Source organism: Dryas octopetala, chromosome 7 (assembly GCF_963921425.1).
Source record: "Dryas octopetala chromosome 7, drDryOcto1.1, whole genome shotgun sequence".
Classification (NCBI taxonomy): Eukaryota; Viridiplantae; Streptophyta; class Magnoliopsida; order Rosales; family Rosaceae; genus Dryas; species Dryas octopetala.
The window spans coordinates 135,363-407,311 of record NC_141372.1 but is presented as its reverse complement, the minus strand read 5'-3'; the positions used below and the strand labels follow the sequence as shown (position 1 = coordinate 407,311).

The 271,949-nt window shown below is 38.2% G+C and overlaps 47 protein-coding genes across 62 annotated transcripts in view; 20 read left to right on the top strand and 27 right to left on the bottom strand.

Moving 5' to 3' along the window:
- Window positions 1–701, top strand: part of LOC147278029 (uncharacterized protein At1g76070) — a 1,176-nt gene extending 475 nt beyond the window's left edge. The window contains exon 1 of the mRNA XM_086251468.1: window positions 1–701. This exon is cut by the window's left edge and continues 475 nt beyond it. Coding sequence (XP_086107594.1) covers window positions 1–486 — 486 coding nt within the window. The 3' untranslated portion in view covers window positions 487–701.
- Window positions 702–2,584: 1,883 nt separating this feature from the next.
- Window positions 2,585–3,729, bottom strand: CDSP32 (chloroplastic drought-induced stress protein of 32 kD). The gene has a single exon (XM_086250123.1). The coding sequence runs from the start codon at window positions 3,593–3,595 to the stop codon at window positions 2,684–2,686; it is 912 nt and encodes a 303-aa protein (XP_086106249.1). The 5' UTR covers window positions 3,596–3,729; the 3' UTR covers window positions 2,585–2,683.
- A 2,617-nt stretch (window positions 3,730–6,346) lies between these two features.
- SMT3 (sterol methyltransferase 3) lies at window positions 6,347–7,788 on the bottom strand. Its single transcript, XM_086250122.1, has one exon. It carries the CDS (start codon window positions 7,665–7,667, stop codon window positions 6,585–6,587), a length of 1,083 nt encoding a protein of 360 aa, XP_086106248.1. The 5' UTR covers window positions 7,668–7,788; the 3' UTR covers window positions 6,347–6,584.
- A 5,466-nt stretch (window positions 7,789–13,254) lies between these two features.
- Window positions 13,255–20,321, top strand: LOC147278026 (Major facilitator superfamily protein). 2 transcript variants are annotated; one of them, XM_086250658.1, is made up of 14 exons: window positions 13,257–13,646; window positions 16,043–16,154; window positions 16,928–17,040; window positions 17,313–17,435; window positions 17,542–17,735; window positions 17,820–17,895; window positions 18,256–18,342; window positions 18,425–18,505; window positions 18,692–18,724; window positions 18,900–18,953; window positions 19,042–19,083; window positions 19,182–19,260; window positions 19,338–19,408; window positions 19,861–20,321. In XM_086250658.1, the coding sequence occupies exons 1-14, from the start codon at window positions 13,470–13,472 to the stop codon at window positions 19,951–19,953; spliced, it is 1,335 nt and encodes a 444-aa protein (XP_086106784.1). In that variant the 5' UTR covers window positions 13,257–13,469; the 3' UTR covers window positions 19,954–20,321. The 2 variants fall into 2 exon arrangements, with proteins under 2 accessions (XP_086106785.1, XP_086106784.1); XM_086250659.1 differs by lacking the exon at window positions 18,692–18,724 and having other exon boundaries at window positions 13,255–13,646.
- A 2,369-nt stretch (window positions 20,322–22,690) lies between these two features.
- LOC147278025 (phospholipase D delta-like) lies at window positions 22,691–27,009 on the top strand. The gene is made up of 10 exons (XM_086249652.1): window positions 22,691–23,605; window positions 23,707–23,823; window positions 24,013–24,207; window positions 24,294–24,575; window positions 24,664–24,732; window positions 24,863–25,010; window positions 25,306–25,454; window positions 25,543–25,719; window positions 25,859–26,059; window positions 26,148–27,009. The coding sequence occupies exons 1-10, from the start codon at window positions 22,691–22,693 to the stop codon at window positions 26,439–26,441; spliced, it is 2,547 nt and encodes an 848-aa protein (XP_086105778.1). The 3' UTR covers window positions 26,442–27,009.
- Window positions 26,874–27,696, bottom strand: PETE1 (plastocyanin 1). The gene has a single exon (XM_086249651.1). The coding sequence runs from the start codon at window positions 27,562–27,564 to the stop codon at window positions 27,061–27,063; it is 504 nt and encodes a 167-aa protein (XP_086105777.1). The 5' UTR covers window positions 27,565–27,696; the 3' UTR covers window positions 26,874–27,060.
- Window positions 27,697–37,246: 9,550 nt separating this feature from the next.
- On the top strand, window positions 37,247–43,212 carry LOC147278023 (serine/threonine-protein kinase STY46-like). Its single transcript, XM_086252698.1, has 16 exons — window positions 37,247–37,434; window positions 38,131–38,245; window positions 38,555–38,622; window positions 38,716–38,826; window positions 39,417–39,471; window positions 39,579–39,689; window positions 39,913–39,963; window positions 40,164–40,336; window positions 40,411–40,515; window positions 40,999–41,072; window positions 41,218–41,393; window positions 41,794–41,889; window positions 42,440–42,520; window positions 42,683–42,736; window positions 42,896–43,030; window positions 43,107–43,212. The coding sequence occupies exons 1-16, from the start codon at window positions 37,247–37,249 to the stop codon at window positions 43,194–43,196; spliced, it is 1,683 nt and encodes a 560-aa protein (XP_086108824.1). The 3' UTR covers window positions 43,197–43,212.
- Window positions 43,213–44,721: 1,509 nt separating this feature from the next.
- On the top strand, window positions 44,722–48,060 carry LOC147278022 (mechanosensitive ion channel protein 6-like). Its single transcript, XM_086252697.1, has 5 exons — window positions 44,722–46,212; window positions 46,438–46,561; window positions 46,719–47,012; window positions 47,114–47,316; window positions 47,447–48,060. Exons 1-5 carry the CDS (start codon window positions 44,828–44,830, stop codon window positions 47,742–47,744), a joined length of 2,304 nt encoding a protein of 767 aa, XP_086108823.1. The 5' UTR covers window positions 44,722–44,827; the 3' UTR covers window positions 47,745–48,060.
- A 589-nt stretch (window positions 48,061–48,649) lies between these two features.
- Window positions 48,650–53,086, top strand: LOC147278021 (mediator of RNA polymerase II transcription subunit). 4 transcript variants are annotated; one of them, XM_086251718.1, is made up of 5 exons: window positions 48,650–48,871; window positions 49,080–49,128; window positions 50,900–51,309; window positions 52,047–52,145; window positions 52,429–53,086. In XM_086251718.1, the coding sequence occupies exons 3-5, from the start codon at window positions 50,917–50,919 to the stop codon at window positions 52,525–52,527; spliced, it is 591 nt and encodes a 196-aa protein (XP_086107844.1). In that variant the 5' UTR covers window positions 48,650–48,871; window positions 49,080–49,128; window positions 50,900–50,916; the 3' UTR covers window positions 52,528–53,086. The 4 variants fall into 4 exon arrangements, with proteins under 4 accessions (XP_086107844.1, XP_086107845.1, XP_086107843.1 ...); XM_086251719.1 differs by lacking the exon at window positions 49,080–49,128; XM_086251717.1 differs by lacking the exon at window positions 48,650–48,871 and having other exon boundaries at window positions 49,068–49,128.
- Window positions 53,087–53,303: 217 nt separating this feature from the next.
- LOC147278020 (glutathione S-transferase F11-like) lies at window positions 53,304–54,479 on the top strand. Its single transcript, XM_086251715.1, has 3 exons — window positions 53,304–53,603; window positions 53,699–53,747; window positions 53,852–54,479. Exons 1-3 carry the CDS (start codon window positions 53,448–53,450, stop codon window positions 54,301–54,303), a joined length of 657 nt encoding a protein of 218 aa, XP_086107841.1. The 5' UTR covers window positions 53,304–53,447; the 3' UTR covers window positions 54,304–54,479.
- A 450-nt stretch (window positions 54,480–54,929) lies between these two features.
- On the top strand, window positions 54,930–56,348 carry LOC147278019 (U11/U12 small nuclear ribonucleoprotein 25 kDa protein-like). Its single transcript, XM_086250101.1, has 4 exons — window positions 54,930–55,188; window positions 55,315–55,420; window positions 55,521–55,620; window positions 55,820–56,348. Exons 1-4 carry the CDS (start codon window positions 54,930–54,932, stop codon window positions 55,913–55,915), a joined length of 561 nt encoding a protein of 186 aa, XP_086106227.1. The 3' UTR covers window positions 55,916–56,348.
- A 578-nt stretch (window positions 56,349–56,926) lies between these two features.
- On the bottom strand, window positions 56,927–60,313 carry LOC147278018 (HMG (high mobility group) box protein with ARID/BRIGHT DNA-binding domain-containing protein). Of its 5 annotated transcripts, none has more exons than XM_086250925.1 (7): window positions 59,916–60,313; window positions 59,367–59,543; window positions 59,001–59,079; window positions 58,695–58,857; window positions 58,443–58,550; window positions 57,506–57,852; window positions 56,927–57,385 (listed from the first exon to the last, which is right to left on the bottom strand). In XM_086250925.1, the coding sequence occupies exons 1-7, from the start codon at window positions 60,074–60,076 to the stop codon at window positions 57,287–57,289; spliced, it is 1,134 nt and encodes a 377-aa protein (XP_086107051.1). In that variant the 5' UTR covers window positions 60,077–60,313; the 3' UTR covers window positions 56,927–57,286. The 5 variants fall into 5 exon arrangements, with proteins under 5 accessions (XP_086107051.1, XP_086107052.1, XP_086107053.1 ...); XM_086250926.1 differs by having other exon boundaries at window positions 56,934–57,385; window positions 57,506–57,867; window positions 59,696–60,310; XM_086250927.1 differs by having other exon boundaries at window positions 56,934–57,385; window positions 57,506–57,867; window positions 59,912–60,310.
- A 4,870-nt stretch (window positions 60,314–65,183) lies between these two features.
- LOC147278017 (uncharacterized) lies at window positions 65,184–66,449 on the top strand. Its single transcript, XM_086251652.1, has 3 exons — window positions 65,184–65,686; window positions 65,783–66,047; window positions 66,137–66,449. Exons 1-3 carry the CDS (start codon window positions 65,551–65,553, stop codon window positions 66,366–66,368), a joined length of 633 nt encoding a protein of 210 aa, XP_086107778.1. The 5' UTR covers window positions 65,184–65,550; the 3' UTR covers window positions 66,369–66,449.
- Window positions 66,450–67,315: 866 nt separating this feature from the next.
- LOC147278016 (F-box protein SKIP23-like) lies at window positions 67,316–68,832 on the bottom strand. Its single transcript, XM_086251459.1, has one exon. It carries the CDS (start codon window positions 68,738–68,740, stop codon window positions 67,529–67,531), a length of 1,212 nt encoding a protein of 403 aa, XP_086107585.1. The 5' UTR covers window positions 68,741–68,832; the 3' UTR covers window positions 67,316–67,528.
- A 302-nt stretch (window positions 68,833–69,134) lies between these two features.
- On the bottom strand, window positions 69,135–71,185 carry LOC147278015 (Pseudouridine synthase family protein). The gene is made up of 2 exons (XM_086251249.1): window positions 69,819–71,185; window positions 69,135–69,717 (listed from the first exon to the last, which is right to left on the bottom strand). The coding sequence occupies exons 1-2, from the start codon at window positions 71,063–71,065 to the stop codon at window positions 69,405–69,407; spliced, it is 1,560 nt and encodes a 519-aa protein (XP_086107375.1). The 5' UTR covers window positions 71,066–71,185; the 3' UTR covers window positions 69,135–69,404.
- A 1,673-nt stretch (window positions 71,186–72,858) lies between these two features.
- On the top strand, window positions 72,859–77,793 carry AMY2 (alpha-amylase-like 2). 2 transcript variants are annotated; one of them, XM_086251679.1, is made up of 13 exons: window positions 72,859–73,271; window positions 73,459–73,559; window positions 73,657–73,681; window positions 74,109–74,146; window positions 74,437–74,563; window positions 74,649–74,875; window positions 74,975–75,120; window positions 75,253–75,365; window positions 76,070–76,158; window positions 76,330–76,452; window positions 76,792–76,827; window positions 77,078–77,176; window positions 77,262–77,793. In XM_086251679.1, exons 2-13 carry the CDS (start codon window positions 73,542–73,544, stop codon window positions 77,451–77,453), a joined length of 1,233 nt encoding a protein of 410 aa, XP_086107805.1. In that variant the 5' UTR covers window positions 72,859–73,271; window positions 73,459–73,541; the 3' UTR covers window positions 77,454–77,793. The 2 variants fall into 2 exon arrangements, with proteins under 2 accessions (XP_086107805.1, XP_086107803.1); XM_086251677.1 differs by having other exon boundaries at window positions 72,860–73,271; window positions 73,476–73,559.
- Window positions 77,794–87,138: 9,345 nt separating this feature from the next.
- Window positions 87,139–90,518, bottom strand: LOC147278013 (rop guanine nucleotide exchange factor 1-like). The gene is made up of 5 exons (XM_086249852.1): window positions 90,149–90,518; window positions 89,661–89,777; window positions 88,905–89,443; window positions 88,087–88,440; window positions 87,139–87,653 (listed from the first exon to the last, which is right to left on the bottom strand). The coding sequence occupies exons 1-5, from the start codon at window positions 90,444–90,446 to the stop codon at window positions 87,294–87,296; spliced, it is 1,668 nt and encodes a 555-aa protein (XP_086105978.1). The 5' UTR covers window positions 90,447–90,518; the 3' UTR covers window positions 87,139–87,293.
- A 1,475-nt stretch (window positions 90,519–91,993) lies between these two features.
- Window positions 91,994–97,295, top strand: LOC147278012 (uncharacterized). The gene is made up of 13 exons (XM_086251403.1): window positions 91,994–92,314; window positions 92,407–92,676; window positions 92,848–93,067; window positions 93,153–93,353; window positions 93,466–93,536; window positions 93,931–94,093; window positions 94,462–95,055; window positions 95,276–95,656; window positions 95,737–95,812; window positions 95,880–95,943; window positions 96,323–96,458; window positions 96,853–96,966; window positions 97,045–97,295. The coding sequence occupies exons 1-13, from the start codon at window positions 92,094–92,096 to the stop codon at window positions 97,108–97,110; spliced, it is 2,577 nt and encodes an 858-aa protein (XP_086107529.1). The 5' UTR covers window positions 91,994–92,093; the 3' UTR covers window positions 97,111–97,295.
- A 674-nt stretch (window positions 97,296–97,969) lies between these two features.
- Window positions 97,970–104,172, bottom strand: LOC147278011 (Pseudouridine synthase family protein). The gene is made up of 16 exons (XM_086250760.1): window positions 103,747–104,172; window positions 102,987–103,321; window positions 102,585–102,705; window positions 102,296–102,413; window positions 101,529–101,668; window positions 101,295–101,366; window positions 100,634–100,702; window positions 100,444–100,524; window positions 100,247–100,366; window positions 100,095–100,169; window positions 99,922–100,002; window positions 99,490–99,563; window positions 99,335–99,395; window positions 98,804–98,859; window positions 98,301–98,387; window positions 97,970–98,261 (listed from the first exon to the last, which is right to left on the bottom strand). The coding sequence occupies exons 1-15, from the start codon at window positions 103,864–103,866 to the stop codon at window positions 98,303–98,305; spliced, it is 1,608 nt and encodes a 535-aa protein (XP_086106886.1). The 5' UTR covers window positions 103,867–104,172; the 3' UTR covers window positions 97,970–98,261; window positions 98,301–98,302.
- A 727-nt stretch (window positions 104,173–104,899) lies between these two features.
- ECH2 (enoyl-CoA hydratase 2) lies at window positions 104,900–108,381 on the bottom strand. Its single transcript, XM_086250761.1, has 11 exons — window positions 108,226–108,381; window positions 108,009–108,031; window positions 107,817–107,922; window positions 107,585–107,667; window positions 107,303–107,375; window positions 106,874–106,913; window positions 106,488–106,560; window positions 106,267–106,417; window positions 105,998–106,068; window positions 105,308–105,481; window positions 104,900–105,218 (listed from the first exon to the last, which is right to left on the bottom strand). The coding sequence occupies exons 1-11, from the start codon at window positions 108,283–108,285 to the stop codon at window positions 105,131–105,133; spliced, it is 942 nt and encodes a 313-aa protein (XP_086106887.1). The 5' UTR covers window positions 108,286–108,381; the 3' UTR covers window positions 104,900–105,130.
- A 782-nt stretch (window positions 108,382–109,163) lies between these two features.
- On the bottom strand, window positions 109,164–114,058 carry LOC147278009 (TCP-1/cpn60 chaperonin family protein). Its single transcript, XM_086250418.1, has 12 exons — window positions 113,857–114,058; window positions 113,562–113,599; window positions 113,406–113,462; window positions 113,130–113,195; window positions 112,907–113,018; window positions 112,559–112,687; window positions 112,197–112,268; window positions 111,891–112,006; window positions 111,528–111,604; window positions 110,920–111,405; window positions 110,056–110,371; window positions 109,164–109,532 (listed from the first exon to the last, which is right to left on the bottom strand). The coding sequence occupies exons 2-12, from the start codon at window positions 113,565–113,567 to the stop codon at window positions 109,386–109,388; spliced, it is 1,584 nt and encodes a 527-aa protein (XP_086106544.1). The 5' UTR covers window positions 113,568–113,599; window positions 113,857–114,058; the 3' UTR covers window positions 109,164–109,385.
- A 2,646-nt stretch (window positions 114,059–116,704) lies between these two features.
- Window positions 116,705–121,694, bottom strand: SKS5 (SKU5 similar 5). Its single transcript, XM_086249672.1, has 7 exons — window positions 121,418–121,694; window positions 121,179–121,288; window positions 119,705–119,975; window positions 118,435–118,537; window positions 117,612–118,323; window positions 117,451–117,529; window positions 116,705–117,333 (listed from the first exon to the last, which is right to left on the bottom strand). Exons 1-7 carry the CDS (start codon window positions 121,574–121,576, stop codon window positions 117,121–117,123), a joined length of 1,647 nt encoding a protein of 548 aa, XP_086105798.1. The 5' UTR covers window positions 121,577–121,694; the 3' UTR covers window positions 116,705–117,120.
- A 3,275-nt stretch (window positions 121,695–124,969) lies between these two features.
- On the bottom strand, window positions 124,970–125,649 carry LOC147278007 (uncharacterized). Its single transcript, XM_086249673.1, has one exon. It carries the CDS (start codon window positions 125,581–125,583, stop codon window positions 125,272–125,274), a length of 312 nt encoding a protein of 103 aa, XP_086105799.1. The 5' UTR covers window positions 125,584–125,649; the 3' UTR covers window positions 124,970–125,271.
- Window positions 125,650–127,276: 1,627 nt separating this feature from the next.
- LOC147278006 (cytoplasmic tRNA 2-thiolation protein 1) lies at window positions 127,277–130,237 on the bottom strand. The gene is made up of 10 exons (XM_086251078.1): window positions 129,920–130,237; window positions 129,636–129,750; window positions 129,371–129,513; window positions 129,141–129,260; window positions 128,858–128,970; window positions 128,671–128,763; window positions 128,521–128,561; window positions 128,305–128,371; window positions 128,056–128,167; window positions 127,277–127,878 (listed from the first exon to the last, which is right to left on the bottom strand). Exons 1-10 carry the CDS (start codon window positions 130,022–130,024, stop codon window positions 127,714–127,716), a joined length of 1,074 nt encoding a protein of 357 aa, XP_086107204.1. The 5' UTR covers window positions 130,025–130,237; the 3' UTR covers window positions 127,277–127,713.
- A 435-nt stretch (window positions 130,238–130,672) lies between these two features.
- On the bottom strand, window positions 130,673–140,083 carry LOC147278005 (Ubiquitin-like superfamily protein). 6 transcript variants are annotated; one of them, XM_086249484.1, is made up of 19 exons: window positions 139,804–140,083; window positions 138,661–138,812; window positions 138,339–138,456; window positions 137,502–137,600; window positions 137,281–137,396; window positions 137,073–137,156; window positions 135,501–135,692; window positions 135,341–135,410; window positions 135,112–135,266; window positions 134,628–134,792; window positions 134,450–134,521; window positions 134,001–134,121; window positions 133,620–133,931; window positions 133,271–133,537; window positions 133,037–133,188; window positions 132,755–132,922; window positions 131,799–132,425; window positions 131,107–131,262; window positions 130,673–131,011 (listed from the first exon to the last, which is right to left on the bottom strand). In XM_086249484.1, exons 2-19 carry the CDS (start codon window positions 138,787–138,789, stop codon window positions 130,940–130,942), a joined length of 3,075 nt encoding a protein of 1,024 aa, XP_086105610.1. In that variant the 5' UTR covers window positions 138,790–138,812; window positions 139,804–140,083; the 3' UTR covers window positions 130,673–130,939. The 6 variants fall into 6 exon arrangements, with proteins under 6 accessions (XP_086105610.1, XP_086105611.1, XP_086105614.1 ...); XM_086249485.1 differs by having other exon boundaries at window positions 131,799–132,419; XM_086249488.1 differs by having other exon boundaries at window positions 133,737–133,931.
- A 1,267-nt stretch (window positions 140,084–141,350) lies between these two features.
- LOC147278004 (Zinc-binding alcohol dehydrogenase family protein) lies at window positions 141,351–144,340 on the top strand. The gene is made up of 10 exons (XM_086249492.1): window positions 141,351–141,490; window positions 141,633–141,769; window positions 141,873–141,919; window positions 142,271–142,596; window positions 142,749–142,831; window positions 142,936–143,011; window positions 143,195–143,259; window positions 143,454–143,549; window positions 143,780–143,944; window positions 144,036–144,340. Exons 1-10 carry the CDS (start codon window positions 141,433–141,435, stop codon window positions 144,153–144,155), a joined length of 1,173 nt encoding a protein of 390 aa, XP_086105618.1. The 5' UTR covers window positions 141,351–141,432; the 3' UTR covers window positions 144,156–144,340.
- A 141-nt stretch (window positions 144,341–144,481) lies between these two features.
- LOC147278003 (neutral ceramidase 2-like) lies at window positions 144,482–147,900 on the bottom strand. Its single transcript, XM_086249491.1, has 8 exons — window positions 147,528–147,900; window positions 146,911–147,442; window positions 146,517–146,793; window positions 146,182–146,440; window positions 145,902–146,027; window positions 145,600–145,663; window positions 145,219–145,388; window positions 144,482–145,088 (listed from the first exon to the last, which is right to left on the bottom strand). Exons 2-8 carry the CDS (start codon window positions 147,131–147,133, stop codon window positions 144,534–144,536), a joined length of 1,674 nt encoding a protein of 557 aa, XP_086105617.1. The 5' UTR covers window positions 147,134–147,442; window positions 147,528–147,900; the 3' UTR covers window positions 144,482–144,533.
- A 3,370-nt stretch (window positions 147,901–151,270) lies between these two features.
- On the bottom strand, window positions 151,271–153,071 carry ERD14 (Dehydrin family protein). Its single transcript, XM_086249923.1, has 2 exons — window positions 152,696–153,071; window positions 151,271–152,146 (listed from the first exon to the last, which is right to left on the bottom strand). Exons 1-2 carry the CDS (start codon window positions 152,954–152,956, stop codon window positions 151,586–151,588), a joined length of 822 nt encoding a protein of 273 aa, XP_086106049.1. The 5' UTR covers window positions 152,957–153,071; the 3' UTR covers window positions 151,271–151,585.
- Window positions 153,072–159,030: 5,959 nt separating this feature from the next.
- LDL1 (LSD1-like 1) lies at window positions 159,031–162,141 on the bottom strand. Its single transcript, XM_086249607.1, has 2 exons — window positions 159,420–162,141; window positions 159,031–159,300 (listed from the first exon to the last, which is right to left on the bottom strand). The coding sequence occupies exon 1, from the start codon at window positions 162,139–162,141 to the stop codon at window positions 159,682–159,684; it is 2,460 nt and encodes an 819-aa protein (XP_086105733.1). The 3' UTR covers window positions 159,031–159,300; window positions 159,420–159,681.
- A 335-nt stretch (window positions 162,142–162,476) lies between these two features.
- Window positions 162,477–164,532, top strand: LOC147278000 (uncharacterized). The gene is made up of 2 exons (XM_086249610.1): window positions 162,477–162,611; window positions 163,958–164,532. Exons 1-2 carry the CDS (start codon window positions 162,499–162,501, stop codon window positions 164,163–164,165), a joined length of 321 nt encoding a protein of 106 aa, XP_086105736.1. The 5' UTR covers window positions 162,477–162,498; the 3' UTR covers window positions 164,166–164,532.
- A 154-nt stretch (window positions 164,533–164,686) lies between these two features.
- Window positions 164,687–168,672, bottom strand: LOC147277999 (lysine histidine transporter-like 8). Its single transcript, XM_086249608.1, has 5 exons — window positions 168,105–168,672; window positions 167,845–167,978; window positions 165,762–166,192; window positions 165,473–165,604; window positions 164,687–165,321 (listed from the first exon to the last, which is right to left on the bottom strand). The coding sequence occupies exons 1-5, from the start codon at window positions 168,527–168,529 to the stop codon at window positions 164,839–164,841; spliced, it is 1,605 nt and encodes a 534-aa protein (XP_086105734.1). The 5' UTR covers window positions 168,530–168,672; the 3' UTR covers window positions 164,687–164,838.
- A 2,082-nt stretch (window positions 168,673–170,754) lies between these two features.
- Window positions 170,755–173,429, bottom strand: LOC147277998 (lysine histidine transporter-like 8). Its single transcript, XM_086250507.1, has 4 exons — window positions 172,896–173,429; window positions 172,245–172,809; window positions 171,523–171,654; window positions 170,755–171,415 (listed from the first exon to the last, which is right to left on the bottom strand). The coding sequence occupies exons 1-4, from the start codon at window positions 173,369–173,371 to the stop codon at window positions 170,927–170,929; spliced, it is 1,662 nt and encodes a 553-aa protein (XP_086106633.1). The 5' UTR covers window positions 173,372–173,429; the 3' UTR covers window positions 170,755–170,926.
- A 2,002-nt stretch (window positions 173,430–175,431) lies between these two features.
- LOC147277997 (peroxisomal OPC-8:0-CoA ligase 1-like) lies at window positions 175,432–179,732 on the bottom strand. Its single transcript, XM_086251668.1, has 5 exons — window positions 178,428–179,732; window positions 177,023–177,168; window positions 176,313–176,380; window positions 175,829–175,931; window positions 175,432–175,709 (listed from the first exon to the last, which is right to left on the bottom strand). The coding sequence occupies exons 1-5, from the start codon at window positions 179,653–179,655 to the stop codon at window positions 175,587–175,589; spliced, it is 1,668 nt and encodes a 555-aa protein (XP_086107794.1). The 5' UTR covers window positions 179,656–179,732; the 3' UTR covers window positions 175,432–175,586.
- Window positions 179,733–183,802: 4,070 nt separating this feature from the next.
- LOC147277996 (peroxisomal OPC-8:0-CoA ligase 1-like) lies at window positions 183,803–188,181 on the bottom strand. The gene is made up of 5 exons (XM_086250464.1): window positions 186,740–188,181; window positions 185,225–185,370; window positions 184,695–184,762; window positions 184,198–184,300; window positions 183,803–184,078 (listed from the first exon to the last, which is right to left on the bottom strand). Exons 1-5 carry the CDS (start codon window positions 188,058–188,060, stop codon window positions 183,956–183,958), a joined length of 1,761 nt encoding a protein of 586 aa, XP_086106590.1. The 5' UTR covers window positions 188,061–188,181; the 3' UTR covers window positions 183,803–183,955.
- A 3,764-nt stretch (window positions 188,182–191,945) lies between these two features.
- LOC147277995 (NADH dehydrogenase ubiquinone 1 beta subcomplex subunit) lies at window positions 191,946–193,947 on the top strand. Its single transcript, XM_086250465.1, has 4 exons — window positions 191,946–192,110; window positions 192,847–192,892; window positions 192,969–193,031; window positions 193,693–193,947. The coding sequence occupies exons 1-3, from the start codon at window positions 192,007–192,009 to the stop codon at window positions 193,029–193,031; spliced, it is 213 nt and encodes a 70-aa protein (XP_086106591.1). The 5' UTR covers window positions 191,946–192,006; the 3' UTR covers window positions 193,693–193,947.
- Window positions 193,948–194,629: 682 nt separating this feature from the next.
- LOC147277994 (DUF241 domain protein, putative (DUF241)) lies at window positions 194,630–195,424 on the bottom strand. The gene has a single exon (XM_086249456.1). It carries the CDS (start codon window positions 195,422–195,424, stop codon window positions 194,630–194,632), a length of 795 nt encoding a protein of 264 aa, XP_086105582.1.
- A 13,330-nt stretch (window positions 195,425–208,754) lies between these two features.
- Window positions 208,755–211,900, top strand: VAR1 (FtsH extracellular protease family). The gene is made up of 5 exons (XM_086250481.1): window positions 208,755–210,292; window positions 210,498–210,744; window positions 210,844–211,027; window positions 211,182–211,353; window positions 211,523–211,900. The coding sequence occupies exons 1-5, from the start codon at window positions 208,970–208,972 to the stop codon at window positions 211,742–211,744; spliced, it is 2,148 nt and encodes a 715-aa protein (XP_086106607.1). The 5' UTR covers window positions 208,755–208,969; the 3' UTR covers window positions 211,745–211,900.
- On the bottom strand, window positions 211,752–216,481 carry LOC147277992 (serine/threonine-protein kinase BSK1-like). The gene is made up of 9 exons (XM_086250482.1): window positions 215,999–216,481; window positions 215,774–215,909; window positions 215,265–215,398; window positions 214,982–215,087; window positions 214,068–214,153; window positions 213,400–213,588; window positions 212,578–212,742; window positions 212,394–212,507; window positions 211,752–212,310 (listed from the first exon to the last, which is right to left on the bottom strand). Exons 1-9 carry the CDS (start codon window positions 216,359–216,361, stop codon window positions 212,056–212,058), a joined length of 1,548 nt encoding a protein of 515 aa, XP_086106608.1. The 5' UTR covers window positions 216,362–216,481; the 3' UTR covers window positions 211,752–212,055.
- Window positions 216,482–217,614: 1,133 nt separating this feature from the next.
- LOC147277991 (uncharacterized) lies at window positions 217,615–220,335 on the bottom strand. The gene is made up of 4 exons (XM_086250100.1): window positions 219,699–220,335; window positions 219,466–219,575; window positions 219,141–219,379; window positions 217,615–218,491 (listed from the first exon to the last, which is right to left on the bottom strand). The coding sequence occupies exons 1-4, from the start codon at window positions 220,333–220,335 to the stop codon at window positions 217,771–217,773; spliced, it is 1,707 nt and encodes a 568-aa protein (XP_086106226.1). The 3' UTR covers window positions 217,615–217,770.
- Window positions 220,336–223,478: 3,143 nt separating this feature from the next.
- LOC147277990 (DUF241 domain protein (DUF241)) lies at window positions 223,479–224,480 on the bottom strand. Its single transcript, XM_086250099.1, has one exon. The coding sequence runs from the start codon at window positions 224,478–224,480 to the stop codon at window positions 223,479–223,481; it is 1,002 nt and encodes a 333-aa protein (XP_086106225.1).
- A 4,710-nt stretch (window positions 224,481–229,190) lies between these two features.
- LOC147277989 (transcription activator-like protein) lies at window positions 229,191–229,483 on the top strand. Its single transcript, XM_086250097.1, is given in 2 exon segments — window positions 229,191–229,421; window positions 229,424–229,483. Coding segments are annotated over 2 exon segments (291 nt in total).
- A 3,727-nt stretch (window positions 229,484–233,210) lies between these two features.
- On the bottom strand, window positions 233,211–235,829 carry LOC147277988 (uncharacterized). The gene is made up of 2 exons (XM_086250992.1): window positions 235,047–235,829; window positions 233,211–234,205 (listed from the first exon to the last, which is right to left on the bottom strand). The coding sequence occupies exons 1-2, from the start codon at window positions 235,563–235,565 to the stop codon at window positions 233,426–233,428; spliced, it is 1,299 nt and encodes a 432-aa protein (XP_086107118.1). The 5' UTR covers window positions 235,566–235,829; the 3' UTR covers window positions 233,211–233,425.
- A 1,420-nt stretch (window positions 235,830–237,249) lies between these two features.
- Window positions 237,250–242,093, top strand: DWA2 (DWD (DDB1-binding WD40 protein) hypersensitive to ABA 2). 2 transcript variants are annotated; one of them, XM_086250519.1, is made up of 14 exons: window positions 237,250–237,397; window positions 237,494–237,577; window positions 237,659–237,791; window positions 238,356–238,467; window positions 238,680–238,779; window positions 239,199–239,326; window positions 239,928–239,997; window positions 240,431–240,519; window positions 240,689–240,734; window positions 241,119–241,192; window positions 241,282–241,355; window positions 241,429–241,487; window positions 241,753–241,795; window positions 241,883–242,093. In XM_086250519.1, exons 1-13 carry the CDS (start codon window positions 237,353–237,355, stop codon window positions 241,792–241,794), a joined length of 1,056 nt encoding a protein of 351 aa, XP_086106645.1. In that variant the 5' UTR covers window positions 237,250–237,352; the 3' UTR covers window position 241,795; window positions 241,883–242,093. The 2 variants fall into 2 exon arrangements, with proteins under 2 accessions (XP_086106645.1, XP_086106644.1); XM_086250518.1 differs by having other exon boundaries at window positions 241,753–242,093.
- An 8,977-nt stretch (window positions 242,094–251,070) lies between these two features.
- On the top strand, window positions 251,071–256,170 carry LOC147277986 (inactive purple acid phosphatase-like protein). Its single transcript, XM_086250529.1, has 11 exons — window positions 251,071–252,057; window positions 252,186–252,277; window positions 252,454–252,647; window positions 253,023–253,062; window positions 253,429–253,510; window positions 253,673–253,750; window positions 253,853–253,978; window positions 254,464–254,585; window positions 255,450–255,489; window positions 255,602–255,676; window positions 255,763–256,170. Exons 1-11 carry the CDS (start codon window positions 251,741–251,743, stop codon window positions 255,932–255,934), a joined length of 1,338 nt encoding a protein of 445 aa, XP_086106655.1. The 5' UTR covers window positions 251,071–251,740; the 3' UTR covers window positions 255,935–256,170.
- A 464-nt stretch (window positions 256,171–256,634) lies between these two features.
- LOC147277985 (O-fucosyltransferase family protein) lies at window positions 256,635–262,631 on the bottom strand. Its single transcript, XM_086250036.1, has 10 exons — window positions 262,014–262,631; window positions 261,873–261,923; window positions 261,677–261,770; window positions 261,331–261,407; window positions 260,705–260,793; window positions 260,370–260,553; window positions 259,164–259,345; window positions 258,664–258,766; window positions 257,961–258,292; window positions 256,635–257,816 (listed from the first exon to the last, which is right to left on the bottom strand). The coding sequence occupies exons 1-10, from the start codon at window positions 262,173–262,175 to the stop codon at window positions 257,369–257,371; spliced, it is 1,722 nt and encodes a 573-aa protein (XP_086106162.1). The 5' UTR covers window positions 262,176–262,631; the 3' UTR covers window positions 256,635–257,368.
- Window positions 262,632–263,058: 427 nt separating this feature from the next.
- Window positions 263,059–266,701, top strand: LOC147277984 (uncharacterized). Its single transcript, XM_086250897.1, has 7 exons — window positions 263,059–263,446; window positions 263,901–263,990; window positions 264,117–264,197; window positions 264,369–264,500; window positions 265,076–265,294; window positions 265,677–265,769; window positions 266,182–266,701. Exons 1-7 carry the CDS (start codon window positions 263,210–263,212, stop codon window positions 266,341–266,343), a joined length of 1,014 nt encoding a protein of 337 aa, XP_086107023.1. The 5' UTR covers window positions 263,059–263,209; the 3' UTR covers window positions 266,344–266,701.
- Window positions 266,702–269,782: 3,081 nt separating this feature from the next.
- LOC147277983 (epi-neemfruitin B 7-O-acetyltransferse L7AT-like) lies at window positions 269,783–271,210 on the top strand. The gene has a single exon (XM_086250096.1). It carries the CDS (start codon window positions 269,783–269,785, stop codon window positions 271,208–271,210), a length of 1,428 nt encoding a protein of 475 aa, XP_086106222.1.
- Window positions 271,211–271,949: the final 739 nt, after the last annotated feature.

The window sequence follows — 271,949 nt, the reverse complement described above, 5'->3', positions numbered from 1 at the left end:
CATCATCATCAACCAAAGCCTTCAACATCGTCGGCATGGTCTCCCCGAGACATTAAAAAGCACGCGTTTGTGTTTCGGAGGATGTTTAGCAGCGTAAAGCCGGGAAGATCAAAATCTGATGGTAATGATGATGGTGATGATGATCATCCTAAGCGGCCTTCAGGGCTTCCAGACAGAGCGCCTTCTTTGAGTCAGATGAGGAGGTTTGCGAGTGGACGCGGTCATGCCTTTGCAAACTTTGATTGGGAAGCCTCCCATCAGATTGCACCGCTTCATCATCCTCACGACCACAATTGTTATTCAGATGAAGAGAGAGAAGGAGACAGTGATGAGCGAGAAGATCATCCTCATTCCAGAATTCATTTCTCAGCACCTTTATCGATCGGTGGAGGACTACCTTTGCAGCCAAGGAAAGAAATCAATCTATGGAAGAGAAGAACAATGGTCCCTCCTAGCCCTCTGGAATTGAAACCTATGGTCAGATAGCAACTTGATTCTCAATTTTTTAAATTCTGAGAGGGGTTTTGTTTTGTTTTTTTATCTTTCTTCATTTTGTTTTCTACTTCATTAGATCATCATGAATTCCATGGTGCAAATATGTGATGAAATTTGAAGCAAACTGTAATTGGCTTGATGGGTTATGTTCGTGATATATAATTTTGAGTTAGGTTCTTAATATTATTTGATCTTCACAGGATTCATCTACTTGTGCCATTATTTGATGAGGTTTTTTGACGGGTTATGTTCAATTCTATAACTTTCTTTGGAAGTAAGTGAATGCTGGGTCCAATTCTATAACTTTCTTTGGAAGTAAGTGAATGCTGGGTCCAATTCTAGCTGGTAGTACTTGCTAGCTAGAATATTATTTCAGCCTCTAGCTAGCTATATATTAATTAGAGGGAAATTAACCATTATAATTGGGGCAAATCCGTAAATGTAATTAACTTGTGCATATATGTTTGGGACAGATTTGCAGTCCCACCAGTCAGCCAGTTGTCAATATTGAAATAAATAGTTGTAAGGTTAATTAATTGGTGGTTTCCACGTCAATTCCAAAATACTGTAAGGTTAATTGGGATAGAATTAACGTATAGTCTGACTTCCACAGGACAGAGGACACTTAATTGTATTGAATGGTCCAAATTATCTCAACAAAGAAGAAAAAAACTTAATCAAAATGTAGTTCGAATGGGCAGTGCATGCAGTGAGGTCTAATACATTATTCCATGAATGAGTTTGCAGCATTTCAATGCCAGATCGCTTAGAGATAGGCAAAAGTTGTTGGACCGCGATATCGATCAGACTCTACTGATGGATCATGGATGACTGATGACTCCACCATCCCCTTGGTGAGGCTTCAAGTTCATCAATCATATTAATTATTCAACTTAATAATGCCATCGCACTATATGCCAACACCTAACAACTTTTGGTGCAAAAGATTATGCCTCTGATTTAGTGCAAAAGATTCACTCATTTATAAATGAAATGAAACCTGCTATTAACCCGGAACCGAGGACCACACAGAGTACAAAATATTTTAATTGGAGAAATTTTTCTTTTGGCCAAGTTGTTGGACCAATTTATTAATTGTTAGGAAATATGAATTATTGTCCTGAAAATCAAAATTATGATGGGTTGTGGGCTTAGACTGAAAATATTATTTTTGGTTTGTATAATTATAGTTGTGAGTGTATGGAATACATAAATGTTTAGTATTTTTAAAGATTTAAGGCTTAGACTTGAGTGATTAAACACTTACGTTTAAGCTTTTTTTTTTTTTTTTCCAGGACTTAAGTTTTAAGCTTTTTCTTATTCGCTGGGTTAACTTTTAAGCTTTTTTTTTTTTTTTGGCCAAGGTTAACTTTTAAGCTTAAGTGAAAAAACATTTAATAAAATAACTTATGATTGTTACAGTCATAATTGAGTTAGTAAGTAAAAAATAAAATTATTTGTTCGATCGATTGAAATTACCTATTAAGACATTTTTTTAAATTGGCACATAAAGTAAAATAAACTATAATTTTAGTACTTAAAAGTTAAAACCAGAAAACATGGAAATATGAAAAACTTAACATATAAATATAAGGCCACGAGTATATATACCCCACTAAAATAACTTATTGATTCAGTTGTCTCTTCAATCAATACTATATACTATACCGGTTGATCCATCTGTTCTCTCAATAATAATTTACAGCTGACGAAAGTTGACCGAGTCCAATTGTTAAAGAAAGGTATATTACCAACCTGTGACCAATCGGGTGGATCTTAGTGGGACGTTCTGGGCCTTTGGGCCATTGAACCAGCACCGGATATAGCCCATAAACTATAGTTGGCCTATATATCCATAGTCTCCTACTCCCCTAAGTCCTAAGTCCCAAGTATAATATGGCTCCACTGCTAAATTTGGTGTAGTTTTCTGTGTCGTGCGTCTTAAATCTTAATAGCAGAATTCTGTTCTGAATTTTTCACAATCTAAAGGGGTATTTAAATCAGACGCCATTAGATCTTATGCTCACTTACGCAATTATCTAAAAACCCTTTCACAGTTTCACTCACAAATGCCCACACACACAAAATATAAAAAGAAAAGTAATGTAAATTTGCTTAATTATTTTGTGTGTACGTAATTCATGAAGAAAGTTTGTAAAATAAATTTGAATTTGTTGGTAGTAATGAACTAGTAAGTTACACGAACTCCTTGGTATCTTAGAATCTCACCAATAAGCTCCCCTTTACCCGAACCCACATACCTTCCGCAAATCTCACCATCTCTAATGAACAAGAAAGTGGGTACCTCCACGACGTCCATGTCCTTGAGGAACTGCAGGCAGCTGTCATTCTCATCACCGTTCATTCTGGCGAACACCACCGTGTCAGCCATCCGCCTGGACAACTTGAGCACCGTCGGATACACCTTGACGCAGGGCCCACAGTGCTTCAACCCCACATCAAGCACAATCAGCTTGTGGTCCACCTTATGATCCTCAATCAACTTCTCCACGTCCTCCCCGTTATGCAGTTGAACCACACCTGAGTGGTTGTCCCCGTAATACAAGACATCCCCAACAAGCTGATCTCCGTCTATCCCCTCCTCTTCGTGAATCTTCTCCATGCTTTTGTAGAAGCTGAAGTGTGGAACTTTCTCGATCTTCTCTCTCCTGCAAAGCTCTCTCGTCTTGTCGGATTCGTCTCCCATAACTAACAGGAACTCCACGTCGCTGCATGTACGGCTCAGGTCCACCATAAAAGGGTACATTTTTTTGCTGTTGATGCTGTGACTGGCGGCGAATTCAACGACCACCAGCTTGTTTTTGGCCGTACCAAGGGCTTGATCGAAATCCTCGATGCTGTGGACTTGCTGTACTCTTTCATCGCTTTCCACTTTCTTAGTAGTGCCAGGGGCGGCTGTAGCCTTTGTAATAAACTGGCTTTTCTTTGCTTCAAGTGTTGTTGTTAGAGGTTTCAGCTTGGTGACCTGATGGGTTAAAAAGGAACAATGTTGGCGGTACACAGAACTCGTTTTTGGGATTGAACTTGAAGATAGAGATGAATTTGGTGGTTTGGCTAAGAAATTTGTGATTGTCGCCATTGAATAATAAAATTAAGAGAGAAATGAAAGGTAAGGAAGATATCAAATGAGCGTACAGAGAAGTACAGGGAGAGTGGTATGAGCAAGCCGGAGAATTATCAGGAAATCTCAGTGGCCAAACCTCACATCCACTCGTTTGCTTGTGGTTCATATATATTATCCACTGACAGAGTATATGCCCATATCGGTTTAGGAGGTATATCTTCTTAGCATATTCATCTTCATTCTCTATATGTTGCACTAAGCCCATGATATCAATCAAGATCTAGGTAAGGCCCAAATCAGTGTTGTTGATCCAAAAAAATTGGGCCTCTACTTGTACAAAGTAGTGGTCTTGATGCTTATCTGATGAACAAAGCGAGACATAAGATTATGAAGCGCTGTCTTTAAGTTCTCAACTTAAAAAAAAAAAAAAAAAAAAAAAAAAAAAAAATCAACTAACTTTTATATTTTCCCTCTTAAGTTCTTTCATATTAAAAATGGTCACTTCATATTTTATCGCTTCCAACAATTAAGTGGACTAGATTCATTCAGCTAGCTAGGACCAGATTTTTGACAAGAAACAATAAGACAAAAATCTTCAAATCGATAACAAAAAATCTTCTACTCAAACTCGATCAGTTATGAATGATGTAGGAGCTAGTTTGAAAAAACAACTCTACATGCATGTGGTGGCAAAATAAGTTGCGTGTGCACAATTGTATGTGATATTTGAAAGTACAAAAAAATCTTCAAATGATGGAATTGCTAAAGATGGTATATGAAGTCCAAGGATTTGTAGATATACTTGGTTGGTTTGGTTACTTATATAAAGTGACGATTAGATTTGATTAACAAAATTTTATGCCTTGATTAATCTAAGTCTTACATATGGGACCCTAGGCTTTGGTTTCAGGTTTCCGAGAGGGGTCTTGAGTTCGAATTCTCCAGCCTATTATTCAAGGTTGAGGTTTGGAACCATGAATCCTTTATATTAATTTCCAATTGGCAAATCCAACATAATCCTAAGTCTCACCTTCAAAGGCTTCAATTAATCCTTCAACCAAGCACAGCCTCAAGATATTGTAGCTTTTACTTTCGCCTTCTTGATTGGTGAAAACACTGATATTTTTTTGTTTTGTTTTGAGGGTTGGAGGATGATAAGTTAAAATTAGGAGAAATTATTATGTATAATCGATATATTGACACGTGGTATAATTAATATATGTGTTATAATATGAGTAGATGTTATTAATATTATACCCTATTACTATAAACACATCATATAATAATATCTTTACACGTTAAATTGATTATACCACGTTGCGATATATCGGTTATACTTTTTTAAAAGGAGACCAAATTTGCTTCAACAATGCATGATATTCCAAATTAGGAAGGGAATATATCAAGTGGATGTGGGTGGGATATTCAGTGACACTTAATTCATAAATATCTAAATATCTTCTTTACTCCTTAGCAAATAGAAAATAAAAATCTTCGTAGCATCTCATTTGCTCCTATAATCTAAATCTTCCATCCGTTTCATAATTGTAGATGATACCCATGACTATTCAGTCTTTCAAGTCATGAATACTCTTCAGTCTTCACAGTGTAAAAGAAAATTAGTTTCCACCTATCTGTCTATGACAACACCAATCAGATCCCTTGCTCTGATGCTCAACACCTGCCCAAAAAAGGCGTAGGACAATACAATGGGATTTTAATAAATGAGAACCTATGAAACTATTATTTGAATTTTTCATACTAGAATTGAATACAAGCCAAGAAGAAGGAGCCATTCAAAGAGTAGTAACATACAAATAGTCAAATACAATTAAGTAATTAATATGTGCCAATAAAATATAAATACAGGGTGGAGGAGATAAAAATATATATATTTATACAAAAAACAACAGGTGGCAGAGTATAGAACAATGTGTTTCGACAGAAGAAAAAAAAAAAAGTATAGAAGAAAGAAAGCAATGGGTGAGAGATCCAAACCCAAAGTGGGACCATATGTCGGCGTGTTCGTAGGCCAGCCCCGTAGCTAAAAACCACGCACAACATGACAGACAAAGAAACAAAAGCCAACACAGATCTGGCAGGATCCTGACTTGTGAAATCTGAACTCACTCACTCCACTCTAACCACAGGAGTCAAGACGCAGTGCTGTCCACCTAAGCATCCACCCAGCTTATGTTTCGTTCCATTGTCCACCCATGACCCATGTGCGCCTCGTGCTACCCCACACTGGGTCCCACCCACTTTTCCATACATTGTTTTGTTTCACATGTTCTCAGTTCCACTCATTCCTCCTCACTAGTCAGTAGTCACTACACCTTAATCTCTAAACCATTTAATTCATCATCACTGTTTGATGCATCTCTAGTTTCAATTTATTTATCACTGGTTATGCCAAGGAATCTGAAATTTAAATAATCGTGGACGAAAATTTGAGTATAGATTCTTCCTAATTAAAAACCAAACCGTAATAAGAAATTTTAATTTTCTTTTTAGAATTTCAATTCAATCATGTCCAGATTGGCTTCTTCATTGAAAGATTATTGTCCAAATTAGTGTTGGTCCTCGCACACATACTGAATCACTGATACATTGTACATATGATGCTCCCTATTACAGGCATAATACATAATTACCAAAAATGAAAAATCAAGACAGAAATGAAACCATACCAACACACTGCCAAGTGCCAACGCACTAAAAAAAATAAACCATACCAACACTCTACCAGTCTACCAACACACTAGAAAGTAGGAAAGCAAAGATCCAACCACGAAATTCAAATAATTCCAAATAAAAATACATGAACATAATAAATTAGAAGGTTAAGAAAAGAAAAAAAAAAAAAACAGGAGAACAGAGCCTAGAAATTAAGAGAATTAAACCCAAAAAGAAAAGGGAAAATTAACAAAAAAAAAAAAACCCAAAAAACAAAAGGGGGCTAAAGTAACATGGGGTGGACTGGTAATGATACCGGAGGAAATGACTAAGAAGAAGCGGGTGTTTCAGGCTTCCGGCAGAGGATCATGTGCATCGGAGTGAAGATTCCGGTCTCACCACCTCTGGTCAAATAGTCAGCGGTTACGAAGAGCATCTCGTGGACGTCGACGGTTCCTTTGGGTGCAATTCCCAAGGCGGAGAGCACAGTAACAACAATGTGGTTGCGCCAGTAGGCGATCCTGCCCATCTTCAACCGAGTCCACCAGGGCTCCGACGGCGGCAGAGCCAGATCTCGCTCCTTCACCACCTCAAACCCCACCTTCCTCGCCGCCTCCGCAATGTCAACGTAGGTCCTTAACCCAGGCAAGGCGTCCCCTCTCTCAATCCCCTGAATGACCTCCACGTGTTCCGCGTCTTCACCCTTGTACTTGTCCGTCGTCACCCACTCGTACGACACGTACAGAGATCCAGGCTTCAAAACCCTGAAGATCTCAGCGTACACCTCCTCCAGCTTCGGCGCGTGGCACGTCGCTTCGATCGAGTACGCGCCGTCGAAGCTGTTATCCGGGAACGGCATCTCCAGGAAATTCCCGCACACGACCTCGCACAGCGAGTCGAGCCCGGCCTTTTTGTTATGCAGACGCGCGCGTTTGACCTGGTACTCGTTGATTGTGATCCCGACGACATTGGCACGAGAGTGGGCGGCGATGGCACGCATGGGCCCACCGACGCCGCATCCGACGTCGAGAATTCGATCTCCCGGTTTGACGTCGATTAGATCGACGGCCATCTCCTCGTGGAGGCGCGTGGCGTCACGGTGGGACTTGCCGGGGACGGCAGGGGAGAAGTGGAAGGACTGGCCCCACCCCCACTCGTAGATATCGGTTACCAAATTATAAAAGGTGTCGACAAAGTCAGGGACTTTCTCGGCGGTTTCGATCTCTTTGGGGCGGCGAAAGAAGGACCAGTACTGATTGTAGTTGTCTTGGACATTCTCGGCGGAGATGGAGCCACCGGAGAGATCTACTGCGCGCTTGCCCTTTCGCTCGGCTGGGCCGAGAACGCAGACGAACCAGTAGAGGCCACCGGCGAGGAGAGCCCCGGTGCAGAAGAGAGTGAGAGAGTCCATTGGAGAGTTTGTTTAGATTCGGAAGACTGAGATGGAGGAGTAAATGTAGGGGAGAGACTTAAGACTGGTGGGAGACGGAGAAATTTGGTCTCCCCCTAAAATCGTCTTTGGCAAGGCTACTAATTTGCCTCTTTAACTTTTATTTATTACATTCAAAATTGCTAATTGCACGCGCGTAAGTCCGTGCGTGGATCGGGTAACTTTTATTTATTAAATTTTAATACGTGGATTTCGATCTGGACAAAATCACAAAAGTCGTTCGCTCCAAATAGAGGCTTCATTTTTTTTTTTCATCTACTAAAATAATTTTACAAAAATAAGAGCCGATTAATTTATAATTGTAAATTTAAATTTTGTTAAGAGAAATTTTTTTATATAACCGATACATCGTTACATATAGTGTAATAAATATGTGTTATAATATAGGTGAATGTTATTAATATTATACCCTATGAGAGATACACATGCTGTCTAACATTACTCTTACACGTTGGATCGGTTACATCACGTAACGGTGTATCGGTTACACAAACAAAATTTTATTTTTTGGAATTTATTTTTTTTGTTTATATTACTTTGCTTTTCTAATATTCATAATCTTTCCTTAATTTTAAGAATATATTTTCATTAGACCTTAAGTTAAATTTATTGAGGAGATAGGAGACTGACAGATTTGGCTTAGTGTACCCATATCCTAATCCAACTCTATTTTCATTTATTGTTTATAGAGTGTTTGAATTTTGCTTTAATGTCTGGTTCTTTGCTTTTGAGCTTCATACTTTAAAGATAAACTTAAACTTTAATGTGATTATATGAAAGGACACCATTGTGATTGTGGGGTGGGTAATCACCATTATATATCAAACAAAAAATATCACAAATTCATTAATGAATCGATAATTTGATTGATACTCATATTGATATTTTAACTAACGGATCGATTCGCTACAAAATAAAAACTAATAAAACTCGACTTCATACAAGATTTTGACCATAAATAAATTGTGCTTATTTACTTATATCTAAACTAAATATACACTATTTATTACTATTTTGAAGAAGAAACTGTTTCACTTAATATTAAATCCAAATTTTGTTGATAAGTCTTTCTCCCTTTAAGGAGAAAATTTCTATATATTGGTTAATGGTTATAAACTTATAGTGATGTGGCATCATATATGTTGGTGAAGATAATTCATTTCAAATTTAAATATCTTAAAACTCCCTTCTCATATACATCAGTTACTGTAACAGGAATATGTAAATTACAATAATATTAATTGTTTCACATTTTTTTTTTCCACATTTGTATTCTATTTGATGTGTCATTACTTTATTTGAAGAGTATTTTCTTTTTCGTTTTTAGGTTTTATTTTTTAATTTGTAGTGTCCAATAAATGAATGTCATGTAATATGGTATGAAATTGTGGTATAAAAATGTGGTAAGTTTAGCATTACTGTGTAAATTATTCTGCCCTTTACAAATCCCACTTTCAAATGATAGTATGGCCACTTTTTCTGCGGTATAGAAAAAATTGGATATATTTACAAGAAACACGTACAGTCTGCAACATTTATAGACCACCACACTGAGTTGCAAAAAGACAGATAATTGTGATCCAACACTGTAATATGTTTTATTTTTTTACAGGTTGTTTCTGCATGTGTAGGTAGTTATTTTTTTTTATTTGCTATCCGAATTCTGACACTGTGATGGAGGCTTGATTTTTTGAGTAACTGTGTGAATTGAAAATAAATAAATTGGCCACTGTGTCCCATAAACAACATAGATTTAATTGAAGGAGATTAATAAGAACTAAGAAGGGAAATCCAGAAAAAGGAATGTATTTAGAAGTAAATTATGAAAGATGGATTTGCACAAAATAGGTGTATCACCTAATTCAACGAGTAAGAAGCTTGTGCTTTCCCGTTGAAAAAATTTTGTGGCAGGTTTGAAAATTTTATGGTCATGCATTAGGCCTGTCACCTGTGTCTGTCGATCGAATCCCTAAATCATAATGATCATCTATGGCTCCTCATAAGTCATAAATCAGTATGCACAACACGTACAAGTACTTACTGGCCTACTGCTCTCTGCTAAGTCACAAATTGCCAACTCTGAGGATATGATGCTTATGAATTTCATTTCTGGACTCATATTTATAAACTTTGACAATGTCTTAATTAAATGATCGGATAATTAATTAATATATTAAGCATCATGTCCTCACTCATGAGTCATGACTCATGTGTGCAGATATATCTTCACTTATTGCACACAAGATTCTTTTGATTGAGTTTATATTTTATTAAGTAAGCGCTGTAGTGTAACATGTTCTGTTTTTCTTTTCTTTAATATATTTAGGTTTAATTTTTATTTCCAGACAGCATGATACTGTATTAAATTAATAACTGAAATTGGAAGTACAAACAGGAGTGTTTTTAGAGATGTGGCAGAGCCAAACTGGGTCCTCCTGGATCCAGACTTAGAGTTACCTAAATATGCTCTAAATAGAGTTGATTTGGGATCACCTGCCTTTCAAAAGAGATTAATCTAATTGATACTGATCAAGTGTTGTTCCCTTGATCTTAATACCGATCAAATTTGAGTAATATTCTTTTTCATGGATACAAATTGAATAGTATTTCATGTTAGTCAATACAAATGTAAAATAATATGAGTGACCAAAATAGAATATGATCTGATGATCTTGATAGAATTAGAGCATCCAACCCAAAACCAATTGGCAATGGGTGGAGAGACCCAAGACTTATAAGCACATATAGTAAGCCTTAGTTTTCCGATGTGGGACATTGCTCCACATTACTCTCAACACGCCCCCGCACATGTGGCGATATTTTGAGCCTTACACGTGAACAAATTATATTGGGTGACGTGGGAGCACGTGTGACCGTTGGGCCTTACACGCGGATAACCAAGCTCTGATACCATGATAAAATTAGAGCATCTAACCCAAAACCAATTGGCAATGGGTGGAGAGGCCCAAGACTTATAAGCACATATGCTAAGCCTTAGTTTTCCGATGTGGGACATTGCTCCACATTACTCTCAACAGATCTCCATCTCCTCGTGATCCCTTGTAAACTTTGGGGCAATCTATTGTTATCTGTTGGTGATGAGTCATGAGACTCATGACTCATGGGATAAAGAAATTAAGTAGAATATATTGAATAGATATTTTTAATAGTTTGTTGTTGTTTAGTGAAGTTGAGCGATGTTTATTATGTTTTGCCAGTATAGCTCCAGAATATCCAGATGGATGGATCTTTGGTTATAGTCTACAATCTATAATCTAATCTTTTAAGACTTTTATCATCTATCAAATATAGATGGTGGATTCTTGGCCAAAAAAAATATAGATGGTGGACCAGACGGTATCAAGGCAATCACGTGGAAGCTTCTTTATCAACAGTGCTTCCACCACGGACTTTGCAGATTTCCACTCCTTTTTTTTTTTAATTCAGAAAAAAAGCATTCCAAAAGTTGCTTTTGGATCTGTAAATATCTCTCCGTCTTTTTCTCCTTTCTTGTAGAGTAAATTACCTAACCGTGGTTGTATTTAATTTCCTCATTTTCATTGTCCAATAATTAACATGCGACTGGATGTGTGGATGAGGTATATGATTCATAGGTCCCATCATTTTGTATTGATTTTATTTTATTTTCGGGCTCGTACAAAGAAATATAGGCTTGATATGGATTGATGGGATGTATGATTTGCTTCAAATTCAATACATTTTGTACGCTTTCGGCAAATGTACAAGTTCTCATGAATTATGATCACATAGTTACACTGTGACCAAGTGTCAACAAGTGACCACACTGAATGATCATCTTACACTTCATCAAAAAAAAAAAAAATGATCATCTTACACTGCCACAGGCCCACAACCTTTCTTTCCACGGTTAAAGTTTTCTAATATTCATTGGCCAAAAAAAATAAGTTTTCTAATATTCAAGTATTCAACTTCAAAAGTGGCCAAAAAAAAAAAAAGTATTCAACTTCAAGTTTTTTTTTTTTTTGGGCAAAAAAGAAAGTATTCAACTTCAAGTTTTCAACCCAACTCCATGCTTCCTGAAAGGCCTACATTCATTTGGGCTCCAAGACTGTAAGTTGAATAAAATGAAGCCGATTAAGATGGTTTAATATCAATAAAATGAGGTGTTAGATTGGAGCTCAGCCAGTGGCCCAATACTATATAAGTGGGTGTCTTGAATTAGGTCTGTTGCGTCCAATTTTGTGCTAATACCACCAAATCAATAACTATGTACACAAAATCGATCTAACCTTCAACCCATAACTTCTACTAGCAAAACAACAAATAAAACCATTAAAGCCCTAACATTTTGGTAAGTAAAAACCAAATCTTCTATGTTTCTTTACTTATCAATAGCTCTTCAACACTATGCAATTTCTTCTTTTAGGGTAAAGTTTCCTCCACTTTGCAGATGTTCGTTCAGATTTTCAACCAAATCTTCACAATATTCGTCTTGCAAAAACCATAGTCCTTTTCTTTTTTCTTTTGTCACATATGTTTATTGTTGACAAACGGGAGATATGTAACCCATAATCAGCTAGATTATTGAAAGGTCAAAGATACCCCTACACGCAACAAGCATGTGACTGCCACGTCACTTCTCCATCTCGCATTAATTGATGGGGCTAGCTATTAGGACTCAATTGCAAGCGTAATTAAACCATGAGATTAAAATTGTCCAAATTAAGATCACAGGGCGAAAGTAAAAAAAAGATGCAAACCATATAGACCAAAAGTATAATTGATCAAAATAATATAGTTTCTTTATGAATTTATTTTTGCTCACCACCGTTAAAGGAAGTAAACCATTACCTTTTAATGAAAACTTGACAAGTAGTTTTTTTAAGAGTAAAAGTGAAACTTAATGACAAAGTTACTTTTTCTTTCTTTATTAAATTTTCAAAAAATATCACTTGTCAAATTTTTATTGGAGTGTAATGTTTCACTACCTTTAAGGGTAAGGGTGAGTGGTGAGCAAAAATGAACTCGTTTCTTTATTTAGGTGATAGGGATATCACATGATACAGCCCACAAAACACCTTGATGCTGAATGTGGCCTAATCGAGGTGTAATACATTAGAGCCCAATTCGATCTGTGCTTGCTCCCAATTGTCCGAAGATTTCAGCCCAACATGGATACAGCAGACAATACATGTAGGCCCAACTTGGAAAACTCATTTACTTAAAAAATGAAATGAAAGCAGAATAGGTAAGACTTGCACGCGTCAAAGCGTAATTACATACTAGACGCTTGGAATGGGTCCTACATGTAACACTTATATTTGGCTATTTGCATGAACCACAAGCTACGCATCCTTGCTTGGCCTTCGCACTTTCTTGCTTTTGGGCAATTAATTTTGTACATTATTTGGACAAGAATAAAGCCTAAGGTATGTATAGTAAATGCGACAACCTGCGCGCGCGCCCTATATAAATTTGAAGACAAAAGTGTACGAGTCACAGTACTGAGTACACGATTGTATTGTTTTAAATCCAGGTCTGAGCTTTCGAGACCAAAAAAACAAATCAAGGTCTGAGCTCCATCCCTTTGCTGTTTAAGCAGGTAGCTAGTGTTTCTTGTAGCCAAGTCACTGAAAGTGGGAGGTGGCATTTCCTTATTTTCTTGAGCTAGCTACTTTTCTCTCCTTACTTAGCTAGGAAGCAGTAGTACATACACTATAGTTGAGTTGAGTTGAGTTGAGTGAGTTGAGTTGAGTAGTGGTAATTAAGCTTTCAGACGAAATGGAAAAGCTTTCAGACGTTTCGGGGTTAAGCTGGCACCTCTTCATGACAATCTTTCTGCACAACTTCTCGACATTTATGGTGATTCCGGCCATCACTGATGTTACTATGTCCGCGCTTTGTCCCGGAAGAGACGAGTGCTCAATTGCTATTTACCTCACTGGATTTCAACAAGCGGTACGTTCCTATATATTCATCTTCTACTTCTACTTTATACCTGCCGGCATGTCATTCATATCCAAGTACATTAGCTACCATTAATTTCTCAAAAATATCTTAGTAAATTGATCATGATCGGCTTTACGAATTGCATGTTATCTTAATTTTGAAAATTATGTAAGTCTAGCTAATTAAGATCGAGGCCCCAGGCAGCTGAGCTGAGTTTAATTTTCTTTGACTTGTTATACAGTTCATTAATCAAACATGTTATCATGGAACAGATATACATATATATCACTTCAATTTTACTTTTCTGACGAATTAAGGGTACATTAATTCCGTAATCAATGGTTTTAGTTTAAATTATTTTACTTTACATCCTGCTGTCTCTGGAATCTGGATAATTTTCTTTCTACTTTACATCCTCTGTTGCTCTGTATCTTGTTGATATATCCCTCAATTTGCAAACCAAATGTTCAATCACGTAAGATAATTGTAAATCTATAATCCAGCGACAAAACTTTCCCCCTCTTCGAAGGAAACTTCCCTTTTCACGTACTATTACAGTTTAAGGAATGTGGACAAATTGTCAAAACTGAGGCCCATCCAGCACACTTTACTTTATTTCTTTTTTAACACTTAATTCAATTAATTAGCCAAGTACTTCGTGTTTTCTTTTTCATCATCTTGCAGCGACCCATACATCCAAATTTCTTTGATGTGCTTGCTATTTATGGCCTAATTAAAGCTACATAATTTAAGTATATACCCATGACCTACCTCAAGCTGAGTGAACCAAACCCAAAATAGAAAAAAATATTTGCATGTAACTAAGATATTAATTTAACATTTCATACATGAAATTGGAGGTACGAGGCCTAATTTTCAGCTTTCGTACCCACTACCCAATATTGCATCAAGGAATCGGACGGCCTGCTTTGAACTGAATTAAATAAGGACGCATTAATCAAATGTTTCATGCGTCACCTTGTAATGCATTTGTTAAAAATGGGTCTTATGACTCTTATTAATATATATATGACATTCCCAGAGGTATATACCACGCACTTCTAGTAATAGAGCTATATATACACTGCATGTCATGTGCGACCTCACGAACGACATGCATATGCATTATCATGTTGTCACCGTATTACAAGTTCATGCAATATTGTTAATGAAATTGACATGCACTAGCTAATTATATAAATTAAAGACTAGGTAGCTCCTATATATATATAGTATATAGTGGGTATATGGTAACTGCACAACCAAAATCAGATAACACGTATACATTCACATTAATTTAATTAATACACAAAATCCCCTTCTCGTTTTCTGCTTTAAAGTTAAGAGCTAGCGTTTCTCTAGGGGTGGCTTTTACCTTCAGCTAGCTGCAGCTGGCTAGCTTGCTTCTCTTGGTCTTAATAATTTCATGAAATTTGCTTGCTTGCCTTTATTTTTGTGGGCCGGGCCGGGGATCCGATCCAGAAATCATGGAAAAGGTGTCATCAGGTGGGGTGAGCCACCTATTGATGACAGTGTTCCTCTATAGTTTTTCTATGTTCATGGTGATTCCGGCAATCACCGATGTCACCATGTCTGCACTTTGTCCTGGCAAAAACGAGTGTTCGCTCGCTATTTACCTCTCTGGATTTCAACAAGGGGTACTAAATTTCTTTGTGGAGCTAGCTTCATCCACCGCTTAATTAATTAATAAATTTCTTGCAAGCATTCGTCTTTTAATTTATTTGTACTTTTTACATATTCTACAAGCTATAGCTTGATTTGCATGTACTTTCAAACAGAAATTCCAGGCTTTCAGCTCCACATGACAAAAAAAGTGTTTCTTTTTTTTGTCTATGTGTCTGTTTCTGCCCATGGGAAATTTCGCTTGGGTTTCTCGAGGAGTGCATGCATTTTGGCATTTTCAGTTATTGGCTTATGGACAAACTTGGGAATGAAAGACATCGACCAACGATCACATTTTAGTTGTCTTGCTCATGTCATCATCAAATGCGTGCTTTTATTTTATGCATTCTTACTCTATCATTTTATTCGAATTATCCTGATATAGTCCACTACAAAAAAATATGATCAAAGCCCACTAATGATTGGCGGCTACAAAAGGGGTGTCAATTTGGAACTTTAGTTTATATTGCCCAATTGCCATCCATTTTTGTTAAAATATAGACACTTTAGTCCCTATTGCTAATTGCCACTCCTTTTATAGCCGCCAATCATTAATAGGCTTTGCTCATATTTTTTGTAGTGTACGTCTCTTTTGTAATTTAATTTCTAGCTACATAGCCTTGTCCTACTCGATCAGTCTAATTCCAAATTAAATTTATTCAATGTATTCTTTAATTATTATTCATTAGAATTAGAATATGTGATTATGTGCATGCATGCAGATCATAGGGCTGGGAACATTGGTGATGATGCCTATGGTAGGAAATCTGTCAGACAAGTATGGGAGAAAAGCTTTGCTTACACTGCCAATGATTTTCACAATTATCCCCTTAGGTACGCATATACTCATTGATCTTTAATTTTTTTTCTGTTAAACTCGATCATTCTAAACTAAACTAAAATGGAAATGGATAATGAACCCATCTCAAGGATTGATCTCTTTACTTGTGGCCAAATTGTTCACTATAAGACTTGAATGGTTGGATGGAATACAATGGCCCTTGCTACTTTAATATTGCTCATAATTAATTAGTATTACTCATCTCATCTTAAGGATATACATAGCCAATTACTATGATTATGTCCTTAACTGCCTCTATTAAAGAAAACTCTAAATTGAAAAATTGATAATGCAGTGCCACTGACTGAATAAAGAAGCTTAATTGCATGTATGCACATGAGGATAAGAACCGTAAAAGAAAAAAATGTAGAATATCTAAAGTATCCAACCACGACGGCACGACCCTTACTTTTATTTGTTTCTTTTTCTTTTTCTTTTGGGTACGTTAGTATTCAAACTCTACCTTTATTAGATTCTTTTCCTTTGAACTAATTTTAGATTGGAATATCACTGTCTATATAGCGTGGATTTGATTGAATTTGTTGAATTTATGGGTTAGTGGATTTGACACCTTGATGTGGGCTACGCAAGAAGTGCCAAATGCTCACTACACTCTATTCCTAAACATATAAGTGGAGGGTTTCGAAAGGAAAAAATAGGGTTCTCTTAGAATGTCCCTTCTCGTTTAATGTAATTTATCCAAGATTCCACTTGCACACATATAATTAAGAATTTAAGAGTGAGTATAATTAAGAATTGGTTACAGGCATATTAGCTTACAGCAGGACAAGGAATTTCTTCTACGTGTACTTGGTGGCCAAGACCCTGACCGCCATGGTTTGTGAAGGCAGCGTTCACTGCCTCGCCCTTGCCTATGTGGTAATTATATATCTCTCTCATTCCTATTTGGGCTGAACAAAGATTGGGCTCAGATACAAGCTGAAAAGGAAATCAGGCCCATTGATTGCCTATTAATTGGGCTTATACTGGTCCTATTTCCATTGACTTAACCAAGCCCACTTTCTCTAATAAATAATAACGGTCTGTCTCTTTCCCTCCCGTATTTCTTTCGCTCTCTGCGTCTGCTCTAAAGAGTAAGCAGCTTTGTTGGATTGATTGATGTGTGAAATACTCGATTATGAATTTTTCAGGCAGATAATGTCCCGGAAAGCCAACGAGCCTCCACGTTCGGAGTGCTATCAGGGATTAGTTCTTCTGCATTCGTCTGTGGAACCCTATTTACTCGTTTCCTCTCCACTTCCTCCACTTTCCAGGTCCTCTCTCTCTCTCTCTCTCTCTCTCTCTCTCTCTCTACTGTATATATATATAATGTCATTATGTAGTATAGTTATGACATTGATTGCGTTGATTATGAATTAGGTTGCGACGTTGGTGGCGATGGTAGCAGCTGTGTACATGAGGATTTTCCTACCGGATTCCAACATAGACCAAAATCTTTGCGCTCCATTACTCTCTGATGAAAAGCTAAAGATTACAAATTCGGATGAAAATTCAATGCAGTTGACCAAAAAGTTGCCTTCATTGGATGATTTAATGGCCTTGTTGAAAACCAGGTCAGTCAATTTCCTGCCCTTATCACTAAGCATATTCCCTTCCTTCCCTGCAATCAAATTAATTGCTTAAATCTTAATTTGCAGTCCAACATTTTCGCAAGCTGCCATTGTTGCGTTTTTCAGCAATCTGGCAGATGTTGGCCTTCATGCTTCAATGATGGTACCTCCACGATCCTAATCCTATCAATTAGGGGCATCTTTATTTTTCTGCCGATATATCTTCAACAAAATTTTTGATTATGGTGTTCAAATTTAGATAACTGTAGATCAACTCAGGTTTGTTTGAAATATTCAAAGGTAAAGATTAATTCTTTATGGATTTAAACTGCGATGTATGCCTTTGATGCCAACCAATGAAACACACATACCTTCATGCTTGTCATTAGAATTGATTCATTTCCTTGCTGAAGAGCCCTTAAATTCTCTTATATTTGTGTTTGATTATATAGAATCATATACTGGTAAGCTGTGTTGCACGAAAGAAGATTGTAGTGGTTGAAATTCATTCTTTGTTGTGCAGTACTACTTAAAAGCTCGGTTTCACTTCAACAAAGATCAATTTGCTGACCTAATGGTGATTTCTGGGGTTGCAGGCACAATTTCACAGGTATTTCTCACTGCTGTGTTTTTTCTGCCTTTACAGTTTCCATTTTGATTTTCCATGTTACTAAAAATAGAACTTCATGCAGCTGCTTGTCATGCCCTTCTTGGCCCCTGTTTTAGGAGAGGAGAGGCTACTTTCGATAGGGCTCCTTTTTAGCTGTGCACATGTAAGCTTCTAGCTGTCTTTTTAATTAGTTCCCCACATGTTACAATAATTTTATCTTAATTGTAAGGTAACTGTGGATTTGTGAATGAATCTATTGCATCTACTCACCAAACACAAAACTAAATAAAACTAAGAATTTTGGCATGTATTTTAAGCTTTCATCTAATCATTTGCATATTGAATGCAGATGTTTCTTTATGGCATTGCGTGGTCCTTCTGGGTACTCCTTTGCAACTTTACTGGCAATTAAAAGTGTCCCCTTCCATTTTGGACAAATTAGTATAATGTGTTTTAGTATATAATAGGACTTTTTCAATTTCATTGATTGTTTCTGGTAAATGTTTTTGCTAACTTATGTTGTGTCTCAGTATGGCTAACATTTTGAAAGGTTATAGGTTCCATATGCTGCCGCCATGTTCTCCATCTTTTATGTGTTCGCCCAGCCATGTGTAAGTTTCATCATTTCTGCTTTCTAAGTTGAACATTTACCCAAAATCCAAATGTTGCCTTTAGAGTAATTCAGTTCAAACTTTACAGATGCGAAGCATTGTATCTAAACAAGTTGGGTCGTCTGAGCAGGTAGGACTGTCTCCAATTTGATTGATAGGCTTCATTTTGACATTCTTTTGGGTCCAATTCCTTTTGCTATGTCCAACTTTTTTATATGTTCCTTCCAGGGGAAGGCTCAAGGGTGCATTTCAGGCATATGTTCCTTTGCAAATGTTATATCCCCCATTGCTTTCTCTCCTTTAACAGGTGATTTGGAATTCAATTTGAAATTTTGTTCGGCCAAAAAGTCATTTTAAATTAATAAAGTCAAGTTGTTATTGCAGCTTTGTTCCTGTCCGAAAGGGCACCGTTTAATTTCCCTGGTTTTAGTATCATGTGCGTCGGATTGGCTGCGGTAAGACCTTATACCTTATATCCATTTTCAGTTGTTAGAGACAAGATACTGATCTGTGGAATGATTCTTAGGATAAGCCTTGCTGGGTCAAGCCTTTTAATCTGTCTTGTAAACTTGATAAAATAAGTGATATTGCATATAAAGGCATCGTGAGCACCTACTTGTCCTAAAAGATTAGAGTAAGTTAAAAATCAAGTTGCATCCAGGATAATGAACTAACAAATTCATTTCAACCTTATATTTGGCATTGATTAATGCTTTGAGATAACTGAAGGTCCGGGCTTTTTGAGAGACACTTATATGATTTCCTGTATAGATCCCCTTGGCTTGAATTGCATTTTGCATATGCAATTATGCGCATCTGCATAGTTGCGCATAATCACGTTGTGTTGTTTTAGCTTTGTACTTCTTTTTCTTGTTGATTTGATTCAAAAGGGATTTTTATTGTGTAGATGATAGCCTTTATTCAAAGTATGATTATAAGGGCTCCCCCTCCCAAATCAAATGATGGGGTCAGCAGCAATTGCAATCACATGGAGCCTTAGTTTAATAATGTCAAAGCTCGAACAGGAAATTGTTCCTTGTCTGGCCCCAGGCTGACCGGGGCACACCACCAACTGTGAAGTTGCGATGGTCATCTTGGCATGGCTTATTAAGTGCTTCCTGTAAATTATCGGCAATGTAATTTTGGTTCATGTTTGGAAGGTAACAATGTGGAGACTGGTTTTTTTTTTTTTCATGCAAAGTCGCCTTCAATAGTAAACAAAACATGATGTCGAAGTCCTGAAAGCCCAATCCTGGAAATCTCCTATCATAAGAGATTCAGAAATGTGTTTTCATTTTGTAACAGAAATTGGACATTATTAGTATGTTAGAACAGAATGAACAAAATGTACTAGTTTATTTTTCTGCTCTTTTGGTCTATATACATATGGTTGACTAGATGGAAGAAATCTAGATATAGCCAGTAAATATTTTTGAAAGTTGATTTTCAATTACATTAGAAATCTTATAACCGAATGTTGAGCATCTGTCTGAGTTATTTGTTTCGATTGACAGAGAGCTGGGCCTTGCCATTTTTCTAAATATTGATCGAGCCTGTTTTCCTCTACCTGTACAAGAGGTAGAGGAATTGGCCTTTTCTGACTTGGTTTTTTCAGCTTCTTTTGGTTGAATGCTTTTTGCTGACTAAAATTTCTGGGGACAAGGAACTCCCATCACATCTCTCATCTCAAGGTCAACCAAACTCTTTGACCAGAGAAAATCAACAAACCTACTCAAACAACGTATTAAATTGGGTTAGACAACCCATATTCCATGAACCGCTGGACAGCAAATCATACCTCAATATTGTAACTTTATGTCAGAACGTTACCATCACGTGGCGAACAACTGGTTATGTTAGAATTCATGCCATGTACTGATGCACCAAAGGCTGAGAGGAAATATATATAATACAACTGTCTCAATATCACTGTTCACCTTAATTTTAAATTAAAATTTATTATGCTTTATGTTGGAGGGTTATATTTATCTTTATGAAAATAACTTTCGTGTTCTCATGATAAGGTTTAAAGAAAAGGAGTGAAAAAATAAAGAGAGTTAATGAGAAGAAAATAGAGATGTTACATCTCCCTGTCCCAGTGATAAAGAAGTTTTCTCTATCTTTACACTTCCTCACAGTTGACAAAAAATGATAAATTGAATCATATACGGCTTGTGTATAAATGTAAACAATAATGTTTATGCATGAAGAGCTTTCCTCACTATATTAACGAATTAACAATATGGGTCTCCAGACCCAAAAAATGGAAAGAAAATTAAATAATATGGTGGACCTCCTTTTCCTTTTCATATCAAGATATGGTGGGACTCCTTGTTTATGCAAAACCTCAATTTTCTCATCTTATTGGTAATAAGTCGCTATTCAAAGTTGGTGGAACTGTGGAAGTAGTTGGTCTCATTTTCAATTTAGTTCAACTTAATGTGTACTTTTTTTAGTTTTGCATCGGCCTTCATTATGTGTATTAATATTCTATATGGAAAATGTTTATTTCTATAGTTATTTGTTTTTCAAATTACGTGTCATTTCTTGTATAAAATTATAATTTTTTTTATGAAATAAATTAAAACTGATTGACGTACTTAAGAGATATTGCTTTTGAAAAAATGTCAATAAAACTTCAAATGCAAGTTGAACTTCTGATCATATGAGCTAAGGGTCTGTTTGGCATTATTTTTAGAATTGTCAAAAACGCTTTTAAATTAGTATAAGCACTTTTGGTAGCTTTTGACAAAAAGAAATAAAAGTGTTTTTGAGATATAAAAGCATTTTTAAGAGATTTTTTGAGAAGTACATGTCATGTGCTTTTTTTAGGAAGCACTTCCAAGTATTTTTGCACAAATCACTTAAAATTTTTGTAAAAATGTATTTGTGCTTTTAGCAAAAACATTTCCAATAAAAACTCTACTAAATAAAAACGCTTCTAAAAATCAGTGTCAAACAGGTCCTAAGAATTGTAGCATGAAATCAAATTAGACCCCACTTACCACCAAGAGCAATCCACAAAATCCCCTTAAATAGAACTATAAGAGTAAGAACATTTCCAAGAGATTCTTCAAATTCCACTTTGTTGACCTATGTGATAATTTAAAAAGTAAAAGTTATTCCTTGGCCCAAAAAAAAAGGAGTAAAAGTTATTTACTTTAATAGATTCTTCAAATTAAACAAAATTTGATTTTTATCATGATTATATTATATTTTAATTATTAAATAACTTTTAAATTAATAATAATTTTGATTTGAAGAGCTTAATCCACTTTTTAAATTTGAGTAGTTGATTTTGGGTGTCTTTTTTGAAGAGTTTATTTAAAGAGTTTATTGGAGTAAATTTTTCTAAATAATACAGCAAATGTAGCCTTCAAAATCATTTAAAGAGTTTGTTAAAGATGAAAGCTTCCAAAAAATGGTTAAAATGGCAGGTTGCAGAACTTGCACTTGAGGAGACGACCCTCCACGTGTCCCATACATATTTAGTTGGGTTTTATAGAAAAAAGAGCGTGCTACACGCCTACACCACAACACACATTTCCACGCAGAGGCCTAATCTGAACGTCTCCCATATTTGCTGGCCTCACCGCCTTCGGTCACCGCCGTTGGCTTCGTCGGAGGACCCAAGCAAGGTCGGTCGGTCGTATATCTCCCCGCCCCGTTCCTCCGGCGACAGCTAACTACCCCTGCCTCTCCCATTTCTCACGTTCTGACTGAATATATTAACGGCAATGGCGGACGTCGTCAAATCACAGCAGCCAGCGGTGGTGTACCTCCACGGCGACCTCGATTTGAGGATTCTAGAGGCACGCTGTCTGCCTAACATGGACATGGTCTCGGAGCGTTTGCGCCGATTCTTCGCAGCTTTCGACTCCTGCCACAAGCCCTTTTCACAAGGCGCAAAGCACCACCGGAAAATCATCACCAGCGACCCTTACGTCACAGTGTGCCTTGCCGGAGCCACCGTGGCACGCACGCGCGTCATTGCCAACTCCCAGAACCCCGTCTGGAACGAGCACTTCAAGATCCCCCTGGCCCACCCGGCCTCCCAAGTGGAGTTCTACGTCAAAGACAACGACATGTTCGGCGCCGATATAATCGGCATAGCGTCGGTCCCGGCTCAGCAAATCCTCTCCGGCGAAACTATCAGCGATTGGTTCCCGATCATCGGGCCGTTGGGGAAGCCGCCGAAGCCGGACGCCGCGGTCAAACTTGAAATGCGGTTTACGAAATGCGAGGAGAATCCGTTGTACCAGCACGGGATATCGAACGACCCGGACCGTTTCGGGGTCCACAATTGTTATTTTCCGGTGCGGCATGGAGGGCACGTGACGCTGTACCAGGACGCGCACGTGCCGGAGTCGATGTTGGAGGAAATAGAATTGGACGATGGGGTGGTGTTCAAGCACGACAAGTGTTGGGAGGACATATGCCATGCAATATTGGAGGCGCACCATTTGGTGTATATTGTGGGTTGGTCCATTTATCATAAGGTGAAGCTGGTGAGAGAGCCCACCAAAACATTACCCAGTGGCGGCAATTTGAATTTGGGGGAATTGCTCAAGTATAAGTCCCAAGAAGGTCTGCGAGTCTTGTTGCTCGTCTGGGATGACAAGACTTCGCATAGCAAATTCTTCATCAATACGGTATTAATTCTCAATTTCTAACATTCAATATATTACTACTTTTTTGGGCATTTAGTACTGTTTAACTTCTGAATTCATTATGATTGTATATTTATGCGCAGAGTGGAGTGATGCAAACTCATGACGAAGAAACCCGGAAATTTTTTAAGCACTCTTCGGTTTCATGTGTGCTGGCACCTCGATACGCCAGCAGTAAGCTTAGCATTTTCAAGCAACAGGCATGCTTTATACCATGGTTCGCTAATTATTTATTTAAAATGATTGGATTGTTGGAACTGCTTACTTTTGAGTTTTGATTAAGAAAGAGTACGTCTAACTAATTAGCCTAGCCTGTTTACTTTTGAGTTTTAGCAAGAAAGAGTCTTATTGAAACATTAATTAATGATATGTATATTTAATGAATGTAGGTTGTTGGAACCCTGTTTACACATCATCAGAAATGTGTAATTGTGGACACACAAGCCTCTGGAAATAACCGAAAGATCACTGCATTTCTAGGAGGTCTAGACCTTTGTGATGGCCGCTATGATACGCCTGAGCATCGCCTTTTTCGCGATCTTGACACTGTTTTCCAGGATGATTTTCATAATCCCACATTTTCTGTGAGTAATTAATCCATATTTATCCTTTTAGTTATGCTGCGCATGATGATGATCGAATTGCCGGTTAAATATATGCATATGTATAGGGAGGAACCAAGTGTCCAAGGCAGCCCTGGCATGACTTGCATTGCAAAATTGAAGGGCCAGCTGCGTATGATGTGCTGACCAATTTTGAGCAGCGGTGGAGAAGAGCCACAAAATGGTCCGAGTTGGGGCAACGTTTCAAAAGAGTATCTCGTTGGCACGACGATGCTTTGATACAGTTGGACCGCATCTCATGGATACTTAGTCCCTCCTCATCAACTTCCTATGATGACCCTACATTATGGGTTTCTCATGAAGATGATCCTCAAAACTGGCATGTTCAGGTACTAATTAATTAATTCTCTTATATATATTCCATTAATTCATTTCCTGAGCAATATGTATGGCTTATTAATCTTAAATTTTTGACAGGTTTTTCGATCCATAGATTCTGGATCTCTGAAAGGATTTCCCAAAGATATTTATGAAGCAGAGTCTCAGGTCCACTATGTACTACAAATAATTAAATACACACTGCAAAAGTAGAATATATATATATATATATATGTATATAGTGGTAATCTAGTGAGTGTTTAGCTTTAACTAATTCTATATATATATTTTACTGCAGAATCTTGTTTGTGCCAAAAATTTGGTAATAGACAAGAGCATTCAAACAGCATACATCGAGGCAATCAGATCTGCCCAACACTTCATATATATTGAGAATCAGTACTTTCTCGGATCATCCTACGGATGGCCATCTTACAAAGAAGCAGGTCATTAGTTGTTATGCTTTTCTTTCTTAATTTGTTGGGTAATTTTATTGATTCTTATGCTATGCTTTTATTTAATAATAACAGGGCATGTTACAATTATTAATAAATTAAATGACTGCTTTTTCCAATCAGTGAAAACATATTAATTGATTCCTCCATTTTAATTTTCTTACCAAAATATATATAAGCCATCATGTATCTCGATTGTTTTAATTAGGTAATTATACTTCTTCTTCAAATCTCAATTAAATGAAGTGGATCATTTTCTAAATTTCTTTCTTTCTTTGTTTCTCAGGTGCTGACAATTTAATTCCTATGGAGTTGGCATTAAAGATTGCTAGTAAGATAAGAGCCAAAGAGAGATTTGCAGTTTATATCGTGATACCAATGTGGCCAGAGGGTGTGCCCTCTTCGGCTGCTGTGCAAGAAATTCTCTTTTGGCAGGTAATGAATTAATTAAGCTGAGCTAGCTTGTATACCAAGGAATAAAAATACCATTCATTTCGTTTGATTTTTCCTTTTCTTTTTTCAGGGACAGACAATGCAAATGATGTATGAAATCATAGCAAAAGAGCTGAAATCCATGAATGTTGAGAATGCTCATCCGCATGACTACCTCAATTTCTACTGTCTTGGCAATAGGGAAAAGCTGCCCAACCAAGTGTCCTATTCAGTGAACCCAACTTACAGAAATGGAGATCATCACACGGTATTCCTTAATTAAAATTAAGCAATACAAAGCTTCTTTTCTGTCACCCATGGCTGAAGCCATCAATCCATGTCTTAGTTCAAGTATAGCCTTTAAATTTCAAGCAATTAATCAATTAATATGTGTACGTTGTTTTCAGATATCAGCGTCCCAAAAGTTTCAACGGTTTATGATATATGTACATGCGAAGGGAATGGTTGTAGATGATGAGTACGTGATAATAGGTTCTGCCAATATAAACCAACGATCTATGGCCGGTTCTAGGGACACTGAGATAGCCATGGGTGCATATCAACCCCATCACACTTGGGGAAAGAAGAAGCGCCATCCTCGTGGCCAGGTATGTATTTTAATTGTGGAATGTTGTAAGACTAGGCCCAAGCCCAACTGAATAAATAAATGGGCTCTTGGGTTTTTATGATGTGCAGGTATATGGGTATAGAATGTCACTTTGGGCAGAACACTTGGGGATGGTTCATGAGATGTTCAAGGAGCCTGAAACTTTGGATTGTGTTAAGCGTGTGAATGGGAATGCTGAAGAGAATTGGGCCAGGTACGTGGCACACGATTTTGCACCATTACAGGGGCACCTGATTAAATACCCAGTTCAGGTTGATGTCAATGGGAAGGTAGGCCCAATTCCCGGACGAGAGAATTTCCCTGATGTTGGCGGTAAGATACTTGGAGCCCGAACCACCCTTCCTGATGCACTAACCACTTAAATTAATTCATCCCTTAATTCATTAATTGTACCTCTCCTCCATAACCTTCAGCTAGGCTACTCCAATTTTTTTGAATTATTTCTGTAATTCCATTCCATTCAATGAGCTAGAATTAACCCAAAAGAGGAAGAAGCGGGTCAAGTTCAACAAAAGGGTGGGTGGAGTAGTTCAACTGTAAGTAGCAACGGGTCACAAGCACCACCCTTCTTGGGATCAACTTAGGCTAGCATGTATTTTTTACCTCCTCAATATTCAATACTCAATAGTATACAGCTTGATGCCATCTGGTTCACTTTTTTCTTTTGCTTTTGGTTTATTGCAGATACCAAAAGGCAACATAAATACTTTTAATGTACCATCTACACTTTCAAACATGTTTTTTTAATTTAAATAACAAAATCAAACCCAAACGAACACTCAATCTAAGTGATATGGACCCGAAATCTACAACTTTAAATAAATAAAGAAGGTGAAAAACGTACAGAAATTAAGGCAATATAATGCATACATGGTTCACCTAGATCTCTGACATAACACATTCTCTCATGTCAACAAATATAGTACGTGATTGATTTATAAAGCTCTAGTGAGTACCTCCCAGAAAGCTGTAGTGATTCATTTAGTTAACGGTGACTTTGCCGACCATGCCAGCTCCCTGGTGAGGAGAACAGTAGAAAACGTAACTACCTTTTTCAGTCAAGGTGATAGCGTAAGTCTCCCCTGGGGCATTCAGAAGGTCCTCCTCGCTCATGGAGATTTTTCCAGCGTCCACTCCGCTTGGAACTTCGTCCTCGTCGAACACAATGTTGTGTGGGAACCCTGCATTGTTCTTGAACACGATCTTCTCCCCTGGGCTTATTGAGAAGCTGTTGGGGACGAAAGCCAACGAACCGTCATCACCTCCGAGCAACACCTCCATGGCCATGGCATTGCTGGCTACAATTGCACTCGCCGCAGTTGCTGCAATGGCAACCCCCACATCCTTGAGTGAGGCCTTCACACTCATCCTTGGGACTGCCGATGATGACACCTTAACGGTAGCACACACTTTGGGTGCACCCGAGGCCTTCAGTCCGGTGAATGATGGGATTGCAACGGCTGCAGGGGTCACAGTGGTGGCCATTGCTGAGAATTGTTTCTTGTGTTCTATCGAGGTCGATCGAGCTAACGTTGTTGAAGTGAATCGATCAAAAGGAGAAGAGAGGAAGGGTGTGTTTTAAAAGGGAAAGGTGTTTAAGAGATTGCTTATGTGTGGTTGGTGTTTGTGGAGGAATATGTGAATGAATCGATATATAGGGAATGGATTAGGGATGGATGGGGTAGAGTAGAGACAAGGGTTATCTGCTCAGGAATGCTCTTATTGGCTGCCTCAGATGCTATCCTGTGACGTGGCTTGGATTTAGTGATGTGAGGTGGAAGTCGAATGTGTTGTTGGATTCATGGGTATGTCAAATTAGTCGAAGAGGATAACTACTATTGGAGTAGCAGGAGGACCTCTCCATATTATACAATTTAAGGTCCATTGAATTTAGGTACCAAATTATAATGTTTTTTCATTTCAACTATTAAAATATTTATGTCATTTCAATTTAGGTACTAAATTTTAGTTTAGGTACCAACTTTAAAAAATATAGTTATATCAAACTGTGACTGTCTAACAGTCATAATTTTTTTATTGATTTATTATTTTTTCAATATTTACAAGGCTTAAACTTTAATATTTAGTCTCTGGGTTATAAGACTTCATCCCCCAAGCCTAAATCAAAAGTATTAAACTCTTAAAAATTTTGAATTTTTATAAATTTAAAACAGTCACAGTTCAATCACACGAACAGTCACAGTTCAATCACACAAACAGTCACAACTATATAACAAACTGATTTGTGACCTAATTCAAAATGTCTTACTCTAGGTTAGTACCTAAACTAAAAAAATTTAGTGTCTTGCTGTTTTACTGAAAAACTATTAATATTTGGTATTTAATCCTAATTTTCTATTTAATTTATATCTATCTAGCTATGAACCAATTTTACATTTATATTAATCTAGATATTTCGGACAACCTATTTCTATAATCCTATATTTTTTACTTTTTAAGAAAGATTACTATGCATTATTAGTATATTGCTCCAATGTAAACGAAATCAGATAGATATATCATAACCAGTTGCATTACTATTTTTGGTGGTGTTGAATGAAAAAATAATTTCATTTCAACTACAGGCAAACCATATTTGTGGCTCTAACCAAACATTTCTGCATTCCCTCCTTTCAACATGTAAAAAGAGACACTCTTTATTACAAGTGAATCACAATTTCATGTGTCTATTTCTTTCTCTTTCTTTGTTGTAATGAGCAAATTCTTCTTATAAAAAATAGACACAATTTCATGTGTCTATTTCTTTCTCTTTCTTTGTGAATGGATGATGATTCTCTCATTTCATATAAAAAATGCAAACTACCAGCCTATATATAATTCTGCACCCCAAGATTCAAAAGTCAAAACTATATGTTGAAATTATTTTGCAAGCCCTCTATGATGAATGTTGAATATAGGCCGAGGACAATCCTTTTAAAAGTGTAAAACTATTAATGAGCGCGCATACAGGTTCCTAATTCCTAACCCAGGGCCAGAGCTCCGACAGACTCTAACATAGGCCCATAGAGCCCATGAAACCCAAAAAGGGGCATCATCTTACATATTATTAAGTAACAGGAATACACATGTGACATTGTGACGGCTAATTAAATACTGTAAATTGAATATATAGATATTTATCATATAGGTTAAATACAAAAATGGTCTACAAATTTTACAATAAATCTCAATTTAGTCCACTAACTATAAAAAGTGTCAGTTTGGTCCACAAACTTTTCAAATTGTATCAAAGTAATACAAACGTTAACTTCTATAGAAAAATTTAACGAAAAGTGATCATGTGCACAACAAAGTGACCACATTTTCAGAGGTCTTTCAATCCGTTCATCACATTTTCATATGACCAATTCCGTTAATTTTTTTATAAAAGTTAGCGTTTGTACTATTTTGGTACAAATTGAAAAGTTTGTGGACCAAATTGACACTTTTTATAATTAGTGGACTACATTGAGATTCACTGTAAAGTTCGTGTACCATTTTTGTATTTAACCCTATCATATATATCCATTGCTTTTCCGATATTGACAAATATAACATTAGAGTTATTGAAGTTGCTCACAAAATAATGTGTCTTGTCCATATTTTACTCGTTAAAATGAAGCATTAAAAACCAGAGTTGATTCATTTTCAAGTGAAAAAAACAATATGACATTGAACAGAATTTGATGAGTATAGCACAATAGCAATATTGATATCTATCCATATTAATTTGTGTTGGTGGAGGGCGGGAATAAGGTTTGAGGAATCTGAAATGCAATTGAATGGGAGTGGACTGAACCTCAACTTGGTGAGAAGCTATAGCCTATAGCTCATTAGTCATCGATCAGCTCTAGCCACAGGACATTGCCTGCGACCTGCGAGAAATAAAGAGCAGAAAGAGCAGCCGACAGTACGTAGCAATAAATAAGTTGGAAGAAGATGCACATGCGACCACTTCTTTTTATTAAAGATTGCCCAACGCTCCCACCTCGCACATTTACTCTTCCATCTAACCAATTTCTGTAATCTTTTTTAATTGCTTCCCATGTATCCCAAAACTTTTCTTAATTTTCTTGAAATCAGATTCCACTTTCCACACCCCATAAATATATAGTATATAAAAACACCAAAGGGTTTTTAATTTTTATTACATCAGGTTTAAAACTTTATTAAGAAAAGAAAAGGGAATTTGTCCAAACTATTTTTTTTCGTCTCTTTAAAAGGAATTACACCTCTTATATATACACACATTAAATCTCTGTATTTTATGAGGATTTTTTTCCCTCTTAATATAAATATTTCAGAAGAACAAAAACTACCATATGCATTAATAGGTGTAATTGCAGATCGAGATTTCTTTGTTCACTACTAAACCTCACTTCTTTCTACAATTAATCTCTCCAATTTCCTTAAAGTTAGGTGTTTTAAGAGAAAGAACATTTACTAAGCTGCCCTATCGTCAGAATACATCGGTTTTTTTACAACCAAACAACCCGTCCTAACCAAATTTGTACTTTAAATTTATTGTGATGTGCTGAGGAGTCGGGGGCAAACGGGTGCAACGCACGCTTATAGCTAGGTACGTAGAGAGTAAAGACAAGACAATAACCTAGTTCAATAAAACAATTAATGCATATATTTATGGTTACTGGAAAGCATATTCCGTCTTCAAAATTATTAAAGTAGAACAAGCTTCCCTAGAATGACTGTTTTATGTAGTGTGGGAAGAGTGCAGATCCCCTACCAGTTTTTTGGTACCCGTTTGGTACCAGGCTAAAATCTTAGCCATTGAACTCAGAGTAGAGAGAGAAAAAATAAGGAGAGAAAATGAGTTCAATGGCTAAGATTTTAGCCTGGTACCAAACGGGTACCAAAAAACTGGTAGGAGATCCTTACTCGTGTGGGAAATATACTCAAAATAATTACTTTACCAACTATAGTAGTGCCTGTCCTGACCAACGGGACATTTTACAGCTATTTCACGTACTTAATTCGTTTCGGTAGGACGATACTACCCCGGCCTGTCGTTAATGTTTTCCAATTTTTATTTTTGGTGAAAAGACTTTCGGTTCTCTTTTTTTTTTTGGCCACTTAAAGACTTTCGGTTCTCAAACAAGAATATTTGCAGTTTTGCACAAAGGGATTGTGAAACCAACGTATGCAAGTATATTAATATGGAAACTAGACTGTATATAGTCATATTTTTTTTTGCAAGCAAATTTTTTTAAACCTGACATATGATTCACAATACTACGGATATCAAATTTGTTAGAAATAAGTGAGATCCTAGATAAAAATTTGAATCAATATATGATAAATAATTACATCATAAATTTGGGAAGTACGTACTATATAGCTAATACTTGTGGATTAATTGACTATGCATGATCATCCGTTGTGTACGAACCAATTAAATCTCATTTATTATAAGGATGGCCCAAATTTACTTGAGTACTATTCAAAGGAATCAAACGTAACATCCAATTTCCATAATTTTTGAAGGACAAAAGAAGAGAAAGGGGAAAAACTAAGAAGGAGATGAAATGGATGTGGAGAAGATCAAATACTAACCTCTGGTGATGATCGAGTAGGGGGAAGCGCTTGGTTCTAAATAGGGTGAAGGCGTGAGAGAGTGAAAGAGCACTGAGATATTGGCACGGCTCAATCAGAGGTCAATCTATATACCACAACACCCCATACATATAAGCCTTAATTTTGGGCTTAAAATGCATATATGTAAACGTATGTATATAAAATTCTTCTTAATTCGATCTCTGAGTGAACCGGGCCAACATCGCAGTAACTATTTCAAATGCAAATCACATTCTGATCATTGCTTCTTTCTTGTAGAACGTGGTAAATTCGATAGCTGTGTAACTGTAATTGGCATATCTATATATACTGGCTAGGCGCATGCATTCAAAAGAAGAAAAGGAAAGAAGGAGATAGAGGATGGTGATGAAGCTGGTAGAGGTGTGAAATTAAGCGGTGAGAAAAATTGGGAATGTCTTGGATCACTATTTAAGGATCAATGAAGGCAGATAGGGGTGAGAGAGAGAGAGAGAGAGAGAGAGAGAGAGAGAGAGAGAGAGAGAGAGAGAGAGAGAGAGAGAGAGAGAGAGAGGGAGGAGGGCATTGGAGCTGGGTGTGCATTCAAGGCCTTAGCTACCAAAACCCTAAAGCGAGGACCATGGCATTGAATAGGAACCCACGTCCCAGCCCCATAATATTCTCTTTTATGTCTACCTTCTCTCTCTTGTTTGTTTCTCTCTCTGGTAACGTACAGAAGCAGCAGAAGTACAGGACCCCTACATTAAATAAGGGAATCGCAATGCACTGGGTACGTGATTCTTTTTTTTTTTTGTGGAGAAAGGGTACGTACGTGATTCTTAATTAATAACATAGCAAAGCAAATTAAGCATAGTGTGGGAGGCACAGTCGCGATGATCTGCTAATTAATAAAAGGTAAAGGGAAGGGAATCGCCCCCGGCCCACAGCTAGCATCGAAATCATCGCTAGCTAGCTAGTCTTAGTGTCTTACTCATCGATCAGAGCCAACTGCATGCATCTTACAGTAATTACTATTTCTGGAACTCATCACATTAACCACATCATTTTTGTCTATTGGTTTCTAGCACTTCGCTTCATGTATCAGCTCAGCTAGCTACCCTAGCTTAATTCATTAGGCTTTTATTTATTTATGAATTATGAAATACAACTACAAGAGAGATCTCTCTGACTATCTTTGTGGGAGAGAGAGAGAGAGAGAGAGAGAGAGAGAGAGAGAGAGAGAGAGAGAGAGAGAGAGAGAGAAATGACATGTATATAATTTCCTCCGATCGATTGAGGACAATGGTGAACTAGCTAGCTAGTACGTCACTATAGGGAAGGTGCCCAACTGTCCTAGCATCATGTCAATTAATTGTAAGTTATAATTACGTACATTACGGTACTAGTTTAATGATAACTTTAACATCACGCTTAAAATTAAAAAGTGTTCCAACGAAAAAAAATCAAAAGAGTTCTCCATGGCTTAAACTTTTAAGCCTATTTAAGCTTGAATATAGTTTACTATTCCATTTTCTTCCTTTCTCTGTGTGTGTGGTGTATGTTTTTTGTGTTCCTGAATTTTATTGTCTTTTAATTAATTAGCTACCTATACAGTTCTTTAATTAATTTTTCTTTGATTTGTTTAATGTCTTTCTTAAATTATAGTTGTGTAATTGTTTGATAGGAACAAGGTGATTTATGCGTTAGATTTTCTCAAATTTGAGTGTATCAAAATAGATTAATTTCTTGCAAAATATCTATCTTTTCTCTTCTGGAGAAGAACAGAAATTTCGGACCCATAAATAAATAATTTCGGGGCTGGTGAGTTATCTCGGTCAACGACTCAATGTTGCTGAGTTGACTGGGTCAAATTTCTCCCTGGACCAAACATGTTTAAATTTGCTGGGCTAAATTCTTTTTATAAATAAACCCAACTTGTTCCAATATTCCAACTACAGCCCAAATTTTGAGAACAAAGCCCAGCCTTTCCTTGAAGGTAAAAGACCACCCAATCTCTTTTCTTTGGATAAGCCCAAGCTTTCGAAAGAATACTTCCCTAGCATTGTTTTTTACCCAAATTTAGGTCAGTTACTTTATTTCAGATCAAATCAATTACAACTTTAACCCAGTTGTTTATTTTTCTTATTTGCCTTCCTAACTCAAGGTCCCGAGACTAAAGAAATAAGAAAATGCTTGGTTTTAAGTTATTTTGATGTTCATCAAAATAAGAAAATGTTATTAACAATTTACTCGATCAGATATGAGAAAATGTTTTGACGTTCATAACATTTATGGTTGCCTTCGAATTATTTAGTAAGCAAATGCACACTGACGCAAGCATACTCCTTTGTTTAAGTCCACAGTAAACTGCATACATCACATGACACTTTATTAACTATCTGTCACCATGTGTTTGCTTGATTAGTCAGCAGACGTTGGTCCACCGATAACTATGGTAGCTTTTTAAGAGTGATTCTAGTACAATTTGGTATCTTATATAATCATTACTCTCTTTACACTTACGGTGAAATTGTCAACTCTACGCCTAAATTTAATTTTTTAATTTTTTTAAAAGTGTTAATGATGCAGCGTAACACGCAAATAAAGAAATTAAGAAAAATTAGTATTAACTCTAAGAAATAATCTGAAGTCCACCTGATAAATGAAAGAAATCTTAAAATTTTCTAATTGAAAAATGATAATAATAAATTATACAAACAACCAAAAATATTGTTTAAATACGTTCAGAACCATAAACGTTCGAAATTCAAAACGAAAATAAAAATGAAAATAAAGTGTAATTTAGAAAACTTATTCAAAAATACTAAATTACTTATTTGAAGCCCTAAACAAAAGAATTTGGCCAAAATAGATCCTCGGTCATCGCCTGTGGATTTGTCTCGTCGTTCTCTTCGAATCAGTATATCATGGGCCCATTTCTGATATTGGGCCGGGCTGAAGCTTGTTCCTTTTCTTGGCCTTCTGGCTGTCGAGTTGTTGTATGAACTGTTCTACCATTTGTTCTACATCAGTTAAACAAAAAAAAGACACGTCAAATTTAAATATAGACTAATTAAAAAGTGGTCGTATAGTATAATTTTTTTCATTTTTGGAGTGTCTTGTGTATATTGTAGAGGATAGTTGATGATATTTTTCTATTCAAATGTCATTGATGGGATGCCCACCAACCACAATAGAATAGAGGTTGGGTTTGTAAGGAATTCAAATGTATACTGGTTTACTATTCGATGTCAATCGTGTCTTGATCGAATACTAATCAATGACTAACTAATGACTAATGAGCCTAAGTGGCCAAAAAAAAAAAAAAAAAAAGACTAATGAGCCTAGCTTTTGTATTGGCATGTGAAGCATAGTAAGCATGTGTTTTATGTGCTGGAATTAAAGGATCATGTACGTAGGATTGTAGGTGATGAAAACTAAGCCTGATCGATGAATTAAGAGATTTCTATTAATTTCACCATATTCAGACCGCTCGTCCTGAGCGATCATGTGAAAGAAGGCCAACTAGCTAGGAATAAGAGCCACGTACTGTCGTCTCCCTAGCTAGCTGAGTACGTACATACAGAAAATGACAAGCAATTTAAGGATCATTATTACCCTAGCTATAAATTAAGTATATATATATAAATTATATGTGAATTTGAGAATATATTAAATGATAATGACATTGATATATACAATTACTACTACTAAGAAGTGGTCAAGCTCTTTTTCGACCTTGGGCCGGCAGGTTTGTTTTTTGTTAAAACTTTTTTTCTTGTTTTTTTGTTTTCTGTGTATATGTAATAATGTAATATATATGTATGTATGTTACGGTGTTCCCATATATATCTACACAATATATATGTATGTATGTATGTATGTTACGGTGTTCCCATATATATCTACACAATATATATGTATGTATGTACGTTACGGTGTTCACAAGTAGTGCGAGTGCATAGTGGAGTGGGGAAGGGGCTGGGTGTGAGCTGGTTGTGTTTTTGTTTTTGTCTTTTTTTTGAAATAAATAAAATAAAGATATTATGATAATTAAAAAGAGTATGTGAATGAAAAAATTTAATTGTGAAAAGAACGTAGTGAAATTAATAAAAAGTGAAAAAAAAGCGTGCAAACAAGAAAAAAGTGTGTGCAAATAGCAACACTCGTTCAAATATTGTGTAGTACGTGATAGTTGGGCAACTGACGAAGTTTAATTTCGGATCAGCTTCTTCTCTTGGCTTTTCGTTTTCGTTGATGGAGCTGCCGAGGCTCAGTGATCATCTTCTTGCGTTTTTGGCCTTCGACAATTGCAGACTGCGGCGAATGTCGTGGCCCCACCGGACGGGATCTTCGTCAAGCAAGCAAGCCCATTACAGCCGTCGATGTTCATCACGCACGACCCGCAGATGATCCCTTCTAGGCAAGACCCCCGGAACGTGAGGCTCGGGTCCATCTCGTTCTTGATCTTGATCAGATCGAGCGTCTAGAACCATCGGTCGCAGTCCTGGAGGTCGATCTCGTAATCCTGGAGCGCCGATGTTGATAAAATACCAGATATGGCCTTCTGCAATATTCACCAGACCTTTACCAAGGCATCAATCATTCTGAAGGACGAAAGAGCATGTCTAATCCATAGCTAATACATTTTCTTACTTCAAGTTAAAATATATTTTTTATTTTTTTCTTTAAATATATAAAATTTTATCATTTATCTTATCATATCAAATTCTATAACTTCTTCGCATCAAAGTAGTGATGACTCAAGATTTCACAAACCTAGGTGATAGATTAAAATAAGTTTTATGACTCAAATTTATAGCCAAAAAGTTAATAGGGAAATGTCTCCCCACCAGGATAAAAAGTATGTGTCTGGTATGATTAAGCTCCACATTTCAGACAAAAAAAAGATAAACTCCACAATTATGATATTAACTAATGGTGAAGACACACGTTATCCTTTACGCTGAATTGAAATTATTTTTACGTCTCGATGAATTAGAAAAAACAAAGCATTAAACAAGAAAAAGAAAATAAGGTTGACAGACCAAATAAAATAAAAAAGAGATATATTTAATTGCGAGTCATGTATGATTTGCGTTGGTTGGGTGGGAAATGAGATAATCAGATAGAGGTTATTGGGTAGGAGAGGAGGTGGGGCCCCCGGGGGTGATGGTATCAATAATCAAGGAATTAATAAGTTGGAGAATGAAGATATTTAAATTTGTATAGGAGCATATAATTAAATTTTTTAATGAATGAATCCAATAAGGATAACAGAAGGCGGGGAAGGGTGATATAAGCAAAGCTAGGAAAGTATTGTAAGAATCCACGTCAACGTCAACAGAATGGACTAGGAGGAGCTTGTGGGTTGCGCATTGCGCTCTTAATTAACGTTCTTCATGAAACTCCTTAATTAGTCAGTCACGGAGAGAGTGAAGAGACAAAGAGACGGCCATGGACTCAAAATCGGAAGCCACTCAATTATCTGCTGTCGTTTTGTTGGTGTATGCGTATTAACCGGTCAGGGGACCGGGGTTGGCTTAATCGGATTCGGAACGCAGCGTTTAGAGTTTGGTATTGTCGTACGAATATTGATGGTGATCGATCAAGAGTGATGGAAGACACAGAGAGTTGCTGTAGCAGACCCGTGGATTTGTCGCCGACTCTGAGCAGAAAGCAGAGACTCAAAGTTAGTATCTACAACGAATTTGTTCGTTGTCTCAAGGACTCAGATGTGGCAGAGGCCAAACTTGCTGGTTTCGAAGATGAACTCTGGGCTCATTTTAATCGCCTTCCCACTAGGTACCTCCAAATTAACCCTTGCGCTCTCTCGTCGTCTCTACGTATGTATGTATGTACGATTGTACGTACAAGTAAGTATATTTGTAAGCGGTGGACGTCCAAGCTCCTTGTTGACTCACTCTCCCATACCCTTTTCAATTGGTGAAGGAACGTGCGCTTTTCCTATTGTCTTTGTTTTTCTTGTATATTCCTTGTTGACTGGACTCTAATTCATCAGATTCATCAGAATCTTTTTTTTTTTTTTTTTTTTTAATTTCATAAATCGTTGGAGTTAGATTTCGCTCCGTCTATGTTCGTCTTCGTTTTCTGAGATTGTGTTCTTGAATGCTATATGCCTATATGGGGAAGGATTGGGGAACATTTAAGTTGGTGATATATTGAATTCTGATCAGAGAAAGCCAAAGGTTAAAAAGTTAATGAAAGATACGTTTAGATTGTTTAATATTAATTTTACTTATGGACTACACCTACCCGCCTGCCCACCCATAAGGTCCCACCAACTTAAATACATACGGACCTACATATACGTACAAATACATATTTTTTTGGTGTAAAGATTTTGGAAAATTCTGGAATATATATATATATATATATATTTTTTTTAAGACTGAGAAACTCGTGCAGTTGTTTCCTTTCGACGATCTTTGTTGTCTTAACCGAAGTCAGAGTACTGAGTGAATGTGAATGTGGTTGAAGGTATGCACTAGATGTGAATGTGGAGAGGGCACAAGATGTTCTCATGCATAAAAGATTGCTGCAAATGGCTCATGACCCTGCCACTAGACCTGCAGTTGAAGTCCGTCATGTGCAGGTATTTTATACAAAAAATTCATTGATTCAAATTCACTGCTTTTCCTACCTAGGAATAGGGATTTTTCTTTTTCAATTGATACATGTCTGTTTTGTGTGGTTTGATTTGTCTTTATTACTTGCTGGATTATCTGTCCTTTCCAGGAATTGCTTTCTTGTAGTGTCAATGTGTTTCCTGTTCTGTACAATTCTGGTTTCAGAAAAGAAAAAAGTTAGTGTTTTGTTGTTGCTCTTATCACATTCTGATTTGTCTAGTCTTGAAAGTTCTTTGCTCAGCCATTTGTATCTGCGCAATTTTTCTCTTACGTAGGTTCATTCTGCTTCTGGTTCAAACTTATCGAGAAAAGCGGATGCTCAATGTTATGCTAGCAAACAGAGGCATGGTTAAATGAATATCTACTGTACTTTAATTTATTGAAAACATTTGCTTTGTACAATTCTGATACGCCACCCTCTTTCCATTTCTCATAGGTTCAGTCATCCACCACCAGCTTTTGGTTTGTCACCAGACCTTGAACTTGCTCTTGAAGCCCAGCAATTACACGTTCAACATGGGAATAACACTGCAAAGGCCAGTCAAAGGTAAACAAGTTTGAAATGCTTCCTTAATGATTGAGAGCTTTTTCCTCTAATTCTTTCAAGTTTTTATTTTTATTTTACCACTTATTGAACCGTTCACAGTAGTAGGCTTGATATTTTGGATTCATATTTGCTAGTGGTATTGCCAAAACGAGGGTTTGATAATTTCAATCAGCTTTTGAATTTTTGAGGATCTTTTTCTACTGAAGGAAGAAAATTGATGTGGTTTTATTAAAAAAAATAATAAGCTAGTGCATTTTCACATGATGATGTACAAGAAAGAAAGTTAGATGTGTCTCCATGTTGCTGTTTAATGTCATCTGTTGCCATATATTTTACTTATGTAACTTATCTTCTCTGTACTGTAGATAGTGAAGAATAAGTCTGGCCAGCATTATATATACCTATCTGTTTCTATCTATTTATAGGAATGTCTCCTATGACTTTGCTGCTTTTTGTCTTTATTCTACTTTATGCTGCTTTACTTGTGGATGAGAAGACCTTTGACACAAAGGAATTAGAACAGACTATTGATTGCTATAAGTTTTCATTGTTCTTAGCTAATCAACTTTGCTATACTTCAACTTTTGTAGGCCGATGCATGAAATTACAATTTCAACTAATGACAAGCCCAAACTCCTCAGTGAGGTAGCCTTTTCTGGAGATGCTTTCTGTAATAATATTATGTGGATTTCTTATAAAAATATAATTCAACGTTTCTCATTTACTGTTCTAAATCTCATGTTTTGCATCAGTTGACATCCTTATTATCTGAGATTGGACTGAACATTCAAGAAGCTCACGCTTTTTCCACAACAGATGGCTACTCTTTGGATGTCTTTCTTGTTGATGGTTGGGCATGTGAGGTATTGTCTTGCCTTGCTTGTGTTCTGGTATAAAACCACGATGAGTCACTAACCCTTGAGGACAATACCCACGAGGTATTGTCTTTATATATGTGATCATTACTGAAATGTATCCAACAATTCCACAAAAGAAAAAAAAAAAAGCAGAACAAAAACATTTATTAGTTTCTCCCCTTCACTTTGTTATAAACTGTTTGACATACATGCTTATTCAAAATTGTAGGAAACCGAGCGGCTTAGACGTGCACTGGTAAAAGAAATACCAAGTAGTGAGGTAGGTCCCTTCAAATGCTTACTTATCTATTTTAATTTCTATTACTGATACAATTTTCAAATCTAAGTTTGCTTTTTCTAGGGATAAAATTTATCCTTCCTCATTTTTATCTATTGACTTCTTGTTGGACTCATCGTCAGGGAAGTAACATTTATTTCAGTTTTATGGTAATAAATAAATTGGTTGGTTTTGTGTTGCAGAAGAATCCTTGCTTGGATTATAATATCATTCCCCCTGTTCTGGAGCAAGAGACTGGAAAGAAGTTTATTAATGATCTTGTAAGCACACTCCATGAAGAAAAGGATATCTGGGAAATTGATGCAAGCCTGTTGAAATATGAAAAGAAAATTGCATCTGGAACTTATGGTGATTTGTAAGTTCTGTCGTCATTTAATGCCATGTTTAATTGCGTATGAGTTCTTGTTAGATAGCTAACTTGATACACAGGTATCAAGGTACTTTCTGTGGTCAAGATGTGGCTATTAAAGTTCTGAGCACTGAGCGCCTGAATGAAACTATGGGGGAGTTTACTCAAGAAGTCAATATCATGAGGTTGGGAATGTCACATCTTAGCTCCAGTTTTCTCTGTTCCTTTCTATTTTCTTTTGTAATTGTTTCTTATGCATCTGAGATGCATTATAATGCTTTCAATAATATGGTAGTTGTTCAAGAGAAAACATTTTCAGTTTTGGCCAGGAAATAGATATGTACTAATAGTGCAATTTGTACTAATATTTTGTGCAGCATATCTGTACTAACTTTTGTTCTAGTTTTTAGTCCTGTATATCTGTGCTGTGAGCCTGTGTCCTATCCATAACCTGTATTATGATTACTAGGACAAGATGTCTTTTAAATTATACATGAATTATATACATAGTGAGGCTACATATTGGCATTAAGTTCTCTGAATTACAGCATGCAGCCTGCAATTAAGTTTTAAAAAGAATTGTGTCTGAATTACAGAATTATGCAGCCATGTGCAGCCTGTTTTATGCATTTAATCTTGCATTTCTCAAACTAATTTTATCTGTGCAGAAAAGTTCAGCACAAGAATGTTGTTCAGTTTGTTGGGGTATGCACTAAGCCTCCTAACCTCTACATCGTTACAGGTAATTTGGAAAGACTTTTGGACACATTCACTGCCAGGCTTTGAATTTATGTGCATAATTCTGTATTTGTATTCTGTTATCACCAATAAATGGTTTTCAGTTCAATTCAAGTTCTGCTTTTTTACATTTATTTTTCCCTTCTCAGAGTTTCTGTCTGGGGGAAGCATGTATGACTTTCTGCATAAGCAAAGGGGTGTCTTTACACTTCAGACCTTGCTCAGAGTCGCAATTGATATTTCCAGGGGAATGAACTACTTGCACCAAAATAATATAATCCACAGGGACTTGAAAGCTGCTAATCTTTTGATGGATGGAAATGGAGTAAGAGAATCTTTATCTCTCTTAATTATGTAGCATTTTGTTGTTGTGTTTGTTTTAGTTCATTTAACTTTGTAATATAATTGGGTTTTCTTATCAATTGCTTGCCTTGTTCCAATTTGGTCAGAATTGATTAAGATAGCTTATGTTTTGCCTTTATATTCATTTTCATTTCTCTTTAAATAGCTTGTCTTTTTCCTTTAAATTTATATTTACTTTTCTTTATTATACTTTTCTCAAAACTAAAGGGAGGCATGGGCAGGCGTGTGCATTCTTGTCCTTGCTTCATGTTGCTCCTTGTTGATAGGAGCTTATCAGGTTCTTCCAAGGCTGTACACAGATTTAACAGAGCGATCTAAATTTCATTATTTTTTTTTTTAAGATCGAAATACTTGTTTGACAGGTTGTGAAAGTAGCTGATTTTGGCATTGCTAGAGTACAGGCACAAGATGGTGTTATGACTGCAGAAACCGGCACTTACCGTTGGATGGCTCCAGAGGTCTGTGTTCTGCAGATTTTTATTCATGGGTATTATAACCATTTCATTTGCTTCATTGAAAGTTAAGCGTCAAGACTTGTACCAAAAAAAAAAAAAAAGTTAAAACAACAGGACACAAATTCCTGGCCAGGCATATAATTCCTAATTCTTTAAAAAAATGGTTAAAGTTATTCATTAGAGAAATTATTGTACATAATTCCCTATTCCCTTGTTCAGTTTCTGCATGAAAATGTGGAAAATGTATGTTATACAATGTCATTTGTATGGTTCCAAAATAATTTGACATAAGTGGAGGATGCTTGTTCCTAATAGTTAGAAAAGGTTTTAAGTTCTCACTCACGAAGGTTTATAGATAAATATGATTTTAATGATTCCTCATATGCGAGGATGTCTTCAGGATGTATTGTTATGAACTATAAATTACCATATTGTGTTTATTATGGATGGTTTTATTGATGAATTCCTTTGCTTTTGGTGATGGTCCTTATGTGCTTATGGTTGTTCCTGTCTGGTTTCTGACACATGATTGCTTGTTGTTGATGAATGGAAGGTTATCGAACATAAACCATATGGTCACAAAGCTGATGTTTTTAGCTTTGGGGTTGTTCTTTGGGAGCTCCTTACAGGAAAGGTAATGTCTTTTCATACTATAAAAAAGACGGGTGGCTTTTTCTTCCCCTGAAGAAAAACGCTTCATTCAAATCGATGTTTTTGTTTATTTTCCTTTAAACTAGTTCATGGTTGCACAGACTTCACATCATCATATATCTATGTTTTGTGACTGAAATGTCAGCTTCCCTATGAGAACTTAACTCCGTTACAAGCAGCAGTTGGCGTAGTCCAGAAGGTATTTCTTTTACTGTTCCTGCAATATAATAAGCCTTTCTTTATCCTCTTCTCTCTCATTTTTCCTGATGGGAGCTCGTAGTGAGGAACCCAAGTCGTTTGAAAGTGGATAAAGAAATGAACTTGAGTAATTGAGTGCTCTTTGGGGCATGAATTTCAGGGTCTGAGGCCTACAATTCCGAGGCACACTAACCCAATGTTGGTGGAATTGCTGGGGAGATGCTGGCAGCAAGAGCCATCATTGAGACCTGAATTCTCAGAAATTGTAAATATATTGCAGCATATGGTGAAGACGGTAGGGAAAAAGAACACTTGTCTTATGCTTCCTTCCATCCAGTCTGCAATTCTGAAAGTTTATAATTTTGACACAGGTTGCAGATGAAAGCAAGGATCGACGAAAGGGAAAATCATCCAAAGTAGTACCCACTTTAAAGCAAGGCAGTGATGGTAGTGCCCAATGACTGAGGATTCTGTTTATAAATCGTTGTGTAATGATCTCATCTCTTCACAAGTCCTATCTTTCCCCCAACTTTATATGGGTCCGTATGGGCTTTGTTCTGTTAATCCAAGTAATGATCAGACTCTTCATTAGAGAAACTGTTGCGCTAATTGGAAAGCATATTTAGTGTGTAGCTGGTTATTAATGCTTACTATGCAACACTTGTGCTTTACACTCCAAATCCCTTTTCAAATCTGTCAAGAGCGCAATTTTGTTTAAGATGATTCATCTAACCCAAAAATTATCATGATTGGTGTGTAATGCATGACACGTTTTGGTTTTGAATTTAGTGATAATGTTTTATATACTACATGGTTGTGAGCAAAATTGGACCATGTTACAGGTGATGTTAAAATGTTTTCCCTGGTACCTAAATTTTAGAACTTTCTCGAGAAAAAAAAAAAAAAAAGGATAGGAAAAAAACAAAATAAGCATTCAACAACTTCAACAGATGGACAGATTCTACCCGACACATTTAAATGCAAGCTAAAAATATTTATTCTAAAAACTTGATGCCGCGAATCCAATGCATTGCTCCTCCTCCTGCTTCTCATCTTGTGTCCTTATCTTGTTTTTTTATTAAGATATGGACAATCAGGTTGGATAAATATAAAAAAGGAAAAGTATCCAGCCTCTCCTACATTCTATCAAAATTACAATCACGTCTTTTCTATTCCAAAAAACTTTAAACTTCTGTCTTAAATTAATTAATGTTGAAATCTGTGAAGATAGTTAAAGATCTGCCATACGGCCCATACCTATAAAAAAAATTATTAATAATGTTGGAGGTGGCATAATTATGCTTCATCACAAATTCACAATACATTTGTTAGAAGGGTAACATGGATGTATGACACGTATAAAAAGGATTACGGGTTAGGTGTTTTGATTTGCACTTTTCTGCTATGACACTGGCACACTGCTAAAATATTTCAAAATATTCTTATTTTGTCCTGTTTTATTTGAGTAGCGATTTTCAAACTTTTATTTTATACACTTACACAGTTACACTCCTCTTCTTTGTTTTGTTTTTTTTTCTTTTCCAATTATCAAGGCAGCAAGAAAAAAAGTGCAGTCTTACAATAATTGGAGCGTAAAAATCTTCACATTTTAATTTAATTTTCTGTTCTTCCGATTACTAATCTTTAACTTGGGTGCGTTTTTTTTTTTTTGCTTGTCAACTTCTTGGGTGCGTTATTTCTTCGATATAGAGCAGTACCCTGTTGCGAGTAGCCATGCGTCCATCTCCGAAGGTTTACAGTATGTAACCAGAACAGACTTTTTTCATAAAGAAAAAGGAAAAAAGTGCACCCTGTTGGACTTAATTGGCATTTTAGAAAACCCCCCCACATTCAAATTCGTGAATGGCGATCGTACATAGCCTGTCATTCACTTTTTCAAGAAAAAAGGAGGAGCAAAACAAAAAGATAAAGAATCAGGGCAATTATTTACTCCCCACATCTTGTTCTTGTTGCACTACAGCTTCCAGAAGTGCTCTCAACTTTATTCGACGAACTCTAACAACAGCAGCTTAAATCACCAAGAAGAAGAACTAAGACAGCAAGCTCTCTAGTATCATCAAAACGACTATCAATGGCTCAGAGAGAAGAAAAGGTGGTGGTCAAGATCGACGGTTGTGGTGGTTCCAGCAGCAAAGAAACAGAAACTTCATCACCATCTATCAATGGAGAAAAAAGTCCAAGAAAACTATTTGAGAGCTCACCAGCAAAACCCACCGAGTCTTTTCGAAGAAGAAGCAAAGAGTCACCAGAAGCTCCCTCGAACAACTCGGATGGAGCTGAGGTTCTGAGATGTAGTTCAAATTCAAACGCTTCCTTTTCGAGAAGCTCTTGGAAGCCACCTATGAGCAAGACTAGATCCAGGCTTTTGGACCCACCTGAGGAACCACCATCCTGCCCAAGATCAGATAGAGTGGCTCGCTCTGGACGGATGCTTGGGAAAGATGATGAGGATGATGAAGCTTTTGATTTGGATGACATTCCAGAAGAGTACAAGAGAATCAAGTTCAGCACGCTCACATTGCTTCAGTGGGTGAGTCTTGTTGTTGTTATAGCAGCTTTAATTTGTAACATTTGGATTCCCATTATAAAGAGGAAAACACTGTGGGATCTTCCACTATGGAAATGGGAGTTATTGGTTTTAGCTTTAATTTGTGGACGTTTGGTTTCGGGTTGGGGAATTCGGGTGGTTGTGTTCTTTGTGGAGCGCAATTTTCTTTTGCGGAAACGTGTTTTGTACTTTGTTTATGGGTTACGGAAGGCTGTTCAGAATAGTCTCTGGTTGGGTTTGGTTTTGCTTGTGTGGCATTTGATTTTTGATAAGAGGGTTGAGGAGAAGACCAATAGTAGGATCTTACCTTATGTAACCAAGATTTTGGTATGTTTTCTGGTTGGTACCTTGATATGGCTTCTGAAAACATTACTTGTCAAGGTCCTTGCTTTGTCTTTCCATGTGAAGGCCTTTTTCGACCGAATTCAGGAGGCTTTGTTCAATCAGTATGTGATTGAGACGCTTTCTGGTCCTCCACTGTTTGAGAGACATTACACACAAGAAGAGGAAAAGGCTGCCGCTGAGATTCGGGAATTTCAGAATGCTGGGGCTACTATGCCTTGTGAGCTCGGGGCAACTCTTCTTCAAAGGACTGGGAGAGTTATAGGGAGTGGACTGCAAAGTAGCCCCAAAGTCGGGAAGAGTCCTAGAGTTTCTAAGCCAATGTCTGAGAGGCAAGATCAGGAGATCCCAGTTGATCACTTGCATAAGCTCAATCAGAAGAATGTATCAGCTTGGAATATGCGGAGAATGATAAATATAATCCGCCACGGGTCCTTAACCACTCTAGATGAACAGATACTAGACGCTGATATGGGGGACGACTCTGCTTTGGAGATTAAAACTGAATGCCAGGCAAAAGAGGCAGCCAAGAAGATATTCCTCAAAGTAGCCAAGCCACGGTCCCAGTAAGTTCATACTTCTTGTACCATTTCATATTGGATTTGATTTGATCTTCATATGCGTGTATGCAAGGTACACTCTGTTTACATAATGGTTAATTGATGCACTACTTTATTCTGTATGTTAGTGTTATCTCTGTTCAAACATTGATTACCTGTTCAAATGGGAAGCTCAATGCATCTATAAATAACACAGCATTTCTATTGTGGTAATGTATTTTGTTGTGACAGACACATTTACCTCGAGGATGTGATGCGCTTTATGTATAAAGATGAAGCTTTGAAGACAATTCGTCTCTTTGGAGCAGCGACTGAACATGATGGAATCAGCAAGTCCTCTCTTAGAGATTGGGTGGTAATGATACCTTTTAACACTTTACCTCCCTTGGTTCTCATTAGTTCTCGCTATTAATCAGCAACAAAAATTTATGCCTGTCCAAACATTGGGGGCCCTTTCTGTAATCAATGAACCACTAATTGAAGAAGGAATGTGTTTTTCTCTTTTCTTTTAGGTCGGTGCATTTAGAGAGAGAAGAAAACTAGCATTGTCTCTCAACGATACAAAAACAGCTGTGGACGAACTCCACAATCTGCTAAATATTGTTGTAGCTGTCATCATTGTGGTAATCTGGCTTGTTATACTAGAGGTTCCAATCACCCACTTCCTGCTCTTCATAAGCTCCCAGCTTCTTTTGGTTGTATTTATCTTTGGGAACACGTGCAAGACAGTTTTTGAAGCAATCATCTTTCTATTTGTAATGCACCCATTTGATGTTGGTGATCGTTGTGAAGTGGATGGAGTCCAGGTGAAAATTTGAATCATCATACAGTGTGCAGTATCTTAAGCTTTAATTTATATCTTTTTACAGATATCCCTAATAAATTGATGTTCTTTGGGTCTGATCAGATGGTGGTTGAAGAGATGAATATATTAACTACAGTGTTTCTGAAGTTTGATAACCAAAAGATCATATATCCCAACAGTGTTCTCTCTACCAAGGCGATTGCTAATTATTATCGTAGTCCAGACATGGGAGATGCTGTTGATTTCTGCGTTCATATCTCAACTCCATTGGAAAAGGTGGCCATTGTGAAAGAAAGAATAAAAGGGTATGCAAGGGCGATCTATTTCTTATAGTTTTAGTTTTGGTTTCCTTTTACTTTTGTACGTTTGCTCTCCATGAGAATTGAGAATTGTACAATATTATCTATGGGTTTTAATATGTTATTATATATGCAGGTATATTGAAAGCACAAATGAGCACTGGCACCCAGCTCCAATGTTGGTCATGAGGGATGTGGAGGAATTGAACAAACTGAAGATATCAGTGTGGCTCACACACAAGATGAACCATCAGGACATGGTGGAGAGATGGAGAAGGAGAGGCCTTTTGATTGAAGAGATGATCAAAGTGTTCAAAGAGCTTGATATTCAGTATCGCCTACTGCCGCTTGATGTGAATGTCCGAAACATGCCGAGTTTAGCCTCCAACAAGCTTCCTTCAAATTGGACAACTTGTGCCCCAGAAAGTAAATGAAATAGTCTTCACTTCAAATCTGCTAATTGCTATGCTATTGAGTGGTGAGTAGTGGCAGTTTCACATTAAGATACCTGCAGGCTAGCTACAGCACTGGGATGACTAAAGGCTTCCCAGCCAAAAGACAGGTAGGTGGGAGTCAGTTTCCCAATATGACTGACAAAAACTGATTGATGACAGACACCAGCAAGAGGCTTGATGCTTGTAGTTTCAGCCTAACATATAGATATTATAGATGAAGTTTTAATCATGTATGGTAGTTCCCTAAGTCAGACCTTCCATTGTGTACCAAACTACAAATTCATAAAAAATATTCACTATTATTGAGTCATTGACTGCGTGCTTGTTTGTATTTGAACTTACAGTGAAACGAGTTAAATGCACAAATGTATCTTGTTGAATATTGTTGACAAGGCACAACTACAAGGATGAAGGATTTGATATATGATTAATCTAGCAGTTGAGTTATTAGCTAAAATTATGCAGACAAGACAAGGTCTTATTGATGAACCTCCTCACTCCCCTGTGTTCTCTTCCTTACTCATACTACGAACTAATTGGAAAGACTTTTTTCTTCTTAAAATATCAAAATCACTTACTAAAATTATATAACAATATCAAAATCACTTCTTAAAATCCCCTCTCCTCAAGTCCTCCATGTTTAAGTTGTTGACATCTGTCCCTCCACTTAATATAATTTTTTTTATCAGACTTTTAACACAAATTAAACATCGTTAACATTTTTTTTTCGAGAAAAAAAACCGTCAACTATCTGACAAAAAAACACCGTTAATTTATTAGAAAAATTTTTAAAAAAGGGTAAAAAGACCACTTCTACAGTTCTACTATCTTTTACACTTCGTCTTCTTCAGTCTATCAAACACGCTCTCTCTCTCTCTCTCTCTCTCTCTCTCTCTCAGTTTCTTTCTCCAACCTCACAGCAACAGAACAACAATCAACAACCACCCATAAAATTACTTTGCCATTTCTGATTTAATAAGCTTTACAAAGAAAAACGACAAAGAGAGTTTATTAGAGGAGTCTCTCGTACGGCTCGTGCCTTCACGAAGAGAGTACGGTCTAGGGATTTTGCCTTGACAGCCGATCTACCAAAACACTCTCTTTCGGTAATGGATCTCTCTATCCCTCTCTCTTTTCCAGCTGTCTGTTGCTGTTAGTTATTTTTTGGCTTTTTTTCTGAGCTTTAACGATTGAAAGTTAGTCAAATAGGTTTGGAATTTTTGAATGCAAACATGACGTTGAAGGTGTTGTGTTCTAAAGTATTTACTTTGTTTGGTTACTAATGCGAATGCGGAGTCCTCTCTGTGTCTCTAGGTTTGAGCAAGAGTTTAGAGACTACGAGGTGAATTGGTTCAAAATTAAGGTGGGTTTAGGTGTTTGGGCGAACTGCTATTGAATGTTCACTATGTTACTTCCTTTAAATTTCATTTTCCTACTAGATTATTATTAAATTTAGTGCAAAATCTAGAGTGTTTTTTTGTTGGACGGAAAATTCTATTGAGTTTATGTTAATATTTTGAGCATATTGAATTATGAAAAGCCTAGATCTTTTTGTTTGTTTTTTAGTTAAACTGTATGCAAGGATTAAAATTTTGAGTTTCGAGAAAATTTTGACGAAAATTTTAAAAATTTTTAAATTTTGACAAAAATTAGACGGAAATGATGAAAATTACTATCAAATACGAAAATTTTGAATGAAACTTTACTATATATTTATTTAACATATTATTTACTATATTGATAAAAAACATTGAAGAAACTAAATTATATAATAAGTTTCATGTGATATAAGATGAATATAATGCGCGCTGAAGGTAAATACTGTGAAATAAAATTAGTATAATGAATAAATAAAATTAATATATTTTTTATACTCTATAATATATACACTAAATCTTATATACTTTATAATCTATATTCTATATTATTTAAGACATCATATAGGATATTAGGGTTTAAGCATTTTAGGATATTTTTAATTATTTTTTATATAAAAATGTATTAGAGTTTATTGGTTTAGGGTTTAAAAACAATTAAATGAAATCCCAAAACGTCCAAACGAAACCCCAATTTTTTTTTTTTTTTTCAATTGCCCAAAAACCTCAAACTAAGATATGGTATATGATATTAGAGTTTAGCCCTTTAGAGTATTTTAAATTATTTTTTATATAGAAATATATTAAAGTTTACTAATTTAGAGTTTAAAAATAACTAAACAAAACTTCAAAACGGCCAAACAAAAACCCAAATCATTTTTTTTCTTTACAATTGCCCAAAGGCTCCAAACCTTAATCAACCCTAAACCTTTTAATTTTTTTCTCTTTTTTACTTTTTTTTTCTTTCCTTCTTTTTCTTTTTTTCTTCTTCTTTTTCTTTCCTTCTTTTTCTTTTTTTCCTTTCTTTTTTTTTTTTCTTCTTTTTCTTTCTTTCCTTCCCTTTCCTTTCTTTTCCCCCCAGTCTCCAGCTCCACTGTGTTTCTAACTTTCTTCTTCATCCTCTCTCTCTCTCTCTCTCTCTCTCTCTCTCTCTCTCTCTCTCTCTCTCTCTCTCTCTCCAATCCATCACCAACCCACCCTCACCACTTTCTCCCTCATCTCCCCCTGCCGTCGCCCCCCTGTCGCCCCCCCTGCCGGCATATAAAGGAGGGCTTTAAGGATTCACTGATTTAAGATGATAAACATCCATTTTGGGTCAATTGATAAGCCGATTAGGGGTGCTTAAAAGTTTTTGAAGTTCAAAACCCTTTAAATTCAGAGTACCCGAAAGGTAAATCCCCTAACTTTTTCTGGGTTTGGTTGCTACCCTTTTTTTTTTATAGATTTTGTTGCTGATTTCAGAGTAGCCAAAGTTGCTGATTTTGGGTATTCACTCTTTCACTGTTTTTCGTAGAAATGAGATGATCCTTTAGTGTATCTATGTGTGTTAATATTTATTAATATTTTTTGGTCATGAAGGTTAATTTGTTCATTCAGCAAGTTAATAGAGGCCACTCTCCTAAATCTCTGTTTGGGTACCAATATAACATTGAGAACTATACCTTCAACAAAAAAAAAAAAAAGTGAAATTTGGCCATCCTTCTTATTTCGTTGAAAAAAAACCAAAGATCCATCTTAAACTTTTCTTACCTTCCACAGAAAGAGAGTCTAAAAGAATGGAAGAGAAGGATGTGAATGCATTAACAGTAAGCCCTAAGACGATTCAGGAGCTAGCAATGGAGGGGCAGAAGCATCTAGAAGAAACCATAGAGTCAGCTTTCCAGATCCTCTCCTCCATGAATGACGAGCTTTGCAACCCTGCATTGTGGTCCACCACTCCCTCTTTTTCAGATGCTACTAACATTGCAAATGGTCCTTCTTCCTACTCTAACAGTGTTGCTAATGGCGATTCATCTTCTTCTGAAAACACTACTACCCACCATCACGGAGACTTTGGTGGTGCTGGTGGTTCTGGTACTGGAGGAGCTCTTGAAGAGGCTCGGTTTCAGTATAAGAACTCTGTGGCCTTGCTCCGTGGTGTTCTTGCTGCAATTCCCAACTCTCAGAAGGTGATTTCAGAAATCTCTTTTCCTTAATTTGGTCATTTTGCCAAATTTAGGTACTATGATGATAAACACAATGCATAGGCTTTGCAATTTGAAGTACAAATAGTCATTTCAGCTCTAGTTTTGTTTCTTGGTATAGTCATGCAATCAATGAATTGATCATGAAAAGATTACATACATGGACTCTTTATTGTGCAAATTGTATGTCCAAGACCCTTTATGCATAAACTTTCATCCAATGCCAGTGGTCCAGTACTGTGTGATTTCTTCCACTTATTTATTTGATGGAGGATCCAACATAGGAGAGACATATATGGTTTTGTGCTAGGATATACATAGAAAGCTAATTTGCTTCCCCATTACAATGATTAAAGAAAATATTTTGATTTAACCACTGTATTGAGAGAGAAAATTAAGGGTTTGTATAAATTTTGTGTTTGAAAGGATTGTTTGTTTAACAAATAGAGGAAGTGGAAGGGCTTTAACCTCTGACTTGAATGGAAATGTTTGCTCCATACAAATGTTTCAATACAATCATAACTTTGTGAAATGCCCAATACAAATGTTGGAACAGTCAATCACTTTGGTGTATTTAGACTATACTTCATTTTCTATGAATTTATTTATGTATCCATTTAATTGCACTGGTTGTATCTGGACCTTATCAGTTTTCATAGATTGACACGTCCCTTTTTGTAAACTATGTAGTATGCTAACATGTGCTGTTTATTTTAAAATAGGCAACATGTGAAACTAGTTCAACTGCCATCAGTTCAGAATCACCCGCCGATCAAGCTGAAATTGAGAAGTTAGATGAGCGAGCCTCCAATTTGAGAAAGGTAGTTTTAAGAACTTGTAAATTAATGTTTATGATGTTACATATTTCATGTCAAGAAATAAATTTTTGCTTCTAAAGGGGTTGGGTTTTATTTGAAGGCTATCAGATAGATCACCAAAAAGAACAAGTTCAATGATCTTGATGACAGCTTTCTCTGAAATTATTAGTCTTCGCATAGCTCATTTCTAAATTAAATTTGAAACCTTCTTAATCTTCGAATAGCTCTGTTTGTCTTGTACCAATATATCTGTAAAACAATATACTGACTCTGTTTTTAAATGCAGGAGCTTGCAAACAAGAATGCATATATCAAAGTTCTTATGGATCAGCTACGAGATCTAATTACTGACATATCAACATGGCAAAGTCCTTGTTCCATCTGATTTTGAAATGCATCTTAAAAATAGTGTCCTCAGATGGACACCAAAAAAATTTCTGCGGGAGGTGATGTTGCTTTTGTTTGTCTCGTGTGTCTCGGGTACTGTCTCCTGGACTCATTACTCTACCACATATTTGGACCCCGGATGCTGTAAGAACCTAGAGTTACGTTTTTTAAGCCCAAAGGAAAGTTGGGCCTGGGAATTGTTTCACGTTGTAAACTTTATATTGCTTTGCGTGGGTGTTTCACGTTGTAAACTTAGAAAGATTTTTTTTTTGGCCAAGTAAACTTAGAAAGATAAAAGTGAAAGATAAAGGGAAACTCGATACTTTGTCTTTGTGTTGGTTTTTAATTTGTGTCAGATGCATTTTTTTGTTGAGAAATTTGAAAAAACTAACCTAAATTGAAGTTAAATTCAATTTAAATAAAGTCCTTTAATTTTATTATTATTATTTTTTAATTTGACATTCGAATAGTATTTGAACTCCTTTCGAGAAGTGTTTGAACAATCCTTTCTTTTGGCTAAGGTGTTTGAATAATCCTTGAGTGCTACTCGATAGGGTTTGAGTACTATTCGAAGGGGATTCGAGCACTTATTGACAGGAACTCGAGCATTATTTAAGGGTTAGATTTTTAAAAATTAAAAAAATAAGTTAAAAGTCTTTAATGGTAATCAAAATACATTAAAAATGAGGGATTCTTGTTTGTTTGATCCTAAAACTATCTTTGTATTTAGTAAATTAGTAGTTTGTTACGTGGTGGACCCAATAAAACCAACCCTCTTTAAGCAAGGGATAAAGTGGCAGAGAAACTCGCCGTGCTTTTGTATGGTGCAAAACAATACAGGAAGACACTAAAAGCACCAGAATTTATAGAGGAAGGAAGAGAAAGAAGGGAGCATAACCCAGTTCATATCTAATACTAATGGCGGCGACTCCAGTGAAAGTGTACGGACCACCGTTATCCACAGCTGTGTCAAGAGTCTTGGCCTGTCTCCTTGAGAAAGAGGTGGATTTTCAGCTCATTTCTGTGAACATGTCCAAAAACGAGCACAAGAAGCCTGACTACCTCAAGATCCAGGTAGGTACCATCTCCTATTCTTTCGCATACAATGAGACTCTGATTCTCATTGACTCATTTCTCATCTGAAGTTTTTCTTTTGTTTACTGCAACAGCCCTTTGGACAAGTGCCAGCTTTTCAAGACGAGAGCATCTCCCTCTTCGGTATATATGCCTACCATTTTATTTTTCAGAGACAAATAGTATGAATTCTGTTATTTACTAATTCCATATTAATTTTGCATGTATGTTAATTAATTTGTATACAGAATCGAGATCCATATGCCGGTACATATGTGAGAAGTACGCAGATCAGGGAAACAGGGGATTGTACGGAACGAACCCATTGGAGAAGGCCTCCATAGATCAATGGCTAGAAGCTGAAGGGCAAAGCTTCAGCCCTCCAAGCTCAGTTCTGGTTTTTCAACTTGCATTTGCACCAAGAATGAAGCTGAAGCAAGACCAGGGAATGATCAGGCAGAATGAGGAAAAGCTGTCCAAGGTGCTGGACGTGTATGAAGAGAGACTGAGTGAGAGCCGCTTCCTGGCGGGTGATGAATTTTCGCTGGCTGATCTTTCCCACTTGCCCAACACTCAGTACCTGGTCAATAACACCAATAGGGGAGACCTGATTACTTCTAGAAACAATGTGGGCAGGTGGTGGACTGAGATATCCACCCGAGACTCCTGGGAGAAGGTGGTTCAGATGCAGAAACCTTGAGTTTTCTTTTGCTCTATTTTATCTTTCGGATGTCGGTGCTTTGCTCTTTAACTTTAACTTAAGGTTTGAATAATTGATGTACTTCAACCGGAAAGGAAAACCTTCTTCTTAGGTTTTCCTGAGGTTGGAGACCATTTTGCTTGTATAACATATTGTTGTCTGGTTTTTCTTGCTTACATATTGTTGTTTGGTTTGTGAAATTATGTTAAGCAGAATTCTTCTGCATCTCTTGATTATTTGAGTTTTTATTAAAACTTAAAAAGAAAAAGTTACCTTCTCTTTTTATAAATAACAGATGTTATAAATTAAAAAGGAGAAAAAACGAATTAAGGAATAACCAAAAGTTATTGAGCAAGGATACAAAGTTACAAACCCAAGAGTTATTGAGCAAGGAATAAAATAAAAAAGACACCCTCTTCCCCTGAATGGGTGGCAAGAATACAAACCCAAGAGATAGAAGCCCAATAGACACTGGAAGAGAAATGGGCCAAAGGATCACTACCATTGGGCCTAAAAGCAAAAAATCTCTGTTTCCGTGAAATCCAGTATTCAAGTGAGCAGAGCAGCAGAGGTTCGGTTAGTGTTAGAGGGTAATCTAAAGGTAAGAGTGTAAGAGCAAGATGAAGATGGAGTCTAATAGTAATACGAAGAAGGGAAAGGGGGATGGGGAAGTTAGCAGCAACGTGGAAGGAGGAGGATCCGTATATAAGGAAAACAATATAAAGAAAGCAAGGCTGCAGTCCACGCTGGCTGCTCTTGTGGACGATCCTATACTCGCCGATGTTCCCAAAAAACCAACCTTATCCGATGTCGACACTCTCATCAGCCTCGAATTGGGCAGTGCCATGCGCATCTCTGTCCTCAAGCTTGACGCCACCTCTTTTGGTACCTTCCTACTCAGCTTAGCAATCTAAAGTTTTTCAATTTCTGATTTTGCTCTCTTTCTAGTTTTTACTGAAAATGAACTGCTTCATTCATTTTGTTTGGAATTGAAATTGATGCTGATCGAAGATGTGGCACTCATGAATTCTGCTACGGTCAAGGATCTTAAGCTTGCAATTAAGAAGAAAATCAACCAGATGGAGCAATCCAAGATGGGTCACCGCCAAATTTCATGGTACCTTCTACTACTTACCACATAATAATCTGCATTGTGTGATAGGAAGAGAATAGAGATGGATCATGGATGGCTATTCATATTGATTTTGGTGTGATAGGAAGCACGTGTGGGGGAGTTTTTGCCTCTCATACCATAATGAGAAGCTACTTGATGACAATGTTGCACTTCAGGATTTTGGTATACGCAACAATTCTCAGGTTAATTTCCTCTACGGCCTTGTCAAGTTTTCATTTTTCAATTTTCAATTTTCTGGGATATCATATTACCATGTCTAGACTCTAGTATCTGCGATCAACTATTTAATTGGGACCTTAACGTTATCCATTCATATGTATTTGCAAGTCAGACTGTAATTTAATTACAAGGAAACATGTGTGCCCATGTATGTATGTCCAGGTGCATTTTGTTCCTTACGTAGTGTTGAAGGGTTCTCATAGGCATTCAAAGAGGAGGAGACACCGCTTCTTTCATGGCCTTGGCAACCGTACCTGACACTTGATTCATACTTTGGTATCTGTTTTTGCTTTCCTTAATCTTGCAGTACTACGCAGCTTATGGTTAGGGATCTTCACTGCTGAATAAATATTTGTAATATTCTTTTTCATGCGAACGCCAAATACACCTGTAGGCAGTAGGCTGTTGCTGTTAATATGACAAATCTTATCATATATTTTTCATCACTTTCATAGAATATAGATGATAGATGTATCATCAATCTATGATGTCCAATCATGAAGGATGAAATTTGAATGATTTATTTTGTAGTTTATGCAAAGAATGGAGTCATATAGATTGTTTATGTAAGGTCCTCTTACCAGAATTTTCATTGAAAGAAAAAGCAAACTAAATGCTATAGTCTGAATACAAGTGAAAGGAATTAGGACGAAGAGACACCAATTAATGAAGGAAAGTATTGTGATTTTGATTCATTTTGGTGCAATACCCTTACCCTTATATCTAATTTCTATCATTATTCTCTCCTTATAAAGAGGAAAGAAAGGGAAGGGGGATTTATCTGCAATCAACTATACGTTTCTCTTTTCGAGGTTATTATACACTATATATATGTCTAAAGTTGAGGCAGCAGATACATGTAGCATTCTTATTCTTTTACTTTAGTTGGAGGATGCTTTTCATCTTTCTAGTTTGTTTGCAGAATATCCAGGGGAGTATTCTACATGAACCCCCTTCTTTGAAAGATGTGGTAAGTTATATGAACAAGAAATGCAATAAAATAATTTCGATTAATAGCACTGCAATATTCATTCTCTTCTTCTGAAGATTTAATATGTTTGGGCTTACTGTGCCTCTTTTCTATTTCATTGTTGGATCAATAAACTGTTTTAAGTAAGAAATAAGAGTTATATTGGCAGGTACAGGAAAAAATCTATCTTTATTTGGAAATCGCCGGTTGGGCTGGTCCAACCAAGAAATGAGATATCCTTGTGTTTCGGGAGCAAAGTTGTGTGGCTGATGGACTGGTTATCTTGGGTCATGACTTGAGTCTTGCTTTCCATTTGTTTGAGCTCCCCCTCCCCCTTTTGTTATTAGTTCAGTGCAGGCTGATTGCATTGGCTTAATGAAGCCTCGAATAATTAGGGGTTAGTTTTGGGTGTGTTTGGGCTTCAGCCCGTCCTTATACCAAGAAAATAACAAGAAAAAACCTTAACATTCCCCATGAATTAAAAGCCATAGAAACCAGCAAGGAGTTGCCGAGTGCATTTTTGCATCAAAGCTCAAGTTCATCAAAGTAAAATGGTTGCAAGAACTTTTGTTTTGACAACCAGAGAATACATTCTAGCCCAAAGCTCACTCAAACTCTCCTCTCTCGACCCTCTTCTTAAGCTCCACTAATCAGCTCTATTAAACTTCCTTGGTCTGCCTGAGCTTCATTTGCTCCTTGTACTCTTTCAACTCTCTCTTGTACCTTTCTTTGTCTTTCAACCCAATATTCTGGTAAACCTATTTAAAAAATGACAAAAAATATGACGAATTATACTACTATTGATAAAGAACAAAGTAAGCAATTATATATATATATATATATATCTGTGCCTTTGTAATATATTAATTAATTATTACCATCCTCTCTTCTTGAGGGAGATTGGTCCAAGACTCGCCTATCATCTTGGTAAACTCCCTTTCTCTGTTTGGGTAGAGAGACTTGAGCTTGTTATGCTTTTCAGCAAAGAAGAAATTATAGCCACTCCTATTGGGTTTTGGATAGTTGGGATCTCCCCTTCTTCTTCTCCTCCTCCTCCTGGAACCTCGTCTTTTGGGGTTGTATGGTACAAGGGCACTCATTGGATTAGAATTGGAATTAGGACCCGACTGCTCAGGATGGTAGAGCACTCCACTCAGAATCTCCGAACCCAATTTCACAGTTACCAAATACCCACAATCAAATTTCCCATCAATTGTCCCCGTACCTGAAAAAACGTTACCTGCTAATTAAGAATGTTAGAAAGCTACAGAGTTATTAATATGCATGGTAACAACCTTAATTAGGGCATAGGCAAAACCACTCCAATCAAATCTAAAACACTTAAACATAGAAGCTCTCTCAAAATTAAGTTCAAGCTGAGGGATCGCTGATGTAGGTACGTGTTACATGCTCCCAAACAAAAAGCTCATTCATTGAAATGGACCCGTCAGTGCATGATGATACAATATCTGACAATTAAAACATGGAAGAAACATAGTATACATAGGATAGAAGCCGCATATTTGTAACATGAGATAGGAGTGGGGCCCTGGACAAGATAAACCGGACCGAGAATACACTATACTGACTACTGAGCTTTCCATTAAAATTGCAAATTTTATTAATAATTTCATAATTCATATCCAATAATCAGTCAGGATAGCATGAGCTCACAAAATATTCCTTATCAAAAAAAGAGGTACCACATCAAACATCTGTGGTGCGTGATTGAAACTCACCTTATCCTGTAGGATTTTTATATCAAGATTAATGCATAGAGAGGTTGGAGATGAACTGAAAAATGAATGAACCTACCTTCAATAACTGAATCCGGACAAACTTTTATGGCTTCGGGCCCTTTGGGGGAATATTCCACAAGAGCTGGTTCAGGTTTGTCTGAACGGCTACTGATGGAAAATGCAGCTGGAGAGAGAGAAAAAAAATTAAATTATTGTACAAAAAAAAAAAATTAGACCCACAAAACTCTAAATAAAATTACAAGGTCAAAAGATGCACTCAATAAATGAAGCTACACGAGAAGGGAAACAAGGAGAATATGTGTAATACCTGTAGGGGTACATAAAGGACCCTGTATCTTAAAGAAGTGAACCTGTTCATAATGGTAAAGAAGAGTTGAGTAGTGTTTCCTCAACACAAATGAAGCGCTTGTTGTTGTAGGGGAAAACATGAATATAGTACCCACTTCCCTCCATTTCTTCTCTGCAACAACCTGTTGCTTACACATGATTTTTAGAAAATAAATTAAAATATAATGTAATGTTAAAGTCTTAAAGATAACGGTACTTTTGAAGTGAGGAAATGAAGGAAAAGATTTGACCAAAAAAGGCTGATGGAAAAGATAAATAGCCAAACCTTCTCAAAACCACCCCTCTTTGTTACCTCCAAGTATAAAATGTGCAAATCTAGCTCCTTTCCTCCAATCACAGGAATCCTTGTTTTTTTTTAAAGGAAAGCACAAAAAATACAGATATCAGAGAAAGAGGAAAAATATAGACAGGAGTCAGGAACCAACCATGTTATAAACCGACCTTTTAAATACAAAATAAAAAATTGTTTTTTTTTTTTGTTAAACTTTGAAAGTTCCCATGAACAAACACATTCTAAGCTCTCTACTTTTCTGATCACGCTCAAAAGTCAAATCCCCAATAATAAATTTATTTTTGCAGTAAAGAAAAAAAAAAAAAAAGCAGAAGTAAAAGTACTAAAGTTTTGGCTTACATAAACTTGGTATTCATCAAGAAGTGGAAGCGCCTGAGAGTGTCCCAGAAAGCAATAGGATCTTTGACAACATTTTCATGAGCAGCAAGTGGTGCAGGATAATGCATAATACCCGGCAACCCATTTGAGCCCTTGGTTGTACCCACCGGCGACATATCTTCCCGCCGGCGACTTCCGCTGCACACCTCGCCGGAAAATCAATAACTGGGATGTGTGATGGGTAAAAGAGAGGCGACAATAATAATAATAATGATGATGAGATATAGTACGTAAAGAAAGATATGATTTCCAAGATAAGCTTGAAATTAAGCAACAGTAAATAGTCTGACCACAGCTGAGACGTAAAGAAGAGTGTAGTTGGACGCGTGGGATGTAACGGTTGTACAAAACTGGCTTTTTCTGTCATTTTGATATTTGAAAACAGTGGCCAATGTCCTAATAGTATTAATGCTTTGCTTAATTAATTGGTATTTATTTTTTCACAGGTTATATTCATAATTACACACTTCCTACTCGGCTACTCCTACTGTCTCGCTAGCTGGTACCTACTCTCTCTTGTATTTGTATTGGGTCGACGTTCGAAGTCTGACATCTCTGGAGCTTGCTGAGCTGTGTAAACTCTCTGAGCCTGAGCCACTTCTCCTGTCCAATGTCCAAGAGGTTGACATGCACTTAGGGCTTCTGCTTCTGAAACAAATCTTGGCGTACATCTGCTGCTAGATAATCTGAACGTCCTTTCTGGGCTGTTTTACTCTGCACTCCACTGCACTCAGCTAATCCATGGACGCTATTTGGACCGTCCATACAGACAAAAAATCCCCAGTGATTTTTACTCTGGTCAATGGGATTTTGTGGGCCACAGAATGACCCATTAAATATCTCGCGACTTCAGTCCTTCATCACCGGGCTATTATTTTAAGTCTCTTTATCTCTTGATTCTTTTATCGGAATTTGCATTTCTCATTAATAATTTGTGAGTTGGGTTCCTTACACCCAAAGAAAAGAGGGAGAGCGAGAAAGAGAGAGAAAACCACTCGTTGCATTTGTGGCAATGCAATCATGCGTAATCTCCTCCCACCTATCATGGGCTTAAAAACTGGGCTGAAGTACAATGGCCAAAAAAGAAAAACTGCCCTTAAGAAATATATTAGATGACAAATTGTCCGTAGGGATTTTTTTTTACTATACCACCCAAACTTTGGGGCTCATCTCATTGCCACTTGTGAAATTAAAAAAATTGTACCATATTGCTACTTAAATTTAAATTTTGTTGCGATATGGAACCCATGCCTCATTTTGTCAGCATTTTTGTTTAAAATATAGGCTTATTAGCATATTTGCCCTTTGACTTTTAGATTTTTTCTCACTTTGCCTCATATAATCCCCTGAACTTTTATGTCGTTTCTCATGTTGCCCGATTTCATCAACTCCGTGAACACCACCGTTAGAAATGCTGATGTTGCATTTACGTGGCTGGGTAATTTCGTCTTTTTAGCCACAAAGGATCAATTTGACATGTTTGTGTTATATAGTAATTTGTGGGACCCAATATGCCATGTTGGCAACCCTCTCACATTTTTCAATTTAAAATATAAAATTGAAATTTTAATTAAATCAAAAAATTTTTATTTTTTTTATTTTAAGTTTCTCTTGATTGTGCAATGGGGCTGGGGAGGGGGGAGGGGGGAGGCGGAGAAGGGGGTTGGGAGGGGCTGGGGCTAAGGGCGGGGGAAGAATTGGGTGGGGCTGGGCCGAGTTGGGGCTAGGCTGCGTAGGGCGGATCTGGGCATAGCGAGGGCGGGGCGAGGCAAGGCAAGGCTAGGCTGGGCAGGGCGAGGCTGAGACTAATACTGAGGCTAGGCGGGGTTGGACTGTGTGGGGCATATCGAGGCAGAGTGAGGGCAGGGTGCACAGATTGGGGGAGGGTGAGGCTGGACGGGGCGAGGTTGGGTGGGGCTGGGCGTGGAGGGGCTGGGCTGGGCTGGGCTGGGCTGCGTGGAGTTGGGGATGGGTGGGGGTGTAGCTGGCATGTGCAGGGAGAAAGAGAAAGAAGGGGAGAGTAAAGAGAGAGAGAGGAGAAGAAGAAGGAGAGAGAGAGAGAGAGGGAAAAATAGGGGAGGAGGGAAATGAGAGTTGTCGGCATGTGCAGTGGGTGGAGAGGGAGGGGTGGTCGAAATGTGCAGTGGGTGGGAAGAATGGGGTGGCTAGCCTACGCAGTGGGTGGAGAGGGAGGAGTTTGGTTTTGTTTTTAATTGAATTTTAAAGATTTTATTTTTAAAATATTATTTTAAATATATTTTACGGTTGAAATGACAAAATTACCCTTCCACGTCAGCATTTCTAACAGTGGTGTTGATGAAGTTGACAGTATCGGGCAACATGAGAAATGACATAAAAATTCAGAGAGTTATATAAGACAAATAAATATGAGGGGGCAAAATGAGAAAAAACCTAAAAGGTAGGAAGCAAATGTGCTAATAAGCCTAAAATATAATACGTGCTTCACACGTTATTCTTTTTCTAAGGGGTAATTTTATATTCTTAGACACTCTTTGTTGCTTGTTGCTTTATTTAGAAGTTATTTTGCTACTTTTTAGAAGAGTAAATTTTTGCAAAATAGGCATAGGTCCCAGATTAGTTTCAACAAAATTTTTGATTTAGGTAGCAATGTGGTTCAATTGTTTTCTACGAACAATCAGCAAAAAGCACGGTCCACAAGTCCTATGGGTCTCTCATTTGGTGGGTTTCGGCTCATCCCAATTTCTAGGTAAGTTTGTGGGCCCACTCAGTCTAGACGGTGTCTTGGTATAGGGTTGAGTCGGGTCAGACCATGTTTTTATTCGTAAATCATAATCATAGGTCAGGGGAAGTCTCACACCATGTTGCTATTATTAGCCAAGTGTTGAGAAATTGGGACTTTGGGCATGCGAATTTGTTGCAATTTTTCTATTTTTCTTTCTTTTTCTTTTTAAAACCAATTGCAACTAGGATTATGCATTGGGGTTGCTCTGCCTACGGCCTATATATATCCCCATCATATACTCTGCCGTGCCTGTTTGGAGTAAGAACCCCCCTAGCCCTACATATCAATATCAATATCTTGTGTCCAAGTTGTTTCTGCTACCATAAGTGATCATACTGCAACCAAACGAAAGAGTATATCCCAGTCGTCCCTTAAGCTTGGAGCACCCTCCTCTGATCATGTTCATCACTTAATAAAAATATCAAAAACATCATCATCATCAGCAAGAAGACGATCATCACAATTGAATATCAATATTGATGATCTCCCTGACTCTTTATTGGTCCAAGTCCTCTGTCGACTGCCTTGCAGTAAATTCCTTGTTCAATGTATGTGTGTGAGCAAGCGCTGGTGTACTCTCATCTCCAATCCTTACTTTACTGGCCGTTTTCTGCGTCTTCAAATCGACAAACCAAGGCCTATAAAACACACTGTGATAAATCCCAGGACTTGCAAAACCAAGAAAACATGACTCAAATCAGAAAATATCAATTTATCATAAGCCACTCTTCCCTAACAACAAAAACTTGATCAACATGACATTGAACATATGACCTCAACAAGTGATTTGCTAGTATATTAACACTGTCTAAACCAGTATATTGTGGGGGCATATATTGACATGAAGTACTCAAATTAGACTAATAAGTTAATAACTCTGTCTACCTTCAGCCATAGCTGGTCAATTATGGGAAGCAAACTTCAAAGCATTCACATAGGGGCAACTGGGTTCGAACAAAATCTTATTGAAATTGAAATATGTGGTGGTGATAAGTATTAGCTAATATGTTTAATGTTCAGCAATGAAGGAGAAGATCATGTCATTTTGGAGGCTCGAAACACAGAGCTTTCGAAGCAATCTGCTACTTCTTGCAATCAGCATTTGAAGCATGCGATCAAGGTGGTGAGGCTGGCATCTATCACTCCCATTGCTCATTGTTTATCTCTTGCCAGCAGTAAGGCCCCATCACTGCCTTGCTCCAGGATTTGCAAACCCTTGGGATCGCTGTCAGTCTCTCCTGGAGAGAAAGGTTGTTGAAGATCAGACCCAATGCATCTGGTATTAATTCGTCCCAACTTCAAAAATCGCTTCCCACTTCCATCTATTCTACCTTCAGAAAATGAGAAACCATTAAAATGGAAATCAAGAAAGGACATTTATATACAAATCTCATCTAGAAAGAAAGAATTTCTTGTAATCAGGAGAACCCATATAGCAGTTACCAAACGAAACTGCAGATGGTTGGGCTGCTGGTACAAAGTGAAGGCCTGAGAGAGGAGAATGATGCATTGAGAAATCAGATGGATGAGTTGAGAAATGAGTTGGAAGCATTGAGGCGTCAACAGGGTATAAGTGAAATTCGACTATTGTTTCTTCTAATTCTTTGTGTGATTGGTATATTGTATTAAGAGCAGTGGGGCATAAAATGTACAGAAAGAATAGGAGATATGTCATAAAGATTGAGTATCTTGTTGTGTTTCTATTAATTTTGATGCCTTAATATTTGATTTCTAGACAGGAAATTCTTGTAGTGGGGGAGACTTTGAACTAGCCTGTTTATTATGTCTTTTGAGAAGAATATGATAAATAGTTACTCTCCAAGACAACAAACAAGGTTACAAGGGCATTTGGGTGCGAGAGGTCCCGAGTTCAATTCTCGGAATGCCCCCAGACCTTTGTTTTTGTTCTTTTCCACTCAGACAGACCCAAACTTTGCCAAATATCAAAATGGCCTAATGTTACGATATAGAAAGACGAAATGACCAACCATCGCCTGTAACGTATTGTTTACCCGTCCACTTTCAATTATCAATTTTAAAGTCCTTTAATCTTTATATTATATTCATTTGATTGCGAACCATATTATCGTTTACTTCATTATAACTTGCTGCCTCCACAGCGACTTCCATAGGAGCATTCAATGCATTTGTTTTATATAAATTATATTAAACAGAGTGCGGGACTCTTAGGCTATCAAATGAGAAACATAATTAAATGGTATTGGTAGGTGGTACATAACAATCATCTTCTTGATTCCTCCCCAGTCTCTATTGAAAATTTCAAACGTACTCGATTTTTTTGGCCAAGAACAAACGTACTCGATAACATGATAAAAGATGCATAAATAATATATATATATATATATATATATCCTTTACATGCTAAGTTTCTTTTGTTTTTTACATTTTATTAAGATTCAAAAGCCTATTGGACCCCCAAAAAAAAAATATCAAAAGCCTATATTTGTTTATGTGTGATGGGGCTTTTCAAACTATGCCCCACCCCACTCGCTGCAACGATATTACTTTCCTCACGGGGCACCCTAACCTTGATTATTCCATGCAACATTTGACTAATCTATTTTATTTTATTTTATTTTGCTTGGTCTTTTTGTGAAAAGTATCCATCCAATCATCCATATTTGAGGGGTTGCGAGTCTCTTTCAATGCGAAAACATCGCTTGCCTAGTTGCCTTATCCGTTTCATTTCCTTTTCTTCTTTTTTTCCATTGATGGAATGAGAAAAAATATCATTCCACCATTACAGATTATAAAATTGCTTGGACATAAAAAGCAAAAGGATGGTTCTAATTTCTAGTTTAGAAAAGAAGATGCATAGTAGGACAATTGAATTGAATGTCAAATTGTAATTTCTAATTTCCAATTACAGATGCAGTGATTTAAACCCTTCCTAGTCCCAACAAGGCTACGAGAAAGTAGATGAAGATTGAAGAGGTTGCTTCTCCACTATCCATATAAGACCAAAGGGAGACACCCCATACGCGTGAGAGCACCCTGTTCCGTTCAGTCCCATGCATTCGATCATCAGAGTCTGAGTCAATCCATTTGGAAGATTCTTAAGAATATTCGACCCTCATGAGTCATGGTTACCTTCCCTCCCTCACGCAGTCACGCTATTGGCTATAGCATGGGGCCCATGGGGCCTCATACCTTGTCTGGGTTCTGGGCTCCCCCAGTCTCCCCCCACATTTCATTTTAAAAGCCTTTTTATGATGAGATAGATATTCCCCCTCAAAAGCAACACCGCACCACCGTTTACTTTACAGTTTACATTTACATTAGGAAGTAACATTACTACAACATAACCGCTACAAGTAGCCTACATTTGTATTACGAATCTATCAGCGCAGATCAACAAACATGAACAATCCTTCTTCTGCTACGCTCTCTCTATCAGATCAACAGCTTCTGATTGACAAACTTCAACTTTTTAAGATCCAAGGTCGAGACAAACATGGTCGAAACGTTGTTCGCATCATCGGAAAGTTTTTTCCAGGTAATTTACTCATTAATTAAATACGTACGCGGCTTTGTTTTCTTGTTGGCTGAATTAATAATTTCCATCTTGTTTGTTTGATGATCGATGGATCAGCTCGAACTGTGAGCAACGAGGCTCTGAAAAACTACTTGCAGGAGAAAATCTTACCAAATTTAGGGGAAAGGCCGTTCTCTGTGGTGTACGTGCACACAGATGTTCATCGCAGCGACAACTTCCCTGGGATTTCGACCCTACGATCCATCTACGAGGCGATTCCGATGAACGTCAAGGATCATCTCGAAGCCGTTTACTTTATCCACCCGGATTTACAGGCCAGACTCTTCCTGGCCACCTTTGGTCGTCTCCTTTTCAGCGGAGGGTACGTCGGATGTTTGGTGCTTATTGATTAATTAGTTTAGTGATGATCTGGTTAATTTGTTTGTCTTGCATGTACATACGTATGTACAGGTTGTACAGGAAGCTAAAGTATGTGAGCAGGGTGGAGTTTCTGTGGGAGCAGGTGCGGAGGAATCAGATGGAGTTGCCAGATTTCGTGTACGATCATGATGAGGAGCTGGAGTACCGTCCGATGATGCCGATGGACTATGGCTTAGAGAGTGATCACCCCACACCCTCTTCCTCTTACTCTATGTTCGACTCGTCTGCTGTCTCCATCTACTCCATGCGTTGTATCGCATAGTCCTCACTACTTTACTTCTAGTCCACTAGCTACTCTACACTCTCTAGTCTCTACTAGTCAAAATTTCACTTTTCATTCTCAGCTTCTCAGTTAGATGCTCAAGTACACTATGGTTTACTTAGACTTAAGCCTGCTCCATACTCCATAGTTGTATTTCTATAACTCACAGAAAAAAAAAAAAAAAAAAACCACATATGGACTGGGCCCTCCAATTTGGGGTTTTTTAGACAGCACCAAGAGGAAACAAAAATGATTCCCCACACACGCAAGGTTCGATGATCAAATAATTTCATATACTTTGCCTTTGATTAACTATGAGAATGCTTTTACCAATCCCAACCAAAATTTCGTCTGGAAATAGAAAACAGATGAAGAAAGAAACACCAGTGCAACCATTGGCTCTTCCATATCTGTAATATGTAACTAAACTGTACATCAAAGTCCTTCAAAATGCCAAGCAAGTGAACAACAAAAGAGTAATACAAACTCAGCTCAACGTTGTCCAACGTTCACCTACCTCCTAACCCCACTAGTTATTCTTTATTCTACTGGAGACGTATGTCCAAGTGTTCTAATAAAACCTTGATAAACTGAATCATGATATTCATTCCATACAATATAAATTAAGAATTTAGATATGAACAGAAACAACTCCAGCTTGACCCCAGAGCTAGCTATATAGCCTATATCCATGCAGTGTCAGATAGTTGAATAAGAAAACTCACTGCACAACTTTCTTAACCTGTATAAGCACTGGTACCCAATTGAAACTCTGCTTCTAACAAAACTTAACAAGATGCATAGTATGAGCTTCCATGAAAAATTCAAAACCATTTATCAAAAAAAATTATTGTAGAACAAATACATTGAATGCAATACCACAATCGAAAAGTCACTCTAGTTAAATGCGGTGTTATCTGCGTTATCGGACATCCATAATGGCTTACTACAGAGAATTACTTGATACATAGAATTTTAAATAACAGCGTATATTTACATAAATCATAATCAAATACATGAAACAAATAATATATATACAACTGTATCTCGTACACAAAACAATGTTTAACATTACAATACCAGACATTAAACTGAATTCAGTGTTCAGGATCCAACATGGACAATTGCAATTACTTACAGTGAAGATGATGTATAAGCATTTAGCACGGATTCGGAATAACCCAAAGAGGTAGAGAGCCGGGAGGCAAGTGTAGCTGATAACGCGAACTCCTTGGATAAGGAGGCAATTCTTGAATTGTTCCATCCCACAATTTGAAAATGCCGGAATCATATCCCCCAAGTCCACTATCATAGTTAGACAACTCAGACTCAGAGTAATCGTCTGTAAAATAAACACAATTTCCCACACATCCCGGAAAATCAGACGCAGACAAAGAAAAGGACGAGTTTTCCCCAATAAACACCATCCTATCACCCAAGTTCTCAAGCTTGTCCCACCTCTCCCCCTTCCAATTCATCCTAAAAACGTCAAATCCCACCGTTCTATAACTTACATGTGTATTATCATCCAAAAAATCATAATCAATGTCTAAATACCGACTCACCAATAACAAATCGGTCCCAGAGCTCACCAAATATCGCATGTCTGCATCGTCTAGTCTCGGCGTTTGGATGATCGAAACCGCAGGGGACGGACCACCGAGAACATCGCACACCGCAACGGTACCGTTATTATCCACGGCGTAAAACAAGCCGTTGAAAGATATGACATCCTCGGAATAACATCGCGCGTCGTCAATAAAAGTCCAAGACTGGTCTCCGTCCCTACAAAACGCCAAATCACCGGTTTGATTAACGATCGCTAGGGCGACAAAACCGTTGGCTTTCGCTTCCAAAGGACTCGAGGAGAGGACGACTTTTTTCAGAAATGAATCACGCATTTGCGTCAAATTCCGCGTGTAGATGTCACCGGACAAGGATCGGAGTGCGTATTCTCGGCCGATTTCAGAGTAATCGAATCGAACGACGTTAGGGAAGGTTGAGAGTGGGGGGAGGTGGCGCCTGGCACGTGTGAGAGGGTTTACGAGAAGGACGGAAGGGGTTTCGTCGAGGATTACAAGCCAGCCGTGTGAGGAGCCGCAGCGGCGCTTGCGATGAGAAGCTTCTGGAAGGTGAAGAAAGTGGACTCTGCTGTTGGAGAGGTTGAAGAAAGCGCGGTGGGATTGGTTGGGCTGGGATTGGGGGAGCATCAGCCATGGGAGCTGAGGAGGGAGGTGCAGCGGAGTTTTCGGGGCAGAGTCTCGCCAGCTGTGACAAACGCCCCGGAATCGGAGGTAGTCGGCGTAGATTGTCAGCTTCTTCGAGATTGATTCTACCAGTTCTGGCGGGAGTTGGGTCCAATCCACGCCCATTTTCGCGGGCGGGCGGGCTTGATCGGTCGGCTTCCCCCAGGCCCCAACTCCTATCTCCTTGGGTTTTCCCAACTTTACGAATTTTTTAAGTTAATTCAACTCACAAAAATGTATTTTACAAGATATTTAAGTTCACCATTGGTTTGGTAAGTTGACTTTTTTTTTTGGGCAAATTGTTTGGTAAGTTGACTTAGACTTTGAATTTGCAACTGGGTCGTGAACCCAAGGCCCGTTATGTTTTTAGAAAGTGGGCCTCCTATTTTTGGGCCATTAGAAAATTAATCGAGGTCCATCAAGTCTGGTCTTTCAGAGAGAGAAACTCACTTACTTGTCCTTTCCATACAAGATTGAACTGTTTAGGATTTAGGACTTGGATTCAAGGGGATAAAATTGATTTCAGTAATAAGCTATGAAGATCCTTCTGTAACCATAAATTTTGTCTGATACAAATTACATAGCAACTAACTGTAACTACAAATTTGTAATACTATGTAAATCACATCCTCAGTAGAATTTCATAAGCATGAACCCAAATGAAGAATGAAAATGAACTACATTTTCTTCCCCTAAAAGATGTCAAAGTTTCTATTGCCAATAATCAGTGGTAAATATTGAAGAAAGCAAAAGACGTACAATGAAGAAATCCAATTGCCTGGGAAACAATTTAGTCAGCCACATTCTCCATATCAGCAGTTTTTCCGTTGTTTGTGTCTCCTTTTTTGTCAGCAGCACATAAATCCGGATAATTACGGTGGTTGAGAGAGTGCAACCAGAGACCCACAATACCTTCTTTAAGCTCAGTGGATGCGATATGAGGGTAAATATGCTTCATTTTGAAATCTTGTGCCTCTTCTTCGTAGTCTTTCATGGACAGCTCTTCATGACTGTCTCCCCATTTCTGGTTATATGATGTAAAGAAGCACTCATCCAAGTACAAACCAGTCTCAGGAGCAGTAGGCACATTAACGTTAACATCCCTGAATTTTACATAAAATTCAGTTAAACTTGATATTATCCCAATTCTCAAAAAAAGCATATGCAAACATACTATGATAATGATAATAATCCAGGTACTTACTTTTGCAAAGCTCTTTCTAACAAAGACTCAGGAGCACAGTTCCTCATGATTGCCACCGCAAGCCCAATCATCTTCCTAATCTGATGAAGCATGAAGCTCTGCCCCACAACTTCACACTTGACAAATTCAATACCCTCAACTGTAACCGTGGTGTTTGCATTGAACGAAATAATGTAACGCCGAGCAGCAGGGTCTTCGGCCTTAGTTCTGGTAGTGAAGTTATGGAAGTTATGAGTCCCCTCATAACAATTCAAGATATTATTAAACCTTTCCCTCTCCTTTTCACCATAACGAAATCCACTTCCACTTTCCTCCACAGGCTTCTCTTCTCCATTAACGCTCTCTGCACCAATAAGGTTTGAATCATCCAGTGACCCAGAATTCAAATCAGGATCCTCATTTGGGACCATTCCATCATTGTCAACCTTAATTTCAGAAACCCCAGTGCTATTGTTAACGCTAATTTCATTTTTGGATTCAGAATTCAAATGATCACCACCTGCATTGTCCGAAGAGACATTAATTTGAGAGTTCACCACAGACTCATTAGTGTTGGACGACATGCCTAACTCTGCACTCGCACCACCTCTCAATTCATAATTGCGCTTACCCATCAAGCCCCCAACTTTACGCCCTCTCTCGGAGCACTCCAAGCACTTAACTAGTTCTTTCTCAGACCCTAAACTAGCCATCACGCTCTCTCTATCGCGATGCGCACTCGGATCAAGAGCAAACACGGGGATAAGATACACATACCTTCTCCGATCACAGAACTTCTTCGCATTAAACGACGCCGTGGCGCGCTTGTACCCGAAAATCCGAATCTGTGGGGAAAGGATCGAATTGAGGCGGTCGACGAAGCCCGGTGGGTCGACATAGAACCGGCCCGAGACTACTTGGCCCACGGCGCTGACGCCCTTATCGGTACGGGCTGAGCGGGCCCAATCATAGCGCTTAGGGTTGTTACGGTCCTGCTCGGGAACTGCGTTGGAGAGATAGAGGGCTTCTTCAAGGTCGCCCTCGATGGTTTTAGCGCCTGGGTTTTTTTGCATGCCTTGGTATCCCACACCGCAATAAGCGAAGAAAATTGCAACCTTTCGGCGCTTGTATCTTTCCTTTTTGATTGTGGAGGTGGTTTCTTCGTCGTCCGTGGTGGTAGTGGTGGACATTTTGAGCTTCTTGGGGTCTGGTTCTTGTGGCGGTGGTGGTGGTGGAGATCTTGTGATTTTTGTATCTGGGTTCTCCATTTTCAGTTGTGTGAGTTAGGTTTGTAGATGTTGCTCAAGGACTCCATTACACTTTCAGGCCATTGCAGTTGCCTCTGTACCCTGATAAAACCCTAAAACAAGAGACCATGTATAATTTAATTTATTTATTTTATGAGAAATTATTTCTTACTCTCTGCGTAAGCTAGAGAGCGTGATCCATTGTTGTAGAGGTGTCAAACGAGTTGGACCGTCTGGTCCGGCCCATTTAAGTTGAGTTTTTTATGTTTTTGTGTCATGTTCGGACCGATCTATATAGTTAAGATTTAACTATGATACAACTCACAGCCCGCAAGCCATTTGTGCTTTTGTCGTGCCTTAAATGAGCCGGCCCACGGATTTTTTTTTATTTTTATTTTTTAGGATAATAAAACTAATTTTATGATAATTTTTCTTATTTATAATTAAATATTAACATTATTTTTCATAAAAATTAAATATTTTTGTTGAAAAATTATTTAAAAAAGGAAAAAACAATGTTAAAATAGTTGTGCTTAATTCGGGCCCATTTCGTGCATGTGCTTGTGTCGTGCTCGTCTCGTGTCGTGTCCGATGAGCTAACAAATTCGGCCTGACCCGACCCATTTAATCGTGTTGTGTCATATCGTGCTCAGGCCAGTCCGACCCGGTTGACACCTCTACTTTGTTGTAATTCATTAAAACACACTCAAACACTTGTCCATCATTGGAAAAAGTTTTCCAATACTCATTATTCCCTTGGACTATAGACCATTTCCTACATTTCTCTATGAACAAATAATTTGGCTTTTAAATTGAACGAACAAAAATTAAGAGAAAAGCTTTGATCTTTGTTCATTCAATTAGAAAGACAAATTATATATGTTTATGGAGTAATGTAGAAAACATTTAGGGGTATGATGGTCAAAGACTCAAAGTGGTGAAAAACAATCTATAGTTCAAGAATATAAAACCAAACGATCTATAGGCCGATTGTTTCGTAAGCATTTTAGATGTAAACTTAATAGATGTGACAAAAATTTAACAAAGTAATGATACTTTTGAATAAAATTTTAAGATCCCAAAATTTGAAAAACAAATTATAAAACCAAACTAACAATCGAATACAAGTTTGAGGACATATCCGGTTCCATAAGCATTTTAGATGTGAAAAAATTATTAGAGTAATGAGACTCTTGAATAAAATTTTTAGATCCCAAAATTTGAAAAACAAATTAAGAAACCAAAGTGAGAATTGAATAAAAGTTTGAGGACATATGGCTTTAATCCAGCTACATTGGAGAGAGGTCTAATTTTTCTTTTTTTGTAATCGAGGATGTCATGGACCATTTTTTATGCAAATTAATTTCTTGGGCTGGTTAAAGACAAACAATTCATACAAGGCCTAAGGGTCAAACTGGAGACTCGAACTCGAGTGCCTGGATTTACAACTACACATCCGAACCAACTCCTTCAACATTTTTAAGTTAAAAAGAATTCCACTTTAGTAAAGCCAAAAACTGACTTTGGAACTTTAATTTTAGGATCATTAAAGATGCTTTTATATATTTATATTCAGTCTCATTTAGGTTTGAACGTTCACACTTAATGCCGAACGTTTGGTCGTGTAAAATTTTGCAAGTTTAGTAGTGCTAAACCCTAATATAACATTTCTATCAATCTCATTTTATAACCTAAAAGAAAATGTGATGAACCTATCGAAAAATATCCTCGGAGGGAGAAAGTAGCGGTTGCCTGTTTTAAAAAATTATTGCCGACTCTACCACGAATATGATGAAATCAGAATCCACGTTATCACCGTCGAAAACTCCACGTAGTATGTACACGTCATTTTCGGACCCGCGCAATTGGCAGTTGCTTAAGAAATACATACCGTTGAATATGAACATTCCCTCCACCGCCGCACCAGACCAAATGCAAAGCGCAACGCTCAGATCCCCAATCAGAAAGCAGTTTTTTTCGCTCTTCCTTGTCTTACACTAAATCTTTCGATATCGAATTTCGTTTTGGAATCTTGTTTCGTAATCGAATCGTCTTTCTTCTTATCATCGCACAATTTCAATATTCTCTGGTCACCGTATCAACTTATGGTTAATATGCGTGATTCCAATTTGGTGGACTCCCTCGAATTTTCAGCTTTTCCTTTTGCTATATCTATAGGCTAACGGAGCAAGCACAAACCAACGCCCCCATCGCACCCTTAACTTCGGTACTTTTCCACTGTCTTTTCATTCTTTGATTTATTAAATTTAACCTGTTTGACTTGGTTGTTGAAACCCATTATCAGCAAGACTTTAATGTCTTCTCCTTGGTTGTTTTTTTTTTTTTTTCTTTCTATTAACCAGTGCTTATTTTAGAGCTTTGTCTGTTGTTACTTATGTTTTGCTGAAACTCAGGTCGCTCATCCATGTAGGATAATTGTTGGTGCCCTATCGTCTGCAATCCGGTGCCAAGTCGAGAAACTACATCCTGAGTTGAAATGAGTTACCAAGGCAATGTATGCATCTCTCTCTCTCTCTGCTAGTAAGATTGTAGTGGGTCAAATTGCATGTTGCAGTTTTTTTTTCCTAATCTCTCATTTTGTTGAAATGCAGGATAATAATCAGCAGACTGATATTGGTATGCTTTTTCTTTTACTTGGTGATGCATTCCGTTAATTTTTTTAGTGACAAATTAAGGGCATTTAAATGATTCAAATGAGATGAATAAATCTTATATTCTGAGGTCATTGTTGTGAGTCGGTCTTGAGAAGTATATATATTGATAAACAAGACAAGCAATGGAAGCTAAATTATTATCCATGTCAAAGAAAAGAGATTCAATGTTCAGTTATTAAGGGGCTGGAGATAATGGAACAAGAAGCTTTTATGTTTCATATTTCCCAATTACAAGTTACAACTGACCAATGGCAGTGCAGCGAAACATATGTTCTAGAATCAAGGGCTGGATCATTGACTGTTATGTTTGAACAGTTTGGTTCATGAAGGATACTTTATGTATCTTCCTCTTTTTTGACACTACTGTATGCCTTCGGATTCAAATGCAGGTGCAGCAGTACGCAATGGAAGAGAAATCCTTTTTCAGGTAAATTTAAATCCACTAAATACATAAAATCTATGATCCGTATGAAATAGGGTAAGTGAATCAATTGCAGCTTTAAGCCTTTAACTACCCTGTGATGTGTTGAAGTGGTCGAAATCTTTTGAGTAAAATGGTTGCAGCTTCGTTTATTTTTCTTTAACTTATTTCAATTGGAAAGATGGGATTTTTAAGAGGTTTTTGATTGCATGCAACACTATCATATATTTCAGCTTTTGACTATATTAGCTAGTGAGAATCTTGAAGCATGTGGTTTGACAGACTTATATCTACAGGCCTTTAACTGGGAGTCTCATAAACATGATTGGTGGAGAAATTTAGAAAGCAAAGTTCCAGATATTGCAAGATCTGGAGTTACGTCAGCATGGTTGCCACCAGCAACTCATTCCTTTGCACCTGAAGGTTGGATGCAGGGTGGTTTCTTATTCTTTCTGCATATAGATGATGGCTGGATCCTCATATTCTTTGTCTTTTCCTCATATTGTAGGTTACCTCCCGCAGAACCTGTATTCCCTCGATTCTAAATATGGATCTGAGCACCTATTAAAAGCTTTACTTCAAAAAATGAAGCAACATAAAGTTAGACCAATGGCTGACATAGTTATCAATCATCGTGTGGGGACTACCCAAGGGCATGGTGGAATGTACAACCGTTATGATGGAATTCCATTGCCATGGGATGAACATGCTGTCACATCTTGTACCGGTGGACTGGTAATGAAATTGATTATAGTTTAATAACTTCAATGGCCCTGCATGATCAATGATGCAATGTCCACTAACCTCATTGAATGTCTATATTACATATACCAGGGTAATAGAAGCACTGGGGACAATTTCCATGGGGTTCCAAATATTGATCACAGCCAACTTTTTGTTCGAAAGGATATTACAGCATGGCTACAGTGGCTACGTAATAATGTTGGTTTTCAGGATTTTCGATTTGATTTTGCCAGGGGGTAAAGTTAATACTGACTTGAAATTCAGTTTTCTCCTTACTTGGGTTTATTCACTGCTTACTTTCTTCTTCCTTTTCTTTAATTGTGTTTATTCACTGCTTTCTTTGTTATGTCTTTTCAATGTTACAATAGTTATTCAGCAAAATATGTGAAAGAATACATTGAAGGAGCAAAACCAATTTTTTCCGTTGGGGAGTACTGGGATTCTTGCAACTACAATGGTCAGGTCTTGGACTACAATCAAGGTATGATACATTGATGTTTATCAACCATAAATTCATCAATTATTGTTGAACTAATCAGATTAATCAACCAATGTTTGCTCCAGTCATTCTATATTGAACAGAATCAAATAGTTATAAGCATGAAGTAAGCTTTACTCTCAGTCCCAAAAAAATAAAAGATAGAGAAGGAAGCTTTACTCTGAATTGATCAGTATTTTCCTCTTATTATGGTTGTTCAAGGCACTTCTGGCTTCTGTCAATTATTTTCTTTCCATGTTAAAAGAATATGCCTGACAGGCTAGGAAGTTTATCCCAGCTTTGCAACTTCCGTTTGTGGAGTTTGTCTCTTGGTGACAGAAGCTTTATATGCTGGATTTCAAAATCTGCGGTGCTTTGTAGATAAGTTTATTAACTGCTTTCAAAATATGCAGGCTTAATAAGTTTGACCCCTGTATACTAATTTATAAATGCTACTTTGGCTCTATTATAGTGTTCCTTTGGTTTGCTTTTTGCTAGCGGTTTGACTCAAATTGTAACATGATGGACATTATATGCTATATTTTTTTGTGGGCGCAAAGTCTCAAGTAGTTTCAGTGGTCAAATCTCCTCACTCACTTTTTTCCCTTGGAGTTAATTTGCCATTTAGCATACTGTATGATTTAATTATTGATTTCATTATGATTCTATTGATTTGTTTATGTTGTTTCCACAAACACCACTTGCAGATAGCCATAGACAGCGGATAATAAATTGGATTGATTGCACAGGACAGCTATCAACTGCATTTGACTTCACAACCAAGGGAATTCTTCAGGTATCTTCCATATCCAACCCTCCACACCCACCCTTAATATTTACACGCGTTCATGCACAAACACATACGATCTTTCTGTAGATTGAGATTTCTCCTTTCCTTTATTTTTTTGTCTTTTGTTCTTCCCTCTTGTTTTCATGTGAGGACATTTATACATGCATTCCTATGTAGGAAGCTGTTAAGGGACAATTCTGGCGCCTACGTGATGCCCAAGGGAAGCCACCAGGTGTAATTGGATGGTGGCCTTCAAGAGCTGTCACATTCATAGATAATCATGATACAGGCTCAACACAGGTACTATATATACTTTCTATTCTGAAGAAGTTGACTGAATTGGTTCTCTAGGCAACTGCTGAGGTCATTACCCTTTCTTCATATGCATATATTGCATGCAAGAAAAGAATTTGAACTTATAATTTCTGTTCTCACCTTTTCAATTATGTGTTTGTTTGGTACTTTCATATCTCAGTGATGTATGCAAGAAAAGAATTTGAGTTTGTTTCACAAGATATTCATGTATCATTGAAAGTTTTATGTTACTGGGTAGTGGGTACCTATCTCATAAGAAATTACGATTTGGTCGACTATTAAAAGTTAGAAATTCACTGGCTTAATCTTCATTTTGTCTCGCAGGCTCATTGGCCCTTCCCTTCAAATCATATTATGGAGGTATGTAAACTTGTTTTTTCAAGGTTAAATGTTTTGCATTTAGATGGGATATCCAGTTCAGAAAATGTTGTTGGCTTGTTGCCCATTAGATGTATAGTGGTGATGTTATTGTATTCTTGTCCTTGATGTTATTAGTGTTGTTATAATCCATTAATTGATATTAGTATAATTCTTTAAATTTACTTAAAATTGAGTCAAATTAGCCTCTCTTTTGTAAGTTCTCTAACTTGTCAGTCCATGTTATCCACAGGGTTATGCTTATATACTCACGCACCCAGGAATACCAACAGTTTTCTATGATCATTTCTACGATTGGGGTGACTCCATTCACAATCAGATTGTGAAGCTGGTATGCAGTATAGATAGTTCCTTTATTGACTTGGCATAATTTGAACAAAAATTACTCCTTTGTTAGCATTTGAACTTGTGTGCAGATCGACATTAGGAAGCATCAAGACATTCACAGTCGATCATCTATAAGGATCCTGGAGGCCCAGCCGAACCTCTACTCTGCTATAATTGGGGAGAAAGTGTGCATGAAAATTGGGGATACTTCATGGTGCCCAACCGGTAGGGAGTGGACACTGGCAGCCTCTGACCACAGATATGCTGTTTGGCACAAGTAAAATACAAAGGTTCCATTTATAGTTAATAGTTTATAGAACAAAACAACATTTCTGCTTGTGGGGATGCCATGGGGAGCTGACTGGCGGTTCAATGTTCCCCATAGCTGCTATATGTATATTATACGAATAAGGCTTCCTCCTATATTTGCATTGGGAATCTTTTCTTTTGCCTAGAAAGTTAACTCAAACCAAAATCCCAAATAGGATCAGAACCCACGTCGTCACCCTCCACTCCCATACATGAAGGGGAGAAGCTGCCATTTGGCCCGTGGGCCAGCTTTTGGCACTGGGAATCATTGTAGTAACTTTTATGTTTGGAACCGAGGCTTCATTTTCTATCGTTAGGCCATTGCTAGTGCCCTACACTACTCTCATATACATATATATCGAGTGATCCTTTATGCAAAGTCTTTGTCTGAGGGAAAAAATCTATTGCTTTTTTCTGTCATAATTTATAAAGAAGGCCTTGAACGTTTGCCCCCACATCGCACTACCGATTCCAATCGATTGGGTCTTAATTTGATGGTTCCATCTTCCATATTTTGAATACAAAACACCCAATTTGGTTTGCTTGCTTTGTATCTGCGATCTAAGATAAAAGTAGCTGTCATTCTACACGAGGCTATTTGCAGCCTAGAGCAGTGGCCTCGAAGGGTTTTGATTCTTTTTCTTCTGCTTCAAGGTCCCTCATTGGTTTTGCTTGCAAGTTGCAATTAAACAACAATTATAACATTATAACAACAGTTTGACTAAAAAATAGATAGATATGTGAAAGCAGCAATGTTGGGATGAGGTGGTGACCGGTGAGGGGCCGGAAGAAACAGCAAGTCCATTAGTCCAGTTGACTTGTATGTACATATGCTTTGTTAATTAGTAAAGTCTGTTTGACTATCCACCCGGTCATAAAAACAACAAAGGTGTTTCCAGGCGATATGATAACACACATGTATAATTAAGGAGTTGCTGAATAGCACAAACCATGGCCATAAAAGCAATCATAGAATTCTAGTAAAAAGAAGAGAAACTTTGGTCCTGCATGTAGAGTGTGTGAGAGAGTATATGATGTCCGGACATATGGACACAGATTTCATAAGTAAAAGCACCAACCACAACCAAACATAATTAATATTCCTCGATCTTAATAATATTACATACATTATATGTGATCAATTTGTAACATATATACTAAGACAGAGACAGTAAGTAGTAGACTACAGTATGACTGACCGTAAGAGAAGAAGGGTCCGTGTATGTGTTTACCTGTATTCCCAATTGGGACAATAGCAGATGCAGATGGCATAAAGATCTACAATTTTTCCGAACTCTGGATTTGGTGCATGGGCCCCAACTTGGTAATAATAATGGATATCACCCCTGCTTGTAATTGTATGGCACATTTTAAGTTCTTTACCATTCCCAACATCCAACATCCAACATCCATCATCCATCATCCATCAAAGTTGAGAGAGAGAGAGAGAGAGAGAGAGAGAGAGAGAGAGAGAGAGAGAGAGAGAGAGAGAGAGAGTCACATGGCAGTAAAGCTGGAAAGAGACTCGTCTAAATCGCCATCATAAGCATGGTCATAGCCCTCATCATTCCTGTGTTGAAAACTCAAACACAGACATCTTCCCCATCACATCTTTCGCTAACCTACAACCAAACAGCAAACCCACAAATAATAAGCTATGCTTGATTATGATCACTATACGCAGATATTTGTATAAATAGGGGATTTTAAGCGGGAGTCGGAAGGAAATGCATCAAAATTATGCACCAAATTTCCTTTTTCTTTTGACAATATGGTTACAAACAATTTGGTGCGCCTTGTCAAAAGACTTCCCCTGCAGGCTTAAGCTGCAATTAACCTGTAATAAAACCAACACGTACAGCGAATAACAGTTTAATTTTGTTATTCAAATTAACTCAATCATCTGACTTTTCATATCACGGAGCCACTAGCTTATAAACATAATTTTCATTTTTCCATTCACATATACGTACAAAACCTATTTTCCTAGCCAAAAAAAAAAAAAAAAAGTACGTACAAAACCAGGCAGGCCTTTAATTAGGCTTTAGCATAAAGTAGAAGATGCAACCTTACAATTAATATTAATTATTAATTACACTGCATCTGCATGTGAAGCAATATTACTATTAGTAATTTAGTACTGTCTACTGTGAGAGCGGATCCACTACTACTACAAGTCTAGAAGAGTAGAACCCCAATATCTCTCACAATCATGAAAAAGGGTGGATTCCATGCATTGAGCTCTGCAATCTGTAGGTCTCTTTTGGGCCTGCCTCTGCTTGCCTTACTTTTTAAATTGAACGACTAGTCAACCACATTTACACACTAACACATCAACACGGTAGCCTCATGAATTTGATCATTTGACCTTGGATACCTTAAAATATATACTACTTTCTGTTTATTTATGAATCAAATTAATTATTAAAGAATATTCTGCTGCTTACCAATATGTCTTTTTGAATTGTTATAATGTTATATCTAGACCAAGAAAAAATTTGGTATATATCTCTTTTAGAATTTAGACTAATTATTCTAGCTATTAATTGCTAATTAATTTGCAAATAGCTAGCTAGAAAAAATTGTCCCCACCCCACCATGCCATTCCCACCACATCGATGATGGATCCTAATATATATACATACTTTTTCAAAAAGGAAACAAAAGAAGAGAAGAAGTATGGATAAAAGTTGGCACTTTTAAGTTGCAGAGAGTGCAGGGAACAAAGCGCATTAACTTTTTTCATGCTCGGATTGGATTTAGCTAGCTAGGCATTAATTAAACTAAAAGGTGGCCCGGAAAAGTAGTACTTACTCCTATATATTTCTGATTTCTCACGTTATATATGTGTAACATTAACCATGCATCTGCCTATCAGAATGTAATTAAGGAGGGTTAATTACACTTATACCTATGAGGTTTATCGCCTTTTCACATACACCCTCTGAAGTTTCAAAAATTATACATACACCCCTTGAGGTTTCAAAACTATTGCATATAACCCCCTACAAGAGAAAAAAATAAATTAAAAAAAAAAATATTTGTATTGAGGTTGAACCTTAAACCTTAAATAATATTATTAGGACATTTAATCCCTTAGTATGCTTTTTTGCATAATTTTTCATAATTTTTCGTCTTATTATAGGAGGTTATATGCAACAGTTTTGAAACCTTAAGGGGTGTATGTGTAATTTTGAAACTCTAGGAAATGTATGTGAAAAGACGATAAATCTCAAAGGGTGTAAGTGTAATTAACTCAATTAAGGAACATTTATTTAATTTGGTAGGTATATTATGTGTGATAGAAAGACATTTATTTAATTTGGTAGGTATATTATGTGTGATAGAAAGACATATTGATAGAAAGACATAATTGGTATATTTATCTACTATATATAATATAACCTTCAAATGTTACAGAAATTAAAATTTCAAACGCTCAAAATGTTATGTTATAGTTAGCAAAATCGATTATAATAGTATATAGATAGCAATTACCTATCTAGCTAGTATCTTCTACACCTACGTACAGTACTTGGTAGTTGTACAATTAATTAATTAATCCTAGCTACAACCTCCAGTTGAGTTCAGTTTGCTCTTATGTAAATGTAACATAACATTAGCCGTTAACCATTAAATAGGGGATGGGAGAAGCCGGTACGTGTGAAGCTGCATTGGAACCCTAGCTAAGATAGGTAGCTTGGTGAACCACGACGTACTGATCGAATCATGGTGGAGCAAAATTAATTAATTAAATTATCGTTTACCTTTTCCAGTTTTCCCCATATCAAATAAATTGATTAAAATAGTACGCTTAATTGTTTAAAGTTGGAATTCAAATGAACTCGATAAACAAGTGTGCATGCCAATATGCCCTTAAGTTTTCTTTGTCCCAATGATTCAATCATGGTTCTGACAGGAGCTCAGCAAGACAACTGGTATGTACTGCACAGACTAATATTGGGACGTAGACAGGTCAGATATTGGCCGGGAACAAATGAAAAATCAATTTGATTTCAGTCCTTCTGATCAAACATAAATATTCTACGTGGGATATATCGATATACCCTAATATCTTCTGTATAGTTGTTTCTGATTCGTCTGTGAAAATTTAATGGGTATGGACCGTATGGTTGGGGGTAGATATTTGAATCAATAAATAGTAGCTAGGATAGTTGGGTTGGTCTAATAAATGCATGCACATAATGCTAGGCAATTGCTAGCTACCTATTTGCTTCGAGTTTGCGGAAGTTTGTTCTTATATATAAAGATAAAGATTGCTCCTCCCTAGCTAGCTCCCTCCCATGGCTTGTGGGCGTCATGAGTGCGACGTATCAATCGACAAAGGGGAAGATTTGTTGTCTCTCAGATCACTTCTCTCACATATATACTCCCATCATATACATCATCAGACTAAATAGTAAATATATATATATATATATGTGAATGTAATGTAGTGTTAATTGTTTAGCCAATGAAATGAATGAATAGTGATATGATCATTAGGAAAAAAAAGTAATTAAACTAAAAAACAAGCATACATATATGCACATGCATATACAACGGATGGTGAGTGCTATTACTATACATAGTCACATAGAAGATAAACAAAAGTTTGTTAATTAAATGGTGTAATAATTGGAGAGGATTGACCTAACTAGCTAGCTAATTAAGTTTTACCTTTTTTTTTTTGGCCAAGAAGTTTTACCTTTTAATCACATTGTTTTTTGTTAATGTGTGTTGTAGGTCAAAAATGAATGTTAGTGTGGTAGGAGCGGATGAGGTACCTAGGATTCCACACTTAGTGGTTTAGTAGGACCCCAGATATATCAGCTAATTAAACAAGGTTGGCTATAGCTCCTCTCACTTCTCACTCAGCTTCTCTATTAAGCTTTAATTAATTAGTTCAATGCTTAATTAGAGCTTATAGTATTGTGACGTAAGACTAAAATATATTTTGAGTGAAGATTCTTATGCATGGTTCACATATTGGTCACAATAAATCTTTAATCTTATTACAATCTAATATTCCAATTAGGAGACTTAATTAAATAGATAAATGAGGAACAATTAATGCATTTAAGAAATAAGAACTGAATTCACTTCAATAATTCCAATTGTGAAAAGTATAAAATTACAGTAATTGGCATTTTTAAAATTCACCAAGTGAAGATAAATCAACAAAGTCCCAAGTATTGATAGAACCACAATGGAATTATAGAAACATGGGCAGGTGCAAGCCCTCGGACTTTCTTAATTGTGTAGTTGCATAACCTAATGAACAGTCCTAACTTTTTTTTTGCCATGAGTCCTAACTTAATTAGTTAATTGCATGTCTCCAGTCCCTCCAGTCCCTCCCTCCTCCCCCATCCCAAAAAAGATGAACGTCTTGAGAGTGGCCAAAAAAATAAGATAAACGACGTCTTGAGTACAAAAGAAAAAAAAAAAATAAACGTCTTGATTCTATCTATATGCTTGTACGTTGTTGCACCGGATTTTATGATGTGATGAGTGGTGATCCATGCAAGTCCGGCTTGATAGATAGCCCACTACACTAATCAAGCGGTTGCCTCTTGAGTCTTGAGTCAAAGTTCAAATCAATCAATGGATCCACTTAGCCAATGGACGGTCCAGATAGGATGGAAAGATGGATGGCCCCCAGGGGCCCGTCATCTATTATTGTCAGATTAATTTTGAATTACTGAATTTGTTTGTTTTAATCTGAAACTGAATATCCGGAATTAAGTTTTGTTATTATCCTGAATTAAGTTTTGTTATTATTTGGTGGCAGTAGACTGAGTAGTACTGAGTAGAGAGAGAGAGAGAGAGAGTAAATATTGTTGGGCATCAGAAACGAGGGGAGGGGGTGAAAACTGAAAAGGGGTGTGAGGAAGGCAAGAAAAGGCTGAGGAGGTGAGGGGGGTTTGGGTTTCATCAGAAACGAGGGGGAAAGGGAGGAATAACTATGATGATCCTTTCTTTCTTTGATATTTGAGATTTGAGATGCATCATTCATCCTATTCCTATTCCTATTCCTTCTCTTCTAAAATATGCCCCCTGTAGCCTCTGTACCCTCTGTAGCCTTTGGGAATGAACCATCCAATCTCATGATTTTTTCTCTTCTCTTTTCTTTGCTTTGCTCAATTGCTGTGCTGTCTTTTGAGTTTTGAGTCTCAAACTACCTTTTCTTCACCCTTCCTCTCATTTAATTTAATTAATTACACCCCCACCCCCACCCCCACCCCACCCTTTCATTTATTGTGAGTCCCTCATCACCCTCTCCTTAAATACAACCCATCTGCCTCCTCACCCTAATCTTCCATATCATATGTTATCACTGTCTCTAAGTGTCTTGCCTCTTTCTCTCTCTTTCTGTGCTTGTTTGGGTGTTTGTGATGTTATATATATTGACTATTAAGAGAAATTTAGGGTGTGCAACACTCCAAGGCTCTGCTGAATAGTGCAAACTTCATCATGTGGGTTTAGCAAAGGGTTTCTTACAGAGTTTATTGGCATTCTGTCCACCTCCTTCCTCTACTTGAATCTTCCCGATCTCTATATTCATTTAATTTGTATATGGAGGTGGGCATACTGCCAACTGAGCTCTGTTGGCTTCTCTTTGTAAAACCCTCGTGATATCCATCTCCCAATATGTTCTTCATATATATTCCACCTTAATTGATTTATCCCTTCTACTATGATAAATTCTAGGTAAGAAGCATTCGCCATACATATACATGTACCCAATATTATCATGCTTTCCATATATATACATATATATCACTAATTAATTTTTCTTTCATTTTCTGAAGAAGCCAGTTTCTGGCACTTATCATGCTTATCTTCTCGGATCGCCCTTAGTTTAATTTCTCTTTAATTATTTTAAAATAAGAAGTGATAAATCACAAGTTTATCCCTTTTGCTGTCTGTTTCTGTTTTTTGTTGTCTTGTTTGCAGAGGTCAATTGTCTGTTAATGCGTGTAACCTATCAGCGGAACACTGAACACCACAAGCATCATGTGTAGCTCTTAATCTGCTAGTGCTTCTGTTTGGACATTTGCTACCACTGCGACTGAAGCTGATTGGGAACCCTAGCTAGCTAGTTTTCATTAATTGTGATTAGCTTTTGGATCCCCTTCAATTACCCTCGTCATTCAACGATGGGATTCTGCTGTACATAATTATTTTCTTAAATTTTCTAGTATTGTGTGTGCATTTTGATCTACATATGTTAGGGTTGTTCCGAGTCTCTTATAACATGGATCATAAAGATTGAGCGCAGGGATACGATCGCGGAAATGTTAATTGTTAAACACTCGCAGCAAGCAAGCATTTGATATTTTGATGGGGCCGTGTCAAAAAGGGACTGGCTAGGATGTATGGACCAAAATGATAGCAGATAGCTACCTGCTTCATCAATGGTCTTGAATTTTCCACGTCTTTCTGTAATTAATTGTTATGATGCTGATTGTGAAACAATTGCAATGTAAAGGGATTTCAGTGTTCATGGCACTGGCATGCATGCCTGCCACTTATTAATGTCAGTAATTTAAGTCTTAATTACTATTATTATTATAATTACTTGGTAGGCCAAAGTGTTTTAATTTTAATAAATGTGATATAACTGAAGAAAAGAATACGTTTCTACGCTCTCCTGTCTCCTCCAGGCCCTAAGCCATTGGCCATATACGTAGGCTTATGATTGAAGACTGACAGTGCCAATAAATAATGCAGAAACATGACCCACAAGTCCACAACCCTCTGTGGCGCGTGGTTTACCCAATTAAATACCGTAGAGCTGGATGGTATATATCATTCATTTGGTGGTAATTAAATACCAAATAATACAACGGTTTAAAATAAAGTTTCCATACTCTTGAGCTGATGAGAATGAAGAACATCCTCACTAATCCTGTAAGTCTGTAACGGTAAAGCAAAATAAGAAAAAGAAATTTAACGTGCGACCCTCCTCCTATTTTGTAATTAATTTTGGATTGAAATTATATGGCAAGTTGGGTAATTGGTGGTGTTGCGTCTCCGTTAACAGTGTTGCTGTTGTCTGAAGAGTGAAGGCACTGAAAGCGCTTGGAGCGGGGTCGCTTTCCGCTCTGTGGTGGTCTGACGGCCACAATCCTTTGCTATAGGATACATGAGCGGCTTCAGTCAACGCACTTTGATTTTATTCAACAGAGTAATCTTTTTCCTTTTTGACCTCAATTCAAACACTAATCTTGTGCCTATCATTTTCTATGAATTAAATTGTATAAAAGAAATGTATTTATGTCATTCATTTTTGCTAAAAAAAGTATATACATGCGACTTAGGATATAAGTTATAACCTTAACAATAGCTCTAGCTTTCGCTTTTTTTGAGGTCTATGGCTTTGGTTTTTGACATGACAATATAGTTGAAAACCCCATAATATTAACATATAGTTATTCTGATGTATAGGAATTGTATGTAAAATTAAGTGGGTATAGATCACTATCAGTCAAGTGTGATCAATTGTGCATGCAACTTAAGTATGTATGGTAATGGAAAAGGAAAAGTGAAAACAACAGGAGCTGGTAGTCAACTACTAATTTAATTAGTGAATCACCATTCACCAATTAGCACAAGCTGGATCGACATAGGTTGGAGGGGAGGGGAGGGGAGGGGGGGGGGGGGGGGGGAGAGAGATTTAAAAAAATGGCAATGGAAACTGGAAAGAGAGAGAGGTCCATGTTTGGTAGCAGCAATAAGAATATTGTGAACATTTCATTCTGCAAGCTAATTAAGGCTGCAAGTGAAAGGGAGTCCATACTCTAGCGAAAAGCAAATGAGATCCATAGGATAAAGAATATTATGTTATTTGTTTTCATGATTGATGGAGGCATGTTTGTTTAATCCCTCTATCTCTTCAAGGAAAGCATTGGAAGGAGAAAAACCCACACTTTAACAATAAAGTTTGAAAAGAAGAAAAAGCTTTTTAATTAAGTAATAAATTAATTGTCCCCATGAACTTGTTAGTAGTACCCACAGAGACAAATGATGTTGAAATCCATCTTTATATTTTAAACTTGATGCTTTCCCACACACAACAAAGGTACATATACCAATTAAATTAGGAGTTTTATATAAGCCTACTCCCACCTTTTTCTTTCTATGATCTCCTCCATTATATCCACAGAAACACATGGTTCAATTTTGGGTCAAGGTCTAGCCTGGTTTCGCGAGTGGCGTTAGATACTGGTTTGTCTCCTCCCATTATCTCCTCCAATTCTGGGCCGGTTTAGTGGCGTTCGATACTGGTTTGTCTGGAAGTGGCACAAAAGATTGTCATAATGCAATGGAACCTTCGTATCTCAATATCACCACCTTAAATCTCACTGCATGCATAGTTCAAACCATTTGGCATATATTGTCCTAGAGATGTCATGATGGGGGTGTTAAAGCATTTAATTTGCATGATCAAGCATATGTAACTAACCAAACACATAAGTACGTATGACCTGGATTCTGGCTGGGGTGAGGTGAGTGTGCGTTTGATCATGACTCATGAGTCATACGAACCCCAACTTATTCACCCGGTACATATGATAAAGACTAAAGTGCCCCTCCTCTGCACACCACATCCCCCATTCCCTCCCAGTTCTTTAAAGAAAGAAGACTGAAATAGGGCATCGGAATCTTTGGCTATGTTATTGGATCATAGACTAAAAATACAATATATCATCTACTAACCAGAAGTTAGCCAATACTAGTTTAGAAGCATGACATAATCTTTCAAGGGCATAAAGTTTCTCATACTAGAGCCTATTATTTCTATATCATCAAAAAGTTAATTTTGCAAACTTCTCATCCAACATGTCACTTAAACTGCTCTTCTTTACAGGGTGATGTGTCCTTCCACTGGGGCTTCTAGTCATCTGATTTGGAGGAACCAATGCTGGTAATGTAATTGAAGGGGCACAAGAGGTATGGTGAATTGAGAAAGGACTGGGTGACATCCGCTTCTGTTTGGGCAGAGCACCACCAAACCTTCTCTGGTCATACAGAGACATTGACTCTGCAGCTGCACATTGTTTGGTGGCATCGTCTACGTATAGGAGATCATCAATCCTTGCAAGTATGTTGAAGGCTAAGCTTTCCATCACCCTAGAGTAGCTCTCAAGGATTGATTGCCCCACATCCTGCATAATAGAGGAAATTAATTTCTCTTATTTAGTTTGTTAAAGCTTATTCGCCTGCAGCATTGGAACAGAAATAGTCTCTCTGTGTGAAGGGTATTCTCTATGTAATTCTGTGTTATGTGTATGTGCATGTGTTTCTAGAGGTGTTTGAAAACATCATAATTTTCCAACCAATGAACAACAAAATAAGGGGATTATTTTTTAGTCCTCAAATCTGAGAGCATAATTGTGGAGATGCATTATGCTCAAGTACAGAATCCTAATATACATCAAACAGTCTCTAGTCTGCCATACCAAATTAGGAAATCCTGTGGTTTCAATTTTCATGTTCATATTTGACTGCCTAAAGAAAATGTTAAAAACGGTGCACATGGTGCTTGAACTTACCTTTCTTTATTTCCTAGTAAAGATTATAGGTCTTTTGGGGATTTACCTTGTTATACTGAATCTTGCTCATGTCTAGAGCAGTTTGTGGGAGGCCAGGGAATCGTATCCTTAGATTCTGTAAGAGGGAATCAGCTCGATATGCTAGAAGCTTACTTTTTTCTATGTCACCAACAAAGCCTTTGACCTTTCCACCCCAGGATGACTTCCCGGATTTCACATGAGTTAGATGCCGTTTCAGGTGTTTCTGTTTCCAAATGTGTGAAGCAGCCTCAATCCTGTTTGCTATTTCCAGAGTGGTGTATTCCGATGAGAGGTCCAAGTAATCAAGAAGACACTCTGGGGAGAATTGATCCGCAGTTACAAAACGGTAAATGATTTCACCTAAACAAGCTTTTGCACTCTGAAGAGATTGGTGGAATGATGTCAACATAAATAATGGTAATAAACCGAATAAATGAAGCAAAACAAATTGCAAGAGCAGTAACATGTTCCTTTTATTTATTTTCAAATAAAAATTTAGTCATGTGGTACCAAGGCCTCTAACTGGAAAGGAAAAGGATTACTAAAGCGAATACTTGGTCATTTTGTAACAGAGAAATAAGACCGACAGGCAACAGCAGGCAGTAAATGATATGAATATGAAATATGCAAACATGACACCAATTTGCGTACATAAATATCCAGAACAGTACAAGATGATTGAGAATCTGACATGCAGTGCCTCAAAAGACCTACAGTCCATATGGTTTTGGAAAAAGCAACAAGATGATAAGATATTTATCTCGGTGTATCCTGTATGTATCTAATATCCATACATGGTTGATCATGCATAGGAATAGATATAAAGGAATATTTTCTCCATACCTTGGGCAAACTCTCTAAATATGCATCCGGGATTTCCATTTCAGCCAGCATACTACTATTGATCGCCATGGCAGCCTTAAGGATCTGATTTGTGCATTCCCTACACTGTTGCAATGCCTTCCTTACATTTTCAGACAGACCATTTGAGGGCACCTTAGGGAATGGGAGCCACCACTTCTCTTCTTGTCGAATTGAAGGTCGTCCGGAAGAAGAAGATCGGGCAAATGTTTCAGTATCATCAGAATCAGCAACAATTATCCCTCGGTCAACATAGGAAAACTCAGAATCACAGAATCCGTCAAGAATGCTAAGTAGCATTGCATCCAATTTCTTGAGTGCCGGCAGGTTTACATATAGATCTGAGCGGGGTCGAGTGACCATAACCTCAAAGGTCCCACCACCGGGGAATTCTTGTATTGATGGTATGAGCTCAACAATAGAATCACTTACACACAAAAGCCATTCCATCTCTCGGAGCCACATTGCCTTCTTCTGCGGCGCCAATGGCACCAACTTCCACAACTCTCCAAAAACGGTAGCTGCCAAAGAAAACCAAGGAAAAGAAACATAAAACTAAATGTCCGATTGAAGATGAAAATGATGATTTCTTATATCCTAGGTATAGGAACAAATACCAATGGTTCTACTCCTCTGTTCAATTTCTTCATTACAACGTTTCTTATATTCAAACAGTCGAGAAGAATTGTAGGGCAACAAAGTAATAGAAAACCTAAGAAGACAAGAATTTGTACAAACCAGAAAGATTTGTAATGGCATTGGAAATAGCTAGAGCAGTACAGACTCCCTTGCCTCCACCTGACATATCTTCTCCAAGCAGAAGCTTTGCAAACCGCTCCTTCATCAATTCAACTTCTGCAAACCACACTTAGATAAATTTAGCATACAAATATTAAATTCTGCACCCTCTAAGTAACAGCATTATATTGACAGAATAGCAAAGCTTCATTTGTTTCCCCGATTGGAGAGAAAAAGAGAACTAACAGATTACACACAAATTGGTAGCCTTAAAATGTTACATTGATTATTTGTTTGAATTAGAAAGTTCAATTTCCCGTACCCACATGATGAATTAAGGACCGGAAAGTGTCACATTTCGCATTATATTTGTAATTTCGCCCATTTTCCTTGCATTATATCCGTGCACATATGATTGGATTTTTAAAGCAAGAAAAAAAAAAAAAAAAAAAAAAGCAAAATTGCAAACATTTCCAAAGAACACTAACCGGACAACTCTGTCTCAGGCTTGTCGGTCTTGGTGGTCGGAATGACGACATGTCGTCCACCGACCACCGGCAAGAAAACGGGTGGCGGCGCCTGCCTTACAAAAATGTCTGCCAAGTCCGGTCCGGAGGGAGGCAAAGAAGTCAAACAAGTGGAAGCAGGAGCGCCGTGATCGTCTTGCCGACATGAAAAGCCACTTGAACTTTCGGACTCACTGACATCCGCACTCAAACTGTAGCTCTCGAACCGCTCGCTCAACTGCTCCACCTCATCTTCCGACGAGATTGAGCGGCTCGCCATTGATCAAGATCAAAGCGCCTGTGCTTTCTCACTCTCTCTCTCTCTCTCTCCGGTGAGTAAAGGAAAGTAGAACCCGCTAAAACTTTGCTACCACTAGTGTACCAAACAGCCGGCCCCACGTAGGAGACAGAAACAGTTTCTTTTTTAATCGGATGGAAATGGAAGATGGATTGGATTGGATAATACGCCCACGTGTTGTTGTGAAGCGTGAGAACACCCGCCAAGTTTTGATGCAAGGAGGATGAGGTGGGCTTTTCACTTTTGCAGATGCTTGCTCGCACGCGCGGAGATACCTTGGCATTGGATCATTGGTTCGTTGGATCTGTGATATAACTTCGCGGTTGGCTTAGGTCCGACTCGTAAATAGTGTACGGATACAAGTTTTAACTACAAGTAGGTGCTTGCTTGCTTGCAAGTTGCAGGCTTGCAGCTTCCCAATAATTTATTAATAGACCCTCTTTAATAAAAGAATAGGAAAAATAGGGTTCATTCATTTTATGGTGTGTCAAGGCCAAAGGGTTCAGTAGACCTTCATCCATTGTTTAAGGAACACAGCTTGCGTTCGTTAGTTAACCTTTGAGATTCAAGTTAAACCAACTATTCAAATAATGTTGTTGTTGGGGAATTTATTATAATTAACGAATTGGCTTATAAACGTTTAAACATCCCCAAGATAAAAGGTTTGGCCTATTTACACGAGTTTACTTGAAATTGTTAATTAAGATTTACCATAAGAAGAATAAAGGGTTAACTAATAATTTTTCTTTTCCAGTCTAAGCTTGATTAGTGGAATCTTTGGCATTCATGTTATTAAGATTCTTTGTCACATTTTTGTGATGGTCCCATTTCCATGGGCCATGTGCGGACATCATTTCATCTCTAAGAGTCCCTTTGATTCACAAATTTAGAATTTGGGAACGAGTATAAGGGGGGTGTCCCCAACTCAGATTTTAAAGGAGTTTAATGGATTTTAAAATCTATAGAATCTATTAAAATCCAAAGGAATTGGGTGGAATTCTTATAGAATTTGTTATGTGTAAAAAATGCATTCAAATCCAACCAAATCCATCCAAATCCATTAAAATCCTTCACTTAATGAAATCCATGACTTTTTGAGGACACCTGGATTTCATTGGAATCCATTAAAATCTGAATTGGGGACACCTAAACTTCATTGGAATCCATTAAAATCTAAATTGAGGACACCTAAATTTCATTAAACTTTTAAAATTCAATGAAATCTAAGTTGGGGACACCCCCTAAAATTTCATTCTCATATTACATAAATTTGAAATACCAAAATGAAAGAGAAATACCAATCAACTGTGGCGGTATGGGCCACCAACGACTAGGCCCAATAAATTAATTTCAATGGTGCTTCTCTTTTTTTTTTTTTTTTTTTTTTTTGTATTCAGAAAATTAAGACACATTACTTTATTATCTAACATGGATAATTTCTTCTTAAATTTGCTTTCTTTGTCCAATATTTACTTGCATTTGTGTGGTTACTCACGACATGCCTTAAAAGGGTGGTCAAAATTATGGCGACATAGAACAGAAAATGAGCACACATTATCCCTCATTTTCATCGTAACGCACAGCGCTAGAGTGTCGAACGGGTAAAGGTGCTGAGTATTAGGCGTAAAAATGTTCTCATACGCCCGCCATGCGCATGCCATTCTACCAAGACTCCCAACTCCAACCCTTTCTTCTACTTGTTCTTCCCCCCAACCCCTCCAAACAACTCAAACACTTCCTCTGAAGCGACCAAGCCGAAAGAAAGATATAAGACTTCCTCTCAACCCTACTAAGACCCAGACCCATTCGGCGCTCTCAATTCGCTTCGCCATCTCTGCAACGTCGATTAGGTAAGGCCATTAATTTCATCAATCAATCAGCTGGTCTAGGGCTTTGAACACACTCTATACTGATGTTTGGTTTGTGTATTGTTAGCTTTCAGTTTGGGTCCGCATCCCAATTTTGAGAGTCCGAGAGAGAGAGAGAGGAGACATCCACATTTAACAACTCGATTCGATTGTGCCTTGCTCAGGAGGAGACCATTTATCTGCTCGCCTTTAACGTCGTTCAAATCCATTCGCTCTCTGTCCATCTCAAAACCTAGAATGGGTTCGCTTGCCTTAGACACACCCTTGCAATACCCTACCGTCCGCAGAGACGAGTCCGTTGTCGATGACTACCATGGCGTCAAGATTGCCGATCCTTATAGATGGTAATAGAACCTCTTCTATATGTTTCTCATTGCACTCTGTTTGTTTATGGACAATGATTATGAAATTCTTTCACTCTAGTATTCTAGTTCTTATTACCTGAACCACGATTTCAATCGTTAAATTATTGATGGTCTTCCAGAATTTTATCAAATTGAATTTTTTTTTTCTAGGCTTGAAGATCCTGATTCAGAAGAGACCAAAGAGTTTGTACAGAAACAAGTGGAATTGACGCAGTCAGTGCTAAAGGAATGCGATACAATTGGTAAGCTTCGTGAAAAAATCACCAAGCACTTTGATCATCCACGCTATGTTCCACCTTTTAGGCAAGGGAATAATTACTTCTACTTCCATAACACTGGGCTTCAAGCTCAAAACGTCCTCTACGTGCAGGTTGGTCATTGAGTCAGAATAATGCTTTTGAATTCACTGCTCCTTGTAAATTTTTCTTATATTTTTATCAATTTTTGGGTTTTAGGATAGTTTGGATGGAGAAGCAGAGGTTTTGCTTGATCCTAATACGCTAAGTGAAGATGGCACTGTATCTTTGAACACGCTTTCAGTAAGTGAGGATGCCAAGTACTTGGCCTATGGCCTTAGTACAAGTGGCAGTGATTGGGTCACAATTAAAGTGATGCGGGTTGAAGATAAGAGGGTCGAGCCTGATACTTTATCTTGGGTAAGTGCTGGAGTTTATGTATGTTCTTATATAAGTGGTAATAAGTATGATGAATGAGACCAATAGTCGGTGTGAGCCTTTTTTTTTTTTTGGGTCTTTTATCGCCTTTCAGGTCAAGTTTTCGGGCATTAGTTGGACACATGATACCAAAGGGTTTTTCTACAGCCGCTATCCAGCTCCAAAGTAAGTAGAAATCATGTATCTTAACTTTCACCTTAAAGTGTGACAATGGGATTCTGATGCAGTTCTCTAATCAGAATGGCTGTTAATTTGAAACTTTGGTTGTAACAAATTTATTAAGAGCAACAGAATTGGTGCACATATTCTTGTTTTAGTTGGAAAATATTTGGAAAAGTTAAAAATGGTTAATTAGATATTACAAGGCTCCGCTCTGCTTAGTTTGGGCTGTGAATTGAGCAGTGTAGGTATAATGCAAAAGAGAAAAAATGGAACTATTTGATTTCATTTATGGGGCTATGCATAACTATCTTAAATTTATTTTGAGATTTCCTTGATTGTGAGATTGATTGCAAAATACTGAAATTGAATTTCTAACAATGGTAGTTTCATAATGTAGAGAAGGAGGAAATATTGATGCTGGGACCGAGACCAACGCAAATCTTTATCATGAAGTATACTATCATTTTGTGGGTACAGATCAATCAGAAGACATATTATGCTGGAAAGATTCTGAAAATCCCAAATATTTGTTTGGAGCCAGTGTTACTGAGGATGGGAAGGTAAGTCCTCTTATTTCTTCTTGGCTTTTATGGTCTGTTAGACTAATGTTTATATTCTTGTTGATGCAGTAGTAGTATACTAGTCTGTGCTGTCTCTAGAACAGAATGCTTTTAACAGATAATTTATAGCCACCTTTCATTATAGAAGTTGAATAGTTTTGCATTTGGGGCATGATTACAGTTCAGTACATTTCTCATAAAAAAAGTGGATATGAAAGTTCTGTAAATGGTTTCTCTAGTTGTTTATTCCTCATTTAAAATGGCCCTTAGAAATTGCTGTTTTTGTATAGACTAGAAAAGCTGAGTTGTTGTGATATTATGATGAACTAACCCTGTTTTTTTTTTTTTTTCTGTTGCGTTACCTGCAGTATGTTCTTCTGTATATTGACGAGGGCTGTGACCCGGTCAACAAATTTTACTACTGTGACATGTCTGCACTTCCTAATGGGCTTGAAGGTCTGAGGGTGAAACATGACTTACTCCCGTTTATCAAGGTTATCGATACATTTGACGCGCAGTATCAAGCCATTGCAAATGATGACACTGTGTTTACTTTTCTCACAAACAAAGATGCTCCAAAATATAAGTTGGTCAGAGTTGATCTGAAGGAACCAACTGTTTGGACTGATGTTCTCCAAGAATCTGAAAAAGATGTTCTTGAATCAGCATCTGCTGTTAATGGTACCCAAATGATTGTTAGTTACTTGAGTGATGTCAAGTATGTTATACAGATAAGGGATCTGAAATCAGGCAACTTGCTGCATCAATTACCCATTGACATTGGCTCAGTTTCGGGGATTTCTGCAAGACGTGAAGACAGTACAGTTTTTATTGGGTTTACGAGTTTTCTTACCCCTGGTATAATATATCAGTGTAATTTAGACAATGAAATTCCAGATATGAAGGTATTTCGCGAAATTACAGTTCCTGGGTTTGATCGTTCGGAGTTCCATGTTGATCAGGTAATGAAGTTTGTTGCGCTGACATTTTAATTACTCTTTTTTTTTTTTGGCCATAACATTTTAATTACTCTAACTTGTCTGATTCTATATAATCTCAATTAGTTATCACATTCTTGCAGAATTTCATTCTTTTATATGATTAGAGCAGTTGTTCCTCTTAAATTCTCTGGTGTTTGAGACTGCAAATGCTCTTTTCTTGATGGAGTTTTCTATTCTTCAGGTATTCGTTCCGAGTAAAGATGGCACTGAGATACCAGTGTTTGTTGTGGCGAGAAAGAACATTCTTTTGGATGGATCGCACCCATGTTTGTTATATGGATATGGTGGATTTAACATTAGTCTTACGCCATCATTCAGTGTTAGTCGTATAGTACTTACAAGGCATTTAGGTGCTGTTTTCTGCATAGCAAATATCCGTGGGGGTGGGGAGTATGGGGAGGAATGGCATAAAGCAGGTTCCCTCTCAAAAAAACAAAATTGCTTTGATGACTTCATTTCTGCTGCCGAGTACCTTGTATCTGCTGGTTATACCCAACCGAGAAAGCTGTGTATCGAAGGTGGAAGTAATGGTGGGCTTCTTATTGGGGCTTGCATAAATCAGGTCTGGCATTTTTTTTTTTACTATCAAACTTGTAGTGTGTGTGCATAAGCCAAAATAAAAAGAATTTTTCTTTGCTGCAGAGACCTGATCTTTTTGGATGCGCACTAGCTCATGTTGGTGTTATGGACATGCTGCGATTCCACAAGTTTACCATAGGTTAGTTTACTGCCTTTGACACCACTATGTTTTGCCCAACAGAATTTTGATATGTAAGAGCTTTCAGGTCATGCATGGACTTCTGATTATGGTTGTTCTGACAAGGAGGAAGAGTTCCATTGGCTAACTAAGTGAGTGCAGTACTTTCTCCATTTTCTTTTGTCATTAAAATATCTGATTGTAACTTCCTATTGTACTTATGCCCAAAAAGTGCTGTTTAGCTTCAGTCTTGTGCTGGGTAGGTGATGGTAGGATATAGCATAGTTCCAACCCCACATCTATTTAGAGCTTCATAAAATGTTTTCTTGTTCATTTTTTGAAAGAAGTTCAATGTTAAGATAAGAGGAATTGTGTTAGATATATGTTGCTTAGGATGCGCCTCTACTAGTTTGTTAGCATGGTTTATTCAGATATCTTTACGTTTTTTGTTGGTATAAGCTCATATTTTTTGGGGACTCTTGTGTTTATGAACGTTGGCTTATCTGTCTATCCACTCCCCTATACTTTCAGGTACTCCCCTCTACACAATGTCAGGAGACCATGGGAACAACATGGAAGCCAACTTCACCAGTATCCATCTACCATGCTATTAACTGCAGATCATGATGACCGAGTTGTACCATTACACTCATTAAAGTTATTGGCGGTTAGTTTCTTTTGTGAACAGAATCCATATTTACACCAAGTGGCCTTGAACAATTTATTGTTGATATTCAATTATTTCTGAATCATGTCGCATATGCTATGAATCATACTGGTTACCATGCTCAGCATGGTCCAAAGTGCCATATGCAGTTCTTTGGTCAGTCCAAAGTGCCATATGCATTTGGTATATGTAAATCTATACATATCTCATCATTGCTGTTGTTTTCACACATCATCAATTTTGTTAAGTATAATAGTGTGAACCACTTGCTTATCTCTCTCTCTTCCCCTCTCTCCCTCACACAGTTTATGTGTAATGAGATCCAACTCTGAAACCAGTACAATATGTGTGTTTTTTCTCTTTAAATATATAAATGCGTTCTCTTTATTCTCAGACCTTGCAATATGTTTTGAGCACAAGTTTGGAGAAAAGCCCACAGACTAATCCAATTATTGGTCGCATTGAGTGTAAGGCTGGGCATGGAGCTGGACGTCCTACACAGAAAGTGGCAAGTATTTGACTAAGTTTGTGTTTTCTTTAATAAGTGCAAATCTGTTGTATTTATTTTTTTCTCCTGTATGTGCAGATTGATGAAGCTGCTGAGCGGTATGGTTTCATGGCTAAGATGTTGGGTGCATCTTGGTTAGAGTAGATTTTGTTGATGCTTGAGGACAAAGATGATTAAAGGGAATATGATGGTTTAGTCAATTGTAACCGTTAGTTTTTGAAAGGGAACTATTATGGGCCAGAACAAGTAATGCTGTTTTAGCTTGTAATCATCAGCAGAAGAACTCAGAATTGGCCGCTATTTAATGTAGTTTAAATTTTTTACTGTTATTCCATTCTTATTGCATATGCCCTGAAATTGTTTTATGACATGGATACTAAACAAAATATTAATTTTTTACTGTTTTTATTTAATTTTGAATAGTCCAATACATGAATACTAAACAAAATATTGGCCAATACTTTCATCCTAAGACCGAATGGATTTAACAAAATTAAGTGCAAGACTGCTAGTCATACTTAGTGATTTAAATCGGCCGGGTGGGGTTGGCCCAAGCCCAAAATATCAGATTCGGGCTTAAGGCGGGAGGCGGCTGAATTCATTGTAATTTTACACAATTATTGGGCTAAGATTCGGGTTTCGACTTTCAGCCAATTCAGTTTGGGATGACTCGAGATATTTTCTTATTTTTTCCATGCATAATTTACACTAAAAAAATATAATTGTTAAAATAATAATAATAATAGAAGTAATAAGAAAAATAGATTTAAAAAAAATAATTCTTATTGACTTGTATGTATTGAGCTAAAAAATAAATTTTCTAACTTAATATGACTAAAGAATATTGTAAATTAATTGTTAAAAAATTGAAATTTTGGATGGGCTTCTAAGCTATTTTCACACCTCTAGTCATACTCTGTCACGAAATTGCGGGACCGAAATTTTAAACCCATTTTAACGAAGAGGAGACAAAATTGAAAAAACTGCGACTAAACGGGGCCCGTGAACCCGACTGTTGGGATTATTGGGTCAATTGTAAAAGCACACCAGCCGAAAAACAGATCGCCAACTAACCTCTAATTCTTTTTTAAAGAAATGCAGGAATAAAATTGAGCAGAATACAAGAAGTTTCAGCAGAGTGGGCAAAAATATGTCTGCCGCCTTTTTTTTCTTAAACTACATCCTGAAGTTCCACTGATTCATCTACGTGCTGAAGTTCCACTAAACCCAAGACTACATCCAGCACATGCTCAGGAATACAATCTGAAGCCATCACCGTAGATCAATTGCAGAAACTGCAGCAGTGGCAGACAATTGGAGGAATAAGCAAGAACCTTCATTCAGGGAGAAAACAGTCCATTTTCACATCTGTTACATCAAGCCGCAGTATCTCTGCTCTACAACTAAGAATTGATCCAATACTGCAAAAGAATGTAACCATTTAAAAATTAGTTATGATGCATTTGATGTTGACATGCATCAACTCGTAAAGTTGGATGTCTGCAACATTATGAAACGATGTACTGCCAATTTTCACATCAACAGAACCTACAAGAATTGAGTTCTCAGTCCACCCACAAAAAGACATTCAGGATCTCTACTGATCCCGAATGTCACACGATAGTCCACTTTGAGATACAGGCAGGACCCCTCAATTCAAAGAGACCACTACAACAAATTTAACAGTCTCCTTTAATAAAGGGGGCAGATAGAATCATGGAGGAAGCTTTCCTATAATACATGGGGATTGATGGATGAGATGAGTAGCATAAATTTATTGAAAGCTCAAGGTGATTTTGTTTTATAAGAAAAAAGTTCAAGGTGACTGGAGTTATACCTAGGTTGGGTGCGTCCAAGATCCCCATGAACAAATTCCTTGATATATGTTCCAGCCTGTGATGCAAAGACATAAAAGTGTTGTTACACATGGATTTTGGAAGTTTCTCTTCCGTTAAATAGTGGTCCCTGTGTGGTGACATCACTAGTAAAGCAGAAAGAGTCGATATCAGTGGCCACAGGTAGAAATTTCAATAAGTAGATAAGATAGGATTTATTTGAATTGGACAAAACTTTAAGGATTTCTTTATTTGCCCCTGACAAACTTTAGGTAGATAGAGAGCGTGAGAGACAGACAGAGAAGAGAGGGGGGGGGAGGAATATGATCGAAAGGAAGAATTTTCTTTGACCAAGGCTTCTCTTCAACCAGTACAACGATACATATGGAAACCCAAAACAATTGTTTCCTAACATATTTGAGTGCCCATCCAACTTCCAAGATTTGTTTAAAAATTTAAGGAAACAAATTTTGGTTCAATCAAATTCATTGCTTCTAATCTCGTTTGCACAGAAATTAAGATCTCAAAATTACCTGGGTACATAGATGCAAAAGAAAATACTGAGAACTTCCAACGATCCTCTCGATTCTCATGCTAAATTGAAAAGTAGAGAGAGACTGATTAAGATTCAGAACACTGAAATCGTCTAGAACATTATTGTGCCACAAAATCTGAATAATGAACTAACCAATGTATAATCCTTTCACGTTCTAAAGGACTTCGGCGGTGAAGCACCCTGATTGGAGTCCTCTGCAGAATATGCTGTTCAAAATAAATACATATCACGTGGAATTTCCATTAATACAAAGAAAGCCTTAAGAGAAAACATATAAGAAGATTCTCTCAATAATAAGAATTAAATCAAATACATATTAAAACAGGTTATGATAACTGGTTAAGCTATGATAACTAACAAGTACTTTACTATTTACAATGTCTGCTGGACATACGAGTCACAAAATGGAAGATGGAAATTCAAATCTGATATAAATTCATACAGGACAGAAGTTCTCCTATGCACAGGCTCGTCACCAAATCTTATTGATGCACCACATAATGTAATGCTTTAAAGTTTAAGATAACCATATAGAAAACTTATGAGGCTTCAAGAAGAGTTCACCATATCTTTCAGCAAAGATATAGACCGCAAGTCTTCATCCTTGAGAGGGCGAGAAATCCAGACCAGCGCAGCGTACTGCTTCTGCATAAAAATATAAGACATCGTTCAGATTTTTCCTAAAAGCATCTGCTTCGCTGATTCTCAAGAAAGAATAGCCATCAAGAAAGAAAAACCTGTTTCTCTGCTTCTCCTTCACGCATCAGATCCCACGACTGACTGCCCACCAGTTTCAGATTTTTCACACCAACCTGCATCCATAATGTGCTCATTTTCAATTGTTCATTGACATGAATACACAAAAATATCAATTTGGCATTGAGCTCACCAATTTATTTCCCAAGTCGTTTATCTTTGTTTCCAGATTTTTTACAGACTCCTCAGATGGGACAAGGCGCGCGTTCTGTATCTCAACCAGGAAAGGCCTTCCAGAACCCAACATCCGAACCTAAAAAGATATTTACATACTTCAGCATTTGATTTATTATATTCAACTTGCAGTAAAGCAAAGCGGAATGTGATTACATCAATATCTTCCCTGCCAGCAGCATGAAACTTGTAGTTATCTCCACGACATATAGGAAGAATGCTGCTACCTATTATCTCCTATATAGGACACCACACATCACTGTCAGGACTTCCCCAGTTATTTCCAGAAGAGCAAGCCAAATTAGAAAGATTATGGCCAGTACTTGGAGTAGATACTCGATATTACCTCAACAGATGCTTCTCCCATTCTCTCATCATCAATAATCCAACAGGTTTGACTCACATTTCTCGAGTACTGCAACAAAATGTGTAATTAGCATCAATTTCCTTTTTCTTTTTATTCTTCCTACACAAATTGCAAGTTGAACCAAGCAAGTTATATCTCTGCAACACCTTTATAGTTCAAAGTTAAACTACCCATCTTCCTTTGTTATTATAAGAACTGTTCTGCTGATGAATTCTATATAGTTCAAACCACAAGATATAGCTTACAACACAGAGGCAACTCCACGGTGGTAAGTATCCAGACACGGAAATAACACAGACCCTACATAATACCCTTTGTTGAGAGAGAGAGAGAGAGAGAGAGAGAGAGAGAGAGAGAGTTTCTTTTCATTTTTCCACCCTCCAGCAGATTAGAGGATCATGCATCTAGTAAAGTTTCCTTTACCCACAATAATAAGATAATTATCCTTACAGCTCCATGACATCCCCAGGTAAGTAAATAGGTTCATGCTTTAACTTTTTTTCTCAGGAAAACCAAGAAAAATAATGGAAAGAGAACAAGATAAAAAATAAATAAAAATGGGACTGAACACCTAAAGCCTCAAATACAAATATGCTTCAAATAAACAAGTTTTTGAGGGGGAAAATTACAAGTAGCTTACCTTCAGGTATCTCCCACCAAAGTAGATTTGTGTCCTGTAGCAGAGAAACTCCAAGCAGCAAGGTTCACTAGGCTAGGAAAGATGAAAATCTAAGAGAAATTAGAATCAACATGATCATAATTTGAAAAGAGAATTCTAGTAACTCTCAAATTAAGTTCATGGCATAATATTTGGATCATTCACAAACTTGGCATTCCGAGCACCCAAAGACCAAACAAACTTCCATTACAGTACCTGCTCTAAATGTAACTTCAGGCACTCAGATGATTCATCAGCTTGCAAACTCCCAAAAGACCTTTCATCATTCGCATCTGCTTCACTTTTCGAATAGCCAGAACATTTGATGTCATCATCAATTAAGTTCAAAACATTGCCTGTGTAACAGTAACAGTAAAGAGGACACTTCAATGATCAGGCTGTATACATGAAGTTGGTATTAGATAGGGCTGTTTACATGAATGGGGTAACAGTTAATGAGATACTGATGTCTATATGTAGGGATGCTGCACTGACTTCAACATGCACAGACTTGACACCAAAAGAAGTTTCACATGACTTGATTTTGGTCTAACAATGACAAGTTTCAAGTGAAACAATGATGATAAATAAAATATAGAGCTCTACGATTTTCACTATCTGATAATACTTTATATTGTGATCAATAGGGTTTACCTAGGAATACACTACAAATATCAAACTTTTTTACATGCAAATATCAAACTTGGTATAACCAGGACTCTTGCACTTAAGCAATGATCATTCTCCAAAGAAAATTTAAAGTATGCAATTATATGGAATCTAATGAATTCTATATTAGCATATAGGTATGAAACAATACTAAATTGGAATGAAAACATTGTACAATTATATAACTTTACAAACACACACAATTATTTACATAAGTTCTTGTTTATGGGTAGACATATCTCGAGCTGTAAACAAGGTCAATATGAACATCGTAAAAATAGAAATAAGTGATCATAGTATAAAATTGAACGTGCCTGTTTTTCTTCTTTTTCTGCCGTGGCACCCCTCTAAAGAATTCTCAACTGGTTTTGATGATATAGGGTGAGTGTATGTCAAACGGATGCGGAAAGTGCTTATGCTGGATTTGCAATCCTGCAAAACTTCAATATATAGCATAATTCACATATGTTTGAAATTGAAATATGCTTAGCTTTTATCTATCATATAAAATTCATCGTTCTCAATAAAATCCCTAATTATTTATTAAATTATGTCATATAGATATTATAATTAGAATTTGAAAGACTGAGAATCTTTACATACCAACATTGTTTCAAGGGTTTCAGTAAGAGAAATTTTAAGAGCATCCTTTGCAGAAATGCATTCAGAAAGTGATTTTCCTTGGAACCAAAGTTCAGATTCATACTTTCTTTTCATAAACATCCTACAAAAGAAAATGAACATTAGAAAAACTTTATTACATAGTTTCTACAATGTGCTTAAATTTGGTCTGAACAGAAATCTAACTATACTTGGGACATACGTTATGTAAACAAGGTTATGTCAAGAAACAAAAATTGTAAAAAGGCTTTTTCTTTTTCCCATTTTTCCCACTCTTGGATGCAAATTATTTAACTAATAGATAAAGTAGGTAATTCACCATAATTCAGACACCGTCAACAAATCAAAATTTTATGAGCTTTTCTGTGAAACTACAAGTCTTACCAAACAGTGCGATCATTTTCCAGGATAATTGGTGGTACAGACACTTCAATAGAAAAGCTGTCAATCTGATAGCCCTGTTGCCTAATCATCTTTGAAATGGAAACAGCCAACTCATTAGCACTCTCCTTTTTCACCACCAACTTCTTATCCTCACAATATGCGAACTGCAAGATTCCTAAACAAAGCCTACAAACTACTGGTTCTCTTAAATTACTATCCACCATATGTTTTTCTGAATCTCCAAGAACTGAACTCAAAATTGATGGTGATAGTGAACAACAATAATAAACACGCTCTTTGATCCCAAATAACCGCAAAATGCATCTGGTGCATACCTACGAGAAAAAAAAAATCAGAAAATTTGAAAAGCATTTGAATGATAGTATATTGAGGACATTAGGGCCATGTCTACTTAGAACAACGAATACTTATATGCCACTAGTACACTACCCTTCACATATGAATGTTATAGGTTGGTTTAAGATCATCCACAACGATTAATATTTAGAGGAATATGACCAAGAAAAAAATATGAAGGAATATTTCAAATTTATTAGGTCTCGCACATCAGTAATAGAGGTTCATATCATAAGAAAGAAAAATTAAATCAATCACGTTTAACCTAGAAAGAACCCTAATTCGACTTCACTCCATAAACTTCATATATAGTGAAACGCTAAGCGTTGTTCAAAAAGTAATGAAATCCTAGAATTAGTAGAGGCAAAAGGTATGAACAGAAAAATAGGATAACGGAGCTCACCCCTATGGACAATAACTCTATCACGGCGTGAACGGGTAACCCTCGCACGACATCGTAGAGAGCGCGTATATTGTCGCCATTGACAGTGGCCTGCGCAGCCTCTTCGGTCTCTTTTGCCATTTGGGAAAGCACTACGACCAGTCGATGATTACTATTTCTCAGAAAGACAGCAACCACATTGATGTTTGTATCCTAAACCCTAAACCCACTAGTAGACAGTAGAGATTCAACTTTCAAGAACAAACCGTAGCGCTAATTTTGTCAAGAAATAAAAATAGCAAGAAGCCTAATAAACCTTGGAAACCTTGGCCTTGATCGACCCGATAGCCCTCGGCCTTGAAAGCTGTCGATTGATTAACGGATACAGCCCTATTTGCGGTACTTTTTTTTGGATTCTTTTTGCTGGCGGGAACGTAAAGAAAAAAGAAAAATAAGAACAATGGGCTGGAGGGACAGTTCATACTCTATCACAAACACTCGGACACAGGCTAAATTGTTGGTCGCAAGGCCGGGCTCAAAACTGAAGTCCAAGTCTGACTCTCTTTATCAAGAAAAATTATAGGGTATAACCGATATACCGTCACGTGATATAACTAATTCAACATATAAGGATATTATTAAACGATGTATTTATATTAGTAGGGTATAATATTGATAACATCCACTCATATTATAACACATAGACTAGTTATACCACGTGTCAATATATCAGTTATACAAAATAATTTCTCCTTTATCAAACGGGTTAAAACGCAATTCACTCGCAAGCCATGATTTTTTTCTCTTTTTGTTATATCGGAAGAATTCTAATGTTGTAGTCTTGAACTACCTAATCTTAAACTTTACCCCACTCACCCTCACTTTTCATGATATGGATTATGCAAAATGCTACATAGACACAGATAGGTTGAAAAAAAAGTATAAAGAAAAATTAGTATATGTAGGTATAATAATAGGGCAATGAGTAATGCTAGGAGTACCAAATTTTCAGTAATGCATCTCTCTCTATTAGAGATGACATTCACATGTACAAAAGGGTTTCACTTTTATTAAAAAAGTGGTACAATATAGTACTAAAAATGTGATTCCTCTAGCATTTTGATTGGTTGGGGCATATGAGAATTTAGAGTTCGGTAAGACACAGACAACGATGTCAGACTTCAAAAAAAAAAAATGCATTAAAAGTTGTTCACACCAAATGTTTCCTGTGAAAAGTGTAATTGAAAGTACAAGGTTTATAACCCTGTAATTTACGATTTTATAGCTTACAGAAATACACGGATAGGGAGAGTGTGTGTATCAGGGAAGACATCAATAACTATATCAGACAGACTTTTGAAATGCTTCATACGCTTATTAATTTCAGGTGTAGAGAAACAAGTGTCTACAGTGATGAAGATAAACTACGGAGATCCACATAGCCAGACAGCACTGTCCGGCTCCGTTCTTTCACCTTTGTTTGATATATGACCCTGCAGATTTCAACACCAATTTTAATTCACGATGCTTCTAAATAAATCAGTCACAGAAACTGCTATGAACAAACAAGAAGCAAATCTACCTTAAACCTTCAAGCCACATTTCAGTGACCAAAGTTTCACCAGGGTAGACATGTAAAAGGAATCGCCCTGATATGCATTTGACCATGCTCGGATCTCCTCTGCAGATACATTTGACAATTGCCCTAACTGAAAATCCGAGTGTGCACAACCCATGCAGTATTGGCCGTGTGAATCTTTGACAATGCAATACAAAATAGTTAGATAAATTGAAAAGTCAGGTACATTTGGATGTCTGATGAAAATGGCAAATCCATGGTACAGGTTGCAACCATGACCACAAAATGAAAGCAGAAAAACTAGAAAACATAATTTTCATAAATCCTAAACAAAGTTCATTTCAAATAAAATGAACAACCTGGTGTAACTGATTCAGAACTCCAAAAAACACAACATTCTTTCTACCCGAAATCAAAGTCGACATAGCCTCAGCAAGTGATAAGAGAAAACCGAAAATGACCAAGCAAAGAAATTATATATTGCTTATTTGGCCACACTTATTGTATTTACGACCAAAAAAAATAAAAAAAGCAAATGAGCACTAATAGTTGACTGTAGTATGGCAGGAGGCAAATTCGGACAAAGAGCATTATGGGATCTGAAAGCGGAGGATTATAACCATGTAAACCATCCCAAACTGAAAGAAAAAACGTAAACAAAAGTTCAGCTAAGTAATTAAGTAGGGTACCAACCCAGCAGTTTTTGCGACCATAGGATCTGAATGCAGAGGATTATAGTCCCCAGATAGCCTATACAGCAATGCCTACAGAATCACATATTCAAAGAGAATGGCTAAATTCAATACAATTTCTTATATCTCAAAAGAATGTATCCAAAACATAATTTAAACATATATTCATCACTTATAAAAATGAGTATGCTTTTTGTAAATCATGACCAAATATCATTTTCTAATTACAGAAAAAGGTACTTCTCGCAATGTGAAATAAATGCTAAATACCTGAGATGGTTGTGTACAATCTTCAAACACTGCAAAAGGTTGACCTTTGGGGATTTTCACAGATGAAACCTTGTCCTGTGGATAGTTTGAGTATGAAAATGGAGGAGATGATTTTGAGAAGCCACCAGCACCTCGCAGAAAGGCAGTCATCCTGGAAAGTAATACCCAATTGTGTAAATTGCATGCCAGTATTAGATCAGCTATTTCAAATGAGTACTTACCGGTTCATGCATAACAATGCACCAGAATCTTTCTCATAACTTTTTGTTTCAAACTCAATAATAGCAGCTTTGCCTGCAAAGAAATTAAAATATTTCTTGTACAGCATTACTATGCATTACCATCTTAATAAAGAAAAAATAATAAACAGAAAAGGAAGGAAAGATTTATGAACACTACAAAGAAGTAGTGATTCTTTAAAGTATTGACTTTATTTTGGAACTTCATATAAGAGATGTGAGCCTTCATATAGTATATACAGATTAAACAGATAAACATGCAACTTACTTATATTGCTGTAAAGAACCGTGAAGCCAAACTTCCTCATATTAGTATGCATATTCAGCAAGCTATAGAAATAATAATGCTTCCACTAACAAATACAAACCTTTATCATGAAGTCCAGCGAGACTCACTATATTTTGTAACTGCATCAGCAACAAAGAAACATAAAACTTATTATCTCTTCAAGGAAACAAACAGACTATAAAAAACTCAAATCAAAACAAAACAAAGGCAATCTCTAAAGTAAGGAAATATACTATCAACTTAGCATGCGATTAAAAGTAAGACCAATGGGGAATGGATTAGGTTGATTCCAAAAATATACGTGATTAATAAAAATTGTTGGATGGCATGTTGGGTTGGGGATACACAATCTTACTGAACTTAGACCAGCTTTTCCATACACACCCCTGGTAAAACAAAATTAAAGCAATTCTAGACGAGGTTCACAATGTGAACAAACCAAAGCTACTGCATTTTCAGGCATAACATGAACTAGATATCATATATAGCTCTTGGTCAGAGGCCTTACGCAAGCACTTGAAGGAAGTGGCTTGTATATTTCTATGTATTGTTGTCCATGCAGCAAAAGACGCGGATCAAATCTGGTGGCAATAAAAACCAGAAATTCCAGTTAGCTTCTCATCGTGTTGAAAGATTCTATAACAATATCAACTGAGGCAGAATGCCACGAACCACCAAGGCAGTGTAAATTAAAACATACTGATTGGAGGTGGTAAAGAAAGTGATGTTTGGGAGTACCTAGTTATTTACACATGAAAGATGTAAAGAAGACCTTATTGTTGATACTTACTGCAACCCTGGTAGACCAAAACGTAGACTAAAACCACCTGGCAGAGATCCAAGCGAAAGTAGAGCAGCAAATGTCGGCAAGACCTAGTGAAAATAGCAACACTACTTATGCTATGCATATGTAAGTAAATACACAAACAAACGCGCAGCTCACAGCACCATGGTTGTTCAATTAACTCAAATTATTCTACTAAAGAAAAATTCCAATGATGATTTGATTTAATTTGCAACACCTGGATAGACTTCTGCCCATTCTCGTGGTAAACATATTTCAGTTCGTCGCCATCCACGGCATCCCGTGCGCAAGCTCCAATACCCAATGCATAGAGCGCTACATCTCTGCCAATTAAATCAATATTAGGCATGGGTGCCGTGCCTCTTTCGTAATAAATATCATTGCACTAATAAGAACGCTTGAGCTTTACCTCTCGGAATAGGTGTATGTCGTCTGAAGTCCCCATATCAATATGTGCCACAAAATGAGAGAAAAAAAAAAAAATTATATTAAGTAAGAAACTGTGAAGACAAGCCAAGCCTATAAGTGTACTGTAATGTTATTCAATTACTCGATAACTAGATTAATTTGAAAAGTTGAGGACTGTAGAAGAAGCCATTAACAGGGGATGAAAATCAAAGCGATACCTGAGGGAATTTGTGAGAACGAATACGATCAGGATCGAACTCCGAAGAATCCGATGACATCGACACTCTATATGTTTTCAATTTGATCGAATTGAGTATAGGTTAGGGAAGGTGATAATGTCAGTTGGGAATGGGGATATTAGACGAGGCAAGAGACGTCACCGACTTATTTGACCAAATATTTTATTTATTTATATTAGCGCTGCGAGTCTGCGATGTATACATACAAGATAGTTTTTAGGAACATAGAAATAAAAATTATAAAACTATGAAGGATACATATACCATACATGGCATGAGAAAAGCTAAACAGACCAAAAAAAAAAAACAAGAGAAGCTAAAAACTTCACCTAAAAGGTAAAAACATTGGTCCCAAATCAAATGTGGATTAAGAAACCAATAGACCATAATATCAAAATTCCAGAACGCAAATGTTGATTACGAAATTTATTAAAATTATAAAATTAAAAAGTTGCTTAATGACTAACTATCTTGTGTTGTATACTTGTATTCGGTTTTTTTTTTTCCTACCTTGTGTTGTATTAGTGGATGACTGAACGCTTTAACCACAAATTAGAAGTTAGATATAACACGCACTTGGATAAGTGTGTTCAAAATCCCAATTAAGAAATAGTACTTCTAAATTAGTTAGGAAAATAAGTGATGAAGAATATAAATTTTAGAGAAATGTACTCTTGTAACTGTAAGTTTGGTTTTATGGAGCATCAAAATTTTTATAAACACGGATGTGTCCAAAATTGAGGAATTTTAAAGAGAATATTCATTCAAAAAGATTTTAATCAATTTATCAAAATATAGTGATGATCATGAAATTAATATCTAAGTTGGGTTTTTATGGAACAAAAATATTTAATAAAATTTCGGAAACTAAAAAAAGAGTTAGATAATGTCCGTGCATAACGATTAACTATCAAGCAGAAGAAAACAAAAACTTCGACTGCACAAAGATACCCCCGACAGTACTTTCTTTTTCAACAAAACTCGATACAAATTTAAAAGTAAGTCCTTAGTAGCAATTTGACCATATCGCAACCCATGGTCCAAAATTTTAATCTCGTCCAACAATAACACGTCAACATTCAAACCATATAGAACGGTGCCAATACAACGGCAGGCATCAAAACATTCAATCCAGCCTTTCACATTCTATTTTCTCTTTTCCGTGGTGCACATGTGATGATCTCATCAACTCTAAGAATCATCTCTGCAGCCTCCGTTGCAGACAGCAAGACAGCCTGCTTAACTTTAAACGATTCAGAGATCCCTCGTTCCGCCATGTCTCCTACCTGCCAGAATGTCAAAATTGCCAAGCATCAAATTACTGACAATCCAGAAAACAGATTGAAGAGGTTTCTAGACAAATCCAATGAAAACTGTAAGGAGCAATTTCTTAATGACTACAACATACAGCCCATCACCTCGTGATCACCAATTAGCCAATCGACAAAACAAGCAGATAATGATGCGGACCATTATAAGATTTTATTTAAAGAAAGTAATTATCATTTCAAGTAACTTTCCCCATTCAAACTGTCACAATTAACTTCAATTATACGGCAGCAATGACTCTTTACAATAAATAAACAAATGTGTCTCCTTTCCTCAGTAGGGAGGTTCTGATATTAAAAAAACCCTTGGCTAACATTCAACTAGTTGCAATAACAGTTTTAAGCTTATAACATTTGCTTTAATGGGGCAATATGTAACATTAAGCTTTGCTTTGCATGTCACTAATGCATAATGAATAAAGCCTTCAAAGCTGAGGTGTATTCAAACATCATAGTCAATAAACACACACTTGGTACTTACAGTTCCAGAGATGACATCAATCCCAGAAGTGCATCCTTCTTTATGGTGCTCTGCACGTAGCTTTGCAACCAACTCAGCACTGTCCAGACCGGCATTGTCAGCAATAATAGTTGGAATGGCCAAGAGCGCCCGTGAGAAAGCTTCAATAGCATGAGATTTCTTTCCAGGAGTCTTCCTGGCCAGCTCATCAACATCCTTTGCCATAATCATCTCAGGCCATCCACCTCCGAGCAAAACCCTGCTGTCATTGACTGTCTGAGACAGCACACACAAGGCATCGTGCAGAGACCTTTCAGCCTCGTCAAGCACGTGATGGCTGCCAAAGGAGTACAAACATGTCATAACATAGCATCAAACTCAAAGTCAAAAGAACTAATTTGAACTCCGGGTAGAACAAAACTTATACAAAACAAAAGCTTTGACACTTTCTAGAGAGAACACCTAGACATAATTCTAGTACTACATGGATATCCATAGGTAAGAAGAAACGACAATACAAACAGACACAAGTCACATGCTCCAGTCAATAGCAAAGCTACTTGCCAACACAAGTCACAACACAAATGCATGCAAAACATGAATATGGCTTAATCTGACAACTCAGAGGCAGATTAACTATGGCTGCATGTGAATTAAGCTATTAATAGAGGGATTAGGGAAACTTTAGTCATATCAAGAAACCCCTGTCTTCTGCCTATCAATGGGAGAGATCTCATAGATGATAAATAGGTGATTGAGCAAACAGGTACTCCATTTCATGTTCTTTCACATAGATAAACTAGGTTAAAAATGCATCTGAGGACATATGTATTATATTAGCTGGTGCTGAACTGAATTGGAAGGAAAAAGCATATAAAAGAATACCTCGCGCCTCTCAACACTATTGTGCATGCCTGACCCAGTTCAACACCAGAAAAGTGGATCAACTTGTCCTCACCGATCATAATTTCCTCAATGAGCTTGCAGTGCCCAAGCTTTACTGACTCTGGATTATCAAAGGTTGATGCAATTTCGCCACCAGTTACTAAGGCCAAACGCTCAATGCCATCAAAATCAGCGTGCTCAATTGCAAGTATTCCTGCATCTGCAAAGAGTTCTTCTGGGAAATTGTAAATCAACTGTCTGTTAACAAAGCAGTTAATCCCGTGACCTATTATCTTCTGCACTTTTTCTCTCATTTTTTCTTTTTCAGCCCCTTCAATTTCAGCAACCTTTGACATTGAATCAACACGAACACGTGCTCCATAAATCTTCACTTTGTCTGTGTCCATTGCAGTATTTGCAACCAAAATCTTTGCATTCTCTATGCGTTTGGGCTGACCAAGACCTATTTTCTTGTCAAGAATAAATCTGAACAAGCAAAACAGAATTCAAGACTACCATTACAGGCACAGAAAATGTAAAATTTCCAGAATAGTCGGATCTAAAAGCCAAAGCATCCTGTAACATATGTAAAAATTGGATCTTCTTACCCTTCATCTAAAAATGAATCCTTCAATGATCCCCCGGGCTTCTTTATAATTTGGATAGCCTCTAAGTTGGTGCTCCCCTGTCATTGACAGCAGCCTTATCAAGCAAGATGAAGATAAAAGAAAGGGTATACATCTACTTTTAAAGAGGAAAATAATAAAACGAAAAACAGAGCAGAAGACAAAATCTTGAATCAATATACTTCTCAGGAAAAAGAAATGCACAAACAGAAGCTACATTTCCAATAGCAAATCAACCCTATGTAAGCAAGGGGGAGAGGGGAGGAGTGAATCAGCCAATTAGAGCAAACATTGCTTGTGACATTCAGATTGAACCTTAACTACCAAATCTTTTGTTACAATCACCTTTAGCCGCATCACAGCGTCCACTGCTAGTTGTGCAAAATGTTCCTTATCCTGGGAAAGAATTTTGGAGCTCAAAGTAGTCTTTGCAATCTTCATTAAGTCTGACTTAAATGTCTCTGCACAATCCAGTAATGTCAAACATTAGTAACCAAAGTACAAGGCAAAGATAATGAAAGCACGACCAAGCCATTCAAAATTTTCAATCTCCAAGGACTACATACAAAAAGCCCATCAGATTCACTATCTGACATCATATATGCCTAGATGACAGCATTTAAATTTAAAATATTGAGCAGAAGTAAATACCAGAATCAGCCTTATTATCCACAACCTTCTTCAACAAAGCATCGCGAGCACATTCAGCAGCCATTCGATAACCTGAACAATAAAACATACAGCATTACAAATTCTGAAATGGTGAATTTTTCACACTATACTCCATAAAAATACATCAGAATAAAGGAACATATAGTCTAAAGCAAAGATATAATTTGTATAAACAAAAGTACGAATACTGACATGCCAAAGAAAGATAAGGGGAAGTGTACAGTTGTTGGTTAACAAAAGACACAAGAATAATTCTATACAAAGGGAGAGAGAGAGAGAGAGAGAGAGAGAGAGAGAGAGAGAGAGAGAGAGAGAATTTAAAGCAGAAAAGTAGCACAAACCTGATATGATTGTCATAGGGTGAATCTTTGCCGCAACCAGCTTTTCTGCCTCCCTTAAGAGTTCCCCCGCCAAAACAACAACAGAAGTTGTCCCATCACCAACTTCATCATCTTGAACTTTTGAAATATCTGACCCTTGTATTAAGGATCATCACAAATTGAAAGATAAGATCTATTTCTACCAGTCAGGATCAGTAAATATGCACTAGAAGATCACAGATAACTAGCTAACAAAGGCTTTCACCAAGTTCATATATGTTAAAAGATAACTCAGCATGAAGAAAATTTCCACACCCTGTAATAATCACCATGCATATTCTTTAATGCAAGATGCAATGGTTAGGATACCGACAAGGACTTTAGCGGCTGCATTGTCAATATGCAGGGACTTTAAGATGGTAGCCCCATCATTTGTAACAGTAACTGCATGTCCTCTTCCTGTTGATTGCAGAATTTTATCCTGTCCAAATATATTAACAAAAATGTAATTAGAATAAGAAGGCTATAGGCTTAATAACATGGTATATGTGTTTTTCAGTTTGGAAACACATTTTAAGTAAAAGAAATTCACCATTCCCTTTGGCCCTAACGTTGTCTTGACCAAGTCAGCAATTGCCATTGCACCCACAAATGAAGCCTAAAACAATGCAAAATGATAGATGAGTTCCAAAGTACAAGGGATATCAACCTCTAGCCATACTCAACTGAATTTCAAAGAGACAAAATGAGATTCAAAGTGTTTGTTGCAATATGTCCCTTGAACAAAGACAAACCAAAAAGGAAAAAGAATAACAGCAAATGTTACGAGCAAAATTCTGCACTTCAATGAATATTGCACAAAACTCACCAGTCTTGCCCGCTCTCCTTTCTCCTCGCTAGCTTCATCTTTGAAAATGTTCTCGATCTACCACATTCACCAATCAAGTCAAATACAAAAGAAATATGAAAATAATACTTCAAAAATCAACACCCTAAAAGGGAATATTTGTCAAAATTTACATACCGCCATAGACTTAGATATCAAATCACTTCAGCTGAAACCTGCAAGATGTTTTTCAAGTTAAGGTAAAATAAAAGGGGCAAAAATAATGTTTAGTCGAACACACAAGTCACAGCCTATCATAACGACGTAACCCTAAATGGTAAAGAAACAATCAGCATTTCGGCCATTTCGCGTTCCTTTTCACGCACTTTCTCGAGAACCAAACGAAAGAAGAAAGGAAAACTGAAGTAAGAAAAAATAAACTAAAACCCTAAACCTCAAAACCTTAGAAATCGAAGCATGAGAAAGCTAATACCTGCTCTTGAAGAGTAAAGACAAAGCAACGACAGATAGGGCGAACGGAGAATCCGAGAGTCTGGATCCCGCCTAAAAAACTGGTTTCGGCGTCGAGGGTTTTTCACTCTTCTACTAGCACTGGTTGAAAAAGAGTGTGTGTAATGGTTATTTATGGTTCGCAATGCACCCCTGCGTCTAATGTCGTTGGGTAACCTGACTTCGTAAACGTGATGCATCAAAGAATAAGAACCGTGTAACTAACCGTTGGATTGGGGCATGGATAGGTGGGCCACACTGTTTTATAGGCGGTGATCGAAAGGGCAAGCACCACGCCCTAATTACTTTTGTACAGGTTTTATTTTTTTGGTAGGAACTTTTTTGGCGCAGTCTAGCGAAGCTCCGGGAAGGACCTTAGTTTTTTCCTTTCTTAAATAGTTAAATTTTTTTTAATTTTTTTTTTTTTCTGAGAGCTGTTTATTAAAAATATTTCAAACAATATATATGGCTCATCTATACAAAGTTACAAACTGATTATAGTTGGACAAGCATTTATTTTTCATTTTTTCTCTTAACAATCAATTTCCCATATAAAAAATTTACATGTATCAAATTATTATTGAGTTATAAGGGTGAAATATTGTTAAAAACATTTTGGTGCTATAAGATTTTTGTTTTTTATTTAGTTACTGGTGTTAATTATTTTTAAACTTATGACCACCTACAAAATAAGACCAAATGTCATTGACTTGATGTTCTAAAATTTGAAGATAAATATATACTTTTAGAGCTACAAAAAAAAGTAAGAATGTCTACTTTTAGGCTGACAGCATATATAGAATAATTTTACATATTGAGATGAAATGTGTACAATTTACATCACAACTATAACTCGGTTTTAAGAGTACAATTGCTAGTATGACAAGATATGAAGAGTAATATATTACACAGTACAAAATATAATGCTTAAAGGTATAAATATGATATAAGAAATATTTCTCTAGATGTATTATGCTATCATAAAAAGAAAGGTTCGTTAATTTTAACTACTAAATTTTAGTAACTTTTTAGTTTAGGTACTAAAATTAAATAGCACTTTAGATTAGGTACTGCTTGAAAAGTCAAACAAAATAATAAAATAAAAGGTATTAAAATTTATAAATATTACATCACATGCCACTACAATAAAAAAATAAAAAATATATTACATCACAAATATTACACTAATTTATACTATATTGTATTTAAAAAAAAATCAATCCAGTCACAACTTAACTGTGACTGTCTTAGTAAATTAAAAGAGATAGCTCACACCACTATACTATGTATTATTTTGAGTAAAAGTATTGTTTTGACATCTATTTATATTATATTGTAGTATAATTTCTCTAAAAATAATTCAATTAAGTCATAACTTAACTGTGACTGTCTCACAACTTTGATGTAACTGTCGTTCAGTCACAACTAAATTTGAAGTTGCGAGTGTCGTACAGCCACAACTAAATGTAAAGTTGAGACTACATTAGCAAATTTTAAAGATAATATAAAAGCCTCAAGGACAATTTTGTCAAAATCTTATAAATTTTAATAAACACCCATAATATGTGGGCGAAAAGACAAAAATGTCAAATGAAAAAGACTCAAATCAAAGGGGCTAACATATTTGTGACCTAATCGAAAAAACTACATTTAAACTTAGTAGTTCAATTGAAATATTATATGATTTTCATGCTATACAAAAAAATTATTAGGATTTGATATTTAATTCTAATTTTCTATAAAAAAAAATCATCTTTTGAAATAGACAATAATAGTTAGGGAAATTTATAGTCCCGTCTATTTTATGAGTTTTTCTTAAAAAAAAAAACACTGGTAATGATTTAAGTTTTTAATCAAGTCATTTTATTTTTTTTCTTTGACAGCTTTATGTTAGGTTTTAATTTCAGAATTTTGGGCTCTGCCCAAAATTCTGAAGTTAAAATTGAACATACAACCTCTACGAATCCCACTCTACACCTTCGGAGGGAAATACCCTTCAAATCGGGGGAGAACTTTATTATAAATTAAAATAATTTTTTTATAAATTAAAAAGACTTTATTATGAATTTAAAAAAAAATTTATAAATTAAAGAACTTTATCATGAATTAAAATAATTTTCTTATAAATTTTAAAACATCATCGGTCTCCATCTAGAAACTGTTTTTCTAAATGACTCAAACCTAATTATCTCTAATAATTATACTTTTATCATTTTATACAATTTTTTTTTTATCAATAGGTCGTCCATTAAAGTTTAACTCATGATATACTTATATTAAAAGAGACAGGATATTATCTAGACCAAATAGTTATTAACTTATTTTATATAATATATTTAAAAAAAGACAGTCGATGATCCAAATAGGCAAGTATCCATTACACACTTTCTAATAATGATAAAACCATTTTTAACCTCACTTATTACCCTTTCGCCCTCATCACATGACTCACATTCTCTTTTATTTGTTTTCTACATAACTTAACACCACATTCTCACTATACTTCTAATCATAGTCCATACACATTACATATGTATAATATATCTATATAGGATACATATATACATGATACCAACTAAATTATAAGATGGCTATGACATGCATATATCATATATGATACCAACTAAAATATAAAATATATAGCACAATGTAAGAAACTGACATTTCGATGCAAGCTACCAGAATTGTTATATAAAGCAAAATATAACAAGCAACCCTCTTCCTAATGTGCTCTGAACCCTTCCAAAAGCTAAAATTCAACCGTGTAAGAGGAATAAACATATCACAGGATGAACAACTCACATTCAGCAGAAAACATCATCTGAAATATATACTCAATAACTGGCATCATTATATTTATATCTATATGTAGCAAGGTGTCAATAGAAATCTTGAGAGGCAACTCAGGGTCACCACACCTTATAATAAATTCATAATTGAATAGGTATACAAAAACTTGAAACAACTAATGTCGACAAAGGGAATACAATCTCTGTTCTAATTAAGGAAAGAATGTGACCTCGAGCTGAGGTCCTTGACAGTTGTAAACTTGTAATGGTACATGCATGCTCCTCGTTTCACATCATATATAAATAGTAATTAAAATTTGAAAGGCCCCCCAAGAACAAATTAGGTAGAAGCTAACGTACAGTACTACTACTCTCGTACTCTTCAATCTTAAGGATCGATCCACTAAGCTAGTAGACAGGCCTTCATTTTCACACTTTGGTGGGTGCATGGCTTAGAGTTAGAGTGGTCGTGTGCGTCGGCCACTTGCTCTACCACAAAGACGAGCATTCCTTGGAATGGGGTATTCATCCCTAATTGAAGTTGATGTTGTGTAAACACGCAGGTACAATTGTTGTCCAAGGTATTGTCGTGCCCAAAACTCAGTCCTCAAATTCCACATTCCCACATTATCAAGTGCAACATATATAGCAGTCCACGACTTGGGATACACCTGCAGGAAGTACGTAGTAATCACCAATTAATCACCATCCAATTCCATATATGCATGAACAATATTGTTAATTATATACAAAATGAACGACTACTGCCGCAATTAAAGTAACATTACCTGAGTGGTGCTACGTGAAACTGCATCTCGAAGATTGTACTGGTTCCTGCTAGAAGCTGTCCACTGCCCTCCATCCATACTGCAAATTAAGTAATTAATTAGAAGTTGATGGTGTAATTAAACAATGCATGTGATATTGATGCTGCTGCTTGTGTACGTACCCAACAACAAAATAAGAGTAACCGTCAAGATGCCAGGTCTGAACTATATCCTCGTCGTTTTGGAACACAATTTCGACGAATGCTCTAAAATCAGCACCCAAAACTGATGTGTCAAGGTACAATCCCCCACCTGTAGGCTTGTCGGAGATGCTTCCAACTCGGAAAACTCCTCCAATTTTGAAGTAGTCGGCCAGCTTTAAGGGAGTGTCTGCTGGGACAAAGGATACACTGTTCACTCCGTATCTTTGCTTCCTACCGACTTGGCCAGCGGAACTTGCTAGAATGTAAGTTTTGGTAGTGTTAATCATTCCATAGTGGTATGACCCCTGTGGGTTAGGCCTTGGTCCACTTGCTGTAAGATTGGTCCTGATAGACCGGGCCTGGTTTAAAGACCAGTCAATTTGGATGGTAGGCCCACCAGGGGGTGGCCCAGAGACTTTGCCTTGAGAATTGCTGTAATGAAGAATGCCAGTGGTGGTAAGGACCTCAGAGGTGAAACGAGAGGAAGCCACTATGTAGTAGTCTTGTCCGGGCTGATCTGCTGTTACAAGAACAGAGTATGATTGGCCCACGTGTACATCAAGGGATGAGTAGGTAGTTTGGAGGGTGTGTGTTCCCTCCACTTCTACCAGCTTCAATTTGTGGTTTTGAATGCGGAAGTTGAGGGAATTTTGCAACCCAACGTTGGATATTCTAAGCCTGTAAGTTTTTCCTGCAATACATAGACACGAATTAGTGGTAATCTACGATGTTGTAATTGCAAAACAATGATAACAATGGTGAATCTGGAAGCAACCCTATGTGGTAAAGATTGAAGGCCCACCTTGTTCAAAGGTGAGAGAAAATTGATTAGACCCACGACCGTTGATAAGTATTCCATCAGGGAAAGGTAGCTTCTTACCACGGTCAAGATGAGCCTTCAAGGTCTGTACAAGACAAGTAAATTCATCAACTTTGATCCAAATGCCAAATGGGTAAAATGCAGCCAGTAACAGAGGAATCAATCGAAACGAATCAAGTTGTTTCCAACCACTCCATGTTTGAGCTTAATTTGGCCAATTAAGTTGCTAACCAACATCTCGCAGTGGCAGGTAGATAATGCGAGTGACAGTGACCCACAAACCATGCATGGCTATAAGTTCAAATTTTAAAACAAGGCGTGCCACCAAAACCATAGCCCATAGGGGATGGGCAGGTAAAGAAAGTAACGCGGTGGTCCAACATATATATTCAACCCCAGGCCCGCATGCCAACAAGGTGATGCCAATTTCAATAATGAATTTCGTTGACTCAAATTTATGATAACAGAAGTTAATTGTGAGTAATATGAATAGTTCCAAACAGTTATGTCATATGGGAAAGAAACCATAAATGACGAAATAAGTTAGCACAAGACTCCTGAATTTGTATTAATAGCCAGAAAATTGCTGTAAGAAAAACGCGTATATTTTAGATGTATTCTTTGCAATATTATTGTACATTTATTAACAAAATATCTCATGGAAATTTAATGTCCGCTTCTAAATAAAAAAGCTCGTTTGGATATAGTAGATTAAATTAGCGGGTCAAGTCAACATTTTTACTAACAAAATTGTGGCTTTATGAATGCAACTTATCCCCTTTGCTTACCAAACAAAAAAAGTGGCTTATTATAATTTATACCAAAAACTGATAAACCCCATAAGAAAAAAACAAAAAAAAGAAAGATCTGTTTTACCGACACTCAGGTCAACAGATCCAGCTGTCCAATGGCAGAAAAATACTACGAGCATTAGTTTAATGACAACACATTAATGCCAGTAGACTTTTACTTTTATACAGGATTCTAAATGTGCCTATTTAATATATAAGAACAATAGCTAGTTGTTATATATATATTTTTTTCATATTTGTATTTTATTTAATGTGTCATTATTTTACTGAAAATGTATTTTATTTTTCTTTTTTAAATTTTATTTTAAATTTTTAGTGTTAAATATATAAATATCATTTAAAGGTATGAAATTGTGATAAGTATAACATTGCTAATATAAGAAATAATAATATTATAGTGTGTAAATAAGAAAATAGAAAGGATCAGCGAAAAAGCTTACTGTGTGATTAGACTTGTACCAATCCCCAATGAGGACAGTGTAATCACCAGCTGGATCTGGGAAAGGGACAGGAATTCTGGGCCTACTGAGAATTCTGATGCCTCCAAAACCACCAGCAGCCTTGTGGAATGCAAGAGAAGGGAAGTAGTAGAAACTCCCAATTTGATCCTTCACTTGGAGAATGTATGTAAAATTCCTCCCTGGAGGTATTGGGCAGGTTGTTCCATACACACCGTCCTCAAATGAATTCCTTCTCTGTTGGATTCCATTCCTACGTTTACATTAACCAAAACTGCAAATTAGTTTTCACAATTCACCTACAAAGGCTACAATGTACATCTCTCTTTTGTATTAATTATGATTTGCTTCTTTCCAGGACAATTAATTTCTCTCTCTACCAACACAATTAATTATTTACTTGCTCTTTTTTTTTATGGAAAATTTTTTTAACAAAGGAAGAAGAAACAAGGCCCAAAGGGACAATTAATTAATTATTTACTTGTTTTTCCTTGTGCCTTATCAAAGACAATTAATTCTCTACTTACTTTTCACAATAAATAATAAATATACAATGCAGCCAAGAGACTTATTAATTTCTAAATCTACCAAGGTGATCCTTTGTATTAAATAAAATAATCTGAATATCCTAATTTATTTTGCCAGAGGCTCAAAATCAATGGCAATAGCATAGTGCTCCAAGCCTCCATAATTAGCACCTGATTTTTTGGGTCCTTTTTTCTCTTTTTCCTTTTCATCGACTTTTTTAGGTGTCTCCTTCTTTCGCTTTTTTCAATAAGATTGGTTTCCCTATCTTGTAGCTGAAGTTTAATAGTAGGGGACATCAACATCAGTAATCTAAATAGGGTGGGTTGAATAACAAGAATTTAATGTTTCAGTTGCGCAATTGATGTGGCTTAATCATAGGCGAGGAGTCCATTTCTAGATTCTACATGCAGAATAGAAAGCTCAGCTAGCTGGTCAGTACTAAATTATTGTTAAGGGTGACCAGATCTATGGCATTGACCTCTAATACCAAATCAACATGGGCGATCTTGATCTACGAAAATCTAGAACTGTTGCCACATCTAACTTAATAAAAAAGAAAAAGAAAAAGAAAGTAGCATACAAGAAATATAATGTGAATGTGAATCCAACAAATAACAATGGCGTCCGAGTCAGACATTCTCTTAATCATAAATCTAGAATACCTAAACAAATGTACGCGCGGTATTAGCTAGGCCGCCCTGGTTAGCTGTAAAATGAATCACATTCCCCTACTACAGTAACGAAAATATCTCAACAGCACAGTCAGCACTGTAATCAAAGGTTCAAAATAAAGATTACATAGGGTAATCTTGTCTTTTCCTACCGACAAAATAATATAATAGATTAAAATTAGTGGGCATAATCTTTGCAATTTGCAGGGAGGCAGAGTAGAGAAAAAGAGAGTGTGCAGTGAGTGCATCGTGTGTACCAGGAGATGAGAAAGGGCTCGTCCAAGCTGTTGAAGACGTTGATGATGAGATTGTCATTGGTAACAGAGTGAATATCTGGACCTGGGAATTGGCCATTGATGAGTATTCCCTGAAAAGTGAACAGATCGGATCTATTAATTCCAATCATATATGTATATATATTTGATGGATCTTGTGAATGAAAAGATTGATACAGGAAATTTATCATAAAGAAAGAAAGAATGAGATTTGAAGAAACCTTTTGGCGAACACCGAGTGGGTATATGTCCCCATAAGTAACGTTCCAGTCGAAGAACCTGTACGGATCTTCAGCCCCAACAATGGCAAAGAGAGTAGCAGTGAGAGTTAGGCATAGCAGAGCACAAAGTGCAGTGCCTCCCGCTACGTTTAGCGGCATTTTGAAGCTAATGAGTAGGAGATAGAGAGTTTGGGGTATTTTTGGCTGGAAGAGAAGAGGTGACTTAAAAAGGGGTGGTGAAGGAGAAGAGTGAATGACAGGGACAAATGACGTTTGATGAGGAATGGCACGTATTTAAGTGCGGTACAGAGAGGGTGCGATATGTGGCTTTGCCCGCTAGCCGCAAAGAAAAGAGAGGGAAAATCCCTAAATTTTATTCAACAAAAAAGAAAAATAGCGGTGGTGTGATGGTGTCGGTGGTGGGGCCCTCCTATTCCCTTACTATTACGCATTATTTCATTATGGAATAAATAATAATGAAGTTTCAAGCACTGTGAAGCGTGACTGTATGTGTTTGTGTTTGTGTTTGTGTCTCCCACATGGGCTGGTTTTGTTTTTCGTTTTGCGATTCTGTGACGACTGTGAGAAGGGTGGTGGTGGTTTCGTTTTGGCGCTATCTTTTAAGAGTGCATGTGAAATGTGATGAGTTTTTAACAATAATGACTCAAGTCAACCATTTCCTCTTGCCAATTGCCATCCCCTATTCCCCTGTTTCTGTTGGCTGTTTCTATTTGAATAGTAATAATATTGTATAATCCAACACCAAATGTTTATGTTTGTTTCTTGTGCTTACATTTTCTTTTTCGGTGAATCAGAAAGGAAGCGTGTCTGACCTCACCCATATAGTTAAATGCAGTAATTACATAACACGGATCATACCCTCATGATCAATCACCCACGCTCGAGCTTACTGGGAAATCAACAACTCTCTACCTCCAATTTATACACTTTGTATTTATCTTTGTTAATTATTCTTGTAACAGCAAATTGCATTATTTCCTACTTCCTTCAATGAATCAAAGCTGATGAAGGAAACCAGTTCAATTAATGTTGCTGGATGGGTACACACCGTTTGCAATTTTATTTTTTCTATTGGCCGCATTTGTCATCAAAGCTCTGGGGTTAATCTAACCTTACAATTAGGAAGAAAAAAAAAAACCCTATTTTCTACAATGCTTTCCGTTGTAACAAGTGCCATGATTTATAATTCAATGCTTTTATGATATACAAATCTCCCCCCCCCCCCCCCGGACACACAAAGGCAGTTTTTATCTTACTTGAGATTAATTATGTTAACAGGCCCAAAAAAAAAGAGATTAATTATGTTATCTACTGAAATAGTAAGCCTCACTTTGTTAAACTCTTGCTCTTACAAAGAAATATAAATAAATAAAAACCTCGCTTTTGCCATGAATGTTTTTTGTCTTTTATGTTATAGAATAGAAAAAGGCACATGAAATTGGTAAGTGTTTCTAGTTAAATGAATTGGGAGTTGATTAATTGTAAGATACCTTCACGTGGGAGTAGAATGATACTCCAACTCAGGCTCTTTTGTAGAACAAAAAAACAAATAAGTACTTATAAATTATAATTTTAATGTTTATTCATCGTGATCGTATTTAAAGGTAAGTTTTATAATTTCTTTGTGCAAATTTGTAAATCCGTAAATTATAAATGAGTGGTTTGTGATAGTAACGACAGCAGCAACAAAGGCAACAATGGTGGCTCGGTGGTAATGGCGGTGACGATGACACGAGATTCATTTTACTTGATTAATTGATTGAATGTCGGAAACCCAAATAGACATGCAAGGAAACCGGAACCCAAACAATCCGAACGCACGTACAATCCCAACAATCCGACCAGATTTTGAAAGCCAATAAAATGAGTAGTTGGACTACTTAACTCTTTTGTTTTTTGGTTGCAAGTTGGAGTAGTATCACACTATCACCGAATTTAGGAACCACGTGCCTCACAACGCGGCAACTCCCCAAATAACACATGTCAACGCGGTTTGTAATTGAAATTCAAATGCATCCCCAAAAGCCAAGAAGTTAATTGGTGCATCTGCCTGCCCAGGTTTAAAAGGAAGCTTGGCTGGCTAGTAGGACCCCTTAACCGTGATTAGTGGGCATGTTCAACTCAAACCATACCACTATACCGGCAGCAAATCAATGTCTTGGGTGACACAGCTGTTCGAAGATGACATTATTGAAAGACATACAAGACTCGAGTGAGACGCTAAGGAAAAGGAAAAGACTTATGTTAGACTCATAATCAGGTAGTGAGGCCCACAAAAGTTATACGTACAGGTGGATACAAATTGTCAAATTTGCTCTCAAAGTCTGAAATCTCCATCAACAGCCAAATGCAAGTGTTAGCAACTTAGCATGTACTTAAGTTGAGCAATCCTATGAATCCCAAAATCCTTTTGCTTGTTCACAGATGAGATTTGACAATGAATACCACTATACCAGCCTCGATTAGACCCAAAAAAAAAAAAAATGAATACCAGCCTCCAAGGTGCAGAAGCCAAGGCTGCAAGAGCCAGTTGACAATGAAGGCTCTTACGACTTTCAGACGCAAAAAACTGAAGACACTTCCAAACAAACAAACAAACAAACAAAGAATCAAAGATAGAGCAACACACAATGAACATTATTGATAGAATACCTATGACTTGATATGGATGCAGACTATGCAGTGTAGTGTGTTGAAACAGGTGCAGGGTGTCCAACACATCAACTTCTAAAAATCCAGATACAAGGACTCACCAATGAATGTGTATTCTGTGTAAACTTTGATTTTTATAAACATCTATCTCTATTTGAGCATATCTTTACTTGTAAATGAATATATTTATCTAAATAATAACAAGAAAAATAATTATTACTGTGTAATTTTCTTCACAAAAATGCTCTAAGACTTCAGAGTTTCACTATTTCTAAGCAAAAAAATGAATGTGTTTTCTTAAGCATCAACAGAAGTGTCCAACATGCCGTGGTTCCTTGGATGTACGAGAAAAATAAAGACTCATGAGCACTCTATTTCTATTCATGTGAATGGAATCCTAATTCCTTAACACAAGATCATAATCAGGAAGCATGAAGCTGAAAGAAATGGACTTCATGTGCCCCTTTTGTTTGCCCAAGACTAGTGGCTTCATAAGAAATACATACAACCCTTTAACTTTACCTAGCAATCGTTCAAAATCAACGCCAAAACACCACTTTTCCATGACAGGTGTCTTCAATTTCAGAAAGAAACCCCGAAACTTTTGACTTTTGAAAACAGACAAGTTAACAAACCAAATCCCTCACCAGGATCAGAATGAATAGAACGTTGAATCTCAAGCTCAAAGCAAACCACTCAAACAAAACAAGCAATTCATCCGTTTTGTCTGTATTGTAACCAACTTCAAATTAAATTTTAAGCTGAACACTGGGACGACTAACAATTTCAACCAAACAAGTTGCAAAGTTAAGTTACAACCTATAAACCAGGAACAAATATAAGAAACCTAAGTACACCATAAAACTCACACACAGTTACTGAAGGCAGAGTGTCGCACAATTCATTTGCAAGATTAATTACGAGTCACATACAGATTATAAACACTAGCCCAATCGTAACTGGAATACGAAACAGCATACATTTGGCGTGAAAACCCTAAACCCCAAATCTCAGGAATACGAAATAACCAGACGAAAACCGTAAGTCGACAGCAATAAGAGATTTATATCGTTTAGGTTCAATTTGGAAAATTTAGCGAACCGAATAATTGAATAACATAAGAAGAAAGAGAAAGAAGCCCTAGAGAGTGCATGAACTCACAGAGCTAAGAGAGGGCGTGATCAGTGTTGTTCGGCAAAGAGAGTGCGAAGCCTGGAAGCGAAAAGACCAGTGGGGTCGAGAGAGGCTTCTTGCAGGAGATCACGCTTGATGTTGTTCATGCGGTCGGAAAGGGCTTTTTGCTCCTCTTTCAGAGCGGAGGTATCCTCGCCAAGATCGTGGAGACGATACTTTTGGCCGAGCGATCGAACGCTTAACAGCAAAATTCCAGTCATTGCAAAGAACTGAATGAAGCTGTCCTTGCGCTTAATAGCGTTTGCTATCAACCCCAACGATTTTTTAGCCGCTGAGCTTGGCGGTGCTGATGAACCCATCACTCCAACTCTGAATTCTGTAACTCAGAGTGAGGAGAACGATTGAGTGAGACTTCAAATGAAATTAGCACATAAAAAATGCTTACAAATTCTAATATCAATTATAATGGCAGAAAATAGAAATGCTTACTAAATTATTGGGAACCCTCAAATAGAAATCCAATTCTGGAACATAATTATATAACCTAACTTTACTTCATTTATTTTCCACCCTTATTGATAATTAAAGTTTTATTTTTAATTTTTATAAAATTTATTTTAGGGTCAAAGTGTAGGATTTAATCTAGTTTACAAAGTTTAAGACTCAAAAAATTTAAGGTTACTTTAAGACGTAGAATTGTCATTATAAAGTTTAGGCTCAAGTATATTTATATCCACCAATTATAGGGTCTATTTCAAGTTGGTCCACGAACTATAAAATATTTTAAATTTTCCCATTAACTATAGGGTTTATTTCAAGTTGGTCCACAAACTATAAAACATTTCAAATTTTCTCATTAACTATAGGGTTCATTTCAAGTTAGTTCACGAACTAACAAAAAACATACAGAATGGTTGACAAAAAAACCAAACCGAACTGGATTATTTATATATATATTTTATTTTATTTATTTATTATATAAAAGTTATATATTTTGAATAAAAAAGGTATAAGGTGTTTTTGGAACATACTGGGTTCGAACCCATGACCACTTTAGGAGAGTAAAAGTGTGAATTCTCACTACATCATTTAGTCACTTATGATATTTAAGCACATGCAATAAATTTATAGGCATACTGATACTTGAAATATAATAATTTATAAAATTATAATTGGTATTCTACATCATAACCTTATACACTAAACCATAAAGTCTGAAACCTTATACCTTAAAAATTAACCCTGATAATTTTAGTATATAAATTATAAATTATAGTTTTGGACTTTTAGTAATATGTTTATAATATAGAAACTATAAATTATATAAAATATAAACTAGTAAAATTTTTAGACTTTTTGCAATGATAATATTTAAATAGAGACCTAAAATATTGTCTTAAAAAAAAAGGAATGATATATAAAATATATTTAATTTTATAAATTATTATATTTCAAATATCAGTATGCCTATAAATATATTGCATCTACTTGAATTTCATAATTGATTAAGTGGTGTAGTGAGAATTCATATTTGACTCTCCTCACAAGGTCATAGGTTCGAACCCCTAACATGTTCAAAAAACATCTTAAATCTTTTTTATTCAATATATATAACTTTTATATAATATAAAATATATAAATATATATATAAATAATCCGGTTTGGTTCGGTTTTTTTGTCAATCCGATTTTGTCTACCATTCTATATGTTTTTTGTTAGTTCGTGGATCAACTTGAAATGAGCCATATAGTTAGTGGAGAAATTTGAAATATTTTATAGTTCGTGGACCAACTTGAAATGAATCCTATAGTTAATGGGAAAATTTGAAATGTTTTATAATTCGTGGACCAACTTGAAATGAACCCTATAATTGGTGGATGTAAATGTACTTGAGCCTAAAGTTTATGATTTAAGTTGTTTTTTTAAGAAACCTAAACCATGATCGAGATTCAAAGAAGAAAATGCAAGGAAGCATAATTGGATCACAATTTGCATATGTAACTGAAAATAAAATGCTAGGAACTAAAGAAAATAGAAAATAAAAGTAAAAAATGATTAAAGAATCCCTAATATAAATTAATCGCCTAATCTATTACAAATCACTGGGCGTTAAGCCCTCGAGCAGTCGAGCTTACCAAAAAAAAAAAAATCTATTACAAATCACCTGCACCATTAAGTGTAAAAATGTCTTACAAAGATCAATATTACCAAATTACAGCGACTCAGGGACTCTGCGCACATCTTTCTACTTTGCAAAATTTTGTGGACACGAGGAAATATAAAGTCCTCTCCTCCTCCTACTCTTTCCTATCTTTATCATTCTCGTCTCAACAGCCATATGGAATTATGGACTATAGAGCATTCATTTCACGTACATGACTATGATGTATGATGTATTCAAAATTTGCACTCCACATACTTCAAAACCCACCATTTAGAGGGTCAGACTTTGAGTCTGCAGACCAAAAGTAAACCCTACAGAGGTCAAATCAGAAGTCCAAAGTTCCACACTGTTTGCTCTCAATACTTTTTGTTCCATTACTTTCTTTCATATCCTTCTTTTGATCTTTATTCAGGCCTCGAGCCCGGCCAATTCCCAGCTTTGGCAAACCCTTATTCAGCCCCTCAAGCAAAACACAGGCTTTACACCATTTCTGCACAGAAAAGGAACAGATGTTTATGCTCAAATCAACTTACCAACTATTCTAATTTCATAGATTTGTTAAGCAGTCTGCTCTTCCAAAGTAATGAAAGCAAACCATGATTTAGCATTAACCAGATATTTCAACCAGATTTTAATATTATTAAGGTGAATGTAGTAGCAAACTTACCTGGCTTGAAATGTAACCACAGCGTTCACATATCCCCTGTTCTGGCATTTTTGTAGAAGTGGAAATTCTGAAATTCTCCCCTGATTTGATTATGTCAAGTATGGCCCTAGGTCTACAATAGAAAGATGTCCAACAAAATGTCAAACTAGGAATATAAAGTGTACATAGTGAACATCTAATTAAATTAAATTTTGTGAAAACCACAATGCCAACCAAACAATGACTAAACAGAGTCAACATGGTAACGACCTGATTCTTTCCAAATCCTTGATGAATTCACGAGCAAAACCACGATAAGCATTTGGGGAGTATATGCCTGCAATTTGAACAACAATACTTTATGAGATCTAGCTATACAAACAAGAAAACAAAGAGTCCAATGCCCAAGGAAGATGGGTAGAGGGAAAATAACAGAGCAAGATATCAGAGAAATTATCTAAAAAACTTAAAGGAAAAATAAATTACATTCAGTGGAGAAGTAGTCCAGCCTCTTGAAATATGCATACGTGCAAATATATAGTTAAGGTTTTGCAACTAATTCCAACAAATTATTAAGATGAATAACAGTGATGAAAAGAAGTAAATCAGTATTGAGTGTTTCAGCAGCAAGGATATATAACAATCTCCTTCTCATAGGTGTTTTTAAAAGGTTTGCATCTTGGAATTGGTCCATCTTCACCAGTGACAATTGAAGTGCATCTACTTAATCTATATTTAAAAAAAAACAGGCATTTCAGTTCTCCACACAAACCAACAGAGAAAAAAAATAAGGAAAGAGAAATCTCAAAGAACAATGCATTACCTTGCAATATCACCTCGCAATATGTTCAAGAGAACTGTTTCAGCAATATCATCTGCATTATGTCCAGTAGCAAGCTTGTCTACTTTCAACAATGCAGCACCACGATCGAGGGCCTTAGAGATAAAGACATAAATCCATTCAGTTGAATAATCATATAATTCGTTGCAACCAATCATAAATTAGAGGCTTTGGAATAACATCTTTTGCAAAAGCATTCATGTATCAATATGTACAAGATTTCTACAAAATACATAAACAACCAATTTCCAATTCAGCTGATTACCTGACGACGAAAAACACCACAAAATGTGCAATTATTCTTGAGACCAATCATCTTTACTATTTCATCCATGGTCCACCCGTACAAATCCTTGTATGAGACAATTTTTAGAGGTAATCCATACTGAAAATATAATTTTGAACAATAGTCAATTTCTTTTTCTCCAGAGAAAAAATACAAGAAAAAACAAAGTCCATATTGCAATGTACAGATGAGCAGAAATTCATAGTTACCTGGATTTCATTTCTTTTGACAGTTTCAAGAGAATCATCCCTGTAGCCAGTAATGCCCTCGTCCACTGACAAGAGGAAGAGATCCAGGCCATAATTGTGGCGCCTATTCAATTCCGATAACACATAAGCAAGGACAGTGGAATCTGAAAACGTTAAATGACATAAAAACTAATTATCAGAAAGAAGTTGAGGTCCACATAACTTTGAGAATTTAATATTACTACTCACTAGCATTACAACTTACAAGTATACTTAGCTAGCTTACCTTTTCCACCGGAGGCGCCTATGGCAATACGCTCACCAGGCTTAAATAACTGGTTTTCAACAATCACCTGATGGATCTCCTCCTCAAATACCTCATAGAAACACTCCTTGCAAATCTTCATATACAACAATTTCAATTTAAAAGAAATAAACTACTCAGGTGGTCCTATTCTAGGGTTTTATAAGCGTTCTACAAAACACAGTTTATGGGTTTGTTGTGTCCCTTATTTTCTTAGCAAACAAACACAAGGTAAATAGTTATATGATCGGAGTAGGCGAAATCACCTGCTCTAGGGTTTTGGGCCTCTTGAGGGCAGCTCTTCTCTGATGACAGATGCAGCACTGGCGAACCCCGGCCTTCTTGGGCTTCACGTCGGCTGACTCCTCCATTGGTGGACGCTCAGGAGAATCGATGCGAACCAGAGACAGCCACAAAGGTTTTCAGTTAACAACTGACTTTTAGACCCCGTTTGGCATTGCGGTTTGGGGATAAAAAGTGCTTTATTTAACAGTTTTGTATCAAAATTCGGAGTCACGACTCACTAGTCTGCTACTTCGGCTCCTCTCCCTCGAAAAAGAAAATTCGATATCGAATTGGTTTCTGTATATTTTTACTTTTTTTATAGTAAGTTTTATTTTTATTTGGCAAATACCCAGATATGGAATATTAAGTTTCATAGATTTGTTGCACCAATCATTACCGTTCATTGTTTTTGACTCTTTGTGCAATACTCAGTTCTTAAATATTAATATTCTTGTTGATTTAATTATTTTTCCTAACTAACATTAATTGTACATGACCTAGCTGTATTACATTAGTATTTAGGTTTGGAGTATTTATTCTTGACCAAAAAATTGAACTTTGAAGAGGTCTTATTGTCAAAACAAAAGATACAAGAAGGTTTTTGCAAGCATGAATGAATGTGAGAAAAAGAAATTTCCATAAAAAGAGTTGGATTTAGAATAAGACAAAATAATTGGGTTTAAATAAACCCACTCTTAAAAAAAAAAAAAAAACTATACTAATGCATTAATAAATACAAATAAAAAATAAACTCATATTACCCATATTCATAAAAATCAAGAATCCAAATGATGGTGTGAAGTTTGAGTTAGGAGGCATTTGAATTAATTGTAATGTTCATGAGAACAATAAAATAGAGAGATGAAAAATGTATTTACAAGCGACACACATACTCGACACATTGATATTCTACAACTCAAATATTTTGTTTTTCAAAGTTTTGCAGTGGCCATGGCCCCTCTTAGTCCCTGTATCCATCCATGGCAACAAGCAAGGCAGTATTAGCACTTGTCCTGCCCCGGATCACCCTCTAGTCGTCGGCGTATGTCACTTCGTAATATCTCAACATATTCCTGCACAAGTGAAAGAGAAAAGAAGTATTTAAATATGGTAAGCATAACCTCAACACTGGCACTTGTACACAAACATCAAAGCAAAGAATACGTACACTAGCCAGACCCTCGTCCCTGCACAACTCATCCACAACTTCTTGTGGAGCACTTCCTCTGCCAGACAGCTGGATTGAATTTTCAACTAAAGCACGAAAAACATCTCCTGGAGCATTCAGGTGCTCAATCCTCTGAACCACTTGTTGAAGGTCATTCTGGAGAGTATGAAGAAAAGAAAATTACAACGAAAAGCACTGTACTTTAACACAAGGAAAATCATCACATCAATTGATTATCAACCAAAAGACCATAATAAGCAAGCAATTTCAATGCTTCATGCAAACTATTGATAATGACTAAAGGAAAGCCAATGCTAAAAATCAACTGCATTTGCACACACACAAAACCGAATAGCAATTCAAAACCAAGCAAACATTCCAAAATCGACTTCAATTCTCATGATAGTAGCAGATACTGTTTTGAGTGAAACATAATATGTGCATGGAGAAGTAAAAGGATTTACACCCTTGTAGCCAAAGCAAAGAAAACATCAAATCCCAGAAAAGGAAAATTTTGATAAAATCAGCATGAAATTAAATCTATGATGATTCGCTACAACTTTTAGTCAGGGTATTAAGTCCAATCTCAAGCTAAACAAGTGCTCCAAGAAGGAATTGACCAACAGCCCATAATAAGTAACATTTGCAAACCATCTTTATATGAACATACAAGTTATAGAATCTATACAAACCTCAAAATCTTGGTCATTATCATCTCTGCTGAGACTTCTCTCATTGTACAGTGGATGATCCACAACAGGGGATGGTTGAGTGGGAGTTGACCCAGCCCCAAGGGCACGAGATACAATGGGCATCATCTGTTGAAACATCCTCGACATATCAATCCCGCCCCCTTGACCTCCTCCTAGCCCCGCAAACAAGTTTCCCAAATCCTGGTTGTTAACCTGTTCAGCAATCTGATTGACAGCATTCCTCATCTGCGGACTCTGTGTAAAGCTCTGCAACATATTCCTCAATACATCAGGAGAACCCACCCCAGTTTGTTCTGAAACACCTGCCAACAGACCATTCAAGGCAGGACTCTGCAGAACCTGAGACATCACACTTCCCATGTCAACTTGGCCAACAGAACCTTGCCCACCCAATGATCTACCATCTCTAACCTGCCCAACAGCAGGGGCTTCTGCTTGCCTTGCAGGAGCATCATTTGCATTCATCCTACTTACAGCAGAACTACGAGATGCAAGAGACTCCAAAACATGTTGACCACTTGTTACTTGTGGATTCTGATTGATGGGAGCACTAGTTGTTCCACCATCAACATTCTTGGCCAGCGATTTTTGCTGCCTGCCCTGTTTCTGATTGGATCAGTGATACAGAATTTCAGTATGAATCAACATGTAGGTTGATTGAAGAGTTTTCTTTTTCTTTTTATATTTATTTAAATAGGTGCCAGAAACAGGCAAAATACAACAATCTACACCCTTAATTGCTTCTCCCAGTACTACATCCCAAGTAATATGGCCCGGATTGTCTATTTCTATTGACCACGGAAATACCTGCCCAAGCAGTTAACTTGCCAAGAACAACAGTAAATGCATAATGGAATAATTGTGGAATGTGAACAAATTTTAATCGAACTCATTTCTTGCTGAAAGTAATAAAATGGAATGTAAAATTATCTTACCTTACGTTCCAAAATTCCAAGTCCTAATCCAAGTGGAACAGCTTTCACACCCTTGGACATATCATTCTTCTCACTGGATTGTGGAGCATTTTGTTTGTCATCTTCACTCAAAGGACCTCCAGCTGGGAATCTGGAATCGTCTTTCAAGGTAGGAACACTTCCTGAATCCTGATAATCACTATCTTTGTCACATTAAGGTTGCGGCTAGGATCACTCATCAGTGAAAAAAAAAACAAAAAACAGCCACAAAAAAATGTGATTCCAAGGATGCGCACAAAATACCTCCTGACCTTCACTTTCAGATGTGCAACCAGGTAGTGACACGCTGGATTGCCCACCTATATTGACATCTGCAGTACTAGGTTGTTCATTCCGTGCATAATTACATGATTCAAAGCCAACAGATGAATTCTGAACAGTGGACTCTGCTTGACCTGATCAGAGAACAAACAAGCTTAGAAAAACTAGAGTAATATTACATATCCACTAGTGTCCGAAGCAGAAACAGCAAGCTACCTGATTGGACCACATCACGTCCACGCATATTATCAACTAAATTTCTAAGAATGGAATTAATTTCATCAACATTGGAGGACTGCGAGGAGTCAGAAGGCGGCTGTGAGACAGAAAAACCTGGACCAGGTTGTGGTGCACTGTGTGCAACAGCAGTTTGGGATGGGACAGTAGCAGCAATGACATTTCTCACGGGCACCCGTAATGCACCTGAATCCCTAGAACCAGATCCATTACGATGTTCATTCTGAACAGTGGACTCTGCTTGACCTGATCAGAGAACAAACAAGCTTAGTAAAACTAGAGTAATATTACATATCCACTAGTGTCCGAAGCACAAACAGCAAGCTACCTGATTGGACCACATCACGTCCATGCATATTATCAACAAAATTTCTAAGATGTGAATTAATTTCATCAACAAAGGAGGAATGCGAGAAGTCAGAAGGCGGCTGTGAGACAGAAAAACCTGGACCAGGTTGTGGTGCACTGTGTGCAACAACAGTTTGGGATGATGGGACAGTAGCAGCAATGACATTTCTCACGGGCACCCGTAATGCACCTGAATCCCGAGAACCAGATCCATTACGATGTTCACCCTGCATCCCTTCCCCATTACTTCCCCTAGCACCAACTGCAGAAACAATTGGCGCAAGTGAGGTACCTGATAATGAACAGTGTTACATTGACACATAAAAGACACAGCTACAAGTCAATGATGAAAATTGCTTACCGGCATGTATATGGATGTTTACGCTCCTTGGAGCACTTCCAATGCCAACAGGACCAAAATTCATAGGATTTGATTGAGGTACAGAACCACCAAACAGGGAGCTCGTTTGAAGAGGAAAAGGCTGCACATAACACAGGTCACCAGTCTTGGTTGATGGTTGACATCTAAGCCAGCTCAATCTTTTTTTTTTTAAACTGACCATAGTTCAACGGATGGTTATACTAACAAGCCGGAGCAAATGCAGAACTAAGATGACCACAGTTGAAATATATTTGATTTGCCACACTTATCCCTATACTTTCACTCTCCACTACAATATATCAGAGTTAGCTCCTAATGATTATCTATTTCAATGTACTTATTCAGTTTTAATATTTCTTATTCACATGTCCTGCTTAATCCTACTTGATATTATGTAAAGAAAATGAATGATATAGGCATCAACGAACCTGGACCATTATGGGATTAGGCCCTGATGGAGAAATATAAACAGCTGGCCCAGCATTCACTACAGCTTCCCCCTGTAAATTTTCAACCACAACAATAGTGATGACTGTTATTCACATGTTTAAACAAAGACATAGAGTCATTTCAAAACAAAGACATAGAGATACAATTAGCACATACAGGAGACTGTCCCATACGGAGTGTCCAAATTGTTCGACCCAGCTCAAGAAGAAGTGCACCTAAATGTTGCATTGCAAGCCCTACTTGCATTGATTCTGTCTGGATTTGGCCCCTTGCAGAGGGATCAGAAGATGCTCCCTCTTGCTCCAAGCGTCCTGCAATGTGCTACAAAGTTGCAGCAAATTACAAGTCAAAGGCATAATCAGATTAAGACATACGGGTAAAGAAAGACAAAGTGGTTTGTTAATCACACTCTAGCATCTATCTTTATCATTATAGAGCTTTCTATTTTAACAGGGTTGTTCATCGGTTTGAAGACCTAGTCTAAGAAATAAGTCAAGATAGCAAAATGATTAGAGAATTTGTGTTGTATGTGTGTAAGTATCATAATGCCAATATTTAAAAATAAAATTATAACATACACAACAAATAAATCAATAGGGAGAAAAGGGAAAATTAGTGGTCTTCTAAGAAAAGTAATTACAGATAGTGCAGAAACAGCATGACTGCTGAGAAGTCGTTCTGCATGACGAAGAACAATACTCAATGCTTCAGGTGTGGGCAAACCCTGTGCATTGGAAGGTAAGTTCACCCTTGGTAGGTCTCCTGTGTTGGTTGCAGATGTATTTGGCTGGTAACCTACATAAAGCAGAAAAAGTTAACATGTGCCATTAACTTTACAAAATAGTAACAGAATGCAATTGATTTATCACCATTATGTGATAATGTCTGCTCCATTCGGTTCATAAACTCAGAGAGCGTGTTCAAAGAATCTGGAATTGGCTGAACAGAAAACAAAAGACAGTAAACAGCCACATATTGCCTAGTCAACCATGTCATAATTGAGGTATGACCAAGACATTATAATAATACCGCATTTAGTGAAGGAATGGGAAATGCTGCAGCAGCAACAGGATTCTGCACAACTTGAGGTAAAGTTTGGAATGGTTGAGTAGGAAATGCCTGTGCAGACTGTGCTTGATTTCCTCCTCGGTTCTGGCCAATGACATTACCATGCAACCCTTCAGTTTCATTTCCTTGTGGAGACTGACCAGGGTTATTTGACTGTAGAGACCAAAATAACTACATAAATGCTATCGGTATGAGAAATTTATGTTACCTTCTAAGAGCCAAATTAACACTTACATTTCTTTAGTTTTGCAAGATTACGGAATAAATATCGAAATGAAGGAAAATACTAAATATAATAATAGTAGTAGTAGTAGTAATAATAATATTTCCACATAACATTTATACCAGTTAGGCTGATAATTACCACTGTAGAAATCAGAAAAATGAGAACAAAATGACCCTATAAGGCCTTCAGTAACAGTAGCCGGAAAGGTAACCCATAAGCCATTATGGGTATAATTTGGCTTTTGTTGAACACCAATGGGCCGGAAAGAGGGCACCCAAAATGGTAACCCATATTTGGGCACCCCTGATACCCAAAGCCAAAAACTGACATGGCCCACGTGATGAAAAGCAGGAGAGAGAAATGACAGAAAAACAGGAGAGAGAAATAATGAAACCCATTTTGGGTATCAGCACCATTGGTGTTGCTGATACCCAAACCCAAATTTTGGACACTACTGGATGGCCAAAATGGGTTTTTGGGTTTGAGTTTGGCTTTTATTGTTGTAGAAGGCCTAAGCGAACAAAATTAATCAGCAGAAAAAAAAAAAATTTCATTATATTAGAGATGAAATCATCCATAAAATTGCAGAGGTAGTGCTGGGTAGGTTTTAATGAAAAACATATCAATAAATGATCCATACAACAGTGTTGAAAAAAAATTAACATAAGTAGCACATGCTACAGATCAAAAGAAAAAAACAGTAAGCAAATGCTAGAAAATAGTAATTCAAGCAATTTATTTTATGCCGACACATATGGTTCTAATCAAGTTTAAAAATATAGATAATGGCGAAAATACTGGTAGTCCGGATTTTCAGAAATATCGGTAAATATATGAAAACAATGAAAATTTGCTTTAAAACATAGTTTTAGCTACCATCTGCATGCACGCACCAGATACTGGTCCACCACTGTATTTTCCCAAAGGAAGAAACAAGGGGAAACCATTTGGTGAAGTCTTCTTCTTCAGTCATGGGTCTTCTATCAGTCCATAAACATAAAAATTAAAAAACAAGTCATCTGCCTTCTCATAGTTAAACCAAAAAAAAGACTTGGGTCTTCTCTCAGTCCATTTAAACTTAAAAAAAAAAAAATCGTCATTCTTCTAGATTCCTTTCCACTATAGAAAGAGAAAGAAATAGAAAAACCCTATTTTTGGGAAGTCCTCTACTTCAGAAATGGGTCTTGCAAATTCTTCTTTGGAGGATGAAGAAAAATATATTCAGTACTAAATTTTAATGGAAATATTGGCCAATATTTTCAACCCTGGTTGTAAAAATGTAATTTCAAGAAACATGCATTGCTCACCGGAGTAGTGGACTGCACGTTGCCGGTAACATTAGTTGTAGCCTGGGTGCCAATTCCAATGGAATTCAAAACAGCGCCAATAACCTACAAAAAAAAAAAAAAACCTAACATAATGTGCCTCTGGAAATACATTTTTAAGAAACCATCCTCACCAAATTTATAAATATGAAGTCCATCACGTTCACAATACAAGAAGCAAAATACGAACCCGACTAAGGTCAGGAACAATGCCTTCACCTTGATCTCCAACATTAAATGTCCCAAGAACTACACTGTGTGAAATCTGCCCAATGCGACCACGAGGAGCACCACTAGCCTCATTTCCTACAAAATTTAATCAAGAACACTGTAAGCTTATATAATCTTTTAGAGATACTCCAAAAGGAAATTGTAGTAGCGAAAGTGCCCAAAGATGAATTCCTCAATTACCACTATTCACATGTGCATCGCCAGAACTTGTACCAGATGAAGGTTGTGACTGGGATGGCTGCCTCACAACTAAGTGCAATGTATGCCCATTTTCCAAATCTACGAAACGTTAAGGAGTATATGCTGAAACTGATAACTAAATGGTTAACAACTTAACATGTGTAAGACAAACCAGACTGCAGGAACGACAAGGATCAATCATGAACGCACTGAAGATAAAACTTGGGAAGTCCCAAAGTAGTTATTATTAGACATTAAATGATGAGATCAACAGCGACTAATGTTACTTCTATTTGGATGAATACCTAAAAGAGTATGATAACATAAGAATAAAAATGTTATACAAGAGGCTTTGTATGTTGAAATATGTAGTGTGATGGCACGATAAACTAACCTACAAATTACATAAAAACTGACACAAATAGGCAGAGACCAAATTCAGTTACTCAAATTACCAAGCACACTGCATGAACACATAAATACACAAAAATCATCAAAAACCTTTATAGACCTAGAAATGCATCTTACATGACATTGCATTGCCCAAAAATGACACAATCACCAAAGGTTGAAACATCTGTTCATATGTACATATTGTTACATGAAAGAAGTAAAAGAAATGCAAAAACTGTTGCAACAAGCTACACAAACACACACACACACACACACACACACACACACCAGCAACCCATGCAGACTATTTTGCATGTCCCAAGAACAGTTTTGTCAACAAATAACATTCCTGAATAAAAATAATAATAATAACAGGGTATAATGATTAATAGCTTAGACTATATACATACAAGTGAACAATAAATGTTTGAAATGATAGGATACGATACTCAGAAAGAGGATGATCATCCTTTAACACCTTTCCCCTGAAAATCAGCCGCTGCTGACCAACTGGGACACCTGTTTGATTAGCTATTTTTTCCTTGAACAATGAAACTGGCATCTGAAATAAAGTACATATATAACCAAAATATATTAGAAACAAGCCTGAAGAGCTCATATTCTTGATAAAGTAACAATCATGTAGCTCCTAGTAGCTGGTTAACCCAAATAAGTAAGCATTATGAAAGACATCTACAAATACATGAATAGCTATAAAAAATTTCAAGATAAAATAAGGAGAAAATATAAAGGAATACTAGCTCACATTTTTATCCACTTGAAAGCTGTATATCTGTGAGTCTAAAGTCTTGATATTGATCTCAACAGCTGAATCAGAACTTTCCCCAGCAACATTGCTAGAACTGGAGCCTTCATTGGAGTACTGATTTGCCATCCTAGTTGAAAAGCAATGACTGTCTGAAAAGACAAAGAGTGTACTGAATCAATCCCATCATTGTTGTTAAAAAAGTTCACTGGGAGCATACTGCAAATGTAACAACACTTATACAAACCAAGTAAGTTGAAGCAAGTGTTCAATTGTAAAACAAAGACAGAAGAAAAGTACCATAAAATTGTGTTAGTTGGTTACACTTGAATAATGCAAAACAATCTATAAAATGTTCACAAAGTACCAATATTACATGACTCTGTTTACAGGGCATTGACTCATCCATCAATAAGCAAGATCTTCATATAACATTGTCCAATAACTTACATTTCTTGTATGCAACTTGACGTTTTAAGCAGCCCAAAGATTATGTCATGCATTACATTTTTCTAAATGAGGTATATCTGCTTTAAGCAAGAGAAGAATATGTGGAAAAACAAATGGTATTTGAAAGGATTACAAAGTAACCTTATCTTCCCAATTTTTGTAGCTACATGTTGAAGCGGATACCTTTTTCTTTTTAGCTTCGATAAATAATAGTTGCTAGTTGCTACAAGTACAAAATTCCCAGAAAAATTTGATAAGCGTAGACTGAACTTAGAGATGTCCAAGGATGGCCGTATAACGTCCCAAACATAGTAGGACTTAGGGACAATACAGAAAGCTACAGAAGAAGGGGGAAAACAGAAATTGATTGATTCAATACCAAAAGAGAATCCTGGATGATGGTATATTGAGCTGAATCTGAGCGCTCAATAATGTAGGCAAATGCCGAATGACAGAGCAATATCAAATTTCTAGGGTTTTCAAGTCAAACCCTATAAGACTCTGTTTGGTTCCATTGATTTGGCATCGCATTGGACCCTTCAAATGCCGAATCCACGGAAATTGAATTTGACTTTGGCATTGCATTCCAATGCCTTATGTACCTCTATATCACGGGCTATACATCATGCTGAGAGTAGAAATTTCAAATTCAAAATTTATTTAAGTTGATTTTCAAAAGGAAAAACTACTTACCAAAGAGTCTTTTCCACCCCTACAGCGATCGCAAGCCTGAAGCCTCTCAAAGCTTTGATTACCACTGCAAAGCCCTAACCTGAATAGCCGATTCCGATTCCCCTTACTCCGAAAGCCCTAATTTTAAATTATGCACAACAATGACTATGATACGTACGTAGGTGGTCAGGTCTACAATAAAAAAGAGACTCTGCAATTTGCAAAGCCCTAATTGTAAACTTCGGGAAGCTTCGCGATCCTGTAAAACAAGCCGGTTGTATTATTGGAGTCTAAAATTTAGAAGGACAGACTTATTAGCATTTAGAAACACATATATTTGTATCTAAAAAGAAACATATATTTTAAGAGCCCTTATTTTGTACTCTTTGGATTGCTTTTCCCTTTTCCTCACATTTGGATGTACCTTATAAAAAAGTTAAATTTAGGAGAGTATTCCAATGATAAGTTAAATTTAGGAAACCTCAAACATCCAACTTAGATTAAAAAAACAAGATTTGGATATTTCTCAAATGTGAAAAAAGAATTACAGTTGAATTTTAATTATACATCATTGTTCTTTAAATTAAAATTTAAAGAGATTTTTTTTTTGATGAAAATTTAAAGTTTAAGATGCAATTGAAAATGGCCTAATACATATGTTTGGATAGGTTGCATTAGTCTTAGAAAAATGCTGATTGCACCATCTTTTTTAGAACTAATTTGTATATTGGATTTTAAAAAAAAAAAAAAACTATGTATTAATGCCACATAAGTTGGGAAACAAATTTAAAAAAAAACTAATTGAGCAATAAGCATTGTTAGACTTTTGTTTACTGAATGGTCCAACCCAAAACATCACTTATCTATATGAAAAGAGTAACTAACAATCATCCTAAGCATCAAAAGGATGAAAGCCCAGCTAATTATGGCTCAAGTGGGCAATGCTGGCAAGGCCTCCAGTTCCCAAGCCACAGGTTTTCGCATTCAGATGCAGGTGGGCAGATTTTGTCAGCTACCTTTATTTTTGCTGTTAACAAGTCCACAATCTTTGAGTGGGCATATTAATTATTCCCTCTATGATGAACTAGAAATTAAGCGATGATGAACTTTTTTGTTGGTTTACATAAATAAATATATACAATTATAAAGTTATCGTTAATTCGGAATTTATCGTTTTAGCTAGGCATCTATCTGTGATTAGCTTCCTTTGCAGTAACTACTGCTGTACTAATTGATACGATTTCCATGACAATCGGTAAGAAGATTTCACAAAAATATAAGTTTTCATGAAATAGGAATGCCAAACTTTGACAAAAACACGTGGGTTAGAGGCCAATCGGTCATAATACTTATTCCACATTTCCACCTACTCGCAACTTTTATTTACTTTGTCAGGCAAATTAAAAGAAAATTATTATTGTTCACCGAAAAAAAAAAAAAAAATTATTATTTATTGCGAGAAATTATTGGTTAGTCAGATGCCAGCGAAGTGTCGACGGTTTGAGGGTCCACGACCCCACTTTTTAATAGCAAATATTACAGCACACAGTACACACCGATCGTCACACAAATAGTTTATCGTTGGAGACAGAGTGAGTGAGAGACACTGAGACTCTGAGAGTGAGGGAGACTGTTTTTTTGGTGGTCGCTATGGATGAGATTCACAAATTGGCAAGTGGAAGTAGAGGGAAGCCTATTCGATGCAGAGGTTCTTTCTCATCACCTTCAAATCTTCTTTCATCACTTTGAAATGCGTTGACTTTTTTTTTTGCTTAATAATTACAATGGTCTGTCTGAAACTCTGAAACTGACACATGTATATATGTTGTTTTATCTAATACAAATGGTAGCTGCGGTGTGTCGCAAACCAGGCGAGCCTCTAGTGATCGAAGAGATCATGGTGGCACCGCCAATGCCTCATGAAGTTCGCATTCGAATTATATGTACCTCTCTCTGTTACAGTGATATCACTTTCTGGAAAATGAAGGTTCTTTTTCACTCCAACTCCAACCCACTACGTTATACGAAGATTTTTTAACATATAGAATTAACAAGTTGTTGATGTTTATCCATAACCTTTTGTTTGCCAGGACTTTCCTGCATTTTTCCCAACAATTCTCGGTCATGAAGCTGTCGGGTGAGCTCCAAGACTTAATTACTTTGTGACCTTTAATTTGTTCATCTTTCAAATCCAGTCAGACCATATTGTTATGTTATTGGCAATGTGGCATTAGCATTTTTTGCCTCAATATCCCAGTAAAACTGTTAAGTCAGGAGAAGAATGAAAGACCAAGGCAATCTCTTTATTAATTTTTGTCCCCTCGTTTGTTTCTACTATTTTTTATTTATTTTTAGAATGTGAAATGATATTTATTTATTTATTTATCTCTTTTTTCTTTTTTACTTAATGTCTTCAAGAATAAGCATTAAGGATCAACATTGGTCATGGGAGCTGATATGCTTGTCCACCAATGTTTATCCGCTGTAGGGTTGTGGAGAGTGTTGGGGAGGATGTCAATGAGGTCATTGAAGGAGATTATGTCATCCCAACATTCTTGTCAGAATGTGGCGAATGTGTAGATTGCAGATCAACAAAGAGCAACCTATGTGCAAAATTCCCCTTCAAGCCTTCGCCTTTTATGCCAAGACACGAGACAAGCAGATTCACAGACCTCAATGGGGAGGTTTTATACCATTTCCTATTTGTGTCCAGCTTTAGTGAGTATACAGTGGTAGACATAGCCCATATCACAAAAAGTAACCCTGCAATCCCTCCAAACAGGGCCTGCCTTCTGGGCTGTGGAGTATCAACAGGTAGACTTGAAATTTCTCATGTTCTGGTACTCTTCTTGATTTGATGTGGTGTTTGCAAAATTAAGACTTGAATTGTATTCAGAAACCCCATCCTTTTGGGTACACAGCAAAAGTTAGAAAACGTTAATATTATTTTACAAATTTGGTTTTAGGGGTTGGTGCTGCTTGGAGAACAGCAAATGTGGAGAAGGGATCAACTGTTGCAATATTTGGGCTGGGTTCAATTGGATTAGCTGTATGCATTTCTAGAACTTAGACTGGATATTGTTTTACCTATTCTTCTCGTCTACATTTGATTGACCATATGAGAAGGCTCACAGCCATGGTTGAATTATCCAGGTCGCGGAGGGCGCAAGACTTTGTGGAGCTACTAGAATTATTGGTGTGGATGTGAACCAAGACAAATTTGAAATTGGTATTTTGATCTATCGGAAGTATTTAATTTTACTTCAGGCAGTTAAGAGCTTTGCATTCATGTGAATGTATGGCAAAGATTCCCTTCTTTACAGGAGGAGCATGTGATCTGAACATCTTATCAATGCAAAGTTGTTTCTTTCTGAAATGGATTAGGTTAATATTGGTTTTTTTATTGACACAGGAAAAAAGTTTGGACTCACTGACTTTGTCAACTCTGCAAATTGTGAAAATAAATCTGTGAGCCAGGTCTTTCTCAAAACTATGAACCAACTGTTCAGAGATTTCATTATTTGGTGTGGTACTCTTACTGCACCTATTCTTGAGATTAAAAGTTTTTTGCTGGAAGTGGATATGCTTTCGGCAGCTTGGTCTTTTAACTTTGATTGACTTGGTTATTTCATCACTAAGCATTTGCTGTTTCTTTCTCATATGTAAAGTAGGTGATCATTGAGATGACTGGTGGGGGTGCAGACTATTGCTTTGAATGTGTTGGACTAGCATCATTGGTACAAGAAGCTTTTGCTTGCTGCCGAAATGTCTCTCTCTCTCTCTCTCTCTCTCTCTCTCTCTCTCTCATTTTTGGTCCTTATTCCTTCAAGAATGTGCTTTACATCATACAGGTCCTGTGGGATCTAGTTGCTTTCGATAACCTCATATATCATAGTTTTTGAAGTCCATGCCCAGCTAAGGCGTGTAAACCCACATCAGGATGAATTTAGGAAGCTCAAATTGCACTGTATTGAATATATTTCTTTTTTAACTTCAGGGTTGGGGAAAAACAATTGTATTAGGTGTGGACAAGCCAGGGTCAAATGTGAGCATTCCCTCAATTGATATCCTTCATAGAGGCAAAACCCTCATGGGATCCTTATTTGGAGGACTCAAACCTAAATCTGATATCCCTCTTCTCCTCAATCGTTACATGGACAAGGTGATTGAGCAGTCAACTGTTTATTTCATTTGTTTTTTTGCCCAACATATACCTGGATGTCCTTTTAACATTTAGTTTTTCATTCTACTAGGAACTACAACTGGATAAGTTTGTGACACATGAGGTGAAGTTTGAAGATATCAACAAAGCTTTTGATTTACTCATTGAAGGGAAATGTCTCCGATGTGTAATCTTTATGAGCAATGAGTAAGTTACTTCTATTAGTAACAGCATTTACTTTAACATGCACTCTATTATAATAAAAAAGCATGTAAGGTTTCAGTGTTTAAATAAGTAACTACCACCTAAAGACATGTATTCTGAAAACATATGCTAACAAGTGGAACTCTGGCTAGCTTTTCTTATGTATGAGCATTGAGTACGTTACTTCTATTAGTTACAGCCTTTACTTTCACATGTACTATATAACAGAAAGCATGTTAAGGTTTCAGTGTTTAAACAAGTAAGGACCTCTAAACACATGAATTCTGAAACCATATGCAAATTAGTGGAACTTTGGCTAGCTTTTCTTTCTTTTTCCTTTTTTCTGTTAGAAGGATACGCATGTAGGAAAATACTAAACGGATATTTAAGACACCGCAAATCCACTAGATGCGCCAGTGTAGTAGATGTTGGGGGAGTCCTTGGTTTTCTTTGATGAACCAAAATGCCTAAGTCTATACACCCCTGAATTTGCATCCCTTGGTATTTCCCAGTCTATGGTTGCTGTGCCATAAGCGCTACTGCTATCTACTTTCCACGTGAAAAACAGGCAGAAATCATCATCATCGTAAACTGGTACCCAGTGTTTCCCTTGAAGTATCTCTACCACTGCAAATGTGCCTTCTGTCAATAGGTCATAGCTTGGGTTTGCACTCCAAAATGTGGCACTTGGTCTGTCTCCCTTTTTGAATGAGCCACTTTTAGGCAAAAGGATATCTTGTTTCATATCTCCAAAGTTTGTACGTGGTGGAGGGGAGTCTCCAAAAGGTCCAAGTAGGAGTCTGAGTTGTACAGAGGACAGATCTGGTGGTGAGGGACCTTTAGAAATGATTTTTTCTCCCTTTGCCATTGCTGTGGCTAATTTCTCAAATTCTTGGATGTATGCTGATAATGTGTGAGGACCATAGAGAGTGGAAGCAGCCTGCAGATTTGATTATGTTTTGAAAAATCCAGATAAAAATTCTGCAAAGTTAAGTAATTGTTTCCCCATGATTCATTTAGGAGAACCTCATGCCAATCCAATTAAAGAGATGAATTTTGCCTATATGTACCTCATATCGTTGTTGTGTGTACTCCTCGAAAGTTGCAATATATTGCGAGTAAGTGTTTGTAAGGCCTGCTATTACAATGTGGGTCTCCTCATCAAATTCGCCATTACTGTTACTTATCAATGTCTTCTTGACTGCCTCCCTTAGCCGCCGCCCCGCCATTGTTGTGAATTCTGCAAGGCACAGTAGCTTAATTAGTTAAAGCCATTATAGTACTGCTGTCAACAGGTCTTGTGAACGCCAAAGCCTGTGATGGTGAGCTCATGTAATGGTGGCTGTTGGTATTAATATGTCACTTGTGCGGGTTTTAGGTTTTAGATTTTTTAGTTGTCCGAGTTACAGGATTTGTAAAGATGGCTATGTGAATTGTGAAAGAGTACCAACCTCCTGGGACAGAAAGTATGATCAGTTTCCCCAATCTAAGCATTTGAATAGGAAGAATTGCGGGCTGCATGTGAACCATAAGGTTAAAATAATTATATATATATATATATATATATATTTCTGCCTGCTACCATATATAGTTTCTAAGTTGTTCAAATCATATGTATGAAGAAGAAAACTAATCCTAATCACTTGTTATAAGAGAAAAACACCAAGAAAACTGTGTGCTCAAACAATGAGAATCTATTATGAATGTAATCATTGTAATGTGATACAAGTGAAGGGTGCTGAACCAGTCTTACCGCCCATGCATAAGGCTCAAACATTTCGCCAGTGTCGAGCAGAACTGTCTTGGGCTTTTGGCAGTCTACTTGATATTGGCTAGGTTCTTTTAGTGCATCCCTCAGCTTTCTCCAAACCTCATTGATCTGAGAACAAAACCACAGTAAGTAAGCACTATATAAGCAGGTTCAGAGTACAGGACTAGCCCAGTAGGGAAAGATTACTATATACTAGGTGTACATACTACAGATACAGCTTAAGATTAGAAACAAAAGTGGTTGTTGCAGAATGCTCGATCACCTTTGTATCACCTTGTTGGAAGCCGAAGGCACCAGGTCCATCTGTAGTCCCAGCGGCAAAACCAGGACCAAGTGCAGCAGGACATGTTTTAACTTTCTTGTTTCCATCTAATTTGACCTCAATATTCGTAAAGTTTAGGTACACATGGCGATAATCAATCTTCCCGGTCAATTGCTCTGTAGCCGATGCAAATAGATTAACAGCCTTTTGGAATTGTCGCTCCCCTATAATTTTGGTGCTTAGTATTTCATCTGGGTACCTGTTGCAGGAGATGAGAATAACAAAGCTCAGTTGAAGCCCATGTGATTCATTTAGGTTAAGATGTAAGTAAATACCCGGGTCCACGGCCAAGACAAAGCAGGTCATTGCCATGGCATGAGGACCGATTGAAGTCGCAAGGTCTTCCAGAATCGGTGCAAAATGCTCCAACCACATTTGGTGTCACATCTCCAACATTGGATTGGCAAAAGGCTCCCACGAAAAGTGAGCCATCGTTCTTCCTCACCTTAAACTCTTGGCTGCTTGTTTTACCGCAGGGCTTTCCTCCCGTGGCTTTGATGCTTTTCGCCTTCTTAATTAATGATGTAATTAGCGAGCTGTCTTCTTTAATATCTATCAAATCATTATAGCAGCCAAAATGAATAAACATACATATATAATTAATGTTACTGATCGATCATCATGTGGTTTAAACTTGAAAGATGAAGTAGTAGTAGTACTACTGCTTACTTGGTGTGTTGGAGATTAATACTGGGGTAGTGGTAGTAGTTGTGGAGGGAGATTTGGTGATATTGGAGGAGCAGTAGTCCTCAAAGAATCTAGCAGCGGCACCTTTGTTGTCACCACTGATGAGCTTGTTGTTTTTGCTCATGGAGGTTCCGTGAGTGGCAAACCAGCTGAATGCTCCAATGCTCTTCCCGCTCACACCATCCACAAACTTGAGCAGAGTCATTAGGGTATCAACGTTGGTTGGGTACCGGGCTCTCTCCTCTGCCGGGTTTAGCAGATAAGCACTTGGGGACTCCTGTTTATTCCAGCATCTACCACATCCCCTTTGTTGATGAAAATAGAACCAGGCTTGAGGTTTTGATGAGCCTGAGCAATGCTCTGCTCAATTGCATTCACAATGGCATCGAACGATTGCTGGACAAAACCCAGAGATGTTATAGAGTAAACCAGATACTGCAAATAACCCCCAGGTCCTGCGTGAGTGTGAATCCCACTGATGGCCACATTTTCCTCGGTATATAAATTTCCAAACCTTCAAAAACAAGAAGAAAATTAGAATTAATTAATTAGCGAATAATTTATAACTGCATTGGATGTACATGCAGCAGTGAGAGCACCTTGATTTGAGTTTCTCCATGACTTTAATATTAACGAGTTGTGAAGCCATCCCTGCGTCAAGATTGACAAAGGCAAACCTTGGAGCTTGAGAATTAGTCTGGGCTACAATGAAAGTCCTTACCCTGAGTCGAAAATGTACTCCAGCTGTGATTTGGTCCAAGTTGGCATAGCCCATCATTATCACCCCGGCTGCGGGGCCTGTCATGTCATAGCTTCCTACTCCAATCAAATACTCGTCTGCGCCACTGCAATGGCTCACTCTTACATCAACACCGATACCAACAATAAGTGATAAAACTAGTACTAGCAGTGCTCTTGGGTACTCTTCCGCTTTGCTTCTCATCATCTTCATGTTTCTATATTTCAAATCAAATTCACTACCATCACATGAATGAAGTACGCTCTACTACTTGTATAGTTGTATACTTGTATGTATATAAACCTTCATGAGATCAATTAAATATTCTCTTAGTATATAGTGGCTCTGACTTCCATCGATGGCCAGAGCCAGAGGGGTTAGAGTTGGCACAAGACAAGAGCATCTCTTCTTTGGTTGCTCCGCAATCCGCATGCACGACATCGAGATGGACGAGATTTGCTCTTGTCCATTTTTGTGGCCATTACGTACCTTTAACCGCCAACTAGCTCTGTGCTATCGCTCAGTTTTTGTTCTTACCGTTGCATCTCATTTAGTTGATGCTTACAATTTTATTTTATTTTATTTTTTGAAACAAAACTATGGCTTAGTTTTTTAAATTTCCCACCTAACAAATGATTAAAATTCGACCAAAAAAAAAAAAAAAACAAATGATTAAACGGGGCCTACAAAGCCCAACCAAATCCTCCAAAGGCCCAAATTCAAAGACTAAAGTGGCAATTGCAATAGCCTAGTGAGTGTTTGAGCCACATGGAACTGAAAGTGACTTGATACACGAATAATGGTTTTCATTATGAATTCACCCGACATGAGTAATTGAGTATATATGGACCTACTTACAAATATGGTAACAACACCCATTCCTACTTTAAAAGCTTTCATAAATGATACCATTATATATTTCTTGGGAAATTTTCATAAATGATTTGTTTGATGAAGGCTAAACTATTTAAATCTTAAAATAACCATTTCAGATATTTTTGTACTAAAATATTCCTCATATCGACTATAATATGGATTTATTCATCTTCAACATTTTTTAACTATATCAACCTATTCAATTATAATTTTGACTTATTCGACTATAATTTCATGTGACCTTGCTTTCAACCCTCATTTAAAATGAAAACTATTTTTTATTCTTTTTTATTTGGCAAAGGAGAATTGGAACATGAAATTTTTGTTAAACATTAAAAAGGAAAGTACTGCTAAATTAATAACAAGTTGATTTTTGTTCTTCTTTTTAATTGATAAAAATGGTGAAGATAATATACTTATCATATGATAATTGATAAGTACCATGTCAATATCATTTTTTAGATTAAGTACCTGCTCGATGTAATCAATGAGGGGTTGGGGTCACCAAGAATTCAAAATGAATTATGATGAGTGTCATGACTTTAGCCAACAAAGTATGAAGTTGAGACATCAAAATGTGGCCCTAAATTAATAAATTATAGTAATGTTCATGCTTTCATCCAAGAAAAGCTTAGGATTAATTAGGAGGATATACGGCTCCACCCTTCCAGTACCCCCCATAAGCATCGTATCGTGTCACTCCTTTTGGGTCAATGCCGCGCTATTTACTCTGATCGTGGGCCTGTGGGAGATACCTTTTTTTGTGTCAAGAAAAAGCAAATTAGTTGAGACTTGTAGTTGAGAGATACTGAGATAGGACATATATAGTTCGTGGTTGTGCATCGCAGACGTCTAAATCAGTATTTAAAATTTAAAATTAATTCATCCCACCAATACGTACTGGACACAATTTTGGATGTTTCACAGGTTTTTTTTTGTCACATTCTAGAGTTCATGCCTCAAATCCACAAAGATGATCCCACGTTGCACGGTCCACAGTGAGCCAGTGACCCCGCTTTCTAAAGGTGTGCTGACGTGGATGATTAAGATAATATATTTATAAATAATATTCATTAATTACTCTTAAAAATCTGAATGATCATGATCCATAGAAAGGGGTATTGATTTTCAGAGGGTCATTATCTTTATATATTAGTCTATCAAAATTGCAGGATTGAAGGAACAGCTCATGAGTCTCTGCTGCCCAACACAAGATGAAAACGTGGCAACATTAATTTTAACGAACATTTCCACATTTTGTGTCAACGTTCATGTATATATGGACCATATGGTAGTACTAAACAATTGTTGCGTATATATATATATACTATTATTAGTTAAAACAAGTCATTGACATTCCTTGGTCTAAAGAATCAAGACTCTTATCCAAGCCAACCACCTCAACATCTTGCATGCACTACTACAGTACTACTCACTCCAATTCTCACTTTCACTCAAACGAGAATAACTCGGGCAGACTTGTGTAACGGTAGTGAGAGAGAGAGCAGAAGGAGAGGTGAGAGAGAGAGAAAGGGAGAGAGAGATAGAAAGAGGAGGAGAATACCAGCTGTAGTATTCCTGTTTCAGGTAAGTTATTCTCCACCCACACGCACACTTGCATTTTTTTCTTTTTTCTTTTTTGGTAGAAGGGAGGGCCAAAGGCCCAAAAAAAAAAAAAAAAAACTAACTAGCTAAAAACAGCAACTGCGAGAAAAGAAAGGCCTATAGAATCTTAAAAAATAGTGAAAGCACACCAAGAAGAAGAATGGTTGAAAATTTACAGACCCAAAGAATGACTAAAAGTAGCAAGACTATCAGCAACATAGTTTATTTCCTGTGGATATGAGATAAACAGCAAGTCCAGTCTTTTTGAGAGAGCCAAGAGGGTGATTTATACGCACCAAATGGACGCCACAAGCAGAATCCATCTCAACAAGAAGATGTCTATAACCACTGTTCCAAGCCAAGCAAAGACCATGAAATAATCCCCATAATTCGGCAGATAAAATCTCACCTCTACCAAGATTGGCAGCAAAACCTGAAACCCATCCACCATTACAATCTCTAAGAACACCCCCAACACTAATTGAACCAAGAGACCCACTTTTACTCCCATCAACATTCAGTTTAATCCACTCAACAGGAGGAGGAGTCCAAGAGAGCATCAACTGAGAATTAAACTTTTGAGGAGCAGAAGCAAAATTAGCATTGTACCACTCAAGAGCAGCAGGTCCTAATGCAAACTTGAGACTGACCGGTGAATGAGAAATCAGGCTCAAAAATCTTTTTATTCCTCCAAAACCAAAGAAACCAGTAACCAAAACAGAAGATCACATTCCATGCAACCCCACCATGGGAGACTTTCTTGAAAATCAAGTTGATCTTTAACCAATCAGAAAACTCAATGCCAGGGGAATCCAAAATATGAATGGGCATGCAAAGGCTTCTCTAAACCACATTAGCCCTGCTGCAATCCCTAAATACATGGGAAACGGATTCCATAGAAGCATCACAAAAATTGCAAGCAGGGCCCAAGGCCTGATTATAATATATCGATCCCGTTAGGCCTAAGGCCTGATTAAGAAAATTGAAGTGGATTAGACCGAAAAAAGAAAATTGAAGTGGATCGATCCCTACTCCCTTGTTTGGTATGCATCATCATCTACTTGCAACTTAATTAATAATTAGTCAATAGTAATCCAAATTAAGCATAAAACAACATACATAGGAAAGGAATGACAAAAATATCTTATTAACAATGTTTAGATCACAAACAAAAGAAGGAAATCAAGACTTCTTTTTTAAAAACATAAATTAGAACTCACAAGTCCTAATTAAACAAACTTATAAATAAGCACATAGAAAGGGCCCTACATACATATGCTTATTTTTGTTTTTCTCAGAAGAAATTAAAAAGGAGTAAACCCATGAGAAGTGATGAAATGAACAAAACAAGCCACACACAGTCACACACCATCATATCATCATTCTGTCTGATCAACATGCACAAAAATATGTATTAATTGCTGTGCAGGTTGTTAATCAGTAGGAACCAGTTTCCTTTTCTTTGTCCTTGATCTCCTTGTCCTTGATATCCTCGTCGGACTTAGCATGGTAGCCAGGAAGCTTTTCCTTGATCTTCTCGAAGATACCCTTCTTCTCCTTGGGCTCGGTTTCAGGTGCAGCCTCATGAGCATGAGCATCATATGGATATGGAGGAGGGGAGGGATCTGCTGGGACCTGCTCTTCAGTCTTCTTGTGCTGTCCTGGTAGCTTTTCCTTGATTTTGTCAAGGAAACCCTTCTTTTCTCCCTCAGGGTGACTTGGCTCTACCAACACTCCTTGATCATCATGATGATGATGTTCGCCATGATCAAGATGATCTGGGTGAGTTGGCGCCGCGTGGACTCCATGATCATGATCATGATGTTCATCCACGTGGTACTTCTCCACTGGCACCGATGTATCTAACTCCTGCTCGTGTTTCTCTTCTTCCTTTTCTCCAGAAATCTTCCCCTTGATTTTGTCCTTCAGTCCCTTCTTTTCCTTCCTTTCCTTTCTCCTCTTCTTTTTCTCTTCATCTTCACCTTCCTCCTCATCCGACTGAAAATTATATAATTTGTTATTATTATTAATTTCAAACAACTTACTGGAAAGAAAAATAATGAACCAACAATTAATGTATGAATGCGAAATTAAATGGGAATTGATTAATGTCCAGAGAAGTCGTTTAACCTAACGGAAAGGATTAAATCAAGCGAAATAGACACAAAACAGTAAACACCACTAGATTACACGTGGCATATAAAGACAGATCCCATCTATATATAAGTCATGAAATGGCTGGAAGATCTAGATCGAACTGGTTTAGTGTTCGAGACTGAGACATGCAAATAATATATTGTCCGGAACCCTCTTTAATTTATATATTTCGATCCATGGATCGATCGATCGTGTAAGTTTCTTTTAATATATGTCTATTATTAGATTATATATATATATATATTTTTTGAGAGTAATCAGGTTGACAACGCTGAAGATGTAGTATATAGGTACTGTTAATTATAAAAATACATAGAAGTGTCAAACGAAACCTATAAAAAGCAAAACAACAAAGACAAATTAATTAAGAATTTAAGATGGATGACTTACAGAACTAGAGCTGCTGTCGGATTGGTGAAGCTTCTCCAAGAGACTACCGTGCTTCTTCTCCTCCTTCTCTTCGTGTGGCTTGTAAGGCTCAGCCTCGGACACTTTGACCTTCTCAAACTCTGTGGCGATCACCTCCTCTTGAGGCTTCTCCTCCTTTTTCTTCCCCAAGAAATCAAACAAGCCACGATCCTGGGCCTCAACAGCTGAACCCTCATCGCCAACCTTGCTCTCGTACTCATTACTGTTAACGTACTCCGCCATACTTAAATTACCAAATTACGATCGATAAACAACACTTAATTAATCAAGAGCTTGTGAAATGCTTTTGAGTTTTTGATGACTGAATACTGATCTGATGAGGCTTTACTTGTTGAGGGTGTCACCTTTTATAGCATCCCAAGTTCCTAACCACGCGTATGTGACGCGATTAAGTACGTAAAATACTTAATAAAGAGATCAATTATAAAGAAGAGAAATAATAGCTTAGCTGCCCAAATCCTATACCTTTCTTGTAACCGACCGACGTGGTGCATTAAATTATAAAGAAGAGAAATAATAGCTAAGCGCACAATCCGTTCACGCGCTACCGATGCTTCACACGTGTCCAGATGGCATATGTGCCAGTGAGCAGCAGCGAGTTGTGTTCGCTTTATAAGCAATAATGAAAACCAATAGTCAAAAGGAAAAAAGAAGAAAGTAGAAAAGATGCGAGGAGAGAGACACGGTGTACAGTGTACTGGTCCTGACGACAGACCAATAAGAGCTTGCAACGTGTAAGGAGAACGTGGGAGGGTGTACTAGTGGGACCCTTAAGTGTCGGCCTTGATTGGATAAAAATTTGAGAAGGTCGGTGTGACTTGTGAGTAAGTGGGCCATGTGGCAGAATGCGTTGGGAAGAGGGCAATAGGCAAGAGGAGGGAGTAGGAGGGTTTTGGAGATTTGCGACGGGTGGGTGCATGGTAAGTGTCGTGGTGGGCCAATTTAATCAGTTTGATGGTTGTCGTCTTCCGAGAATATAATAGGGCTGCGTGGGCCTGGGTGAGTGGGTGGGGTAGAGAATGAGAATGCTCGTCTTGATGAACAAACAGGTGGTGGCCACTTGGGACTTGGTGATGCCACTTGCCACCATTCTCAAAATATCGCACAAGAGTCGTACCGTTTTGGTTTCAAAGAATCAATATCAAATTTAGAAGGGTTAATTACAATTTAGTACCTCAACTTTACCTCCTATTTCAAGTTAGTACCTCAAGTTTAAAAAGTTTCAATTTCATACATCAACTTTCATTTTGTTTCAACTTGGTACCTCCGTTACTACTACCGTTAGGAAGTCCGTTATCCGCCTACGTGGCGCTGACGTGGCGCACGCTGACCCAATCACTAAGTGTTGACTTGATTTTTAATAATTTCCATGTGGCAGAATAATAATAAAAAAAGAATAAAATATTTAAAAATTAATTAAAATATAAAAAATTGAATTAAAAAAAACACAACCCTCATCCCCTCCCCCAGCCCGACCCACCCCCTTCCCCCTCCCCCTCCCCCTCCCTGCAACCCATCCCCTCACCACAACCCAACCCTGCCGGTAACGTCTTTCTCTCTCTCTCTCTCTCTCTCTCTCTCTCTCTCTCTCTCCTCATCCTCCTTGGCCGCGATGACGATATGTTGTCTCTCTCCCCCGATGCCGCTACCATGTTCGAGATCTTCCTCCCGAACCATCGCCAGTCGTTCCCTTTGTTCGGCGGCAGCGTCACCTCGAGTCAGAGACGGCGGCGTAGTGGTCCACTGCCTCTGCGAAACTCTAGAGAAACACCGACGGCGGCCAGTCGTTCCCTTTGTTCGGCGGCAGCGTCACCTCCAGCAGAAATTGAGAAAAAAATAAAAAATAAAAAAAATACCCATCTCGCCCAGCAACCCAAAATAAAATGGAAAAACCCCATGATCTAGATCTTGAATAAAACGAAGAACACTGCATCGGTAACCAAGATCAACCCCAAAACAATTCTCTTATCATTTTTGCCCATTTATGTCTTTTTCTTCATTTTTTGAGGGGTTTCTTCAATTTAATGTAATTTTTTTATCTTTTATCAAAAATTGTTATTTTTGTTGGATGAATTTTGATGGGTTTGAATTGTTTGGGTGTACTGCCAATTTGGAAGCTTGAAAGCACAGAGGGGGAGGGGCTGGGTTGTGGGGAGGGGAGGGGAGGGGAGGGGAGGGAGGGGTTGGGTTGCGGGGAGGGGAGGGGAGGGGAGGGGAGGGGATGGGTTGCAGGGAGGGGGAGGGGGAGGGGTGGGTCGGGCTGGGGGGAGGGGATGGGGGTTGTGTTTTTGACCAAAAAAAATAAAAAGAATTTTTTTTTGTAAATGATTTTTCTGTTTTTTTAATAAAATTTTTTTTTTACACGTGGCAACTTAGGTGTTTAATCAAAGTTCAAATGGATGAAATTATGGTGAAAAGACGAAAATATCCATGCCACATCATCAAAGATAACGGGTCATTAACAGAAAATCTAACGGAGGTACTAATTTGAAACAAAATGAAAGTTGATGTATGAAATTGAAACTTTTTAAACTTGAGGTACTAACTTGAAATAGGAGGTAAAGTTGAGGTACTAAATTGTAATTAACCCAATTTAGAATACAATACCAAGAAAATATCAAAATATAGAATAGAGTTTTAAACCCATTTTTGGACGATTCGCACACTGACATTTGCACGTGACAGGTTCTTATTGTCTAATTTTTCAGTTGATCGAAGAATTCACTCGTCTCACAATACCTTCGAGGTAAATGGATGAACTGATGAAGAAGGTTTTAATGCACGACTTTTTATTGGTCTGAAACGCATGAAAATCAAGGGCATGACTTAAATGTTAGTTTAAATTTTATATCACCATGAAAGATAATCCACGCATATGATATAACGGTACTAGCCATAACCCAATGGTCGGGGTTGTCACAGTATGACTATGATCGGTGTTAGGCATTCTATGTTTATGTTGATGTGTTATTATTAATTTTTTTTTTTGTTGAAATTAATATTGAAATAATGCTATATTTATTATATTTTTATACCATCTTATGTGTCATTATTTTACTGGATAAAGCTTTTTTTTTTTTTTTAAATTTTTATTTTTATTTTTTAGTGTCCAATGTATAAAATGCATAAATGTCATGTAAGTTGCCACATAAGATGGTATGAAATTATGGTATAAAAATATAGAATGTCTAGCACTAATATTAGAATAATGCTATATTTACCACATTCTTATACCATATTTTTATACCATCTTACGTGTCATTATTTTACTGGACAAAGTTTTTCTTTTTCTTTTTGAATTTTTGTTTTTATTTTTTAGTATCCAATGCATGAATGCCATGTAAGTTGCCACATAAGGTGGTATGAAATTATGGTATAAAAATGTGGAATGTCTAGCACTACTGCTAATATTAATATGGTAAGTTGCTTTAAATGGCCCCATGTCATTTAATGAATCATTCTTACCGACCTAGGCAGAGTGCTGATGTGGATAACTGCATTTTCTGCAATGTGGATACGTCCAATTCAATATCAAATAATGACCCATATTTCACCCAACCAAAACCATGCTTTGCAATTATTCTTAGACAATAGCATTTAGAAAATTCAATAAATGCTGACAAGCATGGGAGAAGCCGCGAGAAACCAAAGGGGAAAGATTAAAAATGCTTGGCTCTATCCCCAGGTGTAAGAATTCTTCCATACTCATTTCACAAACCCATGTCATTTTTTTGTCTTTTTATTTTATTTATTTGGAATGGAAAGACAAAAAAGGACATAAATTTGTGAGATGGGCTTTTCTAGGGGTGGGCACGGTCCAGTCCAATCCAGTTCTCCCCCAAAACCGTGCACTGGACTGTGAAGATTATCCAGTCCAGTCCGGTGCTGAGAACTGTACGTTTTGCACCAGAACTGGACCAAACTGAACTGTAACAATTCCAGTTTGGTCCGGTGCACTGTTTGGGGCTGGACCAAAAATTGCACTGCACCAACCACCAAACTGATTCACAATCACAATCACAATTCACACTTCACAGCCCCAAATCAACCAAGAAATGAAGAAACAAATTATTGTAAAATTCGACACTGAAACACCATTTGATTGAATACATACATCCAGAGAAAAATTTCTAATGAAAAACAAAACCCAAATCGGATTTGACAACAACAATAAGTTGACTTTACTGTAAAATCAGTAAATCCCTAACCTCTAACCCGAAATCAGGTAAATCCCTAACCCCAAATCAAAACCTAAATCCCCAAATCAAACCCTAAATCAAACCCCTTCCTCCAAAATCGAGATTGAGAGGGGAGATCGAGATCGAGAGGCGCTAAGAGGGTGAGAGATCGAGAGCTAGATTGAGAGGCGCTGAGAGAGTGGGAGATCGAGAGGCGACGGGAAGAGAGGATGATGGCGAGGGCGACGGCGAGGGCGACGGCGACGGAAAGAGAGGAAGATGGCGAGGGCGACTCGGCGACGGACACAGGGTTAGGGCTGTCTGGAGTGTCTGCTAGAAGAAGATCACGACGGCGTGAGGAAGACCGCGACAGCAAGAAGAAGATCGCGACGGCGAGAAGAAAATCGCGACGGCGAGAAGAAAATCGCGACGGCGTGAGTGAGGCGTGAGTGAGGCGTGACTGCGTGAGTGTTTGAAGTCTGAGTGACTACGGCGTGAGGGAGCTGAGGGTTTCAGACTACAGCCTTTCTGCTTTCAGACTTTGAGTTTGAACTTTGAAGTCTTTGAGTCAAAGTGTCAAAGTGTCAAAATGAAATTGTTTTACTGTTCAGTCTGTTTGAGTTTGTGTAATTAAATTGGGGTTTTAAACACTTAAGTCACTTAAATATTTAATTATTTGTGTAATTAAATTGAGGTTTTAATTTTCATTGGGGTTTCAATTGTGGTTATATACCCTAAACCCTAAACCCTAGTTAATTATTTATATATGTTATATATTTATAATTTATTACTTATATATGTATAGAGTAATTAATATAATTTACGGTATATGGTTATAGTTAACTATGAGTCTAATTGGGGTTTCAATTGGGTTTATATACTTATATAATTATATATATTATATACTTATATACTTATTACTTATATATAATATATGCATAGAGTAATTAACTAATTAATATAGTTTAGAGTATATAGTTATAATTTTATTAGGGTATATGGTTATAGTTGACTATGAATCTAATTGGGGTTTCAATTGGGTATATAGTTATATATGTTATATACTTATATACTTATTACTTATATATAATATATGTATAGAGTAATTAACTAATTAATATAGTTTTGGGTATATAACTATAATTTTATTAGGGTATAGGATTATAGTTGACTATAAGTCTAATTGGGGTTTCAATTGGGTATATAGTTATATATGTTATATACTTATATACTTATTACTTATATATAATATATGTATAGAGTAATTAACTAATTAATATAGTTTAGGGTATATGGTTATAATGTATTAGGATATAGGGTTATAGTTGACTATGAGTCTAATTGGGGTTTCAATTGGGTATATAGTTATATATGTTATATACTTATATATTTATTACTTATATATAATATATGTATAGAGTAATTAACTTATTAATATAGTTTAGGGTATATGGTTATAATTGTATTAGGGTATAGAGTTATAGACTTATAGTTGACTATGAGTCTAATTGGGGTTTCATTGGGATTTCAATTGGGTTTATATGCTTATATAGTTATTAGTTATATATGTTATATACTTATTGGGTTTATATGCTTATATGTTATATAACTATATACTATACCATAGAACTATAATAATTTTAGTATATAGGGTTTAGTGTATATATAAAGAATATATTAATTGTATTATAAAAGGTGTAACTAAAATTATATACTAAAACATTATTATATATATATAATATAGGCCATAGGGTTATATAAAATATATTTTAGAGTCTAAAATATAGCTAGGTTAATATTAATTTTATTATCTAAAATGTGCAAAATGTGTGTAAACATGTTTGTAAAAATGTGTATAAAAATGTTTAAAAAGTGTATAAAATTGTATAAAAATTAAATATGTATAAAAATTAAAAATATATATTAATTATCCGGTCCAGTCCAGTCCAGTCCAGTTCTGTGAAGTGCAAAACTGGACCGGAATTGGATTGGACCGGTCCAGTCCAGTTCGGTCCCGGTGTTGACCAGTTTTGGTCAAAGCGGTTTTTTACGGTTTTTTTTCCCCCGGTTCGGTCCGGTCCACCCGGTTCCCGGTTTAAATGCCCACCCCTAGGCTTTTCATTGTTCGAGAAAGAAACAATTTTCTTTGAGCTTTCAGCATCTGATACTCATTATCCCATTAGCTCACATTTTTTTGTTTGCAAGTCATAAGCCTGTCAACTGATCCAATAAATCCAATCCAACCCACATCTCAGCCTAGGACCAGTTATACATTCGAGGGGCCAGCCCAGTGTCTGGCCCGGATTCAAGGATGGGGGAAGTCCCAAACTTGTCCGCACGGAGGAGCATACATACTCTATGGTCCATGGAGACAATATGAATATCATACTGCAAACAGCCAAACAAATATCATACTGCAAACTGAATTTAAAAAATAAAAATCATACTGCAACTAAATTGATGAATGTACAACAATGCCAATGTGGGAGGAGAAATAACTAACTCACAATCAGTTGTACACTTCCAAGGAGAATTAAGCAACTCAGAAGGCATTGGTTAACAATGTTGACTCGCTGAAGTGGTTCAGGACGCTCAACCAGAATCACATCCTCTTCCTCATGGCATAATTAACAACTACCAAATCAATTAGACTATGAATTCCCTCTGGCTGGTCAATAGATGATCCAATGAAAGGAAATGAGAGATCTTATTATGCACAGGGCACGAGCCAGCAGCCTCCTTATACCTATGGCTTCATACTTGATACTACTAAGAGATGTTTCCTTGCAGCGTGCAGGCAGCATCTTGGTTGGAATTGGATTTTGCTAATCTAATGTAGGCGATTAAAGATTCTCCAGGACCACTTAGACCTTTCCTCCCAACCAACTTCACCCCTAATTCGAGATTTAACATTCTCATCCTCTTATCGTCACCTTCTACTTCACTCAGCTCCATGGCCTGCTTCCTTGAAATTAAGCAATAGAGACAGAGACATTCTTCGTCTGAATTTTCCACTCTAAATTTCACCCTCAACAGTGAGTTAGAATCAAGATCATTTGACCTGGGATCAAATAAAACAGAGAAGGTCCCAAATGTGAGGTCAGGGGTGTCAAATAATTTATTCAAATCCTCAACTTCCTCACAGACATTATTTAATTTTTCTGATGGGATTATTGACCTCCTTCTGGCTACTCTCACTATGTTAGCAGCCTCTCTCATCCCACTGAGAAAAGCTCCATGCATTGTTGCTGGATACTGCTTGTTAGTGGCCTCTCCAGCAAAGAACACTCTCCCATCCCCAATACTCTCCGCAAGAATATCATAGTCATCCCCTGAAGACCCTACTGCAACATATGAATAAGATCCATATGCAAAGTCATCCTTCCCCCACCGAGTGCAGACTGCCTGAATAGGGTCCGGAACAGCAATCCCTTTCGGGTTGAAAATACCCCTCAATATGTCTAACACCCTATTCACAGACTCCACAGGAGACATCAACTCAAACTTAAGGGCAGCATCTCCTGCAACAAGAGCAACCAGAAGCGGGCCTCCTGATACAGAAGAGTAGCTATAAAACAGAAAGAACTCACCTCTCATACTCGGATCCTCAGTCAAATGCCCAAAAGTATCAATATCTCCACCCCAAAAATTATAAGGAAATAATATGGCAACCTTATTCAACAATCCAAACCCTAAATTCTGAATGGCATCTTTCTTCCTTTGTGGAAGCTCTGGGACAAATTGAATGGATCCCTTCTTAAGCACGCCTAATGGCACCGTGCAGAGAACCATGTCCCCACGAAACTCCTGCCCATTTGCATAAACCAAAACCCCATCATATCCGTACCTAATACTTTTGACGGTCCTTTCATAGAAGATTGGAAGGCCCTCCGAAAGGGATCGTACAAATGTCTCATTGCCTCCGGGAATAAAACAATGGTCACCACCCATCTCATAGGGATCATCCTGATCCCAATAGGCCATTGACAAATTAGACATCAAGGAAGCATTTGCATATTCCAAATTGGCAAGATGCCAATCCAACAGCATACGCTCCTGAGGATCTTGGGCAACATTATAAACACGTCGGAAAGCTTCGAGTGCCGTACCTAAGGGAACATCTACGGACTTAACTTCCTCAATCATTGCATGCCTAAGCTTACAGACTCTATCTAACAACTTATTAAATGAAGCCTCTATCCTAGAATCAATCTCAGAATTCACTGCTTTCCCATCTGGTAAATAAAGCGGACAAATATCCCTCACCTTATGAAGAGGTAGCCCCAATTGCCTGGCCAAAACCCCTAGTGGGTTCCCATTTATTCCAGTGAGGACACTCCCACCGAGATCCGCTGCAGCCTCTACGCCCTCGCCTTTCATTTTCTTGGTCTTCACGCGCCCTCCAGGCCTCCCCCTACCTTCCAAGACCACGACTTTGAAACCCAAGAACACCAATTGCCTCGCTGCTACCAAACCGGCCAAACCAGCCCCCACAATTACCACATTGCCTCTCTCAGCCCCATCAAAGGACCTCAATTTGGCTTCTTTAATAGCAGGCGCAAGCCCGAAGTTGATGTAGCCGTGCTCCACCAGGAAGTTGTAAGCTGAGTCGACCAGGCCTTTGTGCTCCGACCGAATCGACTCCAACGCCAGCTCCCGGGTCAACCAAAAAGACACATTGGACCTCCATCGAGCCAGAATGTGGTTCCGTACGACGATATAGTTGGCTTGTTCTACGCCGCCTATGGTGCGGACCACGTTGGCCTCGATCTCCTCCTCGGTGAGCGAGTCCACCGGAAACCCCACTGAGATTGCGATTAGGGCTTCTACGTCGACATCTTTGTTGGCGTCGGTCCGGCGGTTCTTGGCCAACGACGGATTGCCATTGAGCTCTGTGAAGAACTTCTTCCTACGACGGCGTCTCTTGGCCGGCGGGCCGGGCTCGGCTGGACCCGGTTCGGCAGGGTTTCTAGGGTTTTGAGGCTGTTCATCAAGGGTGTCTTCGGGGATGGGTTCGGAGGAGTCATCTTGAGAGTCCGAAACGGGGGCTTCAGGTGTCGTTAGAGGTAGGGCAGACGGGTTCTCCGACGAGTGGTTTTGGGAATCTTGAGGGTGGTTTTCGTGAGGGGTTGAAGAGAGTGTTTGGTCGGTTTCCGGCGATGACTCGCCAAAGACGACGTCGTTAGGGTTATCGGAAGGGTCTTGGGGGGGAGGGTCCGTTATTTCCATGTGGGTGTGTGATTCAGATCCGATGTGGACTCTCTTTACTTAAGCCAATTCTAGGGCTTTCTTTGAAATTCAAAGTGAAATGTTTTGGGCGCAGGTAGTCAGAGAGGCCCATCTTTGAACCATCAACGCAATAGCAATGGGCCTGACAAAGAGCCCGCCGTCTAAATTTAAAATCTTAAATAAACTTTAAAAAGAAATAAAAAAGGGAAAGAGAATTATAGTGAGAGGAGGTCCACGGAAGCCAGCGAATACGTTTGCGTCGTTCAGCGTTCAAAGCCATTGTTGAAGAAACCTGAGCTCGGAGCTCCTTGTCTAGAGATATAGAACCAAAACAAAGCAAAGGGTTGCTGTAGAGAGATGATAACGCGATCGAATCTGGCCGAGCAGTTGAGAGAGTATCAGCTTCGATCGAAGCATGACTGGGCCTCCGTCTCCTTCTTCTCCTCCACCTCTAATCATACTTTATCAAGGTGCAATTACAATCAACTCCCAAACTCCGCTCCTTACTTTCTCTATTTCTGCTTTATTTCTCCTTTAATCTTGATTATTTTCTCTTTGCTTTTTCATTGTGGGATCTATATGCTAAACAATTTGATACGCTACCTGTCGTTACATTAAATTTCGTTCGGGAATTTGAGATAGATCAGCTCCTGTTCTGGTTTTCTTTGGAGAATTTCTTGTTTTTTTATTTGAGGCCTTCTAATCATAACTTCAGCTTCGGGACCTAAATCCCTATATTCCAAGCTCGAATAAATTGATAGCTCTTTGCACATAGGTTTTCCTTTGATTTTTTTTAAATTCACTTGTGAATTATGTGAAATTTTCCTCTAGTGGTAACCAATTGTAGTTTGGGTGCTATAATATCTATTTTCTTTAATATATTCATAGTAGAAAATGAGGAATTACAATAAAGGAATAGAAGTGCAAAATTTAATGATCAAAAGTTTCTGTTGGTAATTGGTATAGCGCCTGTTTATGCAATTTGGTTGTGGATGTCTACTATCAAGTGTCCCTTTAGATGTATAAGAACCCAATTGAAAAAAAAAAAAAAAAAAAGGTGTTGATTCATCTTAGAGAGGAAAATTTTCCCAGATTGCAACTCATACTTCTATAGTCTGGGAGAACATGCATGTATACTGGTAATCAAGCCCCTACTATGGGCTGTCCATTAGCTGTATAGGACCTTGCTAAAACAAAGTGTTGCTTATTACTTGAGCACTAGCCTTGGCTTGCTTCCTTTATGGAGCACCAGCTGATGGGTTCATTCTTGTTCCCAACAATCTTTCCTTTTCACGTCCTAACTTTTGTGAATCCATTAGTGCAAAACATTTTTGTTTTTGCTTTTCTGATCTTGTTAGATGATAGATGTATTAAACTCTTATTGGTTGTGTATGGCATGTGAATGCTTTCGGATTTGTTAGTTGTACCCCATATAAATGTTCAGTCAATGCTTTATGTGAGATTGCTGAGGTGTCCGTAGCTATAGCATTCTGGTTTACAAATTTCCAACATAGTGGAATCAGGGTTATCTTGAACAGTGATTGCATGTGGGCACTTGTTGCTTTGATATGATCTTTGATTGTATTCTTGATGTTCTCTTGCCTTTTGCACTTGATGAACTTGATTGGTCATTATTGTGGGAATACTAATAGTTAAGGTTTGTGTAACTAGATTATCGTGGGAACTTTGATGGTTTCGGATTTAGTATTCCTGTTTGAGCTGTCTCAGTTTTTTTTTTATTTTTTATTATGATATCTCTGGGATTATAGCATTTATGATAATATTTTTTTCTTTTCTCCCCAATCTGTTTATGCAGGGTGGATGTTGTTCTCTTTGTAATATGGGAACTGGTAATTCTAGCTTTCCTGGTTTTTTCAGCGGTTTCTTTATATTTTGGGCATATGCGACTTGCTTTTATCTTAGTATGCATCGCAATGCTTTTGCTTTTGTGCATAAAAATTACAAAGCAAGTGAGAGTGGCTAAGAAAAAGAAACGAAGGATGCTTCTTCCATTATCCATGTAATAGTAGATGTCTAGATGAAGTTATGCTCCACCCATCCTTATTGTGTAAATCGTGAAATTTCTTGGCAATTGCATTAGGTCTGTATCCTCTCTTTCGTTTATTGGAATGTGTAATCACTCCTTCAAAAATCAAGTAAAAAATTTGCTGTGATTACTCTGGAAGATGCTGATCAAAGTGGCATGTTCATCGTTCAAGATAGAAAGATTTCGCGAGGAGGGGGAGGAATGGTTAGTTGAAGGTACGGTTCATTTTCAGTAACTACTGAGGTTTTTTTTTTGGCATATTACTACTGAGAGATTGATGATATTTGTTTTACTTATCAACAATACAATGGCATAAGAAACAGTGTTACCACATTTCAGATACATACTCAAAGTGTTATTATTGCTACGTGGATATATATGCTGCATGCTGTACAATTATTTTAGATACCCAAACAGTTGTTGAAATTGTTGCTTCCGTTTCTAAGATCAGGATTGGGTCTGTTCTTTTACAAGGCACTAGTTATGCCACCCGGACTAAATGAAGAGGTGACATTGATAGCTCAAGTGTAGCAGGACGCTGCTTGTAGATAAACATCAGAACCATACTTTGTAGTAGCCAAATATCTGTAGACTTTGTTGTAGCTAAACATCAATACTAGACTTTGTAGTGCTCTTGTTGCTGCAATGGCTTATTGAGGCTTGAAGAAGTGGACTTCTATACCCGTCGTCACTATAGTCCAAATCGCTCCGGTAACAATTAAAATGCCAAGGACGATCCCCAAGGATCCCAGTACCCAATTAAAAATGGCGCTATATTTAGGAGGTTTCTTGATGAGTATCCACATGAAACATGGATATGCTAAGGTGATTGGTACAGCAATTCCTCCAATCAGTCCTGCCAAGCTTGGCAAGAATGGTAGTGCCACCGATATAAAAAAGGCAAAGCAGCAAAAGAAAATCCTAAACCCTGAGCGTAGCCACCATGGACAAGGTTTGTTCATGCTACTAGTATATCTGAATTCCAGGTTGTCGAACACTGGCATTGCATATATTTGAAACGAGCTTAGGCTGTTAACCACAACGAGAATGCTTGTCAAACCCAGGACAAATTTTGATGTGTCATGTCCGTGGTATTTGTACAAAGCATTTAACATCCCACCATTTGAAGGTATCTGCGATAGAATCATAGTAAATTAGTTTTAAAAAAAAATAAAAAAAATTACATCTGTATTTGTAATTGTTCTACAAATGGAAAATTAAAGAATGCTAGTGATTTCAACTGGTCCAGGTAACTAAAAGGGGTAATTGAACTCGTTTTGTTACCAAATTTCCATAAGCCCAATAGCCACCAATTGCAAGAGGAAACAAACAGAGTGCGATGATGAGATATGCAAACTTCACCCCTTTCCACATTGGCAAACGTGAGGGGCACTTGGTGCTCGAAGGCATGGTCCCCTGCAAATATAACTCATATGATTATGAGCGGTAGAATAATCTCTTTCACTTTTCTATCTATTTATTTTTTTCGTTTTAAAAAGAGTAAAATTATCTCCATTAGCAATATAGGATTAGGTTAATCTCATCAAATGAAATGGAAAATGGGTTTATTTACCTGTATTTCAAGCACAAGATTGTGGCCTCTAAAAGCGAAGGTAGTAATCCCAAGCGCATTGAGAACATTAAAAACAGTAGCTGCATCTGATTTTGGTTCCAGTACTGGGTCATAGGAAACAGCCAGGGGCCTATATTTGGTTATGGAAACCAGCCATATGAGGGTGAAATAGGTTACGGCAGTGATAGCCCCAATGAGAGAAACCCCAGCAATTGAATTGAGGTTGGGAAGCTGAGCAAGAAGAATGGCTGCTGCCGTAAACACCAAGTACCACTCAACGGTCGATAGTGGATTTACATGGCATTTCTCACCACACGCCATTTGGAAAAATATTTTCATGGTCCCACCGCCAATCATGATGAGGGTCACACACGTGCCACCTGAGAGGTACATGATTGGAAACAGTGCCATAAATTTCCCTAGTTTCTCACCTGCAAATACATAATTAGTCAATTTCTCATCTGAAAAAATTTCTTGGAGTTAAGAGATGGTCCTTGGTCCACTGTCCACCAGGATAACATAATTCACAGTCAAATTAACATGACTATCACATGCAGGATTGTTGGTTTGGTAATTAACCAGTCAAATAAGATGTCCCCTCTAATCAAATCATACGATATTGTCAAAGAAAAGAGAAAATATTAGTTGATTTTACATAAAGTGAGATTTCTTGGCTAAGCTAGATAGATAGCTAACTGAATACATATATGATCTTATTAGAGCGTGTGCGTTGGTTTTAGGCTTTTAGTTATAGCTATAGCTAAAAGCAACATTTAGCTTTAGCTTTTAGCTAAAATCACAAATTTGTACATTGGTAAATATTATAATTAAGACTCACATATTTAGTTTTTAGCTTTTAGTTTTCAGCATAGGACTCAGCTGTAGGACATCCTTCAATCAGCGTGCACTACATCCTTGCATTTGCTTGGCTTTTGAGCTTGCAATAGCTAAATGCCAATCAATGTAGAGAATTTTTATGACTTTTTATGACTTTTATCTAAATTTTAGCTTTAACTATTGCTGATAGCTAACCAATGCACATACTCTTAATAGTGTAATATCTGAGAAGCATGCATGTATATATTATCGATTACTGTGTTTAATAATTACAGCCAATGTTCTAAAAGTCGCTAGGCAGACGGGCAGACGGGCAGGCGGGGGGGGGGGGGGGGGGGGCGCCTAGCGCCAAGGCGGCTTTTTAATTAGTACTAGTATTAGCCTAAGGGGCCTTACTAGCTTCATACAAGAGAGAAATTGTTACTTATTGAGATGCGTATTTTGAAAAATTGTTACTTATTACTTGTTATTAATACTTTGTGTTTAAAAATAATTAAAAATTAAAAGATAATTAAAAAACGCCTAAGTGTTAATCGGGGGGTGGCTGGCCAATACCTAGCACCTAGGCGCCGCTAGAGCGATTTTTAGAACACTGATTACAGCTAATTTATGTTAAAGTAGTTAACGATTAGATCCTAAAAGACAAAAGTAAGGATAAGCAAGGACTATATATATATATATTTGTAGTTTAAGGACCACAACTCACTAAAGCCAATAATATCTCATATTATATCATCATATATTCTTAAGGAAAACCCATAGTTCGGATTCAGGGATTTGCTTGTACCCTATATAGGTAAACAAATATAAAGCATGCATCACTTTTAATTATATATTAATTGTTATTTGTTGCATATGTGATTAGTGATATCAACACTTAAACTTGCATTACTTTCACTATTAATTAAAAAACTAAAAAATATACTTTCAAGTTTCAATTCACTGTAATTTTATTTTGAAAAGTAGTATGTTCACCACTTCACGTACTCTTTCAAGTTTAATTTGGTGTGAATTAAGTCTACCTTATTAAAACTAATCCTTTGGGAATAAAAGAAAGTATTATTCCCAAACAGTAGTTTAGTGAGAGTACTGTACTTCAAGTGACCGACGTGCCATGCAGGATGCGTGTGAGAGTACTGTACTGCAAGTGGCCTTATGGGATTTGATGATCGAATTTGATTAACATTAATTAATTTGGCTTGAAATGTATGATAATGCATGAGGATGATGATTAATTAATAATTACCAAAAGCGGCCATGGAAAGGCGGAGGTATCTGCTGTAGCGCGTCCCAGATTGGGATTCATGAAGCTGTATGAGTAACCACAGAGTATACAGTTGCCACATGAAAACCAGTGAGAGACATATAATTCCCCATGCCCTGTATAAGCAACCAGTTAGTATATATTAGTTAATTAATTCCAATTAATCAGTTTAATTAATTGACTTAATTAAGAACAAAGAGAAAAAAAAAAAAAACACAAGTGAAAGTAAGTTAGGTACGTACCAACCAAGCGTAGTGAAAGATAGAGGAAGAAGGAGGGCTTGCACTCCGAGTCCTGAAGAGAGGGTGTGAAATGCTGAGTACAAGGCATTACCATTTCTGGACTGGGTGATGGGCAGCCAGGCATCCTGGGGATCAAGCTTGGTGAAGTGTCCAACTTCTTCTAAGTAGCTTTGCATGCTTGCTATGGCCTTTTTCATGGGGCTGCCTAAAGGACTATTCATAAAACGTGAACCAAATGGGCTTTTAGGTGTGTTTTTCGGGGTACCATTGGCACTGGCATAAATAGTATTATTACTAGGACAATTATCAAGTACCGCATGATGAGATATTATTTGAGGGCTTGAGGTGGCCGGAGTTTCTGGATCTGCCCTCCTAATTGTGGACGACATTGGGCTCAACTTCATTTCCATCACCTCACCCTGCATATATATCTAGAGAGAGATTGGATCGAATTTGTTGTTGATAATTAGATTAAAGGGTTGTGACTTGTGAAAGCCAAATTGCATATAGATAGAGAGCTAAGAGCGATTGATGAATCGAGGAAATTAAGTTGGATATAGATATATGGGTGGATATGATGTTGGTGATGATCGATGATTCATGATCGAGTAGGTGAATTAATAGAGGAAGCTTGTGGTTGTGGGGACCCAATTAAGGCAGGGCAATGCGGGGTAGGTATTACAATATTACATGAATTCAAAGTAGAATCTTTTGACTGATCGAGCAAGCCACCTTTGGCTGCTGTGTCGGGATTATATATGTACTATTTTTCTCTAAAGATATATGTCACACCCCATTAGTGAGTGTGTTGGATACTTTTTCTTTATGCATGAGGCTTGCTTGTGGCCTTGTCCCTTTGGGAGACTTCAGTAGTCTTCTTTTCTTTTTGGTGAGATCGATCGACTTCAATCTTCCATTACTAGCTAATACCTCAGGTGCGCATTAGATAATCTCTGTTCGTAATAATTTCATGATAATTTTATTCCTTATATACTATAATTGTGAACAGGCTCCTTCTGTTGAGGTATACCTGAACTTATTTATGTTGAGGTATGACCTTGTTGGGGCCCACACGAGTCGTTTTGTGTCGATCCGAACCGTTCTCAAGGATCATCTTCATTGATAGATCATTCTTGCAAAAAATTAGCCAAATCGGAAATCATTTGCCTATCTAACTTTGATAAAACAAATGGACGGTTTCATTGAAAATATTTGGTTCGTCCATTTATTTGATCAAAGTTAGATAGGCAAATGATTTCTGATTTGGCTAATTTTTTGCAAGGATGATCTATCTATGGAGATGTAAAAATTGAACGGTTCAGATCGACACAAAACGACTCGTGTGGACCCCAAAAGGTACATACCTCAACATAAATAAATTGAGGTATACCTCAACAGAATGAGCCTGATAATTGTGAAAGTATCCATATATCCATCAACTTGTTTGTTCCATAAATTGCATTTTTAGCCATAACACAACTCATCAAGTGTACGTCTAGCTAGCTATAAACAAATCTGATAGAGTACTCTCGGTGCGTGCATGTGCACGGGGATGGACTATTCTTTGGATTAATTAATTAAGGCGGCCTCAGCTGCCTGACTGATTAATCATGAGGGTTTAGTACGTACTATACAACTTAATAATAATTAAGGCCAGTAGGGTTGTTGTAAAGTAATTTGAGATGACGCTGGTAGGTTTTGGTAGCTTACATCAGCTTTGCAACCTTGTTGCACCACGTAATTAGGTTTCATATATGTGATTTCAGCTGCAACCTTGCTAAAGAAGACTCACAACTTTCCCCGTTCCTTCTGGCCGGTCTACCTCTCACTTTTGACTGACCCTTATAACCTTATACAATTTGTCATGCTTTTGTTTCAATAATTAATTTCTTTGACTTTTCTGTTTTTTGTCTCCTCTTTTTTTTTTTTTGGTGAGTGGGGTGGGGTTGGGAGGGTGGGTGTGGGTCCGAAGCCCAACAAACAGAAAAGGAAAGCTCAAACAGCCACATCACGGGGCCTCAACACTGTCAATCCAAAGGGTCAGCGAGAGATAGCAGCAGGGGGTAATCTAGAATAGTCTTCTTCTTCTTGTTTTTTTTTTTCTTTTTTTTGTCGAAAAGATAGCTTCATTTCAAAGCCCAATGGGCAGGTAGAGTATACAACTGGAGCCCAAAGATAACTTCATTTCAAATGAAACAAACACCGAAACAAAGATCAGGCCCAAAGGGTCCTCATATATAATCTTACCTAAATATGGCCTTGCCACTTCCTTTTAACAATATTTTTCCCAGGCCAATATATAGTATTGTTACCTTATCCAATTTGCTAGCTCAAGATATTAAAAACAAAACAAAGCCTAAAGTTAATTTGGACATTTTCCTTTTTATTGGCCACCAAAGAGGACCTAAAAAAATTATAAGCTCATGGTGATCATGAGTATGAAACACCTGTAGTGCTATATTAATTTTTTGCTTTGCTCATTACTATTTTATTATACATAAAGTTGTAACAAGAGTTCCACAATTTGTACATGTCTTGTTTCTAGCTACTTAGAAATATCACTTATTCGTCATTACTCAGTCCAATGCTTAAAAAACAGATGCAACAACTGTCCAGCATATATGGGAAAACAGAAAATCAATGACCCAAAAAAAATTCAGATTTATTAAGTAGTACTGTCACAAACATACAAGTACGTACCTGCAGTATGAAAAAGTGGAATATGGGAATGGGTGGTAGTGTGGTACAACCGTACAATCCTAATTAATGAAGTGAATATATTAAACATATATAGATGAGATAATTACAGATGGATATATTAATTACTGAGGCTTAAAAAAGCTGACTTGAATTCCAGTATCAATGACAACATAAATCCCGGCGGCAATGAGTATAATACTGAGAATGGTGCCAGAAACACCAAGTCCCCAATTGAGGCACCACATGATGCTATACCTTTTGGGCTTCTTAATCTTTAACCACAGAAAACAAGGATAAGCGAAGGTAATTGGAATGGCAATCCCTCCTATCAGACCTGCAAAGCTCCCTAGGAATGGAATTGCCACCGCTATAAAAAAGCACCCGTATCCAAACATGGCTCGAGACACCGATCGGAGCCACCACGGGCATGGTTTGTTTTTGCGCTTTATGTATTTCGACTCCATATCATCAAACATTGGCATGCCAAAGATTTGGAATGAACTTACCGCATTTATTATGATAAATAAGCTCGTTAATGCCAGAATCAATTGGGATGTGTCACGTCCATGGAATTCATAAATTGCAGTTAGCATCCCCCCATTTGGTGGTATCTATTTTTTCAAAAAGAAAATAGTCAATTGCATTTACATGCATATTATTATTCGAAAAATGAAGACTTGTAATTGGAGGAGATCGAGGACATAAGTATTATTTATACCTTGTGTCCGTAGGCCCAATATCCTCCAATTGCTAGGGGAAACAAGCACATTGCAATAATTGCATATGCAGCTTTGACCCCTCTCCACATTGGCACGTGGGATGGCTTCTTGTCACTTGAAGGCATGGTTGCCTGCAATACATATGCAATAATATATTAATTAAACAAGATTTGAAGATTAATATATATATATATACACACAATATGACAAATAGAAAATTAGGATTAAATACCAAATATCAATAGTTTTTTAATAAAGCAACAAGACACTAATTTTTTTTAGTTTAGGTACTAACTTAGAGTAAAATATTTTGAATTAGGTCACAAATCAGTTTGTTATACAGTTGTGACTGTCGAACAGTCACAGTTGTGACTATTTAAAATTTATAAAAAATTAAAATTTTTAAAGGTTTCATACTTTTGATTTAGGTTTTGGGGATGAAGTCCTATAACCCAAAGACTAAATAAAAGTTTAAGCCTTGCAAATATTGAAAAAAAAATAAATCAATAAAAAAGTTATGACTATTAGACAGTCACAGTTTAATATAACTATATTTTTTAAAGTTGGTATCTAAACTGAAATTTTGTACCTAAAATAAAATGACATAAATGTTTTAGTAATTGAAATGAAAAAATATTATAATTTGTTACCTAAATTTGTACCTAAACCCTAAAATGACATAAAGTCAATGGGCCTTGTGACAGAGGGGTGCGTGAATTACCTGAATTTCTAGGGTAAGATTATGGCCTTTAAAAGCAAAAGCAATGATGCCAAGAGCATTGAGAATGCTGAAAATCATAGCCGTATTGGTGTTTTCTCTTTTGGGATCATAAGAAACACCGTCCAGCCTTCCCTCGGTGACGGCGACCAGCCACATAATAGTGCAATAGCCGATGGCGGTGATTGCGCCAATCAAAGATATCCCCGCAATGGAATTCAAATTGGGGAGCTGAGACAGAAGCACCGCAGCACATGTAAACACCAAATACCATTCCACCGTGGTGAGTGGCTTGGCGGTGCATTCGTGGCCGCACACGATTTCAAAGAAAAGCTTCATGCTCGAACCTCCCACGATAATAAGTGCCACACAGGTCCCCCCTGAAAGGTAATAGATGGGGAATACGGCAAACAGCTTCCCCATTTTGTCACCGAAAGTAGCACTGAAAAGTTGGAGGTATCTACTGTAACGCATCCCAGTTTCAGTGGATTCATGAAGCTTCACCAAAAGCCACAGGGTGTAAAGCTGCCATGTAAACGCCACTGTCAAGCTTATGATCCCCCATGTCCTGCATGCATGTATATATATATTAGAAAAACGAAATTAAAAAAGAGATCGAATGTTCGAATTGAAGGTGGTTCCTTAATTACGTACCATCCAAGAACGGTGAAGGAGACGGGAAGCACAAGAGCTGGAATTCCAATACCCGAACAAAGGGTATGGAAGGCAGCATAGTAGGCATTACCATTTCTTGACTCGGTGATGGGGAGCCAAGCGTCCTGAGGGTCAAACTTGGTAAGTTGGATGGCCCTTCTGATTGGGCTACCCAACGGTGTGAAGAAATTCGGAGTACTGTTATTAGCCTTTGGTCTACCTCTACGCCCACCACCACCACCATTTGAAGGTACTATCGACAGTAGAAGTGGCTTTCTTGAATGAGATGGTGATGCTTTACTGCTCAACTCTGCTAATTGCATGGGAGGTGCCGAGACATCATCATTCCTCGGATCCATTTCACGATGTTCTGCTATTGTCGTCATCATCGTAGTAGCAGCTGGGATGGTGGAAATGTCGTCGTCTTCCACTATGAACTCATCACCCATATTCTCTCTCTGATTATTCTCTCCCATATCCACTATTAACGAATTACTCAGTGCTAGCTAGGTAGCCAGCTTCACACTGCGTACTACGTACACTTAATATGATTCAATAGCCGGCCAAGGCTTAGCATAATATATAGACATACCATAAGTCTTAATTTCTTGCACAAACATATCATAATGCATATTGTTAATTGGGTCATGGGTCATGAGTCATGACTTTAATATTTCTGGGTCGACAACTTTTGTTGACCGGCGCTACCATATATATGTTTGGAATCAAATCATCCACTACTTATTAACGCGCCCAGCTACAAGTTTGACATTGACTAAAAGGCTTAATTTCCATTTCCTCAAAGGGTAATTTCTTTCTTCTATCCCATGTCGTTTGACAATTTGATATATATATGTTGTGCTCTTATTTCTACAAAAATCTTAAACTAATAAAGATATAGAAGAAGGGCATCCATATATATTTTATATAATTTATATAATATTATTACTTTGTTCTGTCATAATGTGGGGAAGGTCTTTTCTGCGTGACTTGGACTAAGTATAATCTCATGAAGTACGTACTATATCAGTTTGTTTACGAATTAATTGGATTACTGGCTTAATTAGCTTCCTAACGGTACGTATTGCCTTGTGATCGATCAATTAGTTAGACCAGATTTTAGTCAATTAAAATCCCTTTGATATTTGTTTAGATCATCTTATAACTGATTGTTTAGAGGATATATGCTATAATTTAATATGGATCGAGTGCCTTTTTCATTTGTAGCTTACCAAAAAGCTCATAGTGGGTGGACGTCTTTTCCCCCCGTTATACGATCATGATCATAGCTGGGTGCCTGGATCAGTTATTGTAACTGTAACACGTAGTTTCTCACTTAAATATACAATTTGAAATAGCATTCATTTTTCCTTTTCTTTGATGGCATATTATAGTAAAAAATGGGTCTAGCTCTTTGCCATGTGGACCGTCTGAAAGCACCATCCTTCCAGAAAGTTTGAAAAACGATGCAACAATATATTTTTCATGTAATTCCACGATTCTGGGATTGGAATAATATATGCGTTTGCAATGGAAGGCAATAGTTTTCTAATTTCTATATCAATTAATGACAATCATACGCAGTCCATTAAGTCAATGTCTGAGATCACAGGAAACTCATCATGAATTGCAAGATTGTCAAAGGAACGCGTTCATATCCCTTCTAGTAGCTACCTGCCCAGGTTATATTTTTTCATGAATTTTTTTGTAATTAATGTCACATATCATCAAAATTGAAAATTATTATTTTCTGGGAGGCTGGAAGCTTTCAAATATGTTGGTGCATTATGTTAAAAAAGATTTGATTTTATCGTAAACACCATAGCAAGCTGAAAATTTTTGTGGAAAAATTAGACGCAAGTAGTGATAGATTGAAATTCAGTGTAGCACATTTAAATGTTTGTGGGTCTGAGAATTGGACTACTTTATTTAAGGAATTGGGCCAGTTGGTTTCAAAAGGGCTAAGGCAAGCAAGATATGTTCAAGGAACAGAGTCTTCTAAGTTCCAACAACATATATCTTCTTAATTTGGGCCTTGTTCTCCTCTTGACCCCCAAAAAAAAAAAAAAAAAACCCCTCTATATCACAAGGACTTTTGCTTCTGCTGCTACACAAAGTTGCCATATCCGTCAAATTCTTCTTTTAAATTTAACTGGTACCATCACGGTCATCACACTAATTAGCTGCCAGAAAAAATTACTTGTTTTTACCTTTTCATTTTGTTAAAATTGAATTTGTTTGGGTGTAAATTGAAGGTTTGTCAATAAATGACAATAAATTGTGCTTCACCTTTGCAGCTAGCAGCTAGCAGCTAGCATCCAGCAATGTATACCTGGAATCTGGATGCTAGCTGTATCAACAAGGAGAAATGTATATGAGGCCAAGCATAGCAATTAACGAAAAAAAACTCCATAAAGTTGATAAGAAATTCAAGATTTTGGAAAGTAAAGATGGTTGATGCAGTCAATCATGCTCTGGGACATACATACATATATATACATATATATATATATAGCAGCATATCATATCATAGGGAAATTATATTGAGGTAACCGAAATGATGACAATTAAATTAATTAATTTATCCACAAAATGCCCAGAAATATATGCCTGAGAAACTCTTCCGCTCTTTCTTTCACGGATGGATCTATTATTGTGAAAGCGAAGCCACAAATAAGTAGAGCTAGTCAGTCAAAGTTTAGAAGTAGAAGAAGTTGCAAGCTGAATAAGATCCTTCCTCAGAATCTTCCCGGATGGATTCTTAGGTATGGAACCTATAAATGCCACTCTCCTAATTCTCTTGTAAGGAGCAACCTGTATCAACATATAACAAATTAGATTAACTGAATATTAGACATTTTTCAATTTAAGACAAAAGGTTGTCCTGTTAAGTTTGTAACTACCAAAACACTTAACAAATAAGAGTGACTCACCTGACTCGCCACAAAGTCCATGACAGCATTCTCTGACAAATTACTTGAGGCTTTTCTTACAACATAGGCCATGGGATACTGCCCAACCTTTGCATCAGGAAATCTGACAACCACATACATTATTGTTTCAGTAATTTAAATAATTAGTAAATTGATCATTATCTAGATTCTAGAGTAAAGGAAAACGGTCTGCAGATATATATTGTGTGACACAATTTGTGTCTTTAATTTGCTACTTGCTAGCTAGTACTACGTAATACTATTTGTATTTGTATATACCACATATTAGACACCACACATACATTCAATATAATTAAGACATCACATATATGCACAGACTGATCACAGTATAACTTGTAATGAACTTAAATGTAAGGGATTAGTTTCCAAAAATAAGCACAGCTAACTGCTAAGCTGCACTTTGTATTTGCATTCACAAATACAATGCATGGAGATTGATTCCGAGAATAAAGAGAGTACTTACGGTATAACAGCAGCATCAGCAATTTGAGGATGAGTGAGTAATAAAGACTCTAATTCCGCTGGGGGGACCTATAACCACATCCACAATATAAGACAAAATCATGTTCATCAGTAGTCATATATTCCACCCCTTTTATACATATATATATATATATTTATGTATATATTTTCATCCAATTAGATTGTATTATCATGTTCAAGTATGTAAGAGCATCTCCAACAGACTCTTCAAATGATTTTGGATGCTCCATTTGCTGTGCCACGTAGGAAAAATTTACTCTAACAAACTCTTCAAATGAACTCTTCAAAATAGGGACCCAAGATCAACTAATCAAATTTGAAGAGTGAATTATGCTCTTCTTATTATTAAAATATTAATTTAAAAAAGATATAAAGTCAAAAAAATATTAATTTTGTTTAAATTTGAAGAGACTATTTTCACTCTTCAATTTTCACTCTTTTTTTTTTTTTTTTGCCATTATTTAATTTTCACTCTTCAAATTGCCACATAGGTCAACAAGGTGGGATTTAGAGAATCTCTTGGAGAGGCTCATAGATTTCTTAAATGATTTGTTACTTAATTATTTTATAAGCATATATACGTATTGTTTTAATTAAAATCTCTCTATATATATATAAAATTGAGGACGGCAAAGCAATCAAATAATCAGTATTGTGCGAGCCATACATTAATAAATGTATATCTAGTACCTGATATCCCTTGTATTTAATGAGCTCCTTCAACCTATCAACGACAAAAATGAATCCATCCTCATCAATGTAGCAGAGGTCTCCTGTTCTTAACCATCCTTCTGAATCAAGGGTTGATGCTGTGGCTTCTGCGTTACTGAAATACCCTGCAGTACGCACTTGTACCAAGTTAATTACCAACACTAGTAAGTAGTACCACTACTCTATCCATCATTCCATCCCACTATAATCAAAATTTATTAAGATCAAAACAGATATCCACTGTCAATTAAATACAAAAAATGAATTATATATATGAAACTGAAACACATGGTCCAACTACGTGCATAATAAATTAAATTTATCTCAATCACTCACATGATCCAACTCTACCTAGGGAAGTAAGTAATTTACAACTGTTTGTGTCTCGTGATTTTTAAAATATTGTTATTGCTAGTGAGTAGGGCCGGTCCTGACTTTTGGAAGGCCCGGGGCGAAATTTAAATTGAGCCTTTAATAAAATCTTTTGCAAAATAATTCACAATTGACAATAAATCAATTAGGAAATTGTCGATCATATCAAGAAATCAATTAGAAAATTTTTGGTTGAACGTCAAGAAAATAATTGAAAAAAAATAATTTATAAGAATATAAGAGAAAAATTAAAAGGAAAAAACACACACTCAAACATTAATTACCTTCTTGCCTTAATGAGACCAAGAGTCTGTGGAGAACCAAAAAAAAAAAAAAAACCAGTTTTCCACAAGACTATATGGAGAGGCAGAGATCCGTCTTTGCCAATTCAAAGCAAACATGCTCTTTGAATCCAACTTTCCAGAAAGAAGATATGTGTTTTTGATGAAAAAAAAAAGGTGTAAAGCCAAGGGCAAAAAGGATCCATTGCCATGCAGATGAGGATGTTGGCTTACTTCTCTTGTGATTCACGTGAGAAGCCAAAGAAAAATGAAGCAAGTTGGCCAAACACAAATTAAGGAAATAAAAAGGTGGTTTTCAACTAATAATCAAGGAAAAATATGTTGCAGAATCCAAACTTTATATCTTAGAAGAACCTAGTTTTTTTTTTAGTACAAAGAGGGGCCTAAGCCTAAAGAAATAAACTAAATAACTACAACTCTGACACAATAAGTAAAATGACTTAATTGCAACGAAGACATTATAAATAGACCAAACAACTATTTTTTTAATATATATATATATTAATATATACATAATATAAAAATTTGAAGGTGGGCCTGGACGGTCGCAATCGGTGCCCCCCCTTCAGGGCCGGCACTGCTAGTGAGTAGTGAGTTAGTGACACTATCATTATTGAATTAAGTTATATTTGACGATCACTAAAAAACAATAAAAAGCAAGACAGAAAGAAAGAAGAAAGGTGAGAAAGTAGTTAACGCAAATAGTGTACCTTTCATGATGGTGGGACCTTTGAGCCAAAGCTCACCCCTTCGATTGACTGGCAGAGGCTGAGCACTTACCGGGTCGACAATCTTGGCCTCCAAGATGGGCGACAACAGCCCCGCCGTGCCATACCTCCGACTCTCCTCGATCGAGTCAGTTGAGGCTCCCACGCCCGTCGATTCAGTCAATGCGTAGCCCTGAAGAATGGACACCGTCGGATACTTGTGCAAGAACCCCTCAATGACTTCCTTGCTGAGTGGGGCTCCACCCGACAGAACCGTGTGCAGGGAACTGAGGTCGTACTTGGCCTTTATCTGATCGGCCCCGTTCACCAGCGCTACCAGTATCGGAGGCACCAGCGGCAGGTAACTCACACGGTACTTGCCGATGGCCGAAAGCATGTTGTGAATCTCGAACTTGGAGAGCACCACGATTGTTGATCCCGATGCCAGGAACCCCGTGGCGAACGCTGTTAAGCCGTAGATGTGGAACATCGGAACCGTGCACAAGACCGTTTGCTCCGCCTCCACTGAAGAGAGCCGCCCAAGAACGGTCCGGACCATCGCTATCAAGTTCCTGTGCGACGACACCACACCTTTACTCGCTCCGGTGGTTCCCGACGAGTAGAGCAGAGTTGCCGTATCATCCTGCCAGATCGCTTCCCTAAATCGACTCCCGCTCGGCTGCCTTTTCATCATCTCCCCCAAACTAGTGGACACCTTCAATTTATCAGAATAAAAACCATCCTCCTCATCATCCATCACCACGATGGAGGACATGGAGTCAAGTTTGGGGACGAGTTGCCGAGTAGTGAAGGCCAGGACTGGCTTCGAATCGGCAATTTGCTTGCCGATTTCGCGCGCGGTGTTGAGGGGGTTGGTGGTTGTTATAATCGCGCCCAGTGACATTACGGCCAGGCACACTACCGGGAAGAAGATCGAGTTGGGGGACAAGATGAGGATGACGTGGCCTTTTCGGATGCCCATGTCGGAGAGACATGAGGCAACCGAATCGACGGCGCGCCAGAGATCGGAGTAGGTGAGTTGGCGGCCGGTGGAGGCGTCGATGAAGGCGAGTTTGCCGTGGTGGGCCTGAGACGAAATGAAAGTGGTGATGTCCAGGGAAGGGTTGGGTGGGAGTGGGATTGACTTGCGCTTGCTGTAGAAGGTCGAATTGGAGTTGCAGAAGCCACTTCTGGGGTCGACCACCACCGTCGGACTGCTCATGTGTGCCATGGGATTAGAGTCTGATCGAGTCTGAGTCCCTTCTTTTGCTTCCAGTGTCCAATGCAAAAAGCCTTTTGTACTGTACTAAGATCCTCTATCTATTTTAATTTTGGGAAAAATTTTCAAACAGGACACCTATTTTGGGGTCAATCTTAGTTTAGGACACCAGTTTGGGTTTGTCTTAGTGTAGGACACATATTTAGGGTTTGTGTTAGTTTAGGACAATCCGTCAACTCCGTTAACTTTTCCGTCAAAAAAGAGATAATTTGATTATTTTATATTTTTAAAACAAATAAAAATTAAAGAAAAAAGAAAAAAAACTAAAAAAATCATTAAAAAGTTTAAAACTAAAAATTAATTTAAAATAGATTAAAACTAATAACAAAAAAAAAAGCAAAAAAAAAAAAAAGATGCAGTAGATCTGGTTCACCCCCCTCCCCCCAGCCTCCGCCCCCGCCCCGGCCCAGTCACACCCTCCACCCCTAGCCCCCATCGCACCCCCTCCCCCCAGCCCCGGCCCCCGTCACACCCCTCACCCAGCACCAGCCCCCCCTGCCCGCTTTCTTCTTCTCCCACTATCCCAAATGGTGAACCTGCGACGGAGAATGGTCCCAAAAATACCCGAAAATGCTGTGGGGAATTGGTTTTGGTCAGTTCCTTTGGTATTCAAAGAAACCGAGACAGAATTACTATGAGGAAAGGATTAAGAAGATTTTGCAGTGACAAGGCAAACAGGTTTAAAGGTGATGATGGATTCTTGGTGGTCTCTGAGTGTCTGAGAGAGAGAGGTGATCTCTTTAAGAACACCAAGGGCGGCATCAATCTTTATTGGACCACAAGTTTGTGCAAGCTCCCTATTTATGAAATGGATTTTGGGTGGGGAAACCTGTATGGGCCACTAGCCAGCGAAACGACTACAAGAACCTAATTTTGTTGGTGGATACAAAAAAAGGGGATGGTATTGAAGCTTGGGTTACGCTCGAAGAAAAAGAAATGGCCAAATTTGAGTGTGATGAGGAGCTACTTGCATTTGGTTCTGTCAACCCCAGCACAATTGGTAATGATCACTCTAACTTGGACCCCCATTGATGATATGGCACATACAGCACCACTGACTCCGCATCCTCTCTCTTCTCTCTCCTCAAACACAACTCAAGCCTTTGTTCCAGGGGGGAGGGGGCGCTGCCCCTGGTGCTTCTGCCTGGCCGCTCCTCTCCCTCCTGCCTCTCCTTCTCCCACTCCCTCCCCCGCTCAGGTTTATTTCTTCTTCCCCACCCCCAGCCCCGTCACACTCCCTAGCCCCAGCCCCCGTCGCACCCCCTCCCCCCAGCCCCAGCCCTCGTCGCACCCCCCACCCAGCACCAGGCCCCCCCCCCCCCGCCCGCCCGCCCGCTCGCTTTCTTCTTCCCCACCCAGAACCACCCCTGCCTCTCTCTCCCCAACCCAACCTAGCCCCTCCCCGACCACCCCCCTTCACCCCAACCCAGCCTGCCCCGCCCCTTCGCAAGCCCCCCCACCCAGCCCCGAGAGAGAGAGAGAGAGAGAGAGAGAGAGAGAGAGAGAGAGAGAGAGAGAGAGAGAAAAAAAGTTTAATTCTTTTGTTTTTTTTTTTCAATTTTAATCTTTTTAGTTTTTTAGTTGTAATTTTTTTGTTTTTTTTCAGTTTTTATTTGTTTTAAAAATATAAAATGACCAAATTATCCCTTTTTGGACAGAAAAGTTAACGGAGTTGACGGATTGTCCTAAACTAACACAAACCCTAAATATGTGTCCTACACTAAGACAAACCCAAACTGGTGTCCTAAACTAAGATTGACCCCAAAATAGGTGTCCTGTTTGAAAATTTTTCCCTTTAATTTTTTGCTATATTAATTTTTCCAGTCTGAGTAGGTGATTTTTTTTTTTTTGGTCATCAGTCTGAGTGGGGCATGATGATTCATGATCGAGTAGGTGAAACACCTGTAGTGCTATATTAATTTTTTGCTTTGCTCATTACTATTTTATTATACATAAAGTTGTAACAAGAGTTCCACAATTTGTACATGTCTTGTTTCTAGCTACTTAGAAATATCACTTATTCGTCATTACTCAGTCCAATGCTTAAAAAACAGATGGAACAACTGTACAGCATATATGGGAAAACAGAAAATCAATGACCCAAAAAAAATTCAGATTTATTAAGTAGTACTGTCACAAACATACAAGTACGTACCTGCAGTATGAAAAAGTGGAATATGGGACAATCCTAATTAATGAAGTGAATATATTATACATATATAGATGAGATAATTACAGATGGATATATTAATTACTGAGGCTTAAAAAAGCTGACTTGAATTCCAGTATCAATGACAACATAAATCCCGGCGGCAATGAGTATAATACTGAGAATGGTGCCAGAAACACCAAGTCCCCAATTGAGGCACCACATGATGCTATACCTTTTGGGCTTCTTAATCTTTAACCACAGAAAACAAGGATAAGCGAAGGTAATTGGAATGGCAATCCCTCCTATCAGACCTGCAAAGCTCCCTAGGAATGGAATTGCCACCGCTATAAAAAAGCACCCGTATCCAAACATGGCTCGAGACACCGATCGGAGCCACCACGGGCATGGTTTGTTTTTGCGCTTTATGTATTTCGACTCCATATCATCAAACATTGGCATGCCAAAGATTTGGAATGAACTTACCGCATTTATTATGATAAATAAGCTCGTTAATGCCAGAATCAATTGGGATGTGTCACGTCCATGGAATTCATAAATTGCAGTTAGCATCCCCCCATTTGGTGGTATCTATTTTTTCAAAAAGAAGATAGTCAATTGCATTTACATGCATACTATTATTCGAAAAATGAAGACTTGTAATTGGAGGAGATCGAGGACATAAGTATTATTTATACCTTGTGTCCGTAGGCCCAATATCCTCCAATTGCTAGGGGAAACAAGCACATTGCAATAATTGCATATGCAGCTTTGACCCCTCTCCACATTGGCACGTGGGATGGCTTCTTGTCACTTGAAGGCATGGTTGCCTGCAATATATATGCAACAATATATTAAACAAGATTGGAATAATATATGCGTTTGAAATGGAAGGCAATCATACGCAGTCCATTAAGTCAATGTCGTCTGAGATCACAGGAAACTCATCAATTGCAAGATTGTCAAAGGAACGCGTTCATATCCCTTCTAGTAGCTACCTGCCCAGGTGATATTTTTTCATGAATTTTTTTTTAATTAATGTCACATATCATCAAAATTGAAAATTATTATTTTCTGGGAGGCTGGAAGGTTTCAAATATGTTGGTGCATTATGTTAAAAAAGATTTGATTTTATCGTAAATACCATAGCAAGCTGAAAATTTTTGTGGAAAAATTAGACGCAAGTGGTGATAGATTGAAATTCAGTGTAGCACGTTTAAATGTTTGTGGGTCTGAGAATTGGACTACTTTATTTAAGGAATTGGGCCAGTTGGTTTCAAAAGGGCTAAGGCATGCAAGATATGTTCAAGGAACAGAGTCTTCTAAGTTCCAACAACATATATCTTCTTAATTTGGGCCTTGTTCTCTTTTCGGGGAATACCTCCTCTTGACACCCCAAAAAAAAAAACCTCTATTTCAAAAGGACTTTTGCTTCTGCTGCTACACAAAGTTACCGTATCCGTCAAATTCTTCTTTTAAATTTAACTGGTACCATCACGGTCATCACCCTAGTTAGCTGCCAGAAAAAATTACTTGTATTTTCTTTTTCATTTTGTTAAAATTGAATTTGTTTGGATGTAAATTGTGGGTTTGTCAATAAATGACAATAAATTGTGCTTCACCTTTGCAGCAAGCATCCAGCAATGTATATCCTGGAATCTGGATGCTAGCTGTATCAACAAGGAGATATGTATTTATGACAAACTGTATTTGCAGACAAATAGTTCGTGGATAAAGTTAAAATAATGTTAACAGTAATACACTGACTAAACAATTTTGATTTGGTTGATTTTTTGCAAAAGTGATGTTTGAATGATGTCCTAAAATATGAACGGATCTGATCATTAAAATTCATTGCTGGGTGGTTAGGTGAGCGAAAAATTTCTCGTTCTATGGTAAACAAATGATCATTACTATATATATACGGCAACATATCATATCATAGGGAAATTATATTGAGGTAAACGAAATGATGACAATTAAATTAATTAATTTGTCCACAAAATGCCCAGAAATATATGCTTGAGAAACTCTTCCGCTCTTTCTTTCACGGATGGATCTATTATTGTGAAAGCGAAGCCACAAATAAGTAGAGCTAGTCAGTCAAAGTTTAGAAGTAGAAGAAGTTGCAAGCTGAATAAGATCCTTCCTCAGAATCTTCCCGGATGGATTCTTAGGTATGGAACCTATAAATGCCACTCTCCTAATTCTCTTGTAAGGAGCAACCTGTATCAACATATAACAAATTAGATTAACTGAATATTAGACATTTTTCAATTTAAGACAAAAGGTTGTCCTGTTAAGTTTGTAACTACCAAAACACTTAACAAATAAGAGTGACTCACCTGACTCGCCACAAAGTCCATGACAGCATTCTCTGACAAATTACTTGAGGCTTTTCTTACAACATAGGCCATGGGATACTGCCCAACCTTTGCATCAGGAAATCTGACAACCACATACATTATTGTTTCAGTAATTTAAATAATTAGTAAATTGATCATTATCTAGATTCTAGAGTAAAGGAAAACGGTCTGCAGATATATATTGTGTGAGTGTGTGACACAATTTGTGTCTTTAATTTTGTACTTGCTAGCTAGTACTACGTACTACTATTTGTATTTGTATTTGTATATACCACACATTAGACACCACACATACATCCAATATAATTAAGATATCACATATACGCACAGACTGATTACAGTATAACTTGTAATGAACTTAAATGTAAGAGATTAGTTTCGAAAAACAAGCACAGCTAACCGCTAAGCTGCACTTTGTATTTGCATTCACAAATACAATGCTGGAGATTGATTCCGAGAATAAAGAGAGTACTTACGGTATGACAGCAGCATCAGCAATTTGAGGATGAGTGAGTAATAAAGACTCTAATTCCGCTGGGGGGACCTATAACCACATCCACAATATAAGACAAAATCATGTTCATCAGTAGTCATATATTCCACCCCTTTTATAAATATATATATATATATATTTATGTATATATTTTCATCCAATTAGATTGTATTATCATGTTCAAGTATGTAAGAGCATCTCCAACAGACTCTTCAAATGATTTTGGATGTTCCATTTGCTGTGCTACGTAAGAATAATTTTCACTTTTTTTTTTTTTGCCATTATTCAATTTTCACTCTTCAAATTGCTACATAGGTCAACAAAGTGGGTTTGGAGAATTTCTTGGAGAGGCTCATAGATTTCTTAAATGATTTGTTACTTAATTATTTTATAAGCATATATATGTATTGTTTTAATTAAAATCTCTCTATATATATATAAAATTGAGGACGGCAAAGCAATCAAATAATCAGTATTGTGCGAGCCATACATTAATAAATGTATATCTAGTACCTGATATCCCTTGTATTTAATGAGCTCCTTCAACCTATCAACGACAAAAATGAATCCATCCTCATCAATGTAGCAGAGGTCTCCTGTTCTTAACCATCCTTCTGAATCAAGGGTTGATGCTGTGGCTTCTGCGTTACTGAAATACCCTGCAGTACGTACTTGTACCAAGTTAATCAACACTAGTAAGTAGTACCACTACTCTATCCATCCCACTATAATCAAAATTTATTAAGATCAAAACAGATATCCACTGTCAATTAAATACAAAAAATGAATTATATATATGAAACTGAAACACATGGTCCAACTACGTGCATAATAAATTAAATTTATCTCAATCACTCACATGATCCAACTCTACCTAGGGAAGTAAGTAATTTACAATTGTTTGTGTCTCGTGTTTTTTAAAGAGGGCTGCTATTTGCACACCCCTAAATTTCTTTTTGCACACTCTTTTTGAAAAAAAAAAAAAAAAAATTCAAGAGAAAAGACCATTTGGCCCTTTCCTCACCCACACACCCCCATCCCCATCTCCCCCCCGTACACACCCCCTTGCTCTGTTTTTTTTCCCTCCGCCCCATCACCACCTTCCTCGCACCAGCAGCACCACCACCTTCCTCGCACCAGCAGCACCACATTCCTCGCACCACCATCTTCCTCGCAGCACCACCACCGCGCGCAGCACCACCCAAAACAGCCACCATAACCAGCCCGGCAGCCCCTCCTCGGCTCCTCCCTTTCTCCTCTCTCTCTCTCTCTCTCTCTCTCTCTCTCTCTCTCTCTCTCTATCTCTCCTTCCTTCTCTCCTCTCACCCAAGCAGACAACCAAACTAGTAAAAAAAAAAAAAATTGCAGCGGGTTCGGCGGACCAGTGCCGAACCCGGTGGTTTCGTTCGACAGGTACCCGCCGAATAGAATAGGATTGTTCGGTGGGTACCTACCGAACGAAACCATTGGGTTCGGCACTGGTCCACCGAACCCGATCCAATTTTTTTTTTTTTAAGTTTTCTTCTCCGGCGCGCGACGGTGAGCTTGCTGGAGGAAGGGAGGTGGTCCGGGTAAGGGGAAGAAAAAGAAGAGAGGGTGGGGTGGTCTCCGGTGGTGGTAGGCTGCTCGGGGATGGGTGTGTGCCGGAGAGAGGAGAGGTGGGGAGGAGGTGTGTGGGTGAGGGGTTGTGTACGGGGGGGAGGGGGGAGATGGGGATGGGGTGTGTGATTTTTGGGTGTGTGTTTTTTTTTTTTTTTTTTCTGTTTAGGAAGGGTGTGCAAAAAGAAAAATTGATGGGGTATAAGGTCTTTTCCTTTGAGTTTTTATTTTTTATTTTAAGAAAGGGTGTGCAAAGAGAAGAAAAGGGTGTGCAAATAGCAGCACTCTTTTTAAAATATTGTTATTGCTAGTGAGTAGTGACACTATCATTATTGAATTAAGTTATATTTGACGATCACTAAAAAACAATAAAAAGCAAGACAGAAAGAAAGAAGAAAGGTGAGAAAGTAGTGAACGCAAATAGTGTACCTTTCATGATGGTGGGACCTTTGAGCCAAAGCTCACCCGTTCGATTGACTGGCAGAGGCTGAGCACTTACCGGGTCGACAATCTTGGCCTCCAAGCTGGGCGACAACAGCCCCGCCGTGCCATACCTCCGACTCTCCTCGACCGAGTCAGTTGAGGCTCCCACGCCCGTCGATTCAGTCAATCCGTAGCCCTGAAGAATGGACACCGTCGGATACTTGTGCAAGAACCCCTCAATGACTTCCTTGCTGAGTGGGGCTCCACCCGACAGAACCGTGTGCAGGGAACTGAGGTCGTACTTGGCCTTTATCTGATCGGCCCCGTTCACCAGCGCTACCAGTATCGGAGGCACCAGCGGCAGGTAACTCACACGGTACTTGCCGATGGCCGAAAGCATGTCGTGAATCTCGAACTTGGAGAGCACCACGATTGTTGATCCCGATGCCAGTAACCCCGTGGCGAACGCTGCTAAGCCGTAGATGTGGAACATCGGAACCGTGCACAAGAACGTTTGCTCCGCCTCCACTGAAGAGAACCGCCCAAGAACGGTCCGGACCATCGCTATCAAGTTCCTGTGCGACGACACCACACCTTTACTCGCTCCGGTGGTTCCCGACGAGTAGAGCAGAGTTGCCGTATCATCCTGCCAGATCGCTTCCCTAAATCGACTCCCGCTCGGCTGCCTTTTCATCATCTCCCCCAAACTAGTGGACACCTTCAATTTATCAGAATAAAAACCATCCTCCTCATCATCCATCACCACGATGGAGGACATGGAGTCAAGTTTGGGGACGAGTTGCCGAGTAGTGAAGGCCAGGACTGGCTTCGAATCGGCAATTTGCTTGCCGATTTCGCGCGCGGTGTTGAGGGGGTTGGTGGTTGTTATAATCGCGCCCAGTGACATTACGGCCAGGCACACTACCGGGAAGAAGATCGAGTTGGGGGACAAGATGAGGATGACGTGGCCTTTTCGGATGCCCATGTCGGAGAGACATGAGGCAACCGAATCGACGGCGCGCCAGAGATCGGAGAAGGTGAGTTGGCGGCCGGTGGAGGCGTCGATGAAGGCGAGTTTGCCGTGGTGGGCCTGAGACGAAATGAAAGTGGTGATGTCCAGGGAAGGGTTGGGTGGGAGTGGGATTGGCTTGCGCTTGCTGTAGAAGGTCGAATTGGAGTTGCAGAAGCCACTTCTTGGGTCGACCACCACCGTCGGACTGCTCATGTGTGCCATGGGATTAGAGTCTGATCGAGTCTGAGTCCCTTCTTTTGCTTCCAGTGTCCAATGCAAAAAGCCTTTTGTACTGTACCAAGATCCTTTATCCATTTTTCTGCAAGTAGATAGAGAGAGAATCCTGGTCGTTTTACTGCCTCTCCAATATTTGACCTTTGACCGTTCATTTTTTGATTTCGTCAAAGAGGTTTCGTGGACAACTTTACCCTGCAATTGACACACGTGTTTGACCATATGACGCAAATATCCCCCGTATGTATGATGTATCGTATTTTTATCAGTAATGCTAGATATACCACATTTTTATACCATAATTTCATACCACCTTATGTGGCAACTTACATGGCATTCATACATTGGATACTAAAAAATAAAAAGAAAAACCCAAAAAGAAAAAGAAAAACTCTGTCCAATAAAGTAATGACACGTGAGATGGTATAAGAATGTGGTATAAGAAATGTGGTAAGTATAGCATTATTCTATTTTTATACCAAGTAAGAGATAGGACTCACCTACACAAATAAAATTGTGCCATGGATTATTACATTGTTCTTCCCCTATCGTCTGCTTGATTTCTCATTGCATATTCCTTTTAATTATACAATGTTAGGATCGATCACCTGCTTAAAACTATTGACTTGCCCACATTTACTCACCCCTCCAATACTACTTAAACTATAACTCATTACCATGTTCTAGTCAATAATATGGATTAATTACTCTCTTAAGATACTTAGAAAGATGTAGTTGTTAGAATCGTAGAATTTGCCCATCTACTCAAGTTTGATGTTGCATCTCCTAAATAAAATAAAATAAAATAAAAGTTACTCAAAATAATTGGACACTTAATTTGTTAATCAAAAGTATAGTCCACAATCCTAATATTTGTAGAATTTATTAAGATTTTTATAGTGTGGTTAAATATGTTTTAGGAAATTTATTAGTTGAAAATTCAAACTTAATATTATTTTATTAAGAATATAGCTGCAATATTGTAACTGTAGATACAATGCAAATGCTCACTAGTAATTTGGTCTTGGAAAAATATATTGTAATCGGTTGTTCATATGAATAATTAAATTAGTTGTGGTCACTTGAAATTAAAGTACAAAAATAATATTAGCATTTGTAGTGATATTTATTATAGAGAAACTTTTATCTAGGTCCTTTAATTTTACAATTTACTAATTAAAGCCAAGGAATAAAATTTTGGGTTTCGAGGAAATTTCGACGGAAATTTCGAAGATTTTTAAATTTCGACAGAAACGACGGAAATTACTATCAAAATACGAAAATTTTAAATGAAACTTTACCATATGTTTATTTAACATATTATCTACTACATTGATAAAAACATTGAAGAAACCAAATTATATAATAAGTTTCATGTAATATAAGATGAATATAATGCGCGCTGAAGGTAAATACTGTTAAATAAAATTAGTATAATGAATAAATGAAATTAATATATTCTTTATATTTTATAATCTATACACTAAACCCTATATACTTTATAATCTATATTCTATATTTTTTAAGATATAATATAAGATATTAGGGTTTAGGCCTATTATGATATTTTTAATTATTTTTTATATAAAAATGTATTAGAGTTTATTATTTTAGGGTTTAAAAACAATTAAACGAAACCCCAAAATAGTTAAACGAAACCCTAAATCATTTTATTTTTTCCGATTGCCCAAAAGTCTCAAACTCCAATAAAAAAAAATCTTTTTTTTTTTCTTTTTTTTTTTCTCTTTTTTCTTTCCTTTTTTGTTCTTTTTTTGTTCTTTTCTTTTTTTTTTTCTATTTCCTTCCTTATCTTTCCCCGTGGCTGACTTTCCTTCATTTCCTTTCTTCTTCTCCTTCTTCGTTGCTGCCTCTGCGTGTGACTTTTTTTTTTTTTTTTTCTCTCTCTCTCTCTCTCTCTCTCTCTCTCTCTCACACACACTCTTATTCCTCTATATTTCTCTCTCTGCATCTCCATCACCACCCCCTCACCCTCACCCTCATCTCTTTCTCCCTCATCTCCCCCTTCCGCCGCTCCCTGTCGCCGAAACCCACCGAAAACCAGTTGCTTTCAGCCCCTCATCTTTTCCTCCCCCTATCTCTTTCTCCCTCATCTCCCCCATGCCGCCCTCTTTTTCTCCCTTGATCTCATCCGTCGAAAATTTCGCCGAAATTATCACGAAAAATCGACGATTATATGTTTCGATTTCGATCCCTCCTCAAATCAAAATTTTCGGCGAAAATTTCGAAATTTAAACCCTTGACTAAAGCTTTATGATTTTTAAATTCAAAATAACGTCCAATAATATTATAACCATTCTATGTTATATAATATTGGTTTTTACACATACCAAACGCCGAGTGCTCGACGGCCATTTTTGAATGTTTGGTAGTGCATTTTTATTTCCTAAAGTTAAAATCTAATATGTAGTCTCCATAAACCTTATTCTATACCTTAGGAAGGCATGAGATGAACCTATACCCTATATTCTCAAAAAATAAAAAAATAATGACATATTTATTTGACAAGACAATGATTAAAAAGCTTTATTTAGAAAAAATAAGGGCTTTATTTAGAAAAAATAAGAGCTTTATTTAAAAAAATAAAAAATCATATATATTTTTTTCAAATAAAAAATGTTAGAATAACTAAATTCTAATTTTTCCTTTATTAGAGAAGAAGCTGAAAATGATATGGAAAATGATCATGGGACAATGAATAAATAAATAAGATGTAGATTTATTAATCGAAATGAAATTGAAGTCTTTTCGTAATGGTCCAAAATCCAAATTCCAACAGACGAATAAAGTTAATGTGGTCACAAGACTCACAACTCACAATTCACTCATTCATTAAATAAATAGTTAGACTGAATCCTATATATATACTCAGGAAAATATTTGGGTTACCCCTTCCCCCAAAATAATAATTTCGATAATGTCGGCGCATGATTGGAACCGTTCACTTTTTAGATCACCTATTATAGATCATCTCTGCAAAAAATCAAATCAATCGGAAATCATTTGGTTATATAACTATTGTCAATTAAGTAAAAAATATTGATGGTTTTCAATTAAAGAGTGATTTTTTGACCAAACTGTTGATTTTTTCTATTTAATTAACAACAGTTATATAATCAAACGATTTCCGATTGAGTTGATTTTTTGCAGAAATGATCTATAATAGGTGATCTAAAAAGTGAACGGTTCCGATCATGCACAGGCATTACCGAAATTGTTATTTTGAAGGGAGGGGTGACCCAGGTAGTGTCCATATACTCATTTATTAAATGACCACCTTTTGAAAATAGAGGTGAGGTCTAACTGTGTGGATTTTTACATTTGTGAGTCACCTCATCTTTATTAAAAAGATAATCCACAAAATACTTAATTAAGTTAGTCTCAAATCTCAATAGCATTACTCATTTGAAAATCATGTTTGATAGAATTAAATACCCAAATATGTCCCATTGTCCCTCCTTATTATAATTAAAAAAAAAAAACAGAAATTTATTTAAGATGGTAAAATGGTAAAACAAAAATTAATGAAATTTAAAAGAATGTGCTGTCATTGTTTTTTAATATTGATATTCAGCCTCTCACAAACAAATTTATGAGGCTACTAGCCTACTTTCTGGCACAATCTATTTTAAAATCCAATTTGATATTGAAACGTGGGAGTAGCCAGAATAACATAAGATTCATATGAAACGTGGAAGGGCGGTGGCGCGAGTTGGTGGCCGACAGTCAGATGTGGCGGAAAATTGCAATTACTATTTCCACAAAAAAAAAAAGCTTGCATTTGAAGTGGGCTATTCTTGGGCCAACGATGACTCGGAAAGCTGGGATTCAGTATTCAGGTCGAAATTGGGCTTGGATCAAAATTGGGTCGAGTAAAGCCCACTACAAAGTCTTGGTGATGAGAACAAAAAGGTCGGGTTTTTGAAGTAGAGGTAACAGACTGTATCAATTACCGGGTCTCCAATCGAATAAGAGCATTTCTGAAATCTCGAGTGTAGGGCTTGCGCAGATGGGAGGGGGGCATGGAGAGAGCACAACGTACAAGGGCTTCACGGTGCATCAACCTAAGCGGTGGCACACGCTCACCGGGAAAGGCATGTGCGCTATCATGTGGTAATCCCTCAACTCTCACTCTTCAAATCTTGACTCTCATATTTCACTATTTGTCTCTTGTTTATATAAACACCCACTTAACAATTTGGTCAGATTTTTTTATCAATTTGATCAAATTTCTTTCAATTCATGTACTTTGCCATATCGGATCTGCGTGCTTTGTTGTTTAATCTTTGGGTATAATCTGTAATGTTTTTGGAATTTCTTTTTCATTTCAAGACATTGAAATGCTAACATGAAGAACTTAGAATTCACTTAAATGCTGGAATGTAAGTGGCTTTGGAGCTGAAAATAAAGGCTGTCTTCTTGGTTGAAAAATCGGAAATATTTTTTTGCTGAATAAGTCTTGTTGAACTATAATATCAAACATAAGTGGCTCTGGCTTTTGATTTTGAGCATAAATGGTAACATACATTGTCAAGCTTATATACCAAGTGCATGAATCATGCAATAGGGCATAAAGCTGAAGTTGGAAACCCGAAGAGGTTTTCTAGGGGTTATACATATATTACAGCAATGAATGCATTCATTGCTTCCTCTACTCTAAGTCCACCACTAAGTTATACTCTTTTTTTTTTTTGCCTTCTTTTGAATATTAGTTCTCTCTATTGCAACACTAGGGATAAATGTTACGTTTGTGTTTGTCTCTCCCTGCCTTCTCTGTTTTACTTTTTCTTGGGCATAATATTGCATCTCTCTTCAGCTTACTGATTTTTTTAAACTTTTGACGCCTCAGGTTTTGGATACTGTACAGGGCCAAGAAAGATGGCCCTGTAGTGTTGGTGAGTTTCTCGTGTCTCACTTCTTTATTTAATTCGATATGCTTACATGAACTCACTTTCATATTGCGTCTTTTAGGGTTGGAGACATCCCTGGGATGGCCATGATGATCATTCCCACGGTCATGGGCCCGAACATTAGGTACCATTCCATTTTTTGTCTCAGCTGCAATTATTTGATGACCACTAATCATCTACTTGTAATATACATTGTAATTTTTTCCCTTTATTTGTTACTTTTCTTCTTTGATCAGTTGTGACATTTGGGGAGAGGAAATGGAACTTAGGAACTCCTATTTAGAGTAGAGATGGGGCTACCAACTGGGCTATGCCCTTGCCATACTTTTTGTGATAGTTAAAACTGTATTTTTCACAGTGTTGGCCTATTATTATATACCTTTGTATTTAGAAATATGGACTAGGCTTAGTGTTCAAGGTGCCTTGACTGAAGGAAATTCTAATACAAAGATCATGATGCTCTTGCTCTATATTGGGAACCTGCTGGTTTTCCTTACCTACAGGGCTTGATTATGTATATCCTGGGTTAGGTTTGGTTTGTTTTATGCTTGTTGAGGGTCTGCTTGCGCCATGACCCTCTTTGAAAGGTGACCGGTATTTGAGGAGGTCTATAAGTTGGCGGGACAAGTGCCCGTCATCTTTGTCTACTTTTTGTTTCAGACTTCCTGAAGTATTTTTCTTTCGTTTTTTCAAACAGGCATTCATGTTTCAACTACTTATTTTTTTGCATTGAAAGAAATGACAACTGAAATGAATGAATGAATCCCCTATTGTATTGCTTGCAGGGATCCTGTTGAAGAGCCAGGAGTTGAAATCATGAAGGGATTTGTCTCTGGGAAACTGATGAAAATGTCTTCTAGAACATCTTTGTTGATTTCTGTTTAATAAAGTGATTGTGAAAAAAAGAGATTGTGATGGGCATGATGTCCGTGACATCAAATTCTGTTTCAAAATGTGAAATTTATGATGCTTGTATGCTATTAGCCTTTTGTAAACACATTGTGAAGTTGAAACTAGTTGCATTTTCGTTTGGCTCCAACTATTTTAATTGTACAACTTTTTTAAGAAGATATTTAGCTTGCCTTTCCATTGGAGAGGAGAATTTTGAACTTGAGACATCTTTTAATAAAATGGAAGAGAAATATCACTAGACAAACAACTTGCCTTGATTGTATCAAAATTCTTTCCCAGCCTGAAGATAACCATGCTTTTATACCTTTTTTCGAGACTAAAGAGCTCAGTCGTAAATAGTAAGTAAAGCTTAGTGGGTTCAATAGTTGAAATTTGATCATTTTTAGTGGGATCAAGTAGTTTAGTTTCTGTCTGATCAAAAAAAGAGAAGAGTTTTAGTTTCTCTGTAATACCATCTAACTGCAAATCTTTTCTATTCAACTAAGTAACAGATTCCTCTCGAGTTCCTCCGGGCTAGACATTTTTCATTGTAGTGGCTCTCATTTATTTAGAACCTTTCTAGCAAATTATTAACTGAGTTTATAAGATAAAAGAAATAAGGAAAATGTTATTCTTGAATAAGCATGGAAAGATTTATTTGATCCATACTTGAGTAGGGCAAAAACCGTTTATTGTAAAGAATCAGAGAATTGTTGGAAGACCAAAAAAAATAAAAAATGAAAGAATTAGCTAGCTAGCCTAGTAAGATTACAATGAATTAATTAATTTAATTACTGATTTACTGGTGGGTGGTAGGTGCATATATGGTAGCTAGTTGGTAAGTATGTTGAGAAGTGCGACTCGGGTGTGGATCAAACGCCTAAACATGCATTCCAACTCCACATGAAGATCTTGGATGGCAATCTGTACAGCGTCCAACCTTTTAATATTGGCAGTTTGAAGCGCCGTTACATCGCATATGTCATAAACTCTTGTTGTCCGGCCACTTGCACACATAAACTTGGACTTGATATTGATGAATTTGAAATTTGAAGTAGCTGTAGCTGCTGATTTGGGATTATCCAGCCAGGGTATGGAGATGAGGGACAAGAGAGTCTCCACAATCGAAACAGTGGCCACCCTCACTTGTCTTAGCACTTGATCTACAGCCACCCTCAGGTTGTACTGGTCGTCTATTATAGTAATATATATATTAGGGGACAAGGCGACCTCATTTTCTGAATCTGAAACGATGGAGGAGGACTTTCTCTTTATCCCTTTCAAAATATTCAAGCACTTGAGCTCCTCTTTCTTTAATTTGTTCCTGTAGCCATTAATGTAGGATGCAATTTTGGTATCCATATGATCTGCTTCGGGGCCTGTACTAGTGCAGCTGCTTACTCTGCGCAACATGAGTTGAAGGTCCTGGACATGTTCTCTTACGGCTGAAACAACTTCTTTGGAAATGCCACACACATCCAACTGTCTTAGAGATGCTTCTGACACTTGATGAACCCATTTTTCCTGTCTATGCTGCACCAGAGCTTGTTGAATGAAAGGTGAGTGGAGAAGCTCATTAGCAGAGTTATGCAAGTCTCTCAGTGCTTCAAAATTTGGGCGAGCCATCTTAATCTCACTGATGATTGTGATGATGTTGATGATATGTGACAGCAATTAGCTAGCTGCGCTATGCGATGGATATTAATTGTTGAGGGTTTTGTGGATGATATGTATATGCACTACTAGAAGCCTGAAGCTATAGTCTTATATATCCATAGCTATAGCTACACAAAAAGACAGCTTAATTAGCCAGAATTAGATCTGAGAACTTAGGGAAAGGACTATGAAGAATCCTTTTCAGTACGGAAGTCGCGAAATATATGTATAAAATTGGTAACAGCTTGCAATGTAGGAGACCAATTAATGTATGGTTAATTAAGATATTGTTGTTGGTGATAAGACTAATAAGACCAATCATACATGCATGCACGAAGGGAGGGTGCCAGCCTAGCTACCCTGTTCTTGATTGTTAGAAAGCAGACAAGATGTAGCCAACCAAAGATCGAGAGCTTAAAAATTTATAACTATTTGATGGATTTAAATTAATTAATGATATATCAATTACAACTGTACGCATGGTTTTGTTTTCTCAATGTACGACATAGTACTGATACAATCTGAGACCAAAATCCACAGTACGTTGGAACAGTTAAAGAAACTTCCAAGAAGTTCATGTGAAAGTTCACAGACACTGCTAGCTGGTTCCTGCATGCTATAGACAGACAACCGTATAATCGTCTATACTATTATAAAAAGAACTCTATTTGTCAATAATATAAATGTGTTAGGATGCCATAGCACACGTAACCACACATGAATATCAATGACAAATAGTTGCACGTAATATCACTATATATATGTGTTGATGCAAATTCTCGTAAGGTAGATGCGACAACTTAGATAAGCTGATCTGGCTGATCAGGTGCTTCGCTGGATGATGAAGTAGATGCTGGTTGAGATCTTCCTGCAAGAGAAAAAAGGTCAAGGGAGATGGACCGGTGTGGTACCAGCCAAACACGCTCCGATGATGAAGTCAGTGATGGTGTTTGATGGTGGATGAGGAAGAACAAAGGAAGAACTTGGGAGAATGGGAAGAACAAGGCAAATGTTCTGGGTTATTCTCAGCAAGTTGGGTATGCTCTTGGGAGAATGGAAATTTTGTGTAAGTGTTTTGTGTGTAGATGCGTAGTCCTTGTTTTTGCACATATGACTTGATATATATAAGCAAAGGAAACCTTAATGAGTAAGATACCTGCATGTGAATGAATGGTTGCCAGAGACCCACGTACCTGGTCAGACCTAGTTGCATGCTCAGCTGCCTGCTTCTTCAGCATTCAATGCTGCATTGAATGCTTCATTAAATGCAAGGCTGGAAGGTTCAGGCAGACTGCTCCAGTAGTCATGAATGCAAGCCTGATATCCCCTCTGTCAGAAGATTTGTGTCAGGCGCATTTAAGTGTGGCGGTTCGTCCCAGCGTGATCTTCCCGGGAATGGCGGCGGAGAGCCGAGCCGAGCCGAGCCGATACAAGCACATGTTCTTATGCGTAGACATAAAGTCCATGTGTGATCGGATCGGGCATGGGATTCAAGACCGAGCCGATCCAGTAGACTGGGGTCCTTCCGAGCCCTAACTGGTCGACGCCAGAACTCGAAAAAGGTCCGTGCCCCGTGCCGAGCCGAGCCGAACCGGAATGACCGTGGTGAGATGGACACTCGATCCATTGAAAGATCATCGGTTCGGTTCGGACCGAACATGGTGGGCCCGGCGTGGAAATTCGGTCTGAGCTGGCAGAGGAAATGTTGACCAGTGATGATGTGGAGGTCAAAGTTTGACCATAGAAAGTCAACTCCGAGGTGGGTGTTGACCAGCCACGTGTCGAGCTGTGATTGGCTATTCGGATCGATGTGGATTTTCCCACAAACAGGAGTCCCCCAGCTTCCGAGCCGAACGGACAGTGGTGGATTGGAAGCTGAAGTGTAAGGACAATCCCAAAGATAGCATGTTGCTTGATCCGAGCCGAACCCTACGAGCCTGCGTCCCCGAAGATCCGAACAGGTGTGACTTGTAATTGACCAAAATATCTCAGGGGCAGGTGAAGGGACGTTTGATTTCTGCATGGGGGAACGTAAGGGTCACCTCTTTATGGGTATTTTTGAATGCTTGACAGGTGTCAAGATCTGGCATGTGAAGCGCCAGAAATGAAGGGCTGAGATCAGATTTGCATGGGATATAAAAGGTCCCTTTCTCTCTCTGCCTCTTCACTTTCATCTTCAGTTTCTTCCTTTCTCTACGAAACCTCCCTCTCTCGCCGCGAAATTCAATCTCTCACCGCCGTCCGAGAGGTTGTCCGATCTCGACTTTGACCAGACACGGTCGTGGGCGAGGTGGTTCCTAGTGTGTTAGGGGCGGAGACTTTGGGCGGAGGAAAACCAGTAAGTGATTCTCCTCCTTTTTGAGTTTTCTGCATTTTCGGGTTTTGGGCGTGTGTTCTTGAGAGTTCTTGAGAAAAATCACTTTTTGATTCAAAAAGCAAGAGAGAGAAAGGTGAGAAGGTGCTTGTAATGTCTGAGACTGACTCGAGTGGCCGGCTCGGCTCGGGAGAAGCCTTTGAAGGAGATAGTGAGGCTGAGATGAGCCGAAGCCCGTCTGCGGGTGAGGCCGAGCCGAGCCGAAGCCCACCTGCGGGTGAGGCGAGTTGGGATGGTTTGTCCGAAGAGTTGGACGAGGCCGGCTCGGCATTGAATCGTAACCCAGGTGGCGAGCGCCGAGCCCGAGGAGACCAAGAGAATCCCGAGATACTGAGTTCCGATCGGGAACAAGGGACGGCCGAAGGAGGCGACGAAGAGCCTCTTGACGTCGAGCCGATCGCAACCATCCCGAGCAGACTCACCTCAGGCTCGGATGAAAGAGACAGGGGTCATGAGGCGTCGACCTCGGCCCAGGGGGTGACGGGGAGTCCGATCGACCCGGACTTCTACGAGGAATTGGCGTGGAAGGCCGATCAGATCCCCAATGAGATGACCGAGTACCATCTCCGGGACTTGAGGGACAGGTACTCAGTTCCCGACTCCGTGTTGATGAGGTTGCCGGCCGAGGGGGAGAAGCCGAGCCGACCCCCGATAGGATGGGTGACCATGTACCCGGAGATGTTTGAGAATGGGGTTCGGCTCCCCCTACACGCCTTCCTGCAGGATTGGCTCGCGACGATCGGCGCGGCGCCACACCAGCTGAACCCGAACGTATACAGGATCATCCTGTCTATGCATATCTTGTGGCACAAAGTGCACAAGTGTGTGCCACACAAGGACATCCTGTTCTGTAATTACGCGCTGAGGTCGAAGCAGAGCGAGCTCGGATTCTACAACCTTCAGGCGTACTCGGGGCCACTCTTCGGTGGGAACCCCTCTTCCCAGAAGACATGGAAGAAAAGATATTTCTTTGTCTCTGGGGATTGGGAGTTCGCCGATCCGAACAGAATGACTTCGGCTCGAGTTCCCAGAGCCTTTAGGATTCCAGGTGGGCATTGGGAGTTTGGGGCCGATCCGAGGACAATTTGCTTACGTCTTGTAATAATTGCATTTTTTTTTTTGTCTAACTCTTTTGGCTTTGTCTTTGCAGTCAGTTGGGGCAAGTATAAACTCCGAGGTGAGCTCAAGGACCAGATCGCCGCGATCAGGGACTCACCAGCAGAATACTTGTCAACCAAGTTTCTGCTCGGGGAAACCCAGATCAGACAGAGCGGGATCTCCTGGTTTGTACCCAGGTGGAATCCTATGGCAGAAAGGGGAATGGCGCCCACCGAACTGGAGGCTCGCCTGAGGAGGAAGGCTGCTCGGAGCGTCCAGAGGAGGGCCGCGGGGCGGGCCCCTGCCGAGCCGGTCCAGGTTCCTGCCCCAGCGGCAGCTCAGCCTAGATCTCCTGCGCCGAGACCGACTCGGCAGGCAGAGAAGAGGAAAGCTCCCCAGGCCGAGGCCCCGGTGGAGAAGAGAGCTCGGGCCGGGCCCAGCGGTTCTGATGCCGAGGCGTCCGGATCGGGGCCCCTGAAGGCGGTGGAGGTAGACCCTTGCCTCGAGCCGTTCGTCACGGGCTTTAAGCGTGTGATGACGCCGAAGGCGCTGGAGGGGCTGTGGACCGGTCATGGCGAGCCGGGCTTCAGCCACCAGGCATTGATCACATCCCGCCAGGCTATGATGGTAAGTCTTTTTTACTTTGGATTTTGTCTATCCGCTCGGTTCGGATTAGTAACAGATATGTTTTTCTTGCAGCTCGCCATGAGGCAGTTCGAAGCTGCTAAGGCCGCCGTCGATGCCGAGGCGAAACTGGAGAGGTTTCGGGCACGGGTCGTAGAGCTGAAAGAGAAGTTGGCCGAGGCCGAGCGGACGGTCAATGCCGAGCGCGAACGGTCGGAGGGTCTGCAGTCCAGGCTGGCCAGGAAGGAGGAGGAGGTCGCTCGGCTCGACAAGGAGCTTGCGTCCTCGGAGCAAAATGTGGCTGACTTGAGGCACTATGTCGGCGATCTCCAGCGAGACGTCGAGGCGGCCGAACGGAGGTTTGAAAATGCCGAGCTCCGACGTCGAGCTGAAATGCCGAGCGCTCAGGCACTTACCGATGCCCACTTCGAGGGGTATAAGGAGCTTCTGGACGAGATCAAGTCGAAGAGGCCGGACTGGGATGTCTCATTCCTTGGCGAGTCCGATGACGAGGGGGAGGATACCCAGGGGAGTCACCAGGACGAGCTTCCTCCTCCCGATCGCCATGTCCCCGCCGAAGCCGAGCCAACTCCGGAAGATCCTCCACTGCCCGCGTACGAGCCGACCCCGATCCCCCCGGCCCCCGAATCCGATCCTAACGCTGAGATGCAGATCGGAGGGGTTGAGGTGGTGCAGCTCGGTGAGGAGACGCCCGAGGAGTCCATCGAGCCGATCCTGGAGGGCCCTGCCGAACGATCTGCATGATGGCTTTATTTTGTTTTTTATGTTATCTTGTTTTTGTTTTTTGTTCCCGAGCCGAAGTGTGGCTCGGGTTTAATTGTTTTTGGAACAATTTGTATTTGGTTTTATGTTATTTATTTATCAATATTTTCTTTATATGATACAAGTTGCTGTCAGTTAGGCTCGGAAATTAAGCTAAAAGACAAAACTAATAACACATGAAAGTGATAAAAGTGACAATAATAAAAACCAAGACATTCTGGGATCGGCCCGACATGCCGATCGCAATGAGAATGAATGGTAATGATAAATTAGAACTTGTCTTAGGGTCAGCTTGATAAGCATAACTAAGATAAGTAAAAATTTAACAACCCTAGTGATCCCGGATGGGTTCGGCATACCCATTGAGATATTTAGGAATGCAGTTTTTGTTTTGAGAAAAATATTCAAACCTCCTTTCAGATCGGCTCGGCATGCACGATGAAAGTTTTGGTTGGAGTGTATATTTTTCTTTTAGAAATATCCTGTTGAACGTTAGGACTGTAGGAAGTCACTTCGGCTCGGACAGGGATTTTTATAGACCTGATGAGTCTGTAATATGCCGAGCATCGGGCCGGAAATGGCGCGCCAGCTCGACACATGAGTTTATAGACCTGATGAGTCTGTAATATGCCGAGCATCGGGCCGGAAATGGCGCGCCAGCTCGACACATGAGTTTATAGACCTGATGAGTCTGTAATGTACCGAGCGTCGGGCCGAAAATGGCACTTCGGCTCGGCACATGGGTTTGTTATTTTTTCGGAGGGAACACTTAGATTTTTCCTCTTTGTTGAAAGTGTATAGGAGTAGAGTCCCCAGTGTTCGCTTCGAAAAAATAAGAAGAAATGAGTCAAAATGTGTTCATCTCTTCATTGATTGGAATGGGTGTTAGGTCGGACAGTCCCCGATCCTAACTACATTTTACTGGTAATAAGTCTTCAAGTGTTCAGCGTTCCAGCTATGCTTGAGAGGCTTCCCAGCCAGAGTGGCCAAGTTGTAAGTGCCAGGCTTGACTATGCCTGTGATTCTGTATGGTCCGGTCCAGTTCGGATCGAACGAACTCTCCTTGATGGCAAGGGGATTCTTCTTCATGACGAGACTGCCCAATCCGAAGCTTCTGGGTCTGACCCTTTGATTGTAGTATTTGGCTACCCTCTGCTGGTAAGCGGCTCGGCAGAGATTTGCGTCGGTTCGCCTTTCCTCGATCATGTCCAGGCCGAGCCGAAGTCCGGTGTCATTGGTCTCGGGATTGTATGTGCCGGTCCGGAATGAAGGAGTCCCCATTTCGACCGGGACAACAGCGTCAGTCCCGAATGCCAATGCGTAAGGTGTTTCCTTCGTAGAATTGCGATAGGAAGTTCGGTAAGACCAAAGCACCTCTGGCAAGAGTTCAGGCCAATTTCCTTTAGCATTATCAAGCTTAGTCTTGAGGGTCTTCTTGATGATCTTGTTGATGGCCTCGACCTGTCCGTTTGACTGCGGATGGTAAGGCGCGGTGAAGCGCAAGTTGATGTTTAGACGCGAACAAAAACTCCTGAACTTCTTGCAGTCGAACTGTTTGCCATTGTCCGCAATGATGGTGTGCGGCATGCCGAATCGGCAAATGATGTTCTTCCAGACGAAGGTCTCCATTCGTTCGGCTGTGGTTGTGGCTAGGGGCTCGGCCTCGGCCCATTTGGTGAAGTAGTCGACTGCTACTACGGCCATAGTGACTTGCCCTTTCGCCTTCGGCATAGGACCGATCAGATCGAGTCCCCACTGCGCGAACGGCCAGGGGCTGGATATGGAGGTCAGAACCTGGGGAGGTTGATGGGGGACCGCGGCAAATTGCTGGCATCTGAGACAAGCGCGAGAGAGATGATCTGCGTCTTTGTTCAGCGTTGGCCAGAAGTAACCCTGTCTGATTGTCTTGTAGGCAAGGGCTCTTCCTCCAGAATGGTTTCCGCATATCCCCTCGTGGATTTCTCTCAGCACATCCTGACCTTCTTGGGGAGTGACGCACCGCAAGTAGGGCAGGGAGAAACTCCTTTTGTAGAGCTGACCATTGATCATGCTGAACCGAGCCGACCTCGTCTTGATGAGACGTGCCTTGTCTCTCTCCGGGGGAAGGATCCCGGAGACCAAGTAATTGATGATCGGCGTCATCCAGTTCGGCTCGGCCTCGGTCTGCATGACGGTGACTTCGTTTTCGGCGGTGCTAGGTCTGTCCAGGATTTCAACTGGAACGTGTCTAGCGGATCCGGTGTCTGTGGCCGAAGCCAAACGTGCCAAGGCGTCGGCTCTGCAGTTTTCTGCCCTCGGGATTTGGGATATTTTGTACTCATGGAAGTTCCCAAGCAGCAGACGAGTCTTCTCGAGATAGGCAGTCATGCTAGGTTCTCGAGTCTCATACTCTCCCAATATCTGATTGACGATGAGTTGGGAGTCGCTGAAGATGTTCAGTTTGGTTGCGCCGAGCTCCTTTGCCAGTCTGAGTCCGGCGATGAGAGCCTCATACTCTGCTTCATTGTTGGATGCTTGAAATCTGAAGCGAAGGGCATACTCCATCACAACTTGTTCTGGGGAGATCAGAACAAGCCCGGCTCCACTTCCCATGGTGTTGGAAGATCCGTCCACATAGAGGGTCCAGGTGAGGAGGTCAACCTGGCTGTGATCGCCGTTTGAGTTCGGATCAGACGCCGCTGGCATAGCGTCGGTGCGCGGTGGATCCTCCGTCGAGGTGGTCGACTCACAGATGAAGTCCGACATGGCTTGACCTTTGATGGCCGTCCTGGGACGGTAGATGATGTCAAACTCGCCGAGCTCGATTGACCACTTGATGAGCCGACCCGAAGTCTCGGGTTTTGCCAGGATTTGTCTGAGCGGCTGATCCGTCAAGACAACGATTGAATGAGCCTGGAAGTAGGGTCTCAGTTTCCGAGCCGAGCTGACCAGGGCGAGAGCCATCTTCTCGAACTTTGGATATCTGGTCTCGGCATCGGCGAGAGCTCGGCTCGTATAGAAGACGGGGTGTTGTACACCGCCGACCTCTCTCACTAGAACTGAGCTGAGAGCCGAGTCAGAGACAGAGAGGTAGAGAAAAAGTTCTTCACCTTCTTCTGGTTTGGATAAGATGGGAGGTTCCCCCATGTGCCTTTTCAGATCTTGAAAAGCCTGCTCGCATTGGGGGGTCCATTCTATGCCCTTCCCTGCTCCCCTTAAGGCTTTGAAGAAAGGGAGGCACCGGTCGGTGGATTTTGAGATGAACCGGTTCAGGGCGGCGACTCTTCCAGTCAGACTCTGGATTTCTTTGCGTGTCCTTGGAGACTTCATGCTGATCAAGGCCTGGATCTTCTCCGGGTTGGCCTCAATCCCCCGTTGGCTGACCAGGTAGCCAAGGAACTTTCCTGACCGAACCCCAAAGACACATTTGGCTGGGTTCAGCCGCATCTGATACTCCTTCAGGACTCCGAACATGTCTGAGAGGTCCCTGACGTGATCGTCCGCCTTGATGCTTTTGACCAGCATGTCATCCACGTAAACCTCTACGGATTTGCCGATGGAAGATCTGAACATGTGATTGACCAGCCTTTGGTAGGTGGCTCCGGCGTTTTTGAGGCCGAAGGGCATGACCTTGTAACAGTACATGCCGCGATCCGTTATGAAAGATGTGCCTTCCTGGTCGGACTTGTGCATCAGGATCTGGTTGTATCCAGAGTAGGCGTCCATGAAGCTGAGGAGCTGATGTCCTGCTGTTGCATCGACGAGCTGATCTATCCTGGGCAAGGGAAAGCTGTCCTTGGGACAAGCCCGGTTCAGATCGGTGAAGTCCACGCACATCCTCCATTTCCCATTGTTCTTTTTCACCATGACCACGTTGGCAAGCCAATCGGGGTAGTTGATCTCCCGGATGAACCCGTTGTTTTGCAACTTGGTTACCTCTTCAGCCATGGCGGCGTATCGGACCGGATCGTATGACCTCCTCTTCTGACGGACCGGTTTGCATCCCGGGTCGGTGTTCAGCCTGTGGGTGATCACGTCAGACGATATGCCTGGCATGTCATCGTAAGACCAGGCGAACACTTCCGCATTGGCACGGAGGAAGTCAATGATGGCAGAACGTTGCTCGGGGCTGATCTGAGTCCCCACTCGGACGAGCCGATCCGGTGCCTCGGCCGAGATCGGCACTTCCTCCCAGGCCTCGGCGGGAAGGGGCCGAGATTCTGGGTTCGGCTCGGAAGTGAAATCGAATGTCTCCGCCCTCGGCCACCTGCCCGAATCAGCGATGGAGTCGAGTTCCTGTGAGTTCGGCAGCTGACCCTTCTGCTTGATCGAAGCGGCGTAGCAAGACCGAGCCGAGCATTGGTCTCCCTGAATGACGATGCAGTCGTCGCCCACCGGACATTTGATGAGGAGGTTGGCGTAATGGACGATGCAGTCAAGGTCGACCAGAGCCGGTCTGCCCAGAATGATGTTGTAGGCTGACGGCCGCTTGACGACAATGAAGTACGTCATGCAGGTCTTCTTGATCGGTCCCTTCCCGAGCGAAAGGGGAAGATAGATGTGTCCGAGGGGCTGAACCACTTCTCCCCCGAACCCGACCAAGGCAGGTGTATCGGTCTCCAGCTTATCCTCGCCGATGCCCATCTGCGCGAACGCAGAGTGGTAGAGGATGTTGACTGAACTCCCTCCATCGACGAAGGAGCGCGCGATGGTTGTTCCGGCCACCTCAGCCACTATGACGACCGGATCATAGTGGGGGAAGATGATCTCATTTGCTTCGTTCGGCTCAAAGGTGACCGGTGCCCAGTCCTTCCGCTGTCTTTTGGAAGTGCTGGGCTGACCTGCCTGGATCGACAGGGACTCGTGAGCTTGAGCCGCCTGTCTGACATACTCCTTCTGGGATCGGTTCGAGCTCCCCACGAAGGTTGGTCCCCCGCCGATTGATCCTATGGCAGCATCCTGGACCTCGATGGTGTTGGTGGGTTTCTTCAGCGCGGCCTTGGGTACCCTAGGCCCGCCGGCCAGGAATTGGTTGATCTTACCCGCCCGGACAAGAGTCTCAATTCCGTCGCGGAGGGCGTAGCAATCACCCGTGACATGGCCGTGATTGGAGTGGTACTTGCAGAAGACGCCCTCCTTGATTTTGTCTGGGGGTGGTCCCTTGATCTCCCTTGCAACTGGGAGTTGGTCCTTGACCTTGGAGTAGATTGTCTCCAGACCGGCATTGAGGGGAGTGTACTCCGTGTACTGGACAAACTTGGGTCCCTTACCCAGAAGTTGGCGTGGCTCCTCGGTCCTGGTCTTCTTGGATTGGACCTGGGGTTTGGGACTTGCAACCTCTCCCTCCTTTCTCTTGGTCGAGGTCGACTTGGGATTCAGGGCCTCCACCTGAGCATCCCATTCCTCAGCCCGCGCCCACTTAGTGGCTTCGGCAGAAAGCTCATCGTAAGTGGAGGGAGGATTCCTCATTAGGTGGGAGCGGAGTCCCCCAGCATGCAGACCTTGCATGAGGGCATTCTTTGCTGACCTATCGTCGCAATCGTCGCACTTCGTATACTCGATGTTGAAGCGGATCAGATAGGCCTTGAGGCTCTCCCCTTCTTGCTGCTTAACGAGCGACATATCGTTCAAGTTGTAGAGTCGTTCGGATACAACCCGATATCTCGCCAGGAAGGCCCTTCGGAGGTCGGAGAATGAATCGATGGAGTTCGGTTGGAGAGTTCGGAACCATCCCCGAGCCGAGCCCTTCAAGGTCGAAGGGAAGATTCTGCACTTCGTGGCTTCAGATGCCTGGCGAGCCTCCATGGCGTATCTGAAGCTGTCAAGATGGTCGTAGGGATCCTTGGTCCCATCGTACTGATCCATCTTGGGGGGTTTGGTGTCGCGGGAAACCTCAGCATCCAGGATTCTGCTGGTGTACGGGAGGGGGAGTTCCTCTCCGTGGTCGGCCCTACCTGTGTACCCCCTGGAGACCTCGACGTGGCCGAGCCGATCGTGGACGCTCCGGATTTGGTCCTGGACCAGAGTCCGGACAAGATTTTCCACGTCGGGCGGGGTCGGCTCGGCCGCATTTTCCCCCGAGCATTCGGCCTGGTTACCGAGTCTCTCACTCACCGGCTGGCGAGTGATCCTCTCGCTCACCGGTCGTCGATCCGACATGATCATAGTCGATCCCAGTCGGTCGCTCACCGATCGTCTCCCTGAGTGAGCTCCTGATGGGGAAGGATCCTGGCTGGTGATGGGGCCGAGCCTGTTCCCAATCGGGACCCTGGTTTCGGCCGAACCGGCCGGACTGTTGGCCCCCAACCTTGATTGGGCCGGGGGTCGTCGGTTTGTATTCGGGCCGGCACGGTCTCCGCTCGAATTCATGGGGACACGCTTCCCGAAAGCCGCCTGTTTTTGCTGAAGAAGGCGGTGGGCGTTCAGGCACTCGGCCTGTTCGGCCGGGGGCATGTCCTCGAAGCCCGGGAAGACGTGATCCGAGTCCTGCCGATCGGTCTGGTCGTTCGGCTCGGCAGGAGTGCTTTGCCGAGAAGGAGATGGTGAAAGGACCTCCTGCTCGGTTCGGGTTCGGCGCGATTGGAAACCCGACCCCCCGCTGTTCTCGAGCTGAGCACGATGGCGTGCAAGTTCGCCGGCCAGCTCGGCCTGTTTTGCAAGCAGCTCATTATTCTGCTTCAGGAGTGCATTCTCTGCGGCTAGATGTCGCCGGCTCTCCTTAAGGAGTTTATGGGCAGCTCGGATTTTCGAGGGACCTTTGGACTTTGATGTCCTGGGGAGTTGTACTCCCCTCGTTTTCTCAGGCGTCTCAGGCTGATGTCGTTCATCATTCTGAGATGTTCCTGAGGAAGAGCTGGTGTCCCGAAAGATGGTAGTCATGATGACTCGCGTGAAGGAAGGGCTTAGCGCTTGCGGTGATGAACACAACGGCTGAAGTCAATTCCCACAGACGGCGCCAATCTGTTGATGCAAATTCTCGTAAGGTAGATGCGACAACTTAGATAAGCTGATCTGGCTGATCAGGTGCTTCGCTGGATGATGAAGTAGATGCTGGTTGAGATCTTCCTGCAAGATAAAAAAGGTCAAGGGAGATGGACCGGTGTGGTACCAGCCAAACACGCTCCGATGATGAAGTCAGTGATGGTGTTTGATGGTGGATGAGGAAGAACAAAGGAAGAACTTGGGAGAATGGGAAGAACAAGGCAAATGTTCTGGGTTATTCTCAGCAAGTTGGGTATGCTCTTGGGAGAATGGAAATTTTGTGTAAGTGTTTTGTGTGTAGATGCGTAGTCCTTGTTTTTGCACATATGACTTGATATATATAAGCAAAGGAAACCTTAATGAGTAAGATACCTGCATGTGAATGAATGGTTGCCAGAGACCCACGTACCTGGTCAGACCTAGTTGCATGCTCAGCTGCCTGCTTCTTCAGCATTCAATGCTGCATTGAATGCTTCATTAAATGCAAGGCTGGAAGGTTCAGGCAGACTGCTCCAGTAGTCATGAATGCAAGCCTGATATCCCCTCTGTCAGAAGATTTGTGTCAGGCGCATTTAAGTGTGGCGGTTCGTCCCAGCGTGATCTTCCCGGGAATGGCGGCGGAGAGCCGAGCCGAGCCGAGCCGATACAAGCACATGTTCTTATGCGTAGACATAAAGTCCATGTGTGATCGGATCGGGCATGGGATTCAAGACCGAGCCGATCCAGTAGACTGGGGTCCTTCCGAGCCCTAACTGGTCGACGCCAGAACTCGAAAAAGGTCCGTGCCCCGTGCCGAGCCGAGCCGAACCGGAATGACCGTGGTGAGATGGACACTCGATCCATTGAAAGATCATCGGTTCGGTTCGGACCGAACATGGTGGGCCCGGCGTGGAAATTCGGTCTGAGCTGGCAGAGGAAATGTTGACCAGTGATGATGTGGAGGTCAAAGTTTGACCATAGAAAGTCAACTCCGAGGTGGGTGTTGACCAGCCACGTGTCGAGCTGTGATTGGCTATTCGGATCGATGTGGATTTTCCCACAAACAATATGTATCATGTATGTATTATATAAGACACACAAACATGAAACACCGCATACTTAGCGGATGACCAACCAAGAAATTCTGAAATTGAGTGATATACATATTTATATATAGGCCCCTTAAGAGACCAAAAAGCCCAATGAAAACACCTTAACCAAGTTGCAGGGGTAGAGGCCCAGAACTAGCAACACAACACAACAGAGGGCTTCTTCGTTCTTGATCTAACAAAAATAAAGAAGAAGGGACGGGCTCATCAATCATGGCCCAAGCTGATAATAAACTATAAAATCAAACACAAAATGAAATAATGAATGGATATCAAATGGAACACGTAGGCGCAACCCAAGCAACTATTCAAATCCATCATTTATGGTGTGGTTTGAAGCAAAATTGTAGTATCAAAAGTCCCTAGTGAAAACGCATAAAATATCAGAGCCAAAATTTCTTAGTTCCAAGCTTGCCACGATACGTATTTTTACACAATTTCACCACGCTCCATTTCTCCTATAAATATAATATAATCTTCATTTCCTGGATTGGAATTTGGGATTGGTTTTCTTTAGCTGAATTTATTCAAGGGAAGAGATAACGGAGAAGAGTGCTTTGCTCTGAAACACTCTGAAACCAAACACTCATGGCTTCTTCAACCACCAACCCCTTGCTCTCTTCCAATTTCTTTGGGACTAAAATCCTACACTCTCCTCCAACCCCCAAAACCACAAGGTCAGTACCAGTAGTTCCTCTTCCCTTCATCTCCAAAAGAAAGCTTTTAACCACTCAAAACGTGTTCAACAGAAAACCCAATTCAGAGCTCTTGAAATCCATACCATCCCAAGCCACTTTAGCTGCCTTGCTCTTCTCCTCACTCACCCCACAAGCCTTAGCAATAGACAACACCAACCCTCCACCCATACCCCCACCTGTAATCCAAGCCCAGCCCACCAAGCCCAACGCCTCTCCTTTCTCTCAGAACCTCCTCGTAACAGCCCCAAACCCCCAATCCCAGGCCTCCACCGACCTCCCGGAAGGCAGCCAATGGCGGTACAGCGAGTTCTTGAACGCAGTGAAGAAGGGCAAGGTCGAAAGAGTCAGATTCAGCAAAGAAGGTTCTGCCCTTCAGCTCACAGCCGTGGATGGCCGTCGCGCCTCAGTGATTGTCCCCAATGACCCGGACCTTATCGACATTTTGGCAATGAACGGCGTCGATATTTCTGTCTCGGAGGGCGATTCGGGTAATGGGCTGTTCAATTTCATTGGAAATTTGTTGTTCCCAATCTTGGCGTTTGCCGGATTGTTCTTGCTTTTCCGGCGAGCCGGTGGAGGTCCCGGTGGGCCGGGTGGTCTTGGTGGGCCAATGGACTTCGGAAGGTCGAAATCGAAATTCCAGGAAGTTCCAGAAACCGGTGTGACTTTCTCTGATGTTGCTGGAGCTGATCAAGCAAAACTGGAATTGCAAGAGGTTGTTGATTTCTTGAAGAACCCAGATAAGTACACAGCCCTGGGAGCGAAAATCCCAAAAGGGTGTCTTTTGGTTGGACCACCTGGTACTGGGAAGACACTGTTGGCTCGTGCCGTGGCAGGTGAGGCTGGCGTGCCGTTTTTCTCGTGTGCAGCTTCAGAGTTCGTGGAATTGTTTGTGGGAGTGGGTGCGTCGAGGGTTCGGGATTTGTTCGAGAAGGCCAAGTCCAAAGCGCCCTGCATTGTGTTCATAGATGAGATTGATGCAGTGGGGAGGCAGAGAGGGGCAGGTCTTGGAGGTGGGAATGATGAGAGGGAGCAGACTATTAATCAGCTCTTGACGGAGATGGATGGCTTTTCAGGTAATTCCGGTGTCATTGTCTTGGCGGCCACTAACCGCCCGGATGTTCTTGATTCCGCCTTGTTGAGGCCCGGCAGGTTTGACCGACAGGTAACCGTGGACAGGCCTGATGTTGCTGGAAGAGTTAAGATTCTGCAGGTTGCTTCTTTCCCATAGATGTTTAAAATATGTACACATATTTACTTCAATTTTATGCTTTTCTTTTAAACATGCTTGTTTGTTTTCGCCTGCCCGTATATTTGTTCATGTTTTAGTGTAGTTGAAGTTGTTTTACTAGAATTATTCCAGTTCAACAACATAAACTGTCATGATTCTCAACAATTAAAGCACTTTCTTATGGCAGGTGCACTCTAGAGGGAAGGCACTTGCAAAGGATGTGGACTTTGACAAGATAGCAAGGAGAACACCTGGTTTCACAGGGGCTGATCTGCAGAACCTGATGAACGAAGCTGCCATTCTTGCAGCCAGACGTGACCTCAAAGAAATAAGTAAAGATGAGATATCTGATGCTCTGGAACGGATAATTGCTGGACCAGAGAAGAAAAATGCTGTTGTCTCAGAAGAGAAGAAGAAATTAGTCGCCTACCATGGTACAAAAAATAATACCACTTCTCCCCATTCCCTAACTTATGATTTTGCAATCATTTGGTTTTCTATGGCTTAGTTATTTATAACAATATACTTTGCAGAGGCCGGGCATGCTCTAGTTGGTGCATTAATGCCCGAATATGATCCTGTAGCCAAGATATCCATCATCCCTCGTGGCCAAGCTGGTGGTCTTACCTTCTTTGCTCCAAGTGAAGAGAGACTCGAGTCTGGACTGTATAGTAGAAGCTACCTGGAGAATCAAATGGCTGTTGCTCTTGGTGGAAGGTTAGTTATGCAAACTTTTTACTTTTAATGCCCTAAAAGAGCATTTCAAAAGACACTCGAGTCTTTCCCTTCTTAACTCCTTTTGAAAAGCAGATAGACATTTTTGGCTGTATTGAAAATCTAAATCAAGTATATATGACCATTGCCATTGCAGGGTTGCCGAAGAAGTTATCTTTGGTCAGGATAATGTGACAACAGGGGCATCAAATGACTTCATGCAAGTTTCAAGGGTGGCAAGGCAGATGGTAGAGAGATTTGGGTTCAGCAAAAAGATTGGACAAGTTGCAATCGGTGGTCCTGGTGGCAACCCCTTCTTAGGTCAACAGGTAGATCAGTGTATAGACTTTAAGCAATTGTCATACATGTTAACTGCTTTATCATCTGCATGTTTATTCTCGTTCTTTATATCACTTTTTCCCGTGGGATACATGATAGACTAACGGAGAAGATGAGCTAAGACAACTGCTGATGGCTTTGTGTGTGTTTCAATTGCAGATGTCGTCCCAAAAAGATTACTCCATGGCAACTGCAGATGTTGTGGATGCAGAGGTAAGGGAGCTGGTAGAGAAAGCTTACTCGAGAGCCACACAGATCATCACAACCCACATTGACATCCTCCACAAGCTAGCCCAGCTCCTCATAGAGAAGGAAACTGTTGATGGTGAAGAATTCATGAGCCTCTTTATCGATGGAAAAGCTGAGCTATTTGTTGCATAATTGGACGTTTAAGCAAATTCATGTGTTATCACTCAGCGTACAAATATTGTATTATAAGTTTCATATACACAAGTAACATTAAGAACCAATTAATTATGTAATCAAATTGGAAAAAAAAAAAAAAAAAAAAAGAGTACACTAGTTGATGCAGAAGAAGCAAGTTTCTCCCTCTCTTTGCACATTTTTGGACTGAAACAACTTTTCCCATTCCCCAATGTACATAACCCTACATGTTTTGTTACAACAACAGCTGCAGCCAGAACGAAACAATAGATGCTTTGGTGGATCACAAAAATAATCACAGGGGCTTTTCAAGATAATCTCCCTCCCCGCTGTTTTTTTTCTTCCAGCGCAGCAGCCTCATTCAGCATGTCAGCTGCATCCTTGTGCATGTCTAGCTTGGCAAGAGCAACCGCCTGCATGTAAAATGCTGTGGACCAGTCAGGGTAGACACATTGCGCTTGCATTGCATCTCGGAGGGCAGCATCTGGTTGATCACAGAGGAGATGGCAAAGACTTCTTCGTGCGAAGACAGTTGGGGAAACCATGGTCCCAACATCTATGAACTGTAGTATTAACAGTGAAATTAATCATCCATCACAAAGAGAAATTAAGATGGCCATCTTGTTTTCTAAAATCAAAGATATACCTGAGAATAGCAGTCTATTGCAGATTTAAAAACTTTGTCACGAAATGCCAAGTCCCCACGCTTTCTTGCCTCCAACATATCTTTCATTTGCTGAGTCCATTCTTGGAAAGACAACTAAAACATAGACAAAGTTTCAGAAGGCATCAGAGAAGCAGCTGAACCTACGTGTGCACAATTCAATTACCTCATTGGTTCCTTCATCATCTTTGTAGTGTGTCATTAGCAAGATCTGATGGATGGCTGTGAGGTCCATCCTTGAACAGGCATCACCCATGGCAGAAAGAGGATGTTGTGGAGTCGGAGGTGCTTCCTCGTGCTTTGGAATTCCTAGCATCACATAAGATGGAACCTACAAAGCATCATCTTTATCATAAAATGCTGATTAAGCGTGTTTTGGAAAATGTAGAGATATTTAGAATTGCTTTGAGGGAACAGAATCAATCTGGGAAGGAGTGAGGATACACAATATAAAGCATGAAAAGAATCAAAGGAAGACGAAAGAAACAATGTCATTACATTAAGAAGCTTAGTTGTACACTTGTACTACTTTTCGTTGACAATGTTGGTGAGGATAAGTAATAAAATAATGCATAATTTAAGAAACCAGAAAGAAAATAAGGGCCCGTTTGGTATACTATTCAAAATTTTTTTTCAAAAATTAAGATTTTTTTTTAAATGTGAGTTTTCAAAATCAATTTTTAAAATTTAAAAACTTGTTTGGTATGAAATTTGAAAACAATTTTTAAAATATAAAAATGATGGCAGCTAAAGAAAAAGGAAGTGTAAAAAAAAAATTAAAAAAAAATGATGTTTTATCGTTTTTAAAAAGAGGCATGTTTTTGAATTTTTTTCTAAAAACTGTTTTTGAAAATGGTCTACCAAACACGTTTTCTAAACTAAAACTTGTCTTTTTGTTTTTGAAAAAAAAAAATAGTTTTTGAATAGAAAACCAAACAGGCCCTAACATATCACTGCATGCATAGGGGGAAAACGAAAGAAGCCTTACATCAGGTTTATTTTGCAGTGGGGCAAGTGTTGTAACCAGGTCTTTGGTATTTGGCCGCTCCCTGGGTTCATATTGCAAACATCGCGAGGCAAGATCAAAAACCACAATCGCCTCTTCAGTTGAAAAATTTCCCTCCAGGTGTGAATCCATTAAGAGAAGAATGTTTTTGCCTCGAATCATGTCAAGAGCCTGCATGGACACAAACATATAAAAAAAAAAAAAAGAGTATGTTTTCAATATGATCCTTTACAACACAATTAAATATTAAAAACTAAAAGATTATCCAAGCGAAGAAAAGGGAAAAACATTAAGATCCAAGCTGCAAACTGCTCTTCAACATCAGTGTCATGAGTGATGAATCTCAACCTATTACTTAAACTACAAAACTTAATATAAAAAAAGAAAAGATATATTTTACTACATGACTGTTTAATATTTCATCTATATTTTCTACCACACCTTGGGGAAAATAAGGGGCCCCTTAATGCCAAGTACTACACACTTCCGAGTAAGAAGCAATTTTAACAAACAACTCCTCCGTTGCCATACAGAACCTGGATTTCTGCATAACTCAATTGGCAGAAGCACTGCACTTAAACTATTAGATTATGGGTCCATTCCAAGCTCACTGACTGGAAAACAAGCGCACAACATGGTAAAATACTTACATGACTTGGAGGGATGTGTTTTCCACTGAGAAGATCCAAAAGAACAGTCCCAAAGCTGAAGATAACACTTTCCGGAGTCACCCTTCCTGCAGCATACACATATACATATAAAGAATTTTCATGAAATACAATCACCATGTGGTGATAATTATCACATTATATCAAATTATCACATTAGTTGGGCAGAACATTACACATATACTAGCAACAACAGATGACAAAACTTTCAAAACTATGGACAAGGGTGGACAACTCTGTCATATTTTATTAGATTCTTCAAATAATCTTACTTGTCGCCGCAGTCTGTGTTCAGTTGTCATTTCCTAAGGCATCCCCAAGCACAAACATTTTCATTTAAAAAGAACGACCTTATGTCTACTAACACAATGCCTTACAACTTGACATTGCATAAAATCAAACTCACTAATTGATGATTAGGCTAATATGTTTAAGCCAAATACAAAATGAACTATCATCCCCAAAATTTTTGTAGTTACCCTTTTCAATTACCAAACACATAATATTGGAATGGAAATTTAAAAATCTTCCAACTACATGGATCTAAATCTTCTTAAAAACTGCAATAAGATCTCTCTGTCAAACCTTTACGACGACTTTAAGAAATTCCGATTTCTATCAAAGCATTCATCCCCAGAAATATCATTAATATCTTTTAGTATAAAACAAACAAGAATATTGCCCCAAATCATTGTATTTTCTGTTACAAACTATTATAGACATAGGTATTCAGAACTGAAATGAACTTTCATAATGATCCTTTTAGTGACATTGCTCGTGCAATAACATTGATCTCAAGTTCTCAACAATGAAAAAGAGTGTCTTGTAAACTATCTAATTAATGTAAGTAAAAAAAGAAACATATTTTCATATGCTGAAGGAAGATAAATAGCTACCATTTCTTAGATATTCAGGAGGTGTATAGGCAAGATTAGTGCTGTAACTTTTTCCATCCCTATTGTTTTTCATCAACCCAAAACAAGAAAGCCGAGGATCGCCATTCTGCCAAGACCATCGACAAAATTACCACTTTGATCTCATATAAATCCATGTATTCTTCAGATGACAAATATTAACACAAGAGAAATATGTCTACTATTGAAAACAAAATTTTTCAAAGATAAGTGAAAAAATTATTTAATTTTCAGTAAAAACTGAAAAAACTAAACATTCAAGCACCTCATCAAAGAGAACCCTATACGCATTTAAGTCATGATACAACGGGAGGCCTTCACTACTGCAATAATCCAATGCTTCAGCAATGAATAGAGCAACTCTTAATCGCATGGCCCACTCAATGGTCTGATTCTCCCCTGTCAAGAAGGTGTAAACTGAATTTATATCCAAACAAATACTTTAAAAAACTCTAGCAATAAATTTTCGAGGCAACTTGTTAAGAATATCAGAGGGAACTTTTCATGGCTTTTCACATTTTGACAGACAGTATACAACTAACGATATTCATATTATCTCAAAAAGGCCCTAGAGCTGAATTTAAAATTCTACCAACGCAGCTGAGAAATGCAATGCAACTCAAAAAAATCACTAAAAAAGTCAAAATGGTCCTCCTCCTATTTCAAGAAACTTGTCAAAACATAGATTTCTCGGCAAGGATTGTATGACAAAGTCATTGAAGAATAGAAAACCCGGCGTTAATGAATTAATAAAAGAATAAAAAGAAAGCATACAGTGGAATAGATGTTTGGCAAGGGTATCATTGGGCATGTACTCGGCCACCAGCAGCCTCTCGTCGCCATCGCAGCAATATCCAATCAAATTCGCAAGCTTTTTGTGTCTCAGCTTCCCAACACCCCAAGCTTCATCCTGAACCCCAGAAAGGACAAAAAAGAAATCAATTAAATTCGAAATGGAAACCCTAAGCAGCAAAATGGAGGGAGGGACGGAGTACATACGGCGAATTGCTTGGGGTCAGGCCAGGCCAATTTGGTAAATTTCTTGACGGCAATCCAGCGACTATTATTTTGGTTCTGGAGGCGGCCCTTATACACGACATTGGGAGCTTTCTCGCCGCTCTCGGAGACGATGAAGTCGGAGCTGAAGTTATTGGTGGCGGTTTTCAAGTCGGCGAGGGAGAACTCTGAGAATCCCGGCACGTCTCCGGGTCCGGAGGCGTCGGTTCCGTTGGACGGTTGAGGAGCGTGGATGGTGTTGGCAGCGGCGGCGGCGGTGGTGTTGCGGTGCCGGTGACGGTGGCGGCGGTTTTTGTCTTGGAGTTGATGAGGTCTATGTATAAAGGACGACTCGCAGCAACCCATAACTCGGTCGAGTTGACTCAGTGGCCCACCTCCACCCGCTCTGCTCTTGTTTAAAAAAACATATATCGGGAGACTGGAGAGAGAAACGAGAGAGAGAGAGAGAGAGAGAGAGAGAGAGAGAGAGAGAGAGAGAGAGATCTAACAGAAAGGAGTGATGTTATTGTTGAGCTGCTGCAGCTTTCTTTTCCTTCTCATTGCGCGTTTTTATCTCTCTTTCTGCACTGACAAACCACCTCTGTCTCTGTCTCTCTCCCTCTTTCCTTCTACAGTTGATTGTCCTTTCTAATCGTAAAGGGTATTCTCGTAATTGTCGCTCAACATCCACCAGTAATCAGACCAACGTCAAATGCTGAATACTGATCGAATACTCCCTCCCTCATCCCCGTTAAAATCACAGCACAAAAACTAACTAACAAGATGTTATGGAGACAGGCACAGGCTGGTAAATCACCAAATCTATAAATGGCCACCACCACCACCAGCCTTTAACAATCAATCGGTTCTGATTTCCGAACAAAGTTACATCATCAACCAAATGGTCCAACATGCATGAAAAGGACTCATCACTTCCAAATGATAACGTATTTTTTTCTTTGAACGAATGGGCAAACAATAACAAAAAATAGCAATTTGAGTGTGAATGTGAATGTGATGCAATATTAAGATAAAGAGACCGCGTTATTTGATTGGTTTCAGATAACGCGGTTCCTCCGTGCATGGGACTGAGGAGTTGAAAAGGAGAAAACGACATGGCCTGATGCAGTGATCCATGCCTGACGGCCTAATTAAATAATTAATTAATTAATTAATTAAGCCTTTTTTCTGAATGAATCTCTTTCGCAGGAACTCTAACTAACGTACTTCCAAATTCCGATCACAATAAGTGGATTCTTTGGAGGCCAGCAGTTGATGTATTGTTGGTCCAAAGATGAAAACTTTATTAATTAGTAACCTTTCAATTAAACAGAGCATGCAGGAATTGAGTCAATATTCGTCTTGTATGTCATTCAGCAATCTTGGCATCTCAAAAAACCTGTACCAGATTGTAACCAGGAGTCCAGGATGCTATACTCCATATCAACATATATAATTAAGAATAATGCTATATTTACCACATTTTTTATACCACATTCTTATACCATCTCACGTGTCATTAATTCTTAATTGCATATATTGATGAGCAAAACAGCCATGGATACAATATTAATTTAATACTGCTGTCGCATTGTATCAGAACCCCCAAATTAGGGAAAACCAAGTTTCTAAATGAATCGTCCAGGATTCCAGATCGAGGAACACAACCCATATCTTACAAATTTCCCAAATAATTATTTTTGCTACCTCATGATACCTTTAACTTTAATGAATTATAATTAAGGCTCATGATACCTAATTATGTATATCATATCCTATGAAGCATGCCTATGCCTGACCTGTTCAATATGTTCATGAAGCTCCTTGTATGCTTGCATGGAGTTTGCAGTGAACTTCTCCATGGCCATTAATGTCTGCTTCAGATCCCATTGAAGATTTATAGATCTATTATTCTCACTAATGATTTGCGACTGTTTCTCCCCAGTAGGTAAATTCTTCACTCTGCCCTCTTCTCCTGCCAGTTGCTCCTCCAAAAGTTTTCCTTTACTCACCAGACGACCACGACCACCTTTGTTTTCAATTTCCCTTTGCTGCATTTCTACAATATTAGAATTGTGTTGTTCCAAAAGCAGATCAATACTAGTGTGAAATCCACGGATGGCTCCAATCACTTCCTTCTCTGAGAGTCTATCCATAGCTTGGGACCAGTGATTACATATAACAAAAACAGGGGGTGCACCAATTCTACCAGGAGACAAGGATTCTACTGTTCCTGTATCTTGTGGTGTTTCTTGAGGTTCATATACAAGACATCTAAGAAGCCAACCATTTAATGCCTTTACATACCCTTTTTGGGTGGCAATCCAATTGGAAAAGCATAAATTCCAGTTTTGAAGCTCTAACTTTAGTTGAGTTGCAGTTTCAAGATGCGCATCATCAATAATCAACTTCCCATGTGATGCAATGGCAGCTTCCGCAATTGCTTGGTACTGACACTTGTGACATTCTAGCATTGCTTTCCACATTTCAAGTAACCTGAACGTACAAGTTATTATTTGTATTATATAGTCAGCCATGGAAAACAAAAGCATCTGCAAATTAATCCTGTTTCAATTCCCTGACATAATTAAGGATTTATACGCACATACCACAATCTAATTAAACAAACTATCTACAACCAGTTAATTATAGGTTTAATTCACAATCGTCATATTCAACTTGATTGGTAAGTAAACCTTGTTCATAACTGTTTGGAACCAAAACCCAGGAGATATTTATTCCAAAACTTAAATTGATATGACAACAAAAGCATCCTTTAATTTGCCTGGTTCTGAATACAATCTAAAGCCAAAATAATTTAATTGTGGTTTAAAACATATAACAAAGAACTATCAGCCTCAATATCTCATCCACAAGGTGGTCTAAAAATTTTTCCAAACAAGCGGAGAAGGGAAGTCTGATCATAACTACTCATTCTGCAGGCAATAATATTTAAGTACTACGATTGCAGAATAGGAATATAGGCTATACAGCCAATTAGCTAGAGTGGCCAGTAATTTATGGCTATGCATTGCAGGCAAATGTGAACAATATATGAGTGAATTAAGTGTAGAAGAAAAACATTTGTACGTAGATGGAGGGAGTGGTCATTAAAAACAGAAATTAGCAAGCAAGCAGATCATACCTGTGAATGAGTTCAATAATCTGCGGCCACAACTCCTTGTCCCTCAACTTATTGATGGTGATTGAAATTCTATCAACAATCTGAATTGCAATTTTCATTTTTGTTAAAAGATTTCCGAGTGTAGTGCGAATAGAGTCGGCTTTGGGAGACTCATGAGCACTTGCACTACCCTTGTTATCCAAATATTGTCTCAGCAGCCTACTCTTCTTCTCATATGTTACACGCAATCTTTCCTCAGCCTACAACGTAATTAAAAAAAAAGAGCAACCAAGATGTGATTCTGCATAAATCAAGAAGTTAAGCAATTACAAATATATATGCATACCTTGACTTCATCATAAAGTTTCTTTTCCCACAAAAAGAGCGTCTTCAGAGTGTGAGATAGGCTCTGTGAACTCATCACGGAGCCTTCATGAGATTGATCAAAGCCATACTCTGCTTCTCCAACAAGTAAATAGACAGTCAAATTATATAAATTTAAAACCCATTATTTTACAAAAGTTGAGATTGTTTTTGCTAATCACTAATTAAAATTAAAAAGTTGAGATGAATATATACCTTGATGAAGAGAAATTGTGTGGTGATGAGAGCGCAGCGACTTGGAAACCTCATTGCCGGACTCTGACGCTCTCTCAAACAGAAGCTGAAGTTTTGTGATGGCCTCATGAGGCTCAGGGGCCAAATGACAAGTCTGCCCTTCCTGTTCCTGTCCAGTAATATTAATATTATTGGCACCACCAGTACTAGTAGTAGTGTCTGCAGCTAATTCAGGCTCCAAATGACAACTAGTATAATAAAGCGGTTCGTAGGCATCAAAAAGGTTAAAGAAATCCCAAGTGGAGCTGATGGGAGACGGTGGCGGGGGTGGTTTCGGAGCTAAGCCACCGCCACCGCTTGAGTGATCATCAGAATTGACGACTGGGGTTGGCTTTTCGTGGTCGTCGTGCGAAGGGAATCGGAGGTGGGAGGCAGAGTTGGAAGTAGTAGAAGACGGGCGAGAGTGATGAGAATAATAATAATAATATTGGAAGAAACGGTGGAGAGTGGGACCAAGTGCCCTGAGGGAGTCCAAGTAAGCGATATGGGCATCGGCCAGGGCTTGGCTTTGGCAGACAGCTTCGTCCAGGTACTTGTACCGGTCCCGGCATAAAGACACCGCCGGGAGTTCCTCCAGCTTTGAGGCGGCGCACCCCATCCGACTCAGTCAATTCAATTAATTATAACACTAACGCTCTATCTATCTATATATTTATCTATCTGGTTAAGGATTTCTCTAATTTGGGTAACTTAATCGGTGTATTGGCATTGGTATTAGCATGCGCCTGACTTTAATTATCTTTCCTTAATTGTGAGGGAAAAGCTAGCGGGAGCCTTCAGTCATATAACGTCTCTATTTTATTTTTCTCATTTTTGCATCAATGCCCTTAGTTTTATTGTTTATTACATCCCTTTATGCATTTCTGCTTTCTTCTTATTTGCATTCATACCACGAATTCCGGAATTTGCACTGTTTCTCTATGTTTTGTAATTTTTTCTCATGTTTACAAAAACTGGAATTAAATTGAAAGAAATTGGCCACTCATTTCCCATGATCATGATACGTTTGACAACCTAAAAAGGTAGGTATCATTTTATTAATTTCAAATCGAACATTATATCAATAACTATAAATCAAAACTAGAAGGTCAAATAAATCATTATAATGTCCAATGAATGAATGGTAATTGGTAAATTATGGCAAGTAACCGTTATGCCATGCATGTGGAAGTAAATTCATACCCAAATATTTCCTTAAAAACAAAAAAGTAAGAATAACAGTTTTAAGTGAAGGAATTAATGAGTGATGTTTTAAAAAGATATTTGGAATCTTGAATCTCTGACGACTGACGAGTGACGATATCTTCTTAAAAGGAGTCGTTGGTGGCTGTTGTTGGTGGAATTCCAACTCAATCAACTTTGGCTGTATTGTATTTCAGTATTTGTGTTCTGTTTGCTTTTGAACTTTAAACTTTGCAGTGGGAGATGAAGAAATGAAAGCAAGGCTGCAAGAGGCTAGATACTACAAAACATGGTCCTGTACTCCTGTATTGGATCTTGGATCCTAGCTAACTAAGTGAAAGCAAGAGGCTAGACCACAAAACATGGTCCTGTATTGGATCTTGTATCGATCCTAGCTAACTACAATCCTAATCCCACCAAAGGCACCAAACTTTCAGTTCATGTCATATAAACTAAGACTGTGAAAATGGCTATCCTAAAAAATGTGGGTTTTTTCAATTCAGTTATTTTTATTTTTTATCCATCTGAATCAAACATAATATATAAGCACTACAAAATTTAAGAACTCTGAACATTTGAAGGTCGAAAAGGATGTTCCCGCTCTTTTTGCAAAAATTTCAATTATATTAACTTTTAACTTTTTAGCCCATCTAGTGCCTCCTGGCCCTCCTCCACCTAGCTAATTTTTGAGTTTTTTGTGTTGATCTGGACCTACCTAATTTTGAAGCCCAAGATACTATCATTTATTCATTTTCCAAGCACAGCCGCTACTGGAGAGTCACATAATTCCTACGTCCATCATAATGAATACGGGCTTGCTACATAGGCAGCCCAAAGCAAAATTTGGGAAAGTTGCCGTAGATCCTTTGCCTCCAAGGTATAAATTGTAGCCTGTTCTGATTGAATTGAAAGTCGCCCTTTAAAATCTCAATAGTGAGGGAACAACTTTGGTCCACTTTCATCCATGAGCAATAAATCATAAAATTTGACGAACTATTAACATCATAGAATTTGTACTATATTTCTTTCTTTTTTTTAGGACGGGATTTTTTATTTATTAATCAATATGGTTAATCATCAAAACTACATCGTTTTGTCTATTTCACATTAAATTTTTTTTAAGCAAATGGGTTTAACTTTTTATTTTGTTAACTAACGTCACTTTTTTTTTACTAGAGGGTTTGAGTTTATCCGATCCTTTTATGCACCTTCTATTGCAATTGCATCAATTGCAATGGAGTGATGGACTAAACTACACCGCTGGAAATAAATTTTAATCCATTAGTTCAATTGTATACAATAAAATTGTATTGAACACCACTATTGCAAATACTCTTAATTATCAAAAAGATCTATGAGAAGCAAACTTAATTGGGATTAAAAAACAAAACCATGTGCTTTACGATTTCAAATATTGGCCTGCAGGGCTGGACCGCCTGCTGCCCTTCTGCCATGCTATATATTCACCTATAACGTGTGAACTCCTGTATTTTAATTAATTTTTGTCGTGTACGTTCAGCATTCGTTGGCTATGCCACATTTAACTTTCAATGTTTTCAGGTCGTATGTTACACATGTCGGAAAGCTTATGCCCCTAACATATATCATCACGATCGAGTCATGTGAGTGTGCTCCCTAATTATAAATTTCTCATCATCTTTACTTTGTAAAATGTAAAAAAGTAAAACCGGCCATTAGACGATCCTGCAACATTAATGTGAGTTGTACACGTACATATATAATTTAACAAGTAATATAAAGGATATTATATTGTGTTCCACTCTTATGAGAACTATTTTTTTATTAGAAAAATAGTATATAGTGTAGCAATAAAATGTTATCTCCTTAATATTATTAAATTTTAACGCTAATAATACCGTTAACTAAAATAACTGTCACTTAAATTAAATTAAGAAATTGTACGTATATAAATATCTTTTTCTTAAATTATATTAATTAATAAATGAACAATGTCTATGCCCCATGATATGTTGTCTTCCAGTATTTTTTAACAGTAGTGTTAGACATCTCACATTTTTATACCACAATTTCATATCACTTTATGTGGCAACTTACATGTCATTCATACATTGGATACTAATAAATAAATAAAAAAATCCAAAAAAAAAAAAAAAACCATGTCTAGTAAAGTGATGACACGTAAGATGTTATAAAAATATGGTATAAAAATATGGTAAATATAGCATTATTATTTTTTTAATATGCGAATGAGTGATTTGAATTTGAAATATATATATCTTTCAAAGAAATACAATAGCTAGTTGGTATTTCTTCAATATAATCCCTGTATCTTTTGGTATACACAATTAATTATATTAATTCGACAATTCTTTGTTATGACAAAAATACAAGTAACATATATTCAAAACAATAGATTTACAAAATAATTTTTTTTTTAAAGCCAAATTAAGGAAGCTTTCTACTGTACACCTCTTAATCTGACACATAATCTGATCTGTTCAACTTTAATTTAGAGGAAAAATTAATAAATTATGAAAGCAAATAAATCGATCGATCTACTCGATCCGTTTTCCTTTTTTACTGTGCAAGAGTGTTGAGAAGTGAAACCCTTGCGTTGATCAAACTCCTGAAAACTGTTTCAGTGCAAGTTTCAATTCGTGCAATGGAGGTCTCGAATTCCTGCATTGTCTTCATAGTCATTTTGACCTCTTCATCTCCTTTCTTTCTGAAACCCCCCAAGGTGTGAACCTCAAGTTGCTCAAATTGTTGAATATTATTGGCCAGCTGATCTTCTACGACCTTGGCCTTGTTTGCAGCCTTGATCTTGATCTTCAACCTCAATCCCGGAATCCACGTCTTGGATTTTGTAGGGCGAAATGATAGTGCAATTCTATTAAAAAGTGCAAGAGACACCGTTACCGTGACTTGAACGACGTCCGTGATAACAGCAGCCAGTTGAACATCGCCAACATTAACATAGTCGACGAAGACGGAGGAGGCTGCAGATGGGCGTGCGATACATCCAAGTGCGTTAACAAGCACAGCCATTTCCTTGGCCATTTTGTTTCTGGCTTTGACGTACAATGCTATTTTGGACTCGTCTCTCTTCCTCATGGCCACTTGAACTGCCGAATGCTCCTCTTTAAGAGCCAACAAGGAGGTGCGGAAGATCCCATACACGTCCACAAAACGGAGGAATTGTTCTAGAAGGTTGTCAACCCAGTGGGGATGGCGGCGGAGGGACTCTTGGGTTTGAGGAAGCTGGAGAATCTCGTGGAGGCAGTGGTGGAAGTCTTTGAGACTGGTCAAGCCGTCGCAGAGCCAAGCGGAGGTTGCAGTTGGATGAATATGGAGAGCCCATGATTGAAGGGCAGTGGTGTAATGTTTGAGCTGAGAAATCACGGGGTGCGATCTGCATGGGAGACTGATGGATCTGGTGTGATGAGACAAGGCCGGACGTGGTTTTGATGAATTTGAATTTGATGATGGACTACATGTACCACTACGGTTACTTGTGTTAGGACGAGTACTAACTATTTTGTTTGGGAAGGAAAGGGACCGCCGGAAAACGCCTACCATTTCTATTAATATTGTTGATGGTTAAAAAAATGGATGAATTGAAGGTGACTTATAAAGGATGCATATATATATATATGCATGGTGATCCAGGGAGGCTGCATTTTGCATATAAATTAAGGAGATGACTGGCACTGGCAGGCAGAGGTCCACAGGAGGAGCACACGATGGAATGGATGAAGAGAAAGAGACAGCTGTATCGACCTACTCAATCATGTGATGTGGGTATACCAAGGCCCGCTTATGGTTTGACACGCTGTTTCTCTTTCTCTTAGACCTGAGACCGCAAGTCTTTAAAGTTACATGTTAGTGTTTAATTAAGGGCTCCTTTGGTTAGGTTTTGAAAGTTTGAGAATGAAAATATAATTTAATTTTCATATTTGGTAAGTGCATCTATGTTCGGTAAGTTATATGCATGAGAAATAATTTCTTAACTAGCTAGTAACTTTATGTATGGCATTGGTTTCTGCTCTATCATGCCACGTAATTTTATTAATTTGCTGCAGTTTTGACTTGTAAACGCGTGCGGGTTGTGGCAATATTAATGAATTTTTCGATGCGATATCTGTAGGATGTCGAGGGAGATCAGATTTCGTTGAAGCTAGCAGGAGGAAGTCAGCTTACCCTGAGCCTGAGATCGCTCTACTGCTAGTCTAGATATCTGTAAAAGACAAATTAATTAATTAATTGTCAATTAACAACACATGATGTAAGTATGTAATTGGAATATTGGACTTACTTACCACAAAAGAAAAAAAATAAAATTGTTCCGATTTAAACATGCATAGACAACTTATATATGGGCTTTGTGCTACTGTGCATGCCTGCAGCTGTGTCGTCTTAATTTATAATTAAGATATATTAGGACCTGATAGTAACACACTAACACGTACCCATGTTGTTCAAATGTTAATAGACATTTTTCTTTTTTCCCCTATGAATTCTAACTTTTTAAGGTTCGGTTTGCATCTTTTTTCTGAATTTTGATTCACGCACGTATATATATATATATATATATATATATATCGATCAATTTGATTCACGCAGCATGAGAGAAATTAAGCACATATGAAAAGTAATTAAATAAATAAACAGATCGAATATATAATTACCTCCAGATCGAGTCCAGTCCCAACAAAGCTAGCTAGCTAGCTAGCTAGGTCTGACCAAAGCGTGTTAGCTACACCTCAATTAATTTGTCTGAGCCAAGTTGTATATGGTCTGTTCTGACTAATTCAATTCCCATTACGGTCAAGGTCGTTAGCTGTCTCTAAAAAATTTAACCAGCTAGCTAGCTTATATAATTACATACATATATGTATATTCAGCAAATTGATTAAGTAATTAAATGCCTAGACTCGAGCTAGTTTTGGAATTCACATATGAAACGCATTTATGCATATATGCTTCGTGCTTGGTGTCACGGGCTCACTTTTTACGCAGCGGAATTTGCCCGTGCGGCGCCAAGATTCCTCTGAATCAAGGCCAGCCATACTTTCTCTTTACTCTTTTCAGGATATAGACCCATTCGTTGCCTCCTCGAGGTTTGCCAACAAGAACTACTCCTCTCGAGTCTCGCCCGTAGCGACTATACGATTGCTTCCTTGTGTCTAGGTTCTCAGCCAAGACACTCGCCCGATCGATAGGTTCTTATGACGCCGGCATTCCAATCTCACATGTCGGGTCTTACCTTGCTCCCACATCTCATTTGTCATGGCACTAAGGGCTAGCTCGCGCCCATAGTCCTTTCCTCGAGTTGAACATGCCAGCCAACTTGCATGCATGCCACCCGAGTGAGCAACTCTTCTCCGATGCCCCACGTTAGCTTTCTCTCGTTGGCACGGGGTCGCCCTTCCCCTGCCTGCTAGCATCATCTATTGTGCATGGCCGAACCCAAGCCGATGCCCTCGTTGAGTACTACATGGCCAATGTGCACCATGAAGTCTCCGGGAGTTCACATCTAGTTGGCATGATGTGCATATGGCGCGGCATAAGGAAATTCCCCTTGTAGCCTCGTGTGCGCGCGCCCAGCGCAATACAAGCACTCCCGCTCGCTTGTACTGTCTGTGGGACCTCCTGTCCCACAGAGACACATGACCGCCCTCCGGAAGTCATGTGCCCGCCCCCTAGGTCCCCTCAGGTTCCTAGAGTAGCTCGCTTAACGCTCCATGGGTGTGGGCGCCGGGGGTGGTGGAGAGCTTGACACCATGTCTCCCCCTAAAGAGCATTTTATGCCTTTCTTCACAAAACAGGAGGAAACATCAACTTGCGCGAGGAGTCATAATTGGCCATAATTAATTCATCCGAACTCCGATTGACGAACCGTCAGTTGCGTTGGACTCGTTTCGACCTCCTGGATTTACCGGTATTTTTAGATTTCTCAAATTCCAACCGGAAGACCCCGAAACAGCCAAATTATGAAATTACCCTTCCACGCGCGCAACCCGGCCACTCTTCGCCAAACGGATGCCATTCTCTTGGCATTTGGCCCTCCATACTTCATATTAATGTCACAGATGCACAACTCTAAGTGCGGACCGTGACACTTGGCATCCAGACATGACAGGTTCTGATGAATATGTCCTTTAAGACCTCTATCAAATTATGTAGCTAGCACTGCGACTGCTTTAATTAATTTTGAGTTTAGTTTTATGTATATAATTAGAGAAAAGATACATGCCCTTATACATACACAATAGCATTGAGTCATCCCACGTGGAGAGCTAGATAGGAAGGTATCTTGTCGATCGATCTAATCTAATTAATATTAACTACTAATAATTAGGATCATGTGCCACGTTTTTGTCATTAATTTCTTAATATAATCTTCAGAACATGCTTGGGACACTACTACAAAAAATATAGATTAGCAATTGATGAGAGCAGTCACCTTCCCTGACTAAACTGACTCTTAGCGGTCACCTAAGCCTATGGTGACAGTGCAGCATCCCTTTGCTTGACAATCTAATAGAACAGAGTTGCTATAGAGCTACATCATATATTTCTAGATCAGTCCTTCTCTATTTTTCATTTATTTTGATTTATAAAACAAAAGCACATCAAAGTTGTCAGATTTCATTTATTGTACATAACAGTCTTTTGATCAAGTTTTTCATAATGACAAATAGAGCAACCAGTTCTTTGGCCAAATTTTCAAATTTTAAATTTAATTATAGAGGTAGTGATTAATTAAGCTAGGTACGTAAGTGCATGCTGTGTTTTACTCTTAATTTAATTATATGATAAATATATATTAGTTTAATTAATTATTTGGGAATGGTAGGGTATATAATTAAGGGAGACTGGGAGAGACGATGATTGACGACGGTGCTATAACATCAAGAAGAATAATGAATAATGAATAATGAAAGCGCCGCATACATAATCATGTTGGAATTAATATAATGCAGTTAGTGGTGGTTTGATATAATATTATTCCTCTTATTAATTCCTGATTCAGTTCAAGTGATGATTACAAATATTATCATGATCATTATCATTCTGCGCGCAACTGCGCGCTGCATGCAATCCCAATTAAAGGTTAATTTCTAAATAAATTGAATTAACCTAGCTTTCAAGGGAGATAGAATTATTGGGAGCTAGCTAGTTAGGAAATAAAGGGCTAGATCATGAGCACAAAAGATAGAATTAATCAAGTGGCACCGCACCTTTATATATATCTATATAATATATATTCGACACCTACAGAGAGTGAGGGAATTATATATTGTATTATAGATGTCAGTGGGTTAACTAACGCACTAATTTTTTTTTCTTTTGAATTGAAGAAACTTTTATATCTTGAGAAACTAAGTAGAATTACAATCATTTAAAACATGTTCTTGAAGCCAACTTGGGACGTCACTCTCTCAACTAACAATATTTTCACAAGATATATATAACAAGCAAGAAATGAGCCGCCCCATTACCCTGATCTCTAGGTATATAAGTACAATAATCCTCTGATTAATCAAACCATATTCTCTTAGCCTCCTCCAAATGGTACTGTCCGGAGTTAAATTCTCCTTCATCCTTTGAACCGAGATATAATAAATTCAGTATCCGATTTCATTAATTGAATAGAGGAAAGCGCAGCCCCAAAAACAAACCGAAGCCCGTATAAAACCGCCATGATTTATGTTTCTTGAGGGGAAGCGATGTGACCAAGACTAAGCCTAATTAAAAAGAAGGAAAATATTAATCAAAATAATTAATAAAGATCTTAATCATGATGGAGGTTTAATTAGGCTGCCGGGCTTTTGGATGGATATGCCTCTGCGAGTTCGGGCTTCACTGAATGGTCAAGCCGGCCCAGTGAATATTGTATCTCTCATCTCTCGTGAATTGGTAGCCCAACCTTGGCCCATGTCCAGTTATTCGGTCAAGAAGTTAGCTAACGTTTCATAAAATATTGTGCGTGCTATACTGTACGTGTTTCAGCAATGGATTCGTATGCATGGTAGATGACAAGGCAGCTCATTCTTTTGCCACTTCACCGTAAGGTTGGACACGTGTCATTCATTCATGATCACTTTTCTTTAACTTTAGTTGCATGTATATGTATTGAGATGAGTAGTCGTGGAAGCAAATTAATTAGCTAGCTAGCTAGCATTTGATCGATCGAGTTTGAGTTCGTTGGAGCTAGGACGAAGGAATTAAGCAGGTAATTAGTAATTGGAATGAAGTAAATAAAGTAGTAGTTAGCTAGAATATATGGAAGAAGAGCGGGAAAAGCAAAGAAGAGAGGAGGCACTTACCGATAATATTAGTAATATATCGAGGATGGAGCCACTAACACATGGTGCCTATGGTGGCGGAATGTACGGCAGCGATAGTACTAGTACTACTGGACCAGCAGGAATCAATTCCAAGCCACCGGCCAGTGACACGCAGAGTGCTGACTGACCAGTTGAACCCACCATGCCCCCCAAGCATCCTCCCCCGGACCCCCACCTTCCACCGCCGACCCAGACATCGATATCACAGGCCAATCCTATTTTCAATAATATATTTCTATATATTAATTAACCACCCTCTACTACTTAATTACCCTCCATCTATAATCTATTTATTATTCTATGTTTTCTTTTGTCTAATATATAGCTTAATTTCCACTCCATGTTTTCATGTAAGTAAAATATGCTATTATCTGGTTCATAACTATAAAGTAAATAATAGAACAATGTTGTTCTTAATTTGGCACAATTTAAAATGTTGTTATCTGGTTCATGTGGCCATGTGGGGATCGACACTTTTTTGTGCAATAAATTAAATTGACATCGAAAATGAATAAAGAAGGAAAGACTCATGATTTTATGTACATTCTAAAAAAAAAGAACCGCCACCAACCTATAACTCTATAACTATAAGTAAGTTATTGGAGGCCCTACATTTATTACCTAATAGTAAGGAATAAATAAAATATATATTCATTTCGGTAATGAAATTACATAATTTCTTTAACTTGTATTAATTAACAATTAGATAAGTCTTTTGACTGACCAATGAACGTTGTAACTTGTAATCTTGGGAGAGAGCACGTGGATGGAATGTTCATTTGGTAACCTGTCTTTCTCATTGTTATTGACTTATTGTTATCATCCCTAATCATTCATAATACATGTCCAAAAAATGCCGTGTGTGGTCAATCATATCTGAATCTCCCTAAATATTTTTCTAAGGAGCGCATTTTAACTTCAAGCCTTAAACCCAAGAAGAGAATGGCTAAAGCATCCACGGAATGGCTACGACCTTTACTTATTTTTCATTTTTGTCTTGTAGTTCAATTTTGACAATTTTGTTATGCACCTTCATAAAAATTGGAACAGTTCGAAATGTTAACCTTTAATATTCTGATGACAAAAATCTGATAGTTGCGATATACACAAATTTGACTTATGAGAAAAACTTACATGTCCCGGAGATATCAATAGGTGGTATCCCCATCCTCTCTCTCTCTCTCTCTCTCTCTCTCTCTCTCTCTCTCTCTCTCTCTCTCTCTCTCTCTCTCTCTCTCTCGGTGATACCACACAAGTGGTCTAGGAATAGGTAAGTTTTATTCTTGACTTATACATGAGTATTTTAGGTATTTTAATTTTTGTCAATTTTCATATTTAAAATAAACGTTTTGAACTTAGTTGCAATCGTTATATAAAACTACATCAGTAACATCACAAAATTAAAGAAAAAAATTATCAAAAACAAGGTAAAAGTGAAAAATGGCGGAAATTAGGAATCAAATATATACAGTTTTCCTGGCCAAAAAATATATATATAGTTTTCAAAAATATAATTTAGCCTATAAATTATAAGTGAGTAACTAACTAGCTAGAAAACTAGGAAACTAAGGAAAAGAAGGAAGAACAATTAATTACATTTTCGGGGTTCCTAACTTAGGAGGGTGTACTCAATCCAGATTTTTAAAGACTTTTTTTAAGTGACAGATTTTCATAGACTTTCATGAAGTTTTATTAAAAAACTTTCATAGACATTGATAGACTTTCAATGACTTTTTGATACAAATATCATTGTGAAATATTGTAAGATAATAGCATCCGTATATCACAAAGGGCAATGAAAACGCAATGAAATCAAACAGAAGGGCAATGAAAAAGTAGTGAAATCAAACAAAAAATGACAAACTGATGAAAGAATAATCTCCAAGAAATCAAGATTGTTAAGAAACCTACTAATATATTGAATGATCTAAAACTGGTCTTCAATATTTGTTGAAACTTACTATTCAATGTTACATGGATAATGTTAAATCCAGGTAACGTTGACAAAAACGAGCTACCAAGTGTGAAGTCAATTAAATTAAAAAATAAAATAATACATAATGAGAAATGCATATAAATTTTAAAATTTGAAAGAAATAATGTTGTATTACTACTTAACATATAAGTCAAAAATTTAAATAATGTTGAACTAATCTCTTTATTATTGTATCTAATAGATAAATCTAACTCAAGTCATCCTTGAAACTCTCAACATAAACATACAAAAAATAAAAGGGTGGAACAATATATTATAATTGACATGTTGTAAACCCATAAAACTAACTTCTGGAGCACTGAAGTCTAGAGTTAGAACCGTATATGAGAAATCTATTTATATGTAATGGCATAGTGATGAGACAATATAAGGAATAGGTGTATCAATGTTGGAAGGGACATACACGCGCGCATGCAATGCTAAAGGAGGCGAAGAGAGAAAAGGGGAAGCCTTTTCTCAAAAGTCTTTCAAAGTCTTGGGGAGGGGGAATGGAAGAGAAATAAGAAGATTTGGTATGTATACTTTAATGCCAAAAGTCTTTCAAAGTCTATGGATTTGAGAAATCTGTGAAAGTCATTAACATTTTGAGTACCGTATGACTTTCATAGACTTTTTAAAAGTCTTGATTGAGTACCCCCTGACTTTCATAGACTTTTTAAAAGTATATAAAAATCTTGATTGAGTACCTCCTAACTTTTTAATTTAACAAAAGTCTTTCAAAGTCTTGATTGAGTACACCCCCTTAAGGTTAGGTGCCGGTTTTGAATTCTGAAGCACGTGTAGAGACTATACCTTTTCTTTTTCTTTTATGGTGTGTTTGGATGGAGAAAAAAAACTTGGAATTTAAACAAAACTCAGCATTTAAGAAATTACATGCTCTAATTTTCTTGTTTGGGTCCATAAATATAGAATTTTGTAAATTCTATGTGGAAAAAAACTTGGGATTTGAAGGCTGTAAATTCCAAGTTTAAATTCCACATAAATTGGTGTCATTTTCAAAATTCCAATTTTTATAAAAATAAAAAAAAAGTCGTGTCTACCAATTACCTTGCCAATTAATTACAATACCACCACCACTACCACCACCACCATCGTCACCACCACTGCCACCACCACCGCCACCTCTGCCGCCACCATCACCACCACAACCATCGACACCACCTTCGCCGCCACCACCACCTCTGCCACTACTACTACCGCCACCGCCGCCACCGTCACCACCACCACCACCGACACCGCCACCACCACTATCACTGCCGGCTGCCACCACCACCACCAACACCACCTCCGCCGCTACCACCACAGCCGCCACTATTGCCACCACCGTCGCCGCCACCGTCACCACCACTGACACCGCCACCGCCACCGCCACCGCCACCACCACCGACACTGACACCGCCGCCGCCGCCTCCATCACCAATGCCATCACCACCACCATCGCTGTTGCCGTCGCCACCACCATCACCATCACCGCCAATGTCGCCGTTGCCACCACCTCCAATATCCCAATTTTTGCCACCACCATTTCTCCCACCGCCCGTGGGCCATCACCCCTACTACCATCGTCAACTTACCACAAACATCATTTTTATTGTTGCAACTATCACCATCACTCTTTTATAAAACTATTATAAATTTCGTATTTAAATTTCATTATGATTACATTTATCCAAACAAGAGAATTTACAAATTCTAAAATTTTAAATCACGTCATTTTAAATTCCGTTATTTGTGAATTCCTTAGTAGTTTCAAATTACTTCACTCAAACGCAGAATAGAGACTTAGACTTGAACAAAACCAATTTTGTATCCTTGATTCTTTCATCCCCTGTCACTAGTTACGTAGTAAGTCAAGACACCTTCTGACTTTTCTTGATGCGCATCCAAAATTCTGAAAACTATTCCGTTGAATATTATTTATTTTCCCACACAAAAAAATATTGATTGTTGACCCTGATATATTCAAAGTTTCAAACTTGTGTAGATTAATCTTTTAGATAATACAAAGCATTCCATATAATTTTTAAAAGAAAAGACAGAGATTCTACGAACCCAAAAATACCCTCATTCTATGTTCTTGACTTCTTTCCCCTATCGCTAAAGCTCTTTTGTTTTTTGAAAAAAAAAAAAAAAAAAGAAAGAAAAGCAGCCAGGCCAACTGGCCCAGACAGTGATCAGTTGGAGGGCACAGCCAGGCCTATCCTACAAATCTCTTCCACTGGCGGCGTATCCCAATTCCCAGTTCGGCTTTTCATTTGGTTGAAATCGTGAATGCACTGCTCCACCGTCAAAGCCGAAACTCGCTTTCGTTCGGCAGCGAGTTTCTTCCCAGCAACTCTGTCAAATATCCTCTCCCAACCTTTTTCCCAGTCACCATGCGCATCACAAAGTTGGAGCGTCCCATTGGCCCAGTGGGTCCAGCTCCACCCTCTGTATAGGCCCATCATCACGTCCGCTACGCACGGGCCTTGGCAAACAGGCTTGCAAGGCCTGCACTTGGTCCCACTCAATGGGCCTGGGCTTGACAGCGACGCCACCGGCACTCCGTAACGGCTTGGCGGGAACGCGTACTTACGATCTGTTACGATACAAAAGGGGAGTCGTTTTGTGACCAAAGGCACCCCTTGGGTGGTGAGTTGGGCCCTGAAGGCAGTTTCCGAGTTGAGTTGGTGGAAGCCGGCTGAGTCGAGCTGGGGAAGGAGGGAGAGGCGGGAGAGGGCGACTGTGGAGGTGTTGAGGTCGCCGATTCCAAGGCGGTCGTTGAGTCCGCCGTAGGAGGAGCCGGGTGGGACTAGGTACTGGCCCGCTACGAAGTATTTTGGGTGGAGCGGGGCATTCCAGTAGGCGTCCACTCGGGTTCGGACTATCCACTCGTAGGTGAAGTTGTTTTGTTTTTGGTATGCTTGGATTAGAGTTAGGCAGCCTTCCACCAGGTTGAAATATTGCAACAGACCCTGCACACCACACCCGCCACAACATTTTAATTGCTCGATTATAAGTTTCAATTTCATTTCATTTCAAAATTAATTATACACAACAGTAAGTAGAAAAATTCAAATGAAATTAGAATTAATGAATAACAAGGCTTTAATTCTTCCTTTAATTATATTATAAGATAAGAAGATTCATAATGGCAGCCTGGGTGGCACTTGGCTGTACTGCCAATTTTCCAACTTCCATTTTTGACATTTCCAAAACGGTTTCGACTTGGGGTGGGACCGCCGCTGACGGCTGGTCTACCAGACTACCAGCCTCTCATGAATTCTTTAGTTTTGATAATAAATACTAATTGCAGAGAGAAGATGACTTTTTTAACCTTCCTCCCAGCTAGTCAGCTACAAGCCTACAACCATATCATTATTATTATTATTATTTTTTTCTAAAAATTAATAATATCCATTATTCAGTGGAGGTTGTCCGGCATAATCATTCAAGTATTCAATCACATGCTCCACGCCTCCACGAGAACGTGACTGCATTCTTTAAGCTTTGAACTTGTATTATACGAATTCATAATTTGTTTTTTTTTTTTTTTAAGATAGCTTATCTAATTTGTGATTTGAAAGGAAGTGAGGAAAGTTCAAAACCCCTCACAAAACTTTGGTATAATTCATTAATTTGGTTGAGCAAAAAATTAAATAACTACGAGGAGAAAAAAGAAAAAAAGAAGGAAACAAAACCGCAACAAGAATTAAATGCAAGCACCGTTATTAGACGCGTATAAGAAACCCAATTAATAATAAAAAAAGAAATTACTAAATTAAAGGAAAATGAGGCAGAAATTAAAAAGAAAACCTGGATGCCATTGGGCGAGTTCTTGGCGGTTAGGACTCGGAGCTGCAACTTGGTCTCGTCGATGGGTTTGGGGTGGAAGATTCTGACGGAGGCGAGCCTAGGCGCAGTCTTGAGGAGCGAGAACTTGAAGGCGTTGGGGTCCATGGGGCTGTGCAAGAAAAGATCCGAATTGGGGTACCTGTTTAGAATCTGGTCCACAATGGACGGCCCCGTGAGCTCGAACCTCCGGGCCCCACCTACCAAACAGACGGCCATTCTGGAGCGTCCCAAGTCATCCTTCTTCCGATTGGAGAAGGGGTAATTAGTTGAATTGACGGCGGCGGTTACGTTGTCCGACGGCGGCTGCTGGAAGGCACGGCCGCCGAGAAGGAAGGATCGGATGGGAGCAAAAGAGGAGAAGGGGTTGGTGGGAGCAGCAGAAAGTGAGAGGAAGACTATGAGAGAGAGGGGAGGAATTACTAAGAGGAGAAGCCGCCAATCAAGATCTGAAAACCGTCTGCCGAAAGACATGCTGCTCATATTTTGGGGCTTCTGATTTTTAGCATCGATTCCTTTACTTCTTGTTGTTGGATCCAATTTTTCCCATGGGAGGAGGCACCAACCAAATCCACACACAAAGATACAACAATTGGAGAGGTAAGAGTATGAGAAAATTGGGTGACTTTGGGTTTACTTCTCAGCTTTAATGAGCTTTCTTTTTTTTCATTTGATTTTTTCCGTTTTTCAGTCTTCTTTTTTTGGTGTGGACTGTACAGCCGTGCAGGTGGAGGGAGATCACAAGGCCTTTTGGCGTGAGGAGATGTAGTTAGCCTTTCCCTTGGGGTATAAATGTATAATTACGTGATATTTCATATTTGAGTGTGCCGCTTTTAATTGAACTTTTTTTTTTTTAATTTGTTTATTTATTTATTTTTAATGCTGGAGGAGAGTGAGAGTGGAGCGAAGGTGTTGTTAATGGATTGGTTAAGTAAATGGTTTGACAATGTTAGTGTACAAAATATATTGTGTAGGAATGACAATAAGGCGGGGTGGGACCGGGTATGCCACCTCTAATTCATATCCGAATTTTTGTATTTTCCGTTTGTATTCAATCTCCGAATTTTTCAATTTAAAGACATGTTTATTAAATTAGAATCGAAATAAATAAGAATCGGAATGAGCAAAAATTGGTATGAAAATTAATCAGAATGAGCAGGAATCGGAATGAGCAGGAATCGGAATAAACAAGAATCATAATCAGTCATTCTCATTAATATGTTTACCACCTCCTAAACCCAACACCATCATCACCACCTCCTAACCCCAACACCATCACCACCGGAATCACCATCAACAGCCGCCACCCCTCATCACCACCGGAAATCCTAATTGACCTTCGTAGATGCATTGAACGATGATCGATGTTGTCCTTTTGCCACCCGTGCAACCCAACTTCCCATTTTCCTTTTCTAAACTCATTGAACGATGTTGTCCTTTCACCTGGATGGTGAGCACCGAAAATTAGAAGAGTTCAAAAAATAGTCAACCCATTCAAAAATTTTCCCAAGATGCGTCTTTTTGAAAAAAAACCTCTATGACAAAATCAACCAAATAGAATGAAAAGGGTTACTTTCAGTTTGAAAGAATTTGAAAATCAAGTTGTGATGTAGCAAAGCACTCCAAAATAAAACAAATAAATTTTTCAGTGAAACGTTAGAAAGAAAAAGAATTGAACAAAAAAGAGAAAATGAAGAAAAAGGAACGAGGAGTGGGTTAATGCTATGGACTTTTGGTGCTCGCCATAATTTAAAGATTCAATGGGTTTTTCTTTTATAGGGGTGATATCTACGACTACGAGGGATATCCCATCGATGGCTGCGTGGTCGGCTTCGGCGATGGGGAATGCCGGAGTCGGGCCGGCCGCCGGTAAGTGGAGTAGGTGGGGCTGCAGGGTTGGGTGGGATGGGTTCCTAGGTTATTTTTAAAATTTTAAAATTAAATGTTTCTCCTTAACAGTCAATTTATATTAGAATAAAATAAAAAATTAACATTTTATTAATAAAATTAAATTATTAGGACTACAGGCTACTAATGTAAAAATGAAGATCCCAAGATTTTTATGTTGGGCTACTAACGAAAGAAACAAATTCTGTTGGGCTTTTGCGCGGCTTATCATACGAAATCGGTCCCAAATAGAAAAAAAAATAAAGAAAAATAAAATGCGTTGGCCGTTGTAAAAACTAAAATGTAATCACTGTGTCAGTCTTGCAAGCGGCTTGCCTGCAACAAGTCCACAAAGATCGTGGTATCAGGGCAGTGCAGCAGCAATGCAAGGAGGATCATCGGGCATCGGATATGGTCTGAAATACCAGGTCAATACCCAAACCCCTCCCTTTAATCCATTATTATTTCTTCCCCAAATTCATAAGCCCTAATTTTGATTGTAATCATCTGTATTTGACGTCCAGGCCAGATGCATATCAGATGTGAAAGCGGACACAGATCATACCAGCTTCATCACCGGCACTCTCAGTCTCAAAGAAGAAAATGAGGTTTATTGTCTTGCATGAATTTTTGAACATAATCGGAGTTTCTAATTTGGATCTGGATCTAATGGAATTGAAATGGACTAGGTGCATTTGGTTCGGCTCTCTTCAGATGGAACCGAGCTGGTGTGCGAGGGTTTGTTTTCGCACCCCAATGAGATCTGGGACCTTGCTTCCTGCCCCTTCGACCAGCGTATCTTCTCTACTGTTTATTCTACTGGTAATTAGTTTCCTTTTTTTTTTTTCTTCTGATCTTATTTGTTTATTTAGTTACTTGTTGCACGTTTTGTTACAATGCAATCTGAATGGTGCTCGAATGATGCTTGCAAGTTGCTATATTCCAATGAGTGATTTGTTAGCAATCCATTTGGATGATTTTGGGAGTTGCGGGGTTGATAAAATCACAATTGGGAATTTGATTAGGATAAGCTTATCAATTGTACAGCTGAAAGCCAAAGAAAGAGAAAGACTGCTGGTTGTGTGTTGGATCTCTGCCCTGGCCTTGGAACATCAGTCCTGTTTCGCCTGATACCCGTTGAACCTTTCAAGAAACCATTATTATGTTTTGACATCCCAAAATAATTTGATTACATTTTTCCAGCATTAATTGGATGGATTTTTCTTTATTTTTCCTGTCGTTCTATATGTTTATTCTTGTAAGAGTAATTATAAATTGTCTTCTTTTATTTTATCACTCTTTTATATTTGTTTTTACTTTCAATTCTCTGCAAGTCTATTATCTCAGACATTGGGAGATGTCTTATAAAGTTCAATGCGCTTGAAGGTGAATCATATGGAGCAGCAATATGGCAGATCCCTGAGTTATATGGCGAACTGAATTCCCCTCAGTTGGAAAAAATTACCTCCCTTGACACACATGTTGGCAAGATTAAATGGTGATTTGCGTACCCTGGACTTTCTATGGGCATTTAGTTACCCAATTGTGTTCCCATGAATTCCACTTTTATCTTTTATTATTATTATTTTTTCTTATTTTGTATATTGCAAATACTTTAAAGTTTGTTATTTATTTTGGAACTGAGTAAACTCTGTATTGTCTGTTAGACTTATTGGACCTGCCATGTTATTCTTTGACTCTCTTATTCAGCATTATTTGGTGGCCATCTGGAAGGCATGATAAGCTGATCAGCATTGATGAAGAAAATCTTTCCTTGTGGAGCTTAGATTTGTCCAAAAAAACTGCTCAGGTATTTTTGTAATGAAATTTATCAAGAGATGTCTTGTCAATCATTTGTGATTATAGTATGTACTTATGGCTAAGTAAGAGGAAAGATTTAGAATTAATATGAATTCCTACTTCATCAAAATTTATTTCCCAGACGCATGAACTAAGGAACAGAGGGATGGAGGAGAAAGATAACAAAATCTCTCTCTCTCTCTCTCTCTCTCTCTCTCTCTCTCACACACACACACACACACACACACACACACACCCATGCACAAACACACACATCTGTATTGAATCTTGTTCCCTCAAGAAAGCTATTGATGGGCTTTTTAAGACATTTAAAACCTTTCCTGCAAAAGCTTGTAGTAGTTGATGGAGTCTCTAGTTGAATTCAAATTGTAAGACTGATTCTTATTTAGGTCTTGTTACCGAATCCAGGTACAATCACAGGAGTCAGCTGGCGTCCTGCACTACTTATCTGGTGGAGCATGGGATCCGCATGACATGAATGCTGTTGCAGCAACTTGTGAATCATCCATCCAATTTTGGGATTTACGAACAATGAAGTACGCTTTCTTTTGATTCTATGTAATTACTTTGCTTTATTTGTTAATCAGGACCAACCTGGATGATCACAATTTTAGTTGAGTCTTTTTTTGAAGCATGTACTCAGTTTTTCCTCATGATTTATTGTCCTTTTTGCTTACTTTACAGCAAGTCTAATAGCTTTTATTTGTAGACAGTGTTGTTAATTTATGACTCCAGGTTTTCTGTTTCAATTGATTATGAACAGGGAAGTTTTTAATGCACAAATAGTATTGCCAAGTTTTTCTTACAAACTAATGTGCTTGTTGATAGTCACAAGTCACAACTTGTGTATCACAAAATGCCAATTCCCATGTATTTGGCATGTGAAGGGTGTCTTCAATAAAATAGCTCACATTAAAGGATTTCTTAGGGATGTCTACCATTGTACTGCAGACTCCCTCATCATCTTGCCAATTAGATTTTATAAGACTCCTTGTACATATATCACTACTCTAATCAACCAAGAATGAAGGAAACTATTTTAGGCACTGTTTCTTGAATGAGGCTTTGCCTTCATAATGATGTAAATCTGTCATCAAAATCCTTACTTGATCAACAATAGGAATTGTTTATATGCAGGAAGACAAATTCAATTGAGCATGCTCATGTCCGCAATGTTGATTATAACCCGAAGAAGAAACATGTGCTTGTAAGAATGTAGTTTCTGTTCCTCTGAGTGTGATTGTGCCATTCTATATCTATATTTTATTCCTTCTCTCCATATATGTATATCTATGCCATTGAAATTGAAGGGTGTGTTGCATAACTTACATGCCTGTGCACATGCACACACAGAGAGACATGTAGTAACTGTTGGATTGCATTGAAAATGAGTTACAGTACCTGTCATCTCACAAGAAATCTGTCTACTTTCAACTTTATATGGCATCATTTATCATATTAGTAAATTGACTTAATTCACCAAAAACAAAAATGGCATGATATATTTTTATCTTCTAACTGAGTTTAAGATGTTCATATAGTGGTTTTTTTCTTTTTCCTTATTTAAATTTCTCATGTAGACAGTATATCACTACCTTTTGCTCCTCTTACCATACCACAAATTGTTAATATTTTTACAGATGACTGCAGAAGATGAATCCGGGATACGCATATGGGATCTTAGGAAGCCAAAGGTTCCTATCCAGGAGCTTCCTGGACACACACACTGGTAACTATTTTGTGCACTATCGATTTTGATCTATTAAATAATCTTTTTCCCTAATGAATTCTTGTTTTTTGTAACATTTTTGAGGTCTTCATAATTGAGTGTCAGTTGTGTGTAAGAAGTTTTATTATTTGCAAGCTGTCTGATTGTTACATGTTGAATTTGTTTCCAGGACATGGGCTGTCAGGTGTAACCCTGAGTATGATGGTCTGATTTTGGTTGGCTCTCTCTCTCTCTCTCTCTCTCTCTCTCTCTCTCTCTCTCTCTCTCTCTCTCACACACACACACACACACACACTCACATTTGTGCATACACATGCAAATTTTTGGATTAGTGTGCTGCACATATGTCACGTAAGTGGGTTTTTTAAATTCCCTGGATCATTAGAGATCTCAGGTCTCAGTGATTGGATGTGTTACATTGATAACCTTCCTTTATCTTTGTCATTTAAGCCTCAAACCATGGCACCAGCATACTCCGCAGTGATACCCCCCCCCCTTCTCCTTCTGTGGACATATGTTGACTTTGTTGAGGAGACCAAAAACTGTGCTTTACATGTTTTTAATATCGAAGCTTTTGCAATAAAATTATGTTATTGCAGAGTTCTGGTACAGACTCAACTGTCAACCTGTGGTTGGCTTCTCCATCTAGCAATGATGAGACAATGTCTGAAAGGTAGTTTTCTTGCTTCCGATGTTCCAGAAATAGTTACATGCTGAATAATTACATTCTTTATTATGGTTCTTCTCATGTTTTTATTGCAGCCTGGTTGATTCACCAACTAGGCAGATTGATCCATTGCTCAACTCTTACAGTGATTATGAAGACAGTATTTATGGTAAATTCCGCAACTCCCTGGGCATACACCTTAATTTTAATTTGAAACTAACTGTTTTTACTTGAAATTGTAGGCCTTGCTTGGAGCTCCCGTGAGCCTTGGATCTTTGCATCATTATCCTATGATGGGAGGGTAAGAACACTAGTAATCTGCAGTCTGGAAAAAACAGTATGAAGCACCAAGTTATATATACATATATATATATATATGTATATATATATTTTTAATGGGTCATACTGTCACAAGGTTTGAACAGGCATGTATTGTCTGTGTTAGTGAAGAACTGTGCTTGGTAACTCAAGAAATTGTCTGATGTGGACCGTATAATGTCATGATGAAATTATTCGACATTTTGGCAGTCTAATTATTTGAACTTTTGCTTTTCCATGAAAAACAGGTGGTTGTAGAATCAGTGAAACCATTTCTCTCCAGGAAATAAGGTTTGACACAAACTGCTCCATTGCTATGATTGGTCTACTTGGTGCTCGTAGTTCTAAACATCTTTGTTTGCCCCTCATCTCTGGTAGGTCAGTAAAAAAGACCACAAAGTGTACTCTTCCGGATGATTAGATTCTAGTTCAGATTTTTGGATGTATTATGTTCTGTGTTTACATGCCTCATATGGAAATATATGTTATCCTGATTCAAACATCCACAGAATTTTGGGTGTATTACTACTTGTGAATACAATGCTGCTTAAACAGGAATGGATAATGTTGAGATATGGACTGGCATGTATATGTTGAGTAAAGTTCATCTAGACTTGGTCTTTATTGAATGACTTTCGTATTATATATATATATATATATACAAGAATGCTCTAAAACTAACTGGTTAGTAAGTTAATACAAAGCTAACCATCCTGTTGGGTACACCGCACAATGTGATCTCAAAATCCGAACCGTCTATTTTTTAGGCTCTACTTTCAAGATCATTCTTGTAAAAAATCTCCAAAATCGGAAGTCATTTGATTATAACAACAACTATTTATATGCTTTTATCGAAAACACTAATTGTCTATTTGTTTGATCTCAATTAGATGACTAAATGATTTCCGATTTAGTTGATTTTTTGCAAAGATGATTTTTGAAGTATGGTCTAAATAATTGACGGTTCGGATTATGAGATTAGTTACGTGGTAGTCTCAAAGTATGATTAGCTTCGTATTAACTTGCTAACTAGTTAGTTTTAGAGCACTCCTCTGTATATATATATTTTACCCCTTACGAGTTGAGTATATATGTTTACTTAAAGAGTCTGACCTGGATTTATAGATCATAACTGGTTGAGAGCTGATTCCATTATCGATCTTGAAACAATTTGGCTGGCAGCTGGCTCGTAATTTTCCGTAAGAGACTAAATAATCGAAGAAAGCAAAAGAAAAAGAGAGTATAATCTGGTTATTTATTGTTTTTCCAAGGTGTAAGACATGTATGAACGAATTTGTTGTTTTAACAAGTGCGAATAGAACTAATTCTGATTTAAGCTCGCGTCTGTGTGGAGTGCTTTGGGATGGGTCCCCATTAATAAAAATGGCAGCATGGCATTTGGAAATTAAAAATATTCAGTTGTGTGCTAATCGTGTTCTTTTCTGGTTTCCTTCTTCCTCCACATGCTTTTGCCATCCCATATTCTCAAACTTCCACCAGTATCATTTTTTTTTTATTTAAGGTTTTTCATATCGATTGGAAGGAAATTTTAGAAAAATAAATCAGCTCTTCATGTAGAGCAATTGATTGCTAAGCAGTTGAGGGAGACCGTGTACCCTCAAACGCGCATGCTATTGAATGGTAAATTCTAAAAGTTTATGAGTAGGCATTCAAATGTCAAAATCCAGATGTGGCTCTCAAGTCACAACCCTCTTCCAGATATCCATTCAATTTCAATTATTTTTTTTTTATATAATTTTGTTGAGAGTAGAGAGAGAGGGAGATATGATGATATAGATAGATTTGTTAGCGCCTAAATATTCTTCCCAGAGATGACATTAAGCTTATCCAAACACGGGGGACAATGGACATGCACCTAGAAGAATCGAATATATGAGGATTGAGGAGCAAGAAAAATAGGTTTGGTTTCCTCGTCCAACAGCAGAGATCCAAGTACTCCTACACGTTTTATAAGCTCGACACGTGGCATCCATTTGATCATGAATTTTTCTATTTTCATTCTGCCACGTTGTGCTTTACACGTAAGCTGGCATCGTTTGAGGCTTTTAGCTTATCCATAGAAGAGAAGAAGGCCATGGTCCTTGGCCAAAAAATAAAAAAGAAGGCCATGGTCAACAGGTGGCCCGGCCATCCATGTCATTATGATGCAAGCAAGCTACTGAGCAGTGACACGTGGTGAAATCTCAAACCACTAAGAGAAGCTGCTTGCTTACTTGCTTCTGAATTCTGATCCCTGTCGTTTCGGCGGCTACAGCCACTATCGGATATATGATGGGAAGAGAAAATCTCTTGCTTTTACAATTCTCACTGCTTGGGAACAAATTATTGGGTGTAATTCATATATTATTATAGGGTGTAATAAATTTAATATATAAAAATATTATTAGCTAATATATTTATATTAATAAAATATAATATTAATAATATTTACTCATATTATGACACGTTAAATTAATTATACTACGTACTAATGTATTGATTATATATAATAATTTCTTTCACTACAGTCATATTCATTCATACAACTTGGTGCTTCTAAGCCATGCCACGTGATCTCTCTCTCATTTTCCCTTGCCTTAATAATCAAGAGCTTAGCTAGCCATATATGCCATAGACACACCTTCATATTCTTTATTTATTTTGGCCTACAATTTTGAAACCGGAGAATTTAACACCTTTTTTAGGGAAGAGTAAAAAGAGAGAAAAAGTAAAAGAAAAATTGGGTGTGGGGAAGTGGTGTAGGTAGGCATGGTTCAAATGGATTGGATCAGTTAGTTTTGATAGGATCAGTTTAGGTTTGAGTCTAGAAAGTATATATAAACAAATATCGTTGGAAAAGATCCGTTTTCAAATGGCTAGAGTTTTAATTCAATTAATTTCTTTAAAGTTGAAAAACAGTGCGTTAATCATATATATATACAAGGATGCTCTAAAATTAATTAGTTAGTAAGTTAATACAAAACTAACCACCCTATTGAGCCCACTGCACAATGTAAATAAATTCAAATAAATTAATTAACATGGATGAAATAAAATTCACAAATTACAAGTTGATGAAATGAAGTTTGCATAAATTATGGTTTTATTGTATTTTATTCACCTAAATTTTTGAATTGATCTTATATTACCACCAAATAAAAAACACAAATTACAAGTTGATGAAATGAAGTTTGCATAGATTATGGTTTTATTGTATTTTATTCACCTAAATTTTTGAATTGATCTTATATTACCACCAAATAAAAAACACAAATTACAAGTTGATGAAATGAAGTTTGCATATATTAGGGTTTTATTGTACTTTATTCACTTAAATTTTTGAGTCGATTTTATATTACAACCAAATAAAAAATTTGTGTCAACTTATTAACAATATTAGATCTCGAGTGGGTTTCGTCACACTTTTCATTAAAAATAAATATGTTTAATTTTGGTGTCGATCTTATTTTTAAGGAGTGTTTTTGGTCTTTTTATGTCTAATTAGAAGTGTATTTGAAAGATTCACATTGTAATACAAATGTTGTATGTAGAAGAAGCAAATTATCCTTAGGCTTATTTGCGCCAATGCCCCCTGAAAGTAACTTCGACTTTCAATTTGCCCCCTGAAACTTTATTTCTCCCACTTTGCCCCCCGAATTTTACAAAAAACCATATTCCGTCAAGTCCGTTTATTCGTCCGTCAAAAATCCTACGTGGCGCTTACGTGGAAGGGGTAATTAGGTCTTTTACTCGACGCAAACCTGAATCACCCTGACATGTTGCCAACTCGGCTCCACATCAGCATTTAGTGGGACCCCCAACTGTAATTGAACCCATTTCCCTCCTAATTTAGCCACCTTTCCCTCCAGTTCCTTAATCTAAGCCCTAAAAATCTGCTCTTTCTTTTATCCTGTACACTTCTCTTCATCTTTCTCAAAACCTCTACACCGCCATGAGCAACTTGAGCCACCAAAGCAGTAGGCAGCGTGCTGTGGGTGCTAGGGGAGAACAGATTCGCTGCTATTGTGACAGGGCCGCTCGATTTTCAACTTCTTGGACTGACCGCCACCCAGGAAGAAGGTTTCATTGTTGTCCACTATCTTCGGTGGTAGGTATTTGAGCTTTAAAATTTCTAATTTTTGTGTATACAAAATGGAAAATGGGTTTGATTTATTGTTGGTGTTGGTGCAGAGGTCCAAAGGCTGTGGGTTCTTTGAGTGGTTTGATCCTCAAATCTGCGACCGTGCGAAGACTATCATACCTGGGCTATTGAAAAAAATTGGAGGGTTGGAAACTCAAATTTCAAGGGGGAAAGCAAGGGAGAAATGTCTGTGGTTTGGGTTGATTTTGTCGTGGGGTTTTTTCATTGTGTGTATTTGTTTTGGTCTGGTGTGGCAGATGGGGTAGAGTGTGTATGTGGAACTGGTTTTTGGATTTGCAACGTTTGTTGGGTAGTTTTAGGGGTTTAATGTACTATGTAGTTTTTGTCCTAGCTTCATCTTGAACCTTGTAAATTTTGTCAAAGAAAACCCCTATATTTGAACCTTGTAATGTAATGCTGCATTTCTTGGCAGTGGTTCAACCTTGTAATGTTCTATTTGGCAATGAAGTTGAAATTTAGTATATGTATTTCCTTACCTCATTGTTTTGTAAATGTGATTGTATGAGCATAATTGAACATCATCAAACTGCATGGGTTTAGATATGTATCTGCCACAAATTAGATTGAATACAAACTGACTTTTCATCAAGCTCAAAATACACAAAATAAATGAGCTATGCTCTGTGTTTCCAAAATACTCTCTCACCCTAAACATATCTAATTGTCTTTCCAAAACCTTAATTGTTCACAAACTGTCTTTCCAAAATATTTTCCAAATGTCATAATGCAAAAGTCAGTCATGGATAAAAAATGCCAAAGTCAGAAGGGCTTCTTCTTCATGTACAACTTCTTGCACTTCTTCTTATGAGCTTCTGAATCCACCCTTTTTGCAGGAGACTTGTATCTCTTGTGACCACTTTCTTGCTGTGATGTAGATGGTTGCTTGGATTGGGACTGTGGAGGTTGGGCAGTGCTTGAAAGAGGTTGTGAAGGTTGGGCTTGAGATTGAGATTGTGATTGGGCTTGTGATGACCTTGCAGCCTGCCTTGTGGTCCTCTGTTGTGTAGGTCTTGTCTGACCTTCACCCCTCTTAACCTGTATAAGTAACCATCACAAGCAAAATACCACAGTTGTTATTGTCAAGTAAGCATGGGATTAACTAGTATAGATAATATTCGTAACTCACTGTCAATTTTGAAGATCTAGTCTGATTTTGTGTGGCTTGCCCTTCCTGTTGGGATGCGTCCTGTGATGTGCTCTACAACAAAATACCAATATCACTGTGTAAATAGGCTAACCAGCTACGCAATTATTCTTTAACATAGTCAAGATAGGTTACCTGACTGCTGCCTCTAGTCTTCATCTTAGGACAGGACCTGATGTTGTGGCCTTCATCCCCACATCTGCTACATCTTATCTTTATATTAAACCTTCTCAGCTTATGAGCTTGACTTGGAGGTCTTGGGGGCTCATTTGGAGCTCTGATCCTAGCCTTCTTAGGCCTTCCAGGTTGCTTGTGAAACCTTGGTGGCATCAATGGGGTCTCCCCAGTCTTCACCCACAAGTCATGGCTTGTCATAGGCTCAATCATTGGCTTGTAGGTTCTCTCATAATTCTCCTTCTTATAACAGTCAGTGACAAAGTCTTCAGGCTCACCATGAAAGTTACTAATGGCAGCACATGCATGTACACATGGCAGGCCACTAAGATCCCATACCCTGCAACTGCATGTTTTTTTGTCCAAGTCCACTCTGTGTGACTTCTGGTTGTGGTCCATCACTTGGTATTTTTTCTCCCCTGCCAATTTAGGAATGCACCAGAATGCCTCTTTCTTGTAATCCTCAATGATTTTATGGATTCTTGGTCCTACAGAATGCCTCCACCTATCAACTTGTGCTCTCCTACCTGCTGTCAACAACATCAGATATAGCCTAATTCTCTCTAACATAGTCAGAATAGGCTTGTCTCTTGCCTCTAGTATAGCCTTGTTAAAGGCTTCGCAGTTGTTATTGTGGAGCTTGTCACACTTGATATTTGTGCTGAAATGGGACTTAGCCCAATGTTTTGCAGGTCTATCGCAGAGCCACTTGAATGCTGCATCATCCATATCAAGCATCTTTTTCATCTCAGCATCAAACCATTGCAGTGTGGTTGCCCTTGCTATATTCTCCATCTGATGCTTCAAGGCTAACCCCTTGTGTTGAGTATTAAAGTTAGCATAGAGATGTTTCAGACAGTGTCTATGCTCTGCATGTGGGAACAACTCACCAACTGCATCTATCAACCCCTTCTGCTTATCTGTCATAAAGATATATGCATGAGAGTTCTCAATACACAAGTCCACTGCTAACAACTCTAAAAACCATCTCCAAGTGGAATAATTTTCAACCTCGACCACGGCATAAGCAATGGGGAACATGCCATTATTGGCATCAACCCCAACAGCAGACAAGATCTGACCAGGGTGTGGACCCTTGATATGACAACCATCAAGACCTATGAATGGTCTACATCCATCAAGGAACCCTTGCTTAAGTGCTCCTAGACATATGTAAATCCTTTCAAATCTTGGACTCTCACCTTCTAGCTCTGATTTAATAACAACTGTGGTCCCCACATTTTGCTTCCTCAACTCTGCAGCATAATCCCACAAGTTTGCATATTGTTCAGTATAGGTGCCCTCTAGAATTTTTGCTGCTTTCTCTTTAGCTCTATATACCTGTGAATCACTAACATTAACCTTACATTCAACCCTCACTTGCTCTTTGAAGCCTTGCAAATTCCAATTGGGATTGCAGCTAAGTTGATAAGCATACTTAGTTGCCAACCAATTGCAACTAACAGCCCTATTTTTTGTAGACTTGCTGCATTTGTGCTCCACTTTTAAAGTTTTCACAATCAGATCAACACTCCCATTAATAGCTGATGCAAACACCACAAAGGGACACTTCTTATGGACACATATGGCTCTCACAGCATCTGGGTCATTCTTGTAAAATTTTAACTCTCTCTCAGTCTGAATAGAATATTGTCTTACTGCAGCCCTAAATATAGCTGCAGTAGCATATCTTTGCCCCAAACAGAACTGCACATTCTTCATATCAACTTCAGGTCTAAAGACTACACATTTAGATATATCAAACTTTGGGAGTTTGCCCCTGGATCTGCTGTCAACATCATCACATTCAGAAGAAGACCCTTCATAGTTGCCAATCCCATCAGAATGAGTACTATCTGAAACTTGCTCATCCTCTTCCAAATCAGGTCTGTCAGGTGCAGTGTGATCCACATAACTCTCATACAGTGTCTCATCCTCTTTCAAAATATTCAGCTCTGAGCCACTATCCATATAATCACTATCATACCAATCTGAATCACTTGCATCATCCTCATCCACCCCAGGCTCACCAGTATCCTCATCTACCCCAGGCTCACCAGTATCCTCATCCACCACAGGCTCACCAGTATCCTCATCCACCCCAGGCTCACCAGTATCCTCATCCACCACAGGCTCACCAATATCCTCATCCTCACCAGGCCCATCAGTATCTTCATCCTCACCAGGCCCATCAGTATCTTCATCCTCACCAGGCCCATCACCATGATTATCTTCTATATCTGCACCTTCAACATCCACAATGGCAATTACATCTGTCAATAACTCATCTAGTGTCACACTTTGTATCCTTTCATTTCCTGTCAAATATAGGCTAATCTCCCTACGGTTACCAGATGGTATTGCCTCAATTCAATCCAATATCATTTTGTCAGTTTTAATCTCAACCATGGAATTCTCAGCCCTAATGTAGAAACCAACATCGGTATGGCCTAACAGTTTGGCCATGCCATTTAGCTCCAACAATGACACAAAATCCACACAACAGTGGTCAAACCAACTTACACTGCCACCAACATAGCTCAGGTTGCCATCAATACACACTAGTTTACCCCCATGAAAGACTTTAAATGTTACCTCTTCTGGACCAACTACAAATAACACAAAAAGACAAAACCTCATTACTGTAAGTAACTACCTTCATAAATCCACACAAATAAATTTCACAAACCAAGTACCACTTCATTCAACAACACAATCCAAGTTAACACATTTTTGAATTCTAACAAATATGACAAATTATGATATAATAGGTCGATGTTGTTTTCAAAATATTAAACTGCAAAAGACATATTAAAGTGAAATTTGTCCAATTAAAAACATGTTTTTTGGGTTATTAATCAATTTCAAAATTAATTTCAACCTAACAGTCAATGACAAAAGGAAAACAGTATCGCCCTAAAAGACAAGAGCACATGTGACCACCGACAAAAAAAGACTAAAGGAACCCTAACACAGCCTCAATAATGGAGATGAGCAATAAAAAAACCCAAAAGTTTGGGACCATTATCATCGATACAAACAAAGTGTAACCCTAAAGTAAAACCATATATGCCCACTTACTTTCCATCGGTCCAGCAGATCCGTATTCCCTGAGCACCGTCATGTTCCACCCAAGAATACTGTGAAACACCCTTTTCCTTCCAGTAGAATCGAAGCTTCTACAGAGATTTACCTTTCCTTTTCGATCTGCACAAACCCCTTTCTTCCTTTTCGATCTGCACAAACCCCTTTCTTCCCCTTTCTTCCTTTTCGATCTGCACAAACCCTTTTGCTTTTGATTTGCACAAACCCTTTCGATTTCTGTATTTTCTTTATTTTCTCTGTTTACAACTTAACCCCAATTAGGAGGGAAATGGGTTCAATTACAGTTGGGGGTCCCACTAAATGCTGATGTGGAGCCGAGTTGGCAACATGTCAGGGTGATTCAGGTTTGCGTCGAGTAAAAGACCTAATTACCCCTTCCACGTAAGCGCCACGTAGGATTTTTGACGGACGAATAAACGGACTTGACGGAATATGGTTTTTTGTAAAATTCGGGGGGCAAAGTGGGAGAAATAAAGTTTCAGGGGGCAAATTGAAAGTCGAAGTTACTTTCAGGGGGCATTGGCGCAAATAAGCCTTATCCTTATAGCTATTGCAGTTCCAATACCCTTAAATACAATAAGAATCTTTCAAATATACTTTTAATTTGACATAAAAAAACTAAAAAACTCCTTAAAAGTGGGTCATATGCGACGATACATGATTATTTTTAGCGAAAAATTGTTATAAACTTGGTTTTGGACAATGTAAAAAATTTTAAATTAATACGGTAGATTGACTTGACGCAATTTTTTTTAGATGACAAAATAAGACGAAACTCAAAATTCTAAGTGTGAAAAAAGCCCAGTATTATCTCTGGCCTCTAGAGAAGTAGAGAGTAATAGTATTTGAAAAACACATAGAGAAAAGGAGCGAAGTGACAGTTAACACGTGGCAAAGTCAGGGAGGCTGAGGCACAACACAAAAGGATACGAATGTAATTTGATGACAAAAGTGGGTTTAGGCTGCTGCTCACGTGTAACGGTGTAAGATGAAATCTCGGGATTCGGAAGCATGGGAGATTGCGCAGCAGCCACCGATCTGAGGCTCAATGAATTTCTCATCATCTCACAGACTCATACCCACCGTCCATCTCTCTCACTCTCCAAGCTCTCTGTCTGTGTCTCTGGGTGGGTGTGCGAGGAGTGGAGAGGAGGAGAGTGAGACTGTGAGAGTCGGTCAATCGTCAAATGTCGCCTAACAAAGATTCGCCCGAAATTCTCTCCATTGCTCTGATTGGCCTGGCCCCCCTTGCCCCTTGCCCCTTTCTCTTCTTTAATTAAATAAATAAATTTATTCTCATCACTTTGATCATCTATCTATCTTTCGATGTCTATCTGTATATCAGAATTCAGAAGAAGCAAATCCTTCATTATTTATTTTTTATTTTGGCCAGGATCCTTGATTATTTATTAATCACCAAAAAATACCACAAACCAAGGTCTCCTTGGACTTGAACAATCAACAACACACTTCTAGTCACCGCTACTTTACTAGTGAGTCAGTGAGTGAGGGAGTGAGTCAGTCAGTCTCCTTCCTACTCACTTAGTCACTTGTCTCTCAAATCTCAAATCTGTCTCAAGTCCCAAGCCCTCCAGAGTGACTCTCTCTCAACCTCCGCTTGGGAATTGGGATGGCATTTTCGTAATTGCCAATGGCCGCCACTTCTAGAGGTTTCGCGACTCAGCTCGATTTCAAGCTCAGATGCCTCGCTTTCCATCATCCTCCGCACCCGCACCATAACAATGCCTTGGAAGACTTGCGGAAGCGGAGCAGAGTCAGCGTTCCTCTTCGGGCCGACAGACTCGCAGTGAGTCGAATCACTTGCTGCTGCTCTGACTCGGTCGTTCCGATTCGGTCTGTGAAGAGCGTGGAGAAGGTCGAAGAGTGGCGCTTCGATTCCAAGAAAAGGACTCACCGAGTTGGAGTTGGAGTACAAGCCGCTGCTGCATTGCCTTTTTCTTCTGCTCCGTACGTTAGGCTCCGTTCCTCCCTTATTAAACTTGATTCATTCACTCATTCTGGTTTTGTTTTGTGGCTGGATTTTGATTGATGTTTATAATTGCGAGTTGCTGTTAAATGAATTGCGGTTGCTGCAGATCTAATTTTGTTTCCAAACAAGACAAATTTTACCCACGCTGTACCCCAAGAAATTCTGGTCCACAATCACGTGACAGTCCCCCGAAACGAGGTATTTTAATCAATCAATCAATCAATCAATCAATTTAGTTTGGATTGCTGATTTGATTTCTAGTTTGCTATTGATGGAGGTTTTGTTCATGATGTTTGATTGAGGATTGACTACTGACGGCAACTGATGAAGCATCTTATGTGTGTGTGTGTGTTGTGTATGTTGGCTCTCTCTAGATACTGGTATTGCCAATGAGAAGGACTGGGGCATCAGCTTGTTAAACGAAAATGTGAACGAGTCTGGTACCAACGAAGATGGCAGTACTTGGTATCGAGAAAGTGGGGAGGACCTTGGCAACAATGGATATAGATGTAGGTGGACAAGGATGGGTGGTGCCTCCCATGACGCTTCTTCACAATGGAAAGAAACGGTATCAAATCAAATCAAATCATTTTCGATCGTTTTTACTTTCTACTTTTTGGATGTATGAGTATGACTATGATACTATCCTTCTTCACTTCTTTTGGGACTCAACCAATTCACGCACCAGATAGTTTATTAGGCATCTGTCATTTCTTTAATAATAGTTAAAACTATGTTCTACGTTTGTAGTCTAGTTCCTTTTATTTCATATTCAGAGTTCAAAACAAGTAGAGGGGGATTTGGATTCTGGACAGCCTGCTACCTGTCAGCTCAACTATCATGATATTTCTAACTCTCTGCTACATTGGCAATATTTTTATAACCACATTAAGTATCATCCCAGGTGGATGCATTTAATTGGATTTGTTGATCTCATTGACAGTGGTGGGAGAAAAGTGACTGGACAGGATACAAAGAGCTAGGTATATTTCTTCCCTGTGTCTATCTTCAAATGCTGGCTATCACCATGAATCAATATTAGAAACTTTCTGGCTATCACTATGATCAGTATGAAATTTCAATGATTTTAGATATGTTTGGTAAATAATTCCACTATTTTTAGAGTGAAATCTTCTGGTAATTCCACATAAACAAAGTAACAGATTCATTTTTTTATACAGGAAAAACTCTGTGGCAAAAAATACTTATAGAAAAAAACACAGTGAAATGCAATTAATCTTTCAGCCAGTTTCTCTATTATCTAATCATGGGTCCATTAAAAAAAATCACTATTATCCATCATGGGTATATATAGGTAGGCATTATTCACATCTATTATCTTTTTATAGGTGTGGAGAAATCTGGGAGAAATGCTGAAGGGGATTCTTGGTGGGAAACATGGCAAGAAGTTCTTCATCAAGATGAATGGAGGTCTTTATTATTATTTTTTTTTTCTTTTTGATAATTTTTTTAGATATTTCTAACATACTAAATGAGATATAGTTCTAGATTCTCTTTAGTTTTTAGTTTTTAGCCTCGTTTCATTTTCTTCTTTTTTTCAATACAATAAATGCTGCAATTTTGAAAGTGCAGTAACCTAGCACGGATTGAAAGAAGTGCACAGAAACAAGCAAAATCAGGCACTGAAAATGCTGGATGGTATGAGAAATGGTAAGCTAATATATGAATGCTAAACGATATTTTATACACATTATAGTGAATTAAAAAAATAATGAAATATGGATGATAGTATGGTTCATAATTTTGATACAGGTGGGAGAAATATGACGCTAAAGGCTGGACTGAGAAAGGAGCACACAAATATGGTAGACTTAATGAACAGTCATGGTGGGAGAAGTGGGGAGAGCATTATGATGGAAGGGGATCTGTTCTCAAATGGTTTTCTCTAATAATCTTTCCTAACCAACTTTATTTAATTCTTCATTGTGCTAATTGTTTCTCTATGAACTTCGCAAAGTTTTTTGTCATCTGGTTTAATAACATGATCATTTACATTTGAAAGAATGTGGCCTAATACTGGCAGCTCAAAGTATCTAGTCATTGATATATGCAGCCTTTATTGACAGGAGGTTGATTTTATTTTATTATTTTTTTTTAATTTTTTTTTTCCGTTCAATTGTATGTAGAGTATAGTTATTATACCTGAACATATTATATGCTTAAATGTTGATGGATGACAAATTTTTTTGTTTCAACTTCTCTTATATCAGAATACCCTACCTTGATATCTTTATTTTGTACTTGTGATATATCTTTGTTCTAGTCAGGATTTCTCAGTTGAAAGAGGTTTTAATTTTTTATTTTTCTGGAAGGGGGGAAAAACTGTCCTGTCTAAATTCCTTTTTTGTTTTCTCAAATATCAGGACAGATAAATGGGCTGAGACTGAACTAGGAACCAAATGGGGAGACAAGTGGGAAGAGAAGTTCTTTGCTGGCATAGGTTCACGACAAGGGGAAACATGGCATGTATCTCCCAGTGGTGAACGTATGTGCAAGAATATTGAATTATGATATTTAAGTTACAAAATTTATCTGCTTTTTTCCCCTTCCATAACTATCATGGTGTGCAGATTACTTGTATCAATATTTATGAATTTCCTTGTGTAGTGAACATTATCCATATTGTCATTCCATTGATACTTTGGACTCAACTCTTAAATTTCTAGCATATTGCTATTTAGAATACAAATCTTTCCCACTACATTAGCTATGAAAGGTCACGTCTTGTGTCTGGTGGGTCTGAATGTGCCATCAAAGGTATATGTCAACAAAACCTGAGAAATGTCTTAAGAGAATATTATATTCTGGAATAATGTTTTGCATCTCTCTGAAAGCATATTCAGAGTCCAGGTGAAAGACATGAGAGTATGTATTCGACTACAAGTGTAGGCTTAGTATTACTGGGTGAAGAAATTATTTCATAATCACTGTGCATACAAACATCTCCCTTGCTGAAACCTCTAGTTGCCAGTCCAAAAAATATTCAGCCATTGATTACAGGTTACATGTTTACTTAACATTGCAACCCCGGCCTCCTCATTTTGTTCCTTGGAGGTCCAAAGAATGTATCCTTTATACACCAAGGCACTCCTTATTTGCATCCATTTCAATTGGCACTAAGTTGACAGGCCTGATTGGTTGTTCCTCGTTTCCAAAGGAATATCTATATTACTACTTCCATAAAATTGAGTTGATAATTTTCTGATGGAGAGGAGTGAGCTTTTCTCAGTTGTTTATTGCCTAACATTTTAAAATATCTTGAATCCCTTATTTAGACCTTCATGTTTTTCGTACTGTTTTTCATTTATGAACCTTGGTGTAACTCATATTTTTGTTCTCTCATGTCTAGGTTGGTCAAGGACATGGGGAGAAGAACACTTTGGAAATGGGTATGCAAAAGGGATAAGCTTGCCGAACTTATTTATTAGAATCAGCTCTCAGCTGTGTATAAGCTTGTTTTGCATGGTATTTAGAAATTAACATGCCTTTTCTCTTTGCCAGTAAGGTGCACAAATATGGGAAGAGCACAACAGGTGAAAGCTGGGATATTGTTGTGGATGAGGAGACCTATTACGAGTAAGAGTTGCTCTCTCACACACAAAATTTAGATTTGCAAGTCTTCTGTTAATGTAAGTAATTTTGGTGGTCACTTTGTGATGAAGGGCTGAGCCGCATTACGGATGGGCAGATGTTGTAGGTGATTCTAGCCAATTGCTATCAATCAAACCTCGTGAAAGGCCACCTGGCGTCTACCCTAGCCTTGACTTTGGTTCATCGTCACCTCCGGCAGATGAACCGCCAGAGGAATTTCCTCCGCAATTAAAAGGTGATTAATGCTAGGCTGTTTAGAAAATTGTTCGAAGTCCAATTATATTGGTTGAAACTACTCTCATGTAACGGAAATTTTAGTCTTAATTGATTCATTCTTTCAATCGTTGCTCTTCCCATTTTGGGGGCGACGACAACTGAGGATCCTGTTAGCAATCCACATATTAGGATTAATTTTATTTGAAGTTGTGAAATTGTTTAAGGATTTCATTTGATAATCATGGGACATTCTGGTTTTTGTAGTTTTGATTAGGCAACTGTTGGATTGAATGTTAATGGTCTTGTCACTTGTGGTAACAACGGGCCATCGCTAGAGCAAGCCCTGTTTAAACTTTATCAGAATTCTTAGAAAAGTCTGCTGAGGCTGGAATAAAGGTTGAATTTTCGTTTTGGTTCCGAGGTCCGAGTAGGGCCAGCCCAGTACAAATTGCAGTTAAACCATTCAATAATGAAAACGAATTTAAAGAAATTTAGAGCTCTGAAAACTTTAGGCTTCAAAGATTGAATTGGATAATTTTAGGATGTGTCATTTTTGGCTAGGGGTGTAAATGAGCATACCACCATGCTCAAGCATGACTTGTTTAAAATATATCGAACTTGAACTTGACTTGGATTTTTTAACCAATGTCCACACAATTCTGTTAAACATCCAAGGATCGGACTGGCCTGCCAAAAGGACACAAAATAAAAGGGAGTGGGAGACTAATTTTCACTACAACTCTGTTTCCCTTTTATATAATTTCCCGGATGAATAGAAAGAAACCTAAACAGTAAATTCATAAAAATCACTGTCTTATACAAACATGCTCTAATAAATTTTAATTTAGTCTGGTCAAGTTCAGATTTAATTTACAGCTGCAATTTGTCACTCAATTTTTTGTAAAAATCCAAGAATAGTTGTGACCTGCCAAAAAGGACACCAAATTAACGGGATTTGGGGAACAAATTTTTACTACAACTCGCTTTTTTTCCTTTTTCTCAAGTGATTAGAAAGAAACCTAAACTGTAAATCCAGAAAAAGTCCAAATAATCCAAGTATAAGCATCAAGCGAACCTTGGTCCCAACACCCATTTTCTGACTGCTCACTTCTGCCCACATACCCCATCCATTCCCCCTCACTGCAAAGACTCGGCGTGGCTCTCGGCATAGCTCTATGAATGATCCATCTTCAGCTAGAGACCCTTAAATGCCCTCACATTGCGAAGGATGTTTCTCAAGTTGAAAGTCGAAAATCAGTATACTGTCATGAAGGGAGCCTTGTGCCAGTCAGTATTTACAAAGAGTAGGTTTCACATAATCAGTATTTACAGTTGACATAGAGAGAGGGACCATGGTCAAAACTTTAGGCTAGCGCTGGAAACAAGGGGAAGAAATTGCACATAAGAGTCAGTTACGTGCATCTGATAACTCTTAACAAGGGTCAAGGGTGATCGATTTCTCTAGTCTGAAAGCATCTCCTCCAGTTCAGGTTCCTCAGAGTTGACTGCATCATAATCGGCACCTGTTCTATTGTCAAACAGATCATTGTCCAGAGGGCCACTTTGATATTCATCCCCATCAGTATCAGGCCATTCTGGATCATCTTCCAAGTTTTGGACATCAACTTCTACTTCATCTTTTCTTGTTTCATTATTACCCTTACCATATTTTCTAGGTTCCACATTTCTCTTGCCCTTGGCCTGAGAATCTTCACATATGCAAGTGGATGGGTTCTCATGAAACTCACCCCTGCCTGGCCTCACTTCCTTTGGCTCACCCATAAAGCCTCTCTGGTATGTACGAACGTTAGCAGCAAAAGCTTCCCAGGTCATGTTCTCTTTGCTTAAGAACAACCGATAGAGTTTTTTACCATTTGGACGAATAGTAGGCTTATGGCCAAAATATCTCCTGCAAATAAATAAAAGCTGTGAAAATTTAGCAGACAGAGAGTTATCTCAAAAAAAAAAAAAAAAAAAAACCAGGCACAGAGAGGGGAAAAAATAATAAGATGAAAAGAGGAATGAAAAGGGGGAAAAAAAAAAGGCAACCTACCTTCGCCCAGCTAATATTCTGGCCATATTACCATTGTTGTTGGTGACAAAGACATCACTTTCATCACAAACTATAAAGTCAAGTGCAGCCATGCGAGAAGAAAATGAATAAAATGGTTCCAACTCCTCCTTGGTTGCTATTGTCTCTTTTGAATAGAAGTTGGGGAATAGTGCCTTAAGGGGTGCCAATGTTTCATCCCCTCCATACACTTCCCCTGATGCCACATAGATATGAACATCACTGCCATAACCCAGTGCTCTCAACATCAGACCAACTTCTTCTGGAGTAAGTGGACATTTCCCATGCCTCCTTGGCTTATCAGGATTGCTTATCTGCAGCTCAATCCCAAATACGTCTCATGCATATATTCTATAGATCTGGACTTAGACCCAATGGGATAGAAATCGACCCAATACAGACATCATAATCATAATCAGAAGACTAAAGTTTGGAACCAACAGGGGCCAATGCATTCTTGACATTTGCACGGGTCATAAATTTTCTTCTCATTTGCCTATTCAATAATATTTATTTTCATTTGTCTTCACTATATAAACCTAAACTATACACACCCACAACTTGCACTGTCTTGCACATTTTCATTAAAAGAAAAAAACTGGTTTTAGTCATTTTAGTTTTAAATATTTGATTCAGGGTAAGAATAAGATCATATAAATCCAAAAGAACATCGCTTAAGCCTTACATGTAAAGTCTTCCACCTCTTACGTATTGCACCCAGTTCTTTCCTTTCCTTATCTCCTCCACCAAAATAGCATCCTGAGAATGCAAGCATATCAGGTTCATACCTGTAACAAGAAACATTTAGTTGTATCAAGAAACTATCTCACAAGTAACCCTTAAAATTTGCAGAATATTAAATGTAAAAGTGGGGATACAAACTGCTACTTGCTTAACTGTGTGAAGAAATTTGAGGAGTTGTTTTAGTCTACTTATGAACATATACATGCATGTGTGTCTCTGTATATGTATCCAATAGATTTGAAAATGCATGTGTACAAATGTATGTACAAATAGATGGTTGGAACCACAGGCTCAGCATGTAAAGTTACAGTTCAGTCTAAAAATTGTTCAAGACAGGGAAACAATACTAGACCATTAAAATGTAACAACTTGACAAATTTATCTAGTTCTCTAATTAATTGATAATGGTAATCACAGAAATAAAAAGACAGACAGATTTACCTCAGGTGCAATGCAATATAATGCTTGCTTCTCATCCTCATTCGATGAACCAAATTTTCAGCCATTTTCCGTATTGGGTCAGTAAACTTTAAAGCATGGTAGTTGACTCTACATCTTAATTTTTGCAAATCTGTATCCAACCTGTTTGCAACTCTGTAATCAAACTTGGTGAGCTGAACAGCCTGTCACAGAATGAAAACAAATAAGTGCCTTTTCTAGAATATTTGGATACTTGTACAAAGATAATTCCAGAAGACATATCTCAAGCTGCAAACAAGCAGAGCTGCTCATTAAAGGCTCAACTCACTCGCTAAACTAGACAAGTTCAAGCCTGAGCTTACTCGGGCTTGGCTGTGAGCTTGTTATATATTATAAATCTTATTATTTTTTATAGTAAGAAATACTATGAATTTTTTTATAGGAAGAATATACTATTTCTTTTCTAACAAAATAGTTTTATCTATATTACTATAAATTTTAGCTTGACCTTGACTTGTTTACAGACTAGTCAAAATAAATAACCCGAGCTTCAGTTTCTATTGAACATTAGGTTCATGTTGGCCTCAAAGATTGGTTAAGTGGTTTTTTCTTTTTCCTTCCGGGGGGAGGGGGGAACCAAAAAGAATTGGGTAAGCTATAAGGAAGTGAAATGATATGATTTCTAAAAGGTAGAGAATCAGAAATATTACACGATCATACTTTTTAGCATATTTTCTGATATATAAATGTAAATTGAGAAGTTAAAACGTTTTTATTACATAAAGGAACCTTCATGAATTAAGAATTAGAGCATAGTGTAAGAAAATGGATTTTGATTAACCTATTAAATGAACAGGTTTGATATTTTGCAAATATTTTCCTTAGGAAAAACCAAACTTCTGGTCAAGCAATTCATCAAATAAAGGTCAGTTATGCCTTTCATGTTTACTTCATGTAGGATTCATTGCAGTTATGAAATTTTTGGATTTTCACCCAAAAGAAAAATGAAACATTCCCATCATTTTGTCCACAAGATTGGGCACTCGATAAATTTTTGGAAATATGATGTATTCAAAGTAACAACTGACAAGCAAAGTGAATACTAAGATACAAAATTTGAAAAAAAAAAAGGAGAAGTAAGTACTACTACAACTTAAGGGTAATAATAAAAAAAGAAGTTAATACCATATATAAGACATTAGAAGCTTAAGACAACTGAAAGCTTACATGCTTCTTCAAAAGAACAGGTAATACACGCTTCTGATAACATCTTTCATTACACTTCCTTGGGACACGCATAGTATATGGAGTCCATGTTTTACCTCCCTTTCTTGGTAGCTGCTTGACAATTTTAACATCTTTTGACAGAAACGATATAAACCAATCAACATCAAAGATCTCTGAAAAGTTACTGCACAAGAAAAGCAATAGATTTGTCATATAAACTTTTAACAAGTAAAGGCATTTATATGTTTACACTTATAACATCTGAACAGGTTAATGTAATTCGAAAATCCTAGTGCAAATAAGAGGATAGCATACATATATCAGTAATGACTAACCTCACATCCTTCCAGAAAGACTTCTGGTCCAACTTGGGAACAAGAAGACTAGCATTCAGTATACGAGCAGCAACAACGGAATCTGTAATCTGCGAAAGGTATAGGTGCAGTAAGCTCCACACCAGAAGTAAAAAATTTATACCAATACTCTGTAACCAAGGAGCACAAATGTGATGAGATAGAAGTATGATCATTGTAGGGCACAAGATAATCACCGAAAATATATTCACTGGATGCCCAATATAAGAGGCAGCTAAACTAATTCCAGTGAAAAATCAACTGAATCAAAGCCAACCGACCTGTCACTAATTATAATATCAGATATAGAAAACCATGGATATCAACAAATAAGATAAAAGCATTGTGTCTACAGAGTTCTCACCAATGCAAGGAAAGAAAAATGATTAGAAATTCATACATCCAAGCATCAATATCTTAATCAACATCATGCAAACTCCTACTCTACATTATACTGCCTAAAATTTTCACCCTCTCGCTTATGCCATCAGTTTAAGAATTGGAGTTTGGCTGGAATCCAACATCTTCTCCAACATGCTAAGAAAAACATCAATGAACTAATTATGATCAGAATACTGCAGAAGAGAAACAAAAGTAAAGAAAGGTACCCCAGTTCTTTGTTGATTCAAGCCTCCACTGGTTGCAATCGCCAAGTACCTATGAGGATGCGTAACTGCTTCAACTTCTGCAAATATGAGCATAACAGTTATTTTGGGTCAAGTTAAAATACTATTGTTATTATGAACACAAACAAACAGAAGTGCCATTTTACAAAGCATATGAAATAACTATATAATAGTAGAAGAATGATTGAAACAAGATTTAGTTAGTTGAAAGAGTGAATTCCAAAACCCTAGATCTTGGTATACTGAAAATGGAAGCTACGGTTTCCAAATATCAAACCGAAAGGGAATTGTAATAAAGGTCAAAAAGAAAGTGGAATAATATACGCACTTGGAAACTTGTTGCTGGCATTGCTGCATCCATAGTACAAGTTGGAATTCCTGGAACTCCAGAGATTACGATCCGATCTGCGTCCACCACCGCTCTGATTTTGAACAAGTAATTGAAAAGCGTAAAAATCTAACTAAAGCTAGCATTGGCTTGAAATTGAAAACAAGTACAAATTGGAAAGAAAAAAAGCCCTAACCGGCACGCGAAACACCGAAACTCGAACGGCATCGTCCACGCCAACATTGAACTGCAATGCAAGCAGAATATGAAATGAAGCTAAAATCCAGTCACATGAATGCGAGAGAGAGAGAGAGAGAGAGAGAGAGAGAGAGAGTACCTGAGAGTGTTGGTGAGGTGGTTGATGGAGAGGGATGGGAGGAGCAAGAAAGGAGAGAATAGCGAAGAGGATGAAAAGCACTAAGAAGATTGCGGAAATGAGGGGAATAAGAAAGCGAAAGCGGTGGTAGGAGTGGTGGGAGCGGCGGCGCTGAAAAGCCATTGGATTGGATTGGAGAGAGCAAAGAAAGAAAAGAGATAGAGAAGAGAGCTATGAATATGAATGAGGTATAAAGTGCTGCTGCTGCTGCTACCAAGTTACCAAGTTACCAAGTGATTCCAACATGAAATTGGGTGGTCAAGCCAGTCAGTCAGTCAGTCAGTCAGTCAGTGCCAAGAAGAGCTACTTTTGTTTCTGGCCTTTCGACCCCGCCCACTGGTTTCTTCCATCCAGTTGGGGTTCGGAAGGCGTGGCCTGGCAGCCTGGCAGCCTGGCAGCCACTCTGCTCTCGTGTCTTTCCTAATTAATCAAATATCACTCTTTTCTGCACGTGCTTCATCCATTTCAATTTCATCAACTTTTTTTTCCTTCAAAACAACAAAAACAGAGATGGGAGGTTCCTTGTGTCTTTCTTCAAAGCTCAGTTCATGGCCCCAATTTTTAAACATCTTCAAGATTATCATTCAACATGGACCCTTCCAAATGCTTACCAAATGCCTAATGGCCCATGAATTGGCCACCACAACATCTACAACTTATTACTTATGTGTTGTAATTTGGTACCACACCCAATTGAGCATTTAAGCATGTACAACTTGAATTGGGACACGCAATGAATCAATGGTTATGATTGAAAATGACCCTATTCAATTCTTGATGGACGGTGGCCCAAAACCACATAACCAAAGCGATGAAGGATATCACACCACACGTTCACAACCATCAGAATCCGATCAATAGTCAATAACTCAATACGGACATCTCTCAATGCATTATCCAATACCGCAGCCGCATGGTGCTTTCCATGGACCATAGTCTACACACATTTAACATTTTATGCACACGTGCAAACCCTCATCCCTACACTCTCCTTGTGTGTTTTTTGTTTCTGTTTTTGTGGGTTGTCGTTGTTTCTGGTTAATGGCAACAGTATAGGAAAGATTTTAGGAAATAAGGGTGTCCGCCAAAGTAAGTATTAAGATTTCCAAGTTTATTGGATTGGATTGGATTCTGTGGAGGCGAGGCAGCTGAGTGAGATGTATTCCTTGGCGGTGAAACCCTTTTTTATTGTACCAAAATTTTCTTCGTCCTCTTCGTCTTCTTCTTCTTCCCCTTTGCATTGTTGCGCTGGTTCGTGTTCTTCTTCGGTCAGCTTCCCAGTAAAGACGAAAAATAAAGAAAACAGGTTTTCTTTGAGACTTCACGCTTACGAGTCTTCAAAGAGCGATAGTCCCAATACCTCTAGTGATTCGAAGCCTCCCAACGGCACTCTGGTACTCTTTTCTCTCCCACAATTCACAATTGGTGGCGTTTTGATGCCTCTCTCTCCCTCTATTATAATGTCTATTGTCTATGGCTCTATTAATTTTATTTTGTTGGTGCAACATTGGTCATTGTTATTCTAGTTGCTATTTACTAGCCACTATCATTATGCGTCATGGGAGAGGAGGGCCATTGTTTATCCAAAACAAAAAATCTTATTTTGTTTCTATGTCATGAAACAAATGATATGGATGATGGTATCCTTAGATAGTAACAATACGACTTCGTTATGGTTAATGGGTTTCATTCACTGCTTAATCATGAAGCCCAAGGCCATCAAATTTAGGCTTTGATTCAAGGTGTCTGCTTTCTTTTTGGCAATGTCTATTTGAAACAAATATATGATTGCCCTTGCTAGCTCATATGGTTGATTAAATTTCTTAGCTGCTTTCTTGGATTCAACAGCCAAAGAGCAGGAGAGAAATTCTCCTGGAGTATGTCAAAAATGTGCAGCCAGAATTCATGGAGCTGTTTGTAAAAAGAGCACCCCAGCAGGTAATTTATATGTCTTTGGTACAAATGCATACGATTTTAATGTTGATGAAAGGATAGAGGCTATCTATTTCTATTTCCATGCCTTCTCTGCAGAAATGAAAACATTTTTCACGGTTACTCGTGTAGGTGGTTGATGCAATGCGCCAAACAGTGACAAACATGATTGGAACACTACCCCCACAATTTTTTGCAGTGACAGTCACCACCGTAAGTATATAACTATTAATCTTTCTTTTCATAGCCATAGCAGCGTGAGTTGATATGATCTGATGGGTTCCCTATATGGGTGGCCAACTGAAGCAAATTTTGCGTGCATGTTTTCATAATTTTTGCATTTAAAACTTTATATTCAGTGGGATTTGCTGACTTCCATTTCAGGTAGCTGAAAATCTTGCACAACTCATGTACAGCATCATGATGACTGGATATATGTTTCAGAATGCACAGTACAGGTTGGAACTGCAGCAAGGTTTAGAGCCAGTTGCCCTTCCTGATGCGCAAGATAAAAAGGTATCTTTTTTTTTTTTTTCCTTTTTCAATTTCTATATATGAACGTAGTTATCTGTTTGTCATTGAGGAAATTATTTGCTATATCACCACTTTCTGAAGAAAAACCTTATGGTGACAACAGTCTTAGACATTACCCTCCAACCTGTGTGCTTTGAGGAGGCTTTGTCTTAATCCTTATTGTATTTTTCTGATGGCATTGATAGTAGGCCATGATATCATAGTCAATGATCTGACCCCCATATTACTAATGTGCAAACTCCTGCACACCTGTATCCTAAGTAATATGCAGGGCTTGTGACATTCCAGTGATTGTTGATGGGCATGTAATATTCAAATATGTGCACTTTTAGCTACTGATTTTAATCAAGGCTGCTTCATTGTAGAAAATTGGTTATTCTGTAAACAACAAAATTTGTTTAGTTTAGTTATGTTGTTCACTCACTCATTGAGGTACTTCTGGCACATATTTTGTAGTCATTCATAAGCTTTTTTTTAATCATTCCATATTATTCTTTGAGAGGCTCCTTTATAAAATCTTTAGATGGTGCATTAACTTGATTCTGTGACTATTACAGGATGCACTAGATTATGCACCTGGTATGCAGAAGAATGTGTCAGGTGAAGTTATTAGGTGGAATAATGTTTCTGGCCCTGAGAGAATAGATGCTAAGAAGTACATTGAGTTACTTGAAGCAGAGATTGAGGAACTGAATCATCAAGTTGGTAGGAAATCTGTCAGTGGACAAAATGAATTGTTGGAATATCTCAAGTCTCTTGAGCCCCAAAATTTACAGGTGAAGAACTTCCCTTTTGCTCATCCGAAATACATTTTTGTTGGCTAAATACTTGGTGCATGGCTGGCGGTTGAGGTTTCTGCTAGATATCCATTCTGGAATCAAAAGACCAACTATTATTATTACTATTAGTCTATTACTAATGTTTGAGGTAAAGTTTTTGGTTGGGAAGATCCTACTAGTCAGCTGGGTCATCATTCCCAGGATATGGCAGCTAAAATATGTGAATTTTTTTATTATTTTACATTTAAAAAAAGAAAAAGAAAAACCTCATACTTGTTCATCATGAATCAGCCAATATTATTGCTTCTATATAAATATTTAATTATAAGGGGCCATAAATCTCTTTTTGGCCTCTGATTAAATGTCTTCAAATTTGTAGGAGTTGACAAGTAGTGCTGGAGACGATGTTGTGGTTGCAATGAATACATTCATCAAGCGGCTTTTGGCTGTTTCAGATCCCGGTCAAATAAAGGTTTGCCTTTGCATTGAGCTGTATTTAGCCTCTGATTTATAAGTTTCAGTGGATCCTTCCTGTAATGAAGTATCTTTAAAAGATTCCATAAATCATAATCTGTATTAAATAATGGTAAACATAAAAAAGTTGGGTTATCTATTGAGGCAGTCCCAGAACGAAGGGTTACATTACTTAATCTATATATTTTTACCTAATAGAGTTGCTGTGGGGGCGGTGGGGTTGGACTGTTGAAGGGGAATATCCTGAAAACTAGAGTGACTGTTTTATCTGCATTCTGGAGCAAAGTCATTTTATGAATTGGAGCCCCATATCTGAAATTATTCTTAAATTTAGTGATGGCAACGTGACTTGTTCTTACCAAAATTCTCTTGAATAATTGTTGAACTCTGGTGTCTTTGTGTTGCTACAGACACGTGTAACGGAGACAAGTGCACCGGAACTTGCCAAGCTGCTGTATTGGCTGATGGTGGTTGGATACAGCATTCGCAACATTGAAGTCCGTTTTGATATGGAACGAGTACTTGGGAGTCCTCCAAAGCTCGCAGAATTGCCTCCGGGAGAAAATGTTTAACCACCCTGCGTGGAATTGCAAATACTGCAAGTTCATGGGAGAGGGCTCAAGTATGCTGATGGTCGTCATAGTGGAGCTACTAGTATCAGTATGCATGCCTTTCTAATCTGGAGTAGCTGAGGGTAAAATAGACACATGAACGGAGGTGGGAAGTCGGGAAGACAGATGCCCAACATGTAGAGGGACTAAGCTTTTGTTTGGCAGCCACAGTTAGACCCTTTTTATCGTTTCAAAATTTACTGATTAATTCCTTGTCTTATCTGTGCTTCTAAATCTGCTGTACCATTGGCCATCAGATTAGAAATATAGTTGTCAGGGTCTTCTAACCGATTTTAAAAAAGAAGAAAAGTTTGTTTCAGGTAAAGATAGGTCAGGTTTCCCAGTTCAGGGACAAAAAGAACAAGAGAAAAGAGGCCATTTTTTTTGCTATGCTTATCATCAGTGGATTATTCGGCACGTGTATTACTAGTTAGAACCCTAGCTAACAAAACCAGAATGACAAACAAAAAATAGCAGTAAGAGAGAATAAAAACATAAGAATAATGTCCATCAATGCTTTTTTCCATTGCCGAAAACGAAAGCATGCCTCATAGGCCCAGTTAATCTTGTTTACCGCATGATTTCACTTTTTAAATATACAAGGCTACAAGCAATAACTTACAAATTAACAAAATGAAACCAATAACTATAAGGGCATGGCGCTGCCCCCACCGAGCTAAGAATTATATAGAGGAAATTGACAGAATATTAAGTGCTATCCCTTGCCATGGGCACCATCTTAAATTCATAAGGACAACAGCAAGGTTTTCTTTACAATCTTTAAAAGGCTGTACTATTTGTGATTCAGCTTCCATTTCTTCTTCAAAGATAAAGTCATTGAGAACTCAAGCTATGAACTTTGGTCATAATTAATCTATATCTCATCGGATCTACCAGAAATGTCTTGATAATATACGGAACTCCATATTCATAGGTTTTGACCTGATCTAATTGTCATTTTCTCAATGCAAGTACGGAACTCCATATTCATAGGTTTTGACTTGATCTAATTGTCATTTTCTCACCAACGCAAGTACGGAACTCCATATTCATAGGTTTTGACTTGATCTAATTGTCATTTTCTCACCAATGCAAGTTTCGCAATTAGACTTCTTTCTTATTCAATTATCTATTGTTCACCCTAGACTACCCGCCGCAATGCTGTTACTTTACAATTGTTTTGACATGTCGACGTCATTGATAACGTAATTACAGAGTATGTATGACTGTATGCAGGTGTCAAAAATTATTATGTATAATTATTACATTGAGATATATGGTGCAAATGTGCAATCAATTCATATGTTATAATTATTATGTATAATTATTACATTGAGATATATGGTGCAAATGTGCAATCAATTCATATGTTATAAAATGGGTAGACAACGGATTTATATTTGTAGAATATAATATTAATAATATTTATTCATATTTATTCAAAATAATGACATATTGAACTAGGGTACAAAGAAACAAATTCTACAGCCCATTCAACTTGGCTATCCCAACAACTACATATCATCCACTCAATCATATTGTAACACATAAATTGTTTATATCACATTGTAATATTACATTACTATACATAATTTTATTTTATGTAGGTAGGTGTTATGTGAATGAACACTATATATATATAATTGTTACAGCTGCCTAAGAGGACTGTCTATGTAATATTTGTTCATTTTTTAAGTTTGTAGTTTTTTTGTTTAACTTTGCCACTCTTTTTTGTTTGACTTTTCCTGTAGTATTTTTTAGTCAATACCTCTAGTTTTAAAATTAAAAATAACACTTGAAGTTAGACCCTTCATTGTCATAAATACATATTATGACCCAACGAAAAAGCTTCAATAAGTATAACATTGTTCTTTGTATAATTGTAAGAATAACATTATTCTTATTGAATTGTTAATCGTTTGTAAAGTATATGATAAAAATCACAAGATTTATAAAGTGCATGACAAAAAACATAATGAACGTAAATACTAATATGTTATTAAATCGCAACAATTTGTAAAATACATGACTAGAATCATAACAATTGAAACTATAAAAATTAAAATAAAACTTAACCCAAATTAAAAGCACTAAAAGTGAAATTTGAAGAATTTATATAAATATATATATATCATGTGATTCATATGAATCATATCATATTACAGTTGCGTTAACACTACGTTATTGGAGATGTATATATTATACATTGGCTGATTAAATAAATATCAAAGTCAATAATTTATTTAAAAATGATGGGGGATCCAATAATTAAAGAAAGAAGATGAGAAAGTACGTGGCTAGATATATAATGTAGTATATATATATATATATCATGTGATCCATATGAATCATATCATTTTACAGTTGCGCTAACACTACGTTATTGGAGATTTATATATTATACATTGGCTGATTAAACAAATTATTGACTTTGATAAGGTCAATTATTTATTTGAAAATGATGGGGGATCCGATAATTAAAGAAAGAAGATGAGAAAGTAGCTAGATAGATAATGTAGTACGTAAAAGGAAGATGATCAAGGAACTCTCAAGAAATATATATATATATATATATCATGTGATCCATATGAATCATATCATATTACATATATATATATTACAGTTGTATTGGAGATTTATATATTGAGGAAATTACAGATTTGGTCCACTTATTTTATACCTAGTTCAATTTTGGTCCATAATCTTTTTTAAGTTCTGTTTTGGTCCACTAATTGTTTCATTTGTTCAGTAAAGGTCTAGATTTGTGACTTTAAATCCTTTGGGTTGTGTTTTCTTCAATTATAATTGAACTATAAGTTATATTTCATCATTTCTTAGGCATAAAAACAAATTTGGAGTATTATAATCTAAAAGAATTGAGATTGGGTGAAGTTTGAAAAATTGACAGTTTCGGGTACCCTACTTTGGGGTCAATTATCTTGAGTTTTAGAATTCCAATTTGAATGATTTTTATATGGTTGTAAAGAAGAAATACATAGCTTTAAAACAAGTATATGTTCGCTGAATTTGGGTGAGATTTGATAGGATAAAAAGCATGCCAAATTTGAGAAAACAAATATGGACCTTTACTGAACAATTGAAACATTTAGTGGACCAAAACAGAACTTAAAAAAGATTGTGGACCAAAATTGAACTAGGTATAAAATAACTGGACTAAATCTGTAATTTCCTCTTTATATATTATACATTGGCTGATTATCCATTTATTGACTTTGATAAGGTCAAATATTTATTTGAAAATAATGGGGGATCCAATAATTAAAGAAAGAAGATGAGAAAGTAGCTAGATATATAATGTAGTAAGTAAAAGGAAGATGATCAAGCTAGGCACTCTCAAGAAATCTTAATTGATATATATTAATTGTTGAAGGTAGCTCGGATGGAAAGCTCAAGGGTGATGATGAGTATGGATGTCGAAATAGTGTCGAAAGAGTACATCAAGCCCTCTTCCCAAACACCTCCACACTTAAAGACTCACAAGTTTTCCTTCTTGGACCACTTGATGCCTCCCGTCTATGTTCCCATGATCTTGTTATATCCAGTGAGTGTGATACGATCATTGTCATCATCCCAAAGATCACAAACTCTGAAACAATCTCTGTCAGAAACGTTAAGTCGGTTTTACCCGCTTGCTGGAAGAATTAAAGACAATGTTTGCATTGATTGTAACGACGAGGGTGCATATTTCATAGAGGCAAAAGTCAACTCTAATCTTTCAGAATTTCTGGAGCATCCTGATTTGTCAATAATCCCAAAATTTGTACCCCCTGTTGCCAGTTCCCTTGAATATGGGACAGGAGCTGAGGTGGTTATGATACAGTTGACAAACTTTGGGTGCGGCGGTTTTGTGATTGGTGCCTTAGTTTCTCACATGATAGTGGATGGAATTGCCATCAGCACCTTTCTTAAAGCTTGGGCTGCCACATGTAAACTCCGCAAGGATGGTGATGATGGTGAATTAATAATGCCTAATTTTGATGCTGGTCCAACAATGTTTCCGCCGAATGCATATGGCGCACACCCAAAAGAAGCAAGCATGAGGGCTTTGTACAGGCGCTTTGCCAAGAAAGGAAGGTGCGTGACAACCAGATTTGTATTCGATGCCTCAGCTGTAGCCAAGCTTAAAGAGAGAGCCAGCAGCTCAAGTATGCAAAATCCAAGTCGCGTGGAGGCGATTTCAGCATTCATCTGGAAATGCGCTATGGCTGCTTGGAATAAGACCGCCAAGGCCACTAGTACTAGTCGACCAAGTTTGATAACCCATGCAGTCAATTTGCGTCGAAGAGCGGCGCCACCCTTAACAGAAAATTGTATTGGAAATTTCGTTTGTTTGGCAGCGGCACTGTGGACTAGAGCTGATCATCACGGAGTCGGAGATGAGGAGGAGGAGTTGGAGTTGTCAAGGTTGGTGAGCAAGATGAGGGAAGCAACTACAAAATTCAATGGGGAGCTGGTGGGAAAGCTACAAGGGCAAGGAGGGGTGGCCAATATTGTTAATGTTTTCCAAGAGATGGGCGAGGCTATCTCATCCGAGATGGATTTTATTGGGTATACCAGCATTGCCTATTCTGGTGTGTATGATGCCGATTTTGGTTGGGGAAAGCCTAAGTGGGTCATTCCTGTTCATGAGATCTACCACGAGCCCTTTTTCGTCAACGTCGTCCGTTTAATGGATACAGGCGGGGGCAATGGATTTGAAGCTTGGATTTCTTTAGGTCAAGATGAAATGGCTTTTTTAGAACGCGATCAGGACTTGCTTGCTTTCGCTTCTCTCAATCCTAGTCCTCTGCAACCATCTCATTTATGATCCATCATCATCACTTAAAAACCAAAATCACCAATTCACTATGGTGTAAATTAGGGTTTTAATCTGTACGTTGTCTGTTGTGGGCTGATCGAGCTTCTTGTTCTGGGTCTAGGCGTGAGCCTTCAATTGGTTCCCTGTTGTTTCTGTTTTACTTTTGGCTTTCTGTTTTTCTTTCGGCTTTCTGCTTTACTTGTAACTTGTAAAATAAGCCCATCAACAAGAGCCCAAATGCAGTCCGGGACGGTTGTATTGAAATTGAAATAATTAATTAATATTAAGTCGCGTTACTCGCGTACGTGTTCATCCCTGCAAATTGCAATGGTACGTTCTTGAAGATGTGCCCAAATTGAGTTGACAAAAAAGAAAAATCTCCCTTATATGTTGGGATACCAGAGGCCAGTTTACATGCCAATCATGATTGACAAAAATGCTACTGAATAAATCAAAAAGATATTCAATACCCGAGCTACAAAAGATACATGCAGCTATAAACAAAAGCAAAACTCATGGTCAGGCTCTCTCTCTCTCTCTCTCTCTCTCTCTCTCTCTCTCTCTCTCTCTCTCTCTCTCTCTCTCTCTCTCAACCATGTTCCTATCCTACCAGCAAAATTGAAATTGGAATAATAATATGAACCAAAGCTTCATTCCCATCATGGATTTCTTCTGTTCATGAAACAAATCTGATCTTAGCCAAAAGGCCGAGAAAGGTTGAAACAAATCACTATAAGATAAGAGTGTT

Bases quoted from the DNA above. Each gene is read 5' to 3' on its own strand.
- CDSP32 (XM_086250123.1), bottom strand. From the start codon at position 3,595: ATGGCGACAATCACAAATTTCTTAGCCAAACCACCAAATTCATCTCTA.
- SMT3 (XM_086250122.1), bottom strand. From the start codon at position 7,667: ATGGACTCTCTCACTCTCTTCTGCACCGGGGCTCTCCTCGCCGGTGGC.
- LOC147278026 (XM_086250658.1), top strand. From the start codon at position 13,470: ATGGAAAAGCTTTCAGACGTTTCGGGGTTAAGCTGGCACCTCTTCATG. The intron at 18,506-18,691 runs GTAAGCTTCTAG...TATTGAATGCAG, and splicing joins TCCTTTTTAGCTGTGCACAT to ATGTTTCTTTATGGCATTGC. The intron at 18,954-19,041 runs GTAAGTTTCATC...CAAACTTTACAG, and splicing joins ATGTGTTCGCCCAGCCATGT to ATGCGAAGCATTGTATCTAA.
- LOC147278025 (XM_086249652.1), top strand. From the start codon at position 22,691: ATGGCGGACGTCGTCAAATCACAGCAGCCAGCGGTGGTGTACCTCCAC. The intron at 24,208-24,293 runs GTGAGTAATTAA...GCATATGTATAG, and splicing joins TTCATAATCCCACATTTTCT to GGAGGAACCAAGTGTCCAAG. The intron at 24,576-24,663 runs GTACTAATTAAT...AATTTTTGACAG, and splicing joins CTCAAAACTGGCATGTTCAG to GTTTTTCGATCCATAGATTC.
- PETE1 (XM_086249651.1), bottom strand. From the start codon at position 27,564: ATGGCCACCACTGTGACCCCTGCAGCCGTTGCAATCCCATCATTCACC.
- LOC147278023 (XM_086252698.1), top strand. From the start codon at position 37,247: ATGGAAGACACAGAGAGTTGCTGTAGCAGACCCGTGGATTTGTCGCCG. The intron at 37,435-38,130 runs GTACCTCCAAAT...ATGTGGTTGAAG, and splicing joins TTTAATCGCCTTCCCACTAG to GTATGCACTAGATGTGAATG. The intron at 39,690-39,912 runs GTATTGTCTTGC...TCAAAATTGTAG, and splicing joins TTGATGGTTGGGCATGTGAG to GAAACCGAGCGGCTTAGACG.
- LOC147278022 (XM_086252697.1), top strand. From the start codon at position 44,828: ATGGCTCAGAGAGAAGAAAAGGTGGTGGTCAAGATCGACGGTTGTGGT. The intron at 46,562-46,718 runs GTAATGATACCT...CTTTTCTTTTAG, and splicing joins CCTCTCTTAGAGATTGGGTG to GTCGGTGCATTTAGAGAGAG. The intron at 47,317-47,446 runs GTATGCAAGGGC...TTATATATGCAG, and splicing joins GTGAAAGAAAGAATAAAAGG to GTATATTGAAAGCACAAATG.
- LOC147278021 (XM_086251719.1), top strand. From the start codon at position 50,917: ATGGAAGAGAAGGATGTGAATGCATTAACAGTAAGCCCTAAGACGATT. The intron at 51,310-52,046 runs GTGATTTCAGAA...ATTTTAAAATAG, and splicing joins CAATTCCCAACTCTCAGAAG to GCAACATGTGAAACTAGTTC. The intron at 52,146-52,428 runs GTAGTTTTAAGA...TTTTAAATGCAG, and splicing joins GAGCCTCCAATTTGAGAAAG to GAGCTTGCAAACAAGAATGC.
- LOC147278020 (XM_086251715.1), top strand. From the start codon at position 53,448: ATGGCGGCGACTCCAGTGAAAGTGTACGGACCACCGTTATCCACAGCT. The intron at 53,604-53,698 runs GTAGGTACCATC...TTACTGCAACAG, and splicing joins CTGACTACCTCAAGATCCAG to CCCTTTGGACAAGTGCCAGC. The intron at 53,748-53,851 runs GTATATATGCCT...ATTTGTATACAG, and splicing joins CGAGAGCATCTCCCTCTTCG to AATCGAGATCCATATGCCGG.
- LOC147278019 (XM_086250101.1), top strand. From the start codon at position 54,930: ATGGAGTCTAATAGTAATACGAAGAAGGGAAAGGGGGATGGGGAAGTT. The intron at 55,421-55,520 runs GTACCTTCTACT...TTGGTGTGATAG, and splicing joins GGTCACCGCCAAATTTCATG to GAAGCACGTGTGGGGGAGTT. The intron at 55,621-55,819 runs GTTAATTTCCTC...ATGTATGTCCAG, and splicing joins GTATACGCAACAATTCTCAG to GTGCATTTTGTTCCTTACGT.
- LOC147278018 (XM_086250924.1), bottom strand. From the start codon at position 60,076: ATGTACGCCAAGATTTGTTTCAGAAGCAGAAGCCCTAAGTGCATGTCA. The intron at 59,544-59,915 runs GTAGGTACCAGC...CGAGGTGTGCAG, and splicing joins CAATACAAATACAAGAGAGA to CGGAAGTCGCCGGCGGGAAG. The intron at 58,551-58,694 runs GTATTACACATA...CTCTCTCTCCAG, and splicing joins TCCTTTATGTACCCCTACAG to CTGCATTTTCCATCAGTAGC.
- LOC147278017 (XM_086251652.1), top strand. From the start codon at position 65,551: ATGAACAATCCTTCTTCTGCTACGCTCTCTCTATCAGATCAACAGCTT. The intron at 65,687-65,782 runs GTAATTTACTCA...TCGATGGATCAG, and splicing joins CATCGGAAAGTTTTTTCCAG to CTCGAACTGTGAGCAACGAG. The intron at 66,048-66,136 runs GTACGTCGGATG...ACGTATGTACAG, and splicing joins CGTCTCCTTTTCAGCGGAGG to GTTGTACAGGAAGCTAAAGT.
- LOC147278016 (XM_086251459.1), bottom strand. From the start codon at position 68,740: ATGGGCGTGGATTGGACCCAACTCCCGCCAGAACTGGTAGAATCAATC.
- LOC147278015 (XM_086251249.1), bottom strand. From the start codon at position 71,065: ATGGAGAACCCAGATACAAAAATCACAAGATCTCCACCACCACCACCG. The intron at 69,718-69,818 runs GTAAGTACCTGG...TGTAAAATTCAG, and splicing joins TTAGAAAGAGCTTTGCAAAA to GGATGTTAACGTTAATGTGC.
- AMY2 (XM_086251679.1), top strand. The intron at 74,147-74,436 runs GTAAATTTAAAT...TTATATCTACAG, and splicing joins GAAGAGAAATCCTTTTTCAG to GCCTTTAACTGGGAGTCTCA. The intron at 74,564-74,648 runs GTTGGATGCAGG...CTCATATTGTAG, and splicing joins TCATTCCTTTGCACCTGAAG to GTTACCTCCCGCAGAACCTG.
- LOC147278013 (XM_086249852.1), bottom strand. From the start codon at position 90,446: ATGGCGAGCCGCTCAATCTCGTCGGAAGATGAGGTGGAGCAGTTGAGC. The intron at 88,441-88,904 runs GTATGGAGAAAA...CAATCTCTTCAG, and splicing joins ATTTAGAGAGTTTGCCCAAG to AGTGCAAAAGCTTGTTTAGG. The intron at 87,654-88,086 runs GTAAATCCCCAA...TCTATTATGCAG, and splicing joins GCAAGATTCAGTATAACAAG to GATGTGGGGCAATCAATCCT.
- LOC147278012 (XM_086251403.1), top strand. From the start codon at position 92,094: ATGTTCTCATACGCCCGCCATGCGCATGCCATTCTACCAAGACTCCCA. The intron at 92,315-92,406 runs GTAAGGCCATTA...GTTAGCTTTCAG, and splicing joins ATCTCTGCAACGTCGATTAG to TTTGGGTCCGCATCCCAATT. The intron at 95,056-95,275 runs GTAATGAAGTTT...TCTATTCTTCAG, and splicing joins CGGAGTTCCATGTTGATCAG to GTATTCGTTCCGAGTAAAGA.
- LOC147278011 (XM_086250760.1), bottom strand. From the start codon at position 103,866: ATGGCAAAAGAGACCGAAGAGGCTGCGCAGGCCACTGTCAATGGCGAC. The intron at 102,706-102,986 runs GTAAGACTTGTA...TTTCTTTTGTAG, and splicing joins GAAAATGATCGCACTGTTTG to GATGTTTATGAAAAGAAAGT. The intron at 101,669-102,295 runs GCACGTTCAATT...ACTGTTACACAG, and splicing joins CAGAAAAAGAAGAAAAACAG to GCAATGTTTTGAACTTAATT.
- ECH2 (XM_086250761.1), bottom strand. From the start codon at position 108,285: ATGTCATCGGATTCTTCGGAGTTCGATCCTGATCGTATTCGTTCTCAC. The intron at 106,914-107,302 runs GTAAGGCCTCTG...TTGCTGATGCAG, and splicing joins CACTTCCTTCAAGTGCTTGC to TTACAAAATATAGTGAGTCT. The intron at 106,069-106,266 runs GTATTTAGCATT...GTGATTCTGTAG, and splicing joins ATTGTACACAACCATCTCAG to GCATTGCTGTATAGGCTATC.
- LOC147278009 (XM_086250418.1), bottom strand. The intron at 112,007-112,196 runs GTATTTACTTCT...TGGATTGTGCAG, and splicing joins GGATAATAAGGCTGATTCTG to AGACATTTAAGTCAGACTTA. The intron at 111,406-111,527 runs GTAAGAAGATCC...TTGCTTGTTCAG, and splicing joins GATTCATTTTTAGATGAAGG to ATTTATTCTTGACAAGAAAA.
- SKS5 (XM_086249672.1), bottom strand. From the start codon at position 121,576: ATGCCGCTAAACGTAGCGGGAGGCACTGCACTTTGTGCTCTGCTATGC. The intron at 119,976-121,178 runs GTACACACGATG...ATGTAAACGTAG, and splicing joins GAGCCCTTTCTCATCTCCTG to GAATGGAATCCAACAGAGAA. The intron at 118,538-119,704 runs GTAAGCTTTTTC...TGTCTTGTACAG, and splicing joins GGTACAAGTCTAATCACACA to ACCTTGAAGGCTCATCTTGA.
- LOC147278007 (XM_086249673.1), bottom strand. From the start codon at position 125,583: ATGGGTTCATCAGCACCGCCAAGCTCAGCGGCTAAAAAATCGTTGGGG.
- LOC147278006 (XM_086251078.1), bottom strand. From the start codon at position 130,024: ATGGAGGAGTCAGCCGACGTGAAGCCCAAGAAGGCCGGGGTTCGCCAG. The intron at 129,751-129,919 runs GTGATTTCGCCT...TTGTATATGAAG, and splicing joins GGCCCAAAACCCTAGAGCAG to ATTTGCAAGGAGTGTTTCTA. The intron at 128,971-129,140 runs GTAATCAGCTGA...TTTATCTCTAAG, and splicing joins GTGGTGTTTTTCGTCGTCAG to GCCCTCGATCGTGGTGCTGC.
- LOC147278005 (XM_086249484.1), bottom strand. From the start codon at position 138,789: ATGGCAAATCAGTACTCCAATGAAGGCTCCAGTTCTAGCAATGTTGCT. The intron at 135,411-135,500 runs GTATTATTATAA...TTTTCTGTTCAG, and splicing joins CCATTCCTTCACTAAATGCG to CCAATTCCAGATTCTTTGAA. The intron at 133,538-133,619 runs GTAGCTTGCTGT...TTCTCTGATCAG, and splicing joins ACGTGATGTGGTCCAATCAG to GTCAAGCAGAGTCCACTGTT.
- LOC147278004 (XM_086249492.1), top strand. From the start codon at position 141,433: ATGGATGAGATTCACAAATTGGCAAGTGGAAGTAGAGGGAAGCCTATT. The intron at 142,832-142,935 runs GTATGCATTTCT...TGAATTATCCAG, and splicing joins TGGGTTCAATTGGATTAGCT to GTCGCGGAGGGCGCAAGACT. The intron at 143,550-143,779 runs GTCTCTCTCTCT...TTTTAACTTCAG, and splicing joins CTTTTGCTTGCTGCCGAAAT to GGTTGGGGAAAAACAATTGT.
- LOC147278003 (XM_086249491.1), bottom strand. From the start codon at position 147,133: ATGACTCTGCTCAAGTTTGTGGATGGTGTGAGCGGGAAGAGCATTGGA. The intron at 146,794-146,910 runs GTAAGCAGTAGT...ATGATTTGATAG, and splicing joins ATTAATCTCCAACACACCAA to ATATTAAAGAAGACAGCTCG. The intron at 145,089-145,218 runs GTACATATAGGC...TCAAATCTGCAG, and splicing joins ACACACAACAACGATATGAG to GCTGCTTCCACTCTCTATGG.
- ERD14 (XM_086249923.1), bottom strand. From the start codon at position 152,956: ATGGCGGAGTACGTTAACAGTAATGAGTACGAGAGCAAGGTTGGCGAT. The intron at 152,147-152,695 runs GTAAGTCATCCA...TATAATTTTCAG, and splicing joins CCGACAGCAGCTCTAGTTCT to TCGGATGAGGAGGAAGGTGA.
- LDL1 (XM_086249607.1), bottom strand. From the start codon at position 162,141: ATGGAAATAACGGACCCTCCCCCCCAAGACCCTTCCGATAACCCTAAC.
- LOC147278000 (XM_086249610.1), top strand. From the start codon at position 162,499: ATGATAACGCGATCGAATCTGGCCGAGCAGTTGAGAGAGTATCAGCTT. The intron at 162,612-163,957 runs GTGCAATTACAA...CTGTTTATGCAG, and splicing joins TCTAATCATACTTTATCAAG to GGTGGATGTTGTTCTCTTTG.
- LOC147277999 (XM_086249608.1), bottom strand. From the start codon at position 168,529: ATGCAGGGTGAGGTGATGGAAATGAAGTTGAGCCCAATGTCGTCCACA. The intron at 167,979-168,104 runs GTACGTACCTAA...TTGCTTATACAG, and splicing joins TCTTTCACTACGCTTGGTTG to GGCATGGGGAATTATATGTC. The intron at 165,605-165,761 runs GTAAATAAACCC...TTATATTTGCAG, and splicing joins ATCTTGTGCTTGAAATACAG to GGGACCATGCCTTCGAGCAC.
- LOC147277998 (XM_086250507.1), bottom strand. From the start codon at position 173,371: ATGGGAGAGAATAATCAGAGAGAGAATATGGGTGATGAGTTCATAGTG. The intron at 172,810-172,895 runs GTACGTAATTAA...ACATGCATGCAG, and splicing joins TCCTTCACCGTTCTTGGATG to GACATGGGGGATCATAAGCT. The intron at 171,416-171,522 runs GTATAAATAATA...TTGAAAAAATAG, and splicing joins ATTGGGCCTACGGACACAAG to ATACCACCAAATGGGGGGAT.
- LOC147277997 (XM_086251668.1), bottom strand. From the start codon at position 179,655: ATGGCACACATGAGCAGTCCGACGGTGGTGGTCGACCCCAGAAGTGGC. The intron at 176,381-177,022 runs GTACTAGATATA...ATGTGGTTATAG, and splicing joins TTAAATACAAGGGATATCAG to GTCCCCCCAGCGGAATTAGA. The intron at 175,710-175,828 runs GTGAGTCACTCT...ATGTTGATACAG, and splicing joins TGGACTTTGTGGCGAGTCAG to GTTGCTCCTTACAAGAGAAT.
- LOC147277996 (XM_086250464.1), bottom strand. From the start codon at position 188,060: ATGGATAAAGGATCTTGGTACAGTACAAAAGGCTTTTTGCATTGGACA. The intron at 184,763-185,224 runs GTACTAGATATA...ATGTGGTTATAG, and splicing joins TTAAATACAAGGGATATCAG to GTCCCCCCAGCGGAATTAGA. The intron at 184,079-184,197 runs GTGAGTCACTCT...ATGTTGATACAG, and splicing joins TGGACTTTGTGGCGAGTCAG to GTTGCTCCTTACAAGAGAAT.
- LOC147277995 (XM_086250465.1), top strand. From the start codon at position 192,007: ATGGGAGGGGGGCATGGAGAGAGCACAACGTACAAGGGCTTCACGGTG. The intron at 192,111-192,846 runs GTAATCCCTCAA...TTGACGCCTCAG, and splicing joins GGCATGTGCGCTATCATGTG to GTTTTGGATACTGTACAGGG. The intron at 192,893-192,968 runs GTGAGTTTCTCG...TGCGTCTTTTAG, and splicing joins AAGATGGCCCTGTAGTGTTG to GGTTGGAGACATCCCTGGGA.
- LOC147277994 (XM_086249456.1), bottom strand. From the start codon at position 195,424: ATGGCTCGCCCAAATTTTGAAGCACTGAGAGACTTGCATAACTCTGCT.
- VAR1 (XM_086250481.1), top strand. From the start codon at position 208,970: ATGGCTTCTTCAACCACCAACCCCTTGCTCTCTTCCAATTTCTTTGGG. The intron at 210,745-210,843 runs GTACAAAAAATA...TATACTTTGCAG, and splicing joins GAAATTAGTCGCCTACCATG to AGGCCGGGCATGCTCTAGTT. The intron at 211,028-211,181 runs GTTAGTTATGCA...TTGCCATTGCAG, and splicing joins GCTGTTGCTCTTGGTGGAAG to GGTTGCCGAAGAAGTTATCT.
- LOC147277992 (XM_086250482.1), bottom strand. From the start codon at position 216,361: ATGGGTTGCTGCGAGTCGTCCTTTATACATAGACCTCATCAACTCCAA. The intron at 212,743-213,399 runs GTAAGGCTTCTT...GATGCTTTGTAG, and splicing joins CACTGCAAAATAAACCTGAT to GTTCCATCTTATGTGATGCT. The intron at 212,508-212,577 runs GTAATTGAATTG...TCTATGTTTTAG, and splicing joins ATGATGAAGGAACCAATGAG to TTGTCTTTCCAAGAATGGAC.
- LOC147277991 (XM_086250100.1), bottom strand. From the start codon at position 220,335: ATGGGGTGCGCCGCCTCAAAGCTGGAGGAACTCCCGGCGGTGTCTTTA. The intron at 219,576-219,698 runs GTATATATTCAT...TTGGAGAAGCAG, and splicing joins CACAATTTCTCTTCATCAAG to AGTATGGCTTTGATCAATCT. The intron at 219,380-219,465 runs GTATGCATATAT...ATTACGTTGTAG, and splicing joins AACTTTATGATGAAGTCAAG to GCTGAGGAAAGATTGCGTGT.
- LOC147277990 (XM_086250099.1), bottom strand. From the start codon at position 224,480: ATGGTAGGCGTTTTCCGGCGGTCCCTTTCCTTCCCAAACAAAATAGTT.
- LOC147277988 (XM_086250992.1), bottom strand. From the start codon at position 235,565: ATGAGCAGCATGTCTTTCGGCAGACGGTTTTCAGATCTTGATTGGCGG. The intron at 234,206-235,046 runs GTTTTCTTTTTA...TGTGGTGTGCAG, and splicing joins ACTCGCCCAATGGCATCCAG to GGTCTGTTGCAATATTTCAA.
- DWA2 (XM_086250519.1), top strand. From the start codon at position 237,353: ATGCAAGGAGGATCATCGGGCATCGGATATGGTCTGAAATACCAG. The intron at 240,735-241,118 runs GTTGGCTCTCTC...ATGTTATTGCAG, and splicing joins AGTATGATGGTCTGATTTTG to AGTTCTGGTACAGACTCAAC. The intron at 241,193-241,281 runs GTAGTTTTCTTG...TTTTTATTGCAG, and splicing joins GATGAGACAATGTCTGAAAG to CCTGGTTGATTCACCAACTA.
- LOC147277986 (XM_086250529.1), top strand. From the start codon at position 251,741: ATGGCCGCCACTTCTAGAGGTTTCGCGACTCAGCTCGATTTCAAGCTC. The intron at 252,058-252,185 runs GTACGTTAGGCT...CGGTTGCTGCAG, and splicing joins TTGCCTTTTTCTTCTGCTCC to ATCTAATTTTGTTTCCAAAC. The intron at 253,751-253,852 runs GTAAGCTAATAT...ATTTTGATACAG, and splicing joins GCTGGATGGTATGAGAAATG to GTGGGAGAAATATGACGCTA.
- LOC147277985 (XM_086250036.1), bottom strand. From the start codon at position 262,175: ATGGCTTTTCAGCGCCGCCGCTCCCACCACTCCTACCACCGCTTTCGC. The intron at 261,408-261,676 runs GTGCGTATATTA...TCATATTTGCAG, and splicing joins TGCCAGCAACAAGTTTCCAA to AAGTTGAAGCAGTTACGCAT. The intron at 258,767-259,163 runs GTAAATCTGTCT...TTCTTGTTACAG, and splicing joins TATATTGCATTGCACCTGAG to GTATGAACCTGATATGCTTG.
- LOC147277984 (XM_086250897.1), top strand. From the start codon at position 263,210: ATGTATTCCTTGGCGGTGAAACCCTTTTTTATTGTACCAAAATTTTCT. The intron at 264,501-265,075 runs GTATCTTTTTTT...TGACTATTACAG, and splicing joins CTGATGCGCAAGATAAAAAG to GATGCACTAGATTATGCACC. The intron at 265,770-266,181 runs GTTTGCCTTTGC...GTGTTGCTACAG, and splicing joins CAGATCCCGGTCAAATAAAG to ACACGTGTAACGGAGACAAG.
- LOC147277983 (XM_086250096.1), top strand. From the start codon at position 269,783: ATGGAAAGCTCAAGGGTGATGATGAGTATGGATGTCGAAATAGTGTCG.